Genomic DNA, 288,358 nt, shown 5'->3' on the forward strand with positions numbered 1-288,358 from the left:
GAAGGAACAACAATTTCCTGATTAATATTTTTGTTAGAAACAACCTTAGGAAGAAAACCAGTGTTGGTACGTAACACCACCTTATGAGAATGGAAAATAAGATAAGGAGAATCACATTGTAAAGCCGAAAGCTCAGAGACTCTGCGAGCAGAAGAAATAGCAACTAAAAATAAAACTTTCCAAGATAATAACTTAATATTTATGGAATGCATAGGTTCAAACGGAACCCCTTGAAGAACATTAAGAACTAAATTCAAACTCCAAGGAGGAGCAATAGATCTAAACACAGGCCGGATTCTAGTCAGGGCCTGACAAAAAGATTGAACATCTGGAACATCTGCCAGACGTTTGAGTAATATAGAGTCTATTAGAGTTCCCAGGAAAGGAACCCTTGTCTGTGGAATTAGTGAACTCCAGATTCACTTTCCACCCGTGAGTTCTTAGAAAGGACAGAACCATGTCGGTATGAGACTTTGTCAGGTGATAAGACAACGCCTGGATCAGAATATTGTCCAGATAAGGCGCCACTGCAATGCCCCGCGGTCTGAGAATCGCTAGCAGAGACACCAGAACCTTCGTGAAGATCCTGGGTGCCGTGGCCAGTCCGAAAAGAAGAGCCACGAACTGAAAATTTTTGTCCAGAAAGGCAAACCTCAGGAACTGGTGATGATCTCTGTGGATAGGAATATGAAGATATGCATCCTTTAAAGTCCACGGTAGTCATATATTGACCCTCCTGGATCAATGGAAGAATTGTCCGAATAGTCTCCATCTTGAAGGATGGAACTCTGAGAAACTTGTTTAGACTCTTGAGATCTAAAATGGGTCGGAACGTTCCCTCTTTTTTGGGAACCACAAAGAGATTTGAGTAAAACCCCTGTCCTTGTATGGAAACGGGACAAATTACTCCCACAGTGGAGAGGTCTTTTACACAACATAAGAACGCCTCTCTTTTTGTCTGGTCTACAGACAATAGTGAAAGAAGAAACCTCCCCCTTGGGAAGGATTTTTTTTAACTCCAACTGATACGCTTGAGACACAATTTCTAGTGTCCAGGGATCCTGAACGTCTCTTATCCAATCCTGGACAAAGAGAGAAAGTCTGCCCCCTACTAGATCCGGTCCCGGATCGGGGGCCACCCCTTCATGCTGTCTTGGAAGCAGTCGCGGGCTTCTTGGGTTGCTTACCCTTGTTCCAAGCCTGGTTGGGTCTCCATGTGAGCTTGGCTTGAGGATAATTCCCTTCCTGTTTAGCGGAGGGGGAAGGGGAAATTCCTTTAAAATTGCGAAAGGAGCGAAAATTACTTTGACGTCCCCTTTGCTTAGATGTCTTATCTTGAGGGAAGAGGTGACCCTTACCTCCCGTAATGTCAGAAATTATTTCTTTCAAATCAGGCCCGAACAGAGTCTTTCCCTTGAGAGGAATAGCCAAAAGCTTGGATTTAGAGGACACATTCACAGACCAAGATTTTAACCATAAGGCTCTACGTGCTAAAATGGAAAATCCGGCATTCTTAGCTGCCAATTTTGCAATCTGGAATGCGGCATCTGTGACAAAAGAATTAGCCAGCTTAAGGGCCTTAATTCTGTCCATTATCTCTTCTAAAGAAGTCTCAGTCTTAAGAGACTCCTCTAAGGTGTCAAACCAAAAGGCGGCCGCAGTTGTGACTGGTACAATGCAGGCCGTCGGTTGTAATAAATATCCCTGGTGAACAAAAAGCTTCTTTAGAAGACCCTCCAACTTTTTATCCATAGGATCTTTGAAGGCACAACTGTCCTCAATAGGGATAGTCGTACTTTTAGCCAGGGTAGAAATAGCTCAATCCACCTTAGGGATCGTTTGCCAAGAATCCCGAACGGAGTCAGCTATAGGGTACATCTTCTTAAAAATAGGGGAAGGTGAGAACGGGATACCCGGTCTTTCCCATTCTCATGTAATAATTTCCGTAATTCTCTTAGGAACCGGAAAGACATCAGAGTAAGCAGGAACTTCTAAGCATTTGTCCATTTTACACAATTTCTCGGGAGGTACCACAATAGAGTCACAGTCGTCCAGAGTCAGCAAAACCTCCCGCAGCAACAGGCGGAGGTGTTTAAGTTTAAATCTGAAGGTAACGCACTTCCTGAGTCAGACAGTTCCCCCTCAGAAAGGGTCTCTCTACCGCCCATTTCAGATCCCTGGGAGGGTACATCAGAGATAGCCATCAAAGCATCAGAAGTCGCAGGAACCACATAGGTCTCTGTCCTGCTGCGTTTGCCCTGTAACACTGGCAACTTAGATAAAACTTCTGTGAGAGTAGATGACATGACTGCAGCCATATCCTGCAAGGTAAAAGAAGCAGATGCCGATGAAGAACATGCCGTTGCTTGAGCGGGCGTTAAAGGCTGTGACGCTTGGGGAGAAAGTTGTGGCATACCCTGAATCTCATCAGTCTGAGCACAATCTTTAGACATATCTTTACTAAAAAATATTTTTTCTTTACATTGCAAGGCTCTCTCAATACAAGAGTCACAAAGTGTAACAGGGGGTTCCACAATGGCATCGAAACACATGGGACATGTACTTTGTTCAATGTCATCCGTGATAACATGAACACAAAACCAAACTTGGTCGAGTCACAGGAACAGAAACACTAATAAAAAATATATTACTGTGTCTTTAAAAAGCTCCCCCTGCGCTAACCCCTTGCAGGCAAAAAAAGACAGAGGAAGCACCTAATTAAACTTAACCACACTTCCTGTGTCGATAGTAACTACAAATTAACTTACTGGCTCTTTTCCTACTACTTAGAAAAACTATCAGCCACCTTGCCGCAGCTCCTACCTTCCACGTGTTCGACACTTTTACCCCTCGTACAGCGCACCTAAGATCACTTGCGAATGTTTTACGGAAGCAAGCTTAGGTGCCGTGAGGAACGCAGCTAGCCGGAACCAAATGGAGGAGATACTGCGCGGCGAGCCCGCGAACAAGCAGCCCCGCCCATCGTGGGCGTAAACCTAACCCCCGCAAAAATACTGTGAACCGCCATTTACCGGAGCCTATTTACAAAGTTTAAACACAACCTCCGGTAAAGTCCCCAGCGTCAGCCGAATACTCATCCAGCAAAGTGTGCAAGCTGCCACCATAACCAGAGCTGCCCAACATAAAAACATACAGTGTTTATATCCATAAAACCCCAACGCTTCTATTGCATTTACTGTCTCAGAATGTTTGGGGAATAAATATATGTCAGATCTCACTATATTGTTCTTAGGTGAGAATTAGCATATTGAATCAGGGAAGCCCTGATAGAGGAGTAAGTACAGTCAGGTCCAGGATATGCTGCAGAGCCCCAGAGTAAAAAACTACACTTACCTCCATGCTGAGGAACAGCATGAAAAATCAGTGCCAAGAGGTCCACTTCTCCTCCTGAGGTCCTGTGAAAAACAGAATTTATGTTTACCTGATAAATTACTTTCTCCAACGGTGTGTCCGGTCCACGGCGTCATCCTTACTTGTGGGATATTCTCTTCCCCAACAGGAAATGGCAAAGAGCCCAGCAAAGCTGGTCACATGATCCCTCCTAGGCTCCGCCTACCCCAGTCATTCGACCGACGTTAAGGAGGAATATTTGCATAGGAGAAACCATATGATACCGTGGTGACTGTAGTTAAAGAAAATAAATTATCAGACCTGATTAAAAAACCAGGGCGGGCCGTGGACCGGACACACCGTTGGAGAAAGTAATTTATCAGGTAAACATAAATTCTGTTTTCTCCAACATAGGTGTGTCCGGTCCACGGCGTCATCCTTACTTGTGGGAACCAATACCAAAGCTTTAGGACACGGATGAAGGGAGGGAGCAAATCAGGTCACCTAAATGGAAGGCACCACGGCTTGCAAAACCTTTCTCCCAAAAATAGCCTCAGAAGAAGCAAAAGTATCAAACTTGTAAAATTTGGTAAAAGTGTGCAGTGAAGACCAAGTCGCTGCCCTACATATCTGATCAACAGAAGCCTCGTTCTTGAAGGCCCATGTGGAAGCCACAGCCCTAGTGGAATGAGCTGTGATTCTTTCAGGAGGCTGCCGTCCGGCAGTCACATAAGCCAATCTGATGATGCTTTTAATCCAAAAAGAGAGAGAGGTAGAAGTTGCTTTTTGACCTCTCCTTTTACCAGAATAAACAACAAACAAGGAAGATGTTTGTCTAAAATCCTTTGTAGCATCTAAATAGAATTTTAGAGCGCGAACAACATCCAAATTGTGCAACAAACGTTCCTTCTTCGAAACTGGTTTCGGACACAAAGAAGGCACGACTATCTCCTGGTTAATGTTTTTGTTAGAAACAACTTTTGGAAGAAAACCAGGTTTAGTACGTAAAACCACCTTATCTGCATGGAACACCAGATAAGGAGGAGAACACTGCAGAGCAGATAATTCTGAAACTCTTCTAGCAGAAGAAATTGCAACCAAAAACAAAACTTTCCAAGATAATAACTTAATATCAACGGAATGTAAGGGTTCAAACGGAACCCCCTGAAGAACTGAAAGAACTAAGTTGAGACTCCAAGGAGGAGTCAAAGGTTTGTAAACAGGCTTGATTCTAACCAGAGCCTGAACAAAGGCTTGAACATCTGGCACAGCTGCCAGCTTTTTGTGAAGTAACACAGACAAGGCAGAAATCTGTCCCTTCAAGGAACTTGCAGATAATCCTTTCTCCAATCCTTCTTGAAGAAAGGATAGAATCTTAGGAATCTTTACCTTGTCCCAAGGGAATCCTTTAGATTCACACCAACAGATATATTTTTTCCATATTTTGTGGTAAATTTTTCTAGTTACAGGCTTTCTGGCCTGAACAAGAGTATCAATAACAGAATCTGAGAACCCTCGTTTTGATAAGATCAAGCGTTCAATCTCCAAGCAGTCAGCTGGAGTGAGACCAGATTCGGATGTTCGAACGGACCTTGAACAAGAAGGTCTCGTCTCAAAGGTAGCTTCCATGGTGGAGCCGATGACATATTCACCAGATCTGCATACCAAGTCCTGCGTGGCCACGCAGGAGCTATCAAGATCACCGACGCCCTCTCCTGATTGATCCTGGCTACCAGCCTGGGGATGAGAGGAAACGGCGGGAATACATAAGCTAGTTTGAAGGTCCAAGGTGCTACTAGTGCATCTACTAGAGTCGCCTTGGGATCCCTGGATCTGGACCCGTAGCAAGGAACCTTGAAGTTCTGACGAGAGGCCATCAGATCCATGTCTGGAATGCCCCACAGTTGAGTAATTTGGGCAAAGATTTCTGGATGGAGTTCCCACTCCCCCGGATGTAATGTCTGACGACTCAGAAAATCCGCTTCCCAATTTTCCACTCCTGGGATGTGGATTGCAGACAGGTGGCAGGAGTGAGTCTCCGCCCATTGAATGATTTTGGTCACTTCTTCCATCGCCAGGGAACTCCTTGTTCCCCCCTGATGGTTGATGTACGCAACAGTCGTCATGTTGTTAAACACTAAAAAACTCTAAGCCATCTCCGTGGAGATGTTGCCTGTACAACGGCAAAGAGAATGACTGGGGTAGGCGGAGCCTAGGAGGGATCATGTGACCAGCTTTGCTGGGCTCTTTGCCATTTCCTGTTGGGGAAGAGAATATCCCACAAGTAAGGATGACGCCGTGGACCGGACACACCTATGTTGGAGAAAGAGAGATGTCTTAGGAAAAATACACTAAGTCCATATCCAGGCAGCACCGATATGGGAGGCGTAGTGAGACTAAAACCTCACAAGTTCCCTAAATGGTTCTTCCAGAAGCTGCCCGGTAGTAAAATAGTACACTTTGGCACCATTTAAAATAAAAAACTCTTGATTGTAGAATCTAAACTAGCACCTTACTTTACCTCACTCCTATCACTAACACAGGCAAAGAGAATGACTGGGTTGGGGGGGAAGGGAGGAGCTGCAGAATCTGTTGGCGCTCTACAAATAACCGATAATAATAATATTTATGCAGCTCTGCTGTGGAGCTCTTTGCCGCCTCCTGCTGACCAGGAGGCAATATCCCATAAGTAAGGATGAAATCCGTGGACTCGTCATATCTTGTAAAAGAAAGTGGCTCCCTTAAACATGGAATTACAACTATTACACCCTAAACAGGGATAACACCCCAGGATTTTTTCTGTTATATAACTCTGGGTAGATTTCTTACTATTACCTATGTCAGTCTGTACCAACATATCCTTAAGATTACAGTTTCTTTTACAAGCCATCATAGGGGTCTGTTGAAAACTACTGATATTTGGATTACAATTTTTCAAAATATGCCAATGTCTGCGAACCATATTCTTAATCTCTCTACTATTATCACTATACTTGGAGACTAGAATCAAACGGTCCCTGTTAGTCCCCTCTTTCTTTATTCTTTTTTTCTGAACAGCAAAGAGGTCCTGTCAATGTCACTTACTACTGCAATTTCCTTTTCAATAAGAGCTCTAGGATAGGCCCTATTCAAGAATGTGTCACCCATATCCTTTAATCTGTCCTGTATAAGGCCATCCTTGCTCACAATACGTTTAACTCTAATCAACTGACTCCTAGGTAGGGACTTCAGTAAAATCTTAGGGTGAAAACTGTGGTAATGGAGTAAATTATTTCTGTTTGTAGTCACATCTCAAATCAAAACCTTCCTTCACCACATTACTATCCAAAAATGACACTGTGGTATCATGCCATGTGAGGGTAAACTTAATACCCCTGACCACCATGTTTAATTCAGCTACAAATTCATATAGAGAGTCAATGTTACCCCCCATATGCCAAACACATCACTGATAAAACGCCACCAGGTGGCTACATATTTTATATATATAGTGGATTTTCATACACCTATTTCTCCTTGAAAATACCCATGAATATGTTGACATATGAGGGGGCAACATTAGACCCCATAGCCGTTCCTTGATTTTGTATGTACCATGTATCTTGGAACAAGAAGTAGTCATTAAACAAAAATAATCTCAAAAGCTCTTCCAAAAATCCTATTTGTAGCATATTATATCTCCCAGAATTACTTAACAGCTTCTTGACACAGGCAATACCACTCTCATGCTTAAAGGGACACGCAAGTCAAAATAAAACTTCATGATTCAGATAAAGCAGCAATTTTAAACAACTTTCCAATTTACTTCCATTAACAAAATGTGCACAGTCTTTTTATATTTAGTTTTTGAGTCACCAACTCCTACTCAGCATGTGGAAGAATTCACAGCATATACGTATAAGCATTTGTGATTGGCTGATGGCTGTCACATGATACAGGGGGAGTGGAAATAGACATAGCTTTGCAATTTATTTAACAAAAATCTACTACTCATTTAGAGTTCAGACTAAGCGCTTTTGCATTGTCTTCTTATCATGCATTTGCTAATTATGCAAATGTACAGTGTTGACTGGTCCTTTGGATGTGTACAGACTCTGAACATCCAGAGTGTATAAAATGTATTTATCTGTGTCAAGAGCCATCACCAGTATCCTTTATAAAATGATGACAAATTCTCAACATAGGGTTGTAAAATCCTATCCAAAAACTTAGAAATATTTTACAGAATTGATTCAGTACTTGTCACAATATGGCGGCCAGGAGGACAATGAATGTCCTTGTGGACTTTAGGTAATGTGTAGAAAATTGGTGTGATGGGATGCTCTACCACCAAGAATTTGTTTAGGTCTTTATCAATTAAACAATTTTTCTCAGCAAATGTTTTCAACCTCCTAATCTGTTGAATTTTAAACTTTGGATCCCCATTCAACACACTATATACCACAGAATCCCTAGTTGTCTGTGACACTCTCTCAAATAGTCACTAAGATAACACAACTGTGGCTCCGCCCTTATCCGTACCTCAGTATTCTCAGTGCTGCGCTAATTCCTCTGCACATACGGTGGGATATACACTAAAAAGTTAGCATTTATACTGCTCTGTCTCAAGAGTCCTCATTTTTCTATCCTACCTTGCAACTCCAGTTCTGATTAAAGTATTTCATTGTTAACAATAAACATATCAGCACGGTGTGACCAGTTTCTGTTCTAAGGGACACAGGACAGATGGATTTACAGGTTCTCAGACTGTGTGCCGAACTAACCAACCCTATGACCCTGCTACTGTCTGTAGGAAGAGCTCTCCTTGATAAGGCAATGAAGACAACAAATAACGCCTACAGTTATAGAATATACTCTCTCGCTTGTCGCACAAAGCTTTGCAGTGCAGTGATCCGTGAGGGTCCAAATTAAACAGCATGAGGATGTGTTTGTCACAACAATACAGAGTGTGAGCTCTCAGTGTCAAGATTTTTTCACCTGGTCTAAGGTTTTGCAGTTTTCAACCAAGACCCCAACGGGCTGAGTGTCCTGAAGACTCAGTTTCACATCCTGCAGCTCCTGCTCCTCAGGGGACAAGCTGAGCTCCTGAAATAAGGAGAATAAACAGTTTATTAATACCATGACCAGCGCTCAGCCCTGCACAGCAGGACCACTGATGAGATACTGCAAGAGAGGGTACTGACCTGCGTCTTAGGTGGGAGTGGTTTAATGTTGGCGATGTGACTTGAGATAGGTAGGATGCTCAGCTGATCGTCTATTACCATGCACGTTTTACAGGAAGCCAGAGACAGAATGAACCTAAAGAAACAGCAAAATATTACCCAAATAGACTAAATATTTCTCATTTACAGGAGAAGCATGTGATAAGAACTGAACAATAAAATCACCTCTCATTAAACCGACCCACAACGTCCTGATGAGCTTCTGTCCTGTATCGGGAGTGCACGTCCTTAAAAACAAAAGGTTGGGGCGCATCAATTATAGCTGTATTAAAATAGCACTTTCATCCCAGAACCAATCAGCACTTGGTCTGATACTGCTTGCTTAATACCAATTAAAGGGACACTATTATAAAATGTGTACACCCTTAATGTGCCCAAATGTCTTGTCATACCTTCTGCAGAGTATGGCATGTATGGAAAACCTGTCATTTTTTGTATTTGAAATTACTGGTTTTACTCATTTAAAACCCATCACCAGTTCTTCTCATAATAATGGGCTGAACCTGCCGGTAAAGCATATCTGCTAATATTGTCTATGTCTAAACACACAGCCAAATATGTATTTAAAAGCTAATTATGGCTGGGGGTTTCAATAAGCATAACCAGCTATTTCAGATACAAAATTATCTGCCCCTCTCATATTCCCACAGGGAGATTAATCTGTGCTGTCAGGGTATCTGTGAGTAACATTAAAAAACTACAGATGTATCATAGAATCTAATATTTCATTTTGAAGTGAATTGGTCTCATAGCAGACCAGCCCCAACCCCCTTTTTCCTGATAACAATACATCCAAATAAGAACAAAGGAATAAACATTTGGTTCAACTAGAAAAAGGCAATCTATTTCAAAGGGATGTTCACTATATGACTTTGTTTGAAGTTCGATTTCCTGATCTTTCCTCTATGTAATAAAAGGTTATCAGATAATGACCCCATGTAGAGATATGCAGACGTAATGGTGCCAGTCACTTTTCTCGCAATCTCACAATGATTACAGCACTGTTTCAAAATCACTGGAGGATGAACTTCAGCTCCACAAGGCGCTGTATTAGCGAAACGCTGTAAAGTGAAGCGCTGTAAAGTGAGGTATACCTGTATTTGAAGTTTAAGTATATGCAAGAATTGATTATCTCCTGTTAATTGGAATACACATTCTCAGTGGAAAAGGCTGTTGGTTAAGAAAAAAAAAGCATATGAGAAACTATATATATATATATATATATATATATATATATATATATATATATATATATACACACAGGGAGTGCAGAATTATTAGGCAAGTTGCATTTTTGAGGATTAATTTTATTATTGAACAACAACCATGTTCTCAATGAACCCAAAAAACTCATTAATATCAAAACTGAATAGTTTTGGAAGTAGTTTTTAGTTTGTTTTTAGTTATAACTATTTTAGGGGGATATCTGTGTGTGCAGGTGACTATTACTGTGCATAATTATTAGGCAACTTAACAAAAAACTAATATATACCCATTTCAATTATTTATTTTTACCAGTGAAACCAATATAACATCTCAACATTCACAAATATACATTTCTGACATTCAAAAACAAAACAAAAACAAATCAGTGACCAATATAGCCACCTTTCTTTGCAAAGACACTCAAAAGCCTGCCATCCATGGATTCTGTCAGTGTTTTGATCTGTTCACCATCAACATTGCGTGCAGCAGCAACCACAGCCTCCCAGACACTGTTCAGAGAGGTGTACTGTTTTCCCTCCTTGTAAATCTCACATTTGATGATGGACCACAGGTTCTCAATGGGGTTCAGATCAGGTGAACAAGGAGGCCATGTCATTAGATTTTCTTCTTTTATACCCTTTCTTGCCAGCCACGCTGTGGAGTACTTGGACGCGTGTGATGGAGCATTGTCCTGCATGAAAATCATGTTTTTCTTGAAGGATGCAGACTTCTTCCTGTACCACTGCTTGAAGAAGGTGTCTTCCAGAAACTGGCAGTAGGACTGGGAGTTGAGCTTGACTCTATCCTCAACCCGAAAAGGCCCCACAAGCTCATCTTTGATGATACCAGCCCAAACCAGTACTCCACCTCCACCTTGCTGGCGTCTGAGTCGGACTGGAGCTCTCTGCCCTTTACCAATCCAGCCACGGGCCCATCCATCTGGCTCATCATGACTCACTCTCATTTCATCAGTCCATAAAACCTTAGAAAAATCAGTCTTGAGATATTTCTTGGCCCAGTCTTGACGTTTCAGCTTGTGTGTCTTGTTCAGTGGTGGTCGTCTTTCAGCCTTTCTTACCTTGGCCATGTCTCTGAGTATTGCACACCTTGTGCTTTTGGGCACTCCAGTGATGTTGCAGCTCTGAAATATGGCCAAACTGGTGGCAAGTGGCATCTTGGCAGCTGCACGCTTGACTTTTCTCAGTTCATGGGCAGTTATTTTGCGCCTTGGTTTTTCCACACGCTTCTTGTGACTCTGTTGACTATTTTGAATGAAACGCTTGATTGTTCGATGATCACGCTTCAGAAGCTTTGCAATTTTAAGAGTGCTGCCTCCCTCTGCAAGATATCTCACTATTTTTGACTTCTCTGAGCCTGTCAAGTCCTTCTTTTGACCCAAAGGAAAGTAAGTTGCCTAATAATTATGCACACCTGATATAGGGTGTTGATGTCATTAGACCACACCCCTTCTCATTACAGAGATGCACATCACCTAATATGCTTAATTGGTAGTAGGCTTTCAAGCCTATACAGCTTGGAGTAAGACAACATGCATAAAGAGGATGATGTGGTCAAAATACTCATTTGCCTAATAATTCTGCACTCCCTGTATATATATATGTGTATATATATATATATATATATATATATATATATATATATATATATATATATATATATATATATATATATACACACATACATACACACACAAACACACATATATATATATATATATATATATATATATATATATATATATATAATATATATATATATATATATATATATATATATAATACTTCTACTATATTGGATAAATGTCTGCTGTATTGAACAAGTAGCTGTACAATAAATTTCAAATGTCCAATTTATTTTAAGAATTAATAACCTATTCTTTTTATTTTTCAGGCATCTGACAAATATACGTGTGGTTGTCCCATTTATTGTGTCATATGTTTTTTGCACTCAGAAAGAGCTGTACTGAATGTGAAATATTCTGTGTTTATAAGAAAATAATCAATTGCAACTTTAAAGGCATTTTAAGATAATACTAGTATGATGTTAGAAATAATACTGATGTTTCATATTAAAATAATCAGGAAAAATGGCACAATATGATCCATGTATATTAAACATGACTTATTAATACAAGAAATAGTGTACTTTATAAACAATTTATAGGTTAGATAATTAAACTGTAGCAGTATTCATAATGAGAATGCATTTCTGGTTGTTTGCTGCCCCCTAGGGGATTAAAACTGGTGTGACAGCCAAACGAATTGACTGTTTAAAACATATGTTCCCAGTATGCCAATCAAATATTTTAGCTCAAAGGGCCAATCAATGCTCAGCTCCGTCAGGACCAATCCAAATACAAGCACCGTGGGGGGTAGCCAAAAAGGTTCACTGATGATTAGAATAAAAAAAGGTGGGGATTATCATGAGATATAACCTCATGCAAGAGGATAGAAGAGGGCTGGCTGGCTGTTTGCTACATTTTTGACTGATAACTTTGCTGTCTTGGAAAACAGTCACTATAAGCAAAATTGTGCTACCTTTTATTATCCATATTGCAATACCTTTATTCATATTAGGTGAAACAAGAAGTTCTGGAAGCTGAAACATTGATTTGGCTATTTGGGTAAAGTATAAAGAAATACATTAATTGTTGCTGCAGTCTAATTGAAGCTGATAAATTTAAAAGAGGACAATTAGTATTTTAAACTTGTGTTTTATAGTCCTGTGTAGCTTAAAACTAGTCTTTTGTTTGCCAAGCAATTTATCTTTGCAAATATATAAATATATTTTAGAATTTGCCTTATTGTAAGATAAATAAGAATTTATTTCATCTCAGATAACTTGGCATAGAAATTGGCTGTTAAATTATATTGTCATATTGTTTAACTAGGCACTGTGAAAGTTAGCAGTCCATATTGTGGTATTTTAATGTAATCCATTGTGAATAAGGTAATTTTTAAAGGTATGTTTTTATGATCTTTGTATAGAATATTGTAACAGTTTAAAGGGATACTAAACCCAATTTTATTATTTCATGATTCAGATAGAGCATGAGATTTTAAGCATCTTTCTAATTTACTCCTATTATCAATTTTTCTTTGTTCTCATGCTATCTTGATTTGAAAAAGCAGTACTGTAAGCTTTAGAGCCAGACCATTTTTTGTTCAGCACATGGGTAGAACTTGCTGATTTGTGGCTAAATGTAGCAAACCAATCAGCAGCTCTACCAAGGTGCTGAACTAAAAAATGGTCTGGCTCCTAACCTTTTATTACTGCTTTTTCAAATCAAGATAACATGAGAACAAATAAAAATTGATAATAGGAGTAAATTAGAAAGTTGCTTAAAATTGTATGCTCTATCTGAATCATGAAATAAAAAATGAGGGGTTAGTATCCCTTTAAGCTTGTATAGTTTGATTCATATCTGGTTTCTATAAATATAATTCAATATGTTTATAACTAATATAAAGAATTTAGGAATTTATATTAATTTTAAATTGTTTTGTATAAGCATTTTAATGGGGGTTTCTTTTAAAGAATAATTATTAAATTTATTGTATTATAACCCGGCCATATACGGACAGTGCTATTTTCTCCCATTAACATAGTTTTTCTACAGAGAACATGTTCATATTTTTAGTATTGGCGGGAGTTTATACAAGTAAAATAAAGGTAAAGGATCTGCTAGCAAAGAAATATACGCCTGCAGGTAAAAACGGACCATTGTTAATACATTAAAGGGGAGAACACTCATCAGGAAATTACTGTCTAACATAATAATTCTGTTTATCACCCTCAAAAAGATGAAAAGCTGAGCTGACCTGGACCTGTGATCTAGAGCACAATGCAGGAGCTTCTGTTCACTTAATAAACTGAGTAATCTCAGAGGTTGATGGTTCAACCAATATCAATCCCAAGTCACATTAGTCCAAATCTGCCTCCCCTGCCCCGTCTTGTCACTCATACCATCGCCATTGTGTACAGCTGCTTAAGGGAACTCATGGTACGCAGAAGAATCACCACAATCCCTCCACCTTCCACCGTCTCCACAGTACGCGCCAACAAGTTGGGTGTAAGCGCCTCAAAATCCTAAGCAAAGTTCAGTAAACCAGTTAGTCTTTTCAAAAAGAGATATTTTATCAGAGTGAGGTACAGTATACTGGGTGAAGTCACGGGCGTGCTCACCTGTAATACACACATCCCGTACGTATTTCCCAGGATTTTATGGGTCTCATTGTAGTAACAATATCGGATATTTGTGGCAGCAACAAATAACTCAAAAGGATCATCGTCCTTAACATTTAACGAGCCACTTTTTATTTTTTTCTGCAGCTTTCTCATTTTCTTCTTCCTGTGGCTGCAAAACAAATTCACACTGTTGAAGGCAGCCTACATCTCTCAGATAAGCTTCTCAGATTTTACATTGTACATTAACAATGACCCTTGTGTACCGACCCACCACTGTGTCCATGTAAAGTTACCTGCTGAAGCCCAGCTCTTTCTTGTAGCACCAGAGAACTGATGGGCGAGCACGTACTGAAGTTTTAGACAGCATGTGATGTAGGATGACAACCTGCAGAGACAACATATGCACCACATAAGCACACACAGAACATACACAGTAATACAGATGTCACATTGTGTCTTTATTTACAAGTTAGCGACAGCATATGCACCACATAACCACACACAGAAAATACAAAGTAATACAAATGTCACATTGTGTCTTTATTTACAAGCTAGAGACAACATATGCACCACATAACTACACACAGAACATACACAGTAATACAGATGTCACATTGTGTCTTTATTTACAAGCTAGAGACAACATATGCACCACATAACTACACACAGAACATACACAGTAATACAGATGTCACATTGTGTATTTATTTACAAGCTACAGACAGCATATGCACCACATAACCACACACAGAACATACACAGTAATACAAATGTCACATTGTGTCTTTATTTACAAGCTAGAGACAACATATGCACCACATAACCACACACAGAACATATACAGTAATACAGATATCACATTGTGTCTTTATTTACAAGCTAGCGACAACATATGCACCACATAACCACACACAGAAAATACACAGCAATAAAGATATCACACACTGTCTGTATTTCTTTACAAGCTAGAGACAACATATGCACCACATAACCACACACAGTAATACAGATGTCACATTGTGTCTTTATTTACAAGCTAGAGACAACATATGCACCACATAACCACACACAGAACATACACAGTATTACAGATGTCACATTGTGTATTTATTTACAAGCTAGAGACAACATATGCACCACATAACCACACACAGAACATACACAGTATTACAGATGTCACATTGTGTCTTTATTTACAAGCTAGAGACAACATATGCACCACATAACCACACACAGAACATACACAGTATTACAGATGTCACATTGTGTCTTTATTTACAAGCTAGAGACAACATATGCACCACATAACCACACACAGAACATACACAGTAATACAAATGTCACATTGTGTCTTTATTTACAAGCTAGAGACAACATATGCACCACATAACCACACACAGAACATACACAGTATTACAGATGTCACATTGTGTATTTATTTACAAGCTAGCGACAGCATATGCACCACATAACCACACACAGAACATACACAGTATTACAGATGTCACATTGTGTCTTTATTTACAAGCTAGAGACAGCATATGCACCACATAACCACACACAGAACATACACAGTATTACAGATGTCACATTGTGTCTTTATTTACAAGCTAGAGACAGCATATGCACCACATAACCACACACAGAACATACACAGTATTACAGATGTCACATTGTGTCTTTATTTACAAGCTAGAGACAACATATGCACCACATAACCACACACAGAACATACACAGTATTACAGATGTCACATTGTGTCTTTATTTACAAGCTAGAGACAGCATATGCACCACATAACCACACACAGAACATACACAGTATTACAGATGTCACATTGTGTCTTTATTTACAAGCTAGAGACAGCATATGCACCACATAACCACACACAGTAATACAGATGTCACATTGTGTCTTTATTTAAAAGCTAGAGACAACATATGCACCACATAACCACACACAGAACATACACAGTATTACAGATGTCACATTGTGTCTTTATTTACAAGCTAGAGACAGCATATGCACCACATAACCACACACAGAACATACACAGTATTACAGATGTCACATTGTGTCTTTATTTACAAGCTAGCGACAACATATGCACCACATAACCACACACAGAACATACAGTATTACAGATGTCACATTGTGTCTTTATTTACAAGCTAGCGACAACATATGCACCACATAACCACACACAGAACATACACAGTATTACAGATGTCACATTGTGTCTTTATTTACAAGCTAGAGACAACATATGCACCACATAACCACACACAGAACATACACAGTATTACAGATGTCACATTGTGTCTTTATTTACAAGCTAGAGACAGCATATGCACCACATAACCACACACAGAACATACACAGTATTACAGATGTCACATTGTGTCTTTATTTACAAGCTAGAGACAGCATATGCACCACATAACCACACACAGTAATACAGATGTCACATTGTGTCTTTATTTAAAAGCTAGAGACAACATATGCACCACATAACCACACACAGAACATACACAGTATTACAGATGTCACATTGTGTCTTTATTTACAAGCTAGAGACAGCATATGCACCACATAACCACACACAGAACATACACAGTATTACAGATGTCACATTGTGTCTTTATTTACAAGCTAGCGACAACATATGCACCACATAACCACACACAGAACATACAGTATTACAGATGTCACATTGTGTCTTTATTTACAAGCTAGCGACAACATATGCACCACATAACCACACACAGAACATACACAGTATTACAGATGTCACATTGTGTATTTATTTACAAGTTAGCGACAGCATATGCACCACATAACCACACACAGAACATACACAGTATTACAGATGTCACATTGTGTATTTATTTACAAGCTAGCGACAACATATGCACCACATAACCACACACAGAACATACACAGTATTACAGATGTCACATTGTATCTTTATTTACAAGCTAGCGACAACATATGCACCACATAACCACACACAGTAATACAGATGTCACATTGTGTATTTATTTACAAGCTAGCGACAACATATGCACCACATAACTACACACAGAACATACACAGTATTACAGATGTCACATTGTGTCTTTATTTACAAGCTAGAGACAACATATGCACCACATAACCATACACAGTATTACAGATGTCACATTGTGTCTTTATTTACAAGCTAGCGACAACATATGCACCACATAACCACACACAGTAATACAGATGTCACATTGTGTCTTTATTTACAAGCTAGCGACAGCATATGCACCACATAACCACACACAGAACATACACAGTATTACAGATGTCACATTGTGTCTTTATTTACAAGCTAGAGACAACATATGCACCACATAACCACACACAGAACATACACAGTATTACAGATGTCACATTGTGTCTTTATTTACAAGCTAGCGACAGCATATGCACCACATAACCACACACAGAACATACACAGTATTACAGATGTCACATTGTGTCTTTATTTACAAGCTAGCGACAACATATGCACCACATAACCACACACAGAACATACACAGTATTACAGATGTCACATTGTGTCTTTATTTACAAGCTAGAGACAACATATGCACCACATAACCACACACAGAACATACACAGTATTACAGATGTCACATTGTGTATTTATTTACAAGCTAGCGACAGCATATGCACCACATAACCACACACAGAACATACACAGTATTACAGATGTCACATTGTGTCTTTATTTACAAGCTAGCGACAGCATATGCACCACATAACCACACACAGAACATACACAGTATTACAGATGTCACATTGTGTCTTTATTTACAAGCTAGCGACAACATATGCACCACATAACCACACACAGAACATACACAGTATTACAGATGTCACATTGTGTCTTTATTTACAAGCTAGAGACAGCATATGCACCACATAACCACACACAGTAATACAGATGTCACATTGTGTCTTTATTTAAAAGCTAGAGACAACATATGCACCACATAACCACACACAGAACATACACAGTATTACAGATGTCACATTGTGTCTTTATTTACAAGCTAGCGACAGCATATGCACCACATAACCACACACAGAACATACACAGTAATACAGATGTCACATTGTGTCTTTATTTACAAGTTAGCGACAGCATATGCACCACATAACCACACACAGAACATACACAGTATTACAGATGTCACATTGTGTATTTATTTACAAGCTAGCGACAGCATATGCACCACATAACCACACACAGAACATACACAGTATTACAGATGTCACATTGTGTCTTTATTTACAAGCTAGAGACAACATATGCACCACATAACCACACACAGTAATACAGATGTCACATTGTGTCTTTATTTACAAGCTAGCGACAGCATATGCACCACATAACTACACACAGAACATACACAGTAATACAGGTGTCTGTGTCTTTATTTACAAGCTAAAAAGTTCAAGGAAAGGGACATTATACACTCATTTTTTCTTTGCATAAATGTTTTGTAGATGATCTATTTATATAGCCCATAAAGTTTTCTTTTAAAAAAAAAATGTATAGTTTTGCTAATTTTTAAATAACATTGCTCTGATTTTCAGACTCCTAACCAAGCCCCAAAGTATTATTTGAATACCGTCAGCTACCTTCTCCAGCTTGCTCCTGTTTGTGTAAAGGGTCTTTTCATATGCAAAAGGAGGGGGGGAGTGTCTTATTTGCCACTTGCAGTGGGCTTTCCAGCTACCTTTTCAACAGAGCTAAACTAAGAGGTTCTAAGTAAGTTTTTAAACATTTTTATACTGGATTTTTATATCAGTATCTGTGCATCTTATTCTTTATAGTAGTGTCACTGTCTATTACATGCAGTTATATGAAAATGAGTGTATACTGTCCCTACCAAGGGAGAAATTGAGCATATTTTTCTTAACTAGGATTTATCAGACTTTATCAGTTGATAAAGGAATAACACTTCTATCATGCACAGCCCCAAAGTCACAAAACGGACTCATCAGGCACTGCAAAAAGCTCAGCCTGACATGCATTTTACCTAGGGATGTAGTGGTATATCCCAGCGCCAACTGAAACCTTTTAAGCCTGAGGCGGTGGTACCTAGCTCCCACCTATAGAAATAGAACTATGAGAAATATGCCCAGGCGCCAACAATGAGGAGGCTAAGGTTATATATTTGAGTAAACTCTGTCGTGTGCTGCAAGTATGTGGTAAAAGTGTTAAAACAATTTATTGTAGATAAAACATATATGAGACGATAAAATTGCAATGTTTCATAAAAACACAATATTACATGTGCATGGATCCACGCTAAAAATATATATGATTAAAATCTTGAAAGCATAAACACATTGGAGAAGAAATCTAGTTGGAGATAATATAACATGTAAATGTGGGTGATACAGATACAATTCAATTGACAATAAAAAATGTAATTAAATGACAATAAAAATAATTCAAATGACAATAAAAATATTTCAATTGACAATGTTGAAAAAAGTGTAAAATATAAAAATATAAAAATGTGACGGTGATCCAATGTCCAGAAAAGGAAATGTGACAGTGTTCCTGTGTGAAGTGTTCCAAAAATAAAAAGAGTAAATCCTGTGTTGAAAATACAAATGAAAAAATATGACAAATCAAGTGAAAAATATGTCAATCCTGAGTTCACTGAGGAACTGAGAAAAAATGAATAAAATACGTGAAGAAAAAAGGGGAAATGAATGTAGAGTGGAGTCTCTGTGTACAGTGTTGTCCTTGTCTCTTATTATGTGATGTCCTTATGCAGCCAGGGGGTCCCTGCCCCAGTGAATAATATAAAAAAGAGAGGTGCTGAGTGCGAAGTTTTCAGCAGATTTATCACAATAAAAATGAAAATAAAATGGTGAAGAAAAAGTGTTTAAAATTCAAAAATAGAAACCTGTGGGATAGAAATAATACACAATGTGTAAAACAATTTCAAATATATACTCCTATTGAAAAACTGCTTACCAGGTCTACGCGTTTCGGCCTTTTCCTAGGCCTTTATCAAGACTGATGGTAAGCTTTAATTGAGGGTCTTTTATAGGGGAAGTGTACCTGTGACCGGAAATAGTAATGCTTTCTGACTTCCGGTTTTTTCGTAACTTATAAGATTGTTTTTTATAAGTTATAGGTATTGAATCCCTTTTATTCGTATTGTGTTTTTGGAAGTTTGTATGACAACTGTGAAGGGCTTAAATCGTGTCTACTTTATATTTAATAGTCCCTAACCTCCGTGATTGTGACGTCACTTCCGGTTAGATCGATACCGATCAGTTAAGTTTTGTCCTTCTTATTTGGCGATCAAATCACTAGTATAGATGGTCAGATGGGGGATATTCATAACTTATATATTTTGACTCATGTGTTTATTTTGAATTTAGGGGTTTCTATCGATGTAAATTTAGTCCCGTTTTTCGGAAGTTTCTATTGGTCGTGACGTCACGACCTGTTGGCGCTGTTCATAGGTTAAAATTGTTTCTAGGTTTTTGTGGTGAAGAGCCATTGTTTATTAGTAACGGGGGTGTGTTTTCTTATAGTGATTTTGATAGGTTATACTTTCAAAGAGGTCATCTGTTCATTAATAACAGGGTGTAAAAAGTCATCTGTTTGTTCTTAGCAAAGTATATTACTCTGGCGGTTTAATAGATTATATCTACGCTGAGCTTAGTAAAGATGGGCTCAAATTGTTGCTAAGTTTTAGTAGTAGAGAATCGTTATTTAGTAGAGAATCGTTATTTATTAGTAACGGGGGCTTACTTTCTTAATGATTGTTTTGCTAGGTTATGTTTGCGTTCAGTTCGTCATCTGTTTGTTAATAAAAGAGTATTAAAAGTCATCTGTTTATTCTTAACAGAGGTATGTGTGACTCTGACGATATAATGGATTATATTTACTGGACTCAGTAGTGATAAGGGGAATCGAAATGGAAATTAAAATTAAGCGATAAATGAAAAAAAAAAAAAAAATAATATAACAGAAATAGATACATACATTAAAATGAGGGATACTTTTACGGGTTATCAATAATTCTGATATGAGGTATCGTTTGTGTAACGTAACTCATGTTTCAGATTTTTTTAAAGTGCATATGTGTTCCTAAAATTGGTCATATTTGCAGGTTGTTTTGACCTACTAGTACATTTATATTATATTATATATGAAGTGTGAATTGATTAATAACTAATCGTGGAATCATTATAACCACAATCCTCTATCTTTCCATAAGACAAGGTATGTACTTTTCATAGTCAGATATTGGAGGTGGGGCCATATGTACATATAGGGGAGGGTAGTATATCATGAGGTCATAGTTGTTCGTATGCTTTGCTTTTGTGTGGGACCATATATTGCTTTTTGTATGGGATCATATACTGTTTCTTGGTGGAGCTAATATAATTGAGGGGTATTTATCCTGCCTTCTTTTTGAACAGGATTTGTGTATTAATCACCTATTAGTTTTAGACTTGATTTGTTGGGATCTATTAGTCCGTTGGATGCCCCTTTATAGTCACTTATTTCTGGTTTAGTATAAGGGGGGGTTATATATATCGACTAGTACCTAGAGGGGAAGATCTATATTATAAGTCACCTTAGTTATACTAAGTTGTATAGGTGGGATAAATCTTCCTTATTGTTCAAACCCTTCGGATGAAGGCAATCCAATCTGAAAATCCACTTGGATTCAGCGGTAAGTAATTTCTTGGTGTAGTTTCCACCTCTCCAGTCTTTTCCGATCTTCTGGATGCCCATAAAGGTCAGTTCTTTGGTATTACCTTTATGTTTGGTGGAGAAGTGTCTGTATAAGGCTGTATCCATGTTTAGTTTTTCTATCTGTAGTATATGTTCACGTATCCTGTCTTTCAGGATGCGTGAAGTCTGGCCTATGTATTGGAGGCCGCATGAGCATTGTAGCATATATACTACTCCACTGTCATTGCATCTGATCAGCTCATTGATTTTGTATTTCTCTTTGGTGTGGAAATTGCAAAATGTGGTCGATTTTATACCACATCTGCACGCTTAGCATAGCGGCAGGGAAAGAAGCCTCTTATTTCCTTTCCGAATGTGTCTGTGATGCCTCGCCTTTTCTTCTTTTCGATGCTTGGAGCCAGTCTGCTCTGTAGGTTTTTGGTCTTTCGATACACAAACTTGGGTTTGGATGGCAATCGGTCTCCTATTAGGTCGTCATCTTTCAGAAGTGGCCAATGTTTCTGGAATATTTTCTCGATCATGTCTTTGTTCTCACTGTATTCTGTGATCATGGCCACATTCAGACAATCATCTTCCGTTGGATATGTTCTTTCTTTATATTTCATTACTTACCGCTGAATCCAAGTGGATTTTCAGATTGGATTGCCTTCATCCGAAGGGTTTGAACAATAAGGAAGATTTATCCCACCTATACAACTTAGTATAACTAAGGTGACTTATAATATAGATCTTCCCCTCTAGGTACTAGTCGATATATATAACCCCCCCCCTTATACTAAACCAGAAATAAGTGACTATAAAGGGGCATCCAACGGACTAATAGATCCCAACAAATCAAGTCTAAAACTAATAGGTGATTAATACACAAATCCTGTTCAAAAAGAAGGCAGGATAAATACCCCTCAATTATATTAGCTCCACCAAGAAACAGTATATGATCCCATACAAAAAGCAATATATGGTCCCACACAAAAGCAAAGCATACGAACAACTATGACCTCATGATATACTACCCTCCCCTATATGTACATATGGCCCCACCTCCAATATCTGACTATGAAAAGTACATACCTTGTCTTATGGAAAGATAGAGGATTGTGGTTATAATGATTCCACGATTAGTTATTAATCAATTCACACTTCATATATAATATAATATAAATGTACTAGTAGGTCAAAACAACCTGCAAATATGACCAATTTTAGGAACACATATGCACTTTAAAAAAATCTGAAACATGAGTTACGTTACACAAACGATACCTCATATCAGAATTATTGATAACCCGTAAAAGTATCCCTCATTTTAATGTATGTATCTATTTCTGTTATATTATTTTTTTTTTTTTTTCATTTATCGCTTAATTTTAATTTCCATTTCGATTCCCCTTATCACTACTGAGTCCAGTAAATATAATCCATTATATCGTCAGAGTCACACATACCTCTGTTAAGAATAAACAGATGACTTTTAATACTCTTTTATTAACAAACAGATGACGAACTGAACGCAAACATAACCTAGCAAAACAATCATTAAGAAAGTAAGCCCCCGTTACTAATAAATAACGATTCTCTACTAAATAACGATTCTCTACTACTAAAACTTAGCAACAATTTGAGCCCATCTTTACTAAGCTCAGCGTAGATATAATCTATTAAACCGCCAGAGTAATATACTTTGCTAAGAACAAACAGATGACTTTTTACACCCTGTTATTAATGAACAGATGACCTCTTTGAAAGTATAACCTATCAAAATCACTATAAGAAAACACACCCCCGTTACTAATAAACAATGGCTCTTCACCACAAAAACCTAGAAACAATTTTAACCTATGAACAGCGCCAACAGGTCGTGACGTCACGACCAATAGAAACTTCCGAAAAACGGGACTAAATTTACATCGATAGAAACCCCTAAATTCAAAATAAACACATGAGTCAAAATATATAAGTTATGAATATCCCCCATCTGACCATCTATACTAGTGATTTGATCGCCAAATAAGAAGGACAAAACTTAACTGATCGGTATCGATCTAACCGGAAGTGACGTCACAATCACGGAGGTTAGGGACTATTAAATATAAAGTAGACACGATTTAAGCCCTTCACAGTTGTCATACAAACTTCCAAAAACACAATACGAATAAAAGGGATTCAATACCTATAACTTATAAAAAACAATCTTATAAGTTACGAAAAAACCGGAAGTCAGAAAGCATTACTATTTCCGGTCACAGGTACACTTCCCCTATAAAAGACCCTCAATTAAAGCTTACCATCAGTCTTGATAAAGGCCTAGGAAAAGGCCGAAACGCGTAGACCTGGTAAGCAGTTTTTCAATAGGAGTATATATTTGAAATTGTTTTACACATTGTGTATTATTTCTATCCCACAGGTTTCTATTTTTGAATTTTAAACACTTTTTCTTCACCATTTTATTTTCATTTTTATTGTGATAAATCTGCTGAAAACTTCGCACTCAGCACCTCTCTTTTTTATATTATTCACTGGGGCAGGGACCCCCTGGCTGCATAAGGACATCACATAATAAGAGACAAGGACAACACTGTACACAGAGACTCCACTCTACATTCATTTCCCCTTTTTTCTTCACGTATTTTATTCATTTTTTCTCAGTTCCTCAGTGAACTCAGGATTGACATATTTTTCACTTGATTTGTCATATTTTTTCATTTGTATTTTCAACACAGGATTTACTCTTTTTATTTTTGGAACACTTCACACAGGAACACTGTCACATTTCCTTTTCTGGACATTGGATCACCGTCACATTTTTATATTTTACACTTTTTTCAACATTGTCAATTGAAATATTTTTATTGTCATTTGAATTATTTTTATTGTCATTTAATTACATTTTTTATTGTCAAATGAATTGTATCTGTATCACCCACATTTACATGTTATATTATCTCCAACTAGATTTCTTCTCCAATGTGTTTATGCTTTCAAGATTTTAATCATATATATTTTTAGCGTGGATCCATGCACATGTAATATTGTGTTTTTATGAAACATTGCAATTTTATCGTCTCATATATGTTTTATCTACAATAAATTGTTTTAACACTTTTACCACATACTTGCAGCACACGACAGAGTTTACTCAAATATATAACCTTAGCCTCCTCATTGTTGGCGCCTGGGCATATTTCTCATAATGCATTTTACCTAAATGGGCGTGGAAGACATGTCTGTGCTTCAGTTGTCCTAGTATATGTTAAATTGGGAAAGAGGCATGCTTGCCAAGGATGCAATAGATTAAAGCTGTAGGGAAGTCCCCTAGGCACTGGCCAAGTACGCACTAGATTAAAGCTATAGGGACATCCCTAGTCACTTGCCAAGGACGCACCAGATTAAAGCCATAGGGACATCCCTAGTCACTTGCCAAGGACGCACCAGATTAAAGCCATAGAGACGTCCCCAGGCACTTGCCAAGTACAGCCAGAAGATTTTATCTAATAGTCAGTGATCAGCAGACAAGGTCTGGCACTATTACTAATGAACAGGGAAACGTACCTGGTCCTTTCCATGGTCTCCCACAACCACAAACAAACTCCTATGTCTCTCAGCCACACCATTCTCGATCAGCACCCTGATACGGTTATCTATCTTCTTCCGCTGCATCGTCGTCAAAAGGGATCCTGAAAAACAAAGGTCTGTTCAGACGAATATGTAACAGTAGTTTGTGAGCACACACACACACACTGCAAAAGTCTCAGGCCATCATTAGATTTGTGGTTTTAGCTATGGTATTATTGCCATATTTAATTATTTCTCAGTCTCTTTATAAGAATACAACCAAAAAATACAGGATATTTGTATGCAGTATTAAAAAAAGAAAATCAGAAAAAACAGCTCCTATATGCTAAAGTGGCAAGTATTTAGTGTGCCCTTCCCTTACACTTGAGCAATAGCAGAAACCTGGCTCTCATAAACCTGAATGAAATGGAACCCTAATTAATGTCATTGCTAACACCTGTATTTGTCCTATTATTTCATGTCAAAATGACAGCTGTGAAAAAGGTCTATTACACTAGGTTTGTGCAAGACCTGCTTGATAACTTTCAATCACATCATTCCATTCAAAGTGACAAAGATCACAGAATTTGACAGATATAAAATCATACTTTTGCACCCGCAAGGCAACTCTAAAAAGGGAAAATCGGCAAACTGGATACTCAAGATGTGGTATTCAAGCTGTTATAAAGACATTTGAAGAATTAGGAGAGGTCAAGGAGAAAAAAAGGGAATGGAAGGCAGGAAAACTTTCAATATCTGATGAGAAGTTTCTCAGAGTTTCTTCTTTGAGAGACCAGAAGAAGCCCAGCAAGGACCTGGCTCAGTATCTGTCAGCTTCATCGGGTCTTCTTAAAAGAACGAAACAGTCTGTCTAGCAGTGGTTTCTGTATTGCTGCAATCACCCTATTAAGGGTTTGCTGTGTTAAAACAGTATTTGAAGCAAAAATTCTGAGATTTTGCATATCTTACCAAGAATCCTTTTGTTCATTGGTAAAAATGTACATGAAGTTTTACTGGGGAAAAGCAAGCTGGGAACTTGCCTGGATGTGCCAATTTCCGATGCAAAAAATTGTTTTAGATATAAACACACACATACATGTGTATGCTCATTATAAAATGAGCTGTTGGAAAACGAGGTGAAGACGTCCTCATATTCAAAGAAATGGCAACAACACAGTCAGACCTTATCGATCTTTAAGCAGGTGTGCTCATCATTAGTGGGCTGCTGGAAAAGCGAGGTAATGATGTCATCTAGTATCCAGAGTAATGGCAACTTTCAGCAATGGGACAAATCACCCTTGTTAAACTTGAACAGGTGAATCAATTATATCACAGGTGCAAGAATTTCAAACTGCAGCAGTGAGTTACCGGTATATCCACTTTTTTCATTTCGGGCAGTTATGTACTGCAAAGTAAACTCGGCATGTCAGCCTCTTCTCCTCTTAAATGAGAAACAACTGAGGGGCGCCTCATGTGTGCATCAGTGTATCAAGATAAATCAAACAGATAATGCCAAATGGGTACTCACATTTAACCCAAGTACACTTATGTACTAGTAGACGCAGGCTGGTAACTTGGGTTGTAACGGCTAACCCTCTCAAGGTGATGTCCTCACAGATTTTTCTGATAGAAAATGCAGATAAAAGGACCAATAGAGGGGCGCTGCATGTGTGCATCAGTGTGTCAAGATGAGTCAATCAAATATGTAATGCTAAATGGGTACTCACATTTAACCAAAGTACACTTGTACAAGTAGGAGCAGGCTACCGGCTAAAGCTCTCCAGGTGATGGATGAACAATGCAGAATGATCTCACCACACTCAGTGATTAACGAACGTCAGAAAACAGAGATGTGACTGTTCAAAGAAGGTGCTGAACCAGAGCTTGTATAAAACAAGTAAGTTTATTAAAAACAATTAAAAAGCTGTAACAAGCAGTGGTTACAATGCAACGCGTTTCTCAGCCTTAGCTGTGGCTGTTTCCTCAGGCATAATGCACCTTTTGACAAAATATTTAAACTAAATCCCACCAATAGTGGACAAGAACCACACCCCTAATGGGCGTAATCATACATATTTCCTTAATTGGTTAATTGACAGAGTGTCACAATCTTACATTCAATATGTACAAAACAATAAAATGCAATATTATATTTGGCTACTGCCACATGAATAGTTATTTTGCAACATTATAATTTTGTGGGGATACATTGTAATAGTCTTTGGCCATATCAGCTATACCAAATAACCATGATCAGAATGTTACTAGGAAAGTTTATATCTATACAAATCAAAATAGCACATAACTGTCACATCACAAGAATAAATATATACACATATGTCCATATGAAAGTCCATGGTAATACCATTTCTATGTTATTTAAACTATAAACTTGTAGAATAAATGGTTCCACAACACTGGACACATGCATAAAAATACCTTAGTCCTTATTTTCTTGTATATGCCGAAAATTTTGTCTGCATAGTATGTGTCCAATTTGTAATGGAGAGTATATGATCATTACCTTACTCTAAGTCCTGAATTACGATCTTTCATTTCTATAACTGTATGTGTAATGAAGATCTTATTTTGACATCTATGGAATCAGCAAAAATGCTCTGTGTAATCACGTATGTGTTGAAAAGTTCCTGTTTATACAAACTACCGGGACGCTACCATCTGTAAGTTTGTTTTGTTTTTGTCGGCGAATAGCCCATCCTTCTATTTTGTAAATTGTGACTCTTATTTCTTTGAGCCACTAGTAGAGGAAATAGCATATTATGAGACGATGTCATCTGTAAGGTGTTTCGTTATTGTCGGCAAATAGCCAACCTTTCTATTTTGTGAGTTATGACTCATGTGTCTTTCAGCCATTGATAAAGGACATAGCATATAGTGCATGACATGAATCCTATGAAGGCTCCTAAAGCGGCTCGTGTTGTAACCCGATCAAACTGGTGTAAGATACAATGTGAAATAAATGTGATAAGAATGTAATAGAGATGTGAAGGAGTATATGAACTTCACATACTCCTTCACGTCTCTATTACATTCTTATCACATTTATTTCACATTTTTTCTTGTTTGTGATACTATGGTATTTTTTATAATTTGGTGTAAGATACAAGCCTAACTAGTAACGCCTAAATTGTTAACGTGATTAACTATCATAAAATGTAAGCATAACATCTAATAAATTGTATCTATAATGTATAACTCTTTAATGGAGAGCTAGGTCTATATTATAAATTTAATGATGTGTACCTAATCAGGATAATAAGTGTATCCTAATAAAAATATTATACACCAAGATATCAATATAAAAGGAAGAGAATAACTTCTAATATTAATACCAAGTTATACGTGTATAAATGAATCAAATAACAATATGAATCATTTATGACAAAAAGGGCATGTATATGAGGAGGTGCCACATCTAAATAAGTCCATAATAAGTCAAAGGCGTCACTAAATATTACCTATAAAATGACAATATATAGTGATCATATAAAATTAATCTAGTGTAGGGCTGCAACTAACGATTATTTTTATAATCGATTAATCGGCCGATTATTTTTTCGATTCATCGACTAATCGGATAGAAAAAAGAATCAATAATTGTTTCCTATATTTAAAATAAAATCCACATACTGAGTGTTACAAATATAAACTTCAGACTAAAACTTAACATTAACACAAATGTTTGTCCAATTTTTAAGCAGAACAAATTTTTATAATTAAGCAAAACCAAACCACAAACTGTTTGAAAAGAGGTAGAACTAGAAAGAGGTAGACTACCACTGTTTATAACATTCCGTTGTTCACTCTTTCAGAAACTTTGCATTGAAATGCAAAAATGTCAACATGTCCACATGCTCCTGGCTAAGGCTGGCTCTCTTTTTGCAAGGTATTTTGCCTGCAGCAGAGAAGAGGCGCTCAGTTGGTGTTGAGGTGTCTGAGATGCATAGTTAGGATTTTGCCAATTTCACCAAAGTGGAATATTTATCTTTGTTAGCTTCACCAATGCAATGTGTTTTCCACCCTGGCAAGGGGCCTCTCAACAAAGTAAGCCTGGACTTCATTCCAACATAAAAAATATCTTAAATATCTATATGCAATGGTAAATAACCAGCTATAATGTTAGGGAAAAATACCTAGTCAGCCCTAAAAATAATAGATATATACTTTTAAAAATATAAAAAAAAAATAAAAAAAAGTCAAAAGTGCTAAGGACTTTATATTAACAACAGGACAAAGCCATACACATTTATCTATACAGTACATATAATCAGCAATACCAAGCAAACCGCTAATAATTGTGCAAACAGATAATAGTGCACATCAATTCCAATAACTCCCATTAATCTAGTGCTGGGTGTAAATAACAAGCTCTGCACTATATCATGCAAACCATAGTCCCAAAGCACTTGATTTAATGTAAACAATCCAAATGATGACTCCTATTATTTCTGGGGTGCACATGAGCCAGGAGAAGTTAATTTATACTGTCCTGAAGAAGTGAAAAGTAAACATCTGTAGATGTTCTTTAGGCTAAGTGCATAACCATAAAACCCAGTACCATGTGCAGGAGCTTATTGGAGTGAAGCAGCTGGTGTCATATACAGACCAACTAATTGCAAACCAACTAATCGATTATGAGATTGGTAGACAACTATTTTCATAATCGATTAGTATCAATTAGAACGATTAGTTGTTGCAGCTCTAATCTAGTGTATGGTGTCGAATATATATATATATATATATATATATATATATATATATATATGGTGCGTGATATTGTTACATGAACACCCCATATTTACGGATATATACAATGAGTAGTATAGTGATATATTAACCTAGTGTATTAAAATAACAATTTGCTAAAGGACTAATGTGTGATACAATTGATAATGTTATAGTATAGTTATATATAATAAAAATGTATTGTATTTAATGAAAATGATGGGAAAGACTAAAATATCTTTATAACAATTGGTACTAAAAGGTAAGTATATATTAGGATATATTTCTAGAAGTAACAAAAATATGGCAGACTTTTATATCTGTCGCATCTCCTTGCTCTTTAGGAGACCAGCAAAGGTTGGGTAAAGTCCGTTTACTTGTACGCTGCGGGATATCCAGTATTGCTGTGCTGTTGTTACAAAGGTGTCAGTCGACGCGTGTTTCGCCCCACAATGCATAACGAAAGCAGGGGCCTCATCAGGACTACCTATTGGTTACTTTACCAGTCTCTTTATTGGATTCAACCTTTCATGGGCGGAATCTTGTTTGTTAACCGTTGCTTTTCATTGGCTACAGTTGCCAAGCCTTTTAGATTAGTTCAAACTTTTACCGAAGTAACAAATATATTTAATATACAATGTAGTTTAAAAAAAGGAGTACTGATATTTTTATAGCTTAAATGATTATGTCGACCCGTGTGCACTGCTATACAAACATATCAAGAACCTTACGGTAAAGAGGTAATTGAGTGGTATATAATGTATTTAGTATAGGTTCAAATACTCAATGCGGAAATATCGCTTTTTAAGAAAACAACAGGTTTGATCCTTACTTTTATAAAGAGGATTTATTTTACAAGTGAGAACCTTCAAGATTAATTTCTAAAAGAAACAGAGACTTTCCCAATTCAAAGTGTCATAAACAGATATATATGAAACACTTAGTATTTAGACCACTTCAAACCCTGTGTCATTTTAAATCAGACTACAAGTATTAACCCAAAAATTATGCATATTCAATCCATTCATTTAACCCATGTGGGGACACTGTCTTGAGACTACATGTCCATCTAGCTTCTTTTTTAAGGAGGCATTTATTTTCATCTCCCCCTCGCCCGTTAGATATCCCTCTATTGATTCCTATACATTTTATTTTGAAAAAGTTTTTATTAAATTTTTTCTTAATCTTTTTTTTTTCCTCTTTAACAATTCCATAAGAAAATAAAACATTACATAACGTAAATTGGCATGTACAGTCAATCATAATAAAGCATTTAAAATGGTTTCCGTATTGTCCATTTCCAGAGTTTAATGCAGAATCTAATATCAGTAATTAAGTGGGAACAGAGACAGATCCTGTTCACCTGGTAAATGTGATCTGTGGTTAACCTTCGGTCCCGGCTCTCTCTCTTAAGTTAGTATAACCGAGTGTATTGATTTTATAAGGTCTCAGCCTCCACCCGTCTCCTAGCCTCCCTGTACATAATGAATGGTTCCCATTGCATAATGAACGCATCTTTGGCGTTCAGGTTCTCTGCTGCTAAACTTGCCATCTCATAGTGGTGGATTATTTTCCTTTCGATAAAGGTGAAGCCTGGAGGAGTGGATTTCCAGTGCTGTGCAATGCAAATCCTGACTACTGTACAGATGGTCCTAGCTAGTTTTTGGTGTTGTTTTAGTATGGTGGGGATAGGAAAGTGTAAAAGAGCATGTTCCGGAGATAGTGTAATAGGTCTGTGGAAGATTTTGCTAAGAAGCTCTGAGGTTTTCTCCCAGATTTCTTTTGTTCTGCTACACTCCCACCACATGTGAATGTACGTTCCTCTCTCAGCACACCCTCTGTAGCATGGATTTCGGGAGGGTTCATCAGATCCCCCGAATCTAGTTGGATAAAAATACCATTGGAAAGCCACCTTAAGGTAGTTTTCTTTTAAAGTGGCATTGTGTGAGAAAGAAAGGCCCTGGGCTAGGTTAGATTTCCATGTTTCTAAAGACCATGTCTTGTTCAGGTCCCGTTCCCATTTCAATATGTTTGGAGGCTTATTTTCGCTAGGGGAGTTATTAAATATAGGGTAGAGTGTTGAGATTGTACCAAATGTCAGCTCTCTGGATAAGCATAGTGATTCAAAAGTTGTGTTTAGTGGCAATTTAGCGAGGTCTGTCACTGCTCTTGTTCTGGATTTAAGCTGTAGGTAATGATACCATATGTTTCTATCATTGGGGTCTGTGTCTCGGTATTGTTCAAATGAAATGAAGTCTCCATCTATATATACATCAGCAATTCTATATAAGCCTCTATTAGCCCATTTCTTTTGTGTAGGGAGGTCTATTAGGGTTTGTGGTAAAACTAATGGTGTTAGTTTCGATTTATCCTGTATTAGGGGGTACTTGGCAGTTAATTTGTTCCACAGGAAAACCGTGTGAGCTATCGCTACATATTTATGTAGCGAAGGATTACTGTATTTTTTTGGGGTCCAAAGCAATCTAGAAATCTGATCTGTGTTAACTATTTGTGTTTCAATCTGTGTCCACACTGGTCGTTTTGTATCGTTAATCCAATGTATTGTTTGGGCCATGCGGGCCGAGTAGTAGTAGGAGACCAAGTGTGGGAGGCCCAACCCCCCATCCCTTCTATGCCTGCTCATGATTTTTTTGCTTATTCTAGCACGTTTTCCTTGCCAGACAAATCTCATAATATCTTTTTGTAGGGCATTGAGCTCCGCTATAGGGACTGAAATCGGTAAGGACCGAAACAGATATAAAATTTTTGGGAGCAGGGTCATTTTCGTGGAAACAATCCTACCATAGAATGAAATTTTGAGCTTTAGCCATTTCGTGATTAGGTTCCTGATATGTGTGAACATGGGTGTATAGTTTGCTTGGTATAGTGAATGGATGTCAGGCGTGAGGTTTATTCCTAGATATTTAAGTTTTCTATGTGCCCATGTGAAAGAAAAGTTGATTTCTAGCAATTTTTTGGTGTGTTGGGGTAAATTAATGCTGAGCGCTTCACACTTATCCCCATTAATCTTGTACCCCGATAAGATTCCATAGTGGTGAAGTTTTGCGTAAAGGGGGGGGGGAGTGAAAGGAGGGGTTTAGTTAGTGATAGAATAATGTCATCCGCGAATAGCGAAATGTTATATTCATTGGTCCCTACACGGATGCCTGAGATGTTGGGGTCATTTCTAATCTGGATGGCCAATGGTTCAATGCAAAGGGCGAATAACAATGGGGATAGGGGGCATCCCTGTCTTGTTCCATTCCTAATTTGTATTGGCTGGGACTGGTACCCTGAGAGTTTGATGAAGGCCGAGGGGTTGGAATACAGTATGGTCAGGGCATCACGGAAGCTTCCCGTGATACCTGTGTTCTCTAGCACCGCAAACATGTAATTCCAATTAATTCTATCAAACGCCTTCTCTGCATCCAAGGAGAGGAACAGAGAAGGCGTTTTTTCAGCATTGGCTATGTTAATCAGGTCAATAATTTTGCGAATGTTATCTGGGGCCTCCCTGTTTTTTATAAAGCCCACCTGGTCCGGATGGATTATCCTTACTAGTATGGGATTAAGTCTGTTTGCTAAAATTTTTGTCAGGATTTTAATATCTTGGTTGATTAAGGATATAGGTCTATAGTTTTGGCAATGTTGTAAATTCTTACCGGGTTTCGGGATGACAGCTATTCTGGCCATGAGCATTTCTTTGGGAACCTCATTTTTTTGTAGTATAGAATTAAACATTTGCGAAAGCAGGGGTGCTAGTTCCTCTAAGAATAATTTATAGAAAAGACCAGAGTATCCATCCGGGCCAGGTGTTTTAGAGCTTTTCAGATTTTTTATAGTATTCTTTACTTCAGTCTCGGTAATTGGGGCATTCAAACTAGCTCTCTCTTCCTCAGTGATCTTAGGGAGATGATTCAAGTCTAAGAATGTATTCAAATTGTCGGGTCTATCAGGAGCTCCTTGGCACGTCGGGAGGTTGTAAAGTCTTTGATAGAAATCTGCAAAGGTATTGGCAATTTGTAGGGGGTCATTGGTGCTTTTATTGTCTGGGAGTTGGAGTTGTGGGACTGTGGTGTTTCTGGTTATTTCTTTGAGTTTGTTAGCTAACATTTTGTCGGGCTTGTTTCCATATATGTAATAGTGGGTGTCTATCTGCTTGATGGATCTAGCCGCTTCTTTATTCAATAATCTATCTATTTCGTCATTTATAGTTTTTAGTTCTGTTCTCTTTTTTCTGCTAGTGTTGGCAGTAACTTGAGATCTTAGGATATTAGCTTCTGACTGTAATTGTGCAAGTTGGGCTCTGTTTTGCTTGTCACGTTTGCTGGATTCAGTTATTAGATTCCCTCTTATATAAGCTTTTAGTGCACCCCACACAAAGGATGGGTTAGGTGTGCTTCCTGTATTAAGTCTTATGAAGTCTACTATATGTTCCCTGATCTTCTGTGAGACCAAAGCATCTTGTAATATGCTGGCATTGAGGGACCAAGATTTGGATCTGTTGGGGTTTACGACCCCTGATAAGGTTACTTCCACCATAGAGTGGTCTGACCAGGGGCAGTTTAAGATTTTAGCAGTGGATAGGAGTGGAACCAAAATCTGACTGAGGAATATGTAATCCAGTCTAGATTGAGTGTGATGCATTGGGGAAAAATAGGTATAGTCTTTGACCTTTTCATTTAGTGACCTCCAACTGTCAATCAGATTATGGTCCAGGGTGAAATCTTTCAAGATGTTTCTTACTGATCTAGGGTGTCTGATCTGTGAAGTTTGATTTGTAGTCCTATCCATATCTTGGTCTAGGGATAGGTTAAAGTCGCCTCCTATAATGATCTTGTGCCTTTTCCATTGTGTCAGTAGCTTACTTAGTTTAGATATAAAGGAGGCCTGTTGCTCGTTGGGGGCGTAAACGTTAATGATGAGTATCGGGGTATTTTGGATTAATCCTTTAATTAGTAAAAATCTACCTTCTCTATCTCTGATAATTTCCTCCTCTTTGAAATTCAAGGATGAGTGTAGCAATACTGTGACCCCACATTTCTTTCTCCCACTTATAGCATGGTATTGTGTCGGGTATGATTTGTCCCAGTATTTAGGGGTAAAGTCTCTAGAGAAATGAGTTTCTTGTAACAGAACTATGTGGGCGCGTAATGATTTATAAGTAGTGATTGCTTTTTTTCTTTTTAAATCCGAGTTGAGACCTCTGACATTATGAGATATGATTTTTATAGACATTTTAGGTATAAATGTGTATCGCTATTTGTCTGAACCATTAGGTGTGGGGGAGCAGGGGGTATGATTGTTGTAATAGATGTTGACTGGGGTTCTATTCCTGGTGTAATGCTATAGATGAGAGAGCCGGGACTTACCTCGAAACCCCACCAAGGGGGGATGCTTGGATCCTTGATATGGAGAACAGTGAACATTGTTAACATAGGTGTCATAGATAGGTTAACCTTAGTGACTTGACGACATGCCTGGACAAATAGAACATACATAATTATAAACATAATAACTTTAAACTTTAACATAGTATCCCTTTTCAGGGATAAACTTAGAGATGTAGAGGGTAAAGGGCTCTTCTCAAACATTTAAATCAGATGTTCCTAGATTTGGACTGATAGGGGTTAAGGGGAGGGGGGAGTGGATGGTGAATGGATGGATAAGCTTTTCAATATCTTAGTTTAGCGAGGGGGTATGGGGGAAGGGGGGAGAAGGTTGCAATAATGACAAAAGATAAAAGTGATAGTATAAACATTTAGAACCTCAACGGCGACCTTAGCGCCAACAGTAACAGCAACAATGATAACAGCTGCCCCTAAGTAAGGCAGAGATAATGTCCCAATCTGCATGATCTTATCTAGAAAAGTTTAGGTATATCACGGCTGTGAGATATAGTGTCACTTTTGAAAAAGCAGATGGGCGGCTGTGTCCTGTAAGGACTTAAGTATAGTAATACTTCCCATTCTGAACTAAAGCATGGTGGTTACAGTAGTCCTCTGCATCGCTTGTTTCATCAAGTCGGTAGAGTCTCTTCTTCCGTAGGTGACTCAGAGTCAGAGTGGTTGTTTGGAATGTCCTTTGCTTTTCTTGGCTTTTTAGCTTGACCTACCGGGGACCATTCCTTTTGTATAGGTTTCCTCTGGGTATTCTTAATAGGGGGTGTTTGGGGAGAATCAAAGGGGATCCCCAGCTTGCGGAGGATAGATGAACCTTCACTCATGTTGGAGCAGGTGTGGGTAGCGTTGGCGTGTGTGAAGGCTAATTTGAAGGGGAAAAGCCATCTGTATTTTATCTGTGCTTTGCTGAGGGCTTGTGTAATAGGTTTAAGATCTCTCCTCTTTCTCAATGTGATCGGGGCAATATCTGCATACACTTGGATTGAGTGTCCCTCAAATTTGATATCTGGCAATTGTCTGGCTGCTTTAAGGATAGACTCTTTTACATGAAAATAGTGTAGTTTGAGGACAATGTCTCTTGTGGTGGACTGTTGTGGTTTGGTTAAAGCTCTGTGAATTCTGTCCATCAAGAGTTTATCTGAGTCAACATCTGGAACCAATTGGTGGAAAAGTGCAGTCACTGTCTCTTCCAAGTTTTTATATGATTCTGGTAGATTCCTAATGCGTAAGTTAGATCTGCGGGATCTGTTCTCAAGATCTTCAATTTGCTCTTCTAATTTATATAGATATTCTTCATGTTCTGAAATGGTTTTCTGCAAATATGGTATTTCTTCCGCTATCACTTCAGTTTTTTCCTCTAGCTCTGCTGTGCGGTTTCCTATTTCTTTGATATCTTGGCGTAGCTCAGACAGTGCAGATTTCAATTCTTCTTGAAAAAGAGATTTAATTTGAGAGAGTAGTTCCTTATTATGGGTGTCAGCTGGGAGAGATGCAGAAATTTCTGTCATACTGGAGTTCAGGGTATCTCCTTGAGAAGGGGACTCTTTATTCAACTGTCTTTGTTTAAGTTGAGATTTAGATAGGCATTCCTTGACGGTTTGTGTTTTATTCTTCATCATGAATTATAGTAGGAGACCCACGAGGGATGGATTCTTTAGAGTAGTAGTTAGCTTTAGTTTGATTATCAGCTCAGGGGTTTCGATTTGAGGTTCAAGCTTTTTTTTTTTTCCTTTTCTTTTTTTCAATGTGTCATTGCATTGGGGGTGAGTTACAGATCTACTGTGCAGTTTGGGAGGTGCATAATTAGGCCACTTTACCCTCTCTTTATCACGTTTACAACAGTGTCATAGTAGGAAATGTGAATAAGCTTTGTTCAATGAGCAGAGGGGGGGATTGAATCTCTGTATTTGAAATTTAACAGTTCCTCAGTCTGCAGACTTTCTACCCACTTTAATCGCTCCTAATGTGACTCCCTGGGCGCAGTCTTGAGTTCTGCTTCCTTAGGCTCAGGAGGTGTCAATGTTGTCACAGGGTAGTGTGATGAGGAACTTTATATGTTTAAATTTGTTTTAGTACATTGAGATTAGATTAGATATGTGGGTCGCTTACTTTGGAGGAGCTACCTATTCAGTTAAAACAGGCGTGGGTTCATTAAGCTGTCTTTTTCTTGCAGTGATGCTATGTGCTGTGATTTAACAGCTCCTCTGTCTAATGACTCAGCTCCTTCTAGTGAATCTCCCAGGGTGTCCCCCAAAGTGCAACTTCATGTGCTGCCCAGGAGGCAATGTTAGTATTTTCAGCAGGGTAGACTTGGAGAGGAGCTGTGCAGCCTCAGTTCTGGTCTAGCACATAGGTAGGTAGTTATTTGTGTTTTATGCGCATCAAAGTCTTTTAATGGGGAGAGCCCGTCACTAGAATACTTTTCAAAAGGGGTACTAAGGCTTTCAGCAGTTTGGTAGGGAGAATAGACTATCAGGGCTTTCGTGGGAAGATGCTTATGGGGAAATTGATGTGGCGTGCCCTGGAACTTTTATGGCTCAACTGTGTACTGTCGCTGTTGCCACGTGGCGAGTTGCCTGCCCTGATGTTGCGGGGGGGAGGGGGGAACGGGAGCAGTCTCTTACCCCTTTTTTAGGCACCACCACCTCCAAGCAGAGTCGTCACCAATGTTCTCCTCTCGGCAGGCCGGGCCCGACAGGCCCCGGAGCTGAAGAAGGATGCTGTCAAGATGGCGGACTTTCGCGCCCCTTCAGGCCCGACCCGCCGCCGAAGGAGGGGGACCCACACAGCCTCCGCAAAGCAGCAATCTGAGGGGGGATCCACGTGAGTTCAGGTGTTATTGTAGGCAATAAGGCACTTTTGTGTGGGCAGTTCCTGTTGAATGTGAACACTGTCTGTCGATCAGCTATCCCCTGTTTAGCTTGCGCGCTGATCGCTCTGAAGTCTCTGTCCTCTACTTCCCACTGTAGTGCCGCTGATGTGAGCCTCCGGAGCGGAGCCCCGACCCTCCGGAGTGAAGACAAGTGGTTGATAGGCAGCAGGGGACAAGCGATCCTAACCGATGATGAGGTCGCAGCTTCTTTTTTTTTTTGCCTTCTGCAAGTCGCTTTAGGGTGGCTTCCCGGGTCTTACTGTGCCCCAAAAGGTCTCTTTCTGTAGGGCTAATATTTATAAGGCAATATAGAAGGACAATTTCTAAGCCTGATCCCTATATAATTGTTTTTTTAGACTAATTATAGGCTGGGATGTGAGAGCTCTCTCCAGGCACGTCTTCACAGCTCTGAAGCTCGATTCCTATACATTTTAAAGAGATAGTACTACTATTATGAACCTGTCTAAAATGGCAAGCTACACTAGTGTCCCATTCATAAAGGATGTCATCTCTATGTTTCGGTATTCTGTCCTTGAACATTCTTTTTGTTTTCCCAACATAGAACAGAGGGCAGGAGCATTGTAAAAGAACAACTCCTACTGAATTGCAGTTAGAAAAACATCTAATGCCAAATTCTTTACCAGTATTTGTTGAAAAGGTTTTATACTAACATATAGGGGCAATACACACAGTGTCCACAGGGGTAATTCCCAGGGGTAATTCCCTTTAACCTGTTTTGTTTGAGGTTCAGACTTAACGAATCTACTTTTAACTAACTTATCTTTTTAAGTTAGGAGGGTTTTTTTGCAGTCATAAGAGAGTTTCTACCTACTTTTTCTAGAATGTTTTCATCTAGGGTTAGAATATGCCAGTTTTGTGCCAAAATTTCTCTGATATTATGCCAATGGCAATTATAGGTTGTAATAAATCTTATTTTATTCTCACAAGTCATCTCTAATTTTCTTACTTTACTTAAAGGGACACTGAACCCAACATTTTTATTTTGTGATTCAGATAGAGCATGCAATTTTAAGCAACTTTCTAATTTACTACTATTATTAAATTTTCTTTGTTCTCTTACTATCTTTATTTGAAAAGTAAGGTATCTACGGTTCTTGGTTCAGTACTCTGGACAGCACTTTTTTATTGGTGGATGAATTTATCCACCAATCAGCAAGGACAACCCAGGTTGTTCACCAAAAATGGGCCGGCATCTAAACTTACATTCTTGCATTTCAAATAAAGATACCAAGAGAATAAAGTAAATTTGATAACAGGAGTAAATTAGAAAGTTGCTTAAAATGTCATGCTCTATCTGAATCACGAAAGAAAAAAATTGGGTTCAGTGTCCCTTTAAAGTTTGTTTAATAGAATTATGGGAGTATCCTCTTTCAATGAATCTTTCACACATTTGATTCGCATGATATTCAAATTTTTCCTTCTTAACCTCAATAGCTGACCATAAGGAATACCTTTCTTTAAAGGTTCTGGATGACAGCTAGAGGCCTCAAGGAGATTGTTGGTAGCTGTTTCTTTACGATATATCTCCGTAGATATATGATTACCTTCTTTCTTAATCGAAATGTCTAGAAAGGGCAATTATTTTTCACTATGGGCATACGTTAGAAAAATGTTGCTTTTATTTTTATTCAGTAAAGAGACAAAGTCATGCAGGCAAGCCAGGGGACCATCCCACAGTATGAAAACGTCATCCATCTAATCCACAGGGACACATGGGAGTCAAATATGGCACTAAATTGTTCTAAGATATCCAGCTCCCAAGCCCCTAAATGGAGACATGCATATGTTGGTGCACACACTGCACCCATGGCTGTCCCCATGACCTGCCTGTAAACTGTGTTGTCAAACCGAAAGATATTATTTCCCAGAATAAATCGCAAACATTTTAATACAAAGGTAGTATATGTTTATCACTTTCTGGCCCTCGTGTATTTGTGTGTATATATATATATATATATATATATATATCAGTGACGTCAGAGGCTGGTGAGGCAGGATATGCCTTCATTCTTTAGATATCCTTTGTTGAAGAAATAGCAATGCACATGGGTGAGCCAATCACATGAGGTATTTATGTGCAGCCACCAATCAGCAGCTACTGAGCATATTTAGATATGATTTTCAACAAAGGACATCAAAATAATGAAGAAAATTAGATATTAGATGTAAATTGGAAAGTTATTTAAATTTGCATATGGGTTTCATATGGGTTTCATGTCCCTTTAAATGGTGTCTTGGAAAACTGGTCAACTTAGTAAACAACTGATTTTAGTTTAAAGGATTGTAACAGAAACTCTTGCCAGATAACACAATGCTTGCTCTGATTATGAGATCTAGAAATCCATGCCCATTAAAATATGTTTAAAACATACTTTTTACTTTAATGCTGCAAATTATGCTTATAGATTCTTTCATTACATAAGGGATGAGAGTCAGAGGGGGAGGAAGAGAGACAGAGAGAGAAAGAGACCATGGGGGAGAACAACACATAAGGAGAGAGATGGATAGAGAGAGACACACACACACACACACACAAGGGGGGGGGGGACCCACTGCATTTTAAAGTAATAAAACAGCAGAGCTACAGAGAGTTCAGAAAATTAGTCTATAATTTAGTGTGAAGTACAGAGGCAAGCTGCTAAATTAGTGGGTGTAAAGTTTGAGTAAACAAAATACAAAAACGACCCTGCTGTAAAAGAGTAAACAAACACTAAACCACATTCATTAAATTATCATTTTCACTAACAGAATCCCTATCAGTAAAATCTTACTTTAATAAGATGTGGCTGAAACACTGCTCTCTGTGCCTCTCTCCTGCTCTGGAAGGATTCAGGAAGTGACAGTGGCACATTCCACTGCACTTAGAGGGGAAGAACAGAACTCTCTTTTTCACTTTAGCAAAGCTAGCAGCTGCACAGGACAGCAACAAAATAAATGAAAGTTGTTTTTTTCCGTTTTTGTTTTGTTTTATATGATTTAACATCCAGCCCCAACCCTATGTTCCACTTACTAATGCCTCTCGCTGGATTGGTTCAGCCCAAATAGGACTGCCTCAAATAAGCAGTTAATGGGCCATGCAATGATCTTAACCACTTGCATCCAATAGGTGGCGCAGCATGTTGTGTAATGGTGGGCAGACCTGCTTGTGCCTCTTCATTGCACAACATATAGCTGTGAGAAAAAAAAATTCTGGGAAAAAAAATTACAATTTTTTTTTTAAAGCCAATAAAAAAAAATATATTTTTTGCCCATATGAGAGGTGAATCACTGCCTCACCTGCCTCTAGTGACTGCACATCATATATATATATATATATATATATATACACATACATACACATATATATATATATATATATATACACACTCTGGAATAAAAAACACAATTTTGAACCACGGCGAGTGCTCTCTTTGGACTGATATACAGTAGATAGATATCTATATATCTCTATCCATATCTCTATATATCTCTCTCTCTATATATATATATATATATATATATATATATATATATATATATATATATATATATATATCTATCTATATATATATATATATCTGTCGATCGATCTATCTATATATATCTATCTAACTTGGTAAATAAAGACCTGCACTCCAATCCTTAAATATTTGAGTGAGCAGCCACCAGGGTGCTGTATCAAAGATATACAAAAACAGTCACTAATAAGATAGCACTCACTGGATTTAAAAATAAAACTTAGCTTTTATTGTAGAATTTTCAAAGATTTCAGGCTTCGTCATCTGCCTCAAGGAACTGTTTGAACCATTTGATAAAGGTGCTGGTTGGCACCGAAACGTCATGGGATCGTTTTAATCTTTGAAAATTCTACAATAAAAGCTAAATTTTATTTTTAAATCCAGTGAGTGCTATCTTAATTAGTGACTGAAAAAAAAAAAATAGAAAAAATAAATAAAAAATGATTATATATATATATATATATATATATATATATATACACACACACACACAACCTAATGACATATTTGTTACTATGGATGTGGAGAGTCTTTATACCTGTATTTCTCACTCCTGTGGTATTCAGGCTGTGAGGACTATGTTATCTAAATCAGAAGTATATACAGGTCGGTCCCCCCATAGAATTTATGGATCATTGTCTACATTACAACTATTTCAGATTTGAATCTGATTTTTATTTACAGACCTCAGGGACCGCCATGGGGTCAAATATGGCCCCGGCATACGCGAATCTGTTTATGGTGTGGTACGAAGAATTCATTATGAAACCACACTTAAACCATAATGTAATACGGTACACTCGCTATATTGATGATGTATTTCTAGTATGGCGAGGGGCAGACTGAATTTCATTACAACATTCAAGATGACACACACCAGGATGAATTCAGCATTAAGAGAGCAGTGGGAACTTATAAAGAATGACAGGGGTCTCCCATTCCAAAAGATGCAACCACCAAGAATAGCATATCGCAGAGCAAGCAACTTAAGAGACCTGCTGGTTGAGACAGACCCTGAACGTTGTTACCAAAAGTCCTGTTGGCTTAAGCCCACCAAGTTGGGATGTTTTAAAAGTGGGGATTGTATCACGTGCCATAGTATGCAAACTGGACCCACATTTCAAAATCCACATTCCAACAAAATGGTACAAAATCAACTACAGATTAACATGCACGAGTTCCTATGTGATTTATATACTAATTTGCCTGTGTGCATTGGTCTATGTTGGAAAAACGACTACCACCTTCCGTGAACATATGGCCAATCATAGATTTGCCATCCGGGAGGCCATTGATAAAGGAGACTCAGAACAGCCTGTAGCTCGTCATTTCGCAAAGCATAAACACAATCTATCAAGCTTGAAAATGATGCTCATTGATCATGTACCACATGTACGGAGGGGAGGCAACAGAGCACAAAAATTGCTACGTTTGGAATCAAGGTGGATATATACATTGGACACTGTGGCTCCCAAGGGACTGAATACCATTCTAGACTTTACTCCATTCTTTGGTAAATAAATGGGTTGCCTCTGGATCTTGTGTACCAACATCAACCCACTCCTTGCATGGTGGACTATGAATACTTGAAACACACAGATAGTATTCAGACATAACAATAAGATGTCAAACCTCAAGTAGTTTGGATCTGGCTTTATTGAGACTATAATGGTTCAACGGACGGTTATATACCCAGTGGGTATGATAATGTCTCTGGTTCTAATTCTGTCTCATCTTGGCACCTCGGTCTTAAACATGAGTTTTCTACCATATTTCTTGCTTGTCATGAAGCACATCTGATTAATCGTAAACATATAGTATCCATAATAATATTAATATTTATAATGTTAATAATGTGCTCCATGGAATCCAAACAGCGTTGGAGCTCTGTTCAGCTGATGGGGATGTGATAATTAGACACTGTTGGGTATATTAGGCGGTGTATACTGGGCTATAGTAGGTAAGATTGTGTGGTGATTGTACTTGGAATTTGACAAAGGGACCAGTGTGGTCTCGAAACATTATGCTTTGCTTTTAAATTTTCTACATTAAATGTGAAGTTTTATAACAAAGACTAGCGAGTGCTTAATTTTGCTACATATACATATATATATATATATATATATAGCTAGAGAAAGAGAGAGAGAGAGAGAGATATTCACACACACTCATATACATACGCACATATATACACACACAAATACACATAAAATTATTGTGAGGTGAACTATCTTCAGTTTAATAGGTTAAGCAATCATATTTTATCAACTTTGCAAATGTACCTCAGTAATAACAAGATAATTATATTTATAGAAAAATAACCATTACCTAAAGGGACATAAAACTCAAATTTATTCTTTCATGAATGAGAGTATACAAATTTTAACATCTTTCTAATGTATTCGATTATCAGAATTTTCTTTATTCGGTTTTTATCCTTTGTTGAAAAGCCAGGTAATAAGCTGAGGAGCGTGCACATTTCTAGAGTACAGTACTAGCTCCTATATTTAGAACAAATTTGTTGAGCACTACTCTAATTAGTTTACACATTATGTAGCTTTAAGACTAAAGACACTGCACCTTTGTGGGGTTTAGCAAACAGAGGTGCAGGAGCACTAGTCTTAAAATGACATGCTGTGACGACTTATGGCACATGACAACTTAAAGCAATCGTCATTAATCAGTTAGAATGGCCCTTTAAAGTTAAAGCAACAACATTTTAGCATTTTGAAACACTACCATAAACATATGGAGTAAAAAAAAAGGGAGGGACCATAATTCATGATGTGGAAGAGAGTATGCTCTAAAACATAACTATTTCGTTCATCGTTCTATTAAAATATCCAACTCTGGCCACCCACCACAAAACTATTTTTTTTTCAGGTTGTGACATTTCCACCTCTTATCCAATAGCTATGCTTAGTCATACGGCACTCAAACGTTGAGTTGACAGATTACCCATAAGCTCGGGGGCCAGGTGCCCACAGGTTACCCATAAGCTCGGGGGCCAGGTGCCCACAGGTTACCCATAAGCTCGGGGGCCAGGTGCCCACAGGTTACCCATAAGCTCGGGGGCCAGGTGCCCACAGGTTACCCATAAGCTCGGGGGCCAGGTGCCCACAGGTTACCCATAAGCTCGGGGCCAGGTGCCCACAGGTTACCCATAAGCTCGGGGGCCAGGTGCCCACAGGTTACCCATAAGCTCGGGGGCCAGGTGCCCACAGGTTACCCATAAGCTCAGGCGCAAGGTGCCCACGGGTTACCCACAAGCTCAGGCACAAGGTGCCCACGGGTTACCCACAAGCTCAGGCACAAGGTGCCCACGGGTTACCCATAAGTTCAGGCACAAGGTGCCCACGGGTTACCCATAAGTTCAGGCACAAGGTGCCCACAAGCTACCCATGAGCTCAGGCACAAGGTGCCCACAGGTTACCCATGAGCTCAGACACAAGGTGCCCCGGCTCTTCAGCTTAGGTACAAGATGCCCACAGGTTACCCATCAGCTCTGGCACAAGGTGCCGACGGGTTACCCACAAGTTCAGGCACAAGGTGCCCACAGATTACCCATAAACTCAGGCACAAGATGCCCACAGGTTAACCACAAGCAAAACATATCACCATACACACGGCACTAACCTAGCTCACAGCGGCTCTCACGTGGGTTTGAATTGATACAACTAAGAAGGCCCCAAGCTGCCCTCTACGCGCCTGTAAAACGTGCCGGGGTCTTTCAGTCGATGAGGAAGCGTTTTGATAACGTCACTGACATGAACAGCATGCTGCACGGCGTCCATAACAGGGTCATTATGAATAAACTTTATTGTTCCTGCGGTTACTGACATAGGTCACTGACCAGATTGCAATACGGTCGTACACACAGCACATATTACATCTGTTTATACGGAGAGCAGCATCATGTGACTCACGTGTGTATGTGTATATCGCCCTCACCTGAAACCCGTACCAATTGGTAAAGTAAAATAATGTGATATGGCCGAGGAAATCATTTAGAACGCCAAACTCAGATGACCCAGACCTGTTTATAGAGAGAGCAGCATCATGTCCCTCCCTTGAGTCCCCTCGTAGGTATACATATATATATATATATCAGCAATACTGCCGTACACACATTTACACATACTGTATTACATCTGTTTATAGAGAGAACATCATGTGCCTCCCTGAGTCCCCTCGTATGTATACATATATATATATCAGCAATACTGCCGTACACACATTTACACATACTGTATTACATCTGTTTATAGAGAGAACATCATGTCCCTCCCTTGAGTCCCCTCGTAGGTATATATATATATATATATATATATATATATCAGCAATACTGCCGTACACACATTTACACATACTGTATTACATCTGTTTATAGAGAGAGCAGCATTGTGTGCCTCCCCTGAGTCCTCTCACGTGTGTATACATATAGCAATACGGCCCCCGTACACACATTTACACATACTGTATTACATCTGTTTATAGAGAGAACATCATGTGCCTCCCTGAGTCCCCTCATGTGTGTATACATATATATCAGCAATACGGCCCCGTACACACATTTACAGTACACATACCATTACATCCGTTTATAGTGCCTCCCCTGAGTCCCCTCATGTGTGTATACAATACATATATATCAGCAATACGGGCCGGGCGTACACGCACTCACTTTAAAGGGACAGTCAACCATAGAATTGTTATTGTTTTAAAAGATAGATAATCCCTTTATTACCCATTCCCCAGTTTTGCATAACCAACACAGTTATATTAATACACTTTTTACCTCTGTGATTACCTTGTATCTAGGAACCTTCTTCCAGCCCCCTGATCACATGACTGTGACTGTTTATTATCTATTGTCTTAAATTTAGCATTGTATTGTGCTAGATCTTAAATAACTTTCTGTGCCTGAACACAGTGTTATCTATATGGCCCACGTGTACTTTCTGTCTCTTTGTGTTGAAAAGAGATTTAAAAAGCCTGTGATAAGAGGCAGCCCTCAAAGGCTTAGAAATTAGCATATGAGCCTACCTATGTTTAGTTTAAACTAAGAATACCAAGAGAAAAAAGCAAATTTGATGATAAAAGTAAATTGGAAAGTTGATTAAAATTAAAAGTCCTATCTGAATAATGAAAGTTTAATTTATACTTGACTGTCCCTTTAACCTCATCCACTATGAGGTATATTTCCAGCTCTGGAGTACAGATGATATCTGAACAGAATTACAGTGCGTACACCTATGATTACAAACTATCTACAGGCTGTGTAGTAAGGTTGCCACCCAGCCGATATTTTACCAACACGACCGGTATTTTTAAGGTTCATATCAATGTAAAAAATAAAGAATGAATATTGAAAGAAAGCCCCTGTCAAAGTGAAACTTCTGAGTGTGATGCTAAAATGTATGTTCATGTGTCATTGGAAAGGAGACATTTAAAGTAAATGGTAATATTTCATCCAAAAATGTGTGTGTGTATGTATATATATATATATATATATATATATATATATATATATATATATATATATATATATATATATATAGCATTGCATGTATTGTTATAACTTATAGCTAAAGAAGAAATAATTTATTTACATGATAAAATGTAGCAGCATGGGGTAGTATTTTAATTTACATAGGATAGCATATTATTTAATAGGTCAGATAATAGGTTTTGTGTTTTAATATATGTGTGAGCATAGCTGCATGTGAGTGTGCATGTGTGTGTTTGTGGGAATGCCTGTGAGTGTAGCTGTGTGTGTGCATGTGAGAGTGTGTGTATGGTTATGATATGCGTGGTCATGTTATTGTGTATACTTGTGCCTGTGTGTAAATGCATGTACAATTGTATGTGTATAGGTGGAATAATACACACAGGGTTAAGTTTGGAGCCAAGGTGCCTCACTAACACAAAACTTCACCAGCCACCACTGGCCCTGAGCTCACTTGGCCTGTAAGATGCGTGATTGCTAGAAGAGGTGAGGCTCTCTCTTTCAACCCTTATTTATGGTGAATGAAATGTATTCCATGGTAGTAATAGTTGGTGCTATGTGATTTGCAAGCACTGGCATATAGTGTGTACGTTCAAATACACACAGTGATGCATATACAGACAAACATAACAGATCTGAGCATGTATGTTAGATCCATATAGGCAGATACCCATGTAAGCACCCAGAACACACATTTAATTCATTTTATATATTGGCACACTGACACACATTACACGTACCCTCACATATATTGTAATATCCATAAAAACACAAATCATAACATACATTAACTCAGGGCTCGACTAGCCAGGGCGCCACTTGCGCCTTTAAATTAGGCCCTGGTGCCCTTGTTTGAAGCCCCTAAAATACCCTTGAGTTCCTCACATTTGCCCCCTGTAACCACTGCCAGCAGCACCTAAAATTCTAATATATCATGTCATGTGTAGTTACATATACTATATCATGTCATGTGTGGTTACATATACTATATCATGTCATGTGTAGTTACATATACTATATCATGTCATGTATAGTTACAAATACTATATCATGTCATGTGTAGGTACATACACTATATCATGTCATGTGTAGGTACATATACTATATCATGTCATGTGTAGGTACATATACTATATCATGTCATGTGTAGGTACATATACTATAGCATGTCATGTGTAGGTACATATACTATAGCATGTCATGTGTAGGTACATATACTATATCATGTCATGTGTAGGTACATATACTATAGCATGTCATGTATAGGTACATACACTATATCATGTCATGTGTAGGTACATATACTATAGCATGTCATGTGTAGGTACATATACTATAGCATGTCATGTGTAGGTAAATATACTATAGCATGTCATGTGTAGGTACATACACTATATCATGTCATGTGTAGGTACATATACTATATCATGTCATGTGTAGCTACTTATACTATAGCATGTCATGTGTAGGTACATATACTATAGCATGTCATGTGTAGGTAAATATACTATATCATCTCATGTGTAGGTACATACACTATATCATGTCATGTGTAGGTACATATACTATAACATGTCATGTGTAGGTACATATACTATATCAGGTCATGTGTAGCTACATATACTATAGCGTGTCATGTGTAGGTACATATACTATAGCATGTCATGTGTAGGTAAATATACTATATCATCTCATGTGTAGATACATACACTATATCATGTCATGTGTAGGTACATATACTATAACATGTCATGTGTAGGTACATATACTATATCAGGTCATGTGTAGGTACATATACTATAGCATGTCATGTGTAGGTAAATATACTATATCATCTCATGTGTAGGTACATATACTATATCATGTCCTGTGTAGGTACATATACTATAGCATGTCATGTGTAGGTACATATACTATAGCATGTCATGTGTAGGTAAATATACTATAGCATGTCATGTGTAGGTACATACACTATAGCATGTCATGTGTAGGTACATAAACTATAGCATGTCATGTGTAGGTACAAAAACTATATCATGTCATTTGTAGTTATATATATATATATATTATATCATGTTATGTGTAGTTACATATACTATATCATGTCATGTGTAGTTACATATACTATATCATGTGATGTATAGGTACATATACTATATCATGTCATGTGTAGGTACATATACTATAGCATGTCATGTGTAGGTACATATACTATATCATGTCATGTGTAGGTACATAAACTATAGCATTTCATGTGTAGGTACATATACTATAGCATGTCATGTGTAGGTACATAAACTATAGCATTTCATGTGTAGGTACATATACTATAGCATGTCATGTGTAGGTACATATACTAACAAAATACTGGCTATATGGAGCGCTTAGAACCCCTCAAATGAGTTCTTAGCTGAAGGTAGAGTCAGCGGGGAATATTATAGAGTAAGACTATCGAGAATTATAGATAAAAACATTCCATTTATTATACATAAAACCAAATACTAGATAAGTGGCACATACATGTGCCCTAGAGGCTAAAAATATTTATAAAAACTAAATGTAGACTCTAATGCAATGTCAAAGATTCCTATAGCTTCCTAAAGCTGTCTAAAAACTGTAATAAAATACATATAAAATATAAAATAATGGACAAATAATTCCAAAAAGTTCCCAAATGGAAATGTCAAGAAATGTACTACTATCTGGTATCTATACAGATAGCTTCCTAAAATATGAGATATATGATCTATGTAGACAACTACAGTCTAGTTATATAGATGTTACACAACACAGTGACAACTTATAGTGATATTAGCAAATATAAAAAAATAGTGATATAACAGAAATATAACAAAAATATATTCAAAATTATATCCAACATATATCAAATTCCTCAGTAAATGAATTAAAAAAAGTCCAGGTAGTGTCCATATGAAAAAAAGTCCAAAATCCAAAATTTATATAGTGAAAAAATCCAAAATATCCAAGTGAAAAACAAGTATCCAGAATTTGATGTTTAAAACAAAAATAGGAAAATATGATAAAAATGTGAAGAGTGTGTGAAAAACAGTAAAAAAGTATACAAATGTGCAAATAGCAGGTGTACAACTGAAAAAATATGAACGTGTCTCACAAATGAATGTGATTAGTACAAATCTCATAAAAATCTCATAAAAAACGTATAGGTGAAAAAATGTTTATGTGAAAAAATGTTTGTGTGTAAAAACCCTTTATCAATGTTCAATATAGTTATCCAAATAGTCTTCAAATTGTGACAAATAGAATTCAAATTGTGACAAATAAAGCTCTCCTTAATAAGGTATTTTGTAGTAGTTCCTGTATGTATGCCTCTAATCCAAGTGTGATAGTCCCATATCTCGTAAGATCTTCAATGTCCTATATAAGAAAAATACAAAAGCATAGTGCAATAATGCTAATGCAAAAGTGACTGAATAGGTAATAAACTCACCAATTGAGAACCTGAGCCATTAATATCAGCAATCTACGCGTTTCGATCCTACTGGATCTTTCTCAAGACTGATCTAATATAGCATGTCATGTGTAGGTACATATACTATAGCATGTCATGTATAGGTAAATATACTATAGCATGTCATGTGTAGGTACATATACTATAGCATGTCATGTGTAGGTACATATACTATATCATGTCATGTGTAGGTACATAAACTATAGAATGTCATGTGTAGGTACATATACTATAGCATGTCATGTATAGGTAAATATACTATATCATGTCATGTGTAGGTACATAAACTATAGCATGTCATGTGTAGGTACATATACTATAGCATGTCATGTGTAGGTACATATACTATATCATGTCATGTGTAGGTACATAAACTATAGCATGTCATGTGTAGGTACATATACTATAGCATGTCATGTGTAGGTACATATACTATATCATGTCATGTGTAGTTACATATGCTATATCATGTTATGTGTAGTTACATATACTATATCATGTCATGTGTGAGCATATGACCTTACTTTTCAACAAAAGACATAAACTATAGCATGTCATGTGTAGGTACATAAACTATAGCATGTCATGTGTAGGTACATATACTATATAATGTCATGTGTAGGTACATAAACTATATCATCTCATGTGTAGGTACACATACTATAGCATGTCATGTGTAGGTACATATACTATATCATGTCATGTGTAGGTACATATACTATAGCATGTCATGTGTAGGTACATATACTATATCATGTCGTGTAGGTACATATACTATAGCATGTCATGTGTAGGCACATATACTATAGCATGTCATGTGTAGGTACATATACTATAGCATGTCATGTGTAGGTACATAAACTATAGCATGTCATGTGTAGGTACATATACTATATCATGTCATGTGTAGGTACATAAACTATAGCATTTCATGTGTAGGTACATAAACTATAGCATGTCATGTGTAGGTACATATACTATACTATATCATGTCATGTGTAGGTACATAAACTATATCATGTCATGTGTAGGTACATATACTATAGCATGTCATGTGTAGGTACATAAACTATAGCATGTCATGTGTAGGTACATATACTATATCATGTCATGTGTAGGTACATATACTATAGCATGTCATGTGTAGGTACATATACTATATCATATCATGTGTAGGTACATATACTATATCATGTCATGTGTAGGTACATATACTATATAATGTCATGTGTAGGTACATATACTATAGCATGTCATGTGTAGGCACATATACTATAGCATGTCATGTGTAGGTACATATACTATAGCATGTCATGTGTAGGTACATAAACTATAGCATGTCATGTGTAGGTACATATACTATACTATATCATGTCATGTGTAGGTACATAAACTATAGCATGTCATTTGTAGGTACATATACTATATCATGTCATGTGTAGGTACACATACTATATCATGTCATGTGTAGTTAGATATACTATATCATGTCATGTGTAGGTACATATACTATAGCATGTCATGTGTAGGTACATATACTATAGCATGTCATGTGTAGGTACATATACTATATCATGTCATGTGTAGTTACATATACTATATCCTGTCATGTGTAGGTACATACACTATATCATGTCATGTGTAGTTAGATATACTATATCATGTCATGTGTAGGTACATATACTATAGCATGTCATGTGTAGGTACATATACTATAGCATGTCATGTGTAGGTACGTATATTATGTCTCTGCACTTGACCTTCCCTGATGCCCTGCACTCTCTTCCATCTCCTTCCTCACCTCAAGGGCAGGAAATGTGTCTCTCTTTTACCAGAAAGAACATGAAACATATCTGCCTATATTTTAATGTATTTAGGACAGGAGAGTACCAGACATTAAAGAAACAGTCTACACCACAATTTTTATCGTTTAAAAAGATTGATAATCCCATTATTACTAGTGATGCACCGAAATGGAAATTCTGGACCGAATCCGAAAATCCAAGAGGCACTTAGAGAAAACCGAAAATGTCTTTTTTTTTTTTTTTCAAATTTGAAAGTATTTTTTTATTTTTATTTCTTCTATAAGGTACGACCAGGGATAGGCAAGGTGTCCGTACACGGACACTGGTGTCCGTGATTAGCCCTTGCAGTGTCCGCCACAACCTTAGTATATGTTTTGATTGAATAATAGGAATAAAAAAAAATATGTATTGTGAATAAAGTTAGTGGCTTGTCAAGAGACTGCTAGCGATATTGGGTGATAAGTTATAGAATAACTAAAGCCTGAGTGAAATAATGGATGTGTATCTGCATCTGTATAATAACACCCAGCTATATACAAAGACACAGTAGTGACACTGGCACATGCGTATAGCCAGACAAGGGTTGGTTATAGGGTCAGTGGTATCTGCATCAGTATAATAACACCTAGAGCTATATAATGACACAGTAGTGACACTGGCACATGCGTATAGCCAGACAAGGGATGGTTATAGGGTCAATGGTATCTGCATCAGTATAATAACACCCAGCGCTATATAATGACACAGTAGTGACACTGGCACATGGGTATAGCCAGAGGAGGGCTGGTTATAGGATCAGTGGTATCTGCATCAGTATATTAACACCAAGCACTATAAAATAATGTTTTTAATTTAAAATGTACCTTGGTGTCCTTCACTAAGGTCTGTAATTTGGAAAATGTCCGCCACAGCCTTTGTCTGTGCCTATCCCTGGGTACGACGAGTTTACTTGTGAGATATTATCCTCCTGCTAACTGGAAGTGGCAAAGAGCACCACAGCAGAGCTGTCTATATAGCTCCTCCCTTAGCTCCACCCCCCAGTCATTCTCTTTGCCTACTCTAAGTACTAGGAAGGGTAAAGTGAAAGAGGTGATAAAATGTTAGTTTTTATTTTCTTCAAGCAAGAGTTTTTTATTTTAAATGGTACCGGTGTGTACTATTTACTCTCAGGCAGCAGATGGATGAAGACTTCTGCCTGGAGGCTGATGATCTTAGCATTTGTCACTAAGATCCAGAGCAGTTCCCACAGAATGGCTGAGGGGTACAAGAAACTTCAGTGTGAGGAACGTTTTCATGCTATAAGCAGTGAGGTATGTTCAGTCATTTTTTTCTGGAGAGACTGTGGTATTTCAGAATTGGCTGACAGTATCCCCATGAGGGAGAGGGTAAGCAGTAATCCTAAAAGATATAGAGAGGTATTACTAAGCTTGCATAAGGGGCTAATAAAAAATGGTTGACATTGAGTTTGAATGTTTGTGGACAAACGTTTTGTGAACTGGGTGTGCTGATAACGTTTTTGGCAATAACGTTTTTTGAGACTTTATTGAGGGTACACTTGGCTTCTTTTTTGGGTTTCAGAGCCCACATGGCTAGTTTGGAACCGCTCTGGTGTGGTTCATTTAGGCTGAAAAAAACATTGAGTGAGATGGGCGGGGCCTATTTTCGCACCTCAGTTGCGCAGTTGTATTTACAAAGCAAGCAGCAAGCTCCAACTCCGGTGGGCCCTTGTGGAAGTGTTGGGCCAAATCGAAGCTTTAACCCCATTTTTCCAATCCCTGAGGGCAAGTAGGCGCCACAGCAAGGCTGTGGCGATGTGCAGGGGGTGTTTTTTCCGGATTTACGCCTTATTAACTATCCGGTTTTCACAATAAAGGGTTAAGTGTTCCTTTCTTTGTGGGGCAAACTTAGCTGCATAAATTGAATCTTATATCAAAAAATTGAAACGATTGGTGTATTTTAAAGCAGTTTTGCAGAACGTGTATGCTTTTTTTCTCTTAAAGGCGCAGTACCGTTTTTTAAGATTGTTAATTTTTCACTAAATAAAGTGTTTTCAAGCTTGTTTGTGGTCATTACTAGCCTGTTCAACATGTCTGACATTGAGGAAAGCCAATGTTCAATGTGTTTGGAAGCCATTGTTGAACCCCCACTTAAAATGTGTCCCTCATGCACTGAAAGGGCAATAAATTGCAAAGAACATATTTTAGATAATAAAAGTATGTCGCAGGATGATTCTCAGTCAGAAGGGAATCAGGTTACGCCATCGAATTCTCCCCAAGTGTCACAACCATTAACGCCCGCACAAGCAACACCAAGTACTTCTAGTGCGTCTAATTCTTTCACCCTGCAAGATATGGCCGCAGTTATGAATACTACCCTCACAGAGGTTTTATCTAAGCTGCCTGGGTTGCAGGGGAAGCACAGTAGGTCTGGTGTGAGAGTAAATGCTGAGCCCTCTGATGCTTTATTAGCCAGATCCGATGTACCCTCACAATGTTCTGAATTGGGGGTGAGGGATTTGCTGTCTGAGGGAGAGATTTCTGATTCAGGAAAGATGTTCCCTCAGACAGACTCAGATATGACGGCTTCTAAATTTAAACTAGAACACCTCCGCTTGTTGCTCAGGGAGGATTTAGCAACTCTGGATGATTGTGACCCTATTGTAGTTCCAGAGAAATTGTGTAAAATGGACAGATATCTAGAGGTTCCTGCCTTCACTAATGTTTTTCCGGTCCCTAAGAGGATTTTGGACATTGTTGCTAAGGAGTGGGATAGACCAGGTATTCCCTTTTCTACCCCTCCTACTTTTAAGAAAATGTTTCCCATATCAGACACCATGCGGGATTCATGGCAGACGGTCCCTAAGGTGGAGGGAGCTATTTCTACCCTGGCTAAGCGTACAACTATACCTATTGAGGACAGTTGTGCTTTCAAAGATCCTATGGATAAAAAATTAGAGGGTCTCCTAAAGAAAATATTTATTCATCAGGGTTTTCTTCTGCAACCTATAGCGTGCATTGTTCCTGTAACTACTGCAGCTGCTTTTTGGTTCGAGGCTCTAGAGGAGGCTCTTCAGGTTGAGACCCCATTAGATGATATTCTGGATAGAATTAGGGCTCTCAAGCTAGCTAATTCTTTCATTACAGATGCCGCTTTTCAACTGGCTAAATTAGCGGCAAAGAATTCAGGTTTTGCCATTTTAGCGCGTAGAGCATTATGGCTTAAGTCCTGGTCTGCTGAAAGCCTGTCACTAGGAAGATTTTTCATAAGATATGGCGCAAATATCTTTATTGGTGTGAATCCAAAGGCTACTCATGGAGTAAGATCAGGATTCCTAGGATTTTGTCCTTTCTCTAAGAAGGATTGGAGAAGGGGTTATCAGCTAGTTCCCTAAAGGGACAGATATCTGCTTTTTCAATTTTACTGCACAAGCATCTGGCAGATGTTCCAGACGTTCAGTCGTTTTGTCAGGCTTTAGTTAGAATCAAGCCTGTGTTTAAACCTGTTGCTCCGCCATGGAGTTTGAATTTAGTTCTTCAAGTTCTTCAAGGGGTTCCGTTTGAACCTATGCATTCCATAGATATTAAGCTTCTATCTTGGAAAGTTCTGTTTTTAGTTGCTATATCTTCGGCTCGAAGAGTTTCTGAACTATCTTCATTGCAATGCGACTCGCCTTATCTTGTTTTCCATTCTGATAAGGTGGTTTTGCGTACCAAACCTGGATTCCTTCCTAAGGTTGTTACTAATAAGAATATTAATCAGGAAATTGTTGTTCCTTCCCTGTGTCCTAATCCTTCCTCTAAGAAGGAGCGTCTGTTGCACAACTTGGACGTGGTTCGTGCTTTGAAGTTTTACTTACAAGCGACCAAAGATTTCTGTCAAACATCTTCTCTGTTTGTTGTCTATTCTGGAAAATGTAGGTCAAAAAGCTACGGCTACCTCTTTCTTTTTGGCTGAAAAGCATCATCCGTTTAGCATACAAGACTGCGGGACAGCAGCCTCCTGAAAGAATTACAGCTCACTCTACTAGAGCGGTGGCTTCCACATGGGCTTTTAAAACTGATGCTTCTGTTGAACAGATTTGTAAGGCTGCGACTTGGTCTTCACTTCATACCTTTTCCAAATTTGATATTTTTGCTTCTTCGGAGGCTATTTTTGGGAGAAAACTTCTTCAAGCAGTGGTGCCTTCTGTTTAGGCATCTGTCTTGTCCCTCCCGTTCATCCGTGTCCTATAGCTTTGGTATTGTATCCCACAAGTAAAGGATGAATCCGTGGACTAATCGTACCTTATAGAAGAAAAGTAAATTTATGCTTACCTGATAAATTCATTTCTTCTATGGTACGACGAGTCCATGGCCCGCCCTGTCATTTTAAGACAGATTATATTTTTTTGATTTAAACTTCAGTCACCTCTGCACCTTTTAGTTTCTCCTTTTTCTTCCTGTACCTTTGGTCGAATGACTGGGGGGTGGAGCTAAGGGAGGAGCTATATAGACAGCTCTGCTGTGGTGCTCTTTGCCACTTCCTGTTAGCAGGAGGATAATATCCCACAAGTAAAGGATGAATCCGTGGACTTGTCGTACCATAGAAGAAATTAATTTATCAGGTAAGCATAAATTTACTTTTTTGCATAATTAGACTATTTTATGAATGAATCAGAATTGAAAACCTGCAAGCCAATAAAATAAAATAACCACACTTTTATTGAAAGTAACACACTAAAATTGGACAAAAATATCTTAAAAGAATACTATGCTACACAATAATTTTACCAAGAAAACAAAACAGGCAAAAAACTATAATGCCATTTTTGGCCAAAATGTTTCTGTGACCAAATTTCGGTGCATCCCTACTTAAAACAATATTAAATATCAATATACTGTATTATTCTGTATTTAGTTCTGTATAACAGAATCAGATTTAACAGTATTTTTTTTTACCAATTATCCAAATGAAGTATAGAAAACTATTATTATATGAGAAACAGTAAGTCAAGAAATGAACTCAAACAGCAGCTCTAGGGTAGCATCAAATTTGAAGTATGCTACACAATAATTTTACCGAAAATAACAGGCAAAAAAAACGAAAAACGAAATAGCCAAAAATGCTATTTTCGACCGAAACGTTTCTGCGGCCGAAATTTCGGTGCATCCCTATTTATTACCCATTCCCTAGTTTTGCATAACCAACACAGTTATATTAATATACATTTTACCTCTGTGATTACCTTGTGTCTAAGCCTTTGCAGACTGCCCCTGAATCTAAGTTCTTATGACAGACTTGCAATTTAGTCAATCAGTGCTGACTCCTAGGTAACTCCATGGGCGTGAGCACAATGTTATCTATATGGCACACGTGAACTAACACCCTCTAGCTGTGAAAAAGGAAATTTATGCTTACCTGATAAATTTGTTTCTTTTACGATATGACGAGTCCACGGATTTCATCCTTACTTGTGGGATATCGCCTCCTGGTCTGCAGGAGGAGGCAAAGAGCACCACAGCAGAGCTGTATATATAGCTCCTCCCTTCCCTCCCACTCCAGAGAAAGGAAAAGCCAAGGTGCAGAGGTGACTGAAGTTTAACAAAAATAAAGACCTGTCTTAGAAAATGACAGGGTGGGCCGTGGACTCGTCATATCGTAAAAGAAACAAATTTATCAGGTAAGCAATAAATTTCCTTTTCTTTTACAAGATATGACGAGTCCACGGATGTCATCCTTACTTATGGGATACAATACCAAAGCTATAGGACACGGATGAAAGGGAGGGACAAGACAGGAACCTAAACGGAAGGCACCACTGCTTGAAGAACCTTTCTCCCAAAAACAGCCTCAGACGAGGCAAAAGTATCAAATTTGGAAAAAGTGTGAAGAGACGACCAAGTTGCAGCCTTGCAAATCTGTTCAACAGAAGCATAATTTTTAAATGCCCATGAGGAAGCCACAGCCCTAGTAGAATGAGCCGTAATTCTTTAAGGAGGCTGCTGTCCAGCAGTCACATATGCAAAATGGATGATACTCTTCAGCCAAAAAGAAAGAGAGGTAGCCGTAGCTTTCTGGCCCCTACGTTTTCCTGAAAAAAACAACAAATAATGAAGATGATTGACGAAATTCTTTAGTCGCCTGCAAGTAAAACTTCAGTTCACGGACCACGTCCAAGTTATGTAACAGACGCTCCTTCTTAGAAGAAGGATTAGGACACAATGAAGGAACAATAATTTCCTAATTAATATTTCTGTTGGAAACAACCTTAGGAAGAAAACCAGGTTTGGTACGTAACACTACCTTATCGGAATGAAAAATAAGGTAAGGAGAATCACATTGTAATGCAGAAAGCTCAGAAACTCTGCAAGCAGAAGAAATAGCAACCAAAAATAAAACTTTCCAAGATAACAATTTAATATCTATGGAATGCATAGGTTCAAACGGAACCCCTTGAAGAACCTTAAGAACTAAATTCAAACTCCAAGGAGGAGCAATAGGTCTAAACACAGGCCTGATTCTAGTCAGAGCCTGACAAAATGATTGAACATCCGGAATATCTGCCAGACGTTTGTGTAGCAAAATAGATAAAGCAGAAATCTGTCCCTTTAAGGAACTTGCTGATAACCCTTTCTCCAATCCTTCTTGGAGAAAAGATAAAATCCTAGGAATCCAAATCTTACTCCATGAGTAGCCCTTGGATTCGCACCAATAAAGATATTTACGCCATATCTTATGGTAAATCTTTCTAGTAACAGGCTTACGTGCCTGTATCAAGGTATCAATAACCGAATCAGAGAACCCTCGCTTAGATAAAATCAAGCGTTCAATCTCCAAGCAGTCAGCTGCAGAGAAATTAGATTTGGATGATGGAAAGATCCCTGAATAAGAAGGTCCTGCCTCAATGGAAGCTTCCACGGTGGTTGAGAGGACATGTCCACCAGGTCGGCATACCAAGTCCTACGAGGCCACGCAGAAGTGATGAGGATCACTGAAGCCCTCTCCTGTTTGATCCGAGCAATCACCCGGGGAAGGAGAGCAAACGGTGGAAACACATAAGCTAGGTTGAACGACCAAGGCATCTATCAGTTCGGCCTGAGGATCCCTGGATCTGTATCTCGGGAGCTTGGCATTCTGATGAGATGCCATAAGATCCAGCTCCGGTCTGCCCCATTTGAGAATCAGGGTGGCAAAGACCTCCGGATGGAGTTCCCATTCCCCCGGATGAAACGTCTGTCTGCTCAAAAAGTCCGCTTCCCAGTTGTCCACTCCTGGGATGTAGATCGCTGACAGATAACAAGAGTGAGCCTCCTCCCACCGAATTATCTTAGATACTTCTGTCATCGCTAAGGAACTCCTTGTTCCCCGCTGATGATTGATGTAAGCCACAGTCGTGATGTTGTCCGACTGAAATCGGATGAATTTGGTCAAAGCCAACTGAGGCCAAGCCTGAAGGGCATTGAATATTGCTCTCAACTCCAGAATATTGATTGGAAGTAGAGACTCCGACCGAGTCCACACACCCTCAGCCTTCAGGGAATTCCAGACTGCACCCCATCCTAGTAGACTGGCGTTCGTTATCACTATCACCCATGAGGGTCTGCGGAAGCACGTCCCTTGGGACAGATGATCCGGCGACAACCCTTGTCTCCTGATCCAGATCTATCTGAGGAGACAAATTTGCATAATCTCCATTCCACTGTCTGAGCATGCTCAGTTGTAGCGGTCTGAGATGAAAACGAGCAAACGGAATGATGTCCATTGCCGCCACCATCAATCCAATTACCTCCATGCACTGAGCCACTGATGGCCGAGGATTGGACTGAAGGGATCGGCATGTATACAGAATCCTTAACTTTCTGACTTCCGTCAAAAAGATTTTCATGGATACAGAGTCTATTAGAGTTCCCAGGAAAAGAACCCTTGTCTGTGGAATTAGTGAACTCTTTTCTAGATTCACCTTCCACCCATGAGTCCTTAGAAAGGATAGAACAATGTCGGTATGAGACTTTGTCAGCTGATAAGATGACGCCTGGATCAGAATATCGTCCAGATAAGGCGCCACTGCAATGCCCCGCGGCCTGAGAACCGCCAGCAGAGACCCTAGAACCTTTGTGAAGATCCTGGATGCCGTGGCCAGATGAAAAGGAAGAGCCATGAACTGAAAATGTTTGTCCAGAAAGGCAAACCTCAGGAACTGGTGATGATCTCTGTGGATAGGAATATGAAGCTATGCATCCTTTAAGTCCACGGTAGTCATATATTGACCCTCCTGGATCAATGGAAGAATTGTCCGAATAGTCTCCATCTTGAAAGATGGAACTCTGAGAAACTTGTTTAGACTCTTGAGATCTAAAATGGGTCAGAACGTTCCCTCTTTTTTGGGAATCACAAAAAGATTTGAGTAAAACCCCTGCCCCTGTATTGGAACGGGACAAATTACTCCCATAGTGGAGAGGTCTTTTACACAACGTAAGAATGCCTCTCTTTTTATCTGGTCTACAGACAATCGTGAAAGAAGAAACCTTCTCCTTGGGAAGGAATTTTTGAACTCCAACTGATACCCTTGAGACACGATTTATAGTGTCTAGGGACCTTGAAGTCCCTTATCCAAGCCTGGACAAAGAGAGAAAGTCTGCTCCCTACTAGATCCGGTCCTGGATCGGGGGCAGCCCCTTCATGCTGTCTTGGGAGCAGCAGTGGGCTTCTTGGGTTGTTTACCCTTGTTCCAAGCCTGGTTGGGTCTCCAGGTGAGCTTGGCTTGAGAATAACTCCCTTCCTGTTTAGCGGAAGAGGAAGGGGGGACTCCCTTGAAATTTCGAAAGGAACGAAAATTACTCTGTCTACCCCTTTGCTTAGATGTTTTATCCTGAGGTAGGAGATGACCCTTACCTCCCGTAATGTCAGAAATGATCTCTTTCAAGTCAGGCCCGAACAGGGTCTTACCTTGGAAAGGAATAGCCAAAAGCTTGGATTTAGAGGATACATCCGCAGGCCAAGATTTTAACCATAAGGCTCTGCGCGCTAAAAATGGAAAATCCTGCATTCTTAGCTGCCAACTTGGCGATCTGAAAGGCGGCATCTGTAACGAAAGCATTAGCCAGCTTAAGGGCCTTAATTCTATCCATTATTTCCTCTAAAGAAGTCTCAGTCTTAAGAGACTCTTCTAAAGCGTCAAACCAAACGGCAGCCGCAGTTGTGACTGGTACAATGCAAGTCGTCGGTTGTAATAGAAATCCTTGATGAACAAATAGCTTTTTTAGAAGACCCTCCAACTTTTTATCCATAGGGTCTTTGAAAGCACAACTGTCATAAATAGGGATAGTCGTACGCATAGCTAGGGTAGAGATAGCTCCCTCCACCTTAGGGATCGTTTGCCAAGAGTCCCGAACGGTGTCAGATATAGGGTACATTTTCTTAAAAATAGGGGAAGGTGAGAACGGGATACCCGGTCTTTCCCATTCCCGTGTAACAATTTCCGAAATTTTCTTAGGAACCGGAAAGACATCAGAATAAGAAGGAACCTCTAAGTATTTGTCCATCTTACACATTTTCTCTGGAGGTACCACAATAGAATCACAGTCGTCCAGAGTCATTAAAACCTCCCGCAGCAACAGACGGAGGTGTTCAAGTTTAAACATGAAAGACATGACGTCCAAATCTGTCTGGGGCAAAGCACTTCCTGAGTCCGACAGTTCCCCCTCAGACAGGTTTTCCCTACCCCCCAATTCAGAGCCCTGGGAGGGTACATCGGAGATGGCCATCAAAGCATCAGAAGTCACAGGGACCTCAAGGGCTTCTGTCCTGCTGCGTTTGCCTTGTAACACTGGCAAATTAGACAAAACTTCTGTAAGGGTGGATGACATAACTGCAGCCATATCCTGCAGAGTGAATGAAGTGCACGCGGTTGAGGAACACGGCGTCGCATGGGTGGGCGTTAAAGGCTGTGACGCTTGGGGAGAAAGTTGCGGCATACCCTGGTTCTTATCAGTCTGAGAAGCATCCTTAGACATACTTGCAATAAAGAAAATTAGTTCTATTAAGCAATATATGACTAAATTAGCCTTTTGCACCTCGCCACAGCTCTGCTGTGGCGCCTACCTGTCCCAAACTGAAACCCAGAATAGTCGTGGACGGTGTTCCTAAAGTCGTTTGTGAAGTTTGTAAGCACAAGCGACTTAGGCCACACCGGAGCCTAGATACATGATGCTCCAAGACAGGCTCCGAATAGAAAATGTGCGTCTGAGCGCGCGAAAAGCAAGCCCCGCCCCTCGTGGGCACAACTAAAATCCCCGTTATAGCAAGCACCGCATGGAAATAAATCATGTCGGTCCTCATAATAGTACTTCGAATCACCAATGTGCCTCTTCACATAAACACACAACAGTTGTCAAAGTGAAATATAATACTGAGCTGCGCATGCCACATCTCCCAGCGTCAGGCCCATAGTGAAAAGCATTAGCCCCTGGTTAACCCCTTATTAGGCTACTGATTAACTGAAAAAAACAAAGGGAATATTTCTGCACATAACCTATAATGCAAAACGATTACCCTTTCCCTGTACAGGGAATAAGTGCCAGTCTGTTCTGAGATACTTCTCTCCCCAGAAATAAATGACTGTACATACCTCCATGCTGAACGCAGTATGAAGCAGTCCCACACAATGAAGATGTTCCCTTTCCTCACCTCCAGCACGTCTGTGGGGACAGATAAAGTCTTAGATAATAATTGCTAAGACCATCAGCAAGGCAGCAATCAATATGGGTGCGTTGATTACAGAGTGAGAATCTCCCCAGTTCCATTGCTGAAAAGCCAGAAGCTCCCTGAGATAAAATAGTACACACCGGCACCATTTAAAAATAATAAACTGTTGATTGAAGAATCTAAACTAACACCTCACTTTACCTCTTCCTATCACTAACACAGGCAAAGAGAATGACTGGAGTGGGAGGGAAGGGAGGAGCTATATAAATACAGCTCTGCTGTGGTGCTCTTTGCCTCCTCCTGCTGACCAGGAAGCAATATCCCATAAGTAAGGATGAAATTTGTGGACTCGTCATATCTTGTAAAAGAAACCTACCTAGGTTTAGCTTTCAACTAAGAATACCAAGAGAACAAAGCAAATTCGATGCTAAAAGTAAATTGGAAAGTTGTTTAACATTGCACAATCTATCTGAATCATGAAAGTTTAATTTTGACTACTGTCCCTTTAAATATCCTTAACTTTGCCAATGATTTTAGCATCTTTGAAAGATTGGAAACAATTTCATCTCCTTTTCCATTATTGTAGGGCACTGGTTGAATTTATCTGGATCATTGATGCAGCAAAATACATTCTTATGAATGTAGTAGTATTGGAAAATATTTGGGGACTTCACTGTTCTTTTTGATTTGGTTTTATCACATTAATGAAAAAATACAAAAATATTTTAAACTATAATCTAGATCCGTTTTTGAACTCCAGCGCTCGGGGCACACACACAGGCAAGATTTTTCATATCTGAACTAGAGAACAGGTGAAATATTGAGCTGATGTGAGAGCAGGTTAGTTGCCGTGGTTACTGATCAGCTGATTATTTTACCTGTGCTCAAGTAACTCATGATAATTAGGCCCATTGGTGTGCCCTGAGAGCTGGAGTTCAAAGACACTGATCCAGATTACCTTTATGGGCATAATAATAAAACAAATCACTTTCATACAGATAGAGCATCTACTGTGTGATGCTGAGATACATTCACTAGAAGTATAGAATAAATTAATATATAGACATCTTGCTAGTCGCAGGGACAGACCATTTTCTTTGATAATTAAGGCTAAACATGGTTTCCTTCTAATGGCAGTGAGGGTCCACGAAAACATTCATTACCTATGGCAAATACTTATCCTGGCCACTAGGAGGAGGCAAAGACACCCCAAACAGAACATTGAAATATCCCACTCACTTCCCCAGTAGTTCTTTGCCTTGTCTACCAGGAGAATGTCAGAGAAATAGTGCTCTGCTGAAGTTATGGATTCATTCGTGTCAGGGTTTTTTCCCTGTTTTCTTTGCCATGTGCTGCTGGCAGCCATTTTACTCACCTCTCTTGCTGACTATGGTGCATTGTGGGGGATGCTGCTCATTTCCTGCACTTCCTTTTATGGCCAGACTGGTGTGCATTATCTGTGTGAGACAGGATGCAGTCTCAGAATTGTGATGTCATCACTTATTATTTAAAGGGCCTCTGTTCAGTATGCTTTGCCTTTGCGTTGTCTCAGACCTGTTTGTGAGAGTTCCTGTGTATTACCTGGCTGTCTGACGTCCTTCCTGGTTCCTGATCCCTGGCTTGTTCCTGACTCTGCTATTTTCCTTGTTCCTGATTCCGGCTCGTCTGACTATTCGCTTTGGCTCCTGACTCAGCTCGTCTGACTACTGGCTCTGGTTTTGACTCCTGACTTGTGGACTTTTTATTATTTTTTTGTTATTAATAAAGGTGTGATTATTTTTGCACTTCTCGTCTCAGTCTGATTCCTGGCACCCTGACATTTCCAAAGGCCATGAATCCTGATGGTGCTAATAATCCACCTTTACCTGCCATCATTTCCAGGATGGACGAACAGGATCACCGCTTGGATCAATTTGCACTAGCCCTGCAAACCCTGCTGACTCGCACTGCACATTTGGACCAAAGTGTCCCACAAGTTATGGCTGCAACTATTTCCGATGCTGCACCTAGTCCTACCAGGAGCATGTCCAGTTCTGCACCTCTACCTCAGTGATATGGAGGTGATCCTATTCAGTGCAGAGGGTTTTTGAACCAGGTGGGCATTTACTTTGAGATGTTACCTCAGGCGTTTACCTCTGACAGAGCTAAGGTGGGATTTCTCATCTTGTTACTCTCTGACACAGCTCTTGCCTGGGCTAATCCCTTGTGGGAGACTAATAAACTTGTGATTTCAAATTACCCTGAATTTGTGGCCTCCTTTCGAAGGGTATTTGATGTTCCGGCTCGCTCCTCCTCTGCTACTAAACGACTCATGTCCATTCAGCAAGGTACAAGATCTGTTGCTCAGTATGCTATTGAGTTCCGTACGCTTGCCGCAGAGGTTGGTTGGAACAATGAAGCCCTTGTTGCCGCCTTGTTTCATAGGCTCTCTGATGCGATTAAAGACGAAGTTTCTGCCAGAGATTTACCAGAGCCATTGGTGTCTTTTTTCATCCTAATTGACATCAGACTCAGAGAGAGGCCCTCTTTCAAGGAGCGCTTGCGGAAGCCTCCTGTTCCGTTGTCTCCTACGTGTTCGTTCCCACCCATGCCTCCCTCTCCTCCCATGCCTCCTGGTCCCGAGTCACCAGGTACTGCTGAGCCGATGCAGCTGGGATTCACGCGTCTCTCTGCGGCGGTGAGGGCCTTTAGGAGGAGGGAGGGGCTCTGCCTCTATTGTGGGTTACAGGGCCACCTTTTGAAGTCTTGTCCTACACGGCCGGGAAACGCTCACACCTAAGGTCCTGTCGGGGGCAGACCTTTGGTGGTTTATCCTCATCCCCAGAACCGCTTAAGGAGAAACATTTGGTCACGGTTGTCCTATCCTGGGTGGACTCCTCCATAGTCACCCAGGCTCTTGTTGACTCCGGTGCTGCAAGCTATTTCATTGACAGTGCTTTTGTATCAAAGCACTCCATTCCTGTTTTGCCTTGGTCCGTTCCGCTTGCTATTGAGGCCATTTTTGGCAGGCCCCTTCAGCCCGCACTCGTTACTCACGAAACTGCTCCATTGTCCATGGCTGTTGGGGCTCTCCATTTTGAAACCCTCCAGTTCCAGGTGATAAACTCTCCGCATTTTCTGGTTGTTCTGGGTTATCCCTGGCTCCAAAAGCACAATCCCAGTCTCGACTGGCGCAGGTCCGAAATTTTGTTGTGGTCCCCGCAATGTATTTCCACTTGTCTTCGGAAACCAGTTAAAGTCTTGTGCACTTCTTCGGTATCTCAATTGCCAGAGGAGTACAGAGAGTTCCTAGATGTTTTTAACAAGGTGCGTGCTGGTACGTTGCCTCCTTACCAGTCTTACGATTGTGCCATAGACCTGCAACCCGGAGCCATTCCTCCTCGTGGCCGGGTTTACCCTCTGTCTGTTGCAGAGAATTGTGCTATGGAGGAGTATGTTGCTGATGCTCTGTCGCGGGGGATCATCCGCAAATCCTGCTCTCCTGCAGGGGCTGGCTTCTTCTTTGTGAAGAAAAAGGGTGGCGAGTTAAGACCATGCATCGATTATAGGGGTCTTAATCATCTTACCATTAAAAATGCTTACCCTATTCCGCTCATTACGGAACTCTACTGCTATTAAGGCCTTTGATTGTCTTAAGACTGCCTTTGCTGCCGCTCCAGTTCTGGCTCATCCTAACCCTGTCCTGCCTTTCGTTCTTGAGGTTGAAGTGTCTGAGACTGGAGTAGGTGTACCTGGCTGTCTGACGTCCTTCCTGGTTCCTGATCCCTGGCTTGTTCCTGACTCTGCCGTTTTCCTTGTTCCTGATTCCGGCTCGTCTGACTATTCGCTTTGGCTCCTGACTCTGCTCGTCTGACTACCAGTTCTGGTTTTGACTCCTGGCTTGTTATTTGACTTGTGAACTTTTTATTATTTTTTTGTTATTAATAAAAGTGTGATTATTTTTGCACTTCTCGTCTCAGTCTGATTCCTGACACCCTGACAATTCGCTCTAAATGGATTGATTTTCTCAAGACATAGAGTGGGGGAGTTTATAGTTGCCATGTAATTCTATTAGTAGAGTTTTGGTAAATTTTAGCTCTGGATGTCGCTGGGAAGCTTCCCATGCCTCCTTCCAGTATACTTATATTATCCTTCTTTTTAGGAATCTGGTGTTAGTTATACTGATTTTCCTTCTGCTGCATCCCTGTCAGGATGAAGAGAGCTTCTGTCAGACCTGGGGCTGCAAAGATGGTCGCATGGAAGGAGGTAAACTTCTGACTGGTAAATCCCTGAAATCCCTTATCCCCTCAATGGCTTGCTGTCTAGTTTGTGGGGAAGCATTACTAACTAGGAGTATAGGACTTTTTTATTTTGCTGGGTACCCGCCAGTGGAGGTGGGCAATTCGCAGAAAAAACCTTAAGGGCATTTCATTATATGGGGTTTCTGGTAGTAAGCTCCGATATGCTTGGGCATTTCTGTTCAGTTGCGTCGGCTCTGTCTGCACAAGATAAGCGGAGGCCACCGCAAACTGTGTTTATGTGTTCATACATATTCTGAGGGCTGCGGGAGATAGTGCTCTTATTTGTTTAGTTAAGGCGATCTCTGATTGCGCTCCTAGTAGTGGTGTATTTAGGTTTTGTGCTGTCCTAGGCACTCAAAATTCTGCTGCCCCCCCTCCCTAACAACTCTCCCCCTCCCCGAAAAGGTTTTAGGCCTTTTTTTTGGGCCATAGTATTTTTTGTTCAGGGCGTAATATGAATTTATTTTAAGGCATTTTCAAAATAAATGTAAACACACACAGGGTTATACACATACACACAAATGCACACACATTTACACATATACACCGGTCATACACAGACACACACATATCTATCTATTGCTGTAATATAGATTTTTTTTTTTTTTTTTAAACAGAGATTTCTTGCAACAACACTTCTCCAAACACAATACTAAGTGCTGAAAGCCAACAAAACTAAAGGAAATAGCTAGCTGAATAAAATAAAGGTTCAGTGCTTCCTCTAAACCAGTGCTTTCCAAACTGTGTGTCGTGACACATTAGTGTCTCGGCAGCAGTGTGTAGGTGTGTCCCTGCTTCAGCACAAATGTTTTTAAATTTAAAATTATTTTGCCTTTTTTTTTTTTTTCTGACTTTCCGCCTGCCTGCTACGCATATCACGTGGTTGACACCTAGTGGGTCACAGATCATCTTAACCTTTTGGCGCAGCTTAGCGGGGACTGAAACTATTCCCATTGGCGGCACATTGGCTCCTGACTGCACATGGAGACTTCTCAATCAGCTTGTGACTGCATGTGTAGTTAGTGAGTGGGATAGCAGTGTGTTTGCAGCGCGGGCAGTAGTCAGTCAGACTCGCAGAGCTCTGAGGGCAGCAGCTTAAACGCTGAGCTGAAGTCAGAAGTCAAAGTGTTGGGGTTTTTTTGCAGCTAGCTCCAAGTAGTGCATTGCTGCTTCTGCTCTTGATATATGGATAGGAAGTGGAAGCTTAAAAATGCTTGATGATGAAATGTGAGTGTCTTTATCTAATATTTCACTAAATATTCAGAAACCGTGTTCATCTCATCAACCTCATACATCCCATTAAAATAGTAAGTAGCTATTGGTGTTATTTAACTTTTTTTAAATCTTGCACACTTACTGTTACTTGTAAATACATTTTGATATATCATTTATGTATGTGTCTGTATCTCTTAAAACAAGTTAGTTTAACCTCCTGTTTGCTTGTACAACTGAATTACCGTGTCGCGAAATGATGTAGGTCTAAAAAGTGTGTCACCAACATGAAAAGTTTGGAAAGCTCTGCTCTAAACTGTAAGCTCCATGGGAAGTCTCTTTTTATACCCCTCTAGAATGTTAGCTCTTTGGGCAAAATCTCCCATTCTATACCTGTATACTTCTAAAATAACTGTAAGCTTCTTACAAATATAGCCACAAAAAAGTGCTGCCCCCTCCCAATCTGCTGCCCTGTGCCTTGTTTGCCTAGGCCAAAATATGCCCCTGGCTCCTAGGTAGAGCAGACTTTACTGTGTGTCTACACTTTTTAGACTGTAGCATCATTTTATATGTGCAGACATATTCAGGTGCTGTTACTCCATTTTTATCTATATCATATTTCTGGAGACTATTGGCTTTATTTATGTTATAGCGCCCTTTTTCTCTGCCGTAATGGTGCACAGGCTATCGGCTTTTCCCGCCTTCAGCAGCTTGGTTTGGCGCGCTCCACTGATTGGTCCTTTGTTGATGGACCGCAAGACAGCTCTCAGCACTAGTAAAATTTAAGTGTTGTCTACCATTGAAAGCCAAGTTAGCTCGGACCTGTGCAAGCACTGAGCAGGTCATTTAACAGGGTCTGGCAATCTAGTTTATCTAAGCACAATGTCTGGGATAATTTTGGTACAATGTTATGTGTACAATTTCATAAATGTTTTTATATACTGTACAGGATTATGTAGAGAGTATCTGCGTTTTTCCTGTGCAGCATGAATTCTCTAGCGTTTGCTGTTATCTGGTGGCTGTTGTTCATTTTGTAGCTAGTATGCCACGCGGTCCTGTCTACAATCTATTATATGCTTTTTATCCTGCTTTGTTACTTTCTATTATTGTGATGCAGGATATCCAGGTACAATCTCACTTATGTGGAATTGAATGTCTATGGGACTTTCAGCGTTACTAATGCATACCCACACTGAGGTGGCCTTATCAGCAGAACAAATGTGTGCTGATACTCTTATTTTTCATAAAATAAAACAGTATCTGGTTGTTTATGGCCCCTTTTCTAGTGTCTACCATATTTAATTATCCACATAGGTGCAGTGCTGTTGATTGTCATATATGGGAGAAGATCTCTATATTTTCTTTCCTTAAAGGGCCATAATACCCAAATGTTTAAACACTTGAAAGTGATGCAGCATAGCTGTAAAAAGCTGACTAGAAAATATCTCCTGAACATCTCTATGTAAAAAAGAAAGATATTTTACCTCAAAAGTTCCTCAGTAGCCACCTCCCATTGTAAAGGATTTCTAAGCAGCATTTTAGTGTGTCTGTCCTAGGACAGCTTAGGGGATGAGCCTCGTGAACTCTCATATTATTTCACCAATCAGGTAAAGGAAGCTTACTATGAAATCTCATGAGAGTTAAGTCAAATCTCATGAGATCACAGTAAGAGTTCATGACCTCAGCACTGCTGATGCTGATTGGCTGCTGTTCATTTCTTCATTTTTTTTTTATTTTTACCTACAGCTGGGAGCAGGTGAAGTATAACCTTTTACACAGAACTTACTCTGCTGAGCTGAGGAGATTGTGAGGTAAAATATCTTCCTTTTTTACATGCTCAGGTGATATTTTCCTGTCAGCTTTTTACCGTTATACTGCATCAGTTTCAAGTGATTTAGCATATGAGTATTATGTCCCTTTAACAGCACCTAGGTGTATACTGTATTTGTTTTTATTTATATAGTAAATGTTCCTAGCCGGGGATTTATTAATTCCTTATACTTATGTATTTATTTTCAATGCCCATGTAGCTTGGGGGCAGACAGTCTTGTACAACTTTCCTTCTTTGTTCACAGTTTTGTTTTATCTACTTTTTGAGTCTGCAGTTCCTAGTGAACATAAGCAGGAGTTTGAAGCATATCTACTGATCATTTGAGGTTCAGACTGGTATATTACCTTTTGTTATCATGTATTTGTTAATTATACCAATCTACCCAACTCCGAGCTCTGCTCCACACACTCACTCTAATCCTGACATTTTTTTTCTTTCTTTCTTTTTTTTCCTGATGAAAGTAATATATTTAATGCCTTTAAGAAATATATGCAGCTTTTGACAAAACAGGTTAAAGTGAGAGCGGAAACCTCTAGCTTGGAGAATTATATAAATAAAAAAATTCTTCCCCATGGCCTAAGATTAGAATTAGATCCTGGCCAGAATTATATATTTTTATTTTTTTTTAACGTTTTTATCGAGGTTTAAAAATAAGTAAGACAAGCAAGTTATTGTACAGAATGTCCAACCACAAACAAAATGAACAAATACAAAGTCAAAAAATAACACCATCAATTAATACAAATGTTGCTGGAAAATATGCAGAAGTATTACACAATGAACCTAGGTTTTTAATAGGAAGTGTCCTCTTAAAGCATGGTACTATATAAGGTACAATTATTTCCCCCAGGGAGCTAAAGAGGTCTCTCTTGGGCCTCCTGGACTACATCATATACATAGTGGGGGACTTTGAAGAGGAAATAAAAATGACAAAATAGGCCACTCTTGGACCTAAGGCATTAACAATATTTGCCACATAAACTGTATACCAGCTAGATGTCTTATGAGGCCACTCTTGGACCTCTCAACTATGAGCAATGAATAGTTATAGTTGGTAAATTGGGACAAAAGGAGACCACTCATGGATCTCGGGTGATGAACCTTGTTCTTCTTTTTGTTTAATTGCTAGGAAAATATTCAACCATAGATAACATATTTTGTTAGTTAATTAGTTATGCAGCCAAGAAACTTACTATACTTAATAAACTGGTATATTATGCAGAGACTCAGTGTACCTATTCAAAAAACACACAATCAGATATTGACCCCTCTTGAATTCTTCTATATATGCCACATCTATTTTACTAGGCACATAGCTTTAAAAGTTGGAAGCCAAGAAAAAAGGCCAGTTTGTATACTATATATGAGGGATCTCGGTCAGGATCATCCTTGTGTCCATAAGTCTAATAGAATGTTACCTCTGCCATTTAAAAATATCAGCTTATTCCCCTAACTTTGAGAAAGTGAACATGCCTCTACTGTCTCGGCCGCTGACAGTTCAGCATTGGGAGTATGATACATAGGGTTAAGGATATCAAATAAAGGATGGCTAAAAGGTTATGGCAAGTAAAATTATGATAAAGGCATAATTAAAATGAGGGAACAAGGAGTGTGGAATAGCCCCTGGTCCCCCATACTGGTTCTACCCACTACAGAGGGACCATATGCATGAGTGTAGTGTCTGAGATGAACCTCTGTGACATCAAATAGTATAGCTAAGTGAAAGCATCATGTGCCTATGTTGATGTTATGCCCTGAATGGAAATAACAGTGATTACATTTGCAATAGATATAGAACATAGAGGGCTATACATATTTTTAACCTATTAGGGACTGTTTGCTTTAGGTTCCAGCTGCCCAGTTAAACATATAAGCCCTAAACATCAGGATAAGTAGATAACAGGTACCTAACAAATAAAATTGTATATCTTACAAGCACATATGCACCCCTTCTCAAGCAATTACCCCCAAACTTCAGGTTTTAATGCCGTCATTAGGATTCTAGTATGCTTGAGTTATACCGGCATAGAGACCTTAATTATAAAGAAAAAAAACAGTCCCATTGTTCATCTGGAAATGGCTTACATGGTATTAAAGTGTCTCTGTACAGTCTCTCACTTCTCTGCTGCCCATGTGGGCTCTCTGCCTTCATCCTATGCCGGAACGCTGTGTCAGACTGACTCCAGCAGCGGTTCATCTCGAGATCAGGGCAAGCTGATGTCTCTGCTTGTAGTTCAGGGTCTCCACGTGTACCGCCTCACGGCCTGCTGTACACTCTCCCTTCTGTATCGGGTAGGCTGAAATTAGTTTGCAAAGCTCCTTCACTGGCAGGCTGAAAGGATTAGCTGCTGCAGCGCCAACCGCGACCCCAGCACTTCTCGGCCTCAGCTCGCTATTTTTGCCGCCTTCAATGTTCCCCCCGGACGCCTCCACCTCCTGAGGGTCCGGTACCAGGAATTGCAGGTATGTTGGCCCATGAGAAGGATCAGCAGAGGCTTTTGGTGGAGGTAAAATTGGGACTGCAGAGATGTTATGTCCCTGTCGCCTGACACCCGCAGTTAAATTGAGATATGTACCTTCAATCGGGCTCTGGTAAGAGACGGCTAGTGTTGCGTCAGCCCAGCAGTCCGTTCGGTCCCTCAGCACAGAGTAAGTCACAGTTAAGTTCCGAGCGTCTGAGTCCTGAGTTGGTGAGGGCAGGTTTACTATATCACTATCTAATGCTTTTCTTAGATGCTGCAATTGTCTGTGGATAATCGGCGGATTGCACAGACCATCTCCTGGAGCTCCTGATAACACGTCCTGTCATGGACGCCGCCTAGACACGCCCCCGCGTTATTTCATTTTTAATGCAATGGATTTACTGGTCCTTTCAACATAATTTTTGTTATATTTGCATCTTGTACGGGATATAAACTCTTCTCAGGGTTCAGTGTATTCCTCTAATTGGGGCATTATCATCTTGCATTGATCTGTGCAACAATACATGCTGTTTTCTGAATTATTATTTTTTATCTAACTCAGTAGTTAGCTCTACAGCCTAATTACAGGGCTAGGGGACTTCATAGTTTGTATTAATGTAGTACATTGCACAAAGTTCAGTTTTCCCCCTGTTCATTATGTGTATATGATCATATTGCATATTTCTGTGTAACATCATATGCGGTGCTCTAAATTAGGATTTATTTTGATCTAATTCAGTAGTTAGCTCTACAAACTATTTACAGAGCTATGACTTTATAGTTAATGTAATGTACATTGCTCTAAGTTCATGTTTTTCCCTGTTCATTATGTGTACTTTGCTAGCATCTAGTGGCCAATGTAAATACAACTCCTTGGAACTATTGTATATTTGTCATATTCAGGGGCCTATGGAAACTTAAAATTTCCTCCTTTTAGTGTTGCCAGAGTCAGACAACAAATACTTTCTCATTGATTTTCTTAATACAAGAGTCTGCTCTGCTGAAGAGAATAATTCATTTTGGCTTATTAGCATTTTCAGATGCGTCTTCTCCTTATATCTAGGGTGGGATATATATTCCTGTCTTACTGCAGTTATGAGCACAACATGAGAGTGGATTCATTTTTCTTTTTTCTGAGAAAACTTATTTAAAGTGTGAACTTATACTTTGTACATGTTGAAATTCTTTTTTTTTTTTTTTGCAGTAGAAAATATAACTTTCTAGGTATTCCTAGGAGATCTACAGTACTTTTTTAGGTCATGCCCATGTCGACCTTTTGCTCTATACGCAGCCCTTTTGGTCTAAACTATATATATATATATATATATATATATATATATATATATATATATATATATATATCCACCTGACTGGTAGTTATCAGGGTTTCTATGTTACTCAGGGTTAGTGGCTATCAACCCTATCAGTGTTTTTAGTCATTCTTATTCTTTATCGGACATATGAGAATGTTTATTTTATCAGCACTGAATCTCCTTTTCTCTGTATCTGGCTACTTATTTGTTCCAGTACTTTCTATCCTTATTCGTAAATAAGCATTCTGGCATTTAATAGCCTTCGGCAGCGTTTATACGCATTTTGTTCAGAATCCTATGTGGTGATACTTTGTTTTGAATGTCTAGCGTATATATTAAAGGCATTGGTTTTTATTGGCATTTGAGTCTTTATCTGGGTTCAGCAATTTTACTTCCTGCTCTAAACGACTTTAATACATGACACAGTGTTTTTTGCGTAAATACCCCATGTAATAGATCCTCATCGAATACAGACAAGCAGAGACTTGCATCCTCGGTGTAGCATATCGTTTGCTGGAGGCCCGCGTGTGAGCTAGCTGGACAGCTTTCATGTTTCAGCATGCACCAACTGAAATATTGAGTGCATCTTTTGGGAGCAGGATTTTTCTAGGAGGTGGTGAATTGTTGTTAAGACTACCTTCTTTACCTCCCTTCCTCCCATTCGTGTTCTCCTCAGATTGGGTATTAATTTCCCATAGGTAACGAATGTTTTTGTGAACCCTCACTGCCATTAGAAGGAAAAAAAAAATTTATGCTTACCTGATAATTTCCTTCTTGACAGCGAGGGTCCACGAACCCGCGCTGATTTTGTGTAGCGGCAGCAGTCTGGGCACCTCTGTACCCCTTTTATCTCTACTCTTCCATATCGTCGGCTCGAATTACTGGGGAAGTGGGTGGGATATTTCAATGATCTGTTTGGGGTGTCTTTGCTTCCTCCTGGTGGCCAGGATAAGTATTTCCCATAGGTAATAAATGTTTTCATGGACCCTCACTGCCAAGAAGGAAATGAATTTATCAGGTAAACATACATTTTATTTTTTCATGTTTTTGCTTGTGCACTTTTGATCATTGGGCCCTTAGATATAAACACTGTTAGTGGATGTTACTACATTGGGGCCTATCTACCAAGCTCTGTATAGAGCCAGAAACACCAGTTATGAAGCAGCGGTCTAAATTCCGGCAGCAGATTCCTGCCTGCTAGAGGAGAGCTCAGGCAGACAGGGGCAAATATGTACGCCCCTGTCCACCCTTGATTGATAAATCCAGCCTATAGTCTTTTAAATCGGTCAGAATCTCAGCTTAATAGAACACAATGGGAAGTTCCTCACTATGAAAATGCATAATATGAAACACACACACTTTTATAAACAGGTTTTATTAAACTTTTAAATGTTTTTCAATCAACTGCCAGGTTACCATTGTGCCTCACAGGGGGGGAAGGAGCATTTGGTACAGCCTATCCTGATCCACTTAGGATCATATGAACTGGGAATCGTAAGAGGGACCTCTGGATCCAGGACAAGCCGTTTCCATGATACAAGAGACCAATCAACACAATTATATCTCAGTCATTAATGAGCATTACTGCAAATGAAATTACTGCAGGACCAAGGTTAACTTGGCATAAAGTAAAGGGTGTAAGAAAGCATTGACTGGATGGTACCTCTCAACACTATCACCACATGCCAGTATCCAATGAAATGCTGCACAGTCCCAAAGCCCAAGAAGTGGACTATTTGCTAAAGAGGACGGATGGTTCTGCTATCCTCTGGTAGGTAGGTGACCTTATAGAGACTGTAACATACCAAAAGTGGACTCTAGTCGGACCCTCCCCACTCAAACCCCAAGTGGTTACATAAAAACTACAACAGGGAACAGAACATTTAACTGTTAAATTGATGTTGTCCTTAACCAGAGAGGTGAGAATGCCTCTGTATGGTAGTAGAGGAAGAACATAGAATTGGGGGAAATCTAATTTTGTTGCAAATCCAGTTAAATATAACAGCAGACAACTGTCATCCTATTCAAACCAGGCAATAAAATTCTTCCCTTAGGAGTTCCTCTCAATAAAAAATAAAATAAAAAAAAAATAAGGAAGTTCTGTTAACAGCAGGCTGCCTCACTCCTCCCACTGGTTAATTGACTTGCTGGACATTCATCTGTACCATCCCTCTGTTTGGTCTGGGTGGTCCACTGCAACCTGCAAAGGCAAAACAGTTTGCTTTAAACACTCGCTGAAAAGTATCCACATGCATTAGGTGCTGGAATTCCACGAAATAGAAAGTTGAAGCTTACATGAACAGTTACACCTACAGAACAGCAGTAGACAGCAATGTTCTTCTAAGGTTGGTGAAGAGACAGACAATATATATACACCCGATAGTTTTGGTTAAGGTTATAAAGTTGGGTAAAGGTTGTAAAGCAGTAAACTGAGCATGGCACGGCCTCCCACATACAGCTACAGAAGGTTTAGTTTCTGTTTCTTAAGTTTGGTAGCTTGAGTAGAACGTTTTGGTGAAGAGTATAACTAGTGTGTGTACTGTACTGAACTGGTAGCAGTGATACAATTACTCCAGTGTGTGTGTGCGAGAGTGCGAGAGCGAGAGTGCGAGAGCGTGTGAGAGCGAGAGCGAGTGTGTGAGAGCGAGAGCGAGAGTGTGAGAGCGTGAGAGCGAGAGCGAGTGTGCGAGAGCGAGTGTGCGAGTGTGCGAGAGCGAGAGCGAGTGTGCGAGAGAGAGCGTGAGAGCGAGAGCGAGAGCGAGTGTGCGAGAGCGAGTGTGCGAGAGCGAGAGTGTGCGAGAGCGAGAGTGCGAGAGCGAGTGTGCGAGAGCGAGTGTGCGAGAGCGAGTGTGCGAGAGCGAGTGTGCGAGAGCGAGTGTGCGAGAGCGAGTGTGCGAGAGCGAGTGTGCGAGAGCGAGAGAGAGTGTGCGAGAGCGAGTGTGCGAGAGCGAGTGTGTGAGAGCGAGAGCGAGAGCGAGTGTGCGAGAGCGAGTGTGCGAGAGCGAGTGTGCGAGAGCGAGTGTGCGAGAGCGAGAGCGAGTGTGTGAGAGCGAGAGCGAGTGTGTGAGAGCGAGAGCGAGTGTGTGAGAGCGAGAGCGAGTGTGTGAGAGCGAGAGCGAGTGTGTGAGAGCGAGAGTGTGAGAGCGAGAGAGAGTGTGTGAGAGCGAGAGAGCGAGAGCGAGTGTGTGAGAGCGAGTGCGAGTGTGTGAGAGCGAGAGCGAGTGTGTGAGAGCGAGAGCGAGAGCGAGTGTGTGAGAGCGAGAGCGAGTGTGTGAGAGCGAGAGCGAGAGCGAGTGTGTGAGAGCGAGAGCGAGTGTGTGAGAGCGAGAGTGTGAGAGCGAGAGAGTGTGTGAGAGCGAGAGTGTGAGAGCGAGAGAGAGTGTGTGAGAGCGAGAGAGCGAGAGCGAGTGTGTGAGAGCGAGTGCGAGTGTGTGAGAGCGAGAGCGAGTGTGTGAGAGCGAGAGCGAGAGCGAGTGTGTGAGAGCGAGAGCGAGTGTGTGAGAGCGAGAGCGAGAGCGAGTGTGTGAGAGCGAGAGCGAGTGTGTGAGAGCGAGAGTGTGAGAGCGAGAGAGTGTGTGAGAGCGAGAGTGTGAGAGCGAGAGAGAGTGTGTGAGAGCGAGAGAGCGAGAGCGAGTGTGTGAGAGCGAGAGCGAGTGTGTGAGAGCGAGAGCGAGTGTGTGAGAGCGAGAGCGAGTGTGTGAGAGCGAGAGTGTGAGAGCGAGAGAGAGTGTGTGAGAGCGAGAGAGCGAGAGCGAGTGTGTGAGAGCGAGTGCGAGTGTGTGAGAGCGAGAGCGAGAGCGAGTGTGTGAGAGCGAGAGCGAGTGTGTGAGAGCGAGAGTGTGAGAGCGAGAGAGTGTGTGAGAGCGAGAGTGTGAGAGCGAGAGCGTGAGAGCGAGTGCGAGTGTGTGAGAGCGAGTGCGAGTGTGAGTGTGTGAGAGCGAGTGTGTGAGAGCGAGAGCGAGTGTGTGAGAGCGAGTGTGTGAGAGCGAGAGCGAGTGTGTGAGAGCGAGTGTGTGAGAGAGAGTGTGAGAGAGAGTGCGAGTGTGTGAGAGAGAGTGCGAGTGTGTGAGAGAGAGTGCGAGTGTGTGAGAGAGAGTGCGAGTGAGAGAGTGAGTGAGTGTGTGAGAGAGTGAGTGAGTGTGAGAGAGTGAGTGTGTGAGAGTGTGTGAGAGAGAGTGTGAGTGTGTGAGAGAGTGCGAGTGTGTGAGAGAGAGTGCGAGTGTGTGAGAGAGAGTGCGAGTGTGTGAGAGAGAGTGCGAGTGTGTGAGAGAGAGTGTGAGTGAGAGAGTGAGTGAGTGTGAGAGAGTGAGTGTGTGTGAGAGAGTGTGAGTGTGTGAGAGAGTGTGAGTGTGTGTGAGAGAGTGTGAGTGTGTGTGAGAGAGTGTGAGTGTGTGTGAGAGTGTGAGTGTGTGTGAGAGAGTGTGAGTGTGTGTGAGAGAGTGTGAGTGTGAGTGTGTGTGTGAGTGAGTGTGTGTGAGTGAGTGTGAGTGTGTGTGAGTGTGTGTGAGAGAGAGTGAGTGAGTGTGTGTGAGAGAGCGTGAGAGAGTGTGTAAGTGTGTGTGAGTGTGAACGCTGATGGCTGGACCCATAAAAACGTATTTTCTTTGCACAGGAGCACACAAGTACCTCATTCACCCAAGATATAATTAAATACTAAAATCAGGCCCAATAAGGAGAATTTAACCTGGTGCAAATGATTAAAGGGATAGTAAAATCCAAATTAAAAACTTTCATGATTTAGATAGGGCATGTAATTTTAAACAACTTTCTAATTTACTTTTATCAAATTTGCTTTGTTATCTTGTTATTCTTAGTCGAAAGCTAAACCTAGGTAGAATCATATGCTAATTTCTAAACCCTTGAAGACTGCCTCTTATCTAAATGCATTTGACAGTTTTTCACAGCTAGAGGGCGTTAGTTAATGTGCTTCTTATTGTGCTCATGCACGTGAAGTTATTTAAGAGTCAGCACTAATTGCCTGTAATGCATGTCTGTGAATAGATCTGAGATAAGGAGACAGTCTGCAGAAGCTTATATAAAAAGGTAATTAGAGAGGTAAACAGTATATTTCTATAATGGGGAATGTTAAATAATGGGATTATCTATCTTTTTAACCTCTTAAGGACATATGACGGAATTTTTCCGTCTTAAAACAATTGAGCAAACTGAAAGCTGCGTCCTTAAAGGGTTAAACAACATTTTTGGTGTTTACTATCCCTTTAAAGGGACAGTCACGTCCAAAAAAAGAAAAAAAGTGTATGCTTACCTGATAAATGTATTTCTTTTTTGACATGATGAGTCCACGGATCATCTTAATTACTAATGGGGTATTCACCTCCTAGTCAGCAGGAGGCGGCAAAGAGCACCACAGCAAAGCTGTTAAATATCACCTCCCCTCACTCCCAACCCAGTCATTCGAACAAAGTCAAGGAGAGAAAGAAAGTAACAAGGTGCAGAGGTGTCTGAAGTTAATAACCAACAACCTGTCTCATACAAAAAACAGGGCGGGCCGTGGACTAATGTCAAAAAAGAAATAAATTTATCAGGTAAGCATAAATTTTCTTTTCAATGACACAATGAATCCACGGATCATCTTAATTACGAATGGGAATCAAAACCCAAGCTAGAGTACACAGATGATACAGGGGGGACAAGACAGGGAACCTAAACAGAAGGCACCACTGCTTGAAGAACCTTTCTCCCAAAAGCGGCCTCAGCCGAGGCAAAAGTGTCAAACTTGTAGAATTTTGAAAAAGTATGAAGAGAGGACCAAGTTGCATCCTTGCAAATCTTTTCCACAGAAGCTTCATTTTTGAATGCCCATGAGGAAGCAACAGCCCTCGTGGAATGAGCCATAACTCTCTCTAGAGGCTGCTTACCAGCAGTCTCATATGCAAAATGTATGATACTCTTCAGCCAAAAAGAAAGAAGTAGCCGTAGCTTTCAGTCCCTTACGTTTTCCTGAGAAGTAGGATTAGGACACAAAGAAGGAACAAAAATCTCCTGATTAATGTTCCGATCAGAAACTACTTTAGGAAGAAATCCCAATTTAGTACGTAAAACTACCTTGTCATAATGAAAAATAAGGTAAGGGGACTCGTACTGCAATGCCGAGAGCTCTGACACTCTGCGAGCAGAAGAAATGGCAACAAGAAATTAAACTTTCCAAGATAACAAACAAAGCCCCTTGAACTTTGAGAAATAAATTCAGACTCCATGGAGAAGTAACTGGTTTGAACACAGGCCTGATCCTGACCAAGGCCTGACAAAATGATTGTACATCTGGAACATCTGCCAGATGTTTGTGTAACAAAATAGATAAGGCAGAGAATTGACCCTTTAGGGAACTTGATTTGACTAGATAATCCTTTCTCCAAACCCACTTGAAGAAAAGACAAAATTCTCAGAATCCTAACTCTACTCCATGAGAAACCCCTTGATTCACACCAGTAGAGATATTGACGCCATATCTTATGGTAAATCTTTCTAGTTACAGGCTTACAAGCCTAAATCATGGTCTCTATGACAGAGTCAGAAAGACTCCACTTGGATAAAATTAAGCGTTCAATCTCCAAGCAGTCAGCTTCAGAGAAACTAGATTTGGGTGAAGGAAGGGCTCCTGTATTCGAAGGTCCTTCCTCAACGGAAGTCTCCAAGGTGGCAGAGAGGACATGTCCACCAGATCTGCATAACAAATCCTGCGAGGCCAAGCCAGTGCTATGAGGATCACCGATGCCCTCTCCTGCTCGATTCGAGCAATGACCCAAGGAAAAGAGTAAACGGAGGAAATGGGTATGCTAGACTGAAGGTCCAAGGGACCGCCAGAGCATCTCTCAGTTCCGTCTGGTGGTCCCTGGACCTCGACCCGTATCTCGGGAGCTTGGCATTCTGTCGGGATGCCATGAGATCTAATTCCGGTTGACCCCACTTGAGAATCAGGCTGGAAAACTTCCGGATGGAGTTCCCACTCCCCCAGATGAAAGGTCTGCCTGCTCAGGAAGTCCGCCTCCCAGTTGTCCACCCCTGGGATGTGGATCGCGACAGACAGCAGGAGTGGGCTTCTGCCCACTGGATTATTTTGGCTATCTCGGTCATCGCTAAGGACCTCCTTGTTCCTCCCTGATGATTGATGTAAGCCACTGAAGTTATGTTGTCCGACTGGAACCTGATAAACCGGACCGAGGCTAACTTGGGCCAGGCCAGAAGAGCATTGAAGATAGCTCTCAGCTCCAGAATGTTTATAGGAAGAACAGACAGACTGAGTCCAAACTCGCTGAGCCTTTAGGGAGCCCAAGACTGCTCCCCACCCTAGAAGGCTGGCGTCTGTTTTCACAATTACCCAAGATTGTCTGCAAAAGCAGGTTCCCTGGGAGAGATGATCCAGATACAACCACCATTGAAGAGAATCCCTGGTCTCCTGCTCCAGTAGTATTGAAGGAGACAAATCCGCATAATCTCCGTTCCATTGCCTGAGCATGCTTAACTGCAGAGGTCTGAGGTGGAACCGAGCAAACGGGATGATGTCCATTGCCGCCACCATCAGCCCGATTACCTCCATGCACTGAGCCACTGACGGCCAAGGAGTGGACTGAAGGACTAGACAAGTATTGATAATCTTTGATTTCCTGATTTCTGTCAGAAAAATCTTCATTGATAGGGAATCTATTATGGTTCCCAAGAAAGTTACCCTTGTATTTGGGACTAAGGAACTCTTTTCCAAATTTACCTTCCACCCATGAGATCGCAGGAAGGATAACACCATATCCGTGTAGAATCTTGCTTGTTGAAAGGATGGTGCCTGGACTAGGATGTCGTCAAGATAGGGTGCCACTGCAATGCCCCGTGACAGAAGCACCGCCAACAGCGATCCCAGAATTTTCACAAAGGTTCTGGGAGCTGTGGCAAGACCAAAAGAAAGAGCCACGAACAGGAAGTGTTTGTCCAGAAAGGTAAACCTTAGGAACTTGTGATGATCCCTGTGAATAGAAACATGTAGGTACGCGTCCTTTAAATCCACTGTTGTCATAAATTGACCCTCTTGGATCAAGGGAAGAATGGAGCGAATAGTTTCCATCTTGAAGGACGGTACCCTGAGAAATTTGTTCAGACTCTTGAGATCTAAAATTGGTCTGAAGGTTCCCTCTTTTTTGGGAACCACAAACAGATTAGAATAAAAACCTCGACCCTGTTCCTGTATTGGAACGGGAACTATCACTCCCAGGACGGAGAGGTCTCCTACGCAGTGTAAGAATGCCTCTCTTTTTGTCTGGTCTGCAGATAATCTTGAAAGTAGAAACCTGCCTCTGGGAGGAAAACATTTGAACTCTAATTAGTATCCCTGGGACACTATTTCTATTGCCAAGGGATCCTGAACATCTCGAACCCAAACCTGAGCGAAGAAGGAAAGTCTGCCCCCTACAAGATCCGGTCCCGGATCGGGGGCATGCCCTTCATGCTGTCTTTGATTCAATAGCAGGCTTTTTGGATTGTTTTCCCTTATTCCAAGACTGATTGGGTCTCCATGCAGGTTTAGGCTGTTCCTGCTTGGAGGCGGTAGAGGAAGAATTTCCCTTAAAATTTCGGAAGGAACGAAAATTACTCTGTCGTCCTTTTTGTTTGTTCCTCTTATCCTGAGGGAGAAGATGACCTTTACCTCCCGTGATAGGGATAATTTCTGTCAAGCCAGGTCCAAACAAGGTCTTCCCCTTGTAAGAAATAGCTAGAAGCTTAGACTTAGAGGATACATCCACAGACCAAGGTTTTAACCATAAGGCTCTGCGAGCTAGAATAGAGAAACCCGAAATCTTTGCTCCCAGTTTGATAACTTGAAGGGAAGCATCCGTAATAAAAGGAATAAGCTAGTTTAAGAGCTTTTATCCTATCCTGCATTTCATCCAGAGAAGTTTTTGTCCTGAGAGCATCAGACAACGGATCGAACCAATATGCACTAATGACGGTAGCAATGCACAAAGCTGGCTGCCATTGTAAGTCCTGGTGTACATACATCTTTTTGATTAGACCCTCTAATTTTTTGTCCATAGGATCTTTTAAGGCACAACTATCCTCTATGGGAATAGTAGTTCTCTTAGCTAAGGTGGAAATGGCTCCTTTCACCTTGGGAACTGTTTGCCAAGCCTCCTTAACAGAGTCAGCTATGGGAAACATCTTTTTAAATATAGGAGATGGAGAAAAAGGTATACCTGGTCTCTCCCACTCCTTAGCAATGATCTCAGAAGCTCAGTCAGGGACTGGAAACACGTCTGTCGAGGAAGGAACCTCAAAATATTTGTTCAGTTTACTGTATTTCTTAGGAATAACAGCGACCGTGGAGTCGCTGTCGTCCAATGTAGCTAAAACCTCCTTAAGAAACAGATGGAAGTGTTCTAGCTTAAACCTGAAAGATACCACTTCAGTATCAGCCAGAGGAATTACACTGTCCGAATCTGAAATTTCACCTTCAGATGCTACTACGGTATCCTCTTCAGGCTTCTGGGAAGGGACCTCTGAAATAGCAACAACTGCGTCAGAAACCTCGCTGAGTGTCTGATTTTCCTCTTACGCTTTCCCTGCAACATTGGAAAAGCAGACAACGCATCTGAAATAGTAGAAGACATAAGAGAAGCGATGTCCCTTAAAGTAACTCCAGCAGGAGTTTGAGAGGAAACGCAGGGCACTGCATGTGAGGGCAGTAAAATTTGAGACGTTTGAGGAGAAAGCTGTAGCATATATTAAACCTCAACAGAAGACTCCTAGACAACATCCGCTTTAGAAGAGGTGGGTTGGCTCAGAAAAATCTTTTCCCTATAATTTAAAGTCCTCTCAATACATGAGGAACAGAAAGGGATTGGTGGTTCCACATTGGCATCAAAATTCTAGGAGCAAGTAACATCTTGCAAGGCCCCTTGGTCCATACTGGTTCACAATTGGATGATTATCAAATAAAAACCTCAAATTTGTAAAAAAATAAATAAAAAAATGAAAGTGAAAAATTGTTGCTGTCTCTAAATTTAAACGTGTAACTTTTTTTTACTTTAAATGTAAAAAATGTACTCCCTTGAACTAAAAGCAAATAAAATGTCACCCCTACACCTCAGCAGCTCTGCTGAGGTGCCTACCCGACTACAAGACCGGAGAAACTTCCTTCTTTGTAGGAAAAACGATCCGGACTCGATAGGGGAACAACACAAATGCTTTCCGGTCCTAGAAGCGCTTGTTTAACTTAGAACATGCGTTTCTAGGCAGAGACTGGAACTTTCTGACTTGCTTGTCCGTACACTGAGGCGAAATGAAAAGGGCGCGCAACTCAGAAGGACCCGCCCATCGTGGGAGTTTCAAACAATAACCAAGTCTCCCGGTCGGTATATTGAGTGAAAAAAACGCCATAAGTGAAAAACCACCAGAGCCAACTGCCACCCAGTGCCTGCTTAATGCTGTCCATCCAATAATAAATTTATTTTATTATATGAGCCACTTATATTGTGTAATGTCGATAGTGAAGTGCTCCCTTTTTTTCCCTGAGTGTCCTTGCTTTAGCCCCAGAAATAATAAAGAAGCACTTACCTCAAATGTCTGCCTGACAGCAAGGCAGTTCACCAGGCTTGAGAGGTCCTCTCCCCCACATGGGCCTGTGAAAGAAAATAAATTCCCGAGTAAATATCCCTCAGGAGTTAGGGCAGCATCCATATATGGGAGGTGCAGTGAGAATTATGTCCCACAAGTCCCATTGCTCTAAAGCCACCACTGCTCTACTGAAGAGACTGATATGGACTACGGCTACTCCCTAGGACAAAGCAGCACAATCTTGTACCACTTATAAAAGATTATTCAATCAAGAGTTTATTATTTTAAAACACCTAACTTTACCCACTTCCTAGCACTAACGTAGGCAAAGAGAATGACTGGGTTGGGAGTGAGGGGAGGTGATATTTAACAGCTTTGCTGTGGTGCTCTTTGCTGCCTCCTGCTGACCAGGAGGTGAATATCCCATTAGTAATTAAGATGACCCATGGACTCATCGTGTCATTAAAAAGAACAAACTTTCATGACTCAAATAGGGCAAGTCATTTTAAACAACTTTCCAATTTACTTTTATCACCAATATTGCTTTGTTCTCTTGGTATTCTAAGTTGAAAGCTAAACCTAGAAGTTTCATATGTTAATTTCTTAGACCTTTTAAGGCTGCCTCTAATCTAAATGAATTTTAAAATTTTCACCACTAGAGGGCGTTTAGTTCATGTGTTTCATATAGATAACATTGAGCTCATGCACGTGAATTTACAGAGGAGTGAGCACTTATTGGCTAAAATGCAACTCTGTCAAAAGAACTGAAATAAGGGGGCAGTCTGCAGAGGCTTAGATACAAGCTAATTACAGAGTTAAAAAGGAAATTTATTCTTACCTGATAAATTAGTTTCTTTTACGATACGATGAGTCCACGGATTTCATCCTTACTTGTGGGATATCGCCTGCCTACTGGTCAGCAGGAGGAGGCAAAGAGCACCACAGCAGAGCTGTATATATAGCTCCTCCCTTCCCCCCCAACCCAGTCATTCGACCGAAGTTAGGAAGAGAAAGGAAAAGCCAAGGTGCAGAGGTGACTGAAGTTTAACAAAATTAAAAACCTGTCTTAGAAAAACAGGGTGGGCCGTGGACTCCTTGTATCGTAAAAGAAATAAATTTATCAGGTAAGAATAAATTTCCTTTTCCTTTACAAGATACGATGAGTCCACAGATTTCATCCTTATTTGTGGGATACAATACCAAAGCTATAGTACACGGATGAAAGGGAGGGACAAGACAGTTAACCTAAACGGAAGGCACCACTGCTTGAAGAACTTTTCTCCCAAAAACAGCCCCAGACAAGGCAAAAGTATCAAATTTGGAAAAAGTGTGAAGAGACGACCAAGTTGGAGCCTTGCAAATCTGTTCAACAGAAGCATCATTTTTGAATGCCCAAGAGGAAGCCACAGCCCTAGTGGAATGGGCCGTTATTCGTTCAGGAGGCTGCTGACCAGCAGCTTCATATGCAAAACGGATATTTTTCAGCCAAAAAGAAAGAGTTAGCTGTAGCTTTCTGACCCCTACGTTTCCCTGAAAAAACGACAAAGAAGATAATGGACGAAAATCCTTAGTCGCCAGTAAGTAAAACTTCAAGACAAGGACCACGTCCAAATTATGTAACAAACGCTCCTTCTTAGAAGAAGGATTAGGACACAAAGAAGGAACAACAATTTCCTGATTAATATTTTTATTTGAAACAAGCTTAGGAGGAAAACCAGGTTTGGTACGTAACACCACCTTATCAGAATGAAAAATAAAGATAAGGATTATCACATTGCAATGCCGAAAGCTCAGAAACTCTGCGAGCAGACTAAATAGCAACCAAAAATAAAACTTTCCAAGACAATAACTTAATATCTATGGAAAGCATAGGTTCAAACGGAACCCCTTGAAGAACTTTAAGAACTAAATTCAAACTCCAAGGAGGAGTAATTGGTCTAAACACAGGCCTGATTCTAGTCAGAGCCTGACAAAAAGACTGAACATCTGCCAAACGCTTGTGCAACAAAATAGATAAAGCAGAAATCTGTCCCTTTAAAGAACTTGCTGACAACCCTTTCTCCAATCCATCCTGGAGAAAAGACAAAATCCTAGGAATCCTAACCCTACTCCATGAGTAGCCCTTGGATTTGCACCAATAAAGATATTTACGCCATATCTTATGGTAAATTTTCCTAGTAACAGGCTTACTTGCCTGAATCAAAGTATCTATAACGAATCAGAAAACCCTTGCTTAGATAAAATTAAGCGTTCAATCTCCACGCAGTTAGCTGCAGAGAAACTAGATTCGGATGGTGGAAGGGTCCCTGAATGAGAAGGTCTTTCCTCAATGGAAGCTTCCTCGGTGGCCAAGATGACATGTCCACCAGATCGGTATACCAAGTCCTGTGAGGCCACGCAGGAGCGATGAGGATCACTGATGCCCTCTCCTGTTTGACTCAAGCAATCACCCGGGACAGGAGAGCAAATAGAGGGAACACATAAGCTAGGCCGAAAGACCAAGGCACTGCCAAGGCATCTATCAGTTCGGCCTGGGGATCCCTGGACCTGGACCCGTACCTCGGGAGTTTGGCATTCTGCCATAATATCCAACTCCAGTCTGCCCCATCTGATGATCAAGTTGGAAAATACCTCCGGATGGAGTTCCCACTCTCCCGGATGAAATGTCTGTCTGCTCAGAAAATCCGCCTCCCAGTTGTCCACGCCTGGGATATGGATCGCCGACAGATGGCAAGAGTAAGACTCCGCCCACTGTATTATCCTGGCTACCTCCGTCATCGCTAAGGAACTTCTTGTTCCTCGATGATTGATGTAAGCTATCGTCGTTATGTTGTCCGACTGGAATCTGATGAATTGAGCCGAAGCCAACTGAGGCCAAGCCTGAAGCACATTGGAAGGAGAGACTCCGCCTGAGTCCATACCCCCTGAGCCCTTAGGGAGTTCCAGACTGCTCCCCATCCTATCAGGCTGGCATCCGTTGTCACTATCACCCATGAGGGCCTGCGGAAGCATGTCCCCTGGGATAGATGATCCAGCGACAACCACCATAGAAGAGAGTCCCTTGTCTCCTGATATAGAGTTATTTGAGGAAACAAATTTGTATAATCTCCATTCCACTGACTGAGCATGCTCAGTTGCAGAGGCCTAGATGAAAACGAGCAAACGGAACGATGTCCATTGCTGCTACCAACAACCCAATTACCTCCATGCACTGAGCCACTGACGGCCGAGGATTGGTCCGAAGGGCTCAGCATGTATCCAAAATTTTTAATTTTCTGACCTCCGTCAAAAAGATTCTCATGGATAGAGTCGATTAGAGTTCCCAAGAAGGGAACCCTTGTCTGTGGGACTAGAGAACTCTTTTCCAGATTTACCTTCTACCCATGAGTCCTCGGAAAGGATTGAACAATGTCGGTATGAGACTTTGCTAGCTGATAAGACAACGCCTGAATCAGAATATCGTCCAGATAAGGCACCACTGCAATGCCTCGCGGTCTTAAAACCGCCAGCAGGGACCCCAGAACCTTTTGTGAAAATCCTGGGAGCTGTGGCCAGACCAAAAAGGAAGGGCCCCGAACTGAAAATGTTTGTCCAGAAAGACAAACCTCAGGAACTTGTGTTGATCTCTGTGGATAGGAACATGAAGATATGCATCCTTCAGGTCCACGGTAGTCATAAATTGACCCTCCTGGATCATTGGAAGAATGGAACGAATAGTTTCCATCTTGAAGGATGGAACTCTGAGAAACTTGTTTAGACTTTTGAGGTCTAAAATAGGTCGGAACATTCCCTCTTTTTTGGGAACTACAAAGAAATTTGAATAAAACCCCTGTCCCTGTATTGGGATAGGACATATAACTCCCATGTAGGAGAGATCTCTTACACAGCGTAAGAACGCCTCTCTTTATCTGGTCTACAGACAATCGTGAAAGAAGAAACCTTCCCCTGGTGGAGGAATTTTTGAACTCCAACTGATACCCCTGAGACACTATGTCTAGTGTCCAGGGATCCTGAAGTCTCTTATCCAAGCCTAGACAAAGAGAAAGTTTGCCCCCTACTAGATGGGGTCCCGGATCGGGGGTCGACCCTTCATGCCGACTTGGTAGTGGCAGCCTGCTTCTTGGACTGCTTATCCTTGTTCCAAGACTGGTTTGGCCTCCAAGTGGACTTTGTGAATAATCCCCTTCCTGTTTAGCGGATGTTTGGACTTTATCTTGAGGGAGGAGATGACCCTTGCCTCCCATAATGTCTGAAATAATTTCCTTCAAGTCAGGCCCGAACAGGGTCTTCCCCTTGTAAGGAATAGCTTAGACTTGGATGACACATACGCACCAAGACTTTAACCATAAAGCCCTGCGTGCTAAGATGGCAAAGCCCGAACACTTAGCCGCCAATTTAGTAATCTGCAGAGAAGCATCCGTAATAAACAAATTAGCCAATTTAAGAGCTTTAATCTGATCCTGTATCTCTTCCAAGGGAGTCTCTGTCTTAAGAGACTCCTCTAGAGCATCAAACCAGAAAGCAGCCGCACTGGTCACAGTAACAATGCAGGCTGCCGGTTGTAAAATAAATCCCTGGTGAACGTAAACCTTCTTAAGAAGACCCTCTAACTTCTTATTTATGGGGTCTTTGAAGGCACAACTCTCCTCAATAGGAATAGTAGTTTGCTTTGCCAGGGTAGATATAGCCCCCTCTACCTTAGGGACCGTCTGCCAAGAATCCCTAATAGCGTCGGCTATAGGATACATCTTTTAAAATACAGGCGAAGGAGAAAAGGGAATAACTGGTCTTCCCCATTCCTTTGCAATAATATCTGAAGTCCTTTTAGGAACTAGAAAGACATCCGAGTAAAAAGGAACAAATATCTGTCTAACTTACGCAATATTTCTGGCGGGACTATGATGGAGTCACAGTTATCCAAAGTACCCAAAACCTCTCTCAGTAATAAACGGAGGTGTTCAAGCTTAAACCTGAAGGAAACCACATCAGGATCAGTTAAGGGCAAAAGCACTCCCTACTTCAGAGTTCACCCTCAGAGAGTACCTCCGTACTTTCCAACTCAGAGCCCCTGGAGGGAGCATCCGCAATCACCATCATGGAATCAATGGCATACATGCCCACATAGGTGTCCCTTCTTGTACGCTTGCCGTGCAAAATAGGAAGGTTGGATAACGCATCAGAAAGCGTAGAGGACATCACTGCAGCAATATCGTAATGTAAATGCTGCAGACACTGGGGAAATACATGACCCTGCTTGCGCGGGTGTTAAGGGCCGACACGCTTGGGGAGAAAGTTGCTGCATACCTTGCATCTCATCTATAGATTCCTGAGACGCATCCGTCTTAGGCAAAGGTTTATCACAAAAAATGTTGTCCCTATAGTGTAAGGCTCTCTCACAACATGAAGGGCAAAAAGGAACTGGAGGTTCCACTGGGGCATTCAAACACATAGGACAAGTTACAACTTGGATGTCATCTGAATCCATACTAACAGAAGCAATGTACAACAATAATAATGTAGTTAGAAAGTTGTCAGTAGTTAAACAGAACTTTATTACAAGAACACTGTCTCTTTAAGAAGTAAACAGACAACAATTTTTCTTGCAAGCAAAACGATATAATAAAAACTGCAGAAAAAAAAAATCGTATTGTCACCAAAGCACCTCAACAGCCCTGCTGAGGCGCCTACCTGCCCCCACGGTCCTCTGACCACTCCTAGGAACAATCCGGAGCAGAGCCTATAACCGTTTGCTTTAGTCACAAACCATGCGGTCGAGGCGTTACTTGCAATGCGTCTCTATCAACCGGTGACTTCCGGAGTAAGAGAAACTGCGCGGCAATTAATGGAGAGCGTGCAAAGTCAAAACTCCTCCCATCGTGGACGCCGTCAAACTCCACCATTAAACCCTGGGGAAATACATGTAACCACCAAAAAAACAAAGTGAATCACCAGCCGCAAAACCGGAGTCCAATAATCAGACTCCAGCATCATATCCCAGCGTCAGCCCAAAAAAGAAAAGCATTTAACAGCCGCTCCTGTTGCTTAAAGGGACAGTCAAGTCCAAAAAAAAAACTTTCATGATTTAAATAGAGAATGTAATTTTAAACAACTTTCCAATTTACTTTTATCACCAATTTTGCTTTGTTCTCTTGGTATTCTTAGTTGAAAGCTAAAACTAGGAGGTTCATATGCTAATTTCTTAGACCTTGAAGACTGCCTCTGATCTGAATGCATTTTGACCACTAGAGGGCATTAGTTCATGAGTTTCATATAGATAACATTGAGCTCATGCACGTAAAGTTACCCAGGAATGAGCACTGATTGGCTAAAATGTATGTCTGTCAAAATAACTGAAATAAGGGGGCAGTTTGCAGAGGCTTAGATACAAGGTAATCACAGAGGTAAAAAGTGTATTTCTATCACAGAGTTGGTTATGCAAAACTGGGGAATGAGTAATAAAGGGATTATCTTTCTTTTTAAACAACAAAAATTCTGGCGTTGACTGTCCCTTTAATAAAGAGTAAGGCTAAATGCTAGAGTGTCGTAAAGTGTACTTTTATTAACACAAACACCCTCCGACACATATAGGCGTGTTGGTCAACATCCCCCATGAAACCCACACACTCGGAAAATAGGGAAGCCCTTTACTAAGAGCCCTGGTTCCCCAAATATGAAAGGAGTACAGCCAGTTCTGAGATATGCCTCAAAAGCCCCAGAAATGAAGACTGCACTTACCTTAATGCCGAGTACCAGCATGACGAGTCTCACAGTGTAAAGAGGTCCTTTGTTCCCTCCTTCAGCTCTGAACACAGAAGGGCCTTAGTTAATATTGCTAAGACCATCAGTATACAAAGGGCAGCACTAGTATGGGAGGCACAGTGCGGGTAAAACCCCATCAGTTCCCATTGCTTTAAAGCCACCTGTAGCTCTACTCTAGAGGCTGACAAGGAATACGGCTACACCCTATAGAAAAATTAGCACACTTTGGTACCATTTTAAAAATAATAAACTCTTGATTGAAGAATCTAAACACCTCACTTTACCTCTTCCTATCACTAACACAGGCAAAGAGCATGACTGGGGTGGGAGGGAAGGGAGGAGCTAAATATACAGCTCTGCTGTGGTGCTCTTTGCCTCCTCCTGCTGACCAGGAGGCGATATCCCACAAGTAAGGATGAAATCTGTGGACTCATCGTATCTTGTAAAAGAAACATGTATTATAACCGTTTGTTATGCAAAACTGGGGAATAAGTAATTAAAGGGATTAACTATATTTTAAAACAACAACAATTCTGGTGTTGACTGTCCCTTTAAGTTACGGTTTCCCAACCCTGTGTTTTCAGGTAATTTTTTTATAGCTACGGATTTGAAAAAGCAGGTTACATGGACTGAGCAGAATATCCTTAGGTCTTTGCTACTTGTTAGGCCTGAGATCATGCATATATCTGTAGCTATAAGGCCACAGATCAGTGAGCAGGTAAGCCAGTCCGGTTTGGTCCCTTTGTTCAGGTGATGTAATCAAAAGATTAGCCGTAGTTAACCCGGATTGATTTTTCCTGCTCTAGATAATACAAGCTGTGTAGTCACAATGAGCTGCTTGAACTCCAATGCTCCGTTATCTTAAAGATTTGAGCTGCTACAAAGTGAACTTTTTCTATGAATCGGACTGTGCAACATTAGGTGTAAGTGAAACAAACATAAGACCACACCTCATAACCTCACAAGTCATCTCTAGGCAACCATTAATGAGTGAGAGGTGCCTTTAGTTGGCAATTAAAATACTAACTAGGGTCAGTACTTGCAAGATTTAGCATGGACATGTAAAACTAGTAATGTGAGCCTACTAGTATAACGACATTAAGATAAAGATTTCTTGGACTCCAGGAAATTACTCTGTTTTAGTCAAGTTGAGTTTTTCTCACTGGCGTTTGTTGCAGCAGAACTAATCCAGTTAGCATTTTGTTTTGCAGAAGAGAGTTCAACCCTGACAGTAAATGTGCTGCATTAGCAGACGCGCGGTGGGACGGCACTAAGCAGGACCTTGCACTTTCCTTCAATCACACTCAGCTCCTAGCACTCATGCTCATACACGTCGTGCCCCTATCACAACAGGCTGGCTTTTTACCCTTAAAGCACCATGGCAGAAGGCAGAGTTTAATAAAAACAGAACAAAAAACTCCGCACCCAGCTACAATTGACTTAATAACACAACTTTATTGAAACTCAGGCAACGATTCACAAATTCAGTTTTTTGGGAGCTTTAATAGCAGGGGAGAAAAAAAATTCTGTTTTGCTTGCATAAGTAAAAATAAAAACATACACTCCCAAGTGCGTCAAAAAGGCAGCAAACAGTAGTAAAGATTAAAAGAAAAATAAATTAAACTTCAAGTTTTCAGGAGATTCTGTGGTTAAAAAAAGGCAAGTCGTTCTAGCAAAGCACAGTCTGCTTATCTTTAGACGTTGCAGTTTAGGTGGATCATTTACAAGGTTATGAAGCAGGACACGTCACTGCGCACCCGAGTGCCAGGACTCTGGGGAGGTTGTGGCAGACGTGATCTAGTAATGTTATTGGGGGAATAAAAAGGTTCCTTCTAATCCTCAGCTCTGGGCCAGGGGCGCCCGCTGCAGCTGAGCTACGAGTGCATCACTTGAGCATTACCTCGAGGAGCGCCCCGAGGACCACCCTGGCCGGCTCCGCGCTTAAAGTTTTGTTGGTATCCATCCTAGAAGAGGAAAAAAAATATAACCAAAAAAAAAAAAACCAAAAAAAACAAAACAACAAAATATATATATAGTATAAGAAAATCTCACATCCCCACAGCTATTGAACAAGAAGCCTGAGGTGTGATTGAGGATGAACACCCAAAGACTACCGAGTGGCCAGAGGGTAATCAGAGAAGCAACAAATGGGATTGAGATCAGATTTCATGACCCTGCAGTTCCCAGTAGCCATATACAAGTGTATGACTTATTTTAACACCCATGTCAGACCTCTAATGTCAGCATAGAAGTGCCTCTGGGTTGGATGGATCAGTCAGAGGTGTCCATAATTAAAAAAAATAAAAAAAAACAACACAAAATATAATAATTTTACTAGGCAGCCACACTGAACTGTTTAAATTGTGGATAACCCATTTATCAGTACAAAACTAGAACTGGCCTACACTAGTTACGCACCTCGCAGGAGCCCACAACTCACTCAATAGCACAGCGTTTGTCTACATGAGCAGTGTTCTCCCCACGACCTATTTAATGGGCACACCAACTAGCAGATTTTACAATCCACTTCGAGAACTTTAGCCAGATAGGTTTATATTTTAGCCATCATCAGATTGTATCAATGTTTGTGCATAATTTTATTTTTTACGATTAGTGCAGAGGAATATGAAACTCCAAATTTTTCTCTTTCACAATTCAGATCATACAATAAACAACTTTCCAGTTTATTTCTAGTATCCAATTTGCTTTGTTCTCTTAGTATCCTTTGTTGAAAAACATACCTAAGTAGGCTCAGCAGCTAGGTGCCGATTGGTGGCTACATATATGCGTTTTGTCACTGGTTAATCTGATGTGTGCAGCTAGGATACCAATAGAACGAAGCAAATTAAATAAAATTGTGTGTTCTATCTGAATCATGAATGAAAAAACATAATTTATGTAAGAACTTACCTGATAAATTAATTTTTCATATTGGCAAGAGTCCATGAGCTAGTGACATATAGGATATACAATCCTACCAGGAGGGGCAAAGTTTCCCAAACCTCAAAATGCCTATAAATACACCCCTCACAACACCCACAATTCAGTTTAACAAATATCCAAGTAGTGGGGTGATAAAGAAAGGAGTAATAAAGCATCAACAAAGAAATTTGGAAATAATTGTGCTTTGTACAAAATAAAAAAAAAAAAAAAAATAAAAAAAAAAAAGTGGGCCTCATGGACTCTTGCCAATATGAAAGAAATGAATTTCAGGTAAGTTCTTACATAAATGATGTTTTCTTTCGTGTAATTGGCAAGAGTCCATGAGCTAGTGACGTATGGGATAGCAATACCCAAGATGTGGAACTCCACGCAAGAGTCACTAGAGAGGGAGGGATAAAAATAAAAACAGCCATTTTCCGCTGAAAAAATTAAATCCACAATCCAAAATAAGTTTATTCTCATAAATGAAAGAAAAAAAAAAACTTAAATCAAAAGCAGATGAATCAAACTGAAATAGCTGAAGAACTTTTCTACCAAAAACTACTTCCAAAGAAGCAAATACATCAAAATGGTAGAATTTAGTAAATGTATGCAAAGAAGACCAAGTAGCAGCTTTGCAAATCTGATCAACTGAAGCTTCATTCTTAAAAGCCCACAAAGTGGAAACTGAGCTGTAATTCTGAGGCAGGGCTTGACCCGACTCCAAATAGGCTTGATGAAGCAAAAGCTTTAATCACGAAACCAAAGAAACGGCAGAAACTTTCCGACATTTCCTAGAACCAGAAAAGATAACAAATAGACTAGAAGTCTTCCTGAAATCTTTAGTAGCTTCAACATAATATTTCAGAGCTCTCACCACATCCAAAGAATGTAAAGATCTCACCAAAGAATTCTTAGGATTAGGACATAAGGAAGGAACAACAATTTCTTCTATTAATGTTGTTAGAATTCACAACCTTAGGTAAGAATTTAAACGAAGTCCGCAAAACTGCCTTATCCTGATGAAAAATCAGAAAAGGAGAAGAGACAAGAGAGCGTATAATTCAGAAACTCTTCTAGCAGAAGAGATGGCCAAAAGAACAACACTTTCCCAGAAAGTAGTTTAATGTCCAAAGAATACATAGGCTCAAACAGAGGAGCCTGTAAAGCCTTCAAAACCAAATTAAGACTCCAAGGAGGAGAGATTGATTTAATGACAGGCTTTATACGAACCAAAGCCTGAACAAAACAATGAATATCAGGAAGTTTAGCCATCTTTCTGTGAAATAAAACAGAAAGAGCAGAGGATTTGTCCTTTCAAGGAACTTGCAGACAAACCTTTATCCAAACCATCGTGAATAAACTGTAAAATTCTAGGAATTCTAAAAGAATGCCAAGAGAATTTATGAGAAGAACACCATGAAATACAAGTCCTGATGGAAAAAACGGACCTTGAGATAGAAAGTCTGGCCTTAATGGAAGTGGCCAAGGTTGGCAACTGGACATCCGAACAAGATCCGCATACCAAAACCTGTGAGGCCATGCTGGAGCCACCAGCAGCACAAACGATTGCTCCATGATGATTTTGGATTTCACTCTTGGAAGAAGAACTAGAGGCGGGAAAATATAAGCCGGTTGATAACATCAAGGAAGTGTCAACGCATCCACTGCTTCCGCCTGAGGATCCCTGGACTTGGGCAGGTACCTGGGAAGTTTCTTGTTTAGATGAGATGCCATCAGATCTATTTCTGGAAGCCCCCACATCCGAACAACTTGAAAAAACACATCTGGGTGGAGAGACCATTCTCCCGGATGTAAAGTCTGACGACTGAGGTAATCCGCTTCCCAATTGTCTATACCTGGGATATGAACCGCAGAAATTAGACAGGAGCTGGATTCCGCCCAAACAAGTATCCAAGATACTTCTTTCATAGCTTGAGGACTGAGTCCCACCCTGATGATTGACATATGTCACAGTTGTGGTATTGTCTGCCTGAAAACAAATGAACGGTTCTCTCTTCAACAGAGGCCAAAACTGAAGAGCCCTGAGAATCGCACGGAGTTACAAAATAATTATTGGTAATCTCGCCTCTTGAGATTTCCAAACCACTTATGATGTCAGAGATCCCCAAACAGCTCCCCAACCTTAAAGACTCGCATCTGTTGTGATCACAGTCCAGGTTGGATGAACGAAAGAGGCCCCTAGAATTATACGATGGTGATCTAACCACCAAGTCAGAGAAAGTCAAACATTTGGATTTAAGGATATTAATTGTGATATCCTTGTATAATCCCTGCACCATTGGTTCAGCATACAAAGCTGGAGAGGTCTCATATGAAAACGAGTAAAGGGGATCGCGGCCGATGCTGCAGTCATGAGACCTAAAACTTCCATGCACAAAGCTACTGAAGGTTTCGACAGGCTGAAACCAATTTCAAACGTCTCTTGTCTGTTAGAGACAAAGTCATGGACACAATCTATCTGGAAACCTAAAAAGGTTACCTTTTGTCTAAGGAATCAAAGAACTTTTTGGTAAATTGATCCTCCAACCATGTCTTCGAAGAAACAACAGTAGTTGATTTGTGTGAGATTCTGCAAAACGTAAAGACTGAGCAAGTAACAAGAGATCGTCCAAATAAGGAAACACCGCAACACTCCGCTATCTGATAACAGAGAGTAGGACACCGAGAATCTTTGAAAAGATTCTTAGAGCTGTCGCTAGGCCAAAAAGGAAGAGCAACAAATTGGTAATGCTCGTCTAGAAAAGAGAATCTCAGGAACTGATAGCGATCTGGATGAATCGGAATATGAAGATATGCATCCTGTAAGTCTATTGTGGGCATATAATGCCCTTGCTGAACAAAAGGCAGAAAAGACCTTATAGTCACCATTTTGAAAGTTGGTACTCTTACATATCGATTCAAACATTTTTAAATCCAAAACAGAGTAAGACTGCACAGGCGGTCTTACTCTGAATCCTATTCTGTACCCCTGAGAGACAATATTCTGAATCCAATTATTTTGGACCGAATTGATCCAAACATCTTTGAAAAATCTTAATCTGCCCCCTACCAGCTGAGCTGGAATAAGGGCCTCACCTTCATGCAGACTTGGGGGCTGACTTTAATCTCTTAAATGGCTTGGCTTTATTCAAATTTGAAGAAGGCTTCCAATTGGAAACGGATTCCTTGGGGGAAGAATAAGGTTTCTGTTCCTTATTTAAGAACGAAAACAGTTAGAAGCTTTAGATTTACCCTTAGATCTTCATCCTGACACAAAAAAACTACCTTCCCCCCAGTGACAGTTGCAATTATTGAATCCAACTGTGAACCAAATAATTTATTACCTTGGAAAGAAAGAGATAGCAATCTGGACTTAGAAGTCATATCAACATTTCAAGATTTAAGCCACAAAGCTCTTCTAGCTAAAATAGCTAAAGACATAGATTTAACATCAATTTTGAAGATATCGAAAAATGGCATCACAAATGAAATTATTAGCATGTTGAATCAAGTTAACAATGCTAGACAAATCATGATCAGATACTTGTTGTGCTAAAGTTTCCAACCAAAAAGTTGATGCAGCTGCAACATCAGCCAAAGAAATTGCAGGCCTAAGAAGACCACCTGAAAATAAATAAGCTTTCCTTAGATAAGATTCAAGTTTCCTATCTAAAGGATCTTTAAAAGAAGTACTATCTTCCGTAGGAATAGTAGTTAGTTTAGCAAGAGTAGAGATAGCCCCATCAACTTTGGGGATCTTTTCCCAAAACTAAAATCTAACTGCTGGCAAAGGATACAATTTTTTAAACCTTAAAAAAAGGAATAAAAGTACCACGAGGCCTATTCCATTCCTTAGAAATCATATCAAAAACAACATCAGGAACTAGAAAAACCTCTGGAATAACACAGGAGGTTTATAAACAGAATTTAAACTTTACTAGTTTTAATATCAAGAGGACTAGTCTCCTCAATATCCAATATAATCAACACTTCAACAAAGAACGAATGTACTCCATTTAAATAAATAGATTTGTCAGTGTCAATATCTGAGGAAGGATCTTCTGAATCAGATAGATCCTCATCAGAGGAGGATAATTCAGTATGTTGTCGGTCATTTTAAAAGACCTTTACATTTATTAGAAGGCGGGATGGCAGACAAAGCCTTCTGAATAGAATCAGCAATACATTCTTATAAATTCACAGGTATATCTTGTACATTAGATGTTAAAAGAACAGCAACAGACAATGTACTATTACTGATGGACACATTCTCTGCATGTAAAAGTTTATCATGACAACTTATTACAAACCACAGCTGGAGATATAATCTCCACAAGAATACAACAAATGTACTTAGCGTTGGTAGAACTGATATCAGTCAGCAGGATTCCAACAGTGATTTCTGAGACAGGATCAGATTGAGACATCTTGCAAATGTAAGAGAAAAAAAAAACCCATATAAAGCAAAAAATTATCGATTTCCTTATATGGCAGTTTCAGGAATGGGAAAAAAAAAAATGCAAACAGCATAGCCCTCCGATAGAGAAAAAAGGCAAGAGGCATATAGAAATGGGGTTTAAAATAATGAACATATTTGGCTCCAAGTATGACGCACAAACAGAGAAAAAAATTTGTCGTTAACATCCGGAAATGACACACTCGTGTCAATGAAGACGCAGCCTTGTGAAAGGACTCGGCGCTGACAAAGACGACGGAAATTACGAATATGCGTCATCGAACGTAACTTTGCGCTAAACAAATCTTGCGCCAAAAATGACGCAATATAGTTTGGCATTTTGCGCCCTCGCGAGCCTAATTCTGCCAGGGAATTTAAAAAGACAGTCAATTGAAAAAAAGACTAAACCCAAGGTAAGAAATACATTTTCCTAAAAAATGCATTTCCCAGAAATATACTGAAACCTGAATCATGGCAAATATAAGTACAATACAGTTCTTTAGAACTTTATATATAAATACATAAAAATGCCAAACCATAGCTGAGAGTGTCTTAAGTAATGAAAACATACTTGCCAAAAACATAATTTATGCTTACCTGATAAATTCCTTTCTTCTGTAGTGTGATCAGTCCACGGGTCATCATTACTTCTGGGATATTACTCCTCCCCAACAGGAAGTGCAAGAGGATTCACCCAGCAGAGCTGCATATAGCTCCTCCCCTCTACGTCACTCCCAGTCATTCGACCAAGGACCAACGAGAAAGGAAAAGCCAAGGGTGAAGTGGTGACTGGAGTATAAATTAAAAAATATTTACCTGCCTTAAAAACAGGGCGGGCCGTGGACTGATCACACTACAGAAGAAAGGAATTTATCAGGTAAGCATAAATTATGTTTTCTTCTGTTAAGTGTGATCAGTCCACGGGTCATCATTACTTCTGGGATACCAATACCAAAGCAAAAGTACACGGATGACGGGAGGGATAGGCAGGCTCTTTATACAGAAGGAACCACTGCCTGAAGAACCTTTCTCCCAAAAATAGCCTCCGATGAAGCAAAAGTGTCAAATTTGTAAAATTTGGAAAAAGTATGAAGCGAAGACCAAGTTGCAGCCTTGCAAATCTGTTCAACAGAGGCCTCATTCTTGAAGGCCCAAGTGGAAGCCACAGCTCTAGTAGAATGAGCTGTAATTCTTTCAGGAGGCTGCTGTCCAGCAGTCTCATAAGCTAAACGAATTATGCTACGAAGCCAAAAAGAAAGAGAGGTAGCGGAAGCTTTTTGACCTCTCCTCTGCCCAGAGTAAATGACAAACAGAGAAGACGTTTGTCGAAATTCCTTAGTTGCCTGTAAGTAAAATTTTAGAGCACGGACTACATCCAGGTTGTGCAGTAGACGTTCCTTCTTTGAAGAAGGATTTGGGCATAAAGAAGGAACAACAATCTCTTGATTGATATTCCCGTTAGTAACTACCTTAGGTAAGAACCCAGGTTTAGTACGCAGGACTACCTTATCCGAATGAAAAATCAAATAAGGAGAATCACAATGTAAGGCTGATAATTCAGAGACTCTTCGAGCCGAGGAAATAGCCATTAAAAATAGAACTTTCCAAGATAACAACTTTATATCAATGGAATGAAGGGGTTCAAACGGAACGCCCTGTAAAACATTAAGAACAAGGTTTAAACTCCATGGTGGAGCAACAGTTTTAAACACAGGCTTAATTCTGGCCAAAGCCTGACAAAAAGCCTGGACGTCAGGAACTTCTGACAGACGTTTGTGTAACAGAATGGACAGAGCTGAGATCTGTCCCTTTAATGAACTAGCAGATAAACCCTTTTCTAAACCTTCTTGTAGAAAAGACAATATCCTAGGAATCCTAACCTTACTCCAAGAGTAACCTTTGGATTCACACCAATATAGGTATTTACGCCATATCTTATGGTAAATCTTTCTGGTAACAGGTTTCCTAGCCTGTATTAAGGTATCAATAACTGACTCAGAAAATCCACGTCTTGATAAAATCAAGCGTTCAATTTCCAAGCAGTCAGCTTCAGAGAAGTTAGATTTTGATGTTTGAAGGGACCCTGTATCAGAAGGTCCTGTTTCAGAGGTAGAGACCAAGGTGGACAGGATGACATGTCCACCAGGTCTGCATACCAAGTCCTGCGTGGCCACGCAGGTGCTATTAGAATCACTGATGCTCTCTCTTGTTTGATTCTGGCAATCAATCGAGGAAGCAACGGGAAGGGTGGAAACACGTAAGCCATCCTGAAGTCCCAAGGTGCTGTCAGAGCATCTATCAGGACTGCTCCTGGATCCCTGGATCTGGACCCGTAACGAGGAAGCTTGGCGTTCTGTCGAGACGCCATGAGATCTATCTCTGGTTTGCCCCAACGTCGAAGTATTTGGGCAAAGACCTCCGGATGAAGTTCCCACTCCCCCGGATGAAAAGTCTGACGACTTAAGAAATCCGCCTCCCAGTTGTCCACTCCCGGGATGTGGATTGCTGACAGGTGGCAAGAGTGAGACTCTGCCCAGCGAATTATCTTTGATACTTCCATCATAGCTAGGGAGCTTCTTGTCCCTCCCTGATGGTTGATGTAAGCTACAGTCGTGATGTTGTCCGACTGAAACCTGATGAACCCCCGAGTTGTCAACTGGGGCCAAGCCAGGAGGGCATTGAGAACTGCTCTCAATTCCAGATATGTTTATTGGCAGGAGACTCTCCTCCTGACTCCATTGTCCCTGAGCCTTCAGAGAATTCCAGACGGCACCCCAACCTAGAAGGCTGGCATCTGTTGTTACAATTGTCCAGTCTGGTCTGCTGAATGGCATCCCCCTGGACAGATGTGGCCGAGAAAGCCACCATAGAAGAGAATTTCTGGTCTCTTGATCCAGATTCAGAGAAGGGGATAAGTCTGAGTAATCCCCATTCCACTGACTTAGCATGCACAGTTGCAGTGGTCTGAGGTGTAAGCGTGCAAAGGGTACTATGTCCATTGCCGCTACCATTAAGCCGATTACCTCCATGCATTGAGCCACTGACGGGTGTTGAATGGAATGAAGGGTGCGGCAAGCACTTTGAAGTCTTGTTAGCCTGTCCTCTGTCAGGTAAATCTTCATTTCTACAGAATCTATAAGAGTCCCCAGGAAGGGAACTCTTGTGAGTGGAACGAGTGAACTTTTCTTTTCGTTCACCTTCCATCCATGTGACCTTAGAAATGCCAGCACTAACTCTGTATGAGACTTGGCAGTTTGAAAGCTTGAAGCTTGTATCAGAATGTCGTCTAGGTATGGAGCTACCGAGATTCCCCGCGGTCTTAGTACCGCCAGAAGAGCACCCAGAACCTTTGTGAAGATTCTTGGAGCTGTAGCCAATCCGAATGGAAGAGCCACAAACTGGTAATGCCTGTCTAGGAAGGCAAACCTTAGGTACCGATAATGATCTTTGTGAATCGGTATGTGAAGGTAAGCATCTTTTAAATCTACAGTGGTCATGTACTGACCCTCTTGGATCATAGGTAAAATTGTCCGAATAGTCTCCATCTTGAACGATGGAACTCTTAGGAATTTGTTTAGGATCTTTAAGTCCAGGATTGGTCTGAAAGTTCCCTCTTTTTTGGGAACCACAAACAGATTTGAGTAAAACCCCTGTCCCTGTTCCGATCGTGGAACTGGATGGATTACTCCCATTAACAAGAGCTCTTGTACGCAGCGTAGAAACGCCTCTTTCTTTGTCTGGATTGTTGACAATCTTAACAGATGAAATCTCTCTCTTGGAGGAGAGTATTTGAAGTCCAGAAGGTATCCCTGAGATATTATCTCTAGCGCCCAGGGATCCTGAACATCTCTTGCCCAAGCCTGGGCGAAGAGAGAAAGTCTTCCCCCCACTAGATCCGATCCCGGATCGGGGGCCCTCAATTCATGCTGTTTTAGGGGCAGCAGCAGGTTTCCTAGTCTGCTTGCCCTTGTTCCAGGACTGGTTAGGTTTCCAGCCTTGTCTGTAGCGAGCAACAGCTCCTTCCTGTTTTGGTGCAGAGGAAGTTGATGCTGCTCCTGCTTTGAAATTACGAAAGGAACGAAAATTAGACTGTCTAGTCTTGGCTTTGGCTTTGTCCTGAGGCAGGGCATGGCCTTTACCTCCTGTAATGTCAGCGATAATCTCTTTCAACCCGGGCCCGAATAAGGTCTGCCCTTTGAAAGGTATATTAAGCAATTTAGACTTAGAAGTAACATCAGCTGACCAGGATTTTAGCCACAGCGCCCTGCGTGCCTGAAAGGCGAATCCTGAATTCTTCGCCGTAAGTTTAGTAAGATGTACTACGGCCTCCGAAATGAATGAATTAGCTAGTTTAAGGACTCTAAGCCTGTCCGTAATGTCGTCCAGAGTAGCTGAACCAATGTTCTCTTCCAGAGACTCAATCCAGAATGCCGCTGCAGCCGTGATCGGCGCAATGCATGCAAGGGGTTGCAATATAAAACCTTGTTGAACAAACATTTTCTTAAGGTAACCCTCTAACTTTTTATCCATTGGATCTGAAAAAGCACAGCTATCCTCCACCGGGATAGTGGTACGCTTAGCTAAGGTAGAAACTGCTCCCTCCACCTTAGGGACCGTTTGCCATAAGTCCCTTGAGGTGGCGTCTATTGGAAACATTTTTCTAAATATCGGAGGGGGTGAGAACGGCACACCGGGTCTATCCCACTCCTTAGTAACAATTTCAGTAAGTCTCTTAGGTATAGGAAAAACCTCAGTACTCGTCGGTACCGCAAAATATTTATCCAACCTACACATTTTCTCTGGTATTGCAACTGTGTTACAATCATTCAGAGCCGCTAACACCTCCCCTAGTAATACACGGAGGTTTTCCAGTTTAAATTTAAAATTTGAAATATCTGAATCCAGTCTGTTTGGATCAGAACCGTCACCCACAGAATGAAGTTCTCCGTCCTCATGTTCTGCCACCTGTGACGCAGTGTCTGACATGGCCCTAATATTATCAGCGCACTCTGTTCTCACCCCAGAGTGATCACGCTTACCTCTTAGTTCTGGTAATTTAGCCAAAACCTCAGTCATAACAGTAGCCATATCCTGTAATGTGATTTGTAATGGCCGCCCAGATGTACTCGGCGCTACAATATCACGCACCTCCCTCTGAGCGGGAGATGTAGGTACTGACACGTGAGGCGAGTTAGTCGGCATAACTCTCCCCTCGTTGTTTGGTGAAATTTGTTCAATTTGTACAGATTGACTTTTATTTAAAGTAGCATCAATACAGTTAGTACATAAATTTCTATTGGGCTCCACTTTGGCATTGAAACAAATGACACAGGTATCATCCTCTGAATCAGACATGTTTAACACACTAGCAAATAAACTTGCAACTTGGAAATACAATTCAATTAGAATAATATTAAAACGTACTGTGCCTTTAAGAAGCACAGAAGATCTATGACAGTTGAAAATTAATAAATTGAAACAGTTATAGCCTCAATCCTTGTAAACAACACAACTTTAGCAAAGGTTTAATCCCATTAGCAAAGATAACAAATTCTGAAGCAGGAAACAAATTACAGAATAAACGTTTTTTATCTCAGTCAAACTATAATTCTCACAGCTCTGCTGAGAGAAATTACCTCCCTCAAAATAAGTTTTGAAGACCCCTGAGCTCTGTAGAGATGAACCGGATCATGCAGGGAATACAATGAGTTGCTGACTGAAATATTTGATGCTTAGTAAAAGCGCCAAAAAACGGCCCCTCCCCCTCACACACAGCAGTGAGGGAGAACAGAAACTGTCAGAAAACAGATTAAGCAACTGCCAAGTGGAAAAATAGTGCCCAAACATTTATTCACTCAGTACCTCAGCAAATGAAAACGATTTTACATTCCAGCAAAAACGTTAAACATAATCTCTAGTTATTAAACAGCTTTATGTATTTCTTACAGTGTAATTCTAGTGAAGTACCATTCCCCAGAATACTGAAGTGTAAAGTATACATACATGACATTATATCGGTATGGCAGGATTTTCTCATCAATTCCATTGTCAGAAAATAAAAACTGCTACATACCTCTATGCAGATTCATCTGCCCGCTGTCCCCTGATCTGAAGTTTACCTCACTCCTCAGATGACCGAGAACAGCAATATGATCTTAACTACTCCGGCTAAAATCATAGCAAAACTCTGGTAGATTCTTCTTCAAACTCTGCCAGAGAGGTAATAACACACTCCGGTGCTATTTTAAAATAACAAACTTTTGATTGAAGATATAAAACTAAGTATAATCACCATAGTCCTCTCACACATCCTATCTAGTCGTTGGGTGCAAGAGAATGACTGGGAGTGACGTAGAGGGGAGGAGCTATATGCAGCTCTGCTGGGTGAATCCTCTTGCACTTCCTGTTGGGGAGGAGTAATATCCCAGAAGTAATGATGACCCGTGGACTGATCACACTTAACAGAAGAAAGACACCCATCCATATATAGCAGACAGCCAAACCAGTGCTGAAACGGTTATCAGTAGAGGTAATGGAATATGAGAGTATATCGTCGATCTGAAAAGGGAGGTAGGAGATGAATCTCTATGACCGATAAAAGAGAACCTATGAAATAGATCTCCCGTGAGGAAAACAGTTGCATTCAAAAGGTGATACTCCCTTCACATCACTCTGACATTCACTGTACTCCGAGAGGAATCGGGCTTCAAAATGCTGAGAAGCGCAAATCAACGTAGAAATCTTAACACAAACTTACTTCACCACCTCCATAGGAGGCAAAGTTTGCAAAACTGAATTGTGGGTGTGTGTATTTATAGGCATTTTGAGGTTTGGGAAACTTTGCCCCTCCTGGTAGGATTGTATATCCCAGACGTCACTAGCTCATGGACTCTTGCCAATTACATGAAAGAAATGTGTTTCATGTCCCTTTCACTCAGCAAATTTCACAAAGTATTACAGTGCCGCACACAACTACTTCTTAATGCACAGAAAAGATCAGATACTTACCCGGGGGTAGTTGTTAGTGTAATCGCGATTAGCGCTGAACTGTGGCTGGGAGTAACCGCTGTTTGGAGTGTTTGAGAAAGAGGGACGGTAATCATATCCTCCTGTGGGGGAGACAAGTTTTATCATCACATATTTATGGAACACAAACTCCAGCGTGGCATCATACTTTATTGCACAAATTGAAAAGAGACAGCACGTGTAACTGGCATTAAAGACAGTCAGCAACTGTTCCCTGAAGCCATTTCTCTCTATTTTTTCAATTTAAGGAACAGTCTACACCAGAATTGCTATTGTTTAAAACGATAGATAATCCCTTTATTACCCATTTCCCAGTTTTGCATAAACAAACGCTTATATCAATACACTTTTTACCTCTGATTATCTTCTATCTAAGCATCTGCAGACTGCCCCCTTATTTCAGTTCTTTTGACAGACTTACATTTTAGCCTATCAGTGCTGACTCATAAATAACTCCACAGGAGTGAGAACAATGTAAATACTTTGAGTTAAGAGGTGGCCTTCAAGGGCTTAGAAATTAGTGTATGAGCCTTCCTATGTTCAGCTTTCAACAAAGAATACCAAGAGAACAAAGTACATTTAAATTGGAAAGTTGTTTAAAATGACACTCAAGTTTTAATTTTGACTAGACTGTTCCTTTAAGGAAACTGATTCCTTAGGCTGGGCAACAAACCAGGAGTATGTCTGCAAAGATAACCAGATTGGTGTCTCGCTTCAGGTTCAGAGTAATGGCACATGTAAAGGGATTTAAAAAAAAAAAAAAAAAAAAAAAAAAAAAAACCAAACAAAAAAAACAAAACAAAAAAAAAAAAAAAACCACTATACTGCCCTCCTATCAGCTCTATAGATGGGTAAGCCCCTCAACCATAAATCATCAACACTCCAGGAGGCATGCAGCTCAGTCCAGTTCGTACCTCTGAAGCCATTGGATGGCCCTCTGTATCCATTCATCAACCCCCTGCTGCCCCGCTGTCCTCCGCGAGACATTCCTCTGCCGTTATAGAAAGGTTGGTTGTTACGTGGGAATCCAGTGTTCTGTTGCGGGGGCTGCTGGTGCCCAGTGGGGGACTGGTCCGACGCCGCATGGTATGTGTTCACTACAGAAAAAAATTGGTCACCAAGTGAATAAGGGCCAACAAGCAACAACTCGGTGCCCAGGTCACCACATGCTTACAATCGATTGGCATTTTAAATCCACCAGTAAATCAGAAACCTGCCATCTAGTATAGCCGTTATAGGAATAATTTAACCCTGCATTGCCATTGGGAGCACATCACCTGTTTGTAGCTGCTCTTGCTGAAGTTCAGACTGTTCCACTTGGTGAGGCTGCCCTGGAAAGGTCTGGTTGTAACTGGTTTGGTACTGGTTCGGTTTCAGTGGTTCTGGCTCAGGAGGTACAGGTGCATTCATATTGAAAACCTGCAACAATGAAAATATCAGGATGTAACAAGGAGTTAAAATATTTTAATCTTTGCACATGATGTACATTTCGCTACAGCTGTGTTTTGCTCCAAAAAGCTTCTCGGAAGAGAACAACTAATTTATTAAAAAAAAGAAAATTTATGTTTACCTGATAAAAATTATTTCTTTTTTGACACAATGAGTTCACGGATCATCTTAATTACTATTGGGAATACCTCTCCTGCCCTGCAGGAGGCGGCAAAGAGCACCACAGAAAAGCTGTTAAATATCACCTCCCTTCCCTCCCAACCCAGTCATTCGACCGAAGTAACGGAGAGAAAGGAAGTAACAAGGTGCAGAGGTGTCTGAAGTTTATAATAACCTGTCTTTTAAAAACAGGGCGGACCGTGGACTCATCGTGTCAAGAAAGAAATACATTTATCACGTAAGCATAAATTTTCTTTTCTTTTTAATGACACGATGAGTCCCCGGATCATCTTAATTACTATTGGGAATCAATACCCAAGCTAGAGTACACAGATGATACGGGAGGGACAAGACAGGGAATCTAAACAGAAGGCACCACTGCTTGAAGAACCTTTCTCCCAAAAGCGGCCTCAGTTGAGGCAAAAGTGTCAAATTTGAAGAATTTGGAAAAAGTATGAAGAGAGGACCAAGTTGCAGCCTTGCAAATCTGTTCCACAGAAGCTTCATTTTTGAATGCTCATGAGGAAGCAACCTCCCTCGTGGAATGAGTCGTAACGCTCTCTGGAGGCTGCTGTCCAGCAGTCTCATATGCAAAACGTATTACTCTTCAGCCAAAAAGAAAGAAGTAGCCGTAACTTTCTGTCCCTTACGTTTTCCTGAGAAAACTACAAACAAAGCCGAAGACTGACGAAAACCCTTAGTCGCCTGCAGGTAAAACTTTAAAGCATGAACCATGTCCAAATTGTGCAGTAGCCGTTCCTTCTGAGAAGTAGAATTAGGGCACAAAGGAGGAACAATCTCCTGATCAGAAACAACTTTAGGAAGAAATCCTAATTTAGTACGTAAAACAACCTCATCAGAATGAAAAATAAGGTAAGGGGACTCACACTGCAACGCTGAGAGCTCCGACACTCTACGAGCAGAAGAAATAGCAACAAAAAATAAAAAAACTTTCCAAGATAACTTAATTTGGTTCTCAAAGTTCTTCAAGGGGCTCTGTTTGAGCTTATGCATTCCTTAGATATCAAGACTCCAAGGAGGAGTAACTGGCTTGAACACAGGCCTGATCCCTAACCAAGGCCTGACAAAAAGATTGCACATCTGGAACATCTGCCAGACGTTTATGTAACAAAATAGATTAGGCAGAAATTTGACCCTTTAGGGAACTCGTTGATAATCCTTTCTCCAAACCCTCTTGGAGAAAAGACAAAATCCTAGGAATCCTAACTCTACTCCATGAGTAGCCCTTGGATTCACACCAATAGAGATATTTACACCATATCTTATGGTAAATCTTTCTAGTTACAGGTTTACAAGCCTGAATCATGGTCTCTATGACCGATTCTGAAAAGCCCCGCTTATATAAAATTAAGCGTTCAATCTCCAAGCAGTCAGCTTCAGAGAAACTAGATTTGGGTGAAGGAAGGGCCCTTGAATTAGAAGGTCCTTCCTCAACAGAAGCCTCCAAGGTGGCAGAGATGACATGTCCACCAGATCTGCATACCAAATCCTGCGAGGCCAAGCCAGTGCAATAAGGATCACCGAGGCCCTTCCCTGCTTGATTCGAGCAATAACCAGAGGAAGAAGAGCAAACAGAGGAAATAGGTATGCTAGACTAAAAGGTCCAAGGTACCGCCAGGGCGTCTATCAGTACCGCCTGAGGGTCCCTGGACCTCGACCCGTAACTCGGAAGCTTGGCATTCTGTTGAGATGCATGAGATCAAATTCCGGCTGACCCCATTTGAGAATCAGGCTGGAAAACACTTCCGGATGGAGTGCCCACTCCCCCCGATGAAAGGTCTGCCTGCTCAGGAAGTCCGCCTCCCAGTTGTCCACTCTTGCTGTCTGTCGGTGATCCACATCCCAGGGGTGGATTTCCGCCCACTGGATTTTCTTGGTTACCTCTATCATCGCCAAGGACCTCCTTGTTCCTCCCTGATGATTGATGTAAGCCATTGAAGTTATGTTGTCCGACTGGAACCTGATAAACTGGACCGAGGCTAACTGGGGCCAGGCGAACATTGAAAATCGCACTCAGTTCCAGAATGTTTATAGGAAGAGCGGACTCTGAGTCCAAACTCCCTTAGCCTTTAGGGAGCCCCAGACTGCTCCCCAACCTAGAAGGCTGGTGTCTGTTGTCACAATCACCCAAGATGGTCTGCGAAAGCAGGTCCCCTGGGAGAGATGATGCCGAGACAACCACCATTGAAGAGAATCCTTTGTCTCCTGCTCCAGAAGTATTGGAGGGGACAAATCCGCATAATCTCCGTTCCATTGCCTGCGCATGGATAACTGCAGAGGTCTGAGATGGAACCGAGCAAACTGAATGATGTCCATTGCCGCTACCATCAGCCCGATTACCTCCATGCACTGAGCCACTGATGGCCGAGGAGTGGACTGAAGGGCTAGACAAGTATCGAAAATCTTTGATTTCCTGACTTCTGTCAGAAAAATCTTCATAGATAGGGAATCTATTATGGTTACCCTTGTATTTAGGACTAAGGAACTCTTTTCCAAATTTAAGAAACAAAAAGAAAATACCAATGGCACTACTTAATGTGTGAGCGGACTACTGCCTAGTATATGGATACTCCAGTATAATAACTATGAGTTCCAAGGGTGGTGCTGTGTATAAGAGTACTTACCTTGTGTAACTGTGCTGCTGTTGTCTCTATTGCGCTAAACATATTCGTATGCACAAAGTGATACGGACATATTTGATCTCTAACCCTGACAGTATTATGCACTGTAACTTTATGGATGGACATTATAAGGAGACTCACAAACTACTGATATAAGTTATTACTAGCTACCCAGTGCATTTAGTCTACACAGGCAGTTTCAGTAGCACCCTGTATAGTTTCACCAATATAAATTATTACCAACTCATGTAATGCTATACATCTCTTATGTTTGCTAGCAAGACATACATACACAGTTACTCCTGTTTTAACTGTTCTCAAGCATAAATGCATATTTGACTACTCAGTAATAATTACGCAATACTTACACTTGATTATTCGAGTGACGCTAGAGACTTTTTGCTTCAGGAACAGACTCAATATTTATGTGATTCAATATATATATTGGTGCCAACTTTACCTTGGCACTTCACATAGAACTAGATAATTTCTGCTCTATTTTATATTGAATTCAACCTTCCACATTTTTTGGTTTCTCTTACAGTGGTATACATACTATTATGAGCAGAAGCTTTTATTTCCAAGCACACGTGTATATTACACTTTCTCAGGAGGTATTCCTTGTTAAGGGCTTCCTCCTTAATAGTTACACATTCTACTCATGAGCCCTCAGTGATGCTGTTTTATTAGCTTTCACTTTAATTTGCAAGCTGATTGTCCTCCGTTACGTAGTTTTAATTGTATGTTTGTATGTTTTTGTCGTTTTTAAGTTATCCTAATAAAAGTTATATTTTATTACTACACTATCTGACCCCTTGACATATTAAACATTAATATATTGTCCTTCAATAATTCTATGCGATTGTACCATAATTGTTAGGACTCTGGAGTGCTATAAGTGTATACTTTTGTTGGGTAGCCTAAGCTATTCAATTTCCTGTTTATGTCTTTTCCAAATTTACCTTCCACCCGTGAGATCGCTGGAAGGATAACATTTCCGTGTGAGATCTTGCTTGTTGTAAGGATGGCGCCTGGACTAGGATATCGTCCAGATATGGTGCCACTGCAATGCCCCGTAACTGAAGAACCGCCAACAGCGATCCCAGAACCTTTGAGAAAATTCTGGGAGCTGTGGCAAGACCGAAGGGAAGAGCCCCAAATTGAAAGTGTTTGTCTAGAAAAGCAAACCTTAGGAACTTGTGATGATCCCTGTGAATGGGAACATGCAGGTACGCGTCCTTTAAATCCACTGTTGTCATAAATTGACCCTCTTTGATCAAAGGGAGAATGGAATGAATAGTTTCCATCTTGAAGACACTCTGAGAAATTTGGTTAGACTTATGAGATCTAAAATTGGCCTGAAGGTTCCCTCTTTTTTGGGAACCACAGACAGATTGGAATAAAAACCCAGACCCTGTTCCTGTATCGGAACAGGAACTATCACTCCCAGGTCAGAGAGGTCTCTTACACAATGTAAGAACGACTCTTTTTGTCTGGTCTACAGATAATCTTGAAAGCAGAAACCTGCTTCTGGGAGGAAAACTTTTGAACTCTAGTTTGTATCCATGGGACACTATCTTTACTGCCCAGGGATCCTGGACATCTCTAACCCAAGCCTGAGCGAAAAAGGAAAAAGTCTGCCCCCCCACAAGACCAGGATCGGGGGCAGACCCTTCATGCAGTCTTCGACTCAATAGCAGGCTTCTTGGATTGTTTTCCTTTATTCCAAGACTGATTGGGTCTCCATGAAGGTTTAGTCTGTTCCTGCTTGGAGGCGGAAGAGGAAGAATTTCCTTTGAAGTTTCGAAAGGAAAGAAAATTACACTGTCTTCCCTTCTGTTTGTTTCTCTTATACTGAGGGAGAAGATGACCTTTACCTCCTGTAATAAAAAGATTATTTCCGTCAAACCCAGTCCAAACAAGGTCTTCCCCTTGTAAGGAATCGCTAATAGTTTGGACTTACATCTGCAGACCAAGGTTTTAACCATAGCTCTGCGAGCTAGAACAGAGAAACCTGATATCTTTGCTCCCAGTTTGATAACTTGAAGGGAAGCATCCATAATAAAGGAATTAGCCAATTTAAAAGCTTTTACCCTATCCTGGATCTCATCCAGGGGAGTGTCTGTCCTAATAGCATCAGACAACGCATCAAACCAATATGCAGCCGCACTAGTGACGGTAGCAATGCACACAGCTGGCTGCCATAGTAAACCCTGGTGTACATACATCTTTTTGAGTAACCCCTCTAACTTTTTGTCCATAGGATCTTTGAAAGCACAACTATCCTCTACGGGCATAGTACTCTTAGCTAGGGTGGAAACCGCTCCTTCCACCTTGGGGACTGTTTGACAAACCTCCTTAATTGAGTCGGCTATGAAAAACATCTTTTTCAATATAGGAGATGGAGAAAAAGGGATACCTGGTCTCTCCCACTCCTTAGCAATGATCTCAGAAGCTCGGTCTGGTACTGGAAAAATCTCTATTGAAGAAGGTACCTCAAAATACTTGTTTAGCTTACTGGATTTCTTAGGAATAACAGCGACCGTGGAGTCTCTGTCGTCCAATGTAGCTAAAACCTCCTTAAGCAACAGACGGAGGTGTTCTAGCTTAAATCTGAAGGATACAATTTCATTATCAGCAAGAGGAATTACACTATCAGAATCTGAAATTTCACCTTCAGATGCTACTACGGTATCCTCCTCCTCAGGCTTCTGGGAGGGGGGCTCTGAAATAGCAACAACTGCGTCAGAAACTTTGATTACTGAATGTCTGATTTTCCCCTTACGCTTTCCCTGCAACATTGGAAAAGTAGACAACGCATCTGAAATTGTAGAAGACATAAGAGAAGCAATGTCCCTTAAAGTAACTCCAGCGGGAGTTAGAGAGGAAGCGCAGGGCACTGCATGTGAGGGCGGTAACATTTGGGACGCTTGAGGAGAAAGCTGCGGCATATATTGAACCTCGTCAGACTCCTGGACAACATCTGCTTTAGAAAATTTTTTCTCAGAAAAGATTTTATCCCTATAATTTAATGTTCTCTCAATACATGAGGAACAGAAAGGGATTGGTGGTTCCACATTGGCATCAAAACACAAGGAGCAAGTGACATTTTGTAAGGCCCCTTGGTCCATACTGGTTCACAATGGCTTAATTATCAAATAAAAACCTTAAATTTATAAGAAAAAAAATTTAAAAGTGAAAAAATGTTACTGTCTCTTTAAATTTAAACATGTAACTTTTTACCGGAGCCTGTCAAATTAGTAAATCAACAAGTTGAAAGCAATATAGCACCTCTACACCTCAGCAACTTTGTTGAGGTGCCTACCTGACTCGCTAAAACGGAGCTAATCTTCCCTCTATTAATTCAGAAGACGATCCGGAACTCAGCAGGAGAGGAATTCAGTCGTTGTCCGGTCCTAGAAACGCATGCTTGACACGGATCATGCGTTTCTAGGTAGACCTTGATGATCTCTCATCCTAAATGAGTTATTAAAACTACAAATAATAACTGCTTAGTCTGTTACCAACAGTTTACCACATAAACATACGATCTCCCGTTCGCCAGTGCAATAACGCTGTCTTTAAGCCAAAAAAACAGCTGGATGTCTAATTGTAGTTACCGGGAGCCAGAGAACTGACTGAACAGCTTCAGTTTAAACCGCTGCTCAGTCCAATAGCACTACCTGACAGAGAAACCCCTTAGAGCACACACTGTCTGTAAAAAAACTCAATATAATCTCACGGTCGGCTCTATATTAAATGAGACCGCAGGAGATGAAACACATGCCACCCAGTGCCCGAGTTCTAGCTGCAATAACATCTCCTGATAGACTTTGAGAGTCTGAGTCCAAGATCAATGAGGTCTAAATCAAAGTGCCACAAACTTTTTCTGAGTTCCTCTATCCCCAGAAAACATAATTTATGCTTACCTGATAAATTCCTTTCTTCTGTAGTGTGATCAGTCCACGGGTCATCATTACTTCTGGGATATTAACTGCTCCCCTACAGGAAGTGCAAGAGGATTCACCCAGCAGAGCTGCATATAGCTCCTCCCCTCTACGTCACTCCCAGTCATTCGACCAAGGACCAACGAGAAAGGAAAAGCCAAGGGTGAAGTGGTGACTGGAGTATAAATTAAAAAATATTTACCTGCCTTAAAAACAGGGCGGGCCGTGGACTGATCACACTACAGAAGAAAGGAATTTATCAGGTAAGCATAAATTATGTTTTCTTCTGTTAAGTGTGATCAGTCCACGGGTCATCATTACTTCTGGGATACCAATACCAAAGCAAAAGTACACGGATGACGGGAGGTATAGGCAGACTCTTTATACAGAAGGAACCACTGCCTGAAGAACCTTTCTCCCAAAAATAGCCTCCGATGAAGCAAAGGTGTCAAATTTGTAAAATTTGGAAAAAGTATGAAGCGAAGACCAAGTTGCAGCCTTGCAAATCTGTTCAACAGAGGCCTCATTCTTGAAGGCCCAAGTGGAAGCCACAGCTCTAGTAGAATGAGCTGTAATTCTTTCAGGGGGCTGCTGTCCAGCAGTCTCATAAGCTAAACGAATTATGCTACGAAGCCAAAAAGAAAGAGAGGTAGCGGAAGCTTTTTGACCTCTCCTCTGCCCAGAGTAAATGACAAACAGAGAAGACGTTTGTCGGAATTCCTTAGTTGCCTGCAAGTAAAATTTTAGAGCCCGGACTACATCCAGGTTGTGCAGTAGACGTTCCTTCTTTGAAGAAGGATTTGGGCATAAAGAAGGAACAACAATCTCTTGATTGATATTCCTGTTAGTAACTACCTTAGGTAAGAACCCAGGTTTAGTACGCAGGACTACCTTATCCGAATGAAAAATCAAATAAGGAGAATCACAATGTAAGGCTGATAATTCAGAGACTCTTCGAGCCGAGGAAATAGCCATTAAAAATAGAACTTTCCAAGATAACAACTTTATATCAATGGAATGAAGGGGTTCAAACGGAACGCCCTGTAAAACATTAAGAACAAGGTTTAAACTCCATGGTGGAGCAACAGTTTTAAACACAGGCTTAATCCTGGCCAAAGCCTGACAAAAAGCCTGGACGTCAGGAACTTCTGACAGACGTTTGTGTAACAGAATGGACAGAGCTGAGATCTGTCCCTTTAATGAACTAGCAGATAAACCCTTTTCTAAACCTTCTTGTAGAAAAGACAATATCCTAGGAATCCTAACCTTACTCCAAGAGTAACCTTTGGATTCACACCAATGTAGGTATTTACGCCATATCTTATGGTAAATCTTTCTGGTAACAGGTTTCCTAGCCTGTATTAAGGTACTAATAACTGACTCAGAAAACCCACGTCTTGATAAAATCAAGCGTTCAATTTCCAAGCAGTCAGCTTCAGAGAAGTTAGATTTTGATGTTTGAAGGGACCCTGTATCAGGTGGTCCTGTTTCAGAGGTAGAGACCAAGGCGGACAGGATGACATGTCCACCAGGTCTGCATACCAAGTCCTGCGTGGCCACGCAGGTGCTATTAGAATCACTGATGCTCTCTCTTGTTTGATTCTGGCAATCAATCGAGGAAGCAACGGGAAGGGTGGAAACACGTAAGCCATCCTGAAGTCCCAAGGTGCTGTCAGAGCATCTATCAGGACTGCTCCTGGATCCCTGGATCTGGACCCGTAACAAGGAAGCTTGGCGTTCTGTCGAGACGCCATGAGATCTATCTCTGGTTTGCCCCAACGTCGAAGTATTTGGGCAAAGACCTCCGGATGAAGTTCCCACTCCCCCGGATGAAATGTCTGACGACTTAAGAAATCCGCCTCCCAGTTCTCCACTCCCGGGATGTGGATTGCTGACAGGTGGCAAGAGTGAGACTCTGCCCAGCGAATTATCTTTGATACTTCCATCATAGCTAGGGAGCTTCTTGTCCCTCCCTGATGGTTGATGTAAGCTACAGTCGTGATGCTGTCCGACTGAAACCTGATGAACCCCCGAGTTGTCAACTGGGGCCAAGCCAGGAGGGCATTGAGAACTGCTCTCAATTCCAGAATGTTTATTGGCAGGAGACTCTCCTCCTGACTCCATAGTCCCTGAGCCTTCAGGGAATTCCAGACGGCACCCCAACCTAGAAGGCTGGCGTCTGTTGTTACAATTGTCCAGTCTGGTCTGCTGAATGGCATCCCCCTGGACAGGTGTGGCCGAGAAAGCCACCATAGAAGAGAATTTCTGGTCTCTTGATCCAGATTCAGAGAAGGGGATAAGTCTGAGTAATCCCCATTCCACTGACCTAGCATGCACAGTTGCAGTGGTCTGAGGTGTAAGCGTGCAAAGGGTACTATGTCCATTGCCGCTACCATTAAGCCGATTACCTCCATACATTGAGCCACTGACGGGTGTTGAATGGAATGAAGAGTGCGGCAAGCACTTTGAAGTCTTGTTAGCCTGTCCTCTGTCAGGTAAATCTTCATTTCTACAGAATCTATAAGAGTCCCCAGGAAGGGAACTCTTGTGAGTGGAACGAGTGAACTTTTCTTTTCGTTCACCTTCCATCCATGTGACCTTAGAAATGCCAGCACTAACTCTGTATGAGATTTGGCAGTTTGAAAGCTTGAAGCTTGTATCAGAATGTCGTCTAGGTATGGAGCTACCGAGATTCCCCACGGTCTTAGTACCGCCAGAAGAGCACCCAGAACCTTTGTGAAGATTCTTGGCGCTGTAGCCAATCCGAATGGAAGAGCCACAAACTGGTAATGCCTGTCTAGGAAGGCAAACCTTAGGTACCGGTAATGATCTTTGTGAATCGGAATGTGCAGGTAAGCATCTTTTAAATCTACAGTTGTCATGTACTGACCCTCTTGGATCATAGGTAAAATTGTCCGAATAGTCTCCATCTTGAACGATGGAACTCTTAGGAATTTGTTTAGGATCTTTAAGTCCAGGATTGGTCTGAAAGTTCCCTCTTTTTTGGGAACCACAAACAGATTTGAGTAAAACCCCTGTCCCTGTTCCGATCGTGGAACTGGATGGATTACTCCCATTAACAAGAGCTCTTGTACGCAGCGTAGAAAAGCCTCTTTCTTTGTCTGGATTGTTGACAATCTTGACAGATGAAATCTCTCTCTTGGAGGAGAGTATTTGAAGTCCAGAAGGTATCCCTGAGATATTATCTCTAGCGCCCAGGGATCCTGAACATCTCTTGCCCAAGCCTGGGCGAAGAGAGAAAGTCTGCCCCCCACTAGATCCGATCCCGGATCGGGGGCCCTCAATTCATGCTGTTTTGGGGGCAGCAGCAGGTTTCCTAGTCTGCTTGCCCTTGTTCCAGGACTGGTTAGGTTTCCAGCCTTGTCTGTAGCGAGCAACAGCTCCTTCCTGTTTTGGTGCAGAGGAAGTTGATGCTGCTCCTGCTTTGAAATTACGAAAGGAACGAAAATTAGACTGTCTAGTCTTGGCTTTGTCCTGAGGCAGGGCATGGCCTTTACCTCCTGTAATGTCAGCGATAATCTCTTTCAACCCGGGCCCGAATAAGGTCTGCCCTTTGAAAGGTATATTAAGCAATATAGACTTAGAAGTAACATCAGCTGACCAGGATTTTAGCCACAGCGCCCTGCGTGCCTGAATGGCGAATCCTGAATTCTTCGCCGTAAGTTTAGTAAGATGTACTACGGCCTCCGAAATGAATGAATTAGCTAGTTTAAGGACTCTAAGCCTGTCCGTAATGTCGTCCAGAGAAGCTGAACCAATGTTCTCTTCCAGAGACTCAATCCAGAATGCCGCTGCAGCCGTGATCGGCGCAATGCATGCAAGGGGTTGCAATATAAAACCTTGTTGAACAAACATTTTCTTAAGGTAACCCTCTAACTTTTTATCCATTGGATCTGAAAAAGCACAGCTATCCTCCACCGGGATAGTGGTACGCTTAGCTAAAGTAGAAACTGCTCCCTCCACCTTAGGGACCGTTTGCCATAAGTCCCTTGTGGTGGCGTCTATTGGAAACATTTTTCTAAATATCGGAGGGGGTGAGAACGGCACACCGGGTCTATCCCACTCCTTAGTAACAATTTCAGTAAGTCTCTTAGGTATAGGAAAAACCTCAGTACTCGTCGGTACCGCAAAATATTTATCCAACCTACACATTTTCTCTGGTATTGCAACTGTGTTACAATCATTCAGAGCCGCTAACACCTCCCCTAGTAATACACGGAGGTTTTCCAGTTTACATTTAAAATTTGAAATATCTGAATCCAGTCTGTTTGGATCAGAACCGTCACCCACAGAATGAAGTTCTCCGTCCTCATGTTCTGCCACCTGTGACGCAGTGTCTGACATGGCCCTAATATTATCAGCGCACTCTGTTCTCACCCCAGAGTGATCACGCTTACCTCTTAGTTCTGGTAATTTAGCCAAAACTTCAGTCATAACAGTAGCCATATCCTGTAATGTGATTTGTAATGGCCGCCCAGCTGTACTCGGCGCTACAATATCACGCACCTCCCTCTGAGCGGGAGATGTAGGTACTGACACGTGAGGCGAGTTAGTCGGCATAACTCTCCCCTCGTTGTTTGGTGAAATTTGTTCAATTTGTACAGATTGATTTTTATTTAAAGTAGCATCAATACAGTTAGTACATAAATTTCTATTGGGCTCCACTTTGGCATTGCAACAAATGACACAGGTATCATCTTCTGAATCAGACATGTTTAACACACTAGCAAATAAACTTGCAACTTGGAAATACAATTCAAATAGAATAATATTAAAACGTACTGTGCCTTTAAGAAGCACCGAAGATCTATGACAGTTAAAAATTAATAAATTGAAACAGTTATAGCCTCAATCCTTGTAAACAACACAACTTTAGCAAAGGTTTAATCCCATTAGCAAAGATAACAATTTCTGAAAGCAGGAAACAAATTACAGAATAAACGTTTTTATCTCAGTCAAACTATAATTCTCACAGCTCTGCTGAGAGAAATTACCTCCCTCAAAATAAGTTTTGAAGACCCCTGAGCTCTGTAGAGATGAACCGGATCATGCAGGGAATACAATGAGTTGCTGACTGAAATATTTGATGCATAGTAAAAGCGCCCCTCCCCCACACACACAGCAGTGAGGGAGAACAGAAACTGACAGAAAAAACAGATTTAAGCAACTGCCAAGTGGAAAAATAGTGCCCAAACATTTATTCACTCAGTACCTCAGTAAATGAAAACGATTTTACATTCCAGCAAAAACGTTAAACATAATCTCTAGTTATTAAACAGCTTTATGTCTTTCTTACAGTGTAATTCTAGTGAAGCTTGACAAAGGCCCTGAACGGGCTGAAACGCGTTGCTCCGCCCACTCTGACGTTACGTGACGTAGTCATTACAGACCGGCTTCGATACTGTGAGAATCCCTGAGTGGAGCAGTTATTCGACATCGGCTTTTATATTAAAGAAACATCCGCTTCCACTGTTGTCTGACCGCTGCTGCAGAGACCAAAACACGGTCTCCCTTCCAGCTACAATTGGCACTCGACATTCTCAGCTGTTGAAGGAGTCTCTGATTTCGTTCCGATCTGGATCTAATCCATATTAACCCTTGAAGGCTTATGAACTCTCTTTGGATCAAGTCCTATTGTATATTTCTGTTGTGTTTATTTTATTTTTATTAATTTTTGGTACTGCACTTATTCATTTTTAATTGTACTAGCTGATCAGCTATATATTTTTTTTATCTGCATATACATATTTTTTATATTTTTTATTTTCATTCTTATTTTGTCCATTTATTTTATGTAATAAAAACATATTTTTTGCACATAAAGCATACGTTGTTTAAGTTGTCACTAAGACCAAAGGATATTTTAATTTTTGTTTTTTAACCAAGTAGGTCATATCACATTCATCCATTTTTTCTATTTTCCAATTTTAGCAACAAAAAACTTTTTTTGTAGCGCCAGAGGTTTTAAAATTTCTTATCTTTTTTAAGGTAGTTATTTTTATTTTTTCCAATTCTAGTGAAGTACCATTCTCCCAGAATACTGAAGTGTAAAGTATACATACATGACATATCGGTATGGCAGGATTTTCTCATCAATTCCATTGTCAGAAAATAAAAGCTGCTACATACCTCTATGCAGATTCATCTGCCCGCTGTCCCCTGATCTGAAGTTTACCTCACTCCTCAGATGGCCGAGAACAGCAATATGATCTTAACTACTCCGGCTAAAATCATAGCAAAACTCTGGTAGATTCTTCCTCAAACTCTGCCAGAGAGGTAATAACACACTCCGGTGCTATTTTAAAATAACAAACTTTTGATTGAAGATATAAAACTAAGTATAATCACCATAGTCCTCTCACACGACCTATCTAGTTGCTGGGTGCAAGAGAATGACTGGGAGTGACGTAGAGGGGAGGAGCTATATGCAGCTCTGCTGGGTGAATCCTCTTGCACTTCCTGTAGGGGAGCAGTTAATATCCCAGAAGTAATGATGACCCGTGGACTGATCACACTTAACAGAAGAAATAAAGTTAGCACTTACCTCATCTTCTGCCTGGCAGCAAGGCAGTTCCCAGGTTTAGGAGGTCCTCTCCCTCCCATGGCCCTGTAAATAAGCGAAAATCCTAAATCAAAATCCCTCAGGTTTTCTTGGTAAGGACAGCATCAGAATATGGGAGGCGCAGTGAGAATTATGTCCCACCAGTTCCCAGTGCTCTAAAGCCACCAAAGCTCTACTGAAGAGACTGACATGGACTACGGCTACACCCTAGAACAAAGCAGCACAATCTTGTACTACTTTAAAAATAATAAACTCTTGATTGAAGAATCTAATCTAACACCTTACTTTGCCACTTCCTATCACTAACGTAGGCAAAGAGAATGACTGGAGTGGGAGGGAAGGGAGGAGCTATTTAACAGCTCTGCTGTGGTGCTCTTTGCCATCTCCTGCTGACCAGGAGGTGAATATCTCATTAGTAATTATGATGATCCGTGGACTCATGTCTTAAAAAAGAAAGTGTGAAGAGAGGACCAAGTTGCAGCCTTGCAAATCTGTTCCACAGAAGCTTCATTTTTGAACGCCCAGGAAGAGGCAACAGCCCTCGTAGAATGAGCCGTAACTCTCTCAGGAGGCTGCTGTCCAGCAGTTTCATAGACAAACCGAATGATACTCTTCAGCCACAATGAAAGAAGTAGTCGTAGCTTTCTGCCCCTTACGTTTTGCAGAGAAAACCACAAACAGGGCAGAAGACTGACGAAAATCCTTAGTCGCCTGTAAATAGAATTTCAATGCACGCACTACGTCCAGATTGTGCAGCAGACATTCCTTCTGAGGACACAGGGAAGGAACAACAATCTCCTAATTAATGTTCCGATCTGAAACCACTTTAGGGAGAAACCCTAACTTAGTATGCAAAACTACCTTATCCGAATAAAAAAATAAATTGTAAGGAGACTCATACTGTAATGCTGAGAGCTCTGAAACTCTACGAGCAGATGAAATAGCAACAAGAAACAAAACCTTCCAAGATAACTTAATATCTAAGGAATGCATAGGCTCAAACAGAGCCCCTTGAAGAACATTAAGAACTAAATTAAGACTCCAGGGAGGAGTAACCGGCTTAAACACAGGCCTGATTCTGACCAAGGCCTGACGATTGCACGTCTGGAACATCCGCCAGACATTTATGTTAAAAAATAGACAAGACGGATATTTGACCCTTTAGGGAGCTTGCCGATAAACCCTTCTCGAAGCCCTCTTGGAGAAAAGACAAAAATTCTAGGAATCCGAACTCTACTCCAAGAGTAGTCTTTGGATTCACACCAGTAGAGATGATATTTACGCCATATCTTATGGTAAATCTTCTTAGTAACAGGTTTACAAACCTGAATCATGGTCACAATGACAGATTCCGAAAATCCACGCTTGGATAAAATTAAGCGTTCAATCTTGAAGCAGTCAGCTTCAGAGAAACTGGATTTGGACTAAAGAAAGGTCCTTAAATTAGAAGGTCCTTCCTCAAAGGAAGTCTCCAAGGTGGAAAAGATGACATATCCACCAGGTCTGTATACCAAATCCTGCGAGGCCACGCTGGTGCAAGAAGGATCACCGACGCCCTCTCCTGCTTGATTCGAGCAATGACCCGAGGTAGAAGAGCAAACTGAGGAAATCGGTATGCGAGACTGAAATTTCAAGGTACCGTCAGAGGGTCTATCAGTACAGCCTTAGGGCTCCTAGACCTTGACCCATACCTCGGAAGCTTGGCCTTCTGCCAAGAAGCCATGATATCCAATTCCGACTGACCCCATTTGAGAATCAGGCTGGAAAACACTTCCGGATGGAGTTCCCACTCCCCTGGGTGAAAGTCTGCCTGCTTAGGAAGTCCGCCTCCCAGATGTCCACTTCTGGAATGTGGATTGCCAACCGACAGCAATTGTGGGTCCCCGCCCACTGAATGATCTTGACTACCTCTGTCATGGCCAAGGACCTCAGAGTTCCTCCCTAACGGGTGGAGTAAACCACTGAAGTTATATTATCCGACTGGAACGTGCTGAACCGGGCCGAAGCTAACTGAGGCCAGGCGAGCATTGAAGATTGTTCTCAATTCCAGAATGTTTATGGGTAGAACAGACTCCGACCGAGTCCATGTTCCCTGAGCCTTTAAAGAGTCCCAAACTGCTCCCCATCCCAGAAGGCTGGCATCTGTTCTCACAATCACCCAGGAAGATCTGCAAAAGCAGGTTCCCTGGGAGAGATGATCCTGATACAACCACCAAAGTAGAGATCCTCATAATCTCCATTCCACTGCATGAGCATGATTAACTGCCAAAGTCTGAGGTGGAAACGGGATGATGTCCATTGCCGCTACCATCAGCCCAATTACCTCCATGCACTGAGCCACTTATGACCTAGGTCAGACTCCTTTTATTAAAAAAAAAAAATTCTATTATGGATCCCAAGAGAACTACCCTTGTAGCTAGAACTAAGGAACCCTTTTCCAAATTCAACTTCCATCCAAGAGTTGAGAAAATTCTTAGAGCTGTGGCAAGGCCGAATGTCAAACCAGGTCCAAACAAAGTCTTTCCCTTGTAAGGAATCGCCAAAAGTTTAGACTTAGATGAGACATTTTTTCTCCATTAAAGTCAATCGATAATTTTTATGTTACCACCAGTTTCCAAACTTTACTACCACAATGGAAACTAGGCCTTAGCGTCTAAAGGTTAATAAAATACTTACCAATAGACACAAGTCCACTAGCAAACAAGCAGCAGACAGCCAAACCAGTACTGAAATATATCAGTAGACTAGCAGAGGTTATGGAATAAAAGCATATAGTAGATCCATAGAGAGAGGCAAAAGATCCTGCGACCAATTAGAGGTTTTATGAATAATTTCCCATGAGGTAAAAAAAGAATCCCAAACCATAACCTATAAGCATCCTTCTAACAAGTACTGTACTCTGAGGGGAAACCGGGCCTCAATATAGACTGAAAACCCCTCCCTTTAGAATCAAAATGCACATCTTCACTCTTCAACCACCTCTAGCAGAGGCAAAGTAAAGACTGAGGTATGTGTGAGGGGCTCTTGGGGTTTGTGAATCTTTGCTGCCTTCTAGTGGCAGAGAAGAATTTTTCCCAGGAGTAATGGAACGTGGACTCTCACCACAAAGAAAAGGAAATTTATTCTTGCCTGATAAATTTGTTTCTTTTACGATACGTCCACGGATTTCATCCTTACTTGTAGGATATCGCCTCCTGGTCAGCAGGAGGAGGCAAAGAGCACTACAGGAGAGAGAGATAGAGAGATAGAGAGAGATAGAGAGATAGAGAGATAGAGAGATATAGAGAGATATAGAGAGAGATAGAGAGAGATAGAGAGATAGAGAGATAGAGAGATAGAGAGATAGAGATAGAGAGAGATAGAGAGAGATAGAGAGATAGAGAGATAGAGATAGAGATAGAGAGAGATAGAGAGAGATAGAGAGAGAGAGAGAGAGATAGAGATAGAGAGAGATAGAGAGAGAGAGAGAGAGATAGAGAGAGATAGAGAGAGATAGAGAGAGATAGAGAGAGAGAGATAGAGAGAGAGAGATAGAGAGAGATAGAGAGAGAGATATCTTCTCCCTTCCCTCCCACTCTAGTCATTCGAACGAAGGTAGGAAGAGAAAGAAAAAGCCAAGGTGCAGAGGTGACTGAAGAATAACAAAATTAAAGACGTGTCTTAGAAAAACAGGGTGGGCCATGGACGCATTGTATCTTAAAAGAAACAAATTATCAGGTAAGAATAAATTTCCTTTTACAAGATACGATGAGTCCATAGTACACGGATGAAAGGGAGGGACATGACAGGGAACCTAAAAACGGAAGGCACCACTGCTTGAAGAACTTTTCTCCCAAAAACAGCCTTGGACAAGGCAAAAGAATCAAATTTGTAAAAAAATGTGAAGAGACAACCAAGTTGCAGCCTTGCAAATCTGATCAACAGAAGCATCATTCTTGAATGCCCAAGAGGAAGCCACAGCCCTAGTGGAATGGGCCGTATTTCGTTCAGGAGGCTGCTGTCCAGCAGTCTCATATGCAAATCGGATGATACTCTTCAGCCAAAATGAAAGAGGTAGCCGAAGCTTTCTGACGCCTACGCTTCCCAGAAAAAACACAACAAACAGGGAAGACGATTGACAAAAATCCTAAGTGGCCTGTAAGTAAAACTTTAAAGCACGGACCACATCCAAATTATGTAACAGACACTCCTTCTTAGAAGAAGGATTAGGACACAAGGAAGGAACAACAACAACAACAATTTCCTGAATAATAATTTTATTTGAAACAACCTTAGGAGGAAAACCAGGTTTGGTACGTAACACCACCTTATCAGAATGGAAAATAAGATAACGAGAATCACATTGTAACGCTGAAAGCTCAGAAACTCTGAAAGCAGAAGAAATAGCAACCAAAAATAAAATTTTCCAAGATTATAACTTAAAATCTATGGAATGCATAGGTTCAAACGGAACCCCTTGAAGAACATTAAGAACTAAATTCAAACTCCAAGGAGGAGCAATTGGTCTAAACACAGGCCTGATTCTAGTCAGAGCCTAACAAAAAGATTGAACATCTGCCAGACACTTGTGTAGAAAAATAGACAAAACAGAAATCTGTCCCTTTAAGGAACTTGCCGACAACCCTTTCTCCAATCCTTCTTGGAGAAAAGACAAAATCCTTGGAATCCTAACCCTACTCCATGAGTAGCCCTTGGATTCGCACCAATAAAGATATTTACGCCATATCTTATGGCAAATCTTTCTAGTAACAGGTTTAGGTGCCTGAATCAAGGTATCAATGACCGAATCAGAGAACCCTCGCTTAGATAAAATTAAGCGTTCAATCTCCAAGCAGTTAGCTGCAGAGAAACTAGATTTGGATGATGGAAGGGTCCCTGAAGGAGGTCTTTCCTCAATGTAAGCTTCCATAGTGGTTGAGATGACATGTCCACAAGATCGGCATACCAAGTCCTGCGAGGCCACGCAGGAGCGAGGAAGATCACCAAAGCCCTCTCCTGTTTGACCCGAGCAATCACCCGGGGAAGGAGAGCAAATGGAGGGAACACATAAGCTAGGCTGAACTGCCAAGGCATCTATCAGCTCGGCCTGGGGATCCCCGGGCCTGGACCCGTATCTCGGAAGCTTGGCATTCTGACGAGACGCCATAAGATCCAACTCTGGCCTTCCCCATCTGAGAATCAGGTTGGCAGAAGTTCCCATGCCCCCGGATGAAAAGTCTGTCTGCTCAGAAAAACCGCTTCCCAGTTTTCCACACCTGGGATGTGGATTGCCGACAGATAACAAGAGTGAGCCTCAGCCCACTGAATTAGCTTGGCCACTTCTGTCATCGCTAAGGAACTCCTTGTTCTTCCCTGATGATTGATGCAAGCTACAGTCGTAATGTTGTCAAACTGGAATCTGATGAATTTGGCCGAAGCCAATTGAGGCCAAGCCTGAAGTGCATTGAATATTGCTCTCAACTCTAGGATATTGAAGGGAAGTAGAGACTTCGATCGAGTCTGTACACCCTGAGCCCTCAGGGAGTTCCAGACTACTACCCATCCTATCAGGCTGGTATCCGTTGTCACTATCCCCCATGAGGGCCTGCGGAAGCATGTCCCCTGGGTTAGGTGATCCAGCAACAACCACCATAGAAGAGAGTCCCTTGACTCCTGATCTATAGTTATTTGAGGAGACAAATTTGTATAATCTCTATTCCACTGACTGAGCATGCTCAGTTGCAGAGGTCTGAGATGAAAAACAAGCAAACGAAACGATGTCCATTGCCACTACCATCAACCCAATTACCTCCATGCACTGAGCCACTGACGGCCGAGTATTGGTCCGAAGGGCTCGGCATGTATCCAGATTTTTTAATTTTCGGACCTCAGTCAAAAAAATTCTCATGGATAGAGAGTCGATTAGAGTTCCCAAGAAAGGAACCCTTGTTTGACGGACTAGAGAACTCTTTTCTACCTTCCACCCATGAGTCCTCAGGAAGGATAGAACAATGTCGGTATGAGACTTTGCTAGCTAAGACGCCTGGACCAGAATATCGTCCAGATAAGACGCCACTGCAATGCCTTGCGGCCATAGAGCCGCCAGCAGGAACCACAGAACCTTTGTGAAAATCCTGGGAGCCGTGGCCAGCCCGAAGGGAAGGGCCACGAACTGAAAATGTTTGTCCAGAAAGGCAAACCTCAGGAACTTCTTTTGATCTCTGTGGATAGGTACATGAAGATATGCATCCTTCAGGTCCACGCTAGACATAAATTGACCCTCTTGGATCATTGGAAGAATGGAACGGAACAGTTTCCATCTTGAAGGATGGAACTCTGAGAAACTTGAGACCTTTGGAGGTCTAAAATAGGTCGGAACGTTCCCTCTTTTTTGGTAACTACAAAGAGATTTGAATAAAACCCTTGTCCCTGCTCCTGTATTGGAACAGGACATATGACTCCCATGGAGGAGAGTCTCTCTTTATCTTGTCTACAGACAATCGAGAAAGAAGAAACCTTCCTCTGGGGGAAGAAATTCTGAATTCCAGCCGGTATCCGTGAGACACAAATTCTAATGCCCAGGGATCCTGAAGATCTCTTATTCAAGCCTTGATGAAGAAAGACAGTTTGCCCCCCACTCGTACGGTCCCGGATCAGGGGCCAAACCTTCATGCTGACTTGGTAGCAGCAGCAGGCTTCTTGAACTGTTTACCCTTGTTCCAACACTGGTTTGGTCTCCAGATTGATTTGGATTGTGAATAGTTACCTTCCTGTTTATAAAAAGAGGAAGGGGGGGTTCCCTTAAAGTTTCGAAAGACACGAAAATTACTCTGTCGCCCCCTCTGTTTGAATTTCTTATCCTGAGGGAGGAAAACAGAATTTATGTTTACCTGATAAATTTCTTTCTCCAACGGTGTGTCCGGTCCACGGCGTCATCCTTACTTGTGGGATATTCTCTTCCCCAACAGGAAATGGCAAAGAGCCCAGCAAAGCTGGTCACATGATCCCTCCTAGGCTCCGCCTACCCCAGTCATTCGACCGACGTTAAGGAGGAATATTTGCATAGGAGAAACCATATGGTACCGTGGTGACTGTAGTTAAAGAAAATAAATTATCAGACCTGATTAAAAAACCAGGGCGGGCCGTGGACCGGACACACCGTTGGAGAAAGAAATTTATCAGGTAAACATAAATTCTGTTTTCTCCAACATAGGTGTGTCCGGTCCACGGCGTCATCCTTACTTGTGGGAACCAATACCAAAGCTTTAGAACACGGATGAAGGGAGGGAGCAAATCAGGTCACCTAAATGGAAGGCACCACGGCTTGCAAAACCTTTCTCCCAAAAATAGCCTCAGAAGAAGCAAAAGTATCAAACTTGTAAAATTTGGTAAAAGTGTGCAGTGAAGACCAAGTCGCTGCCCTACATATCTGATCAACAGAAGCCTCGTTCTTGAAGGCCCATGTGGAAGCCACAGCCCTAGTGGAATGAGCTGTGATTCTTTCGGGAGGCTGCCGTCCGGCAGTCTCGTAAGCCAATCTGATGATGCTTTTAATCCAAAAAGAGAGAGAGGTAGAAGTTGCTTTTTGACCTCTCCTTTTACCTGAATAAACAACAAACAAGGAAGATGTTTGTCTAAAATCCTTTGTAGCATCTAAATAGAATTTTAGAGCGCGAACAACATCCAAATTGTGCAACAAACGTTCCTTCTTTGAAACTGGTTTCGGACACAGAGAAGGTACGATAATCTCCTGGTTAATGTTTTTGTTAGAAACAACTTTTGGAAGAAAACCAGGTTTAGTACGTAAAACCACCTTATCTGCATGGAACACCAGATAAGGAGGAGAACACTGCAGAGCAGATAATTCTGAGACTCTTCTAGCAGAAGAAATCGCAACTAAAAACAAAACTTTCCAAGATAATAACTTAATATCAACGGAATGTAAGGGTTCAAACGGAACCCCCTGAAGAACTGAAAGAACTAAATTGAGACTCCAAGGAGGAGTCAAAGGTTTGTAAACAGGCTTGATTCTAACCAGAGCCTGAACAAAGGCTTGAACATCTGGCACAGCTGCCAGCTTTTTGTGAAGTAATACCGACAAGGCAGAAATCTGTCCCTTCAGGGAACTTGCAGATAATCCTTTTTCCAATCCTTCTTGAAGGAAGGATAGAATCCTAGGAATCTTAACCTTGTCCCAAGGGAATCCTTTAGATTCACACCAACAGATATATTTTTTCCAAATTTTGTGGTAAATCTTTCTAGTTACAGGCTTTCTGGCCTGAACAAGAGTATCGATAACAGAATCTGAGAATCCTCGCTTCGATAAAATCAAGCGTTCAATCTCCAAGCAGTCAGCTGGAGTGAAACCAGATTCGGATGTTCGAACGGACCCTGAACAAGAAGGTCTCGTCTCAAAGGTAGCTTCCAAGGTGGAGCCGATGACATATTCACCAGATCTGCATACCAAGTCCTGCGTGGCCACGCAGGAGCTATCAAGATCACCGACGCCCTCTCCTGATTGATCCTGGCTACCAGCCTGGGGATGAGAGGAAATGGCGGGAACACATAAGCTAGTTTGAAGGTCCAAGGTGCTACTAGTGCATCCACTAGAGCCGCCTTGGGATCCCTGGATCTGGCCCCGTAGCAAGGAACTTTGAAGTTCTGACGAGAGGCCATCAGATCCATGTCTGGAATGCCCCACAGGTGAGTGACTTGGGCAAAGATTTCCGGATGGAGTTCCCACTCCCCCGGATGCAATGTCTGACGACTCAGAAAATCCGCTTCCCAATTTTCCACTCCTGGGATGTGGATAGCAGACAGGTGGCAGGAGTGAGACTCCGCCCATAGAATGATTTTGGTCACTTCTTCCATCGCTAGGGAACTCCTTGTTCCCCCCTGATGGTTGATGTACGCAACAGTTGTCATGTTGTCTGATTGAAACCGTATGAACTTGGTCCTCGCTAGCCGAGGCCAGGCCTTGAGAGCATTGAATATCGCTCTCAGTTCCAGAATATTTATCGGTAGAAGAGATTCTTCCCGAGACCAAAGACCCTGAGCTTTCAGGGATCCCCAGACCGCGCCCCAGCCCATCAGACTGGCGTCGGTCGTGACAATGACCCACTCTGGTCTGCGGAACGTCATCCCTTGAGACAGATTGTCCAGGGACAGCCACCAACGGAGTGAGTCTCTGGTCCTCTGATTTACTTGTATCTTCGGAGACAAGTCTGTATAGTCCCCATTCCACTGACTGAGCATGCACAGTTGTAATGGTCTTAGATGAATGCGCGCAAAAGGAACTATGTCCATCGCCGCTACCATCAACCCGATCACTTCCATGCACTGAGCTATGGAAGGAAGAGGAACGGAATGAAGTATCCGACAAGAGTCTAGAAGTTTTGTTTTTCTGGCCTCTGTTAGAAAGATCCTCATTTCTAAGGAATCTATAATTGTTCCCAAGAAGGGAACCCTTGTTGACGGGGATAGAGAACTCTTTTCCACGTTCACTTTCCAGCCGTGAGATCTGAGAAAGGCCAGGACAATGTCCGTGTGAGCCTTTGCTTGAGGAAGGGACGACGCTTGAATCAGAATGTCGTCCAGGTAAGGTACTACTGCAATGCCCCTTGGTCTTAGCACCGCTAGAAGGGACCCTAGTACCTTTGTGAAAATCCTTGGAGCAGTGGCTAATCCGAAAGGAAGCGCCACGAACTGGTAATGTTTGTCCAGGAATGCAAACCTTAGGAACCGATGATGTTCCTTGTGGATAGGAATATGTAGATACGCATCCTTTAAATCCACCGTGGTCATGAATTGACCCTCCTGGATGGAAGGAAGAATAGTTCGAATGGTTTCCATCTTGAAAGATGGAACCTTGAGAAACTTGTTTAAGATCTTGAGATCTAAGATTGGTCTGAACGTTCCCTCTTTTTTGGGAACTATGAACAGATTGGAGTAGAACCCCATCCCTTGTTCTCTTATTGGAACAGGATGAATCACTCCCATTTTTAACAGGTCTTCTACACAATGTAAGAACGCCTGTCTTTTTATGTGGTCTGAAGACAACTGAGACCTGTGGAACCTCCCCCTTGGGGGAAGTCCCTTGAATTCCAAGAGATAACCCTGGGAGACTATTTCTAGCGCCCAAGGATCCAGAACATCTCTTGCCCAAGCCTGAGCGAAGAGAGAGAGTCTGCCCCCCACCAGATCCGGTCCCGGATCGGGGGCCAATATTTCATGCTGTCTTGGTAGCAGTGGCAGGCTTCTTGGCCTGCTTTCCCTTGTTCCAGCCTTGCATTGGTCTCCAAGCTGGCTTGGCTTGAGAAGTATTACCCTCTTGCTTAGAGGACGTAGCACTTTGGGCTGGTCCGTTTTTACGAAAGGGACGAAAATTAGGTCTATTTTTCGCCTTGAAAGGCCGATCCTGAGGAAGGGCGTGGCCCTTACCCCCAGTGATATCCGAGATAATCTCTTTCAAGTCAGGGCCAAACAGCGTTTTCCCCTTGAAAGGAATGTTTAGTAGCTTGTTCTTGGAAGACGCATCAGCCGACCAAGATTTCAACCAAAGCGCTCTGCGCGCCACAATAGCAAACCCAGAATTCTTAGCCGCTAACCTAGCCAATTGCAAAGTGGCGTCTAGGGTGAAAGAATTAGCCAATTTGAGAGCATTGATTCTGTCCATAATCTCCTCATAAGGAGGAGAATCACTATCGAGCGCCTTTATCAGCTCATCAAACCAGAAACATGCGGCTGTAGTGACAGGGACAATGCATGAGATTGGTTGTAGAAGGTAACCCTGCTGAACAAACATCTTTTTAAGCAAACCTTCTAATTTTTTATCCATAGGATCTTTGAAAGCACAACTATCCTCTATGGGTATAGTGGTGCGTTTGTTTAAAGTAGAAACCGCTCCCTCGACCTTGGGGACTGTCTGCCATAAGTCCTTTCTGGGGTCGACCATAGGAAACAATTTTTTAAATATGGGGGGAGGGACGAAAGGAATACCGGGCCTTTCCCATTCTTTATTAACAATGTCCGCCACCCGCTTGGGTATAGGAAAAGCTTCTGGGAGCTCCGGCACCTCTAGGAACTTGTCCATTTTACATAGTTTCTCTGGGATGACCAACTTTTCACAATCATCCAGAGTGGATAATACCTCCTTAAGCAGAATGCGGAGATGTTCCAACTTAAATTTAAATGCAATTACATCAGGTTCAGCCTGTTGAGAAATGTTCCCTGAATCAGTAATTTCTCCCTCAGACAAAACCTCCCTGGCCCCCTCAGATTGTGTTAGGGGCCCTTCAGAGATATTAATATCAGCGTCGTCATGCTCTTCAGTAACTAAAACAGAGCAGCCACGCTTACGCTGACAAGGGTTCATTTTGGCTAAAATGTTTTTGACAGAATTATCCATTACAGCCGTTAATTGTTGCATAGTAAGGAGTATTGGCGCGCTAGATGTACTAGGGGCCTCCTGAGTGGGCAAGACTCGTGTAGACGAAGGAGGGAATGATGCAGTACCATGCTTACTCCCCTCACTTGAGGAATCATCTTGGGCATCATTGTCATTATCACATAAATCACATTTATTTAAATGAACAGGAATTCTGGCTTCCCCACATTCAGAACACAGTCTATCTGGTAGTTCAGACATGTTAAACAGGCATAAACTTGATAATAAAGTACAAAAAACGTTTTAAAATAAAACCGTTACTGTCACTTTAAATTTTAAACTGAACACACTTTATTACTGCAATTGCGAAAAAACATGAAGGAATTGTACAAAATTCACCAAATTTTCACCACAGTGTCTTAAAGCCTTAAAAGTATTGCACACCAAATTTGGAAGCTTTAACCCTTAAAATAACACTTTAACCCCTTTACAGTCCCTGGTATCTGCTTTGCTGAGACCCAACCAAACCCAAAGGGGAATACGATACCAAATGACGCCTTCAGAAAGCCTTTTCTAAGTATCAGAGCTCCTCTCACATGCGACTGCATGCCATGCCTCTCAAAAACAAGTGCGCCACACCGGCGCGAAAATGAGGCTCTGCTTATGCTTTGGGAAAGCCCCAGAGAAATAAGGTGTCTAATACAGTGCCTGCCGATATTATAATATCAATATACCCAGATAAAATGATTCCTCAAGGCTAAATATGTTTTTAAAAATGAATAGATTTAGCCCAGAAAAGTCTACAATCTTAATAAGCCCTTATGAAGCCCTTATTTACCATCGTAATAAACATGGCTTACCGGATCCCATAGGGAAAAATGACAGCTTCCAGCATTACATCGTCTTGTTAGAATGTGTCATACCTCAAGCAGCAAGAGACTGCACACTGTTCCCCCAACTGAAGTTAATTGCTCTCAACAGTCCTGTGTGGAACAGCCATGGATTTTAGTTACGGTGCTAAAATCATTTTCCTCATACAAACAGAAATCTTCATCTCTTTTCTGTTTCTGAGTAAATAGTACATACCAGCACTATTTTAAAATAACAAACTCTTGATTGAATAATAAAAACTACAGTTAAACACTAAAAAACTCTAAGCCATCTCCGTGGAGATGTTGCCTGTACAACGGCAAAGAGAATGACTGGGGTAGGCGGAGCCTAGGAGGGATCATGTGACCAGCTTTGCTGGGCTCTTTGCCATTTCCTGTTGGGGAAGAGAATATCCCACAAGTAAGGATGACGCCGTGGACCGGACACACCTATGTTGGAGAAATGACCCTTACCTCCCGGGATGACAGAAATAATTTCCTTTAAGTCAGGCCCAAACAGGGTCTTCCCCTTGTAAGGAATAGCCAAAAGCTTAGATGACTACGATTTTAACCATAAGGCTCTGCGCGCCAAGATGGAAATCCTGAACTCTTAGCCTCCAATTTGGTAAACTGCAGAGAAGCAAGTCTTATTACAAAGAAGTCTCAGTCTCAAGAGATTTTTCCAGGGTATCAAACCAAAAAGCAGCCGCAGTCGTAACAGTGACCACGCAGGCCGCCAGTAGTAAAAGCAACCCCTGATTAACATAAAGCTTCTTAAGGGAATCCTCTAATTTCTTATTCATAGGGTCCTTGAAGGCACAACTATCCCCACTAGGGATAGTAGTCGTTTAGCTAAGGTGGAAATAGCTCCTTCCACCTTAGGACTGTCTGTCAAGAATCCCCGATAGCATCCGCTATAGGATACATCCTCCTGAAAACGGGAGAATGGAATACCTGGTGAAGGTGAAAATCAGCAGCTGCTGGATTAAAACTCCCCACCCTCTGATTGCTAGGTGGCTTAGCTATCTACCACTAAAGCTTGCCACCATAAAAAGGAGAAGTTCAAAAAAAAAAAAAAAAAAGGTTTTAATATAAATTAACACCAAAAAAACATTACTGGCACATTAAATTCACTTTATTTCTGTGCCAGAAAATATCCAAGTAGCATGTTAACCTTGCTGGTAATAGACATTGCATTGCAATGTGCACACAAACCATAAGAAATTGCAAGGAACCGCAGAGCACCGCACGTGGGTCAGAAAACTTTATTTCATGTGTGCAATCCATTTTAAACACAAAGCTGCATCCCACCGATTGCTAGGTGGCTTTAGAAAACAGCTACAATGCATCAAAAAAAAGGAACTCCACCAACAACGAAAAAAAGTCCAAAAAAAAAAAAAAAAAACGGTATTGTTATGCAACTTTGAGCCCTATCAAATAAAAAAACGCTACTGTCAATTTAAATGTGTATAGGTACCGTACATTTGTAGTATTGACATTAAAAAGGGCCACAGATGGTGTAGGTTCTTTAACACCTATTGTTGGTACTGAGCCTTTTAATATTAAGCCATATAATCACAACATGAATGCAATAATTGTGACAGGCAACGTATTCCCAGAGAGCACCCAGAGAAACTGGTCTATCCTGTGAATACATAACATTAGCCAAAAAAAAAAAAAAAAAAGGGCGCGCAACTGTCTGCAGAGAGACGTAGCGTAGCCAAGCTCCGCCCATCATGGGCGTAACAGGTCGGAACTCCCGAGCGGTAAATTTAGGATTAAAAAATGGAGCCGTCAACATAGCAGTACATTCCATAGCCCCGCCCCTCGTGGGTGTATCAAAGAATAACTCCCAGGCGGCTAAACAGAGAGAAGAAGCCGTCGTAAATAAAAGTCCCCATACAGTTACCGAAGTGAAAACCGAAGTAAAAAAAGTAAAATGGTACAAGCAGCTATCGGGAGTCGACAGATATACTGCAAGCATGATCACATACCCCCTAAAAGGCTACATGTAATCTCCCGGTTGCCATGTTTTAGGACAGGCACTGGGCGCAAGTATAACAAGCAGAGGACACTGCATCCTGGAATTACACATACCCCTGTGATACACAAGGTGCCATGTAATCTCCCGGTCGTCATGCTGTGGTACAGGCACCGGGAGAAAGTATAAAAACCTAAATACACTGCAGTATGAATCCTCACATACCCCTGTGACACAAGGCTCTAAGCAATCTCCCGGTTGCCATATTTAGTACAGGCACCGGGAGCTACACCTGCAGTACGTCTCCACGCATAACCCTGTGACACACAAGTTAAACAGCATGAATAAAGAGTCCATCTTATGCTGTTAGAAGACAGTGAGCACCACTACCTTTCTTTCCAAGAAATGACTCCGTCCCCAGAAACAAAGTTAGAACTTACCTTGAATGCTGAGAGACAGCATGGCAGTCCAGCAGGTTTTCAGAAGTCTTCTCCCTCCCATAGCCCTGTGGGCAAAGATCAGCCTGAGTTAAAAATGCTTAGGCTATCTATATTAGGGCAGCAATATATATAGGAGGCGCAGTGAGAATTATGTCCCACCAGTTCCTATTGCTCTAAAGCCACCAAATGCTTCTCTTTTTACTGAAGAGATTGATCTGGTCTAGGCTACACCCTAGCACAAAGCAGCACTCAGAGGCACTACTTTAAAAATAATAAACTCTTGATTGAAGAAACTAAACTAACACCTCACTTTGCCAGCTCCTATCTTACTAACACAAGCAAAGGGAATGACTGGAGTGGGAGGAGCTATATATACAGCTCTGCTGTGGTGCTCTTTGCCTCCTCCTGCTGACCAGAAGGCGATATCCCACAAGGATGAAATCCGTGGACTCATCATATCTTGTAAAAGAAATACTGTTTAACAGGATTCCATGTAAAATTATAACTAAAGTTGTGAAACAAACGTATTGCAGTTGTATTTGGTCAAGTAAACAGCACCCGCTATTTATTAAGAGACACCCCACCGCCTTAGAACCATTAAATACTCACTGTTTGCATGGACTGGAATGGTGCGGCGTTTACATTAATCCCGCTGCTGTGTAGAGGTTTATTGGACCCGGCCTGAAACACCTGAGGTTGGGAAGCAGCGGGAAGAGATGATGTTTGCGTTAGGTCAGCGCTTAACGACAGAGAAGCCTGCAAGAGAAAAGTTTGTTTTGTTTTTTAAATTCACAACTAGTGTAAGAGAAAGCAAAGGCCACATAAACAGCTGGTGTTGGAGAAAAGTGAAGCTTGCCTGGAGCTGGTCAATGGCATCTTTCTGGGCTCTCTGCTCTGCGGGGTGTGAAGGCTGGTACATCTGCGGAGAACTGGAATAGCCTTCGGTGGTGGAGGAGACCAAGGCAACCTACAATAATGAGACGGGAAACCCCAGTTAGCTCATAACAAGCACAAGCAGCAGAGTCCCCATTAGTTCACAAACAACACTACCACAACATGCAAAGATCAGATCCTGATCGAACACTCACCTGTGTGGAATCTGAAACCTGGCTGCTTTGGGAAAGCCTGGCATCTGAATGCACTGTTAGAGGAAACGGTTAAACAGATTACATAGGCTATATCAGATAGCCAAAAAAAAAAAAAAAAGTAGTGGCAGTGAGAATGCTTGCTCACACTGCTCCTCAAAAGGGACATGATAGTCATATGCTAAATCACTTTAAAATGATGCAGCAGAACTATAAAAAGCGAACATGAAAATATCACCTGAGCATCTATATATCTAAAAAAGGAAGATATTTTACATCAAAAAAGTTTCAGCTCACCAGAGCAAGTGCTCTGTGAACAGTTAGGTCAGCTGCAGGTTCATAAAACAAACAAAAATAGCTAAATCACCACCATCAGGGCTGCTGTCACTTAGCTTTGCTGTTATCTTGTGAGATTTCATAATAAGCTTCCTTAAACTAAATAGGGAAATAACGTGACTGACTGCACATGCCAGATGCACACTCCCTCACAAGTCCTGGGACTAGCCTCCTTATTGGCTACTTAAACTCTTTTTATAGTGGGGTGTGAATACTTTAGGACATTTTGAGGTCATTATCTTCCTTTTTTACATAGAAAGGTTTAGGTGATAGTCAGCTGTTTACAGCTCTGCTGCATCACTTTCAAGTGCTTCCACATTTGGGTATTATGTCCCTTTAACTAAATCAGTTCCCCAGAGCTACATTACCAGATGAGCACACCATCGGCGGGAGGTCCATACTCTGGGCTGGGTTCATAGGCTGTGCTGACACAATGGCGGGATCAATTGCTTGACTCTCAAAGTCCAACATGGAGTCCTGCCGAGGCAAACAGTGGTGTGATATGTGCAAATCTAACGCACTAGACCACACAGATCAGTGCCTACAGATTTACTCACCTGCATGAAATTGTATGGACCCTGCATCTGTGCCATTAGGTCTTGGACCCTCTGCCTTCTAACAGTCGGATCAGCCTGGACTTGAGCGATAGGATTTAGCGATAGAGGCTCGGGGACAGAAGTCGTAGCTGCCTGTTGCTGGAGAGAATTTACAACCTGAAAAAAAACAAACAAAAACACACAATAAAGCAGAGGTGGGCAACATACAATCTTCATACAGAGGTATCAGGCTCCCACCCCTGTGATTAGACACATGAAATTGAAAGCTTATATGCTTAAGTCCTTAGACTTTAGCAACCACATAATACACTAATGGAGAACAAAGAAGCAGATACAACAGCTATGGCGGTGCGGCCAGTTTTATTCCTACAGCCAAACAAGTGCCCTACCTCAATTGCTAGGACCCACAGAAGAAGGACATAGATGACATACAATGGTGTGAGTGAGTGGGCAAAATAATTGATTAAACTAGATCTGTGCAGAGGATTTGTTGTGTAAAATAGCCCCCCCCCCACCCCAGGCTAGTGACATGGACAACTAATGGCCCACAACCTATCACAGGAACTACTTGTAACAGCACAGAAAGCTATTTACTAAGCAAAAAGATGCTAATGGCAGACATTATTTATGTAGTGTGCAAGGCATTAAAACCCGACTTACTTCAACCGTTTCTACTGTCCACTCATCGGTTTGTTCCTTTTCACAGCTGCTGAACTGCGCGTCTGTCATGAACTGCCGGTTCACAAACTACAAGAAGTATAGTTTATAAATAACATATCTATAACATCAAATTTAACTTCGTAACAAACAATCTAACATTACAGCAGGGAATCGTCACCAGATTATTTCTGTGCCCACCCTCTGTATAAAGGTTAACAGGATAAGAGCTATTCTATAGTACAGTAGGAGACTAAGTGATAACACTTGTCATCAGGCACCAGAGACTAATGTGATCAGGAAATACTATGGGTTGTGGGCAGTCACTTCAGGTTGTTTTATTTTGCCACATATGGAAGAATCACGAATGGACATACTGGTTTAGACAGCTCCTCAGAGACACTGTTGTGGTTCTTACCTCTGTGGATTCAACCTCTGTGGGCTCAGTGTATTCTTCCACAGTTTCTGCTTCTAAACAAGAAGAAATCGTAAAATGTTAGTCACACAGTGTAATCTTTCCCATGAAGTTAGATATAAAAAGGGGGAATTCTTAAAACGAATGCTAAAGTCCAGAACTATTAGCAAACAGCAGCCGACATAAGGCAACAGGGTATGTGCCCTATTTTCTGCACCCAGCATCTCCCACTAGGGTGTCTGCCTCATAGGTCGATCACCGAAATGCCACACATCACTAATACAGAGTAACAAATCGCAGAGGACAAAATATAGCAAATAAAACTTTTGACTGCAAACCCACCCCCCCCCCACCCACCGATCTCTGGCATCTGTTCTTCTGCTATTGGCCCAGCGAGTGTCTCTTCCTCCTCACATAGACCATTTTCATGGTTCTGAGCACTGTCAAAATATCCACTCTGAAGGACGCGGTCCAGCATCTCACGCACAGCTTTGTCTGTAAGAGCAGCAGTCACATGCTTAATGTTACATGCCATGTATTAAAAGGAGGTCACTTAAAGTGTCAAGTGGGATGAAACTTACATGTGGTCCCACAGACGGGTTTATCCTTTCCATCCAGCACATCCCACAGGTGAGAAGAGGCTTGCTCATACTGTTCACATAACCTGATATAAGAGAGAAGTTAGAATGGGCTGTGCAGATTCTCTGAAATAGCAATTGAGACTTTATACGCTGCCTGAAGGCTCCCAACCACAATCCAGGCTCCTTAAAATAAAAATGGTATTGTGTACTGATTACAAGATCCATTAAGGATCTACACAAACCACCTGGGAAGCTAATTATACATTGGCTCACTCACCAATAAATTTGTCAATATATTATTTCTTACAGACTTTGGTTAAAACAAACGAACATATTTAAGGGACACTACTATGGATATTATTAATAATTTGGAAGGCATGGGGAAGGACATGTGACGTGTCCTTTTTACACATAGGGATAAAACAATTTGTCTGTAAAATTGGTTTTCAAACTGAAAAGAATTATGAACTAAGGGGACTTTGGCAGGGACTACATATGGCCCATCATATATGCATGGGTTTGAAAATGTATTAGTTTGGCATAGCAATCCTTTATTGATGGAAATAACATTCACGCTACATTGATTATATCATTGTGATGTGGGATGGGAAGAGGATGGCAGAGGTTTCATTTTACATCTAACACACAAATTATTATAAATTTGAATGGAAGATTTCAGCACAAGAGTTTACATTTGAAGCTTATTTTAAAAAAAAATAAAAAAAAATATATAGCAGTAAAATTATAGAAAACCTACAGATAAAAATTGCTTTACGTGAAAGAGTGGCCATGTGAAAAGATGGGGACAAATATTCCTTTAGGACAATATCAAAGAATTAATAACTGTACAGTTGAGGAAGGCTTCCATTCTAAACCTAGGAGGTTCATATGCCAATTTCTTAGACCTTGAAGGCCGCCTCTAATCTAAATGCATTTTGATAGTTTTTCACCACTAGAGGACATTAGTTCATGTGTTTCATATAGATAACATTGAGCTCATGAATTTACAGCTCTGATTGGCTAAAATGCAAGTCTGTCAAAAGAACTGAAATAAGGGGGCAGTATGCTGAGGCTTAGATACAAGGTAATTACAGAGGTAAAATGTGTATTATTATAACTGTTGGTTATGCAAAACTGGGGAATTGGTAATTAAGGGATTATCTATCTTTTAAAACAACAAAAAATCTGGTGTAGGCTGTCCCTTTAAGCCCCCAGCAATTACAAAAAAAAAAAAAAAATGCAGAATAATAATGATATACTGTATTTAGAAACTGGTTACTGTATCAGTTTGGCATTTATAAATGCACCAAACAACGGTGTAATATATGCAGATTGTTCCATTAAAATTCCAAAAAGTACCAAAGTAATACAAGATGAAATAGATATTTAAGTAACACCACTCATGTACCATGTAGTTGTGATGTTTTACACAGAAGAGCATATGGACCAGACTGGGAGAACGTTTGTGTAATATCAGAAATAGATTCTAGAAACTGTGTCAAGCATTTATTTCTGGAACATAAATGCTGCTAGCTTGGGTACCAGGACAAATATATCCAAATACGCTTTTGACCATAAGGCAACGTGAAACTTTGGATTTATTGGGGTTGTTGCACCAACCAGCGTTAATTGATTTGTATGTGCACGCATTTATTTCATTATTTTTATCTGTACACGGTCAGTTATTTTATTTAGAAACATTTAATTTTTTTTTATTTTATTTTTTTTAAATACACACATTTATGTATGCATTTTCTTGTATATTTTGCATTTATATCTGCTTTGTAACAATTTTACTTGTACTGGATGTAACAGATATTACATACAATATGGATTATAATCAGAAGGAGAATACGTACAGGGGAATCACAGAAAACATACTACTTTGAAACCTTCCTAAATATACTACCTCCTCCCAAGTAGAAAAAGGAAATTTATGCTTACCTGATAAATTTATTTCTTTTTCGAAACGATGAGTCCACGGATTTCATCCTTACTTGTGGGATTACGTCTCCTGGTCAGCAGGAGGAGGCAAAGAGCACCACAGCAGAGCTGTATAAATAGCTTCTCCCTTCCTTCCCTCCCAACCCAGTCATTCGACCGAAGTTAGGAAGAGAAAGGAAAAGCCAAGGTGCAGAGGTGTCTGAAATTTAACAAAAATATAATAACCCGTCTCATAACAGGGCGGGCCGTGGACTCATCGTATCGAAAAAGAAATACATTTATCAGGTAAGCATACATTTCCTTTTCAAGATACTATGAGTCCATGGATTTCATCCTTCCTTGTGGGATACAATACCAAAGCTATAGTACACGGATGAAATGGGAGGGACAAGACAGGGAACTTAAACGGAAGGCACCACTGCTTGAAGAACCGTCCTCCCAAAAGCAGCCTCAGACGAGGCAAAAGTATCAAATTTGTAAAATTTGGAAAAAAGTGAAGAGACGACCAAGTTGCAGCTTTGTAAACAGAAATAAAACTTTGAGATAGTCATTTAATATCTTATGGAATGCATAGGTTCAACCGGAACCCCTTGAAGAACTTTAATAACCAAAACCAAACTCCAAGGAGGAGCAAGAAGTCTAAACACAGGTCTGAAACTAGTCAGAGCCTGACGAAAAGATTGGACAACTGGAACATATGCCAAATAGAAAAAGCAGAGATCTGTCCCTTTAAAGAACAAGCATGAACTTGCCGATCACCCTTTCTCCAATCCGTCTTGGAGAAAAGACTCAATCCTGGGAATCCTAACTCTACTTAATGAGTAGCCCTTGGATGCACACCAAGATAGATATTTACGCCATATATTATGGAAAATTTTCCTAGGAACAGGCGGACATGCCTGAATTAAAGTTTAAAAACGAATCAGAAAAACCTTGCTTGGAAAAACTAAGCGCCCCAACTCCAAGGCGCGGATCTTAGCCCTGCCCATCGTGGGCGTATTCCACTAAGTGTCCCGGGCGGCAAAAAGTATTAGAAAATGAAACAGTCAGGAGAGCTAATAACCCACATGGACATATAACAGTAAATAAACAAACCTCCCAGTAGGCTCCAAAGTGAAACAAGCCGTTTGGAACCTTAAATGTTAGATAACACAGTCAGTATTAATTATCGAAAAATCTCCCTGTCGACTGCCAAACTGGAGTCAAAAGAGAAGAACTCTCCCCATCGGCTGCTAGTTTAGTAATGAGAGCCGTTAGGAGCAGGGATATATACCATTTATGTAACACATATTCATGCTGAAATATAAAAAACATAATTTATGTAAGAACTTACCTGATAAATTCATTTCTTTCATATTAGCAAGAGTCCATGAGCTAGTGACGTATGGGATATACATTCCTACCAGGAGGGGCAAAGTTTCCCAAACCTCAAAATGCCTATAAATACACCCCTCACCACACCCACAATTCAGTTTAACGAATAGCCAAGAAGTGGGGTGATAAAAAAGTGCGAAAGCATATAAAATAAGGAATTGGAATAATTGTGCTTTATACAAAATCATAACCACCACAAAAAAAGGGCGGGCCTCATGGACTCTTGCTAATATGAAAGAAATGAATTTATCAGGTAAGTTCTTACATAAATTATGTTTTCTTTCATGTAATTAGCAAGAGTCCATGAGCTAGTGACGTATGGGATAATGATTACCCAAGATGTGGATCTTTCCACACATGAGTCACTAGAGAGGGAGGGATAAAATAAAGACAGCCAATTCCTGCTGAAAATAATCCACACCCAAAATAAAGTTTAATGAAAAACATAAGCAGAAGATTCAAACTGAAACCGCTGCCTGAAGTACTTTTCTACCAAAAACTGCTTCAGAAGAAGAAAATACATCAAAATGGTAGAATTTAGTAAAAGTATGCAAAGAGGACCAAGTTGCTGCTTTGCAAATCTGATCAACCGAAGCTTCATTCCTAAACGCCCAGGAAGTAGAAACTGACCTAGTAGAATGAGCTGTAATTCTCTGAGGCGGAGTTTTACCCGACTCAACATAGGCAAGATGAATTAAAGATTTCAACCAAGATGCCAAAGAAATGGCAGAAGCTTTCTGGCCTTTTCTAGAACCGTAAAAGATAACAAATAGACTAGAAGTCTTTCTGAAAGATTTAGTAGCTTCAACATAATATTTCAAAGCTCTAACAACATCCAAAGAATGCAACGATTTCTCCTTAGAATTCTTAGGATTAGGACATAATGAAGGAACCACAATTTCTCTACTAATGTTGTTGGAATTCACAACTTTAGGTAAAAATTCAAAAGAAGTTCGCAACACCGCCTTATCCTGATGAAAAATCAGAAAAGGAGACTCACAAGAAAGAGCAGATAATTCAGAGACTCTTCTGGCAGAAGAGATGGCCAAAAGGAACAAAACTTTCCCAGAAAGTAATTTAATGTCCAATGAATGCATAGGTTCAAACGGAGGAGCTTGAAGAGCCCCCAGAACCAAATTCAAACTCCAAGGAGGAGAAATTGACTTAATGACAGGTTTTATACGAACCAAAGCTTGTACAAAACAATGAATATCAGGAAGAATAGCAATCTTTCTGTGAAAAAGAACAGAAAGAGCAGAGATTTGTCCTTTCAAGGAACTGAAGAAACTGTAAAATTCTCGGAATTCTGAAAGAATGCCAAGAAAAATGATGAGAAATACACCAAGAAATATAAGTCTTCCAGACTCTATAATATATCTCTCTAGATACAGATTTACGAGCCTGTAACATAGTATTAATCACAGCGTCAGAGAAACCTCTTTGACGAAGAATCAAGCGTTCAATCTCCATACCTTTAAATTTAAGGATTTCAGATCCTGATGGAAAAAAGGACCTTGTGACAGAAGGTCTGGTCTTAACGGAAGAGTCCACGGTTGGCAAGAGGCCATCCGGACAAGATCCGCATACCAAAACCTGTGAGGCCATGCCGGAGCTACCAGCAGAACAAACGAGCATTCCTTCAGAATCTTGGAGATTACTCTTGGAAGAAGAACTAGGGGCGGAAAGATATAGGCAGGATGATACTTCCAAGGAAGTGATAATGCATCCACTGCCTCCGCCTGAGGATCCCGGGATCTGGACAGATACCTGGGAAGTTTCTTGTTTAGATGGGACGCCATCAGATCTATTTCTGGAAGCTCCCATATTTGAACAATCTGAAGAAATACCTCTGGGTGAAGAGACCATTCGCCCGGATGCAACGTTTGGCGACTGAGATAATCCGCTTCCCAATTGTCTACACCTGGGATATGAACCGCAGAGATTAGACAGGAGCTGGATTCCGCCCAAACCAAAATTCAAGATACTTCTTTCATAGCCAGAGGACTGTGAGTTCCTCCTTGATGATTGATGTATGCCACAGTTGTGACATTGTCTGTCTGAAAACAAATGAACGATTCTCTCTTCAGAAGAGGCCAAAACTGAAGAGCTCTGAAAATTGCACGGAGTTCCAAAATATTGATCGGTAATCTCACCTCCTGAGATTCCCAAACTCCTTGTGCCGTCAGAGATCCCCACACAGCTCCCCAACCTGTGAGACTTGCATCTGTTGAAATTACAGTCCAGGTCGGAAGCACAAAAGAAGCCCCCTGAATTAAACGATGGTGATCTGTCCACCACGTTAGAGAGTGTCAAACAATCGGTTTTAAAGATATTATTGAGATATCTTTGTGTAATCCTTGCACCATTGATTCAGCATACAAAGCTGAAGAGGTCGCATGTGAAAACGAGCAAAGGGGATCGCGTCCGATGCAGCAGTCATAAGACCTAGAATTTCCATGCATAAGGCTACCGAAGGAAATGATTGTGACTGAAGGTTTCGACAAGCTGCCATCAGTTTTAGACGCCTCTTGTCTGTTAAAGACAGAGTCATGGACACTGAATCTATTTGGAAACCCAGAAAGGTTACCCTTGTCTGAGGAATCAATGAACTTTTTGGTAAATTGATCCTCCAACCATGATCTTGAAGAAACAACACAAGTCGATTCGTATGAAATTCTGCTAAATGTAAAGACTGAGCAAGTACCAAGATATCGTCCAAATAAGGAAATACCACAATACCCTGTTCTCTGATTACAGACAGAAGGGCACCGAGAACCTTTGTAAAAATTCTTGGAGCTGTAGCAAGGCCAAACGGCAGAGCCACAAACTGGTAATGCTTGTCCAGAAAAGAGAATCTCAGGAACCGATAATGATCCGGATGAATCGGAATATGCAGATATGCATCCTGTAAATCTATTGTGGACATATAATTCCCTTGCTGAACAAAAGGCAAAATAGTCCTTACAGTTACCATTTTGAACGTTGGTATCCTTACATAACGATTCAATATTTTTAGATCCAGAACTGGTCTGAAGGATTTCTCCTTCTTTGGTACAATGAAGAGATTTGAATAAAACCCCATCCCCTGTTCCTGAACTGGAACTGGCATAATTACTCCAGTCAACTCTAGATCTGAAACACAATTCAGAAATGCTTGAGCTTTTACTGGATTTACTGGGACACAGGAAAGAAAAAATCTCTTTGCAGGAGGTCTCATCTTGAAACCAATTCTGTACCCTTCTGAAACAATGTTCTGAATCCAAAGATTGTGAACAGAATAGATCCAAATTTCTTTGAAAAAACGTAACCTGCCCCCTACCAGCTGAGCTGGAATGAGGGCCGCACCTTCATGTGGACTTAGAAGCAGGCTTTGCCTTTCTGGCTGGCTTGGATTTATTCCAGATTGGAGATGGTTTCTAAACTGAAACTGCTCCTGAGGATGAAGGATCAGGTTTTTGTTCTTTGTTGAAACGAAAGGAACGAAACGATTATTAGCTCTGTTTTTACCCTTAGATTTTTTATCCTGTGGTAAAAAAGTTCCTTTCCCACCAGTAACAGTTGAAATAATAGAATCCAACTGAGAACCAAATAATTTGTTACCCTGGAAAGAAATGGAAAGTAGAGTTGATTTAGAAGCCATATCAGCATTCCAAGTTTTAAGCCATAAAGCTCTTCTAGCTAAAATAGCTAGAGACATAAACCTGACATCAACTCTGATAATATCAAAGATGGCATCACAGATAAAATTATTAGCATGCTGAAGAAGAATAATATCATGAGAATCATGATGTGTTACTTGTTGCGCTAAGGTTTCCAACCAAAAAGTTGAAGCTGCAGCAACATCAGCCAAAGATATAGCAGGTCTAAGAAGATTACCTGAACACAGATAAGCTTTTCTTAGAAAGGACTCAATTTTCCTATCTAAAGGATCCTTAAACGAAGTACCATCTGACGTAGGAATAGTAGTACGTTTAGCAAGGGTAGAAATAGCCCCATCAACTTTAGGGATTTTGTCCCAAAAATCTAATCTGTCAGACGGCACAGGATATAATTGCTTAAAACGTTTAGAAGGAGTAAATGAATTACCCAATTTATCCCATTCTTTGGAAATTACTGCAGAAATAGCATTAGGAACAGGAAAAACTTCTGGAATAACCACAGGAGATTTAAATACCTTATCCAAACGTTTAGAATTAGTATCAAGAGGACCAGAATCCTCTATTTCTAAAGCAATTAGAACTTCTTTAAGTAAAGAACGAATAAATTCCATTTTAAATAAATATGAAGATTTATCAGCATCAACCTCTGAGACAGAATCCTCTGAACCAGAAGAGTTATCAGAATGATGTTCATTTAAAAATTCATCTGTAGGGAGAGAAGTTTTAAAAGATTTTTTACGTTTACTAGAAGGAGAAATAACAGACATAGCCTTCTTTATGGATTCAGAAACAAAATCTCTTATGTTATCAGGAACATTCTGCACCTTAGATGTTGAAGGAACTGCAACAGGCAATGGTACTTTACTAAAGGAAATATCTGCTTTAACAAGTTTGTCATGACAATCAATACAAACAACAGCTGGAGGAATAGCTACCAAAAGTTTACAGCAGATACACTTAGCTTTGGTAGATCCAGCACTAGACAGCGATTTTCCTGTAGTATCTTCTGACTCAGATGCAACGTGAGACATCTTGCAATATGTAAGAGAAAAACAACAACATATAAAGCAAAATTGATCAAATTCCTTAAATGACAGTTTCAGGAATGGGAAAAAATGCCAAAAAACAAGCTTCTAGCAACCAGAAGCAATGAAAAATGAGACTTAAATAATGTGGAGACAAAAGCGATGCCCATATTTTTTAGCGCCAATAAGACGCCCACATTATTTGGCGCCTAAATGCTTTTTGGCGCCAAAATGACGCCACATCCGGAACGCCGACATTTTTGGCGCAAAATAACGTCAAAAAATGACGCAACTTCCGGCGACACGTATGACGCCGTAAACGGAAAAGAATTTTTGCGCCAAAAAAGTCCGCGCCAAAAAATGACGCAATAAAATGAAGCATTTTCAGCCCCCGCGAGCCTAACAGCCCACAGGGAAAAAAAGTCAAATTTTTGAAGGTAAGAAAAAATGATTAAATCAAATGCATTATCCCAAATATGAAACTGACTGTCTGAAAATAAGGAAAGTTGAACATTCTGAGTCAAGGCAAATAAATGTTTGAATACATATATTTAGAACTTTATAAACAAAGTGCCCAACCATAGCTTAGAGTGTCACAGAAAATAAGATTTACTTACCCCAGGACACTCATCTACATGTTTGTAGAAAGCCAAACCAGTACTGAAACGAGAATCAGCAGAGGTAATGGTATATATAAGAGTATATCGTCGATCTGAAAAGGGAGGTAAGAGATGAATCTCTACGACCGATCACAGAGAACCTATGAAATAGACCCCGTAGAAGGAGATCACTGCATTCAAATAGGCAATACTCTCCTCACATCCCTCTGACATTCACTGCACGCTGAGAGGAAAACCGGGCTCCAACCTGCTGCGGAGCGCATATCAACGTAGAATCTAGCACAAACTTACTTCACCACCTCCATCGGAGGCAAAGTTTGTAAAACTGAATTGTGGGTGTGGTGAGGGGTGTATTTATAGGCATTTTGAGGTTTGGGAAACTTTGCCCCTCCTGGTAGGAATGTATATCCCATACGTCACTAGCTCATGGACTCTTGCTAATAACATGAAAGAAATCCCCGTCGGCTGCTAAAATTAGTATCATAACCTATAGGGAGTAGGGGTGTCAAAAATAATCGTTAGTCCGATGCAGCACGATGCAGACTTAAAACGATTCTGCATCGATGCACTGAAGTTAAAGGGACAGTTTACTCAAAAATTTTCTCCCCTTTAATTTGTTCCCAATGATCCACTTTACCTGCTGGAGTGTATTAAATTGTTTACAAGTAGCTCCTTTACCCTTATATTGGCATTTGAAATTGTTGATTTAGCATGTGGTATCCCCACCTATTCTGAAAGTTTGTGGCCGCGCGTACCAGCTATAGAATTGCTTTGTAAACACAGCCAGCAGAAGAAATTACACTCCCAGTGCGATATAGCAGAGATAAGGTAATAAAATGTTGATTTTCCATTGTTCTCTCAAAGTACTGGTGATTGTTTTAAGGACAGATATAAGATAAAGAAGCAGGTATATTTGCACAATGTGATACAGTAATGAGATCGGATTATACCTACAAGCTCAACCCATTTTATTAGGTTGTGGCTTCAAAACACAAAATCAGAGCTTTAATATACACAAATAAGCCTTAAAAAGCTAATTTTCATACATATTTTACTCTGCAGTTGGTAAAAAAGCAATTGTAAACACATTAAGGGAAAAACTATTTTACAGTATACTGTCCCTTTAATAATCGATTCCGGAGTGACGTCATCACGCGAGGACACTTGAACCCGTGCACATTTTACCGACGCACCAAGCCCTGCGCCCGTTCATTTGCTGTGATCTCGCTGCTTTTATTGGCTGGGACAGGTATAGCGGGTTAGATTGTGTCTGGAGCTGTCATTGACCGCTCTTCCTCTCGGTATTGGCGGTCAGTTAAGGTGTTTGCCCACGGATGGTTGTGCTGGTGTCAGCAGCAAGTCCCAGCAGTGATGGTGGATGAACTGGTGCAGAAAATTTAAGTCTCTGAGGTCAATGAGAGAGCAGGGTTATAGAACACAGGCCCCGTGATAAACATTAACCTTCAATTGTTGTGCATTGTGGGGTCTGTGTTCTATAGTCCTACTCTCATTCACCTCAGAGACATTAGAGAAGTTTGACTATCCCATAGCCCACACTGTGTGAATCACAGAAGTTAGATACATTCACAGGCTACATCATATGCAATTTAACGGTTGTGTTTCCCCATGTATCCAGTTAGATTATGATTTTGACAACATACTATTATTTTTAAGATCTTTAGAGCTGTGATATGTGACACTGTATTTTTATTTGCTCTTGCTGTGTAAAAAGCCAGTATTCCCTTTATATTTACAACAAAGTGGCAGAGTGTGGCTGGCTGCATGCATGTGCATTGTCCTTTCACAAACCCTACTGATCTGAATGTTTCAAGTTTGACTTTTATCACCCATTTAATAATCAGATGTGCAAGAATTGACATCTTTAGGGAACTTATGATATTTAAACTTCTAATTTTTCTATTATAACAGAATCTGTTTCAGTCCTGATGATTCAATAAAGAATCTGATTGGCACAAACATATATGCAAGTAGGAAAATGAGAAAACCCCAAACAAGTGCATCTGATCAGAGAAAGAATGAGAACTGAAGAGTGTAGGGTAGCATGTCGGAGGGTAGGATAGAGAAACAATGGCTTTATGGTATTTACTGCATAAGTAAAATTATATATATATATATATATATATATATAAATAATAGAACAAGTTCATGAAAATCATGGGCAGTAATCGTGATGCATCGTGGAATCGAATCGTTGACAGGATAATCGTAATCGAATCGTGAGACAAGTGAAGATGCGCACCCTAATAGGGAGTGAAGCCTGCACCCACCATAACATTTTCATGTCGAAACAGTATAAATCTCCCAGTCGGCTGTTAATCTCAGTATTGTCAGCCGTAGGAAGCAAGACATGCACCAATCATCCATTGGGAGCAGGGACATGTACCAGTCATGCAAACACCTCAGTACTGAACAGAAATAAACCTCCCTGTTGGCTGCTAATTTAGTATTATAAGCCGAAGGGAGCAGAGACATGCATCCGGCATCACAATCTCGAGCTGAATCAGCATAGCCTCCCTGTCGGCTGCTACCTTTAGCATTGTAAGCCGTCGGGAGCAGAGACATGTAACATTCATGCATTCTACATTGTCATACTGAATAAAAACAACCCTTTCAATCGGTTGCGATCTTAGGACCGGAAGCCATTGTGAGCAGGGACATGTACCATTCAAACCTAACACCTCCATAATGAAGGGAAACAAACCTCCCTGTCAGCCGTTAATTTAGAATGTACGCTGTTGGGAGCTGGAACACGCAGCATGTATGTCACACCCTATCATGCTGAACAAATATAAACCTCCCTTATGGCTGTTAACTGTAGTATTGCCAATCGGTAGGAGCAAAGACATGAACCAAACATGTATAACCCGATCATGCTGTAAAAAGACTAAACCGCCCTGTCGGCTGCCATCTTTAGTAATACAAACTGAAGGGAGCATGGCTAAAGTATAAAAAAACAACAGAGCCCAATAACTTACCCTCTCTTAGGGATACAGTTATCCATAAAAATTATAATATAGATATATATCTATATATATCTCCAAATATTTCTGTGTCCTTACTCCAGAAAACAAAATTCAGCACTTACCTGATAGCCCTGCCCAGAATATTACACACTAACATATTATTCAAATTTGTAATTTTCAGAAATCAATCCACGGTCATGTGTCTAACAGAACTCGATTGCATTTTAATATCAAATGCATACCCAATTATCATCCAAAAGATAAATATATTATCAAATCCTAAATATTAGCACATAATGTTGCCTTTGATAAATATGATTTGTAATGTATTTATGAAATGTTACATGAAAAATAACAGGGAAGATTCAGAGTTGAAAGGATAAATGAAATCTTCAAAGTAATTATATTTGAGTCCAATCAATCAATAACTTAAAACATATAAACTATTGATACAAGGTCACAATAATTACTGAGAAAAAGAATCCAGACTTTAAGTCAGTCCACCCGGCTTGCGAGGCCCTCAAGATCTCCTCATATTGGCCTGTGGAAATAACAAAAAGTACTGAGTCTCTCTCTTCCCTCAGACTTTTGCAGGTAGGGCAGCAAAACATGTATGGGAGGCACAGTGAGAATAATGTCCCACAAGTTCCCATTGCTTTAAAGCCACCAAATGCTTCTCTTTTTACTGAAGAGACTGATCTGGTCTAGACTACACCCCAGAACAAAGTAGTACACTGTGGCACCACTCTTAAAAATAATAAACTCTTGATTGAAGAATCTATAACTAACACCTCACTTTGCCTCTTCCTATCACAGGCAAAGAGAATGACTGGGTTGGGAGGGAGGAGCTATTTATACAGCTCTGCTGTGGTGCTATTTGCCTCCTCCTGCTGACCAGTAGGTGTAATCCCACAAGGATGAAATCCGTGGACTCATCGTATCTTGAAAAAGAAATACAAATACTGAAATACTCAAAAGGATGGTGCACTTAAAGTTAGAAGTACCCCCCAAAAAAATAAATAAAATTGAATAAATCAACTATATTAGGCTTGAATACTCAAATGTATTGCTAGATAATACATAAAAAAACATAATTTATGTTTACCTGATAAATTACTTTCTCCAACGGTGTGTCCGGTCCACGGCGTCATCCTTACTTGTGGGGATATTCTCTTCCCCAACAGGAAATGGCAAAGAGCCCAGCAAAGCTGGTCACATGATCCCTCCTAGGCTCCGCCTTCCCCAGTCATTCGACCGACGTAAAGGAGGAATATTTGCATAGGAGAAATCATATGATACCGTGGTGACTGTAAGAGAAAATAAATCATCAGACCTGATTAAAAAACCAGGGCGGGCCGTGGACCGGACACACCGTTGGAGAAAGTAATTTATCAGGTATACATAAATTCTGTTTTCTCCAACATAGGTGTGTCCGGTCCACGGCGTCATCCTTACTTGTGGGAACCAATACCAAAGCTTTAGGACACGGATGATGGGAGGGAGCAAATCAGGTCACCTAGATGGAAGGCACCACGGCTTGCAAAACCTTTCTCCCAAAAATAGCCTCAGAAGAAGCAAAAGTATCAAATTTGTAAAATTTGGTAAAAGTGTGCAGTGAAGACCAAGTCGCTGCCTTACATATCTGATCAACAGAAGCCTCGTTCTTGAAGGCCCATGTGGAAGCCACAGCCCTAGTGGAATGAGCTGTGATTCTTTCAGGAGGCTGCCGTCCGGCAGTCTCATAAGCCAATCTGATGATGCTTTTAAGCCAAAAAGAGAGAGAGGTAGAAGTTGCTTTTTGACCTCTCCTTTTACCAGAATAAACAACAAACAAGGAAGATGTTTGTCTGAAATCCTTTGTAGCCTCTAAATAGAACTTTAGAGCACGAACTACATCCAAATTGTGCAACAAACGTTCCTTCTTTGAAACTGGATTCGGACACAAAGAAGGCACAACTATCTCCTGGTTAATATTTTTGTTAGAAACAACTTTCGGAAGAAAACCAGGTTTAGTACGCAAAACCACCTTATCTGCATGGAACACCAGATAAGGAGGAGAACACTGCAGAGCAGATAATTCTGAGACTCTTCTAGCAGAAAAAATTGCAACCAAAAACAAAACTTTCCAAGATAATAACTTGATATCTACGGAATGTAAGGGTTCAAACGGAACCCCTTGAAGAACTGAAAGAACTAAATTGAGGCTCGAAGGAGGAGTCAAAGGTTTGTAGACAGGCTTGATCCTAACCAGAGCCTGAACAAAAGCCTGAACATCTGGCACAGCCGCCAGCTTCTTGTGAAGTAAAACAGATAAAGCAGAAATATGTCCCTTCAAAGAACTTGCAGATAATCCTTTCTCCAAACCCTCTTGTAGAAAGGATAGAATCTTAGGAATTTTTACCCTGTTCCATGGGAATCCTTTTGATTCGCACCAACAGATATATTTTTTCCATATTTTATGGTAAATTTTTCTAGTCACAGGCTTTCTGGCCTGAATAAGAGTATCAATGACAGAATCTGAGAACCCACGCTTTGATAAAATCAAGCGTTCAATCTCCAAGCAGTCAGATGGAGTGATGCCAGATTCGGATGTTCGAACGGACCTTGAACAAGAAGGTCCCGTCTCAACGGTAGCTTCCATGGTGGAGCCGATGACATATTCACCAGGTCTGCATACCAAGTTCTGCGTGGCCACGCAGGAGCTATCAAGATCACCGAAGCCCTCTCCTGATTGATCCTGGCTACCAGCCTGGGAATGAGAGGAAACGGTGGGAACACATAAGCTAGGTTGAAGGTCCAGGGCGCTACTAGTGCATCTACTAGAGTCGCCTTGGGATCCCTGGATCTGGACCCGTAGCAAGGAACCTTGAAGTTCTGACGAGACTCCTTCAGATCCATGTCTGGAAAGCCCCATAATTGAGTTATTTGGGCAAAGATTTCCGGATGGAGTTCCCACTCCCCCGGATGAAATGTCTGACGACTCAGAAAATCCGCTTCCCAATTTTCCACTCCTGGTATGTGGATTGCAGACAAGTGGCAGGAGTGAAGCTCCGCCCATTGAATTACTTTGGTCACTTCTTCCATCGCCAGGGAACTCCTTGTTCCCCCCTGATGGTTGATATATGCAACAGTCGTCATGTTGTCTGATTGAAACCTTATGAATTTGGCCTTTGCTAGTTGAGGCCATGCCTTGAGAGCATTGAATATCGCTCTCAGTTCCAGAATGTTTATCGGGAGAAGAGATTCTTCCAGAGACCATAGACCCTGAGCTTTCAGGTGTTTCCAGACCGCGCCCCAGCCCACCAGGCTGGCGTCGGTCGTTACAATGACCCACTCTGGTCTTCTGAAGCTCATCCCTTGGGACAGGTTGTCCAGGGTCAGCCACCAACGGAGTGAATCTCTGGTCCTCTGATCTACTTGGATCGTCGGGGACAAATCTGTATAATCCCCATTCCACTGTCTGAGCATGCACAGTTGTAATGGTCTTAGATGAATTCGCGCAAAAGGAACTATGTCCATTGCCGCAACCATCAAACCTATTACTTCCATGCACTGCGCTATGGAAGGAAGAAGAACAGAATGAAGAACTTGACAAGAGCTTAGAAGTTTTGATTTTCTGGCTTCTGTCAGAAAAATCTTCATTTCCAAGGAGTCTATTATTGTTCCCAAGAAGGGAACTCTTGTTGACGGGAATAGAGAACTTTTTTCTACGTTCACTTTCCACCCGTGAGATCTGAGAAAGGCTAGGACAATGTCCGTATGAGCCTTTGCTTGAGGTAGAGACGACGCTTGAATCAGTATGTCGTCCAAGTAGGGTACTACTGCAATGCCCCTTGGCCTTAGCACCGCTAGAAGGGACCCTAGTACCTTTGTGAAAATTCTTGGAGCAGTGGCTAGTCCGAATGGAAGTGCCACAAACTGGTAATGCTTGTCCAGAAAGGCGAATCTTAGGAACCAATGATGTTCCTTGTGGATAGGAATATGTAGATACGCATCCTTTAAATCCACCGTGGTCATGAATTGACCTTCCTGGATGGTAGGAAGAATTGTCCGAATGGTTTCCATCTTGAACGATGGGACCTTGAGAAATTTGTTTAGGATCTTGAGATCCAAAATTGGCCTGAATGTTCCCTCTTTTTTGGGAACTATGAACAGATTGGAGTAAAACCCCATCCCTTGTTCTCCTAATGGAACAGGATGAATCACTCCCATCTTTAACAGGTCTTCTACACAATGTAAGAATGCCTGTCTTTTCATTTGGTCTGAAGACAATTGAGACCTGTGGAACCTTCCCCTTGGGGGTAGTTCCTTGAATTCCAGGAGATAACCTTGAGAAACTATTTCTAGCGCCCAAGGATCCTGAACATCTCTTGCCCAAGCCTGAGCGAAGAGAGAGAGTCTGCCCCCCACCAGATCCGGTCCCGGATCGGGGGCCAGCATCTCATGCTGTCTTGGTAGCGGTAGCGGGCTTCTTGGCCTGCTTACCTTTGTTCCAGCCTTGCATCGGTCTCCAGGCTGGCTTGGTTTGAGAAGAAATACCCTCTTGCTTAGAGGATGTAGAATTTGAGGCTGGTCAGTTTCTGCGAAAGGGACGAAAATTTGTTTTATTTTTAGCCTTAAAAGACCTATCCTGAGGAAGGGCGTGGCCCTTTCCCCCAGTGATGTCTGAAATAATCTCTTTCAAGTCAGGGCCAAACAGCGTTTTCCCCTTGAAAGGGATGTTAAGCAATCTGTTCTTGGAGGACACATCCGCTGACCAAGACTTCAGCCAAAGCGCTCTGCGCGCCACAATAGCAAAACCTGAATTTTTCGCCGCTAATCTAACTAATTGCAAAGTGGCGTCTAAGGTAAAAGAGTTAGCCAACTTAAGTGCTTGAACTCTGTCCATAACCTCCTCATAAGAGGATGCTTGATTGAGCAACTTTTCTAGTTCCTCGAACCAGAAACACGCTGCTGTAGTGACAGGAACAATGCATGAAATTGGTTGTAGAAGGTAACCTTGCTGAACAAACATCTTTTTAAGCAAACCCTCTAATTTTTTATCCATAGGATCTTTAAAAGCACAACTATCTTCTATAGGGATAGTGGTGCGTTTGTTTAGAGTAGAAACCGCCCCCTCGACCTTGGGGACTGTCTGCCATAAGTCCTTCCTGGGATCGACCATAGGAAATAATTTCTTAAATATAGGGGGAGGGACAAAAAGGTATGCCGGGCCTTTCCCATTCCTTATTTACAATGTCCGCCACCCGCTTGGGTATAGGAAAAGCTTCGGGGGGCACCGGGACCTCTAGGAACCTGTCCATCTTCCATAATTTCTCTGGAATGACCAAATTGTCACAATCATCCAGAGTAGATAACACCTCCTTAAGCAGAGCGCGGAGATGTTCCAATTTAAATTTAAATGTAATAACGTCAGGTTCAGCTTCTTGAGAAATTTTTCCTGAATCTGAAATTTCTCCCTCAGACAAAACCTCCCTAGCCCCTTCAGACTGGTGTAAGGGCATGTCAGAACCATTATCATCAGCGTCCTCATGCTCTTCAGTATCTAAAACAGAGCAGTCGCGCTTTCGCTGATAAGTGGGCATTTTGGCTAAAATGTTTTTAATAGAATTATCCATTACAGCCGTTAATTGTTGCATAGTAAGGAGGATTGGCGCACTAGATGCACTAGGGGCCTCCTGAGTGGGCAAGACTGGTGTAGACATAGAAGGGGATGATGCAGTACCATGCTTACTCCCCTCACTTAAGGAATCATTTTGGGCAACATTATTATCAGTGGCATCATTGTCCCTACTTTGTTTGTCACATTCATCACATATATTTAAATGGATAGGAACCTTGGCTTTCGAACATACAGAACATCGTCTATCTGATAGTTCAGACATGTTAATAGGCATAAACTTGATAACAAAGCACAAAAAACGTTTTAAAATAAAACCGTTACTGTCTCTTTAAATTTTAAACTGAACACACTTTTTTACTGAATATACGCAAAAGTATGAAGGAAATGTTCAAAATTCACCAAAATTTCACCACAGTGTCATAAAGCCTTAAAAGTATTGCACACCAAATTTGAAAGCTTTAACTCTTAAAATAACGGAACGTGAGCCGTTTTTACATTTAACCCCTATACAGTCCCTGGTATGTGCTTTGCTGAGACCCAACCAAGCCCAGAGGGGAATACGATACCAAATGACGCCTTCAATAAGCTTTTTCAGTGGATCTGAGCTCCTCACACATGCATCTGCATGCCTTGCTTCTCAAAAACAACTGCGCATTAGTGGCGCGAAAATGAGGCTCTGCCTATGACTAGAAAAGGCCCCCAGTGAAAAAGGTGTCCAATACAGTGCCTGTCCGTTTTTTTAACAAAATTGCCAAGATTAAAATAACTCTCCAAAGTTATAAACCATTAAAAATGCTTATATAGTAATCGTTTTGGCCCAGAAAAATGTCTACCAGTCTTTAAAGCCCTTGTGAAGCCCTTTTATTCTTATATTGAAAATTAAGAAAATGGCTTACCGGATCCCATAGGGAAAATGACAGCTTCCAGCATTACCAAGTCTTGTTAGAAATGTGTCATACCTCAAGCAGCCAAAGTCTGCTCACTGTTTCCCCCAACTGAAGTTAATTCCTCTCAACAGTCCTGTGTGGAAACAGCCATCGATTTTAGTAACGGTTGCTAAAATCATTTTCCTCTTACAAACAGAAATCTTCATCTCTTTTCTGTTTCAGAGTAAATAGTACATACCAGCACTATTTTAAAATAACAAACTCTTGATTGAAGAATAAAAACTACATTTAAACACCAAAAAACTCTGAGCCATCTCCGTGGAGATGTTGCCTGTGCAACGGCAAAGAGAATGACTGGGGAAGGCGGAGCCTAGGAGGGATCATGTGACCAGCTTTGCTGGGCTCTTTGCCATTTCCTGTTGGGGAAGAGAATATCCCCACAAGTAAGGATGACGCCGTGGACCGGACACACCTATGTTGGAGAAATAGGATTATGTTAATGGAACGTCTCCCAAAGTAAAAACAAAAATACACAGGACTAAAGGAATACCATATTAAAAAATCCAAGAGAGAGAGAGAGAGAAAAAAAAAAAAAAAAAAAAAATGGATCTCACTTGGGAAAAATAAATATCAATATAAATAAAAATAAGTCCTCTTCGGTACTTAGTGATTCAGATTCCGGACACCTATATATCCAAACAGATTCAGGCAATATAAGTATGATACATTAATCAGATTTTAAGTAATAAAGATATCCCGCCATTCCTCCGCCCACATCTCATACTGTATCGATGATAAATCCAGCTTCATCCAATCACTGCATGCCCCACGAGCTGGATGCCAAAGGGGGCACGCAACGATTGGATGAAGTCAGATTTGTCAATCATCTAATTACAGTATGAGATGCGGGCAGAGGAACGGCGGGATGTTTGCCATAACTAAATGGTAATTATTTAAAAAAATAAAAAAAAAATTAATGAATGAAAATGCAACTGTTTAAGATTAATTTTATACAGTATGCCTTAAAGCAGTGTTTTTCAACCAGTGTGCCACGGCACACTAGTGTGCCATGAGAGATCCACAGGTGTGCCGCGGCAGACTGACAACAGTGTGACATATTTTTTTAAATTTTGCTTGTTTTTATTCTGGGCCATTTTTTTATTTTGAGTGAGATGATGACTGAGGGTAACTGCGCAGCGGCAGCTCGCCTCCCCGACCCGTATTGACACTTGGAAGGAACCCCCACCCACCACAACACGTGCCTAGTGCTGGCTCTACACGCAGCAGCACGCAACACTTAGTTTGTAGGAGGCATGGCAGCACAGTACAGTGTGTGTATATATATTTTGTAAAATTTTAGGATGGTGGTGTGCCGCAGGATTTTTTAATGTAAAAAAAGTGTGCAACGGCAAAAAAAAGGTTGAAAATCACTGCCTTAAAGTGCATAACTTTACAATCACTTTAAAAACAACAACAACGTATTATCTTTATCCCAAGTCTGAGGGTCACGATTCAAATCCTTAGTAATGTTACAAACCAGCACCTGAGCCCCAGTAAATGTGCAACTAAATGCATTCCTTGTTATCAAGTTAGAGTCTATCCATGACCCTGAGCGTAGCAGATGCAGGTATGTAAACGAGCCAGCCTACTACGTGGCTTCTGTAATGTCTGAGCTTGCGTACCTCACAGAAGGATCCCGGTCAGGCTCCACCAGCTTGTAGAACTCATCAAGCACAGCCAGCTCCTCCTCAGACATTAGTGGGCTCCCGTTCACACCCTGTTTCAGGTCATTGCGCACCTCCTCATCACCAAGTTTGTCGAGGACAAACTGCAGCTCTAGCACAGTCTTCAAGCGCTTCTGTTCCGCTTCCTCTCGCATGAGTTGCTCGCGCCGTGCAGCTTTCTTTATGGATTTCTGGATCTAAAGTTACAAGAACACTCGTTGTTTAATAGCCAAGTCAAACCTTACCCCAGGAACCAATCAAAAGCCCACTCCAAAGTACTGAGTAATTCTAGAGATTAGTTCCCTCCCAGCAAATTTACTTTAGAATAGCTGGGTAGCATACAGACGAGTCTATGTGAAGGATATTAAGGCTTACAGAGTTATACTGTCAAATGAGGACCTATAGCTCAGCAATCCTTGTGACAACATCAGCGTTTGTGAATAGGTGTTCTGTGCACAAGATCAGCTAGTGGGCACATGCCAGTGTCCTTTGTCTCATGATGATAGTACTATGATGTGCAGATGTAAAGGAAGGGGCATGCTTACATCTTGACTAAGAGCCATTAAACTCTTCTGCAGGTCACGAGCAAACTCCATGTTGGTCAGTACTTCTTGGTATTTTGACACAGCATCCTGAAAGCAAATGAAATTTAAATGTTAATTTGTGTCTAATGCAAATTTATCCTCAAGCAACATCAGAATAGGCTATGCAGCACAATCAAATAAGTGTCCCACTTGGACACATTGAGCCCCATTTATCAAGCAGAAAAAGCAGCTATGGGGCCCCAGGGTAGCTGCAGTCTTAAAGGAATAGAAAAATATATATATATATATATATATATATATATATATATATATATATATATATATATATATATATATATATATATATATATATATATATATATATATATATATATATATATATATATATATATATATATATATATATATATATATTCAAAATAGGATAGCATAATCTTACCACTCTTCAAAAAATGCCACGGTGCACTGCTAAAAGACATCCAAATCCTCCAAGAAAAGCAGGCACTCACTGGTCTTTGTTAAAAAGCACAGTTCACCGTGAGTCATAAACCTCCCTCTCCTTATAAGCAACCATATACACTAAAATTGTCTGAGACACAGAAGGCAGAGGGATTCTTTTAAAGTTGGTATTATGTCATTTTTACCCCAAATATAGCTTCAACAGGAAGCATGCTTGCAGCACTCGCAGAACTTTTAACTCTTTACTTGGAAAAAGTTGAACTGGATGTCATAGCAGCCCTTGGTGTTGCCACTTCCACTGCAGACCGCTCCTATATGACACATAGCTCAACACCTCTGCACTCTCATCTGGAGATCTGGAGAATCTACTAGTCTTGGTTTACACAACACAAAGTTATTTTTATATCTCCATATTGAGAATAGTGCTATTTGGTTTACTGTGTCCCTGATCCTATGATGAAGGGCTACTAGGGTGATCTATTATGCACTTGCTTCTCTTGTTGCCTGTGGCCGGGGCAACTTCCTGTTGAAGGCCAGCTTTACTTGCTTGTTATAGATTCGAAATTATGAAGCAAATCTGGTATTTATACCATTCAGAGTCCTACTTATTTAACTAGTCACAACTTAACCTCCATATTATTCCACCTGACCCAACAGAATACTTTATTCTTAAGAGTGGGAGCCCATAGGGTCTAGCTAGGGTGAATGTCAGAGGAAATTAATGGATTATGTACATAGCCTATACTTTAATGCTCTCTCATTGGAATCCTCACTAGTGGTCTCGCTATATATGTATAATTTTAGCACACCAGACCTGCTAAACATTGTTACGTGTACCTCTGCCTGGTCATTAATGGATAAGGGGTTTTCCTTCATTTAATAACAGTTTTGACACCTACAGTACAAATAGTGATATTACTATAACTAACATAATAAGCCTACAATCAAAAGTGTAGCGTTAGAGTCCAAATATATAATATATTGCAGGTAGGTAGGTGTAGAGCAAGAGTGTTTTCATAAAAACAAATCTACATAGTTATGATAGACAATTGCCAAACTATATGCTAAAAACATTAAAAGGTTTGCATATGAGTCCCACAAGTGGTCTCCAATTGAAGTAGGTTTTATGGGTCCAAAAGTGCCCTCATGTGTAAGTTAGAGGATTTACAGGTCGACATACTGATGGAATATGGTGTACTGGAATTGTATGTTTTATTTGATATTTGTACTGTGCTGAAACTGTATTTTACCACAGTCTGTGTGCCTTGATTAAAAACCACACACACACACCACAATTAATACTTACTGAAAATTGTATTTCCTTCGGGCTGATGAGAGTCAATAGCTTCATAACATCCCACAAGTATTCCAGATGTTGGCATGTGCACCAGGATTAAACTTCACACCTTCTCAGGGAGTCAGCAGTGGCTTGCATGACACAAATATCCTCAGAAGAAATACACACCGCTGCTAGCTCTATGAAAACTGGTGCACGTGCCCTCACAGGATATGTGCGTGTACCGCAGAAAAGCAGTAATAACTTTTACCAGAAGCATTTTTGCTAATAAAAAGGAAATTTATGCTTACCTGATAAATTTGTTTCTTCTTAAACACGACGAGTCCACGGATCATCTTCATTACTTATGGGATATTCACCTCCTGGTCAGCAGGAGGAAGCAAAGAGCACCACAGCAGAGCTGATAAATAGCTCCTCCCTCCCTTCCCTCCTACTCCAGACATTCAACCGAAGTTAGGAAGAGAAAGGAAAAGCCAAGGTGTAGAGGTGTCTGAAGTTTACAAAAATAACAACCCGTCTTAAAAGAACAGGGCGAGCCGTGGACTCGTGTCCAAGAAGAAACAAATTTATCAGGTAAGCATAAATTTCCTTTTCTTCTTAAAGACACGATGAGTCCACGGATTATATTCATTACATATGGGATACAATACCCAAGCTAGAGGACACAGATGATACGGGAGGGACAAGACATACCCTCTTGGAGAAAAGACAAAAATTCTGGGAATTTTAACTCTACTCCATGAGTAGCCCTTAGATTCACACCAATAAAGACATTTACGCCATATCTTATGGTAAAACCTTCTAGTTACAGGCTTACAAGTCTGAATCATGGTCTCTATGACCAAATCAGAAAACCCCCACTTGGATAGGATTAACCATTCAATCTCCAAGGAGTCAGCTTCAGAAAAACTAGATATAGGTGAAGGAAGGACCCTTGAATGAGAAGGACCTTCCTCAACGGAAGTCTCCAAGGTGGAAGGAAAGACATGTCCACCAGGTCTGCATACCAAATCCTGCGAGGCCACTCAGGAGCAATAAGAATCACTGATGCCTTCTCCTGATTGATTCGAGCAATGACCCGAGGAAGAAGAGCAAAAAAAAACTAGGTTGAAGGACCAAGGAACTGCTAGAACATCTATCAGCTCCGCCTGAGGATCCCTGGACCTTGACCCGTATCTCGGGAGCTTGGCATTCTGACGAGATGCCTTGAGATCTAACTCCGGCCGACCCCATTTGAGAATCAGGTTGGAGAATACTCCCAGATGGAGTTCCCACTCTCCCGGATGAAAAGTCAGCCTGTTCAGAAAGTCCACCTCTCAGTTGTCCACTCCTGGGATGTGGATCGCTGACAGATGGCAAGAATGGGCCTCCGCCCACCGGATTATCTTGGTTACCTCTGTCATCGCGAAGGAACTCCTCGTTCCTTCCCGACTATTGATGTAATGTCAGTCTGGAATCTGATGAACTTGACCGAAGCCAACTGAGGCCAGGCCAGAAGAGCATTGAAGATCGCTCTCAGTTCCAGGATGTTTATAGGAAGAACAGACTCCGCCAGAGTCCACACTCCCTGAGCCTTTAGAGGACGTCAGACAGCTCCCACCCTAGAAGGCTGGCATCTGTTGTCACAATCACCCAGGATGGTCTGCGAAAGCATGTTTCCTGGGATAGATGATCCAGAGACAACCACCATTGAAGTGAATCCTTTGTCTCCTGTTCCAGGGTTATTCGAGGAAACAAGTCTGCATAATCTCCATTCCACAGCCTGAGCATGTTTAACTGCAGATGTCTGAGCTGAAACCGAGCAAACGGGATGATGTCCATTGCCGCCACCAACAGTCCGATTACTTCCAATGCACTGGGCCACTGATGGCCGAGGATTGGAATTAAGGGCTTGAAAGGCTTCTAGAATCTTTGATATCCTGACCTCGGTCAGAAAAATCCTCAGATATAGAATCGATTACAGTGCCCAAGAAAGTCACCCTTGCTTTCGAGATTAAGGAACTCTTTTCAAGATTCACCTTCCACCCGTGAGTTCTCAGGAAGGATAGTACAATGTCGGTATGGGACCTTGCTAGTTGACAAGAGGGAGCCTGGATTAGAATATCGTCCAGATAAGGCGCCACCGCAATACCCAGCGGTCTTAAAACTGCCGATAGAGACCCAAGAACCTTTGTGAAAATTCTGGGTTCCGTGGCCAGCCGGAAAGGAAGAGTAACAAACAAAGTGTCTGTCCAGAAAGGCAAATCTTAGGAACTTGTGATGATCTCTGTGGATAGGGACATGTAGATATGCATCCTTTAAGTCCACTGTTGTCATAAATTGACCCTCCTGAATCAATGGAAGAATAGTACGAATAGTTTCCATCTTGAAAGATGGAACTCTGAGAAACTTGTTCAGACTCTGGAGGTCTAAAATAGGTCTGAAAATTCCCTCCTTCTTGCGAACTACAAACAGATTTGAATAAAAACCCTGCCCGTGTTCCTGTACAGAGAAATCACTCTCAGGAAGGAAAAGTTTCTAACACAATGTAAGAACAACCTCTCTTTATCTGGTTTGCAGATAATCTTGAAAGAATAAATCTTCCTCGAGGAGGAAAATTTTTGAACTCCAGTTTGTATCCCTGGGACACTATTTCTATAGCCCAGGGATCCTGAACATCTCAAACCCAAATCTGAGTGAAAACGGAATTCTGCCCTCTACAAGATCCTGTCCCGGATCGGAGGCATGTCCTTCAAGCTGTATCGAATTCAACAGCAGGTTAAGTGAATTCCAAAAGATATAACTTTCATCAAGCCAGATCCCATCAAGGTCTTCCCCTTGGAAGGAATAGCTAAAAGCTTAAACTTAGAGCATACATCCGTAGAACAGACTCTAACCATAAGACTGTGAGCAGGAACAGAAAACCCTGAAACCTATGCTCCCAGAATGATAACTTGAAGGGAAAAATTTGAAATAAAGGAAGTAGCCACCTCAAAGGCTTTCATCCTATCCTGGGTCCTTATCCAGGGGAGATTCTGATTTAGCAGCATCAGGAAAAGCATCAGACCCATATGCCGTTGCACTAGTGACAGTAGCAAAGTACACAGCTGGCTGCCATTATAAGCCCTGGTGTACATCCCCCTGAACACAACTATCCTCTAAGGGAATCGCAGTTCTCTCGGTCAAGCTGGAAACTACTCCGTCCACCCTAGTGAATGCTTGTCCAGCCTCCATAGCAAAGCCCACTATGGAAAAAATATTGTTAATTATAGGGAATGCGGTTCCTTCCATTCCTTAATAACCTACTGGACGCAATAGATAACACCAGCAAAATCGGAGTCGCCCAGGGTAGCTAAAACCTCCTAAAAAGTAACAAATGGAGGTAATCAAGCTAAAAAACAGAAAAACAACCTCAGGATCAAATAAAGATATTATTCCATCTGAGCCGGAGAATTCTCTATCAGATAATCCCAAAGTATCTTTCTCCTTTCGTTAATAGGGTAGAAACGGCTGGGATAGCAACTATTAAATCAATCACCCTAACTGATTGAAATTAATTCCTCTAGTAATGTATTCTACCTTGTGGTAAAACTTATGTATGAAATGCAAAGTAAATCCAAACTGAGTGTTAGAGGAAGCGCAGGGCACTGCATGTGGGCCATAACATTTTGTGGGACACTATAGGAGAAATCTGTTGCATAGATTGACCATAGTCAACAGACTCCCATAGTAGACTCCCATAGTCAACAGACTCCTCTGACCTGAATCCTTCTGTGTGCTTCAGACCCAGAATAAAAAGATAGCACTTACCTTTATATTCTGCCCGACAGCAGGGCAGTTCAGCAGGTTTAGGAGGTCCTCTGCCTCCAATAGCCCTGTGGAAGATGATAAAGCCTGAGTTAAGTGTTGCTTTGGCTATCAGGAGAAGGGCAGCATAAATCTATGGGAGGCGCAGTGAGAATTATGTCCCACCAGTTCCCATTGCTCTAAAGCCACCAATAGCTCTACTATAGAGACTGATATGGACTACGGCTACACCCTAGAACAAAGTAGCACACTCTGGCACTACTTTCAAAATAATAAACTCTTGAAGAATCTAATCTAACACCTCACTTTACCTCTTCCTATCACTAACGTAGGCAAAGAGAATGACTGGGGTGTGAGGGAAGGTAGGAGCTATTTATCAGCTCTGCTGTGGTGCTCTTTGCCTCCTCCTGCTGACCAGGAGATGAATATCCCATAAGTAATGAAGATGATCCGTGGACTCATCGTGTCTTTAAGAAGAAAGTATATTCCAAAAATGCTTCTATTTCAAATTGAAATGCACATTTCATTTTTAACCTATCCCTTTAAGACCACTATTACATAACCTCTCCACAGCCTAAAATGCGGCATACTGACACCATCCCAATCTGATCGGAATGACTGACAGCCCCAGCAGCTATTTGTGCAATGTTAATGTGGGCAGTTCAGATATCTCTTGCTGTGTAACAAGGCCTAGTGGACAGGTTGATGGTAGCTCACAGCAAAGACAACACAAGTAGACATCATTTGTGCTCTCTAGTCTTCACATTAGGTAGTAGATAACACCTGGCGGCACAAAGCTACGAAAAGAACCAACAAGACTTATATGAAAAAGAGGTTTTGTAGAACACAAAAAGAACACAACATCCCCATGAAAATAAAACAGTTCTTACAAGTTGGTCCTGATTGAGTCGTTCCCCTTTATTCATGCGGTCTTGGTAATCATCTAGCTTGCCCTAAGGAGAAGAGGGAAAAAATAAAATTCACATTAGGGTATGCAGGATCATGACTGGATCGCACAAGCAAATATCATCAACAAACATAAAAGAACTAATGATTTTGTACTGAACATGGTAAACTTCTAACTTCTCAGCAGATCTAGAATATTAAGAGGAATGCAAGTAGCGTAAAGGCACGACAGGCAAATCGTAGATTATTATAAGATGCTGGAAGATGGCTGCAGATTTATTCCTCGACATTGGCTCACCAAATGTGCTCAGCTATTTCCCAGTTGTGCATTGCTGTTCCTGAGGTATGCTTCTTAAATTATAGCCATATTATATAGGTGCTTTGTTATATCACCTGTGTTTGATAGAGCAAGACCCCTCTTCTGCACAAGTCTTGGCGAGGCATCTAGTCATTTGCTCTTATGAGTGATAGTACTGCATATTATATCTGTTATAGCCCTGAGAACATCAAAGAAGAAACAACCACAGTTGCTAGTCCCAGACAATGCAGAGTACTAGAGCACAGAGAATGCACAGACCTTACACAGATTTGTGGGTAATATTTAGGAGTATAAAGATAAAATGTGCAGCAGACAGGATATACATACAGCCATTCTGCAGCGAATGTAGCACAAGGTAGGTTTTGTGTTCTGTATACAGGACACTCTTGGCATTAGTAAGCTAAAGGGGACAGCGGTCACAAGTCGAGCGTTGATTAAAAGAAATTGTATCTATTGGCAAAAAAAATGCTTCTAATAAAAATTTCCACCATTCAGTGCTAATGTTTACTTTTGGAGGAGTGTCACCATCCTCTAGGAGAAGGCACACGCACCATATCCCTTTGGTAAAGACTAATTTAGCATACTCGCTGTCACCATAAGAGTGGATTCTGGAGTAGTCCGAGTGTAGATGCAGAGCATATCTAGATATAAGTGGTGATCACTTTTCCTAGAAGAATATTCCCTTTTTGTGCAACATGGCTAAACCCCTGTTTTAGGGGCCATATATGACAACTAACTTGTGACAATACATTGCTACGCATCAGGTTCCCTCACATATTCCTACAATGCTTGGAGATAGCTGCTGGTTGATGGCAGCAGATGTATGCATCTGTCATTCGCTCAACAGATGTGCATTGATGCTTATGAGCCTACCAAGGTATGCTATTGAACAAAGGATTCCAATTGAAAAAAAGGAAATTAGGCAGTTTAAACATGTAATGTTCTGTCAGTGATAAGAGATTTTAGGCTTCATGTCCATTTTAAGCTCTGATTTTTCAGTCCGGGGGCCCTACTCCTGCAGTACATTTAACGGTTCTGTATCTTTACCATGAATTGGTGTCATTTGGATTCAGAGCAGAGAGTGTTGTGATTTACTTGGATCATAATGACAGAATTTGCAAGTTATAAAGTTTGCCATTAGATTTTAGTGCACTGGAGAAACAGCTCGGGCCCCAGATTAAACAGCAACCTCGCTAGTAGATGTAGCACAAGTTTCACAGAGTGTTTTATTGTGATTAATACTGTGTGCATAAAGGAGTCCAATAAAAAAAAAAAAAAAAAAAAAAAGCCATTTCTAGTTTACTTCTAATATCAAATGTGCTTAGTTTTCTTGTTGAAGGGTAAAGCTAGGTAGTACGAGATGTGTGCATACTATGGAAGCAAGGTTTTACAGCCTGCTGCCAGATGACTAGACACATGCACCCTCCTGAGCTCACCTAGGCAGACTTGATAGAGGTTATTTGGAGACATTTCTACCATTTCATGTTCTGTCCAGTCAGATTTTGGCTTTACTGGTCCTGTAAGCATGTTTCCCTGTGTCATTTCAATAACTTCTTCCATAAAAATACGATTTAAGCAGAACTCTTGAAACCCAAAATTTATTCTTTCATGATTCGGATAGAACATACGATTGTAAACAACTTTAGGTCTTGCGCTTCGTTCTCTTGGTATCCTCTGCTGATGAGCAGCAATTCACTACTGGGAGCAAGCTGAACACATCTGGTGAGCCCATCTGGTGAGCCAATGACGAGGCATACACGTGCACCCACCAATCAGCAGTTGGGCTCAGGTGAAGCAATGCATTACTGGGAGCTACATAATATTAATATTCTTCTTCTTTATTTATAAAGCGCCAACAGATTCGGCAGTGCTGTCCATGGGTACAAAGATAAAAGTACAGTAAAATATAAAAAAAAAAAAAAGACACCAAAGTTTAACAAATACAGGGGGAATTGAGGGCCCTGTTCCCATGGGAACTTACAATCTAGATGGGTACGAGGGTGATGTTAGTGTGGAGTTAGATGAGGGCAACTATTAGGCAAGTGGAATTAATTTGTTACTGATCTGGAGATAGGCTTCACTGAACAAAAAAGGTCTTTAGGGAGAGTTTAAAGAAGGAAATGTCTGACAGCTCAAGGATGTGCATTCCAGATGGTTGGTGCCGCACAAGTAAAGTCCTGAAATCTAGCATGGGAGGCGGTGATGGTAGAAGATGCAAGGAGCAGGTCATTGTTGGATCTTAGGGGGCAGGCTGGAGTATATTTGTTGATGAGTGAGAGAGGGGGGGGGGGGGGGCTGCGTTGGTAAAGGCTTTGAAGGTCAGGGTGAGAATTTTGAATTTAATTCTGCTGTGAATGGGGAGCCAGTGAAGGGACTCGCAGAGAGGTGCAGCAGATACAGAGAGAGGTAGATTAGCCTAACAGGTGATGGGGAGATAGTGGTGTCACCAACAGTGATTTAAACATTAGAAACCAGGGTAGAATTAGAAGGAGCTCAGTCTTTGACATGTTGATTTTTAGGTGGTGAGAGGCCATCCAAGTAGATATGCCAGATAAGCAGACACTGATATGAGAAAGGACAGAAGGAGAGAGTGCAGAGGTGGATAGGTAGATCTGAGTATCATCAGCATAGAGGCGATAGTTGAAGCCATAGCTACTGATAAGTTTACCCAGTGAGGAAGTATAAATAGAGAAGAGTAGAGGACCAAGAAGAGAGCCTTGAGGTACTCCAACAGACAGAGGCAATGGAGAGGAGGTTCCGCCAGCAAATGAGAAAGAAAGAAAAAAAAAAAAAAAAAAAAGGAAAAAAAGAAAGAAAAAAAAAAAAGAGTAACCTTGGTGAGGGCAGTCTCAGTTGAGTGTTGGGAACAGAATCCAAGGGGTCAAGCAATGTGTGGGAGGAAAAGAAGTGGGTTAGGCGATTGAAAACTAGTTTTTCCAGAACTTTTGAAGCAAGCGGAAGCAGTGATATGGGGCGGTAGTTTGCAGGAGAATTGGGGTTGAGGGAGGGGTTTTTTTTTTGTAGGACAGGGGTGACCTTTGCATGTTTGAAGGAAGATGGGAATGAACCGGTAGTAAGGGATAGGTTAAATATGTGAGTAAGAGCTGGAGTGAGGGTAGAAGACCAAGAAGGTATTAGATGTGAAGGGATAGGATCAAGTGGGCAGGTAGTGGAGGTGTGAGGAAGACAATAGGTAACTCACTTCATTCTCAGTGGTTGGGGGGGGGGGTGGCAGAGATGGAAGGTTGAAGTCTTGTGTTGGGATATTACTTCGGATGGTGTTTTGTTGAAAAAGTAGTCTGCCAGGTCTTAAGCACTAAAGGCAGATGAAGGGGGTGGTGCAGGAGGATAATGGAGAGAGTTGAAAATGGAGAGGAGACTTTTAGAATTTGAGGAGTGAGTAGATAGAAGTAGGTATGTTATTCAAAGGATACCAAAAGAACAAAGCAAATTTAATCCAAGCAAATTGTAGATTTTTTTCAAATCATATACAGAGTCACAAACATTTTAAAAGGACCACTAAACAATATAATAGCTAAAGAGACCACAGCAAAAACATTTAGATTGCATTTCAAATTAGATTTCTGACATTTTCTTTCCTAATGCATTATGTGACAGCCATCAGCCAAATCACAAAATGCATATACGTATATCCTGTGAATCTTGCACATGTTCAGAAGGTGAGCATATAAAAAGATTGTGCACAGTTTAGATAAATGGAAGGGAATTGGAAAGTTGTTTAAAATGCTCGTATTAATGAGAGTTTAATTTTGACTTGACTGTCCCTTTAAAGATATATTGAACAGTGCGTAAAACAATAGTACTTAAAAAAAAATGTCTCCACTCTTATTACAGTGAGGGCTACAGTGAGAAATTCTAAGTTTCATTCTGCCAGTTTTGAACTGTCACGGTGCTCCTCTGCTCTGTTGTAGCTGTTGCCATGGACACAGGAACTCCTCCTGTTGCTAGGGATACAGCAGTATAACTGCAGCACAGTGATGACATCACCACCCCCCTGTCTTTCCTATGTAAAGGCCTCAGTCTCTCACACCTGTGCCCAAGTATAGGTGTTACTTCTTGTGCTCCTGGTGCTGTATATCTGTATGGTATGCTGAATTGTTGTATTAATTCACTGTTGCTGAACTCTCCCTGTCGGCTACTCTGCTTGCCTTAACCCCTGAATTGCTGGACTGCTTAACTGTTGATGAACTCTGCCTGTTTTGACTACGCTGCTTGCCTTAAACTCTGCATTGCTGGATTGCTTAACTGTTTGTTGATGAACTCTGCCTGTCTGACCATTCTATTGGTTTACCCCTGAACTGTTATACTGCTGCATTTCCTTTTGTTGCCGACTCCTGCCTGTTTCCGGTCCTTCTATTGGTTCACCCCTGAACTTCCATACTGCTGGATTACCTTCCTGTTGCCATGTGCAAATCTGACTATCTAGTCTTTTCACTTAAAACTAAACCAACGATAAGAGGTTTTACGACATCCTGCTAGATAAGATTCCTGTAGAGACCAGTCTACTTGTAGTGCTGTGACAAGAAGTAATAGACACTGCATAAATGTAGTGTAAAAAAAAATAAAAAAGGTAAAATCCTTTAAATATATGAATAAGTATTGCAATGATTTCTATCAAGTATATACTGGTGCTTTTTTATTACAATAGAGACCGTTTAAATGGGATTTACCCCTAGAAGTACTGCATATTTGTAGCATACAATATGATGGTTATTGTGAGCCCTATTTTAAAGTATGAATCTCCTTCACATAAATTAAATGCAGGGAACACCCCTTTGGGAGAAACCATTCTTAAAGGGACACTGAACCCAACATTTTTATGATTCAGATAGAGCATGAAATTTTAAGCAACTTTCTAATTTACTCCTATTATCAAACTGTCTTCATTATTTTGGTATCTTTATTTGAAATGCAAGAATGTAAGTTTAGATGTCGGCCCATTTTTGGTGAACAACCTGGGTTGTCCTTGCTGATTGGTGGATACATTCATCCACCAATAAAAAAAGTGCTCTCCAGAGCTCTGAACTAAAAAAAAAAAAAAAAAAAAAAAAAAAAAAAGCTTAGATGCCTTCTTTTTCAAATAAAGATAGCAAGAGAACGAAGAAAAATTAATAGGAGTAAATTAGAAAGTTTCTTAAAATTGCATGCTCTCTGAATCACGAAAGACAAAATTTGGGTTCAGTGTCCCTTTAAACAACTCCACGTAACCCCATAATGACGAAGGGACATGAAACACAAATTGTTTCTTTCATGATTTAGGTAGAACATACAAATTTAAACAACTTTCCAGTTTACTTCCATTATCAAATTTGATTAATTCTCTTGGTATCATTTGTTGAAAAAGCAGCAATGCTCTACTAGTTTTTAATTGAACACATGGGTAAGCCAATGACAATCAGTATATGTATGCAGCCACCAATCAGCAGCTAGAACCTAGGTTCTTTGCTGCTCCTGAGCTTACCTAGATAAACCTTTCAGCAAAGGATAACAAGAAAAAAAAAACAAAAAAAAAAAAAACAAAAAAAAACACACACCACCGCTTTAAAACTTATTCTATATTATGTCTCCCATGTAAACTGCAGTCTCTTCCTGGATCTTTTTTACCAATGCTTTAAAAAACGTATTCTATCGCAGGGCTCGACAAACCCAGGAGCCTGGTAGCCACTGGCTCCTAGAATTTTACCCCTGGCTCCTAACTTTTTGGGTTATTCTCCATATATTTATATACAAATCCAACGGTCTGGCTCCTAAACTTTCTTACTGGCTCCTAATTTTTAAACACATTTGTCAAGCACTGAATCTATGGTATGTCTCCCATGTAAACTGCAAAGTGACATATTTAACCCCTTAATGACCACAATGTACCCTGTATGTCACTGGTCGTTAAGGGTTTTTTCAGGACATAATAGCACAAGTCTAGCAAGAACACGCTATCAATTCCCTCTCTCCAGCAGGCTTTGTGGAATAGAGCAGTCTCAACGCTGGTGGCAAGACCGCACTATAAAACAATCAAGTCCCAAAAAAAGGCCAATGACATACAGGGTACGTCGCTGGTCCTTAAGAGGTTAAGTGGCAGCACTAAGAATTAAAGGGACAGTTTACTCAAAAATGTTCTCCCCTTTAATTTGTTCCCAATGATCCACTTTACCTGCTGGAGTGTATTAAATTGTTTACAAGTAGCTCCTTTACCCTTATATTGGCATTTGAAATTGTTAATTTAGCATGTGGTATCCCCACCTATTCTGAAAGTTTGTGGCCGCGCGTACCAGCTATAGATAAGCTTTGTAAACAAAGCCAGCAGAAGAAATTACACTCCCAGTGTGATAAAGCAGAGATAAGGTAATAAAATGTTGATTTTCCATTGTTCTCTAAAAGTACTGGTGATTGTTTTAAGGACAGATATAAGATAAAGAAGCAGGTATATGAACATAATGTGATAAAGTAATGAGATCTGATTATACCTACAAGCTCAACCTATTTTATTAGGCTGTGGCTTCAAAACACAAAATCAGAGCTTTAATATACAGAAATAAACCTTAAAAAGCTAATTTTCATACATTTTTTACTCTGCAGTTGGTAAAAAAAGCAATTGTAAACACATTAAGGGAAAAACTATTTTACACTATACTGTCCCTTTAAACAAGATTTGAAGAAGATTTGGGGCAAGCTAAATATTTTCTTTTCAAAACCAAATATTTTGCACTTAATAGTCTGCTATGTTTTCAGGACTGCTTTTCCTTTCAACAGTCTTATGCTTATTCCACAGACATGCTCACACCTTACCCTTCTCCACATGCAGTTTATATTGGCCCCTCTCTCCTTACCTCTCATGAACTACTTTCTATTTTAAAATCTGTGTCACTAAACTGCACCACCTCACAGAAATGCCCCCACTGCTATAAATCTCATTCTCACCTACTCTTACTTTCCATCTTGATGCTATTAGCATCAGGCGACATCTCTCCAAATCCTGGGCCCACCCTCATTCCCACCATTACCCAATCACGCACTCCTTATAGAAACTTTAATAAAAGCCACACAGAACCTCATTTCCATCCAATGCATCCCATACACATACTCCTTTCACTTGCGCACTATGGAACTCTCGCTCTGTCTGCAATAAACTTACAACCATTCATGACCTGTTTATAACAAAATGCTTTCACCCTTTTAGCAATTACTGAAACCTGACTATCTCCTTCCGACACCGTTTCCACTGCTGCTCTCACACATGGTGGTCTTCACTTTAGCCATACCCATAGGCCAGGTGAGTAACGTGGCGGCGGTGTTGGGATCCTGCTCTCCCCCTCCAATCCCATCTCTTTCCTTCTCCTTTGAAGTCCACTGTATTCGCCTGTTCTCCCCCCTTTCCCTCAAAGTGGCAGTTATCCATCGCCCTCCCGGACCTACCTCTCAATTCCTTGACAACTTTGCCGCCTGGCTTCCTCACTTTCTCTCTACACATATACCAACCCTAATTCTTGGGGACCTCAACATTCCCATTGACAACCCATCTGCCCCTGCTGCCTCTAAACATCTTTCACTTACATCCTCCTTCGGTCTTTCACAATCCACCCTATTCCCTACCCACCGTGATGGACACTCAATCGACCTGGTATTTTCCTACCACTGTTCTATATCGGACCTCACCTGTCGCCCTTTTCAGACCATCACCTGGTCACCTATAATATTAATGCAACAGCTAAACCCACTTCCCCATCCCGCACCTGTAGAAAACTACATGCTGTGGATCCGCTCCAATTTTCAAAAATCATTCAAGATTTCCTTCTCTATCCCTGTTGATGGCATCACCATTTCCCCATCGCCCCAAGTCTGCTGCCTCAGAGTTGCACTTCATTCAAATCTATCCTTCGCCCCCCATATCCAATCATTTTTTACATCCCGTCTCAACCATTAACGTAATATTTCCAAGATTCAACCTTTTCAGAGAAGCCTTCCACCCAACTCAATAATAAATTAATTTATCTTACCTAAAAACATTTCCCTCATCTAACTTCTCAATTTTGCAGTCCTCAACTCCTGTTTCTCAACCTCCTACCCTTCTAGATTGTAAGTTCCCACGGGAATAGGGCCCTCAATTCCTCCTGTAGGTGTTTGTAGATTTTGTCCTGTCTCTTACAAGTTTTTTATTATTGTTTTATTTAAATTAATTGTATCCATGGACAGCGCTGCGGAATATGTTGGTGCTTCATAAATAAAGAATAATAATAATAATAATAATAATAATAATAATAATAATAATAATAATTAAATAAAATTGGAAAGCGGTAAAAAAAAAAAAAAAATAATAATAAAAAAAAAAATTGTATGCTCTGTCTAAATGATCACTGTCTAATTATGACTTTAAGGTCCATTTAAATAACAAATGCTAGAGGGATTGCGGTATGGAAGGAAACAAGCTACACTAGAGCTGCAACAACTAATCGTCATAATCGATAATGAAAATAGTTGTCAACGAATCTCATAATCGATTAGTTGGTTTGCAATTAGTTGGTCTGTGCACAACACCAGCTGCTTCACTCCAATGAACTCCTGCATATGGTATTGTGTTTTATGGTTATGTCCTTAGCCTAAAGGACGTCTACTTTTCACTTTTTCAGGACAGTATACGTTTACAACTACCCCTGGCTTATGTGCAACCCAGATATAAGTCATCATTTGGATTGTTTATATTAAATCTGGTGATTTGGAACTATGCTTTTCATGATATAGTGCCAAGCTTGTTGTTTACACCTTGCCCCTAGATTGATGGGAGTTATTTAAATTGATGTGCACTATTACCTGTTTGCACAATTATTAGCGTATTGCTACAGCCTTTTCTCTGCTGCAGGAAATATAACTGCAAACAGAGAACCAGCCTTAGCCAGAAGCATGTGGACAAGTTGAGATTTTTGCATTTCAATGCAAAGTTTCTGAAAGAGTGAATAACAGAATGTTTTTAACAGTGATAGTCTAACTCTTTCTAGTTCTACCTCTTTTCAAACAGTTTGTGGTTTTGTTTTGTTTGATTATAAAACTGTGTTCTGCTGCTTAAAAATTGAAGGAACAGTTGTGTTAATGTAAAGTTTTAGTCTGAAGTTTATATTTGTAACACTCATTATGTGGATTTTATTTAAAACATAGAACACTATTATTGATTCTCTTTTTATCTGATTAGTCGATTAATCGAAAAAATAATCTGCTGATTAATAGATTATGAAAATAATCGTTAGTTGCAGCCCTAAGCTACACACTTGGTCATGTGTTAAACCGACTGCCTTTGGGAATAACATTGTCTGCTATACTTGTGATTCAGGTCTCTAATAACCGTCCCTGATATTTTATTATTCCTCAACATAAACAAATGTTACTTCTTGCTATGATTAATAGCGCTAAAAAAAGGTTTCCCTAAACTCTGGAAATCTAAACCTATCCCCACAAAGCAGGATTGGTCTACTCAGGATTTGCTAACTGTAGAAAGGTAATATTTTGTGTGCGCATAAACCAGATATCTAGGAGAAAATAATTGAATTAGAGAGTCCTTACTCAGCTAATTATACGAAGGTCCAATCGGACAAAAGAAAGCCATCCAATATAATACTAAAGCCCCACACTTTCCCCCACCCCTTCAATTCCTCTTCTTGATCATAATCCTGATCGCTCTCTCATGTCATCAATGCATAAATAATAGAGGCCATGTTAGGCCACTCTACAATTTAGTTAAATGTTGTTTATATCTTCCCCGATAATCCAAAGTTTATTTTAAAATGTTTAAAAAAAAATAAATAAACAGGCGACTAACTGCTCCATATCATCTTTTCCCACTACAACCAATTCTGGACTCTGTCTACAAACTTCATGTTCCTCCTACATCAAGCAGACCAGACCTTTAGTCAAAGTTCAGCCTTAAAGGGACATTAAACCCCAACATTTTCTTACATGATTCAGATGGAGAATACCATTTTAAACAACTTTCTAATTTACTTCTATTATCTAATTTGCTTCATTCTCTTGATATTCTTTCCTGAAAAGCATATCTAGATTGGCTCAGTAGCTTCTGATTGGGGGCTGCACATAGATGCCTTATGTGATTGGCTCACCCATGTGCATTGCTATTTCTTTAACACAAGATATCTAAATAATGAAGCAAATTAGATAATAGAAGTACATTGGAATGTTGTTTAAAAATGTATTTTCTATCTGAATCATGAAAGAACATTTTTGGGTTTAATGTCCCTTTAAAGGGTCACTGAGGGGGCGTGGCCTGGCTAGAGACGGAGATGGCCGCATAAGTTTGGAGCTCCGTGTGGGGAACTGAGCGGAAGCTTACCGGCACTACAGAAATCGGCTAAAATTATCATACTCCACGGTGGGAGACAGAGGGGGTCTTATTGATGAACCAGAGAGGACCCGAGAATATGTTCGAGGGGTAAAATTCTGGAGATAACAGGAGCAACAGTTACCGCCACGGACATGGCGCTGACGCCATCTTGCTTTCCATACAGCGCTGCAGCTCTTCAGTCTCTCAGCCGAGATAAGACACGGACCAGGGGAACACGCAGATGGGTGAGATTTCTATAATTAAAACCACTGAGCTAACACTGCCACTTGGTCCAAGCTAATACACGACATAAGAAGATAAGGAGTTACAAATATATAACAGTCCCAAAATGCACAGACTTTAACAATCACGGCGCGAAGCCGACATAATTTGCCTCCCCTACCCATCGATATCTTCACCATAGCAAAGGACTCAAAGTTGTTTGCAACCATTACTCAATAGCAGTCATATTCACTTGATTCCTTTAATAATAAGAAGGGTGGAAGGAAGACTTATGCTTTTTCCAGTGCACACTTAAAAACAATCTATTCGCACAAATAGGAAAGGCAGTGCTAAAAAAAAAAAAAAAAAAACACTTCCCAGAGGAGCACATGAGTCGAGCATTACCAATTATTAAACTATAATTTGGAACATACAGACTCAGCAACCATAACCCAAGAAAAGTTTCTGAATAACATGCAATAAATAACTTTTAAATGGTTGATGGCGCTTTTGCTGACAGACTACTTATAACCGCAGTGGCTAATACTTAACTAAGGGCTCTCATAACACCGGAAAAGACTGGTTTATCCTATTTCGCACTCCCCAGCCAATAAGCCAAAACTGAAAGCCAGCGCACCTAAAATGTCGTCCGTCTAGACAAGTAAAGAAAACGGGTTTAACAGGCAAACAAACTGCTTCCACTCTCTTTTTCAAATCATCTAAAGGGGATAAGACCACAGAACCCCCGGAATCGGACATAACGATCTCTTCAGACCAATCCTTTATTGAAGGATCTAGCACACTCGACCTTACACCACTCACTAAAGCAGATTTGAGAGATCTAGTGTCTAAACAAGATATCAACATGAATTTCGAAAAAATGTGGACAAAACTAGACTCCATACAAACAAAAATGACTGAGAGTCTAACAGAACTAAAACAAGACATACAGGAGCTAGGCATGAGAGTAGATACACTGGAGGAAAGTGAAAATATAAGAGATGAAACAGCAGACAAGGTATCACAACAAGTCCAGACCCACAAGCAGGAAATAGAAGAGCTTAAAGACAAATTGGAGGATATAGAAAACCGCACGAGAAGGTGTAACATCAGACTCAAAGGAATCCCGGAATCCATAGCACCTACAAAGCTATTTACAACAACTATTCAAGGCCATCACAGGCCACACAGAAGAAGATCACTTTCAAATCGAAAGAGCACATAGATCCCTAAAGGCCAAGCCCAAAGGAGATCAACCACCAAGGGATGTCATAGTAAAGCTATTACGTTTTCCAGATAAGGAAGCAATTCTCTCAGCGGCTAGGCAGAATCCAACATTCAAGTTCCATGGCTCAGTAATCCAATTCTTCCAGGACCTATGTGCGCAAACACTTCAGAAGCGATACTCCATGAAGCCCTTAACCTTGTTGCTCCGTAAAAATCAAATACCCTACAGGTGGGGCTTTCCATTTGCCTTAATTATTCTACACGAAGGTAAAATGCTCACAATCAGAAAACGACAGGACATTCCAGAAGCATGTTCTTACCTGAATCTAGAACCTCCAGATCTACCGCTCTCCGAGCAAAATGCAGAAGAGGCTCCTAACCCGACCAGGGAAAACATCCACAAAAGAACCAAGTGGACCACAGTGCAAAAGAAAAGACCAAAGTGACTGGTGACTCTAGATAACAAGAAAGATCCTACTGCAAGATCCGTGATGGAAGCAAATTTTTGATCAGATGAGTATAATCTGATGAACTTATTCCTCTCTTCTCTTTTACCCTTCCCTGCATTTGACTTGCAGAAAGTAATATTTTTCCCTTACAGCTGCCAAAACTAGACCTTCCATACGGACTGAGGGTGATTAAACCCTTGTTTATAAGGTTTTGTCTTGTTTATTATGTTTAGACTTAACATCTGCTCCTACAAGCTACACTTTTATTAGAAAAATGAAAGAGGCTTAAGCATTAGTCATATTCCTATTGCCTGTTATGAAAATATGCCGATTTGCTTCCGTTCCCATGACCGCTGCCCTGGGCTGGCTCTACCCCATTTTCTTCTTTTCTCTCTCTTTCTCTCTAATGTCGCCTCGGGGTGGCGGTCGTGGCAGCTCCCTACATCTAGTTAAATGTTCAATTTTTTGTATTTTAATACGAGATTTTTATGTTTCAAGGTTTATATGTTAATAAGTTTATTTTTTATTTATGTTCTCATGTTTGTGTGGCCTTTAAATGTTTGTCAAACAGAGTATATACACCGACTGATACCACACCTACCATCTACCTGTAAGACTGTTACCATAAGATATAGTTACACGCTCAACTCCTATGACCAATGACCTCATTATTCTCTCACACAACGTGAGAGGCCTTAACACCAATATCAAACGTAAGATAGCCCTTACCCAATATATAAAATTGAAAGCCAAGATCATCTTTCTCCAGGAGACACATTTCACACAAACCCTGATCCCTAAATACTGGCACCGACACTATCCAACCCACTTCCACTCCACAATAGAACAGAAAAAAAAGAGGGGTCTCAATACTTTTGCATTCCTCCCTACAATTCGAAACTGATGAGGTCATAAGAGACACTGAGGGAAGGTTCCTCATTGTCAGGGGCCGCACACAAGGTATGAAAATCACACTCTGCAACGTATACGCCCCAAATGAAGGGCAACACACCTTTTTTCGACAGATCTCCCATATGTTAACACAATGGTCCCACTCCAGAATTATACTTGGTGGAGACTTTAACATTAATATCTCTACTCATTATTCTAAGACGATAACTAAACCCTCAAATAAACAACTTAGGCTATTATCCATAATGAAATCTATAAGAGAATCAATGTCAGAACATAACCTTCTGGACACATGGGAAACATTGTTTGGTAGCACTACAGACCATACATTTTATTCACATGCCCACAACAGCTACACAAAATTGGATTATATATGGACTAGCCAGACCTTAATACCAAATATTATTACTTCTAATATCCACCCTTGTGTCTGGTCGGACCATTCGATGGTCCAACTATCCATGACAGGGCTAATTGATAATCAACGTCAGAAGTCCTGGACATTTGACCCCTCCATACTCCATAACAAACAATTTCACATTGAGTTAGGAAAATTAATGAAAGAATACTGGTCTACCAATGCAGATTCCACTGTTAACTCACTCAACCCATGGGCTGCACATAAGCCATTTATTAGGGGGATTCTGATAAAGGAAAAAGCTAGGATCACCACCATAGCTAATAGAAACATTAAACAACTTCACTCAGAAATCTCCACATTAGAAACCCAGCACAAAAACACGCTATCTAACACCACATTTAGATCCCTCCAGGCTAAAAGAAAACTTCTGTCAAAAATCTTAAACGACTCGGCGATGAGAACCCTCCAAAAACTAAAAGCAAACTATTTTTTATACTCTAATAAGCCGGATAAATATCTAGCCAATAAACTTCGAAATAGAACAAAATTATATTCTATAACCAATCTATACACACAAGAGGGCACTCAGACGTCGAATCCCCAAGAAATAGCTAATATATTTGCAAACTATTACGAGTCACTATATGATGGGCAAAAAGTACTTCACACTGACAGGACACATAGACTATTATCTAGATTCTTAAATCAAGCTAACCTTCCCACAATCACCCCTGAGGAGAATGATATCCTCAATGCGGAGATTTCTGTACAAGAGATCCTCAATGTCATTAAGGAACTAAAAGCAGGCAAAGCGGCAGGCCCCGATGGCCTACCCAGCGAGTACTATAAGTTATTTAAAACACCCCTAATAACCCACCTACAGAAATTATACAATGACATCATGCTAGGTTCTGACATTCCCATTGATCTACTCCGAGCCAAGATCATAGTCATCCCAAAACCAGGAAAGGACCCTAGGTGGTGTAATAATTACAGACCCATATCGTTGATCAATCAAGATCTCAAGATCTTGACAAAAATCCTGGCAAACAGACTCCAGACGCTACTACCCCGCCTGGTCCATCCCGACCAGGTAGGTTTTATTAAGGATAGGGAAGCCCCAGACAACGTGCGTAGAACTATAGACCTAGCCGACCATCTGAAAAGGAAAGGAACGCCTTCTCTGCTCCTTTCACTAGACGCGGAGAAGGCGTTCGATCGAATAGACTGGACCTATATGTTCCAAATACTCACCACAATGGGTTTTGAGGGTTCCTTCATGAAAGCACTAAAAGGGATATATTCAAACCCTAAAGCAACGGTTAGTGCAGCAGGATACATGTCCAGGACCATAGATATAAAGAACGGTACAAGACAAGGTTGTCCCCTCTCACCACTCCTGTTCGCCCTATGCATGGAACCACTAGCAGCAGCCATTAGAAACACAAATGATATTAAAGGAGTAAAGATCCGTAACTCAGAATATAAGCTCTCGCTCTTTGCGGATGACGTCTTATTGACCCTGACAGACCCATTCAACTCCCTGACTAACCTTTATCAGATCCTACAAAATTTTGCAGAGATTTCGGGGTATAAGATAAATGTTGACAAATGTGAGGCCCTGCCACTAGCACTAACCCCCCATGTCAAAAAACTGATAGAAATCAACTTCAATATTAAATGGGTCAAGAGCTCGCTCACCTACCTAGGGACAAAAATCTCAGACATTCACGATGATTTGTACAAGCTAAATTATACCCCACTATTTCAATCTATTAGACGAGATCTTGGATCCTGGAGGAAGGGGACCTTCTCGTGGTACGGACGCCTTTCGTCCATAAAAATGAATGTGCTCCCGAGGATCTTGTACCTCTTTAGAGCACTGCCGATCAAGGTCCCCTCCTCGGAGCTCCAGAAACTACAATCAGAACTAATCTCATTCTTAAGAGGAGATGGTAATGCTAGGATAGCATCCCATATATTAACTAGACACCGACGTCTAGGTGGAGTAGGAATGCCACACTTACAAGCTTACTATCTAGCAGCTAGGACAGCACAAGCCTCGCTCCTCCAGAAACCACTAAGAGAGATTCTCTGGACAAAAATAGAAACTGACAGTATAGAATTGGATTACACGGATGACCTTCTGTGGAACTCCAAGAAAGATATACACCAAGATAGCCGTAGCCTACCCTCAACATTAGATACACTTTCACACTGGGAACAATTAACTAAACACCCAACGATGTTGCCTCCAGGCACCTGGGTCAAACCGATCAGACTCCTGCTTCCCAAGGAAACTCACAACACATTAGATAAGTGGGCTAATAAAGGTCTTTACCGGGTGGCAGACTTTCTCAATCACTCACAAATCATTTCATTCAACCACCTTCAGGAGCTAATAACCCCACTCAAACTACATTGGTTCCTATACCTCCAAATCTCTTCTGCCCTTAATAAGTATGATATCTCCCGTGGGAAGCACCCACCCACAGTTATGGAAAGAATATGCTCAAACCCGACTAGGGAAAAGCAGCTCATTTCTAAACTTTATATAGCAATTCAGGACACACATTACACCGAGAAATCGTCCATAGCGATAAAATGGGAAGAAGACGGGGCAGATCAGATTTCAAAAGATGAATGGGACCAATTATATTTTGAATCCTGTAAGGGGCTTATTAGTGCGGACCATATGGAAAATACTATAAAAACATCATTTCGTTGGTATCTTACGCCCCTAAAAACATCACACTATTCAATAAATAAGTCCAAATTATGCTATAGAGGCTGTGGGATACAGGGTTCTTATAAACATATGTGGTGGGATTGCGAACCCATCAAAAATATTTGGAGAATGCTCAATGATCTCCTCAGTAAAGTTTTAGACGAACGAATAGTACTAACCATAGACCAAGCACTTCTCCATAGGCGATTGCCCAACCTGAACCCCACCATTAATAAATTCATTAAAATACTCTGCACGACCACTAGAGTATGCATAGCGAGGCACTGGAAGGAAGGTCCCCCTACTTGGAAAGAAGTACTAGACAAAATAAAAGACATATACACACTATCGGAAAGGGTAGCATGGATACAAGGAGACACTACACAGTTTAACAAAATATGGTTCTATTGGATAATGCACTCAACAATGACAGTCAGGTGACAGAATCCACAAATAGAAGATTATGGTAAAAGCTCTATAAACTAGATGCTCATAGTTATAAATAGGCCAAATGACGCACTCAGCTTAGACCCCAGACATAATTGATTGACAACACAGACATGATTTAATGTTTATTTGTATTCTTATTTTTGTTTTTATTTTCTTTTTCTCTTCTCTTTTTTTATTTCTTATTTAGGTTTGTTAATGATCATTACTCATGATATCTATCATAGATCAATGTTAAGGATTTATGAGTTAAAAATGTTCCCATGTTGATTTACGATGACACATTGTCTGAGGCACTGTAATAATTGCTCTCAGGATGTATATACTGTTATTTATGCTGTGATATGGAAATAAAAATAATTTCAACATAAAGGGTCACTGAACCCAATTTTTTTCCTTTCGTGATTCAGATAGAGCAGCAATTTTAAGCAACTTTCTAATTTACTCCTATTATCACTTTTTCTTCGTTCTTTTGCCATCTTTATTTTAAAAAGGCATCTAAGCTAAGGTGCCAGCTAATTTTATGTTCAGCACCATGGACAGCACTTGTTTTATTGGTGGGTGAATTAAAACATGGGCCGGCATCTAACCTTACATTCTTGCTTTTCAAATAAAGATACCAAGAGAATGAAGAAAATTTGATAAAAAGGAGTAAATTAAAAAGTTGCATGCTCTATCTGAATCATGAAAGAAATTTGAAGTAAAATCTTCAGGTTTTATTTATGTACTGCTTGCAAACTTCTAATAAAGCTAGTTTTATTAAAAAAAAAAAAACCTCAACCAGGAGCTTCAGTCCTGGCGAGATTTCTTACAGAAACCTCACAAGCCCAGAGAGCTTGAAATAATCAGGCCCTTTGAGTTCCTGCCCTGGGTCAACCTGGCTTTACTACAAGTAGCAAATTATAGGCAACAGCATCTTTTTCTTGTTTATAAAGATACATCTGTCCTAGCTGGGCTGAAATTTTTATTCTTCATACTCAGCTCAAACAATAATCCTAACACTGCAGCAACCTGATGGAGGATAAGGTTCCAGAACCAACTCTGCTCCGTGTCAGCAAATCCTGCAGGCAGAGAGCAAGCACATAACTGCAGTTCCCTGGTGTCCCCCCGCGCACCAGGTAATATAATCTCTTGCTGTGTAACTGGCCTAGAAGCTTCCAGTGACGCTCAGCACTTTCACCCGAGAGGGTTTTGTAGCTGCAGCAGATTGAAACAAGGGAGCAGCTCCGGCCTCAGTTATAGGGTTTCTTCTCTTTGTATTAAAAGGTCCTCAACAGCAGCTACTGCCAGAAACACACTTCATTCAGCGAGACAAAGTTGTCACCATCTCAGCAAGTTTATTCTATTCATGAAAAAGTAGTAAAAAACGCCCTCACAGCTGCCATCAGATGCCACAATAATTTGCCTAAAGTCCCATTAGTGACCATAAGTTAACCAGAAACGCTGCCAACCTGAACCAACACATGTATTATCTATAGGGTTATGTAGGTCACAGAAACAAAACCAGTGTGTCACACACACTATACATTATATACACACACACTATTTCTACACTGACCAAAAGGGATACAAATCTGCAAAGAGTAAATGTGCCAATGTATTTAACCCATGAAGAATGGATCAAATAGCTCCAGAGCAGCAATGCACTACTGAGAGCTAGCTAACATCTGGTGAGCCCATGACTAGAGGCATGCAAGTAACCACCAATCAGAAGCTAGCTCTCAGTAGAACACTGCTGCTCTGGAGCCTACTGAGGAATGCTTTTCAACAATGAATAGCAAAGTAAATTTGATTTAAAAAAAAAAAAATTGCTGCTTTATCTGATCTGTAAGTTTACATTTGACCAACATGTCCCTTTAAGTACTAATCTGCCATTTATCTGCACTTTTAAAACACAAAGATTTTACAATTGTCTGAGAAGTAAAACAGTCTCATATAAACGTAGCAAACGTAACCAAAGATCATCAGCTCCTCATTACTATTATACCATAGAGAGAGAAATAAAAAGTACAAAAAGATCTTACAAATAAGATACACAAAAGTATATACACACCTCCCTGTGTAACTCAAAGTGTCCTTATCAAAAGACGCAGAAAAGAGACACAGGTGTATAAGTTGCGTTTCTTATTTGTAAGATCTTTTTGTATTTTTAGCACATCCTATACAGATATAACATACAGATGCTGCGGCACTATATAGGGGTAAATACACTAAATACCAGCTCCTCTCATTACTAGTATCCTATACAGATATAACACAGATGCTGCAGCACTATACAGGAGTGAATACACTAAATATCAGCTCCTCTCATTACGAGTATCCTATACAGATATAACATACAGATGCTGCAGCACTATACAGGGGTGAATACACTAAATATCAGCTCCTCTCATTACTAGTATCCTATACAGATATAACATACAGATGCTGCAGCACTATACAGGGGTGAATACACTAAATATCAGCTCCTCTCATTACTAGTATCCTATACAGATATAACATACAGATGATGCTGCAGCACTATACAGGAGTGAATACACTAAATATCAGCTCCTCTCATTACTAGTATCCTATACAGATATAACATACAGATGCTGCAGCACTATACAGGGGTGAATAGACTAAATATCAGATCCTCTCATTACTAGTATCCTATACAGATATAACATACAGATGCTGCAGCACTATAAAGGGGTGAATACACTAAATATCAGCTCCTCTCATTACTAGTATCCTATACAGATATAACATACAGATGCTGCAGCACTATACAGGGGTGAATACACTAAATATCAGCTCCTCTCATTACTAGTATCATATACAGATATAACATACAGATGATGCTGCAGCACTATACAGGAGTGAATACACTAAATATCAGCTCCTCTCATTACTAGTATCCTATACAGATATAACATACAGATGCTGCAGCACTATACAGGGGTGAATACACTAAATATCAGATCCTCTCATTACTAGTATCCTATACAGATATAACATACAGATGCTGCAGCACTATACAGGGGTGAATACACTAAATATCAGCTCCTCTCATTACTAGTATCCTATACAGATATAACATACAGATGCTGCAGCACTATACAGGGGTGAATACACTAAATATCAGCTCCTCTCATTACTAGTATCATATACAGATATAACATACAGATGCTGCAGCACTATACAGGCACTATACAGGGGTGAATACACTAAATATCAGCTCCTCTCATTACTAGTATCCTATACAGATATAACATACAGATGTTACAGCACTATACAGGGGTGAATACACTAAATATCAGCTCCTCTCATTACTAGTATCCTATACAGATATAACATACAGATGCTGCAGCACTATACAGGGGTGAATACACTAAATATCAGCTCCTCTCATTACTAGTATCCTATACAGATATAACATACAGATGCTGCAGCACTATACAGGGGTGAATACACTAAATATCAGATCCTCTCATTACTAGTATCCTATACAGATATAACACAGATGCTGCAGCACTATACAGGGGTAAATACACTAAATACCAGCTCCTCTCATTACTAGTATCCTATACAGATATAACACAGATGCTGCAGCACTATACAGGGGTAAATACACTAAATACCAGCTCCTCTCATTACTAGTATCCTATACAGATATAACATACAGATGCTGCAGCACTATACAGGGGTGAATACACTAAATACCAGCTCCTCTCATTACTAGTATCCTATACAGATATAACATACAGATGTTACAGCACTATACAGGGGTGAATACACTAAATATCAGCTCCTCTCATTACTAGTATCCTATACAGATATAACATACAGATGCTGCAGCACTATACAGGGGTGAATACACTAAATATCAGCTCCTCTCATTACTAGTATCCTATACAGATATAACATACAGATGTTACAGCACTATACAGGGGTGAATACACTAAATATCAGCTCCTCTCATTACTAGTATCCTATACAGATATAACATACAGATGCTGCAGCACTATACAGGGGTGAATACACTAAATATCAGCTCCTCTCATTACTAGTATCCTATACAGATATAACATACAGATGCTGCAGCACTATACAGGGGTGAATACACTAAATATCAGCTCCTCTCATTACTAGTATCCTATACAGATATAACATACAGATGTTACAGCACTATACAGGGGTGAATACACTAATTATCAGCTCCTCTCATTACTAGTATCCTATACAGATATAACATACAGATGCTGCAGCACTATATAGGGGTGAATACACTAAATATCAGCTTATCTCATTACTAGTATCCTATAGAGAGAGATAAAGTACTATGGAAAAGTCTTAGGCCACCATTAGATTTATTGTTTTAGCAATGGTATAAAATGACCACATACAATTATTTATGTATTAGAATTGAACGAGAAACCACAGGATACTTGTTTGCAGTATTAAAAAAAAAAAGTTTCTATAAGCTTATGTGGCAAATATTTAGTGTGACCTCCCTTACACTTGAGCAATAGCAGGAACCTGGCTCTCATAAACCTGAGAAGAACCCTCATTAATGTCATTGGTAACTCCTGTATTTGTCCAACTATTTCATGTCAAAATGACTGCTGTGAAAAAGGCCTATTATGCAAGACATGCTTTAGCATTACATACACAAGTGGTATGAGTTTAATTCATCAGAAGCTTGCTAATAAGACCAACTTTCAATCACATCATTCCATTCGAAATGCCAAAGATAACAGAATTTGAGACATAAAAATCATACTTTTGCATCAAAGCCACTCTCAAAAGGGACATTAGCAAACAAACTGGATGCTCAATATGTGGTATTAAAGCTGCTATAAAGTTGAAGAATCAGGAGCGGTCAAAGAGGAGAAAGAAAAAAAAAAAAAAAAAAAGGGGGGGGGGGAGGTAGAACCAGAAGGCCAAGAAAACTTTCAAAACCTGATGAGAAGTTTCTTCTTTGAGAGACTGGAAGAATTTCAGCAAAGACCTGGCTCAGCATCTGGCAGCTTAATCGGGATGCCAAGTTCACCCTTCTACAGTCTGAAGAAGCTTGATCAGGAATGGTCTTTGTGGAAGGGTAGCAGCCAAGAAACAACTTTTTTGGAAGGGGAAAAGGGTGAAAAGGCTATGGTATGCTAACGCTCACAAAGATTGGAATGAAGATCAGTGGAAGAGAGTATTATGGAGTGACTAATCCAAGTTTAAACTTTTTGGGTTCAATTGTCAACAATATATGAGAAGAGTTGGAGAGAGAAGGAAGAATGAGTGCTTGCGGCCTTCAGTGAAACATGGTGGAGGGTCTGTCCTGGTTTGGGGCTGCATTTCTGCCAGTGGTGTTGGCGATACTGTCCAAATTGATGGGATCATGAACGCTGAAAAGTACAGACAGGTTTTAATTCATCATGCCATTCCTTCTGGAAAACGCCTGATTGGGAATGGTTTGATTTTTCAGCAGGATAATGATCCAAAAGCACTAATCATGCAGTGAAATCATATTTGGAGAGAAAAACAGCTGATAAAACACTGTAAGCCATGGACTGTCCGCCACAGAGACCTGAATATTATAGAGCCAGTATGGGATCACCTGGACAGAGGAAAAAAAACGACAACCTAAATCTAAAGAAGAAGAAGAACTCTGGGAAGTGCTGAAAGAAGCCTGGACAGTCTCCCCTAAAGAGTTCAAGATGTGTTTAGTGCCAACTGCCAAGGGAGGTCACTCACACTAAATACTGACTGTTGCCTGAAGAAGCCATTTTGTTCTAAAAATTGTGTGTTGGGGGGGGGGGGGTTATATTTTGTGCACATTTCCTGTTTGTATCTTAATAAAGAGACTGAAAAATAAATATGGATGTCATTAAAACAACAAATCTAATGGTGGCCTAAGACTTTTGCACAATACTATGTAACAAACAAATGATTACAGCACTATACAGGGGTGAAGAATACACTAAATATCAGCTCCTCATTACTAGTAACCTATAGATAGATATATAGATAGATATAGAGATAGAGATATATATATATAGATAGATAGATAGATAGATAGAGAGATATATATATATATATATATATATATATATATATATATATATATATATATATATATATATATATATATATATACATATACATGCATACAAATGATGCAGCAATATACAGTGGTGAACAATACATTAAATATCAGATCCTCTCATTACTAGTATCCTATACAGATATAACATACAGATGCTACAGCACTATACAGGGGTGAATACACTAAATATCAGCTCCTCTCATTACTAGTATCCTATACAGCTATAACATACAGATGCTGCGGCACTATACAGGGGTGAATACACTAAATATCAGCTCCTCTCATTACTAGTATCCTATACAGATATAACATACAGATGCTGTAGCACTATACAGGAGTGAATACACTAAATATCAGCTCCTCTCATTACTAGTATCCTATACAGATATAACATACAGATGCTGCAGCACTATATAGGGGTGAATACACTAATTATCAGCTCCTCTCATTACTAGTATCCTATACAGATATAACATACAGATGCTGCAGCACTATACAGGGGTGAAGGTCCTTAAGAAAGGGCAAGAAGAACAAGTATCATGTATAACATGATATAGAATTAGTTATTACTGCAAGTTCCCAATTACAATTTTTTGGCATCACACCAGATTCCCAATAACGTCCCAGTACCCAAGGAATGTGCAGTTTGTGCTAACATCCAATTCCCAATAAGCAACCGGAGAAGTGGTGGAACAGATGTGCATATATATATGATATTAACCAGTTGGTGACAAGATAAAGAAGCCGGATGGCATTATAAAGCAGTTCAATACTTTCTAGTGTTATAATAGTTTCTGCAACCCAAAATCACAAAATAAGTTAATAATTTAATGATAATTTGTGCAATAAACCGTAAAAATTCTTATTAAAAGGAATAGTCTAGTCACAATTAAACTTTCATGATTCAAATAGAACATGCAATTTAAGCAACTTTCTAATTTACTCCTATTATCAATTTATTTGTTCTCTTGGTATCTTTATTGGAAAACGTATGAAAGCATAAGAGCCGGACCATTTTTTGTTCAGCACCTCGGTAGCACTTTCTGATTGGTGTCTATAATTGTAGCTACCAATCAGCAAGCATTACCCAGGTGCTGAACCAAAAATGGGATGGCTCCCAAGATTACATTCAAATAAAGATATCAAGAGAATGAAGAAATATTAATAGGAGTAAATTAGAAAGTTGCTGCTCTGAATCATAAAAATTTAATTTTGACTAGACTATTCCTTTAATATTAGCAGAAAATTTTAGCCAGGTCGTCAGTATCACAGTCAGGTGGTGTTGCCCTTTAAGAGGACCTGGGGAGAACACTGGTTACTAAATTGTATTTTACAAGTGAATTTACAGTGCCCTGTGTAATTTTACATGACTGCAAAAGGAAAGAAGACACTTTAGTGCTCCTATAAAAACAGCACAGGCTTCCCTCAGCAGTTCAGTTTCACAGGATATAAAAAGGGATATCAAACCCAAATGTTCAGTCTCAGGATTCAGATTTTGCATGCAATTTTAAGCGAATTTCTAAATTACTCCTATTATCAATTTCTTTGGCATCTTTATTTGTAAAGCAGGAATGTAAGCTTAGGAGCCGGAAGATTTTTGGTTCAGCACCCTGGTAGCGCTTGCGGATAGGCAGCTAAATGCAGCCACCAATCAACAAGCGCTACCCAGAGTGCTGAACCAAAAAGGATCCGGCTCCTAAGCTTACATTCCTGCTTTTTCAAATAAAGATACCAAAGAACAAAGAAAAATTGATAATAGGAGTAAACTAGAAAGTTGCATGCTCTATCTGAATCATGAAAGAAACAAATTGGGGTTTAGTGTCCCTATAAAGCTATAGAATCTGGAGGGTCTGACAAAGTACAGAGTCCTCAGACATTGTGTACACAAAAGTGAGAGCTGTCATATGCTAGCGCAGCACACCTACCTACTGTATCAGTCATATACAGACATACCGCCTGTCATACGCTAGCGCAGCACACCTACCTACTGTATCAGTCATATACAGACATACCGCCTGTTATATACTAGCGCAGCACACCTACCTACTGTATCACAGTCATATACAGACATACCTCCTGCCATACGCTAACGCAGCACACCTACCTACTGTATCACAGTCATATACAGACATACCGCCTGTTATATACTAGCGCAGCACACCTACCTACTGTATCACAGTCATATACAGACATACCGCCTGTCATACGCTAGTGCAGCACACCTACCTACTGTATCACAGTCATATACAGACATACCACCTGTCATACACTAACGCAGCACACCTACCTACTGTATCAGTCATATACAGACATACCGCCTGTCATACGCTAGTGCAGCACACCTACCTACTGTATCACAGTCATATACAGACATACCACCTGTCATACACTAACGCAGCACACCTACCTACTGTATCACAGTCATATACAGACATACCGCCTGTCATACACTAGCGCAGCACACCTACCTACTGTATCACAGTCATATACAGACATACCGCCTGTCATACGCTAGCGCAGCACATCTACCTACTGTATCACAGTCATATACAGACATACCACCTGTCATATACTAGCGCAGTACATACACATGATGGCGCAGCTGACAATACTAACCTTTTTCTTCTCCAGGTTGCGCAGTTTCTTATCGATGACGACCAGTATCTGTTTCATTGCCTCACTCTGGATGTTACCGGTACCTGGTGCTGCATCTCCAGTGCCTGGCACTGCCTTACTGCTGCTGGTGGCTGAGGGCATCTGGGAGAACAAAACAATGCGCATATAAATTATTTGGGTGTACAAAACATATCAGTCCCGATGTAAATACTAACCCCCCCCCCCCCCCCAATTCTGCCAAGAGAACAGCACAGGAAAACATTCTGGCTCTCTGCCAGACAACATTGTTACAGAACAGAATTAACTCTTTGGGTGCCAAGATACTGTAAATATTTGCAAAGATGGTTTCTGCCATACTATATTATTACATGTGACGTTCACCCCTTGAATACCTGAGTTGTAAACAGGCCTTGCACAACATTGTTACAAGAGGATAAGTTAACCCCTTAACTTAGGCAGGACTGTAAATAAAGGCCACATTATTTTGTTAAAGGACAAATTAATTCCTCAGCAGCCAAAGACTCCTTTAACAAGCTACTTTTCCATTATATCAGAGAGTGCAGCAACAAATAAGAAAGCATGGCCACTAATTAGTTGGATGTGATAATGCAATAATGTGATTCACTAAATTATTTAAATTTATAAGAGAAATTTATTGTAGCACAAATGCCACTTAGTAATGGTGTTTTTGAGACCAGTGGATACCTTAAACTTCTGATTGTGATGCAGGGAATCTAATGCCAGGGTGGGGGACAGGACTTTTAAACCGTAATATTTAACTACCCTTTTCAGGGTAAGATCCCTCTCCAGCAAGTAAGGGGTTAATCTCATGTTACACTGACTCAAGGCCCCTCTCCAGCATGTAAGGGGTTAATTTCTCCTCTCCTGTTACACAGGAGCAAGATCCCTCTCCAGAATGTAAAGGGTTAAAACTATCTTGTTACGCAGGAGCAGATACCCTACCCAGTATTAACCCCTAATATAATAATGCGACGAGGACCAAGTCGGCATGTGACGGGTTAACCGAGTGCAGCCCTGTATCGAGTTTCCAGCCTGGCATGTACCGGGTTAATTCCCATCCCTGTAACAAACTGCGGACAGAGCCCTCTCCGGCATTTGGGGGGTTAAACAGTAATGTAACAATGTGCCGGGCCCTATCCGGCGCGCACAGGGTTAAGCTGTAGCCCTGGGGACCAACCCCGCCGAACCTTCACCTTTCCGGTTGTGTGCACTGGCTGGTTTGCTGTGACGCTGTGAGAGAGCAGTGACCGCCCCGCCGCTGCCGCCGCACCGAGCTAATGAGGCCCTCACACAGGAAGCGGAGGGATTTACACGGCCAGGGGCCTAACACGAAGCTGTCCGCACACCGCCTGCTTCACTCGCGCTCACTGTCAGGGCTCACCGCCCGGCCTGCTGCTGTTTGTGGGCCGACCGCTCACTGTGCTCGGTAACCGACTAATCCCGATTTGCACAACTCGTCAAGCGCAGCACAAACACCTAATCACACAATAGGGAGCTGCACTGGGCCGTCTGAGGACCCCGGCTTGAGAGGCCATGTGCGGGGCTGACCGTGTTAGTGCCTGTCTGATAGGTGCTACTTTATTGTTACTCCTTATGGCTCCTCAGTACTAAGTAAAGTTACTCGTGACGTTCACTGGCACTGGTGCACTTAGTGTGTGTAGCAGGGCCCTTAGGTATATATATATATATATATATATATATATATACAGGGCTCAAAATTTCCACTCTTTACTAGCCATTGGCGAGTGAATATTTAATGGTGGCGAGTGAAAGTTAGGGAGTTAATGTTAATCAACATTCACTCATGGTCTGAAGTCTGGTGGAGTGTTGAAAGTAGCGAAGTTAGCACATTTGTAAAATGTACACTCCTATTGAAGCATTGCCAAACACACATTTTGGGCTATGTGCTAAAAATATTATCTGAAGGGATATTATATACCCTAGAAAGGGCAAGGATATGTTATTCAACTCTGCTGTAGGAACACCATTAGTGCTTCTGAGAGGGTAAACGGGGGCAGAGAGAGATAGAGATTGGAGAGGAAAAGGAAAAGTGTAGAAGAAGATAGCTTTACGAGAGTGAAAGAAAAAAGAGTAAAGAGATATGAGAGAGGGGAAAGAAAGAGTGTAAAGAGAAATTATGGCTTGAGAGATAAGGGAGAGGGTAAAAAGAGAGTATGAAGACAGGAGGGAGGGGAGAAAAAACAGTTAAATATAGAAGGGAGAGATAATTATTAAAAGAAAATCAGCACTCTCTTTCTCCACTATCTCACTTCAACAACTTTCTATTTCTTTCCAGCTTTTGTCTTACCCAGAAGCACCAAGTTCATGTTTGCTGTTAAGCACATATTTTGTAATATATTGCTGTATGTAGCATTATTTAATTTATGGTATAAATAAAAATATTTAAAAATTACCGCACAATGTGTTTCACAGTGGCAAAACATATGCAAAGAGGGGGTGGGGTGAGCAGGTAGAGGGTAGGATCAGAAGTGGCGAGTAACATTTTGGACTGGCTATTAACTTACAACCTGAAATTTTGAGCCCTGATATATATATATATATATATATATATATATATATATATATATATATACACTCAAAATAATTCATGTATATCTGCAAATGTGGTATACATGATACATTGCACTGCATGTGAAGTGGGATGCTATATTGGAGAAACAAGCCAAAAACTTACACAGACACTCAATCAAAAACCACTGTGAAACAAAATACCCCTGTTGGTCACCATTTCACCCAACCTGGCCACTCCATCCAAAACCTCAAAATTCTCAGAGGCAACTTCAAAAACACCATGGAAAGAAAAATCTTTGAAATGAAAATGATAATGCACTTTAACTTGTTTAATTCTGGACTAAATGCGGACTCTGGATTCTTAACACATTATCAAACATTTTTTTAATGTACTTTCATTTAGTCAATTGCATTGTATATTCCACATTCTTTATACATAGGTACACAGGTAAGCCTATGTCCACACTTTTTGTCTTTTTTTTTTAACTTTTGTATTCCCCCTGTATATACAATTTCACATCTTTATAGATATTGATTCAATGTTGATATATAACTTTATGTCAGTATATGCTCTATGTAAAGCTATATATTTCCCCTGTCTGTTCTCCTACACTGGACACTGTTTGCCTGTTACCTAAGCCCCCCTCATGATTTTTACGACACCTCCTCCTCTCCCTGCACTTTCTGTCTTCTTAGCTATTCTGTGTTTTAAGATATAATCTGTAAATTCCATTGAATTGGTCAGTATTGCTTCAGACTTGATAAATGAAGGAACTCTTCCGAACGCTTGTCAACTTATAAATGTATAGTTAGTCCAATAAAAAAGTATCATTGCTCAATGCAATACTCTTGTTATTTTGATATCTAAATCTCTGGACTAACATGGATACTCCAATCAACGTGTATGTATATATATATATATATATATATATATATATATATATATATATATATATATATATATATATATATATATATATATATATATATATATATAACAAAATAACAAGAGTATTGCATTGAGCAATGATACCTTTTTCTTGGATTAACCGTACATAGTCCAATAAAAAAGTATCATTGCTCTTGTTATTTTGTTATCTAAAAATCACTGGATGGGGCGGAGCCTGGAAGAGCTCAGTGGTGGCAGCTTAATCACTGAGCTCCGTGCATAAAGGATAATGAACGTGTCTTAAATTCACCTTACGATACCCTGAATGAGTGTAACTTGTGGAGCGGATATCCCTGGACCCACTGATGGCTGATCTGCTCTATCCGAGATAAGGAGACATAGAGATGGAAAATCAGATTTGAATCCAACTGCGCAGTGCTTTTGCTGACGGATCTGCCATCTTAGCAACCTTGCATTGCGCCCAGCAGAGAGACACACGCTACAGCCTTGAGCGGTCAGATAGAACTTTGGGGAAACTACCCGAGCTACGCTCACACCTCCGGTAAGCTGGGTAAGACTTGATCCTCTTTGTTACACATAGCCGCTAATAGAGGTGCAAGGGGAGACAGGCGAGCACCGGGTTCAAAGGCCACATGCCTTAATACACAAGTGGAGTACACTTCATCAAGACAGCCGCAGTTTTGATGCAGCCTGGGCCCACAACCTACACTAATTAAACCCACTGAAAAGGTGGCTAGAAGCATATGGAGGAGATGGCAATAATAAGTTATGCAACGAACATATATAGGATGAAGTAAAGATTCCTTACACTCACAGAGTAACAAAGGAATAATGAGATACAACACAAAAGTATTACTACTTTATTAAGCAAATCATAAGGCGGTGAAGGAATAGTGATGTACATCTGGAGCAAATAAAATACGTTTTAATAGCCAAAACTGACTTGTTGAACGGGTGTAACTACACTACTATATACAAATCTGTCCTCATCTTACATCACTGAGATATCATTGGCACCCACGTGAGGAGCAGTAAGCACTAAAGAGCTGCAACACGTTGCTGCTTAGCAAAAGGAAGCAAATCTTATTGGCATTTTTTAACACACTGGTTCCAGTAGGCAGGGGCACTGTGTAATCTAAAAATACCTGTGCAATATCTACTTCTCTGGACATGAACAATGTCGGTTAGAAAGCAAAACAAACCACAGTCCGTGTCTAAATCTGCTACACAACACCCCTTTTTTAAACCCACCAAAGGAGGGAAAACTCCAGAAAGAGAGGCCTCACCACTAGAGGAGGAAATGGATTCAGACTTAGAACCGCAAGCTGACAATATGGATATGACCCCTGTCACAAAAGCAGATCTCCACAATCTAGTATCTAAGCAAGATATTACCAACATCTTTGACAAAATGCTGGAGAAAAACGATACTCTACAAAATACTGTAACCAATAGCTTGGCGGACATTAAACAAGATATACTAGAATTAGGAACCAGAGTGGAATCGTTAGGAGACAAAGAAGATACCATCACAGAGGACATATCCAATTTATAACAACAGATCTCCCAACAACGAGAAATAGATGACATCAATAATAAAATGGAGGATTTGGAAAACAGAGGTAGACACTGTAACATAAGGTTAAAAGGAGTACCTGAGACGGTAACTGCACCAGAAATAACAGACTTCCTTCTACAATTGTTCCAGACCATCACAGAAGACAGAGATACCAGCAAATTTCAGATGGAAAGGGCACATAGAGCCCTTAGAGCACAACCAAAGAAAGGGGATCCCCCCAGGGATATAATAGTAAAAATGTTTCGCTTTCAGGAAAAGGAAGAGATAATGGCTGCGGCCAGGAAGAATCCTACCTTTAAATTTAAAGGATCAGTCATACAGTTTTATCAAGACCTTTGCCTGAGAACTCTACAACGACGCAACGCATTACGCCCTCTCACGCAACGGTTGCGCAAGAATCAAATCTCCTACAGATGGGGATTCCCGTTTGCCCTGCATATCCAGCACGAAAGTAGAACAATCTTTTTAAGTAATCCCTCCGAAATTCCAGAGATATGTAAGTACCTAAAATTGGACTGTCCGGAGCTACCAACCCTGTCTCAAGAAAACAAAACACCTCACAATTCCTTGCAGCAAGACTTATCATCTAAGGAAAAATGGTCAAAAATCCCTAAGAAAAAGCAAAAAACACGATCATCTTCTAGCTGGAGAAGATTCTCACCTGTAAGATATCATCGTGATGAAGTCGACTTGGAGATGAGTATAATTCTCTACATGTACTGTTTTAAAGAACGCTTTATGTTTTCTTTATGAAACAAGATAGACATAAGAAATGGCAGTTGACCAAACCCTAAGTTTTGCTATCAATTTATATGTAGTTAAAATTGTATGTGCAAGTAGTTATTCTGTACTCAGGGATAGGCCTGAGGTAACCCCTAGGCATATCCTCATACACTTTCAATATAGAACATATTTATAGTATTATTCCTGTTATGCACAATCAATCTAATGTGTATTTTACCAATACCACAAGTTATTGGTTGTAAGTAACTTTTTTTAATATAAATTTTCTTTTTTCTGCATTGTATTTCTGTTTTAAATATAACATATCCAGTATGGATATATCCATGTTACACAGTTATTATTTTTTGTGGTCATTGAATTATTATTTCTATTCCAACTTCTATGATGTGTCATGCTTTAGGGGGATAATTGAGAATTGCATAGAAATCTTTTCTTTACTTGTATATTTTAGCTCGGATGCACATGACCAAGATGGAAATCACTTAGGCCAATGTACACTTAACATAATAGGAACTATCCACTTTAATAGCTAACTAATTACAATTAAATTAAATAGACTAAATTACGAGAAAAAAAACCCACTAAATTACAGAAAATAAAAAATAAATTACAATTTTTAAAACTAATTACACCTAATCTAATCCCCCTAATAAAATAAAAAAGCCCCCCAAAATAAAAACAATTCCCTACCCTATACTAAATTAGAAATAGCCCTTAAAAGGGCCTTTTGCGGGGCATTGCCCCAAAGTAATCAGCTCTTTTACCTGTAAAAAAATACAATACCCCCCCCCAACATTACAACCAACCACCCACACACCCCTACTCTAAAACCCACCAATCCCCCCTTAAAAAAACCTAACACTACCCCCTGAAGATCACCCTACCTTGAGCCGTCTTCACTCAGCCGGGCACAAGTGGTCCTCCATACGGCAGAAGTCTTCATCCGATCGGGGCAGAAGAGGTCCTCCAGACGGCAGAAGGCTTCATCCAGGCAGCATCTTCTATCTTCATCCTTCCGGAGCGGGTCCATCTTCAATCCAGCCGACGTGGAGCATCCTCTTCAAATGAAGTCCTAACGAAGAATGAAGGTTCCTTTAAATGACGTCATCGAAGATGGCGTCCTCAATTCCGATTGGCTGATAGAATTAAGGTAGCCAATCGGAATTAAGGTAGGAAAAATCCTATTGGCTGAAGCAATCAGCCAGTAGAATTGAGCTCGCATTCTATTGGTTGATTGGAACAGCCAATAGAATGCAAGCTCAATCCTATTGGCTGATTGGATCAGCCAATAGGATTGAACTTCAATTCTATTGGCTGATTGCATCAGCCAATAGGATTTTTCCTACCTTAATTCCGATTGGCTGATAGAATTCTATCAGCCAATCGGAATTGAAGGGACGCCATCTTGGATGACGTCATTTAAAGGAACCTTCATTCTTCGGTTGGACTTCATTTGAAGAGGATGCTCCGCGTCGGCTAGATTGAAGATGGACGGACCCGCTCCGGATGGATGAAGATAGAAGATGCCGCCTGGATGAAGACTTCTGGCCATCCGGAGGTCCTCTTCTGCCCGGATCGGATGAAGACTTCTGGCCGTCTGGAGGATCACTTCTGCCCGGTTGGGTGAAGACGTCTCAAGGTAGGGTGATCTTCAATAGGTTAGTGTTAGGTTTTATTAAGGGGGGATTGGGTGGGTTTTAGAGTAGGGTTGGGTGTGTGGGTTGTAATGTTGGGGGGTATTGTATTTTTTTTTTACAGTTAAAAGAGATTACTTTGGGGCAATGCCCCGCAAAAAGCCCTTTTAAGGGCTATTTGTAATTTAGTATAGGGTAGGGATTTTTATTATTTTGGGGGGCTTTTTTATTTTATTAGGGGGATTAGATTAGGTGTAATTAGTTTAAAAATTTGTAATTATTTTTTTATTTTCTGTAATTTAGTGTTTTGGTTTTTTTGTACTTTATTTTATTTAATTGTATTTAATTGTATTTAGTTGAGGGATTTAATTTAATTATAGTGCAGTGTTAGGTGTAATTGTAACTTAGGTTAGGTTTTATTTTACAGGTAAATTTGTACTTATTTTAGCTAGGTAGTTATTAAATAGTTAATAACTATTTAATAACTATTGTACCTAGTTAAAATAAATACAAACTTGCCTGTAAAATAAAAATAAACCCTAAGATAGATACAAATGTAACTATTAGTTATACTGTAGCTATCTTTGGGTTTATTTTATAGGTAAGTATTTAGTTTTAAATAGGATTAATTTATTTAATTGTAGTAATTTTATTTACATTATTTAAAATTATATTTAAATGGGGGGGGTAGGGTTAGACTTAGGTTTAGGGGGTTAATAACTTTATTATAGTGGTGGCGACGTTGGGGGCGGCAGATTAGGGGTTAATAATTGTTAGGTTGCTGCAACGTTGGGGGCAGCAGAGTAGGGGTTAATAAATATAATGTAGGGTTTGGTGATGTTGGGGTCAGCAGATTAGTGGTTCATAGGTATAATGTAGGTGGCGGCGGTGTCCGGAGCAGCAGATTAGGGGTTAATAATATAATGCAGGTGGCGACAATGTTGGGGGCGGCAGATTAGGGGTTAATAAATATAATGTAGGTGGCGGCGGTGTCCGGAGCGGCAGATTAGGGGTTAATAATATAATGCAGGTGGCGACGATGTCGGGGGCGGCAGATTAGGGGTTAATAAGTGTAATATTAGGGGTGTTTAGACTCAGGGTTCACGTTAGGGGGTTAGGTGTAGACGTAAAATGTATTTTCCCATAGGAAACAATGGGGCTGCGTTAGGCGCTGAACGCTGCTTTTTTGCAGGTGTTAGGTTTTTTTTCAGCCAGCTCAGCCCCATTGTTTCCTATAGGGAAATCGTGCACGAGCACGTTTAGCCAGCTTACCGCTGACTTAAGCATTGCTGGTATTGAGGTGAGATGTGGAGCTAAATGTTGCTCTCCGCTCACTTTTTTGCGGCTAACGCCGGGTTTAGAAGAACCTGTAATACCAGCGCTGTCTTAAGTGAGCGGTGAGAAAAAAATGCTTGTTAGCACCGCAAGCCTTACCGACAAAAACTCGTAATCTAGCCGACTATTATTTGAATGTTGAAAGCACATGTATTCCAATTTCACTTATATCTTATTGTAGTAGTCCAACAAAAGCAATCACTGTGTGTAATGCGCATATTTTAGATGATTAATATCTTTCTCTTATTATTGTTTCTCTTTAATTATCCAACAATATATTGCTATAGGTAGGCTGACCATATTTCAACTTGAATAAGTGACACATATGATAAATACATGTGTCATTATTCTTATTCCAAATAAATCTTTAAACATATCTGAAAACATCCCTGACATATGTATTTCTCATGTGTCCCTTTTTAAAGCGGAAAGATGGACACCAGAGCTATAGTTAACATATAGGGGCATATTTATCAAGCTCCGATTGGAGCTTGATGCCCCTGTAGGCTCGCCAGAAACAGCAATTATGAAGCAGCGGTCACAAAGACCGCTGCTCCATAACCTGTCTGCCTGCTCTGAGCAGGCGGACAGACTTCGCCACAATTCAACCCGATCGAGTACGATCGGGTTGATTGACACCCCCCTGCTGGCGGCCTGTTGGCCGCGAGTCTGCAGGGGGCGGCGTTGCACCAGCAGCTCTTGTGAGCTGCTGGTGCAATGCTGAATACGGCGAGCGTATTGCTCGCCGTATTCAGCGAGGTCTGGCGGACCTGATCCTCAGTGTCGGATCAGGTCCGCCAGACCTTGATAAATAGAGCCCAGTATGTTTAACCAATCCCGATTTTCATAATGTATCTCGTAGCATTATTTCTCACTTAAAGGGACATGAAACACAATAATCTATTTTCTCATTTATGTATAACATACGATTTTTTAATTTCCATAAATTCTCAAATTTTCTTCAGTCTCTTTGTATCCTGGTTTAATGAGCAGCAGGGCACTACTGGTTTCTAAATGAACACATAGGCGAACTAATGACAATCAGTATATATATGTAGCCACCAATCAGCAGTTAGAACATAGTTTTTTTCTGCTCTTGAGATTACCTCTAAACACATTTCATCAAAAGATAACAAGAGAAAGAATCAAATTTAAATAATATCATTAAATTTGAAAAGGTAGTTCAAATTGCAATCTCGTACATAATCGTGTAACATAAAAACAGAATTTATGTTTACCTGATAAATTTCCTTCTCCTACGGTGTATCCGGTCCACTGCTTCATCCTTACTTGTGGGATATTCTCAATCCCTACAGGAAGTGGCAAAGAGAGCACACAGCAGAGCTGTCCATATAGCTCCCCTCAGGCTCCGCCCCCCCCAGTCATTCGACCGACGGTTAGGAGAAAAAGGAGAACCATAGGGTGCAGTGGTGACTGTAGTTTACAAAAAATAAATTTAAACCTGACCAAAATGCCAGGGCGGGCCGTGGACCGGATACACCGTAGGAGAAAGAAATTTATCAGGTAAACATAAATTCTGTTTTCTCCTACATTGGTGTATCCGGTCCACGGCTTCATCCTTACTTGTGGGAACCAATACCAAAGCTTTAGGACACGGATGAAGGGAGGGAACAAGTCAGGTAACCTAAACGGAAGGCACCACTGCTTGCAAAACCTTTCTCCCAAAAATAGCCTCCGAAGAAGCAAAAGTATCGAATTTGTAAAATTTGGCAAACGTATGCAGTGAAGACCAAGTCGCTGCCTTACAAATCTGTTCAACAGAAGCCTCATTCTTGAAAGCCCATGTGGAAGCCACAGCTCTAGTAGAGTGAGCTGTAATTTGTTCAGGAGGCTGCCTTCCAGCAGTCTCATAAGCCAACCGGATGATGCTTTTCAGCCAGAAAGACAGAGAGGTCGCAGTCGCCTTTTGACCTCTCCTCTTGCCAGAATAGACGACAAACAAGGACGATGTTTGTCTGAAGTCTTTAGTTGCTTTTAGATAAAACTTTAAAGCACGAACCACATCAAGATTGTGTAACAGACGTTCCTTGTTAGAAACTGGATTAGGACACAGAGAAGGAACAACTATTTCCTGGTTGATATTCTTATTAGAAACCACTTTTGGAAGAAAACCAGGTTTGGTACGTAAAACGACCTTATCTGTATGAAACACCAGATAGGGTGAATTACACTGCAAAGCAGACAATTCAGAAACTCTTCTAGCAGAAGAAATAGCTACTAAAAACAAAACTTTCCAAGATAGTAACTTAATATCTATGGAATGTAGAGGTTCAAACGGAACCCCTTGAAGAACTGAAAGAACTAAATTTAGACTCCATGGAGGAGCCACAGGTCTGTAGACAGGCTTGATTCTGACTAAAGCCTGTACAAACACCTGAATATCTGGCTTGGCTGCCAGACGCTTGTGTAACAAAACAGACAGAGCAGATATCTGTCCCTTTAAAGAACTAGCTGACAGACCTTTCTCCAATCCTTCTTGGAGAAAAGATAGTATCCTTGGAATCCTAATCTTACTCCATGAGTAACCTTTGGATTCGCACCCGCAAAGATATTTTCGCCATATCTTATGGTAAATTTTCCTGGTGACAGGCTTTCTAGCCTGGATCAGAGTATCTATAACTGATTCCGAAAACCCACGTTTAGCTAGAATCAAGCGTTCAATTTCCAAGCAGTCAGTTGCAGAGAAACTAGGTTTGGATGTTCGAATGGACCTTGAATTAGAAGGTCCTGCCTCAAAGGCAGCTTCCATGGTGGAACCGATGACATATTCACCAGGTCTGCATACCAAGTCCTGCGTGGCCACGCAGGAGCTATCAGAATTACCAAAGCCTTCTCCTGTTTGATCCTGGCTACTAGCCGGGGGAGAAGGGGAAACGGTGGAAAGACATAAGCTAGATTGAACGACCAAGGCGCTACTAAGGCATCTATCAATGTCGCCTTGGGATCCCTGGACCCGTAACGTGTAACTTTGGAGTTCTGATGTGACGCCATCAGATCCAGATCTGGAATGCCCCATAGCTGGGTCAGCTGAGCAAAAACCTCCGGGTGGAGTTCCCACTCCCCCAGATGGAAAGTCTGATGACTCATATAATCCGCTTCCCAGTTGTCCACTCCTGGGATGTGAAATGCTGATAGATGGCAGGAGTGATCCTCTGCCCATTTGATGATCTTGGATACCTCCCTCATCGCCAGGGAACTCTTTGTTCCCCCCTGATGATTGATGTACGCTACAGTCGTCATGTTGTCCGACTGAAATCTGATGAATTTGGCCTCCGCTAGTTGAGGCCATGCCTAGAGCGCATTGAATATCGCTCTCAATTCCAAAATGTTTATCGGGAGAAGAGATTCTTCCCGAGACCATAGACCCTGAGCCTTCAGGGACTTCCAGACCGCGCCCCAGCCTAAGAGGCTGGCGTCGGTCGTGACAATGATCCACTCCGGTCTTCGGAAACTCATTCCCTGAGACAGGTGATCCTGAGACAACCACCAGAGGCGTGAGTCTCTGGTTTGCTGGTCCATCTGAATCTGGGGAGACAAATCTGCATAATCCCCATTCCATTGTTTGAGCATGCACAGTTGCAATGGTCTTAAATGAATTTGAGCAAAAGGAACCACGTCCATTGCCGCAACCATTAGTCCTATTACCTCCATGCACTGAGCTATGGAGGGTTGAGGAATGGATTGAAGAACTCGACAAGTGTACAAAAGTTATAATTTCCTGACCTCTGTCAGAAAGATTTTCATTTCTACCGAATCTATTATTGTTCCCAGGAAGGGAACACTTGTGAACGGGGACAGAGAACTTTTTTCTATGTTCACCTTCCACCCGTGAGAACTTAGAAAGGCTAGAACAATGTCCGTATGAGCCCTTGCTTTGTGAAAGGACGACGCCTGTATTAAAATGTCGTCTAGTTAAGGTGCTACTGCAATGCCCCTTGGCCTTAGCACCGCTAGAAGGGACCCTAGCACCTTTGTGAAAATTCTGGGAGCAGTGGCCAATCCGAAGGGAAGAGCCACGAACTGGTAATGCTTGTCCGAATGGTTTCCATTTTGATTGATGGAACTCTGAGGAATTTGTTTAGGATCTTTAAATCCAGAATTGGCCTGAAAGTTCCTTCCTTTTTGGGAACTACAAACAGGTTTGAGTAAAATCCCAGTCCTTGTTCTGCTGTTGGAACTGGGTTTATCACTCCCATTTTTAAAAGGTCTTCTACGCAATGTAAGAATGCCTGTCTCTTTATCTGGTCTAAAGATAAGCGAGACATGTGGAACCTTCCCCTTGGAGGAAGGTCCTTGAATTCTAGAAGATACCCCTGAGAGACAATTTCTAGTGCCCAGGGGTCCGGAACATCTCTTGCCCAGGCCTGAGCAAAGAGAGAAAGTCTGCCCCCTACTAGATCCGGTCCCGGATCGGGGGCTACCCCTTCATGCTGTCTTGGTAGCAGCAGCAGGCTTTTTGGCCTGTTTACCCTTGTTCCAGCCTTGCAATGGTTTCCATGCTGGTTTGGGCTGGGGTGCGTTACCCTCTTGCCTAGTGGCTGTAGAGGTAGAAGCCGGTCCGTTCCTGAAATTGCGAAAGGAACGAAAATTAGACTTATTTTTAGCTTTGAAAGGTCTATCCTGTGGAAGGGCATGGCCCTTTCCCCCAGTAATATCTGAAATAATTTCTTTCAACTCTGGCCCGAATAGGGTCTTACCCTTGAAAGGAATATTAAGAAATTTTGTTTTGGACGACACATCCGCCGACCACGATTTTAGCCAAAGCGCTCTACGCGCCACTATTGCGAAACCAGAATTTTTCGCCACTAATTTACTAGTTAGAGCGGCAAAGAGAATGACTGGGGGGGCGGAGCCTGAGGGGAGCTATATGGACAGCTCTGCTGTGTGCTCTCTTTGCCACTTCCTGTAGGGATTGAGAATATCCCACAAGTAAGGATGAAGCCGTGGACCGGATACACCAATGTAGGAGAAATGTGGGTTTCATGTCCATTTAAACCCTGCTGCTTCCTAAATAGTTAATAATCCTCCGATTCTAATGAAATATATCCTTATTACCAACAATGGATTATATTTCATATATCACAGTATTACGTTATCTAGCGTTACATTTATAGATAACAATATAGCACATACTAGTTTTTAAAATATAAATACGTTTCATATTGACATGCAAAGCTGTAAAATGAGACCTTGTATTGGATGATGTATTGGATGATGTTTTTACGCGATCTCGGATGCGCCATGTTGCTTAAGAAGTCACATGCCAAGCTGTAAAATTAGTTCTTGGATTGGATGCCGTTTTTACGAGATCTCGGATGCACCTTTGATTGGATGCTGTTTTTACGCGATCTCGGATGCGCCTTTGATTGCATGACATTTTTATGCGATCGCGGATGCGCCATGTTGCTTAAGACGTCACATGCCAAGCTGTAAAATGAGTTTTTGGATTGGATGCCATTTTTACATGATCTCGGATGCGCCTTTGATTGGATGACGTTTTTACGCGATCTTGGAATGCGCCATGTTGCTTAAGACGTCACATGCCAAAATGTTAAATCCGTCTGATTGGATTACGTTGTCCCGCAATATTTGATTTTGCACGTAATCCACGTTTGCGAATGATAAGACAAGTTTAAAATCATGACTTTCTTGGATTATGGATTGTGTCAATCATGTACATTGTTGAACCATAGCGGATAAAGAACATAAAAATCTCTTTTGATGGCTGTCTCGTTGAAGAAACTAATGAAGGCTATGGGGCCTAGTTATCAAGCCGTCTACTTTACCTGCCTTCGCCGGTTCAATACGCCCGCCTAAGCTCGCTTACCATCGCCGCCGCAGACCTGCAAAATTTCGCCTAAGTTATCAATAAAGCTGTCAAAAAGCCGCGCACCAAGTACGGGGAGATGAGCAGCGGACTGTGATAGTTATCACTCATCCGATCTCGCTGCTCTTCGGGTTTTTCCCAGCTTTATTGCTAGCCTGTCACTAAGCACCCACACTAACTACACTGTTCTACCCTTAAATAAACCTAACACTACCCCCCTGAAGATCATCCTACCTTGAATCTTCACTCAGCCGAGCCGAATTCTTCATCCAATCCGGGCGATGTCTTCATCCAAGCGGGGGCTGAAGAGGTCCATCATCCAGCTGAAGTCTTCATCCAAGCGGGGGGCTGAAGAGGTCCATCATCCGGCTGAAGTCTTCATCCAAGCGGGGGCTGAAGAGGTCCATAATCCGGCTGAAGTCTTCTATCAAGCGGCATCTTCAGTCTTCTTTCTTCCGGCTCCATTTTCATCCCGCCGACGCGGAACATCCTTCCTCCACGACGAACTCCCGACGAATGACGGTTCCTTTAAGGGACGTCATCCAAGATGGCGTCCCTCGAATTCCGATTGGCTGATAGGATTCAATCAGCCAATCAGATTCAAGTTCAATCCGATTGGCTGATCCAATCAGCCAATCGGAATTCGAGGGACGCCATCTTGGATGACGTCCCTTAAAGGAACCGTCATTCGTCGGGAGTTCGTCGTGGAGGAAGGATGTTCCGCGTCGGCGGGATGAAGATGGAGCCGGAAGAAAGAAGATTGAAGATGGTTTAATTGTAACTTAGGTTAGGATTTATTTTACTGGTTGGGATTTATTTTACTGGTAATTTTGTATTTCTTTTAGCTAGGTAGTTATTAAATAGTTAATAACTATTTAATAACTATTGTACCTAGTTAAAATAAATACAAAGTTACCTGTAAAATAAATATAAATCCTAAAATAGCTACAATGTAATTATTAATTACATTGTAGCTATCTTAGGGTTTATTTTACAGGTAAGTATTTAGTTTTAAATAGGATTAATTTATTTAATGATAGTGTAGTGTTAGGTGTAATTGTAACTTAGGTTAGTTTTTATTTTACAGGTAAATTTATCTTTATTTTAGCTAGGTAGCTATTAAATAGTTATTAACTATTTAATAGCTATTCTACCTAGTTAAAATAAATTGAAAGTTGCCTGTAAAATAATTATTTATATTGTAGCTATATTAGGGTTTATTTTACAGGTAAGTATTTAGCTTTAAATATGAATAATTTAGTTAATAAGAGTTAATTTATTTTGTTAGATTTAAATTAGATTTAATTTAGGGGGGTGTTAGGGTTAGGGTTAGACTTAGCTTTAGGGGTTAATAATTTTATTATAGGTTGCTGCGGTATAGGAGGGGCAGGATAGGGGTAAATAAAAATATTATAGATGGCGACGGTGTAGGGGGGGCAGATTAGGGGTTAATAAGTTTAATATAGGTGGCGGCGGGGCCCGGGAGCGGCGGTTTAGGGGTTAAACTATTTATTTAGTTGCAGCAGGGTCCGGGAGCGGCAGGATAGGGGTTAATACATTTATAAGGGGTGGCGGCGGTATAGGGGGGCAGGTTAGGGGTTAATAGGTATTATGTAGGTGGCGGCGGGGGCCGGGAGCGGCGGTTTAGGGGTTAACAGATTTCTTAGAGTTGCGGCGGGGTCCGGGAGCAGCGGTTTAGGGGTTAAAATTTTTAATATAGGTGGCGGCGGTGTAGGGGGGCAGATTAGGGGTGCTTAGACTCGGGGTACATGTTAGGGTGTTAGGTGTACACACTTCCCATAGGAATGAATGGGATGTCAGGCAGCAGCGAACTTGAACTTTCGCTATGGTTTGACTCCCATTGATTCCTATGGGATCCGCCACCTCCAGGGCAGCAGTTTGAAAACCAGGTACGCTGGGCCGTAAAAGTGCCGAGCGTACCTGCTGGGATTTTGATAACTCCCAAAAGTAGTCAGATTGTGCCGAACTTGCGTTCGGAACATCTGGAGTGACATAAGAATCGATCTGTGTCGGACTGAGTCCGGCGGATCGATGCTTACGTCACCAGATTCTACTTTTGCCGGTGTAAAGGGCTTGATAACTAAGGCGAATCAGCCTCGCCACAAATACGCTGCGGAATTCCAACGTATTTGAGGTTGACGGCTTGATAACTAGGCCCCTATATGTTTTTCCTGCATAATATATTTTGAGGCAAGTGCAAATCCATGAATATACTCCATCTTGTTTAATATGTTTGTCAACAATATTTTCATTTTTCAAAATAATTACGGTGTTGTGTTGAATTTTCTACATATCTAATTCCTAAAGATGCACTTTTGTATTTGAATAAAGTAATCAATATGCATTGACCTTTATCATATGATAATATATATGAGATGTCTACTTATTCTAGATGTTATGTCCTGATCTTTTTTCTTAATGTAAATGCTTAGTATTGTGTCATGTATGACTTCCACATTGTTAATCTCCAAATATATTACTGTGAGCATATATTTCTAATGTAACGCTTAAAAGGACATGAAACCAGATTCCTTCTAAATGAAATGTCTTTCTTAAATAATTCAAACACTATGGCCTCTAGTTATCAACGTGTCTACTTACCTGCCATCGCCGGCCCCAATATGCCCACCTAAGCTCGCCTCACATCGCCGCCGCGGACCTGAATACGCTTGCCAAAGTTATCAAAAAAGCTGTCAAAAAGCCGCGCACCAAGTACGGGGCGATGAGCAGCGGACTGTGATAGTTATCACTCACCCGATCTCGCTGCTCTTCGGCTTTTTCACAGCTTTATTGATAAGCTGTTACTAAGCACCCACACTAAACTACACTGTTCTACCCCCTATACCGGCGCCCCCGGAGCCCCGGAGTTCTACCCCCTATACCGCCGCCACCTATAATACATTTATTAACCCCTATCCTGCCGATCCCGTACCCCGCCGCAACTAAATAAATTGTTTAACCCCTAAACCGCCACTCCCGGACCCCACCGCCACCTATATTAAACTTATTAACCCCTATACTGCCCCCCCTATACCGCCGCCACCTATAATACATTTATTAACCCCTATCCTGCCGATCCCGTACCCCGCCGCAACTAAATAAATTGTTTAACCCCTAAACTGCCACTCCCGGACCCCACCGCCACCTATATTAAACTTATTAACCCCTATACTGCCCCCCTATACCGCCGCAACCTATAATAAAATTATTAACCCCTAAATCTAAGTCTAACCCTAACACCCCCCTAAATTAAATATTAATTAAATAAATCTAAATAAATATTACTCTTATTAAATTAGTTATTCATATTTAAAACTAAATACTTACCTATAAAATAAGCCCTAATATAGCTACAATATAACTAATAATTATATTGTAGCTATTTTAGGATTTATTTTTATTTTACAGGCAAATTTCAATTTATTTTAACTATCTACAATAGTTATTAAATAGTTATTAACTATTTAATAGCTACCTAGTTAAAATAAAGACAAATTTACCTGTAAAATAAAAACTAACCTAAGTTACAATTACACCTAACACTACACTATCATTAACTAAATTATTCCTATTTAAAAATAAATACTTACCTGTAAAATAAACCCTAAGATAGCTACAATGTAATTAATAATTACATTGTAGCTATTTTAGGATTTATATTTATTTTACAGATAACTTTGTATTTATTTTAACTAGGTAGAATAGTTATTAAATAGTTATTAACTATTTAATAACTACCTAGCTAAAATAAATACAAAATGACATGTAAAATAAATCCTAACCTAAGTTACAATTAAACCTAACACTACCATTAAATAAATTAAATTAATTAACTACAAATACCTACAATTAAATACAATTAAATAAACTAACTAAAGTACAAAAAATTAAAAAAACTAAGTTACAAAAAATAAAAAAATATTACAAGATTTTTAAGCTAATTACACCTAATCTAAGCCCCCTAATAAAATAACAAAGCCCCCCAAAATAAAAAATGCCCTACCCTATTCTAAATTATGAAAGTTAACAGCTCTATTACCTTACCAGCCCTTAAAAGGGCCTTTTGCGGGGCATGCCCCAAAGTATTCAGCTCTTTTGCATGTTAAAAAAAATACAACCCCCCCAACATTAAAACCCACCACCCACATACCCCTACTCTAACCCACCTAAACCCCCCTTAACCCCTTAATGACCACAGCACTTTTCCATTTTTTGTCTGTTTGGGACCAAGGCTATTTTTACATTTCTGTGGTGTTTGTGTTTAGCTGTAATTTTCCTCTTACTCATTTACTGTAACCACACATATTATATACCGTTTTTCTCGCCATTAAATGGACTTTCTAAAAATACCATTATTTTCATCATATCTTATCATTTACTATAAAAAAATATATAAAATATGAGGAAAAAATGGAAAAAAACACACTTTTTCTAACTTTGACCCCCAAAATCTGTTACACATCTACAACCACCAAAAAACACCCATGCTAAATAGTTTCTAAATTTTGTTCTGAGTTTAGAAATACCCAATGTTTACATCTTCTTTGCTTTTTTTGTAAGTTATAGGGCCATAAATACAAATAGAACTTTGCTATTTCCAAACCATTATTTTTCAAAATTAGTGCTAGTTACATTAGAACACTAATATCTTTCAGGAATCTCTGAATATCCATTGACATGTATATATATTTTTTTAGTAGACATCCCAAAGTATTGATCTAGGCCCATTTTGATATATTTCATGCCACTATTTCACCGCCAAATGTGATTAAATACAAAAAATTGTTCACTTTTTCACTAATTTTTTCACAATCTTTTGGTTTCTCACTGAAATTATTTACAAACAGCTTGTGCAATTATGGCTTAAATTATTGTAAATTATTCTCTGGGATCCCCTTTGTTCAGAAATAGCAGACATATATGGCTTTGGCATTGCTTTTTGGTAATTAGAAGGCTGCTAAATGCCACTGCGCACTACACGTGTATTATGCCCAGCAGTGAAGGGGTTAATTAGAGAGCATGAAGGGAGCTTTTAGGGGTATTTTAGCTTTAGTGTAGTGTAGTAGACAACCCAAAGTATTGATCTAGGCCAATTTTGGTATATTTCATGCCACCATTTCACCGCCAAATGCGATCAAATTAAAAAAAACGTTACATTTTTCACAATTTTAGGTTTCTCACTGAAATCATTTACAAACAGCTTGTGCAATTATGGCACAAATGGTTGTAAATGCTTCTCTGGGATCCCCTTTATTCAGAAATAGCAGACATATATGGCTTTGGCGTTGCTTTGTGGTAATAAGAAGGCCGCCAAATGCCGCTGCGCATCACACTTGTATTATGGCTAGCAGTGATGGGGTTAATTATGTAGCTTGTAGGGAGCTTGCAGGGTTAATTTTAGCTTTAGTGTAGAGCTCAGCCTCCCACCTAAAACATCAGACCCCCTGATCCCTCCCAAACAGCTCTCTTCCCTCCCCCACCCCACAATTATCCCCGCCATCTTAAGTACTGGCAGAAACTCTGCCAGTACTAAAATAAAAGCTATATTTGGGCTTTTTTTTTTTTGGCATATTTACATATGCTGCTGTGTAGGATCCCCCCTTAGCCCCTAACCTCACTGATCCCCCACCAAGCAGCTTTCTAACCCTCCCCCTCTGCCTTAATGGGCGCCATCTTGGGTATTGGCAGCTGTCTGCCATTACCCAGTTTAGTAAAAAAAAGTATGATTTTTGGTTTTTTTTTTGCCCTTTTCTGTAGTGTAGCTTTCCCCCCAAGACCAACCCCTTCAGGAACCCTTAGATTATTATTATTATTTTTTTATTTGTTTTTTTTTTAACTTTTCTTAACCTTTTTTTTCTGCAGTGTAGCGGTTCCCTCCCGCTCCCACCCCGTGCACGTGCTCGTCCGCCTCCCCCCGTGCACGTGCGCGCTCCCGTGCACGCCCCCGTATGTCCCGTACCCGATCCCGCCCCCCTCCACTCCACCCGGCACATTGATGGCCGCCCACCCGCCTCCCAGACTTGCTCCCACCCACCAACGATACCGGCCACCGATGTCCGGTGCAGAGAGGGCCACAGAGTGGCTCTCTCTGCATCGGATGGCCAAGGGGGGTTATTGCAGGATGCCTCGATATCGAGGCATCACTGCAATAACCGGAAAGCAGCTGGAAGCGAGCAGGATCGCTTCCAGCTGCTTTCCAGACCAAGGACGTACGCCACACGTCCTCGGTCATTAACTGTATTTTTTTTGAGGACGTGTGGCGTACGTCCTTGGTCATTAAGGGGTTAAATAAACCTAACACTACCCCCCTGAAGATCTCCCTACCTTGAGTCGTATTCACCCAGCCGGGCCGAAGTTATCATCCAAGGGGCGCTGAAGATGTGTTCCATCCGATAGAAGTCTTATCCAAGGGGCGCTGAAGAGGTCTTCTATCCGATAGAAGTCTTCATCCAGGCGGCGTCTTCAGTCTTCATCCATCCGGAGCGGAGCCTTCTTCAAACGAGCCGACGCGGAGCCATCCTCTTCCAACGATGCCTATCCGACGAATGAAGGTTCCTTTAAGTGACGTCATCCAAGATGGCGTTCCTCGAATTCCAATTGGCTGATAGGATTCTATCAGCCAATCGGAATTAAGGTAAGAAAAATCTGATTGGCTGATCCAATCAGCCAATCAGATTCCCGATTGGCTGATCCAATCAGCCAATCAGATTGAGCTCGCATTCTATTGGCTGTTCCGATCAGCCAATAGAATGTGAGCTCAATCTGATTGGCTGATTGGATCAGCCAATCAGATTTTTCCTACCTTAATTCCGATTGGCTGATAGAATCCTATCAGCCAATCGGAATTCGAGGGACGCCATCTTGGATGACGTCACTTAAAGGAACCTTCATTTGTCGGATAGGCATCGTTGGAAGAGGATGGCTCCGCATCGGCTCGTTTGAAGAAGGCTCCGCTCCGGATGGATGAAGACTGAAGACGCCGCCTGGATGAAAACTTCTATCAAATAGAAGACCTCTTCAGCGCCCCTTGGATGAAGACTTCAATCGGATGGAACACATCTTCAGCGCCCCTTGGATGATGACTTCTGCCCTGCTGGGTGAACACGACTCAAGGTAGGGAGATCTTCAGGGGGTAGTGTTAGGTTTATTTAAGGGGGGCTTGGGTGGGTTAGAGTAGGGGTATGTGGGTGGTGGGTTTTAATGTTGGGGGGGTTGTATTTTTTTTAACATGCAAAAGAGCTGAATACTTTGGGGCATGCCTCGCAAAAGGCCCTTTTAAGGGCTGGTCAGCCAATCAGATTTTTCCTACCTTAATTCCGATTGGCTGAATCCTATCAGCCAATCGGAATTCGAGGGACTCCATCTTGGATGATGTCACTTAAAGGAATATCCATTCGTCGGGTAGGCGTCATTGGAAGAGGATGGCTCCACGTCGGCTCGTTTGAAGAAGGCTCCGCTCCGGATGGATGAAGATTGAAGACACCGCATGGATGAAGACTTCTATCGGATGGAAGACCTCTTCAGCGCCCCTTGGATGATGACTTCGGCCTCTTCTGTTCCATCGGTGGTCGGCTGGCTGAAGACGGTGAAAGGTAGGATGATCTTCAGGGGGTTAGTGTTAGGTTTTTTAAGGGGGGTTTCGGTGGGTTAGAGTAGGGGTATGTGGGTGGTGGGTTTTAATGTTGGGGGGTTGTATTTTTTTTAACATGCAAAAGAGCTGATTTCTTTGGGGCATGCCCCGCAAAAGGCCCTTTTAAGGGCTGGTAAGGTAATAGAGCTGTTAACTTTCGTAATTTAGAATAGGGTAGGGCATTTTTTTTATTTTGGGGGCTTTGTTATTTTATTAGGGGGCTTAGAGTAGGTGTAATTAGCTTAAAATTGTTGTAATATTTTTCTAATGTTTGTAAATATTTTTTTATTTTTTGTAACTTAGTTCTTTTTTATTTTTTGTACTTTAGTTAGTTTATTTAATTGTATTTATTTGTAGGTATTGTATTTAATTAATTTATTGATAGTGGAGTGTTAGGTTTAATTGTAACTTAGGCTAGGATTTATTTTACAGGTAATTTTGTAATTATTTTAACTAGGTAGCTATTAAATAGTTATTAACTATTTAATAGCTATTGTACCTGGTTAAAATAAATACAAAGTTGCCTGTAAAATAAATATTAATCCTAAAATAGCTACAATATAATTATAATTTATATTGTAGCTATATTAGGATTTATTTTACAGGTAAGTATTTAGCTTTAAATAGGAATAATTTATTTAATAAGAGTTAATTTATTTAGTTAGATTTAAATTATATTTAATTTATGGGGGTGTTAGGGTTAGGGTTAGACTTAGCTTTAAGGGTTAATACATTTATTAGAGTAGCGGCGAGGTCCGGTCGGCAGTTTAGGGGTTAATAATTGTAGGTAGGTGGCGGCGACGTTGGGGGCGGCAGATTAGGGGTTAATAAATATAATATAGGGGTCGGCGGTGTTAGGGGCAGTAGATTAGGGGTACATAGGAATAATGTAGGTGGCGGCGGTGTGCGGTTGGCAGATTAGGGGTTAAAAAAATTAATATAGTGGAGGCGATGTGGGGGGGCCTCGGTTTAGGGGTACATAGGTAGTTTATGGGTGTTAGTGTACTTTAGAGCACAGTAGTTAAGAGCTTTATGAACCGGCGTTAGCCCAGAAAGCTCTTAATTCCTGGCTTTTTTCCGCGGCTGGAGTTTTGTCGTTAGATTTCTAACGCTCACTTCAGCCACGACTCTAAATACCAGCGTTAGAAAGATCCCATTGAAAAGATCTGCGGTATGGAAAAGTCGCGGCTGCAAAATGAGCGTTAGACCCTTTCCTGACTGACTCTAAATACCAGTGGTAGCCCAAAACCAGCGTTAGGAGCCTCTAACGCTGGTTTTGACGGCTAACGCCAAACTCTAAATCTAGCCGTTAGTGTTTGTTATTTTGTGTAACTTAGTTGTTAGTTTTTTGTAACTTTGTAATTTTTAATAGTAGATTTAAATTATTTGAGTAGGGTTAGGTTTTTAACTATATAATATATTTAATTTAATTTGTAGTTTAATGTCATTTTAGTATAATAGTTAGGGTAGATTAATTAATAGTTTAATATAGTTTAATGTAATTTTAGTATAATAGTTAGGGTAGATTAATTCATAGTTTAATATAGTTTAATGTAATTTTAGTATAATAGGGTAGATTAATTAATAGTTTAATATAGTTTAATTTAATTCTAAATGTAAGTTTAAATTTATTATAAGATAGTGATGATGTAATTTTAATGTACTGTTAGTGGGTTGTTAGGTTTAGGGATTAATAGGTTAATTTAGTTTATGGCGATGTGGGGGGCTGGCAGTTTAGGGGTTAATAGGTTTAGTACATTTTAGTGATGTGGGAGGCCAGGGGTTTAGGGGTTAATACATTTATTTTGTTGCGGTGGGCTCCGGGAGCGGAGGGATAGGGGTTAATACATTTAGTTAGTTGCGGCGGTGTCAGGGAGCAGCGGAATAGGGGTTAATAAGTTTATTAGAGTTGCAGTGGGCTCCAGGAGCAGCAGGATAGGGGTTAATAACTTTATTTAGTTGCGGCAGGGTCCGGGAGCGGCGGGATAGGGGTTAAATATTTTAGTATAGTGGAGGTGTATAAATAAAGCTGAGAAAAAGCCGAATAGCAGCAAGATCGATGACTGTTAGTTAACTGCTGCTCATCGCCCTGTACTTGGTGCGCGGCTTTTTGACAGCTTTTTTAATAAATATGGAGAGCGTATTCAAGTCCGCAGCCACGATGTTAGGCGATGTCAGATGAGAGTATTGGTGCCGTTGAATGCAAGAAAGTTAACGGCTTCATAAATAGGCCTCCAGGTGTGCTTTCTTTTTTGATTAGTATGTGTGCAATGTGTATTAGTTGTTTTAATTTGCACATGCTCATATTGAGTTTGTAAATGGTAAGTTTGTGGAATGTGTATAATGCGATGATGTCATAGTGATCATTTTGTATAACATTCTCCAAATGTATTATCTCCAAATCTAAATGGTGATTTGTGATGGTCTCATATTTGTTAAGTGTTTTAAATGTTTTTTATTTGTAATAATGGTTCGTAATTGGCAATGCGAATGTTTTGTTTGTGTATCAGTGTGCAATTCTGTTTTTATGTTGTTTTGTTCCGTGTTGCAGATCGCAACATATTTTCCTATTCCTCGTTTAGTGTAAATGTTGTGTAGTATTTGTTGTTTTCGATTATGAATGTTGAATGCGTATGTGCTATGTTGCGTGAGCGATTGTTGTTTGTACATTTGAGCTGACTGGTTTTTTTTTGTCCATGATGTTGTATACGTAATATGACCGAGCCGTGTGTATTTCTCACGAGATCGAGTGTTAGATGAAAAATCAGTGTATTCTTCATTTTGCATTTATCTCTATGGGAGAATTCATTACGCGCCCGTGATTACGCTTGGTAAATAAACGCGGTACTCGTGTTACCGCGACGCATTACGATTTTCTTTTCAGACTCGGAATACATACATTATGAAAGGTGCGCAATGAAAATAACGTACACGATATTAGCGAGCAGCCATAACGCCACAACTTGTAATCTAGCTGTATATTAGGTACTTTGTGATGTGGCTGATTAGGGGTTAATACATTTTATTCAGTTATTGCGGTGGGAGGATGGCGGTTGACAGGTAGATATTGCGCATGCATTAGGTGTTTGTTAAGAATTCCAGGGAGTTACGGTATTTATACACCTATTTATACGCCTATGTGTGGCAAGGTGAAAATGGAGTAAAAGTTCTCAATTTTTGCTGCGTAAGTCCTTGCGCTGTATATGTGATACCGACTTGCGATGCCGGTTTTATGTTAGTTTATGGGATTAAAAATAGTGGGCAACGGGTGAATAAATTTATATGCGGCGCTGTATATGTGATAGCAATATATGCCAAAAAATAGCCGACGTCTGCTTTTATGGGCGACTCCGCATATGTAATCTTGCTCCCTGTACTTTACACCTTGTACTGTTTACACCCTGTACCTTACTCCCTGTACATTACTCCCTGTACTTTATGCCCTGTACGTCATTACACCTTGTACCTTACACCCTGTACTTTAAACCCTGTACCTTACACCTTGTACTTTACGCCCTTCATATTACACCATGTACCTTATGCCTTGTACCTTATCAACGCTAGTCGGAGAGCGCCACCTAGTGACAAAAAAATATTAATTTTTGTGCAATATACAGTGATGTTAAAAAACATATCTTATTTTTGAGCTATTTTTTAAACCTTATATTAAAATGCTGATTAGATAGCAGCTATTTTGTAGCTAAGAAGTATCAAGATAGAAAAAAAGAAAAAGAGAGAGATGTAGATGTGTGTCACTATATTCACTGATTACAGATGTGTGTCACATTTATGTAGGTGTGTCTCACATGTATGTAGGTTTGTCTTACATGTATGTAGATGTGTGTCACATGTATGTAGGTGTGTGTCACATTTATGTAGGTGTGTGTCACATTTATGTAGGTGTGTTTCACTATATTTTGTGATTACAGCTGCGTGTCACATGTATGTAGTTGTGTGTAACATGTATGTAGGTGTGTCTCACATGTATGTAGGTGTGTGTCACATGTATGTAGGTGTGTGTCACATTTATGTAGGTGTGTGTCACTATATTTTGTGATTACAGCTGCGTGTCACATGTATGTAGGTGTGTGTAACATGTATGTAGGTGTGTCTCACATGTATGTAGGTGTGTGTCACATGTATGTAGGTGTGTGTCACATTTATGTAGGTGTGTGTCACTTTATTTTGTGATTACAGCTGCGTGTCACATGTATGTAGATGTGTCACATGTATGTAGGGTATAAAGGTGTGTGTCACTATAGTGATTACAGCTGTGTGCCATATGTATGTAGGTGTGTGTCACATGTATGTAGGTTTGTCTCACATGTATGTAGGTGTGTGTCACATGTATGTAGGTGTGTGTCACATTTATGTAGGTGTGTGTCACTATATTTAGTAATTACAGCTGTGTGTCACATGTAGGTGTGTGTCACATGTATGAAGAAGGTGTGCCACATGTATGTAGGTGTGTCTCACATGTATGTAGGTGTGTCTCACATGTATGTAGGTGTGTGTCACTATATTTAGTGATTACATCTGCGTGGTGTCACATGTATGTACGTGTGTGTCACATTTATGTAGGTGTGTGTCACATTTATGTAGGTGTGTGTCATTATATTTAGTGATTACAGCTGCATGACACATGTATGTAGGTGTGTGTAACATGTATGTAGGTGTGTCTCACATGTTTGTAGGTTTGTCTCACATGTATGTAGGTGTGTCACATGTATGTAGGTGTGTGTCATTATATTTAGTGATTACAGCTGCGTGTCACGTGTATGTAGGTGTGTGTCACATGTATGTAGATGTGTGTCACATGTATGTAGGTGTGTGTCACATTTATGTAGGTGTGTGTCACTATATTTTGTGATTACAGCTGCGTGTCACATGTATGTAGGTGTGTGTAACATGTATGTAGGTGTGTCTCACATGTATGTAGGTGTGTGTCACATGTATGTAGGTGTGTGTCACATTTATGTAGGTGTGTGTCACTTTATTTTGTGATTACAGCTGCGTGTCACATGTATGTAGATGTGTCACATGTATGTAGGGTATAAAGGTGTGTGTCACTATAGTGATTACAGCTGTGTGCCATATGTATGTAGGTGTGTGTCACATGTATGTAGGTGTGTGTCACATGTATGTAGGTGTGTGTCACCTTTATGTAGGTGTGTGTCACTATATTTAGTAATTACAGCTGTGTGTCACATGTAGGTGTGTGTCACATGTATGAAGAAGGTGTGCCACATGTATGTAGGTGTGTCTCACATGTATGTAGGTGTGTCTCACATGTATGTAGGTGTGTGTCACTATATTTAGTGATTACATCTGCGTGGTGTCACATGTATGTAGGTGTGTGTCACATTTATGTAGGTGTGTGTCATATTTAGTGATTACAGCTGCATGTCACATGTATGTAGGTGTGTGTAACATGTATGTAGGTGTGTCTCAAATGTTTGTAGGTTTGTCTCACATGTATGTAGGTGTGTCACATGTATGTAGGTGTGTGTCATTATATTTAGTGATTACAGCTGCGTGTCATGTGTATGTAGGTGTGTCTCACATGTATGTAGGTGTGCCTCACATGTTTGTAGGTGTGTGTCACATGTATGTAGGTGTGTCTCACATGTATGTAAGTGTGTGTCATATGTATGTAGGTGTGTGTCACATGTATGTCGGTGTGTGTCACTTTATTTTGTGATTACAGCTGCGTTTCACATGTATGTAGGTGTGTGTCACATGTATGTAGGTGTGTCATGTATGTAGATGTGTGTCACTATATTTAGTGATTACAGCTTTTTGACAGCTTTTTTAATAAATATGGAGAGCGTATTCAGTTCCGCAGCCGCGATGTTAGGCGATGTCAGGCGAGCGTATTGCTGCTGTCGAATGCAAGAAAGTTAATGGCTTCATAAATAGGCCTCCAGGTGTGCTTTCTTTTTTGATTAGTATGTGTGCAATGTGTATTAGTTGTTTTAATTTGCACATGGAGGCTAAGGTTAAAGTTTATCAATATTTATTCAAGACAATTCATAGTTAAAAAACTTCTTAAACAATTTAAAACAATAATATGGTATTTAAAATGGTATTTAAAATCTATCAGAGACGCATGGATCCACGCTAAAATTGATTAAAAACAATGATCTATAATCTTAAACTATATGCAGGGTATAGATATACAATATTCAACAATATGTATTTAAACAATTTGATGTGATGGTGTGTGTGGGAGCATCTGCTCCACACTGTGGGTGTGATACAAAACCAAGTAGTGAACGGTGTACCTTAAAAAACATACAAATAATCAGTCCTGTGAAAAAAAAAATATACTAACAGTCCTGTGAGCAAAAAATAATAATCCTGTGGAAAAATTAAAATGAAAGTCAATTCAGTTGAAGACAAAGATTCGCTCCTGTGCGAAAGAAATCACTTCTGTGTGGCAAATATCCAAAAACAAACGTGATGTGTGTTTCAAGTTAATAAGAAAACGTTGAAAAAAATAGAAAAAATGGAAAAAATGATAAAAATAGGTGCTCTGTGGAGACTGAGCTCCAAGCTAAAAGTAAAGACAGTTCACTAGGAGTAACAAACAAATATTGCCAAACGAAAAAACCTGTGGAGAAAAAATAAATACAATGTGTAGAGAATTTTTCAATTGTACCCTCCTAGTGGAATATAGCTTACCAGGTCTACGCGTTTCGGCCTTTCCTAGGCCTTTATCAAGACTAATGGTAAGCTGTTAGTTTGGGCCTTATATAGAGGACTCCAATCCGTGACCGGAAGTGCCATTTGTCAATGACTTCCGGTTTTTCGTTGCAATAGTTTTCTCTATATATATATATATACTTATTATATGAAAGTCATGTCTTATATATCTAGTGGTATATAATCTTATATAATGCCACAAGGAGTTTTTTTGGGCTACCTTTTGGGGTATTTTGATATTTCCTTAGCCTCCGTGTGTTTGATTACGTCACTTCCGGTTGGGGATAGCTGACCGAATCGTACCTAAATTTTACTACTAGAGACCAACAATCTGGCCGAACTTTTATGAATAATTGTAGTTATTTTGTTATATAATAGTGACTGATCAAATCTCATTTATTTCAATCTCTTATATTAATTAGTTTTAGTTCCGATTTTCGGAAGTCCCCATTGGATGTGACGTCACCGCTAGTTTGCACTGGTGATTGGTTTAGCTGATATGGCCCTATCGGCGAGGAGTGTAGTTTGTGTAAATGGGGGAGGTGTGGCTGATATCTCTGATTCTGTTTTTGGAAATAAATTCTTGCTGACGTTATTCCTAACAAATAGTTGGTTATTCCTAACAGATAGTGACAACTGGCGGAAATTGGGTTTCTAGAATTATATAAATTACGGAAGTTCATAAATACTTATAAATAACCTCTTACGTTTTTCGTATATATTTCTCATATATTTCAGGGTGGGGTTAGATCTTATCAGTATTACTTTATGTTCATCAAATAAAAACTTTATATTGTTTGCCTCTGTCTGTGTGATTTTTTCTGTGTTAGATTATTCCTTTGTGTTGTATATGTGGAAATTCTCCCATAGCTAATTGCTATTATAATGGTTTACCGGTTTTGCTCTACTTATTTTATAAGTATGCTTTTTAAGCTTAAAGAGACTGTGAAAGAAATTCTTTATCTACTTTTTGCGTTACTATAGTTGCTATTCATAGTTGATACATTTGTTAAATGGGTCCACGCCAAGGTAAAGAAAAAAAGGTTAGTTTCTTAACTTGTGTACTTTAACTTTTAAATGGATGGGTAGATGGGGGTAAGTGGGCATAACAGGAGGATAATGTTAATATAATATCTAAACGAATGTTGACGACAGTTATTTCATTAATTATAAACTTTAATTATTGGCTTTATTTCTTAGAATTTAAAAATGTGTGAGAGTGTGCAGCTTATCCTTTAATGAAAGATTTTCTTTGATAATTGGGTTGTATAATGTGAAGTGGAAGATTGGTCTGAAACTTTTCCTTGATATTTAACTCTAAATTGGGAGTTAATCTGTTTTAATTCTTTTTTTGGGGTTGGACTATATCCTGAGGGTAACTGCGGAGTAGAGATAAAATGGTTATATGTCCTCAATTAGGGCTAACATGGACATCTCGCTGTCTATCCTCATGGATTGTCTATGCTTACTTTGCTTTTGGAACTTAGACTGCAAAGGGACTACTGGATTGCCCTTTATTGTAAATTCTAGAGGGACTATTGAATTTTTGACAGCTTTTTTAATAAATATGGAGAGCGTATTCAGTTCCGCAGCCGCGATGTTAGGCGATGTCAGGCGAGCGTATTGCTGCTGTCGAATGCAAGAAAGTTAACGGCTTCATAAATAGGCCTCCAGGTGTGCTTTCTTTTTTGATTAGTATGTGTGCAATGTGTATTAGTTGTTTTAATTTGCACATGCTCATATTGAGTTTGTAAATGGTAAGTTTGTGGAATGTGTATAATACGATGATGTCATAGTGATCGTTTTGCATAACATTCTCCAAATGTATTATCTCCAAATCTAAATGGTGATTTGTGATGGTCTCATATTTGTTAAGTGTGGTAAATGTTTTTTATTTGTAATATTGTTTCGTAATCGGCAATGCGAATGTTTTGTTTGTGTATCAGTGTGCAATTCTGTTTTTATGTTGTTTTGTTCTGTGTTGCAGATCGCAACGTATTTTCCTATTCCTCGTTTAGTGTAAATGTTGTGTAGTATTTTTTGTTTTCGATTATGAATGTCAAATGCGTATGTGCTATGTTGCGTGAGCAATTGTTGTTTGTACATTTGAGCTTTTTTTTGTCCATGATGTTGTATACGTAATATGACCGAGCAGTGTGTATTTCTCACGAGATCGAGTGTTAGATGAAAAATCAGTGTATTCTTCATTTTGCATTTATCTCTATGGGAGAATTCATTACGCGCCCGTGATTATGCTTGGTAAATAAACGCGGTACTCGTGTTACCGCGACGCATTACGAGGTTCTTTTCCGACTCGTAATACATACGTTATGAAAGGTGCGTAATGAAAATAACGTACACGATATTAGCGAGCAGCCATAACGCCACAACTTGTAATCTAGCTGTATATTAGGTACTTTGCGATGTGGGGGTTGGCGGATTAGGGGTTAATACATTTTATTCAGTTATTGCGGTGGGAGGATGGCGGTTGACAGGTAGATATTGCGCATGCATTAGGTGTTTGTTAAGAATTACAGGGAGTTACCGTATTTATATACTCAGAGCAAGGCTTGCTGCACCTGCCTATGTGTGGCAAGGTGAAAATTGAGTAAAAGTTCTCCATTTTTGCTGTGTAAGTCCTTGCGCAGAATATGTGATACCGACTTGCGATGCCGGTTTTATGTTAGTTTATGGGATTAAAAATAGCGGGCAACGGGTGAAAAAAATTATATGAGGCGCTGTATATGTGCAATATATGACAAAAAATAGCCGACGTCTGCTTTTATGGGCGACACTGCATATGTAATCTTGCTCCCTGTACTTTACACCTTGTACTGTTTACACCCTGTACCTTACTCCCTGTACTTTATGCCCTGTACGTCATTACACCCTGTACCTTACACCTTGTACTTTACGCCCTTCATTTTACACCATGTACCTTATGCCCTGTACCTTATCAACGCTAGTCGGAGAGCGCCACCTAGTGAGAAAAAAATATTAATTTTTGTGCAATATACAGTGATGTTAAAAACATATCTTATTTTTGAGCTATTTTTTAAACCTTATATTAAAATGCTGATTAGATAGCAGCTATTTTGTAGCTAAGAAGTATCAAGATAGAAAAAAAGAAAAAGAGAGAGATGTAGATGTGTGTCACTATATTCACTGATTACAGATGTGTGTCACATGTATGTAGGTGTGTCTCACATGTATGTAGGTTTGTCTCACATGTATGTAGATGTGTGTCACATGTATGTAGGTGTGTGTCACATTTATGTAGGTGTGTGTCACTATATTTTGTGATTACAGCTGTGTGTCACATGTATGTAGCTGTGTGTCACATTTATGTAGGTGTGTGTCACTATATTTAGTAATTACAGCTGTTTGTCACATGTAGGTGTGTGTCACATGTATGAAGGAGGTGTGTCACATGTATGTAGGTGTATCTCACATGTATGTAGGTGTGTGTCACTATATTTATTGATTACAGCTGTGTGATGTCACATGTATGTAGGTGTGTGTCACATTTATGTAGGTGTGTGTCATTATATTTAGTGATTGCAGCTGCATGTCACATGTATGTAGGTGTGTGTAACATGTATGCAGGTGTGTCTCACATGTTTGTAAGTTTGTCTCACATGTATGTAGGTGTGTCACATGTATGTAGGTGTGTGTCATTATAGTTAGTGATTACAGCTGTGTGTCACATATATGTAAGTGTGTCTTACATGTATGTAGGTGTGCCTCACATGTTTGTAGGTGTGTGTCACATGTATGTAGGTGTGTCTCACATGTATGTAGGTGTGTGTCATATGTATGTAGGTGTGTGTCACATGTATATCAGTGTGTGTCACATGTATGTCGGTGTGTGTCACTTTATTTTGTGATTACAGCTGTGTGTCACATGTATGTAGGTGTGTGTCACATGCATGTAGGTGTGTCATGTATGTAGCTGTGTGTCACTATATTTTGTGATTACAGCTGCGTGTCACATGTATGTAGGTGTGTGTAACATGTATGTAGGTGTGTCACATGTATGTAGGTGTGTCACATGTATGTAGGTGTGTGTCACATTTATGTAGGTGTGTGTAACTTTATTTTGTGATTACAGCTGCGTGTCACATGTATGTAGGTGTGTGTCACATGTATGTAGGGTATAAAGGTGTGTGTCACTATATTTAGTGATTACAGCTGTGTGCCATATGTATGTAGGTGTGTGTCACATGTATGTAGGTTTGTCTCACATGCATGTAGGTGTGTGTCATATGTATGTAGGTGTGTGTCACATTTATGTAGGTGTGTGTCACTATATTTAGTAATTACAGCTGTGTGTCACATGTAGGTGTGTGTCACATGTATGAAGGAGGTGTGTCACATGTATGTAGGTGTGTCTCACATGTATGTAGGTGTGTGTCACTATATTTATTGATTACAGCTGCGTGGTGTCACATGTATGTAGGTGTGTGTCACATTTATGTAGGTGTGTGTCATTATATTTAGTGATTACAGCTGCATGTCACATGTATGTAAGTGTGTGTAACATGTATGTAGGTGTGTCTCACATGTTTGTAAGTTTGTCTCACATGTATGTAGGTGTGTCACATGTATGTAGGTGTGTGTCCTTATATTTAGTGATTACAGCTGCATGTCACATGTATGTAGGTGTGTCTTACATATATGTAGGTGTGCCTCACATGTTTGTAGGTGTGTGTCACATGTATGTAGGTGTGTCTCACATGTATGTAGGTGTGTGTCATATGTATGTAGATGTGTGTCACATGTATGTCAGTGTTTGTCACATGTATGTCGGTGTGTGTCACTTTATTTTGGGATTACATTTGTGTGTCACGTGTATGTAGGTGTGTGTCACATGTATGTAGGTGTGTCATGTATGTAGATGTGTGTCACTATATTTAGTGATTACAGCTGCGTGCCACATGTATGTAGGTGTGTGTCACATGTATGTAGGTTTGTCTCACATGTATGTAGGTGTGTGTCACATGTATGTAGGTGTGTGTCACATTAATGTAGGTGTGTGTCACTATATTTAGTAATTACAGCTGTGTGTCACATGTAAGTGTGTGTCACATGTATGTAGGAGGTGTGTCACATGTATGTAGGTGTGTCTCACATTTATGTAGGTGTCTCTCACATGTATGTAGGTGTGTGTCACTATATTTAGTAATTACAGCTGTGTGTCACATGTATGTAGGTGTGTGTAACTTGTACGTAGGTGTGTCTCACATGTATGTAGGTTTGTCTCACATGTATGTAGGTGTGTCACATGTGTGTAGGTGTGTGTCATTATATTTAGTGATTGCAGATGCGTGTCACATGTATGTAGGTGTGTCTCACATGTATGTAGGTGTGTGTCACTATATTTTGTGATTACAGCTGCGTGTCACATGTATGTAGGTATGTCTCACATGTATGTAGGTGTTTGTCACTATATTTAGTGATTACAGTTGTGTGTCACATGTAGATGTGTGTCACATGTATACAGAATAAAGAGAAAAAAGTAGCATCCCTTAAGCACTCAGAGTGAACAAATATTAGATAGGTCCAAAAGAGATGACACACACTAGAAGGAAGGGGTTCTCAATCCTCACAAAAATATGAGGAAAAAGGGGGGGAAATAAAACAAAACATTTATTAAATCAAAAAGATAAAACAGAGAGAAATATAAAACCACATTAAAAAACAATTAAAAAAGAAAAATTACATACAGGGACATGAAAGGTCTAATTCACAATATTATATCAATAAGTGCAGTGAACACCTATACAATCAAATAAAGGCCTAATACCAGAAAGGTTCAAAGGAGGTAATTATCCCCATTATATAGTGCAACACGAAGCAAAAAAGATCCCTAATATATAAACTACCAGTGACTATAATATCTCCATAAGGAGAACCACAAAAAAAGGGTTGGCGAACTGCTACTCTCATGTGTTGCTCCTACACAATTATTAAAAACACTGGGTATTCCTGTCCTAGTCTGGTACTACAAAAACATCCTGTATAGGGTTAAACAATATAGAACAAATCAAATATAGCTGCAATACAATACCAAAGACCCCTGGCTAGGACCTAATCGTGTCAGAACGCCTGACGCGTGTTTCGCTTCCTGCTTTATCAAAGGCCTGGGGATAATTACCTCATTTAAACCTTTCTGGTATTAGGCCTTTATTTGATTGTATAGGTGTTCATTGCACTTATTGATATAATACTGTGAATTGGACCTTTCATGTCCCTGTATGACATTTTTCTTGTGTTTTTAATGTGGTTTTTTATCTCTCTCTGTTTTATCTTTTTATTTCAATAAATGCTATGTTTTATTTTTTCCCTTGTTCTTCATATTTTTGTGAGGATTGAGAACCCCTTCCTTCTAGTGTGTGTCCTCTTCTTTTGGACCTATCTAATTTTTGTTCATTCTGAGTGCTTAAGAGATGCTACTTTTTTCTTTATTCTGTATAAAACTGTTAATTATTGCATATAGCACCACCTGTTAGTCACTCTATTCAGGGAATTTACATTGTGTGACATATACTCCTTATCTAATTATTGTGTGTCACATGTATGTAGGTGTGTCACATGTATGTAGGTGTGTCTCACATGTATGTAGGCGTGTCACATGTATGTAGGTGTGTCACATGTATGTAGGTGTGTCTCACATGTATGTAGGTGTGTCACATGTATGTAGGTGTGTCTCACATGTATGTAGGTGTGTGTCACGTGTATGTAGGTGTGTCTCACGTGTATGTAGGTGTGTCTCACGTGTATGTAGGTGTGTGTCATTTTATTCAGTGATTACAGCTGTGTCACATGTATCATGTACTGTGTCGTCAGCTATCACTTATTCCCAGCAGAACTGGCGCAGTTATGTTTGGCATATACAGGAAGCAGTTTACATGACTACGCCAACCTCTGGTTCCGCTGTCTCTCAGTAATAGTATCATTGTGAAGGGTATTACTGATAACAGGGTGATCTAGAGGACGGACTCCCCTTTGATGAGTGAGTCATTTCCTGAGCCTGCTCAGTATCACTTGGATCTGACCCATGGGAGACGGCAGAGTACTGTCCTGGTGATGGTGCTGTGTTATGTTAAACATGCATAAATCTTGTTTTTTATACATATGCACAGTATATATCAGCAATTAATTGCCGCATTACAAAAGGTCTGCACAGACAATAAATGTTTATATATGCACAGTATATATCAGCAATTAATTGCCACATTACAAAAGGTCTGCACAGACAATAAATGTTTATATATGCACAGTATATATCAGTAATTAAGTGCTGCTTTACAAAAGGTCTGCACAGACAATAAATGTTTATATATGCACAGTATATATCAGTAATTAAGTGCTGCTTTACAAAAGGTCTGCACGGACAATAAATGTTTATATATGCAGTTGCACAACTTCAAGATCCATAAAGTAAACTGAAAGTCAGTAGTTATGAGTTTTACGCTACAAAGCTGTAACATAAAACTCATAACTAAAGTGCTAAAAAGTACACTAACACCCATAAACTACCTATTAACCCCTAAACCAAGGTCCTCCCGCATCGCAAACAGTAAAATAAAATTAACCCCTAATCTGCTGCCCCGGACATCGCCGCCACTATGATAAACATATTAACCCCTAAACATACTCCCATACTCCCGCATCACAAACACTAGTTAAATATTATTAACCCCTAATCTGCTACCCCTAACATCGCCGCCACCTACCTACATGTATTAACCCCTAATCTGCCACCCCCAACGTCGCCGCCACTATACTAAATTTATTTTACAGGTAAAACTATTAGTTATATTGTAGCTAGCTTAGGGTTTATTTTACAGGTAAGTATTTAGTTTTAAATAGGAATTATTTAGTTATTAATAGTAGGTTTTATTTAGATTTATTTTAATTACATAAGTGTAATGCAGGTGTCGGGATGTCGGGGGCAGCAGATTAAGGGTTAATAGGTGTAATGTAGGTGGCGGCGATGTCGGGGGCAGCAGATTAAGGGTGTTTGGGTTTATGTTAGGGTGTTAGGTGTAAACATACATTTTCTTTCCCGATAGGAATCAATGGGGCTGCGTTACGGAGCTTTACGCTCCTTTATTGCAGGTGTTAGGCTTTTTTTCAGCCGGCTCTCCCCATTGATGTCTATGGGGAAATTGTGCACGAGCATGTAAAACCATCTTACCGCAGCGCTGGTATTGGAGTGCGGTATGGAGCTCAATTTTGCTCTACGCTCACTTCTTGCCTGCTAACACCGGGTTTTTGTAAACCTGTAATACCAGCGCTGTAGTTAAGTGAGCGGTGACAATAACTTGCAAGTTAGGACCGAGCAAGTGCAGCATTACAAAAGGTCTGCACAGACAATTGCTGATATATACTGTGCATATATAAACATTTATTAAGTGCAGCATTACACATAATATGTGTACACACAGTATATATCAGCAATTAAGCACCACATTACAACAGATCTGCACACACAATAAATGTTTCTATATGCACAATATATATCAGTAATTAAATGCTGCATTACAAAAAGTCTGCATACACAATAAATGTTTCTATATGCACAGTATATATCAGCAATTAAGCGCAGCATTACAAAAGGTCTGCACACACAATAAATGTTTATATATGTACAGTATATATCAGTGATTAAGCACCACATTACAAAAGGTCTCTTCACACAATAAATGTTTATACAGTTGTATGCAAAAGTTTAGGCACCCCTGACAATTTCCATGATTTTTATTTATAATTAATTGGGTGTTTGGATCAGCAATTTCATTTTGATCTATCAAATAACTGAAGGACACAGTAATATTTCAGTAGTAAAATTAGGTTTATTGGATTTACAGAAAATGTGCAATGTGCATCAAAACAAAATTAGACAGGTGCATAAATTTGGGCACCCTTGTCATTTTGTTGATTTGAATATCTATAACTACCTAGCACTGATTAATTGGAACACACAATTGGTTTGGTGAGGCCATTAAGCCTTGAACTTAATAGACAGGTGCATCCAATCATGAGAAAAGGTATTTAAGGTGGCCAAATGCAAGTTGTTGTTCTCTTTGGGGTCTATTTATATATGTGCGGACAGACATGATCGGCTATAGCGAACCATGTCCGCGGCACATCGATAAATTTATCTTGTGAACTGCTGGTGCAATACCGCCCCCTGCAGATTCGAGGCCAATCAGCCGCTAGCAGGGGGTGTCAATTAGCCCGATCGTACATGATCGGGCGGATTGCTATACGCTGCCTCAGAGGCGGCGTATGAGTTTAGGAACAGCGGTCTTAAGACCGCTGCTTCTTAACTCCTGTTTCCAGTGAGCCTGAAGGCTCGCACGGAAGCAAGAGAAACAGGGGCCATTCGGCCCTTAAACAGACCCCTTTGACTCTCCTCTGAAGAGTGACAACATGGGGGCCTCAAAACAACCCTCAAATGACCTGAAAACAAAGATTGTTTAACATTATGGTTTAGGGGAAGGCTACAAAAAGCTATCACAGAGATTTAAGCTGTCAGTGTCCACTGTGAGGAACATAGTGAGGAAATGGAAGACCACAGGCACAGTTCTTGTTAAGGCCAGAAGTGGCAGGCCAAGTAAAATATCAGAGAGGCAAAGGCAAAGGCAAAGGATGGTGAGAACGGTCAAAAACAGCCCACAGCCCACCTCCAAAGACCTACAACATCATCTTGCTGCAGATAGTGTTACTGTGCATCGTTCAACAATTCAGCGCACATTGCACAAGAAGAAGCTGTATGGGAGAGTGATGCGGAAGAAGACTTTTGTGCACACACGCCTCAAACAGAGTCACCTGAGGTATGCTAACGCACATTTGTACAAGCCAGCTTCATTTTGGAAGAAGGTGCTGTGGACTGATGAAACAAAGATTTAGTTATTTAGTCATAACAAGGGACTTTATGCATGGCGGCAAAAGAACACAGCGTTCCAAGACAAATACTTGCTACCCACAGTAAAATTTGGTGGATGTTCCATCATGAAGTGGGGCTGTGTGGCCAGTGCCGGTACTGGGAATCTTGTTAAAGTTGAGGGTCGCATGGATTCCACTCAATATCAGCAGATACTTGAGAATAATGTTGAGGAATTAGTCACAAAGTTGAAGTTACGCCGGGGCTGGATATTTCAACAAGACAACGACCCAAAAACACTACTCAAAATCTACTCTGGCATTTATGCAGAGGAACAAGTACAATGTTCTGGAATGGCCATCCCAGTCCCCAGATCTTAATATCATTGAAAATCTGTGGGGTGATTTGAAGCGGGCTGTCCATGCTTGGCAACCATCAAACCTAACTGAACTGGAGATTTTTTGCAAGGAGGAATGGTCCAAAATATTTCTGCTAAAGGAGGTTCTACTAAATATTGATGCAATATTTCTGTTGGGGTGCCCACATTTATGCACCTGCCTAATTTCGTTTTGATGCATATTGCACATTTTCTGTTAATCCAATAAACCTCATTCGACTACTAAAATATTACTGTGTCATTCAGTAATTTGATAGATCAAAATGAAATTGCTGATCCAAACACCCAATTATTTATAAATGAAAATCATGGAAATTGTCAGGGGTGCCTAAACTTTTGCATACAACTGTATATGCACAGTATATATCAGTAATTAAATGCCACATTACATATTTGATCGGTTGGAAATGGTGCTAAATAAGGGCTTAAAAAATATGCAATGACTAGTGCTCCACGTGAACCTAAAAAGTTAAGTACTATAGAATCAATCACATGGTGGTCATGGCATTAAGCATGGATGCCAGCTGGACGACCTGCAGGTGATCAGTGGTAGGTGGGTGAGACAATCGCCCTCCTCATAGCTCTGCCCAACCCAATCCCCTTCAAGTATTTATTTTACAACTAATCAGTCACTTTATCCCCTTGGTTGCCAGGAACAGATAAAGCTGTGATTTGACTGACAGTAATTCCCACACAGCAATGATTTTACCTCCTTGGCACCTGGAAATACACACATGGCAGTTACTTATCTACCAATGACTGCCAGCCAGCAGCATACTCAGAGCAGTGTTTTCAAATAGCTGCCAGTAAAAACACAGAGCAGATGTTATTCTCAGTAGCTATCAGAGCAGTGGTTAACACCCCTTTGTTTGCCAAAAACATATAAGAAAGTGATTTTATTCACCTTCTTTACAGCCAGTTACACACAGAGTAGCACTTGCAAAATATCACTTCTTGGAAATAGAATAGGAATTAGTACAACAAATAAGGGACAGCTTGTTGAAATACTGATACCTGGTAGCCCTAGAGTAAAGTACTACAGTTATCTGAGATACCCCAGCACGGTGCACATGTCCAGTAATGGGATCGAATGGGACGCTCACCCCATAATTATACAGATCGAGTCAACAGCAGAATCCTCCCCCCACAGGTGTTAATGATCCTGTAGTACTCAGAGTGGGCTTAAACCATATGAAAAAAAACTATTCAGTCTAGGGTGAGCTCATCATATGGTGACAACAGGACAACCTGAAGCCCCTGTGCAAGTATGAATGGACCAGGCAGTGGTAGCAATAACAGCCCCAGGTGTATCATGTTTTCAGCAAATCACACAGGGGAATGGCTTATAACCCCCTTATTCCTCCCTTATAACAGCTGTACCCTCCAGAGGAAAGTGCCACCTTAGGGGATCACTCTGGTCCTTGTGTCTCATTAATGACAGCTGAGCCGAGGGGATATTCAGCTTAAACCTAGAACATAAATGTGTCTGATCTACAGCATAATCAGCTGGTGCTCTAATAAGTCACACTGTGCCCCAGTTACACAAGCGTATGATATAGGTGCCATGTATGCATGGTATAAACAATACTTTAACAAGGCACTGTCTTCTGAATGGTGCTAAAGGATCTGGCACCCTTTTCCCCATTATGAATACACAGGAAGCTGTAGAGATATTGTAGCACCATTATCAAAACACAACACCTCAGAGACTGGCCTTGCAGGAAGAGGATGCTGGGTAATCTATAGGACCCCTCTAATTGCTCATTTGTGTGATGAGTCTGAATAACAAAGAGGTAACTCTAGGGTTGGTGCAGGCAGCACATATATATATATATATATTTATATAGCAATCCACTCACTAGACTTGTTCAGAAAAAAACTAGTTTTGTTTAGTAAATTTAACATTTTACTTAAAGTGATGGTAAACTTTGTAGTTACAATATGTGTAATAACAAATTAAAAAATGTGGACGTTCATTCATGAAAGGCTTTGTAAACGCTTAATTTCTTTATTAATTACACTTTCATGTTTTCATATATTGCGCAATACCTCTGCCCGTAACTCTATTTCCTACTTCACTGATGAATCAGGCTGTAGCCAATCATATTTCATCCCCTTTGGCGTCCAAAACCAGGGTGTTAATATTTACATGCTGGATGCCAAAGGGGGCGCAATACGATTGGATAAGGCCTGAATCGTCAGTGAAATAAGAAAACAGAATTTATGCTTACCTGATAAATTACTTTCTCCAACGGTGTGTCCGGTCCACGGCGTCATCCATAACTTGTGGGAATATCTCTTCCCCAACAGGAAATGGCAAAGAGTACAGCAAAAGCTGTCCATATAGTCCCTCCTAGGCTCCGCCCACCCCAGTCAATCGACCGACGGACAGGAGAAAAAACAGGAGAAACTATAGAGTGCCGTGGTGACTATAGAGTGCCGTGGTGAATTTAAAGAAATAAATTTATCAAACCTGATTAAAAAACCAGGGCGGGCCGTGGACGGGACACACCGTTGGAGAAAGTAATTTATCAGGTAAGCATAAATTCTGTTTTCTCCAACATTGGTGTGTCCGGTCCACGGCGTCATCCATAACTTGTGGGAACCAATACCAAAGCTTTAGGACACGGATGAAGGGAGGGAGCCAATCAGGTTACCTAAACGGAAGGCACCACGGCTTGCAAAACCTTTCTCCCAAAAATAGCCTCCGAAAAAGTATCAAATTTGTAGAATTTGGCAAAAGTGTGCAGGGAAGACCAAGTCGCTGCCTTGCATATCTGATCAACAGAAGCCTCGTTCTTGAAGGCCCATGTGGAAGCCACAGCCCTAGTAGAGTGAGCTGTGACTCTTTCAGGAGGCTGCCGTCCGGCAGTCTCGTAAGCCAATCGGATGATGCTTTTCAGCCAAAAGGAAAGAGAGGTAGCAGTAGCTTTTTGACCTCTCCTTTTACCAGAATAGACGACAAACAGAGAAGATGTTTGTCTGAAATCCTTTGTTGCTTCTAGATAAAACTTTAAAGCACGGACTACATCTAAATTGTGTAACAAACGTTCCTTCTTTGAAACTGGATTGGGACACAAAGAAGGTACAACTATTTCCTGGTAAAGATTCTTGTTGGAAACAACCTTTGGAAGAAAACCAGGTTTTGTACGCAAAACGACCTTATCTGCATGGAACACCAGATAGGGCGGAGTACACTGCAGAGCAGATAACTCAGAAACTCTTCTAGCAGAAGAAATAGCAACTAAAAACAAAACTTTCCAAGATAACAACTTAATAATTTGGAATGTAAAGGTTCAAACGGAACCCCTTGGAGAACTGAAAGAACTAAATTTAAACTCCAGGGAGGAGTCAACGGCCTGTAAACAGGCTTGATCCTGACCAAAGCCTGAACAAAGGCTTGAACATCTGGCACAGCCGCCAGTCGTTTGTGTAACAAGACAGATAAAACAGAAATCTGTCCCTTTAGAGAACTCGCTGATAATCCCTTATCCAAACCCTCTTGTAGGAAGGAAAGGATCCTAGGAATTTTGATCTTACTCCATGAGAATCCCTTGCATTCACACCAACAGATATATCTTTTCCATATTTTATGGTAAATCTTTCTAGTTACAGGTTTTCTGGCTTGTACCAGAGTATCTATCACAGAATCCGAAAACCCACGCTTAGATAAAATCAAGCGTTCAATTTCCAAGCCGTCAGCTGGAGAGAGACTAGATTTGGATGTTCGAATGGACCCTGTACCAGAAGATCTTGTCTCAAAGGTAGCTTCCATGGTGGAGCCGATGACATATTCACCAGGTCTGCATACCAAGTCCTGCATGGCCACGCAGGAGCTATCAAGATCACCGAGGCCCTCTCCTGCTTGATCCTGGCTACCAGCCTGGGAATGAGAGGAAACGGTGGAAACACATAAGCTAGGTTGAAGGTCCAAGGCGCTACTAATGCATCCACTAGAGTCGCCTTGGGATCCCTGGATCTGGACCCGTAGTAAGGAACTTTGAAGTTCTGACGAGACGCCATCAGATCCATGTCTGGAATGCCCCATAATTGTGTCAACTGGGCAAATATCTCCGGGTGGAGTTCCCACTCCCCCGGGTGGAATGTCTGACGACTCAGATAATCCGCCTCCCAGTTTTCCACTCCTGGGATGTGGATCGCAGATAGGTGGCAGGAGTGATCCTCCGCCCATTTTATGATATTGGTCACTTCTCTCATCGCCAGGGAACTCCTTGTTCCCCCCTGATGGTTGATGTAAGCAACTGTCGTCATGTTGTCTGATTGGAATCTTATGAATCTGGCCTTTGCTAGCTGAGGCCAAGCTTTGAGAGTATTGAATATCGCTCTCAGTTCCAGAATGTTTATCGGGAGAAGAGATTCTTCCAGAGACCATAGACCCTGAGCCTTCAGGGAGTCCCAGACCGCGCCCCAGCCCACTAGACTGGCGTCGGTCGTGACGATAACCCACTCTGGTCTGCGGAAGCTCATTCCCTGGGACAGATGATCCTGGGGTAGCCACCAACGTAGTGAGTCTCTGGTCTCCTGATCCACTTGGATCACTGGAGACAAGTCTGTATAGTCCCCATTCCACTGTTTGAGCATGCACAGTTGTAATGGTCTTAGATGAATTTGCGCAAAAGGAACTATGTCCATTGCTGCAACCATCAATCCTACTACTTCCATGCACTGAGCTATGGAAGGTCGAGGAACAGAGTGAAGAACTTGACAAGCGTTTAGAAGCTTTAACTTTCTGACATCTGTCAGGAAAAACATAATTTATGCTTACCTGATAAATTCCTTTCTCCTGTAGTGTAGTCAGTCCACGGGTCATCATTACTTATGGGATATTAACTCCTCCCCAACAGGAAGTGCAAGAGGATCACCCAAGCAGAGCTGCTATATAGCTCCTCCCCTCTACGTCACACCCAGTCATTCGACCGAGAACCAAACGAGAAAGGAGAAACTATAGGGTGCAGTGGTGACTGGAGTATAATTTAAAAATTTAGACCTGCCATAAAAAACAGGGCGGGCCGTGGACTGACTACACTACAGGAGAAAGGAATTTATCAGGTAAGCATAAATTATGTTTTCTCCTGTTAAGTGTAGTCAGTCCACGGGTCATCATTACTTATGGGATACGAATACCAAAGCTAAGTACACGGATGACGGGAGGGACAGGCAGGATCTCTATACGGAAGGAACCACTGCCTGAAGAACCTTTCTCCCAAAAACAGCCTCCGAAGAAGCAAAAGTGTCAAATTTGTAAAATTTGTAAAAAGTATGAAGAGAAGACCAAGTTGCAGCCTTGCAAATCTGTTCAACAGAGGCCTCATTCTTAAAGGCCCAAGTGGAAGCCACAGCTCTAGTAGAATGAGCTGTAATCCTTTCAGGAGGTTGCTGTCCAACAATCAGATGCTCAGATATTAATGTAATCTATCTAATACAGTGCCAATGCAAATTACAATATTTAGGACAAACCAGTAGACCTCTACATGATAGAATAAGAGAACATCTCTCAAATATTAGACGTGGTAACTGTAAGCACTTACTATCAAAACACTTTACAGAAATACATCACAAAAAACCAACAGGTTTCAAATATTGGGGTATCAAAAAAGTCCTCAATAATAGAGGAGGAGATATAGAAAACACTTTATTATTAAAAGAAGCAGAACTAATATTCAAATTTAATACATTGACACCTAATGGTCTCAATGCAGAACTTAACTTAAACCCCTTTATATAAAATATATATAATATAAAATCAGAACAGATATCCAATTGATACTGAATAGTAAAAACTCATCTCCTAACATATCCTAATAGAATTATCTATTATTTTCATTTTTGTCATTATTAATCTATCAATCTGCACTGACACGAATAACTATAGATATATCCCCATCTATCCATGTCGCAATATTTAAGATCCCCAATCACTGCTATCCTTACACATTAGAATACATTGGGTTTTTTCACAATAATTTGGTATCTCCTCATCGAATAAAGATACAAATTCTAATCATTACCCTAATCATTTCCTACAAATTTAAACACAAAACGTCTTATTCCTTTAATTTTGCTTAACTTTGTATCATATATTTCAAATTGTCTCATATATGTTTCAATTTGTGTGACATATTCCACATTTTGGATTAATATTAATCACATAGTTCCAATAATGTTCGAGTGCAACATTGTTACTGTTGTTTTTTAAGTGCACAATAATGTGCTATTCTGTTATTATTAGTTTATAATATTACTGGTTTTTAATAAAGGCATAGACAAGTAAGCGATAACATCGCTTGATATAAGACACCATGGGAGGAGTTTCCTAACGCGCAGAATACTAGAAAAAGAGCCACAGATAACACACAAGAATAGGAAGTCTTGATAAAGGCGCATATCCAGCGCTGAAACGCGTAGATTTTGACAATCCAGTGTGACCGAATTTGGCTCCAGCAAGCAAATCAGATAGAACCGCTATCGCACCACTCCCCCCAACGACCCGGCTATCCGATTGGACCTCCGAGGACCACGTGACTACTCTACGTAGACGTCAGGGTAGGAAGGACTGACCGGGAAATTTGAAGGTGAGACGCTCACAACACTACCACAGCTATACGGCAAAACACCGAACTGAGACACATCCCGGGTTAATTGCAATCCTTCCCATAACCCACGCTAGTAGAAGAGGAGGTAAGGGATATCGGTAGTCCGGTAGGGGTGAGCATCATAAGAACTCCGTATTACTCCTTTTTAACAACGGGACATTACAAGCTACATAAGCTATCCTAACAGGAAACAGCCCTTTGGAGCTTTTTGGATCCCTAACAAATAGTTGTGGCCACAACTTTTAACTTTTAATTTTTATATTTTACGCTGAACTATAATCATCGTATCCTTTCAAGGACTTACTTTGTCTAAAAGTGTCTATTGACCAATGCCAGTAATTTTGTCTATGCTGATAAGTCAGTTTTACCGACACCACTCAGTGAACCAGTTGTTATATTTCATTGCAATGATATGACCATTTTATTTGTTATTATTTGTTTTTATTTGCTTATATCTATAAACTGAATAATAATTCAATTGTACATTTGTTTTGTTTTAATTAAGAAGTATCTGTTTTTATACACCACATATTGTTGGTTGTTTTCACCGTATGCATTGCACATATTGCACTTCAAGCATTGTTCCTTGCAACATATTGCAACATATTGTATTACTATTTGTAACAATCATTGCACACACACTTGTATCTTATTCCATAAGGATTCACATCTAATATCCTTCCACCATATAATCATATGCTACCACGGGTAGAATATATATATAAATAAATAGAATTATCACAATCAGATGCTATCACGATAATATATGTTCCTAAACTAGGTTGCCTAAATATATATTAGTCATACACAATAGATAAAGTCCCACTCACAGCTCTGTAGTTGAGCGCACCCCTCCCCCCACTTGTTTTAGTACGCAGAACTACCTTATCTGAATGAAAAATCAGATAAGGAGAATCACAATGTAAGGCTGATAACTCAGAGACTCTACGAGCCGAGGAAATAGCCATTAAAAACAGAACTTTCCAAGATAATAGCCTGATATCAATGGAATGAAGGGGTTCAAACGGAACACCCTGTAAAACGTTAAGAACTAAGTTTAAGCTCCACGGTGGAGCTACAGTCTTAAACACAGGCTTAATTCTAGCCAAAGCCTGACAAAAAGCCTGAACGTCTGGAACTGTTTAAACAAACTAGCAATTAGACTAGCAAGCTTGGAAATACTTTTCAACTAAATTTACAAGCAATATGTAAAAACGTTACTGTGCCTTTAAGAAGCACACAAAAACTGTCACAGTTGAATAACAATGAACCGGATTAGTTATAGAAACCAAATTTAGCAAAGGATTGCACTCATTAGCAATGGATGATTAACCCTTAATATCAGAAAAAAACGGATAACAATTGAAAATATAAGCGTTTTTATCACAGTCAAAGCACAGTCTCACAGGTCTGCTGAGTGATTACCTCCCTCAAAACTAGTTTTGAAGACTAGTTTTGAAGACCCCTGAGCTCTGTGGAGACGTCCTGGATCATGCAGGGAGAAAAAGGCAGACTGTGACTGAATTTCTGATGCGTAGTAAAAGCGCCAAAATAGGCCCCTCCCACTCACACTACAACAGTGAGGGAAGCTCAGTAAACTGTTTTAATTTAAAACAAACGACAGCCATGTGGAAAATAACGCCCAAAACAATTTTTCACCAAGTACCTCAGATAATTAAACGATTTAACATGCCAGCAAACGTTTAAAATCTAATCTATGAAATGTCATTAAAAGCCTGCTGCTAGTCGCTCACACTGCAAGTTAGGCTAAAAGTTATATGCATACAGTATTTTCCCAGAGAAGTGCCATTCCCCAGAAATACTTAAGTGTAAACATACATACATATCAGCCTGATACCAGTTGCTACTACTGCATTTAAGGCTGTACTTACATTATATCGGTATTAGCAGTATTTTCTCAGTCAATTCCATTCCTTAGAAAATAATATACTGCAACATACCTCTTTGCAGGTGAACCTGTCCGCTGTCCCCTGATCTGAAGTTACCTTACTCCTCAGAATGGCCGAGAACAGCAAATGGATCTTAGTTACGTCCGCTAAGATCATACACAAAAACTCAGGTAGATTCTTCTTCAAATTCTGCCTGAGAAGAAAACAACACATTCCGGTGCCGTTTAAAATAACAAACTTTTGATTGAAGATATAAAAAACTAAGTTTAATCACCACAGTCCTCTCACACATCCTATCTATTAGTTGGGTGCAAGAGAATGACTGGGTGTGACGTAGAGGGGAGGAGCTATATAGCAGCTCTGCTTGGGTGATCCTCTTGCACTTCCTGTTGGGGAGGAGTTAATATCCCATAAGTAATGATGACCCGTGGACTGACTACACTTAACAGGAGAAATCTTCATTTCTAACGAATCTATTATTGTCCCCAAGAAAAGGACTCTTGTCGACGGAGACAGGGAACTTTTTTCTATGTTCACCTTCCAGCCGTGAGATCTGAGAAAGGCCAGAACAATGTCTGTGTGAGCCTTTGTCCTTGAAAGAGACGACGCTTGTATCAGAATGTCGTCCAAGTAAGGTGCCACTGCAATGCCCCTTGGTCTTAGAACCGCTAGAAGGGCTCCGAGAACCTTTGTGAAAATCCTTGGAGCCGTGGCTAGCCCGAATGGGAGAGCCACAAACTGGTAATGTTTGTCCAGAAAGGCGAACCTTAGGAACTGGTGATGATCTTTGTGGATAGGAATATGTAGATATGCATCCTTTAAATCCACGGTAGTCATAAATTGACCCTCCTGAATTGAGGGTAAAATCATTCGGATAGTTTCCATTTTGAACGATGGTACTTTGAGAAATTTGTTTAGAATCTTTAAATCTAGAATTGGTCTGAAGGTTCCCTCTTTTTTGGGAACTACAAACAGATTTGAGTAAAAACCCAGTCCTTGTTCCACAATTGGAACTGGGTGTATCACTCCCATTTTTAACAGGTCTTCTACACAATGTAAGAATGCCTGTCTCTTTATTTGGTTTAAAGATAAGTGAGACATGTGGAACCTTCCCCTTGGGGGTAGTTCCTTGAATTCCAGAAGATAACCCTGAGAAACTATTTCTAGTGCCCAGGGATCCTGAACATCTCTTGCCCAAGCCTGAGCGAAGAGAGAGAGTCTGCCCCCTACTAGATCCGGTCCCGGATCGGGGGCTGCTCCTTCATGCTGTTTTGGTAGCAGCAGCAGGCTTCTTGGCCTGTTTACCCTTGTTCCAGCCTTGCATCGGTTTCCAAGCTGGTTTGGTCTGCGAAGCATTACCCTCTTGTCTAGAGGCTGCAGAGTTGGAGGTCAGTCCGTTCCGGAAATTGCGAAAGGAACGAAAATTAGACTTATTCTTGGCCTTGAAGAGCCTATCTTGTGGGAGGGCATGGCCCTTACCCCCAGTGATGTCTGAGATAATCTCTTTCAACTCTGGTCCAAAAAGGGTTTTACCCTTGAAGGGGATATTAAGCAATTTTGTCTTGGAAGATACATCCGCTGACCAAGACTTTAGCCAGAGCGCTCTGCGCGCCACAATTGCAAACCCAGAATTTTTCGACGCTAATCTAGCTAACTGCAAAGCGGCATCTAAAATAAAGGAATTAGCTAACTTAAGTGCGTGTATTCTGTCCATAACCTCCTCATACGGAGTCTCTCTATTGAGCGACTTTTCTAGTTCCTCGAACCAGAACCACGCTGCTGTAGTGACAGGAACAATGCACGAAATGGGTTGTAGGAGGTAACCTTGCTGAACAAAAATCTTTTTAAGCAAACCCTCCAATTTTTTATCCATAGGATCTTTGAAAGCACAATTATTCTCGATAGGAATAGTAGTGCGCTTGTTTAATGTAGAAACTGCCCCCTCGACCTTAGGGGGAACAAAAGGTATGCCGGGCTTCTCCCACTCCTTGTTCAATATGTCCGCCACCCGCTTGGGTATAGGAAAAGCGTCAGGGTGCACCGGAACCTCTAGGAACTTGCCCATCTTACACCTGTAGGTGCTGTGCTGTTGTACTCAGTACTGAGTCTGTAGGTGCTTGGTGCTGTGCTGTTGTACTCAGTACTGAGTCTGTAGGTGCTTGGTGCTGTGCTGTTGTACTCAGTACTGAGTGTGTAGGTGCTCGGTGCTGTGCTGTTGTACTCAGTACTGAGTGTGTAGGTGCTCGGTGCTGTGCTGTTGTACTCAGTACTGAGTGTGTAGGTGCTGTGCTGTTGTACTCAGTATTGAGTCTGTAGGTGGTTGGTGCTGTGCTGTTGTACTCAGTAATGATCCTGTAGTTGCTTGGTGCTGTGCTGTTGTACTCAGTACTGAGCATGTAGTTGCTTGGTGCTGTGCTGTTGTACTCAGTACTGAGCCTGTAGGTGTTTGGTGCTGTGCTGTTGTACTCAGTACTGAGCTTGTAGGTGTTTGGTGCTGTGCTGTTGTACTCAGTACTGAGCCTGTAGGTGCTTGGTGCTGTGCTGTTGTACTCAGTACTGAGCCTGTAGGTGCTTGGTGCTGTGCTGTTGTACTCAGTACTGAGCCTGTATGTGCTCGGTGCTGTGCTGTTGTACCCAGTACTGAGCCTGTAGGTGCTTGGTACTGTGCTGTTCTACTCAGTACTGAGCCTTGGAGGTGCTCGGTGCTGTGCTGTTGTACCCAGTACTGAGCCTGTAGGTGCTTGGTGCTGTGCTGTTGTACTCAGTACTGAGCCTGTAGGTGCTTGGTGCTGTGCTGTTGTACTCAGTACTGAGCCTGTAAGTGTTTGGTGCTGTGCTGTTGTACTCAGTACTGAGCCTGTATGTGCTCGGTGCTGTGCTGTTGTACCCAGTACTGAGCCTGTAGGTGCTTGGTACTGTGCTGTTCTACTCAGTACTGAGCCTTGGAGGTGCTCGGTGCTGTGCTGTTGTACCCAGTACTGAGCCTGTAGGTGCTTGGTGCTGTGCTGTTGTACTCAGTACTGAGCCTGTAGGTGCTTGGTGCTGTGCTGTTGTACTCAGTACTGAGCCTGTAAGTGTTTGGTGCTGTGCTGTTGTACTCAGTACTGAGCCTGTAAGTGTTTGGTGCTGTGCTGTTGTACCCAGTACTGAGCCTGTAGGTGCTTGGTGTTGTGTTGTTGTACTCAGTACTGAGCCTGTAGGTGCTTTGTGCTATGTTGTTGTACTCAGTACTAAGCCTGTAGGTGCTTGGTGCTGTACTGTTGTACTCAGTACTGAGCCTGTAGGTGTTTGGTGCTGTGCTGTTGTACTCAGTACTGAGACTGTAGGTGCTTAGTGCTGTGCTGTTGTACTCAGTACTGAGCCTGTAGATGCTTGGTGCTGTGCTGTTGTACTCAGTACTGAGCCTGTAGGTACTCAGTACTGAGACTGTAGGTGCTTAGTGCTGTGCTGTTGTACTCAGTACTGAGCCTGTAGATGCTTGGTGCTGTGCTGTTGTACTCAGTACTGAGCCTGTAGGTGCTTGGTGCTGTGCTGTTGTACTCAGTACTGAGCCTGTAGGCGTTTGTTGCTGTGCTGTTGTACTCAGTACTGAGCCTGTAGGTGTTTGGTGATGTGCTGTTGTACTCAGTACTGAGCCTGTAGTTGTTTGGTGCTGTGCTGTTGTATTCAGTACTGAGCCTGTAGATGTTTGGTGCTGTGCTGTTGTACTCAGTACTGAGCCTGTAGGTGCTCGGTGCTGTGCTGTTGTACTCAGTACGGAGCCTGTGAGTGTTTGGTGTTGTGCTCTTGTACTCAGTACTGAGCCTGTAGGTGCTCTGTGCTGTGCTGTTGTACTCAGTACAGAGTCTGTAGGTGCTTGGTGCTGTGCTGTTGTACTCAGTACTGAGTGTGTAGGTGCTCGGTGCTGTGCTGTTGTACTCAGTACTGAGCCTGTAGGTGTTTGGTGCTGTGCTGTTGTACTCAGTACTGAGACTGTAGGTGCTTAGTGCTGTGCTGTTGTACTCAGTACTGAGCCTGTAGATGCTTGGTGCTGTGCTGTTGTACTCAGTACTGAGCCTGTAGGTGCTTGGTGCTGTGCTGTTGTACTCAGTACTGAGCCTGTAGGTGCTTGGTGCTGTGCTGTTGTACTCAGTACTGAGCCTGTAGGCGTTTGTTGCTGTGCTGTTGTACTCAGTACTGAGCCTGTAGGTGTTTGGTGCTGTGCTGTTGTACTCAGTACTGAGCCTGTAGGTGTTTGGTGCTGTGCTGTTGTACTCAGTACTGAGCCTGTAGGTGCTCGGTGCTGTGCTGTTGTACTCAGTACTGAGGTTGTATGTGCTTGGTGCTGTGCTGTTGTACTCAGTACTTAGCCTGTAGGTGTTTGGTGCTGTGCTGTTGTACTCAGTACTGAGCCTGTAGGTGCTCGGTGCTGTGCTGTTGTACTCAGTACTGAGCCTGTAGGTGCTTTGTGCTGTGCTGTTGTACTCAGTACTGAGTCTGTGGGGGCTTGTTGCTGTGCTGTTGTACTCAGTACTGAGTCTGTAGGTGTTTGGTGCTGTGCTGTTGTACTCAGTACTGAGTCTGTAGGTGCCTGATGCTGTTCTGTTGTACATAGTACTGAGTGTGTAGGTGCTCGGTGTTGTGCTGTTGTACCCAGTACTGAGCCTGTAGGTGCTCGGTGGTGTGCTGTTGTACTCAGTACTGAGTGTGTAGGTGTTGGTGCTGTGCTGTTGTACATAGTACCGAGCCTGTAGGTGCTCAGTGCTGTGCTGTTGTACTCAGTACTGAGTCTGTAGGTGATTGGTGCTGTGCTGTTGTACTCAGTATTGTGCCTGTAGGTACTCTGCGCTGTGTTGTTGTGCTCAGTACTGAGCCTGTAGGTGCTTGGTGCTGTGCTGTTGTACTCAGTACTGAGTGTGTAGGTGCTTGGTGCTGTGCTGTTGTACATAGTACCGAGCGTGTAGGTGCTTGGTGCTGTGCTGTTGTACTCAGTACTGAGTCTGTAGGTGATTGGTGCTGTGCTGTTGTACTCAGTATTGTGCCTGTAGGTACTCTGCGCTGTGTTGTTGTACTCAGTATTGTGCCTGTAGGTACTCTGCGCTGTGTTGTTGTACTCAGTACTGTGTCTGTAGGTGTTTGGTGCTGTGCTGTTGTACTCAGTACTGTGTCTGTAGGTGTGCTCGGTGCTGTGCTCGGTGCTGTGCTGTTGTACCCAGTACTGAGTATGTAGGTGCTCGGTGCTGTGCTGTTGTACCCAGTACTGAGTGTGTAGTTGCTCGGGGCTGTGCTGTTGTACCCAGTACTGAGTGTGTAGGTGCTCGGTGCTGTGCTGTTGTACCCAGTAATGAGTGTGTTGGTCCTCAGTGCTGTGCTGTTGTACCAAGTCTGAACTAGGGGTATTAAATAAGGGATTATCCTTTTGTCCATTTACGGTCTGTGAGTTTTATGTCTTCAGGACTTTAAAATTAAAAAAGTTTTTTGCACAACAGTATAGAGGTAATAACATTGATAAAGCTAATGGTAATGTAAATATATTGGCCTCTAGTTATCAACGTGTCTACTTACCTGCCATCGCCGGCCCCAATACGCTCGCCTAAGCTCGCCTCACATTGCCGCCGCGGACCTGAATACGCTCGCCAAAGTTATCAAAAAAGCTGTCAATAAGCCGCGCACCAAGTACGGGGCGATGAGCAGCGGACTGTGATAGTTATCACTCATCCGATCTCGCTGCTCTTCGGCTTTTCTACAGCTTTATTGATAAGCTGTCACTAAGCACCCACACCAAACTACACTGTTCTACCCCCTATACCGGTGCCCCCGGAGCCCCCCGCAACTAAAGTTATTAACCCCTAAACCGCCGCTCCTAGACCCCGCCGCAACTATAATAAATGTATTAACCCCTAAACCGCCGCTCCCTGAGCCCACTGCCACTCTAATAAACTGATTAACCCCTAATCCGCCGCTCCCGTACCCCGCCGCAACTAAATAAATTGTTTAACCCCTAAACCGCCGCTCCCGGACCCCGCCGCAACCTATATTAAACTTATTAACCCCTAATCTGCCCCCCCTACACCGTCGCCACCTCTAATAAATTTATTAACCCCTATCCTGCCCCCCCTATACCGCCGCAACCTATAATAAAATTATTAACCCCTAAACCTAAGTCTAAACCTAACCCTAACACCCCCCTAACTTAAATATTAATTAAAGAAATCTAAATAAATATCACTCTTATTAAATTAGTTATTCCTATTTAAAACTAAATACTTACCTATAAAATAAACCCTAAGATAGCTACAATGTAATTAATAATTACATTGTAAGTATTTAAGGATTTATATTTATTTTACAGGTAACTTTGTATTTATTTTAACTAGGTAGAATAGTTATTAAATAGTTATTAACTATTTAATAACTACCTAGCTAAAAGAAATACAAAATTACCTGTAAAATAAATCCTAACCTAAGTTACAATTAAACCTAACACTACACTATCATTAAATAAATTAAATTAATTATCTACAAATACCTACAATCAAATACAATTAAATAAACTAACTAAAGTACAAAAAATAAAAAAATATTACAAGATTTTTAAGAAGAGGACATCCGCAGCGGCCGAAGTCTTCATCCAAGGGGCGCTGAAGAGGTCTTCCATTCGATAGAAGTCTTCATCCAGGCAGCGTCTCAATCTTCATCCATCCGGAGCGGAGCCATCTTCAAAGCAGCCGACATGGAGCCATCTTCATCCACCGACGCCTACTCGTCGAATGAATATTCCTTTAAGTGACATCATCCAAGATGGCGTCCCTCGAATTCCGATTGGCTGATAGGATTCTATCAGCCAATCGGAATTAAGGTAGGAAAAATCTGATTGGCTGATCCAATCAGCCAATCAGATTGAGCTTGCATTCTATTGGCTGTTCCGATCAGCCAATAGAATCCTATCAGCCAATCGGAATTCGAGGGACGCCATCGTGGATGACGTCACTTAAAGGAATATTCATTTGGCGAGTAGGCGTCGGTGGATGAAGATGGCTCCGCGTCAGCTGCTTTGAAGATGGCTCCGCTCCGCTCCGGATGGATGAAGATTGAAGACGCCGCCTGGATGAAGACTTCTATCGGATGGAAGACCTCTTCAGCGCCCCTTGGATGAAGACTTCGGCCGTTGCGGATGTCCTCTTCAGTTCCATCGGTGGTCGGCTGGCTGAAGACGGCTAAAGGTAGGATGATCTTCAGGGGGGTAGTGTTTTTAGTTTTTTTTAAGGGGGGATTGGGTGGGTTAGAGTAGGGGTATGTGGGTGGTGGGTTTTAATGTTGGGGGGGTTGTATTTTTTTAACATGCAAAAGAGCTGATTTCCTTGGGGCATGCCCAGCAAAAGGCCCTTTTAAGGGCTGGTAAGGTAATAGAGCTGTTAACTTTCGTAATTTAGAATAGGGTAGGGCATTTTTTATTTTGGGGGGCTTTGTTATTTTATTAGGGGGCTTAGATTAGGTGTAATTAGCTTAAAAATCTTATTTTTTTGTATCTTAGTTTTTTTATTTTTTGTAATTTAGTTAGTTTATTTAATTGTATTTAATTGTAGGTATTTGTAGTTAATTAATTTATTTTATTTAATGATAGTGTAGTGTTAGGTTTAATTGTAACTTAGGTTAGGATTTATTTTACAGGTAATTTTGTATTTCTTTTAGCTCGGTAGTTATTAAATAGTTAATAACTATTTAATAACTATTCTACCTAGTTAAATTAAATACAAAGTTACCTGTAAAATAAATATAAATCCTAAAATAGCTACAATGTAATTATTAATTACATTGTAGCTAGCTTAGGGTTTATTTTACAGGTAAGTATTTAGTTTTAAATAGGAATAATTTAGTTAATGATAGTGTAGTGTTAGGTGTTATTGTAACTTAGGTTAGTTTTTATTTTACAGGTAATTTTGTATTTCTTTTAGCTAGGTAGTTATTAAATAGTTAATAACTATTTAATAACTATTCTACCTAGTTAAAATCAATACAAAGTTACCTGTAAAATAAATATAAATCCTAAAATAGCTACAATATAATTATTAGTAATATTGTAGCTATATTAGGGTTTATTTTATAGGTAAGTATTTAGTTTTAAATAGGATTCATTTAGTTAATAATAGTAATTTTATTTAGATTTTTTTAAATAATATTTTAGGCCTAGATTTGGAGTTTGGCGGTAGCCGTGAAAACCAGCGTTAGAGGCTCCTAACGCTGGTTTTAGGCTACCTCCGGTATTTGGAGTCACTCAAAAAAGGGTCTAACGCTCACTTTTCAGCCGCGACTTTTCCATACCGCAGATCCCCTTATGTAAATTGCGTATCCTATCTTTTCAATGGGATTTTTCTAACTCCGGTATTTAGAGTCGTGTGTGAAGTGAGCGTTAGAAATCTAACGACAAAACTCTAGCCGCAGGAAAAAAGTCAGTAGTTAAGAGCTTTCTGGGCTAAAGCCGGTTTATAAAGCTCTTAACTACTGTACTCTAAAGTACACTAACACCCATAAACTACCTATGTACCCCTAAACCGAGGTCCCCCCACATCGCCGCAACTCAATTAATTTTTTTAACCCCTAATCTACCGACCGCCAACTACGTTATCCTTATGTACCCCTAATCTGCTGCCCCTAACACCGCCGACCCCTATATTATATTTATTAACCCCTAATCTGCCCCCCTCAACGTCGCCTCCACCTGCCTACACTTATTAACCCCTAATCTGCCGAGCGGACCGCACCGCTACTATAATAAAGTTATTAACCCCTAATCCGCCTCACTAACCCTATAATAAATAGTATTAACCCCTAATCTGCCCTCCCTAACATCGCCGACACCTAACTTCAATTATTAACCCCTAATCTGCCGACTGGAGCTCTCCCCTATTCTAATAAATGTATTAACCCCTAAAGCTAAGTCCAACCCTAACACTAACACCCCCCTAAGTTAAATATAATTTTAATCTAACGAAATTAATTAACTCTTATTAAATAAATTATTCCTATTTAAAGCTAAATACTTACCTGTAAAATAAATCCTAATATAGCTACAATATAAATTATAATTATATTGTAGCTATTTTAGGATTTATATTTATTTTACAGGCAACTTTGTATTTATTTTAACCAGGTACAATAGCTATTAAATAGTTAAGAACTATTTAATAGTTACCTAGTTAAAATAATTACAAATTTACCTGTAAAATAAATCCTTACCTAAGTTACAATTAAACCTAACACTATACTATCATTAAATTAATTAAATAAAATACCTACAATTACCTACAATTAAACCTAACACTACACTATCAATAAATAAATTAAATACAATTCCTACAAATAACTACAATAAAATAAACTAACTAAAGTACAAAAAATAAAAAAGAACTAAGTTACAAATAATAAAATAAAATATTTTCAAACATAAGAAAAATATTACAACAATTTTAAACTAATTACACCTACTCTAAGCCCCCTAATAAAATAACAAAGACCCCCAAAATAAAAAATGCCCTACCCTATTCTAAATTACTAAAGTTCAAAGCTCTTTTACCTTACCAGCCCTGAACAGGGCCCTTTGCGGGGCATGCCCCAAGAAGTTCAGCTCTTTTGCCTGTAAAAAAAACATACAATACCCCCCCAACATTACAACCCACCCCCCACATACCCCTAATCTAACCCAAACCCCCCTTAAATAAACCTACCACTAAGCCCCTGAAGATCATCCTACCTTGTCTTCACCTCACCAGGTATCACCGATCCGTCCTGGCTCCAAAATCTTCATCCAACCCAAGCGGGGGCTGGCGATCCATCATCCGGTGGCTGAAGAGGTCCAGAAGAGGCTCCAAAGTCTTCATCCTATCCGGGAAGAAGAGGCGATCCGGACCGGCAACCATATTGATCCAAGCGGCATCTTCTATCTTCATCCGATGACGACCGGCTCCATCCTGAAGACCTCCACCGCGGACCCATCTTCTTCCGGCGACGTCCAACTGAAGAATGACGGTTCCTTTAAGGGACGTCATCCAAGATGGCGTCCCTCGAATTCTGATTGGCTGATAGGATTCTATCAGCCAATCGGAATTAAGGTAGGAATATTCTGATTGGCTGATGGAATCAGCCAATCAGAATCAAGTTCAATCCGATTGGCTGATCCAATCAGCCAATCAGATTGAGCTCGCATTCTATTGACTGTTCCGATCAGCCAATAGAATGTGAGCTCAATCTGATTGGCTGATTGGATCAGCCAATCAGATTTTTCCTACCTTAATTCCGATTGGCTGAAAGAATCCTATCAGCCAATCGGAATTCGAGGGACGCCATCTTGGATGACGTCCCTTAAAGGAACCGTCATTCTTCAGTTGGACGTCGCCGGAAGAAGATGGGTCCGCGGTGGAGGTCTTCAGGATGGAGCCGGTCGTCATCTGATGAAGATAGAAGATGCCGCTTGGATCAAGATGGTTGCCGGTCCGGATCGCCTCTTCTTCCCGGATAGGATGAAGACTTTGGAGCTTCTTCTGGACCTCTTCAGCCACCGGATGATGGATCGCCAGCCCCCGCTTGGGTTGGATGAAGATTTTGGAGCCAGGACGGATCGGTGATACCTGGTGAGGTGAAGACAAGGTAGGATGATCTTCAGGGGCTTAGTGTTAGGTTTATTTAAGGGGGGTTTGGGTTAGATTAGGGGTATGTGGGTGGTGGGTTGTAATGTTGGGGGGGGTATTGTATGTTTTTTATTTTACAGGCAAAAGAGCTGAACTTCTTGGGGCATGCCCTGCAAAGGGCCCTGTTCAGGGCTGGTAAGGTAAAAGAGCTTTGAACTTTAGTAATTTAGAATAGGGTAGGGCATTTTTTATTTTGGGGGTCTTTGTTATTTTATTAGGGGGCTTAGAGTAGGTGTAATTAGTTTAAAATTGTTGTAATATTTTTCTTATGTTTGTAAATATTTTTTTATTTTTTGTAACTTAGTTCTTTTTTATTTTTTGTACTTTAGTTAGTTTATTTCATTGTAGTTATTTGTAGGAATTGTATTTAATTTATTTATTGATAGTGTAGTGTTAGGTTTAATTGTAGGTAATTGTAGGTATTTTATTTAATTAATTTAATGATAGTATAGTGTTAGGTTTAATTGTAACTTAGGTTAGGATTTATTTTACAGGTAAATTTGTAATTATTTTAACTAGGTAACTATTAAATAGTTCTTAACTATTTAATAGCTATTGTACCTGGTTAAAATAATTACAAAGTTGCCTGTAAAATAAATATTAATCCTAAAATAGCTATAATATAATTATAATTTATATTCTAGCTATATTAGGATTTATTTTACAGGTAAGTATTTAGCTTTAAATAGGAATATTTTATTTAATAAGAGATAATTAATTTCGTTAGATGTAAATTATATTTAAGTTAGGGGGGTGTTAGTGTTAGGGTTAGACTTAGCTTTAGGGGTTAATACATTTATTAGAATAGCGGTGAGCTCCAGTCGGCAGATTAGGGGTTAATAATTGAAGTTAGGTTTCGGCGATGTTAGGGAGGGCAGATTAGGGGTTAATACTATTTATTATAGGGTTAGTGAGGCGGATTAGGGGTTAATAACTTTATTATAGTAGCGCTCAGGTCCGCTCGGCAGATTAGGGGTTAATAAGTGTAGGCAGGTGGAGGCGACGTTGTGGGGGGCAGATTAGGGGTTAATAAATATAATATACAGGTCGGCGATGTTAGGGCAGCAGATTAGGGGTACATAGGGATAATGTAAGTAGCGGCGGTTTACGGAGCGGCAGATTAGGGGTTAATAATAATATGCAGGGGTCAGCGATAGCGGGGGCGGCAGATTAGGGGTTAATAAGTGTAAGGTTAGGGGTGTTTAGACTCGGGGTACATGTTAGAGTGTTAGGTGCAGACGTAGGAAGTGTTTCCGCATAGCAAACAATGGGGCTGCGTTAGGAGCTGAACGCGGCTTTTTTGCAGGTGTTAGGTTTTTTTCAGCTCGAACAGCCCCATTGTTTTCTATGGGGGAATCGTGCACGAGCACGTTTTTGAGGCTGGCCGCTTGCGTAAGCAACTCTGGTATCGAGAGTTGAAGCTGCGTTAAATATGCTCTACGCTCCTTTTTTGGAGCCTAACGCAGCCTTTATGTGGACTCTCAATACCAGAGTTATTTTTATGGTGCGGCCAGAAAAAAGCCGGCGTTAGCTACGCGGGTCCTTACCGACAAAACTCTAAATCTAGCCGTAAGTTAGGGGGTGTTAGGGTTAGGGTTAGACTTAGGTTTAGGGGATAATTAGTTTAATATAAATGGCGGCGGTATAATGGGGGCAGGATAGGGGTTAATAAATTTATTATAGGTGGCGACGGTGTAAGGGGGGCAGATTAGGTGTTAATAAGTTAAATATAGGTTGCGGCGGGGTCCGGGAGCGCCGGTTTAGGGGTTAAACAATTTATTTAGTTGCGGTTTACGGGATCGGCAGGATAGGGGTTAATAAATTTATTATAGGTGGCGGAGGTATAGGGGGGGCAGGACAGGGGTTAATAGATATTATGTAGGTGGTGCGGGGTCGGGAGCGGCGGTTTAGGGGTTTATATTTTATTAGGGTGGCGGTGGGCTCCGGGAGCGGCGGTTTAGGGGTTAATAAGTTTATTAGAGTGGCGGTGGGCTCCAGGAGCGGCGGTTTAGGGGGTAATACATTTATTTAGTGTAGGGGGGAAAGATTAGGGGTGTTTAGACTCCGGGTACATGTTAGGGTGTTAGGTGCAGACAGATCCCATAGGAATCAATGGGATGTCTGGCAGCAGCGAACATGAGCTTTCGCTATGGTCAGACTCCCATTGATTCCTATGGGATCCGCCACCTCCAGGGCGGCGGATTGAAAACCAGGTACGCTGGGCTGGAAAAGTGCCGAGCGTACCTGGTAGTAATTTGATAACTCCCAAAAGTAGTCAGATGGTGCCGAACTTGCGTTCGGAACATCTGTAGTGACGTAAGAATCGATCTGTGTCGGACTGAGTCCAGCGGATCAAAGCTTACGTCACAAAATTCTACTTTTGCCGGGCAGCAGGGCTTGATAACTTAGGCGAATCAGCCTCGCCACAAATACGCTGCGGGCTACTGTATTGCTTGATAAATCTTACTATGTGAATGAGATACTGGCCCAGTTAGGGGATGGAGATGTATATGAGCCACTCAGTAGTGATCCATCATTTGACATTAAAAGGGAATTGGGAAGTGTGTAGACAAGGCATCTAGGAATGGTCTTTTGACCAAAAAAAAGAGGTGACTTTTTTCATACCTGAAAACTTTGTGATACCAGTTTTCTACACACTTCCCAAGATCCATAAGGATGGTACATTCCCCCAGGTTCGTCCCATAGTGGCTAGCATTGATTCTATTTTAACTAATACGTCAATCTATTTAGATTGAATTTTGAGACCCTTGGTATCGCAATCAGCATCATAAATCAAAGATACTGGTGATTTTCTAAATAAGTTAGAGGATTTGCATTTGGAGAGGGATACGTTCATATTGTTTTCATGGGATGTTAATAGCCTCTATACTTCTATCACACATGCTAGTGGAATGGATGCTGTGAATAGTGCTATACAATGTAGCAATATGTGTACTGGTGTACAATGCCAGTTTTTTTTGTTCCAGAACCAGTTTTACCTGCAACGCCAAAGGACAGCCATGTGGTCTAACGTCACCCCCACATACGCCAATATATTCATGAATATGTTTATGGAGAAGTTTGTATACTCTCATGTGTTATTTCAGAAATATGGAATGTGTTGGTATAGATACATAGATGATATATTTGGCGTATGGGGGGGGCGACGTGGCCTCTCTAGTGTCTTTTTGGGGGGATATGAATGGTGCAACAAGACACATAAAATTCAAAATGACCCATAATGAAGAGTCAATTGACTTCTTAGACACTACTGTGTGGAAAAAAGGCAGAGTATTGCAGGTTGACTTGTTTAGACAAGAGACTGATAGAATAGTCTTCTAAACTATAATAGTGCACACCCACTTATTAAAAGCGTACCTAAAAGCTAGCTATTGAGGGTGAGAAAGATTGTATCTGATAAAGAGAAGGTAGACACTAGACTTGAGGAAATGGGACAATTGTTTAGGGAAAGATGTTACCCTGAATTAATGATAAAGGAATAAATTGATAAGGTGAAGGAAATCCCTAGGGACACCATATTGAAGGGTTTATGGAAGGGGAAGAAACAGACAGAGGAAATAAACAGGTTATCTTTTGTATCTCAATATAACCCTTTTTGTGAGAAAATCAAAAAGATTATTAACAAACATTGGAATGTCTTAAAGGATTTAAATCCCCAGATAGAGGAGTTTCAACAAAGACCTATGCCAGCCTATAGGAGGAGTAGGAATATTAGAGTTAAGATTGTAAGAACAGATGTGGGCTCTAACAAACCGAAGAAACAGACATATCTGTCTACCCCTAAAGTAGGGTGCTTACCCTGTTTTCGGTGTTACAATTTTACCAACATGATAAAGAGTATTTTTATCACCTGACGAGTGGTCAGAAATTGAGGATTTTTGGCTACAATATGTGTAATACAGACTATGTGTCAAGGTTTTTCCTTGTTGTGTTTGCCATGTGCTGCTGGCAGCCATTTTACTCACCTCTCTTCCTGACTTGGTGCATTGTGGGGGATGCTGCTCACTTCCTGCACTTCCTTTTATGGCCAGCCTGTTGTGCATCATCTATGTGAGACAGGATGCAGTCTCAGAACTGTGATATCATCATTTATTATTTAAAGGGCCTCTGTTCAGAATGCTTTGCCTTTGCGTTGTCTGAGACCTGTTTGTGAGAGTTCCTGTGTATTACCTGGCTGCCTGACGTCCTTCCTCGTTCCTGATCCCTGGCTTGTTCCTGACTCTGCTGTTCTCCTTGTTCCTGATTCCGGCTCATCTGACTATTCGCTTTGGCTCCTGACTCGGCTCGTCTGACTACCAGCTCTGGTTTTGACTCCTGGCTTGTTATTTGACTTGTGGACATTTTATAATTTTTTGCTATTAATAAAGGTGTGATTATTTTTGCACTTCTCGTCTCAGTCTGATTCCTGGCACCCTGACAGACACTATGCTATATATTTAAGTGTCCATGTGCAAAAAATTATATAGGGGAGTCTACTAGAAGAATAAGGGACAGAATCAATCAACATAAATCGAATATAAGAGGGAAGGTATTGAAGGCCCCTGTATCACATCACTTTATAAAAGCAGGACACATGGTATCTCAATTGAGATTCCAAATGATTGAGCATGTGGAGAGACCCAGGATAGGGGCGGATAGGACTAAACTCTTGAAGGAAAGAGAGAGTTTTTTGATATTCAAACTGAACTCTCTGGAGCCAGTAGGAATAAATAATAGGGAGATAGAATGGCAGCTAACATAAAGGTGATATATTGGGAAACTTGTTTGTACTAGATGGGTTTTCTTAAATCTCTAGAAACTATAAGGATGTGTTCTGTATTCTTCTCAGAAAATATTTTGTATATATATTATGCACAGTGATTGTTTATTGTGAATTTTTTATGCACTAGGTCTTTTTAAGTATTTTTATTTATTTCTCTAATTCACCCGTAGAGGGATGTATAGTGTGCCTAAGCTTAGTGTAAGAGATGTTTAAAGAGTTAACATTTCAATTAACTGTAGAATTGAAACTCCTCCCATATTAGCTTTAAATATGGTGAATTATTAGTCTTTTGTATTGCAACATGATTAAGGTCGTGTAGACCAAAACGTCGTTGTACCCTGTTGGTTATGTCCTAATAAACTCATAACTTTGCTGTGAGGAATGGTGCTGCTGTCTTTTGTATATTGACTTTGTTTGAGTGAATACAGGAACCTGCAGCGTGCACCTATTTTAAGCACATTGGTGCTGGAAACTCTCGGCTAGATTTAGAGTTTTGTCGGTAACGACCCGCGTAGCTAACGCTGGCTTTTTTTCCCCGCACCTTTTAAATACAGCTGGTATTTAGAGTTCACAGAAGGGCTGCGTTAGGCTCCAAAAAGGGAGCGTAGAGCATATTTACCGCCACTGCAACTCTCAATACCAGCATTGCTTACGGACGCGGCCAGCTTCAAAAACGTGCTCGTGCACGATTCCCCCATAGGAAACAATGGGGCAGTTTGAGCTGAAAAAAAACCTAACACCTGCAAAAAAGCAGCGTTCAGCTCCTAACGCAGCCCCATTGTTTCCTATGGGGAAACACTTCCTATGTCTGCACCTAACACCCTAACATGTACCCCGAGTCTAAACACCCCTAACCTTACACTTATTAACCCCTAATCTGCCGCCCCCGCTATCACTGACCCCTGCATATTATTATTAACCCCTAATCTGCCGCTCCGTACACCGCCGCAACTTACATTATACCTATGTACCCCTAATCTGCTGCCCCTAACACCACCGACCCCTATATTATATTTATTAACCCCTAATCTGCCACCCCCAACGTCGCCTCCACCTACCTACAATTATTAACCCCTAATCTGCCGACCGGACCACACTGCTACTATAATAAATGTATTAACCCCTAAAGCTAAGTCTAACCCTAACCCTAAGACCCCCCTAAGTTAAATATAATTTAAATCTAACGAAATAAATTAACTCTTATTAAATAAATTATTACTATTTAAAGCTACATACTTACCTGTAAAATAAACCCTAATATAGCTACAATATAAATAATAATTATATTGTAGCTATTTTAGGATTTATATTTATTTTACAGGCAACTTTGTAATTATTTTAACCAGGTACAATAGCTATTAAATAGTTAATAACTATTTAATAGCTACCTAGTTAAAATAATTACAAAATTACCTGTAAAATAAATCCTAACCTAAGTTACAATTAAACCTAACACTACACTATCAATAAATTAATTAAATAAATTACCTACAATTATCTACAATTAAACCTAACACTACACTATCAATACATAAATTAAATAAAATACCTACAAATAAATACAATTAAATAAACTAACTAAAGTACAAAAAATAAAAAAAACTAAGTTACAAAAAATGAAAAAAATAAGTTACAAACATAATAAAAATATTACAAGAATTTTAAGCTAATTACACCTACTCTAAGCCCCCTAATAAAATAACAAAGCCCCCCAAAATAAAAAAATGCCCTACCCTATTCTAAAATTAAAATAGAAAAGCTCTTTTACCTTACCAGCCCTTAAAAGGGCCCTTTGCGGGGCATGCCCCAAAGAATTCAGCTCTTTTGCCTGTAAAAAAAAAACATACAATACCCCCCCCCCAACATTACAACCCACCACCCACATACCCCTAATCTAACCTAAACCCCCCTTAAATAAACCTAACACTAAGCCCCTGAAGATCTTCCTACCTTGTCTTCACCATGCCAGGTATCACCGATCGCTCCAGGCTCCGAAGTCTTCATCCAAGCCCAAGCGGGGGCTGGCGATTCATCATCCGGCTAAAGTCTTCTATCAAGCGACGGCTGAAGAGGTCCAGAAGAGGCTCCAAAGTCTTACTCCTATCCGGGCAGAAGAGTAGATCCGGACCGGCAACCATCTTCTTCAAAGCGGTGACAAGCGGCTCCATGTTGAAGACCTCTGGCGCGGATCCATCCTCTTCTTGCGATGTCCTAAGTCCGAATGAAGGTTCCTTTAAATGACGTCATCCAAGATGGCGTCCCTCAAATTCCGATTGGCTGATAGGATTCTATCAGCCAATCGGAATTAAGGTAGGAAAAATCTGATTGGCTGATGGAATCAGCCAATCAGATTCAAGTTCAATCCGATTGGCTGATCCAATCAGCCAATCAGATTGAGCTCACATTCTATTGGCTGATCGGAACAGCCAATAGGATGCAAGCTCAATCTGATTGGCTGATTCAATGAGCACCTACAGACTCAGGTAGGAAGGTAGGAAGATCTTCAGGGGCTTAGTGTTAGGTTTATTTAAGGGGGGTTTGGGTTAGATTAGGGGTATGTGGGTGGTGGGTTGTAATGTTGGGGGGGGGTATTGTATGTTTTTTTTTACAGGCAAAAGAGCTGAATTCTTTGGGGCATGCCCCGCAAAGGGCCCTTTTAAGGGCTGGTAAGGTAAAAGAGCTTTTCTATTTTAATTTTAGAATAGGGTAGGGCATTTTTTTATTTTGGGGGGCTTTGTTATTTTATTAGGGGGCTTAGAGTAGGTGTAATTAGTTTAAAATTGTTGTAATATTTTTCTAATGTTTATAAATATTTTTTTATTTTTTGTAACTTAGTTCTTTTTTATTTTTTGTACTTTAGTTAGTTTATTTAACTGTATTTATTTGTAGGTATTGTATTTAATTAATTTATTGATAGTGTAGTGTTAGGTTTAATTGTAGATAATTGTAGGTAATTTATTTAATTAATTTATTGATAGTGTAGTGTTAGGTTTAATTGTAACTTAGGTTAGGATTTATTTTACAGGTAATTTTGTAATTATTCTAACTAGGTAGCTATTAAATAGTTATTAACTATTTAATAGCTATTGTACCTGGTTAAAATAAATACAAAGTTGCCTGTAAAATAAATATTAATCCTAAAATAGCTACAATATAATTATAATTTATATTGTAGCTATATTAGGGTTTATTTTACAGGTAAGTATTTAGCTTTAAATAGGAATAATTTATTTAATAAGAGTTAATTTATTTAGTTAGATTTAAATTATATTTAACTTAGAGGGGTGTTAGTGTTAGGGTTAGACTTAGCTTTAGGGGTTAATACATTTATTAGAGTAGCGGCGAGGTACGGTCGGCAGATTAGGGGTTAATGCTTGAAGTTAGGTGGCGGCGATGTTAGGGAGGGCAGATTAGGGGTTAATACTATTTATTATAGGGTTATTGAGGCGGGAGTGAGGCGGATTAGGAGTTAATACATTTATTATAGTAGCGGTGAGGTCCGTTCGGCAGATTAGGGGTTAATAAGTGTAGGTAGGTGGAGGCGACGTTGGGGGCGGCAGATTAGGGGTTAAAAAATATTATGTAGGTGTCGGCGGTATTAGGGGCAGCAGATTAGGGGTACATAGGGATAACGTAGGTGGCGGCGGTGTGCGGTCGGCAGATTAGGGGTTAAAAATTTTTAATAGAGTGGCGGCGATGTGGGGGGGCCTCGGTTTAGGGGTACATAGGTAGTTTATGGGTGTTAGTGTACTTTAGAGCACAGTAGTTAAGAGCTTTATAAACCAGCGTTAGCCCAAAAAGCTCTTAACTACTGACTTTTTTCTGCGGCTGGAGTTTTGTCATTAGATTTCTAACGCTCACTTCATCCACGACTCTAAATACCGGCGTTAGAAAGATCCCATTGAAAAGATAGGATACAGACTCAGTACTGAGTACAACAGCACAGCATCAAGCACCTACAGACTCAGTACTGAGTACAACAGCACAGCACCAAGCACCTACAGACTCAGTACTGAGTCTGTAGGTGCTTGGTGCTGTGCTGTTGTACTCAGTACTGAGCCTGTAGGTGTTTGGTGCTGTGCTGTTGTACTCAGTACTGTGTCTGTAGGTGCTCTGTGCTGTGCTGTTGTACTCAGTACTGAGTCCATAGGTGTTTGGTGCTGTGCTGTTGTACTCAGTACTGAGTGTGTAGGTGCTCAGTGCTGTGCTGTTGTACTCAGTACTGAGTCTGTAGGTGCTTGGTGCTGTGCTGTTGTACTCAGTACTAAGCCTGTAGGTGCTCGGTGCTGTGCTGTTGTACTCAGTACTGAGTGTGTAGGTGCTCAGTGCTGTGCTGTTGTACTCAGTACTGAGTCTGTAGGTGCTTGGTGCTGTGCTGTTGTACTCAGTACTGAGTCTGTAGGTGCTTGGTGCTGTGCTGTTGTACTCAGTACTGAGTCTGTAGGTGCTCTTTGCTGTGCTGTTGTACTCAGTACTGATGAGTCTGTAGGTGCTTTGGGCTGTGCTGTTGTACTCAGTACTGAGTCTGTAGGTGCTTAGTGCTGTGCTGTTGTACTCAGTACTGAGTCTGTAGGTGCTTGGTGCTGTGCTGTTGTACTGTTGAGTACAACAGCACAGCATCAAGCACCTACAGACTCAGTACTGAGTACAACAGCACAGGACCAAACACCTACAGACTCAGTACTGAGTCTGTAGGTGTTTGGTGCTGTGTTGTTGTACTCAGTACTGAGTACAACAGCACAGCACCAAGCACCTACAGACTCAGTACTGAGTACAACAGCACAGCACCAAGCACCTACAGACTCAGTACTGAGTCTGTAGGTGCTTGGTGCTGTGCTGTTGTACTCAGTACTGAGCCTATAGGTGTTTGGTGCTGTGCTGTTGTACTCAGTACTGTGTCTGTAGGTGCTCTGTGCTGTGCTGTTGTACTCAGTACTGAGTACGTAGGTGCTTGGTGCTGTGCTTTTGTACTCCGTACTGAGTGTGTAGGTGCTCAGTGCTGTGCTGCTGTACTCAGTCAGTACTGAGTCTGTAGGTGCTTGGTGCTGTGCTGTTGTACTCAGTACTAAGCCTGTAGGTGCTCGGTGCTGTGCTGTTGTACTCAGTACTGAGTCTGTAGGTGCTCAGTGCTGTGCTGTTGTACTCAGTCAGTACTGAGTCTGTAGGTGCTTGGTGCTGTGCTGTTGTACTCAGTACTGAGTCTGTAGGTGCTTGGTGCTGTGCTGTTGTACTCAGTACTGAGTCTGTAGGTGCTTGGTGCTGTGCTGTTGTACTCAGTACTGAGTGTGTAGGTGCTCAGTGCTGTGCTGCTGTACTCAGTACTGAGCCTGTAGGTGCTTGGTGCTGTGCTGTTGTACATAGTACTGAGTGTGTAGGTGCTCGGTGCTGTTGTACTCAGTACTGAGTGTGTAGGTGCTCGGTGCTGTGCTGTTGTACCCAGTACTGAGTCTGTAGGTGAATGGTGCTGTGCTGTTGTACCCAGTACTGAGTGTGTAGGTGCTCGGTGCTGTGCTGTTGTACACAGTACTGAGCCTGTAGGTGCTAGGTGCTGTGCTTTTGTACTCAGTACTGAGTGTGTAGGTGCTCGGTGCTGTGCTGTTGTACCCAGTACTTAGTGTAGGTGCTCGGTGCTGTGCTGTTGTACCCAGTACTGAGAGTGGAGGTGCTCGGTGCTGTGCTGTTGTACCCTGTACTGAGTGTGTAGGTGCTCGGTGCTATGCTGTTGTACTGTCTGTCGGTGCTGTGCTGTTGTACCCAGTACTGAGAGTATAGGTGCTCGGTGCGCTGCTGTTGTACCCAGTACTGAGAGTATAGGTGCTCGGTGCTGTGCTGTTGTACCCTGTACTGAGTGTGTAGGTGCTCGGTGCTGTGCTGTTGTACCCAGTACTGAGTGTGTAGGTCCTCGGTGCTGTTGTACTCAGTACTGAGTGTGTAGGTGCTTTTTGCTGTGCTGTTGTACATAGTACTGAGTGTGTAGGTGCTCGGTGCTGTGCTGTTGTACCCAGTACTGAGTCTGTAGGTGAATGGTGCTGTGCTGTTGTACCCAGTACTGAGTGTGTAGATGCTCGGTGCTGTGCTGTTGTACACAGTACTGAGCCTGTAGGTGCTCGGTGCTGTGCTGTTGTACCCAGTACTTAGTGTAGGTGCTCGGTGCTGTGCTGTTGTACCCAGTACTGAGAGTGTAGGTGCTCGGTGCTGTGCTGTTGTACCCTGTACTGAGTGTGTAGGTGCTCGGTGCTGTGCTGTTGTACCCAGTACTGTCTGTAGGTGCTCGGTGCTGTGCTGTTGTACCCAGTACTGTCTGTAGGTGCTCGGTGCTGTGCTGTTGTACCCAGTACTGAGAGTATAGGTGCTCGGTGCTGTGCTGTTGTACCCAGTACTGAGAGTATAGGTGCTCGGTGCTGTGCTGTTGTACCCTGTGCTGAGTGTGTAGGTGCTCGGTGCTGTGCTGTTGTACCCAGTACTGAGTGTGTAGGTCCTCAGTGCTGTGCTGTTGTACCAAGTCTGAACTAGGGGTATTGAATAAGGGATTATCCTTTCGTCCATCTACAGTCTGTGAGTTTTATGTCTTACAGAAAGAATTACAATATTTCTTCAGGACTTTAAAATTAAAAAACGTTTTTTTCACAACAGTATAAAGGTGATAACATTGATAAAGCTAATGGTAATGTAAATATATTGTCTTTGAATCAATTAGGTTTAAGAAATAAGAGCAATTTTACCCTCGGTACCTAAAACCATTCAGTAGAAACGTTTATACGTTTAGTACAGAGGGATGTGGATTATTTAAAAACTATTGCTAATAAACATAGTACTAGGAAGACACAGAATGTTACCAGGGAGGAATTACAGGCCCTTAAGGAGTTAAAATGAAATTAAAACATAATCTGCAAGCCGGCAGATAAGTCTGGGGCTACTGTATTGCTTGATAAATCTTACTATGTGAATGAGATACTGGTCCAGTTAGGGGATGGAGATGTATATGAGCCACTCAGTAGTGATCCATCATTTGACATTAAAAGGGAATTGGGGAAGTGTGTAGACAAAGCATCTAGGAATGGTCTTTTGACCAAAAAAGAGGTGACTTTTTTAATACCTGAAAGCTTTGTGATACCAGTTTTCCCCCCTGGTCGTCCCATAGTGGCTAGCATTGATTCTATATTAACTAATACGTCAATCTATTTAGATTTAATTTTGAGACCCTTGGTATCGCAATCAGCATCATATATCAAAGATACTGGTGATTTTCTAAATAAGTTAGAGGATTTGCATTTGGAGAGGGATACGTTCATATTGTTTTCATGGGATGTTAATAGCCTCTATACTTCTATCACACATGCTAGTGGAATGGATGCTGTGAATAGTGCTATACGATGTAGCAATATGTGTACTGATGTACAATGCCAGTTTGTGATTGAACTATTGGAGCTGATTTTGCATTGCAATTATTTTTTGTTCCAGAACCAGTTTTACCTGCAACGCCAAGGGACAGCCATGGGGTCTAACGTCGCCCCCACATACGCCAATATATTCATGAATATGTTTATGGAGAAGTTTGTATACTCTCATGTGTTATTTCAGAAATATGGAATGTGTTGGTATAGATACATAGATGATATATTTGGCGTATGGGGGGGGGCGACGTGGCCTCTCTAGTGTATTTTTGGGGGGATATGAATGGTGCAACAAGACACATAAAATTCAAAATGACCCATAGTGAAGAGTCAATTGACTTCTTAGACACTACTGTGTGGAAAAAAGGTAGAGTATTGCAGGTTGACTTGTTTAGACAAGAGACTGATAGAATAGTCTTCTAAACTATAATAGTGCTCACCCACCGGCTCTTATTAAAAGCGTACCTAAAAGCTAGCTATTGAGGGTGAGAAAGATTGTATCTGATAAAGAGAAGGTAGACACTAGACTTGAGGAAATGGGACAATTGTTTAAGGAAAGAGGTTACCCTGAATTAATGATAAAGGAATAAATTGATAAGGTGAAGGAAATCCCTAGGGACACCATATTGAAGGGTTTATGGAAGGGGAAGAAACAGACAGAGGAAATAAACAGGTTATCTTTTGTATCTCAATATAACCCTTTTTGTGAGAAAATCATAAAGATTATTAACAAACATTGGAATGTCTTAAAGGATTTAAATCCCCAGATAGAGGAGTTTCAACAAAGACCTATGCCAGCCTATAGGAGGAGTAGGAATATTAGAGTTAAGATTGTAAGAACAGATGTGGGCTCTAACAAACCGAAGAAACAGACATATCTGTCTACCCCTAAAGTAGGATGCTAACCCTGTCTTGGGTGTTGCAATTGTAACAACATGATAAAGAGTATTTTTATCACCTGATGAGTGGTCAGAAATTGAGGATTTTTGGCTACAATATGTGTAATACAGACTATGCTATATATTTAAGTGTCCATGTGCAAAAAATTATATAGGGGGTCTACTAGAAGAATAAGGGACAGAATCAATCAACATAAATCGAATATAAGAGGGAAGGTATTGAAGGCCCCTGTATCACATCCCTTTATAAAAGCAGGACACACGGTATCTCAATTGAGATTCCAAATGATTGAGCATGTGGAGAGACCCAGGATAGGGGCGGACAGGACTAAACTCTTGAAGGAAAGAGAGAGTTTTTTTGATATTCAAACTGAACTCTTTGGAGCCAGTAGGAATAAATAATATGGAGATAGAATGGCACCTAACATAGGCCTCCATTACATATGCAGCGTCGCCCGCAAAATCCTCCGCCGCCAGAGGATTTTAGATTTTTGGCTGTTCAAATCAGCCAATAGAATTTCAGTAGCTCTTATCCTATTGGCTGATTTGAACAGCCAATAGGATTTCAGTAGCTCTCATCCGATTGGCTGATTTGAATTTGAAGGCTCAAATCAGCCAATAGGAATTCAAGGGACGCCATTTTTAATTGCGTACCTTGAATTCCTATTCAGTGTACGGCGGAGATCGTATGAAGAGGATCCTCCACGCTCCATTGCTCCGCGGTCGCCGGTCTTCAGCTACGCGGTCATCGGTCTTCAACTCTGCTCCGGCTGGTTCTGTGCTGTTGTACCCAGTACTGAGAGTGTAGGTGCTCGGTGCTGTGCTGTTGTACCCTGTACTGAGTGTGTAGGTGCTCGGTGCTGTGCTGTTGTACCCAGTACTGTCTGTAGGTGCTCGGTGCTGTGCTGTTGTACCCAGTACTGTCTGTAGGTGCTCGGTGCTGTGCTGTTGTACCCAGTACTGAGAGTATAGGTGCTCGGTGCTGTGCTGTTGTACCCAGTACTGAGAGTATAGGTGCTCGGTGCTGTGCTGTTGTACCCTGTGCTGAGTGTGTAGGTGCTCGGTGCTGTGCTGTTGTACCCAGTACTGAGTGTGTAGGTCCTCAGTGCTGTGCTGTTGTACCAAGTCTGAACTAGGGGTATTGAATAAGGGATTATCCTTTCGTCCATCTACAGTCTGTGAGTTTTATGTCTTACAGAAAGAATTACAATATTTCTTCAGGACTTTAAAATTAAAAAACGTTTTTTTCACAACAGTATAAAGGTGATAACATTGATAAAGCTAATGGTAATGTAAATATATTGTCTTTGAATCAATTAGGTTTAAGAAATAAGAGCAATTTTACCCTCGGTACCTAAAACCATTCAGTAGAAACGTTTATACGTTTAGTACAGAGGGATGTGGATTATTTAAAAACTATTGCTAATAAACATAGTACTAGGAAGACACAGAATGTTACCAGGGAGGAATTACAGGCCCTTAAGGAGTTAAAATGAAATTAAAACATAATCTGCAAGCCGGCAGATAAGTCTGGGGCTACTGTATTGCTTGATAAATCTTACTATGTGAATGAGATACTGGTCCAGTTAGGGGATGGAGATGTATATGAGCCACTCAGTAGTGATCCATCATTTGACATTAAAAGGGAATTGGGGAAGTGTGTAGACAAAGCATCTAGGAATGGTCTTTTGACCAAAAAAGAGGTGACTTTTTTAATACCTGAAAGCTTTGTGATACCAGTTTTCCCCCCTGGTCGTCCCATAGTGGCTAGCATTGATTCTATATTAACTAATACGTCAATCTATTTAGATTTAATTTTGAGACCCTTGGTATCGCAATCAGCATCATATATCAAAGATACTGGTGATTTTCTAAATAAGTTAGAGGATTTGCATTTGGAGAGGGATACGTTCATATTGTTTTCATGGGATGTTAATAGCCTCTATACTTCTATCACACATGCTAGTGGAATGGATGCTGTGAATAGTGCTATACGATGTAGCAATATGTGTACTGATGTACAATGCCAGTTTGTGATTGAACTATTGGAGCTGATTTTGCATTGCAATTATTTTTTGTTCCAGAACCAGTTTTACCTGCAACGCCAAGGGACAGCCATGGGGTCTAACGTCGCCCCCACATACGCCAATATATTCATGAATATGTTTATGGAGAAGTTTGTATACTCTCATGTGTTATTTCAGAAATATGGAATGTGTTGGTATAGATACATAGATGATATATTTGGCGTATGGGGGGGGCGACGTGGCCTCTCTAGTGTATTTTTGGGGGGATATGAATGGTGCAACAAGACACATAAAATTCAAAATGACCCATAGTGAAGAGTCAATTGACTTCTTAGACACTACTGTGTGGAAAAAAGGTAGAGTATTGCAGGTTGACTTGTTTAGACAAGAGACTGATAGAATAGTCTTCTAAACTATAATAGTGCTCACCCACCGGCTCTTATTAAAAGCGTACCTAAAAGCTAGCTATTGAGGGTGAGAAAGATTGTATCTGATAAAGAGAAGGTAGACACTAGACTTGAGGAAATGGGACAATTGTTTAAGGAAAGAGGTTACCCTGAATTAATGATAAAGGAATAAATTGATAAGGTGAAGGAAATCCCTAGGGACACCATATTGAAGGGTTTATGGAAGGGGAAGAAACAGACAGAGGAAATAAACAGGTTATCTTTTGTATCTCAATATAACCCTTTTTGTGAGAAAATCATAAAGATTATTAACAATCCCCAGATAGAGGAGTTTCAACAAAGACCTATGCCAGCCTATAGGAGGAGTAGGAATATTAGAGTTAAGATTGTAAGAACAGATGTGGGCTCTAACAAACCGAAGAAACAGACATATCTGTCTACCCCTAAAGTAGGATGCTAACCCTGTCTTGGGTGTTGCAATTGTAACAACATGATAAAGAGTATTTTTATCACCTGATGAGTGGTCAGAAATTGAGGATTTTTGGCTACAATATGTGTAATACAGACTATGCTATATATTTAAGTGTCCATGTGCAAAAAATTATATAGGGGGTCTACTAGAAGAATAAGGGACAGAATCAATCAACATAAATCGAATATAAGAGGGAAGGTATTGAAGGCCCCTGTATCACATCCCTTTATAAAAGCAGGACACACGGTATCTCAATTGAGATTCCAAATGATTGAGCATGTGGAGAGACCCAGGATAGGGGCGGACAGGACTAAACTCTTGAAGGAAAGAGAGAGTTTTTTTGATATTCAAACTGAACTCTTTGGAGCCAGTAGGAATAAATAATATGGAGATAGAATGGCACCTAACATAGGCCTCCATTACATATGCAGCGTCGCCCGCAAAATCCTCCGCCGCCAGAGGATTTTAGATTTTTGGCTGTTCAAATCAGCCAATAGAATTTCAGTAGCTCTTATCCTATTGGCTGATTTGAACAGCCAATAGGATTTCAGTAGCTCTCATCCGATTGGCTGATTTGAATTTGAAGGCTCAAATCAGCCAATAGGAATTCAAGGGACGCCATTTTTAATTGCGTACCTTGAATTCCTATTCAGTGTACGGCGGAGATCGTATGAAGAGGATCCTCCACGCTCCATTGCTCCGCGGTCGCCGGTCTTCAGCTACGCGGTCATCGGTCTTCAACTCCGCTCCGGCTGGTTCCTGGAAGAAGAGGTCGCTGCTTGGAAGAAGACTTCACCGCCTGGAACAGGACCTTCTCCGCTGGACTTCAGGACAGGTGAGGACCACTAGGGGGTTAGACTTAGGGTTTTTTAAGGGGTTTTTGGGGGGATTTATTTTATTTAGATAGGGTGGGCAGCAAAAGAGCTGAATGCCCTTTTAAGGGCAATGTCCAACAAATGCCCTTTTCAGGGAAATGGGTAGTTTAGGGTTTTTAGTGTTAGTTTTTTTGGGGGGGTTTGGTGGGTGGCGGGGTTTACTGTTAGGGGGGGCTTTGTGTATTTTTTTGGCAAAAGAGCTGATTATCTTGGGGCAATGCCCTGCAAAAAGTCCTTTTAAGGGCTACTGGTAGTTTATTAGATTAGGGGGTGTTTTTATTTTGGGGGGACTTTTTTATTTTCATAGGGATTAGGTGTAATTTATTTAAAATTTTGTAATTTATTTATTATTTTCTGTAATCTTAGATTTTTTTTATTTTCTGTCATTCTTGCTTAAAGGGACAGTATACTCCTGAATTTTGATTAGACTGCCCCTTTAATTTATACTTAGTTTATTTGTATTTTAAAAGTAGTGTTTTTTTTTTATTTAATAGTAACTTTATTATTTTGTAAATTAGGTAATTTTAGTTTATTTATGGGGGGTTAGGTTAGGGGGGGTTAGGTTAGGGGTTAGGTTTATTGTGTTGTGGGCTATGGCGGCTTAGGGATTAATACTTGAATAGGTTTATTGCGTTGTGGGTTAATGGTGGATTAAGGGTTAACAGTTTTAATAGGTAGTTTGCGATGTTGGGGTTGGCTGATTTAGGGGTTAATAATTCAGTTATTACTTGCGATGTGGGTTTGATGGCGGATATAGGGGTTAATAGTTTAAATAGGCATATTGTGTTGTGGGGGGTTGTCGGTCTAGGGGTTAATACATTTAATATTAGTAATGAGAGGGGGGATTGCGGATATAGGGGTTTTACGTGTCTGGCTTATTTTTGGGAGGCGTGTTAAACTTTTACGGGAGATTTATTATTTTCTTTACTTTTCTTAGGCGCCGGCAGTTTCTGAAGTGCCTTAAGTCACTGGCGACTCCAGAAATTTGTATTTACGCTCATTTCTGGACATCGCTAGTTTATCAGACTCACGGCACTTTATGAACTGCCGGCGGAGTTTATGTAATACCCCGATGTGCGAGGTGAAATTACGTGCGGCGCGGGTTCCCACGCTTGCGCCGAAACCTGCGCCATATATTTGATTGCATCCATAAAGGTGATATATTGGGAAACTTGTTTGTACTAGATGGGTTTTCTTAAATCTCTAGAAACTATAAGGATGTGTTCTGTATTCTTCTCAGAAAATATTTTGTATATACATTATGCACAGTGATTGTTTATTGCGAATTTTTTATGCACTAGGTCTTTTTAAGTATTTTTATGTATTTCTCTAATTCACCCGTAGAGGGATGTATAGTGTGCCTAAGCTTAGTGTAAGAGATGTTTAAAGAGTTAACATTTCAATTAACTGTAGAATTGAAACTCCTCCCATATTAGCTTTAAATATGGTGAATTATTAGTCTTTTGTATTGCAACATGATTAAGGTCGTGTAGACCGAAACGTCGTTGTACCCTGTTGGTTATGTCCTAATAAACTCATAACTTTGCTGTGAGGAATGGTGCTGCTGTCTTTTGTATATTGACTTTGTTTGAGTGAATACAGGACCCTGCAGCGTGCACCTATTTTAAGCACATTGGTGCTGGACACTCTGTTTGCTGTCGGTACCCAGAAATTAGCCTGTAGGTGCTTTGTGCTGTTGTACTCAGTACTGAGTATGTATGTGCTTGGTGCTGTGCTGTTGTACTAAGTAGAGCCTGTAGGTGCTTGGTTCTGTGCTGTTGTACTCAGTACTGAGCCTGTAGGCGCTTGGTGCTGTGCTGTTGTACTCAGTACTGCGTCTGTGTATATGATTCTGTCATATGTGACAGGATAATATTATGAGGATTTTGGGCACTAATGGAAACTATCGCAGGAAGCCATCTGCCTGATCTGTGCATTATGTACAGCTGTGGACAGCAGGAAGTTAGCCATACAGGAAGTGGGTACGCTCATTATGCTAGATATATGCAGTGCCAGCCTCAGGGGATTTCACAACATGTAACTGAACTTGTCCAGGGCAAATAGTGCCACTCACAGCATGGCCGGCATCTGATGAGGAATGGCTGGGCCAGGATATATCAAGTTAACCTCTTGTCTGTCACATTCTTCTGCTGGGCAGCTGGTACCATAATCTGCTGCTGTTACACACAATCTTTTCTAATATGGCTTGTGTGCCCCAGGCTGTTGCTGCATGGCAGGAAGGGGGTAATAGTCTGTTGTATGTGTGGCTGGTGCCTACAAATACATACAGTTGCACTTCTCTCCTTATTGTGCAATTAACCCCTGCAGAATTTTTACCCCCTCTCAGCACTTTTACCCCCACTCTCCAGCACACTTACCCCCCCGCCCAGCACATTTACCCCCCTCCCCAGCACACTTAACCCCAAGCACACTAACCCCCCTCCACAGCACACTGTACCTCAAGCACACTAACCCACCATTCCCCCAGCACTGTTACTCCTCCCCAGCACACTTACCCCTGTCCCAACACACTTATCTCCAAGCACACCTTCCCTTTGCCAGCACACTTACTCCCCCACTGCCCAGCACACTTACTCCCCCACCCACAGCCCAGCACACTTACTCCCCCACCCACAGCCCAGCACACTTACTCCCCCACTGCCCAGCACACTTTACTCTCACCCCCAATTTACACAACTGCTCCTCATCACACAACTGCTCATAACCTTTATCTTGCTGTTTTTATTATTTTTTTATTTTATTGTGAGATTGTGTTTGAAAGAAATGACAGCTAGGAGCAATCTGAAAGAGTTACCTTAGATAAGTATCCCCAGGTCAGTTACTTCAGAGGGTATAAGCATTTTATCTGCAGGGCTAGCACTTTACAGTGAGTGCCATGTGACACTGACAGGTGACAGGAAGTGGAGGCTCAGACACAAAAACACAGGTAATTACAGGACAGGATGTTCCAGACTGTGACAAGGAAGAGAAAGTCATAACTTCCTGCTTATCCTCATTACCATGGACTGTACATATGATGGGTCGTCTTCTTTCCCCCTTCAGTAGCTTTCACTCAAAACAGGGAACACCAGACCTTAACTCCTTCACTGACCTGAAAACAGCCTGCAGATCTCTAACTCGGAGCTCTGCTACTGTCTCCCCACCAACTCTCAACTATTGGCCAGGGAACTGACATGTAGTGCTGGCATTCACACCTATATCTCTGAGCTCCCTAACCTTATGACCATAGAGAGTGTCAAGGGCTTCTTCCAATCACACCCATCTCTCTCTCCAGATCCCAGGGTCAGAGTTGGACCAATTGCACCTATCTTTCTTCCAGCCCCCTAATACCAGGGTCACATGGACTCACATGGAGCATTTCCAATCACACACCAATCTAACTCCCTCAACTCAGTAACACCAGTGCCTGGGTACTGAAACAGAGCAGTGCAAAAACACAAATATCCACACTGACATGGACATCACACACCTATCTCTCCCCCCTCAGCTCAGTAACAGAAGGACCAGAGAACTGACACAGAACAGGGCCAGTCACACACCCATCTAACCCCTCAGCTCAGTATCAGCAGTGCCAGAGGACTGACACAGAAAAGTGCCAATCACACAACCATCTAACCCCTCAGCACAGTTACAGCAGTGCCAGAGGACTGACAGAGCAGTGCCAATCACACACCCATCTAACCCCTCAGCTCAGTATCGGCAGTGCCAGAGGACTGACACAGAACATTGTTAATCACACACCCATCTAACCCCCTCAGCACAGTAACAGCAGGACCAGAGGACAGACACAGAACAGTGCCAATCACACAACCATCTAACCCCTCAGCACAGTAACAGTAGTGCCAGAGGACTGAAACAGAGCAATGCAAAAACACACATACCCACACTGACATGGACATCACACACCTATATATCCCCCTCAGCTCAGTAACAGAAGGACCAGAGGACTGACACAGAACAGTGCCAATCACACACCCATCTAACCCTCTCAGCTCAGTAACAGCAAAGCCAGAGGACTGACACAGAACAGTGCCAATCACACACCCATTTATCCCCCTCAGCTTAGTAACAGCAAACCCAGAGGACTGACACAGAACAGTGCCAATCACACAACCATCTAACCCCTCAGCTCAGTAACAGCAGTGCCAGAGGACTGACAGAGCAGTGCCAATCACACACCCATCTAACCCCTCAGCACAGTAACACCAGTGCCAGAGGAATGACACAGAACAGTGCCAATCACATACCCATCTAACCCCTCAGCTCAGTATCAGCAGTGCCAGAGGACTGACACAGAAAAGTGCCAATCACACAACCATCTAACCCCTCAGCTCAGTAACAGCAGTGCCAGAGGACTGACAGAGCAGTGCCAATCACACACCCATCTAACCCCTCAGCTCAGTAACAGCAGTGCCAGAGGACTGACACAGAACAGTGCCAATCACACACTTATCTATCCCCCTCAGCTCAGTAACAGAAGGACCAGAGGACTGACACAGAACAGTGCCACTCACACACCCATCTAGCCCCTCAGCTCAGTAACAGCAGTGCCAGGAGACTGACACAGAACAGTGCCAATCACACACTCGTCTAACCCCTCAGCTCAGTAACAGCAGCGCCAGCATACTGACACAGAACAGTGCCAATCACACACCCATCTAACCTCCTCAGCTCAATAACAGCAGTGCCAGAGTACTGACACAGAACAGAGCCAATCACATAAACATCTAACCCCTCAGCACAGTAACAGCAGTGCCAGAGGACTGACACAGAACAGTGCCAATCAAATACCCATCTAACCCCTTAGCACTGTAACAGCAGTGCCAGAGGAATGACACAGAACAGTGACAATCACATAACTATCTAACCCCTCAGCTCAGTAACAGCAATGCCAGAGGACTGACACAGAAAAGTGTCAACCACACACCCATCTAACCCCTCAGCTCAGTAACAGCAGTGCCAGAGGAATGAAACAGAACAGTGCCAATCACATACCCATCTAACCCCTCAGCCCAGTATCAGCAGTGCCAGAGGACTGACACAGAACATTGTAAATCACACACCCATCTAAACCCCTCATCACAGTAACAGCAGGACCAGAGGACTGACACAGAACAGTGCCAATAACACAACCATCTAACCCCCTCAGCTCAGTAACAGTAGTGCCTATGGACTGAAACAGAGCAATGCAAAAACACACATACCCACACTGACATGGACATCACACACTTATATATCCCCCTCAGCTCAGTAACAGAAGGACCAGAGGACTGACACAGAACAGTGCCAATCACACACCCATCTAATCCCTCAGCACAGTAACACCAGTGCCAGTGGAATGACACAGAACAGTGCAAATCGCATACCCATCTAACCCCTCAGCTCAGTATCAGCAGTGCCAGAGGACTGACACAGAAAAGTGCCAATCACACAACCATCTAACCCCTCAGCACAGTTACAGCAGTGCCAGAGGACTGACAGAGCAGTGCCAATCACACACCCATCTAACCCCTCAGCTCAGTATCGGCAGTGCCAGAGGACTGACACAGAACATTGTTAATCACACACCCATCTAACCCCCTCAGCACAGTAACAGCAGGACCAGAGGACTGACACAGAACAGTGCCAATCACACAACCATCTAACCCCTCAGCACAGTAACAGTAGTGCCAGAGGATTGAAACAGAGCAATGCAAAAACACACATACCCACACTGACATGGACATCACACACCTATATATCCCCTCAGCTCAGTAACAGAAGGACCAGAGGACTGACACAGAACAGTGCCAATCACACACCCATCTAACCCTCTCAGCTCAGTAACAGCAAAGCCAGAGGACTGACACAGAACAGTGCCAATCACACACCCATCTATCCCCCTCAGCTTAGTAACAGCAAACCCAGAGGACTGACACAGAACAGTGCCAATCACACAACCATCTAACCCCTCAGCTCAGTAACAGCAGTGCCAGAGGACTGACAGAGCAGTGCCAATCACACACCCATCTAACCCCTCAGCACAGTAACACCAGTGCCAGAGGAATGACACAGAACAGTGCCAATCACATACCCATCTAACCCCTCAGCTCAGTATCAGCAGTCCCAGAGGACTGACACAGAAAAGTGCCAATCACACAACCATCTAACCCCTCAGCACAGTTACAGCAGTGCCAGAGGACTGACAGAGCAGTGCCAATCACACACCCATCTAACCCCTCAGCTCAGTATCGGCAGTGCCAGAGGACTGACACAGAACATTCTTAATCACACACCCATCTAACCCCCTCAGCACAGTAACAGCAGGACCAGAGGACTGACACAGAACAGTGCCAATCACACAACCATCTAACCCCTCAGCACAGTAACAGTAGTGCCAGAGGACTGAAACAGAGCAATGCAAAAACACACATACCCACACTGACATGGACATCACACACCTATATATCCCCCTCAGCTCAGTAACAGAAGGTCCAGAGGACTGACACAGAACAGTGCCAATCACACACCCATCTAACCCTCTCAGCTCAGTAACAGCAAAGCCAGAGGACTGACACAGAACAGTGCCAATCACACACCCATCTATCCCCCTCAGCTTAGTAACAGCAAACCCAGAGGACTGACACAGAACAGTGCCAATCACACAACCATCTAACCCCTCAGCTCAGTAACAGCAGTGCCAGAGGACTGACAGAGCAGTGCCAATCACACACCCATCTAACCCCTCAGCACAGTAACACCAGTGCCAGAGGAATGACACAGAACAGTGCCAATCACATACACATCTAAGCCCTAAGCTCAGTATCAGCAGTGCCAGAGGACTGACACAGAAAAGTGCCAATCACACAACCATCTAACCCCTCAGCACAGTAACAGCAGTGCCAGAGGACTGACAAAGCAGTGCCAATCACACACCCATCTAACCCCTCAGCACAGTAACACCAGTGCCAGAGGAATGACACAGAACAGTGCCAATCACATACCCATCTAACCCTCAGCTCAGTATCAGCAGTGCCAGAGGACTGACACAGAACAGTGCCAATCACACAACCATCTAACCCTTCAGTACAGTAACAGCAGTGCCAGAGGACTGACACAGAACATTGCCAATCACACAACCATCTAACCCCTCAGCTCAGTAACAGCAAAGCCAGAGGACTGACAGAGCAGTGCCAATCACACGCCCATCTAACCCCTCAGCACAGTAACAACAGTGCCAGAGGAATGACACAGAACAGTGCCAATCACATACCCATCTAACAGCTCAGCATCAGCAGTGCCAGAGTACTGACACAGAACAGTGCCAATCACACAACCATCAAACCCCTCAGCACAGTAACAGCAGTGCCAGAGGACTGACACAGAACATTGCCAATCACACACCCATCCAACCCCCTCAGCTCAGTAACAGCAGTGCCAGAGGAGTGACACAGAACAGTGCCAATCACATACCCATCTAAGCCCTCAGCTCAGTTTCAGCAGTGCCAGAGGACTGACACAGAACAGGGCCAATCACACACCCATCTAACCCCTCAGGTCAGTAACAGCAGTGCCAGAGGACTGACACAGAACATTGCCAATCACACACCCATCCAACCCACTCAGCTCAGTAACAGCAGTGCCAGAGGAGTGACACAGAACAGTGCAAATCACATACCCATCTAAGCCCTCAGCTCAGTTTCAGCAGTGTCAAAGTACTGACACAGAACAGTGCCAATCACACAACTATCTAACCCCCTCAGATCAGTAACAGTAGTGCCTAGGGACTGAAACAGAGCAATGCAAAAACACACACTGACATGGACATCACACACCTATCTATCCCCCTCAGCTCAGTAACAGCAAAGCCAGAGGACTGACCTAGAACAGTGCCAATCACACACCAATCTAACCCCCTCAGCTTAGTAACAGCAAAGCCAGAGGACTGACAAAGAACAGTGCCAATCACACTACCATCTAACCCCTCAGCTCAGTAACAGCAGTGCCAGAGGACTGACAGAACATTGCTAATCACACACCCATCCAACCCCCTCAGCTCAGTAACAGCAGTGCCAGAGGAGTGACACAGAACAGTGCCAATCACATACCCATCTAAGCCCTCAGCTCAGTTTCAGCAGTGCCAGAGGACTGAGACAGAACAGTGCCAATTACATACCCATCTAACCCCCTGAGCACAGTAACAGCAGTGTCAAAGGACTGACACAGAACAGTGCCAATCACACAACTATCTAACCCCCTCAGATCAGTAACAGTAGTGCCTAGGGACAGAAACAGAGCAATGCAAAAACACACACTGACATGGACATCACACACCTATCTATCCCCCTCAGCTCAGTAACAGACGGACCAGAGGACTGACACAGAACAGTGCCAATCACACATCCATCTTACCCCTAAGCTCAGTAACAGCAGTGCCAGATAACTGACACAGAACAGTGCCAATCACACACCTATCTAATCCCCTCAGCTCAGTAACAGCAAAGCCAGAGGACTGACCTAGAACAGTGCCAATCAGACACCCATCTAACCCCCTCAGCTTAGTAACAGCAAAGCCAGAGGAATGACACAGAACAGTGCCAATCACACAACTATCTAACCCCCTCAGATCAGTAACAGTAGTGCCTAGGGACTGAAACAGAGCAATGCAAAAACACACACTGACATGGACATCACACACCTATCTATCCCCCTCAGCTCAGTAACAGCAAAGCCAGAGGACTGACTTAGAACAGTGCCAATCACACACCCATCTAACCCCCTCAGCTTAGTAACAGCAAAGCCAGAGGACTGACAAAGAACAGTGCCAATCACACTACCATCTAACCCCTCAGCTCAGTAACAGCAGTGCCAGAGGACTGACAGAACATTGCTAATCACACACCCATCCAACCCCCTCAGCTCAGTAACAGCAGTGTCAGAGGACTGACAGAACATTGCTAATCACACACCCATCCAACCCCCTCAGCTCAGTAACAGCAGTGCCAGAGGAGTGACACAGAACAGTGCCAATCACATACCCATCTAAGCCCTCAGCTCAGTTTCAGCAGTGCCAGAGGACTGAGACAGAACAGTGCCAATTACATACCCATCTAACCCCCTGAGCACAGTAACAGCAGTGTCAAAGGACTGACACAGAACAGTGCCAATCACACAACTATCTAACCCCCTCAGATCAGTAACAGTAGTGCCTAGGGACAGAAACAGAGCAATGCAAAAACACACACTGACATGGACATCACACACCTATCTATCCCCCTCAGCTCAGTAACAGACGGACCAGAGGACTGACACAGAACAGTGCCAATCACACATCCATCTTACCCCTACGCTCAGTAACAGCAGTGCCAGATAACTGACACAGAACAGTGCCAATCACACACCTATCTAATCCCCTCAGCTCAGTAACAGCAAAGCCAGAGGACTGACCTAGAACAGTGCCAATCAGACACCCATCTAACCCCCTCAGCTTAGTAACAGCAAAGCCAGAGGAATGACACAGAACAGTGCCAATCACACAACTATCTAACCCCCTCAGATCAGTAACAGTAGTGCCTAGGGACTGAAACAGAGCAATGCAAAAACACACACTGACATGGACATCACACACCTATCTATCCCCCTCAGCTCAGTAACAGCAAAGCCAGAGGACTGACCTAGAACAGTGCCAATCACACACCCATCTAACCCCCTCAGCTTAGTAACAGCAAAGCCAGAGGACTGACAAAGAACAGTGCCAATCACACTACCATCTAACCCCTCAGCTCAGTAACAGCAGTGCCAGAGGACTGACAGAACATTGCTAATCACACACCCATCCAACCCCCTCAGCTCAGTAACAGCAGTGCCAGAGGAGTGACACAGAACAGTGCCAATCACATACCCATCTAAGCCCTCAGCTCAGTTTCAGCAGTGCCAGAGGACTGAGACAGAACAGTGCCAATTACATACCCATCTAACCCCCTGAGCACAGTAACAGCAGTGTCAAAGGACTGACACAGAACAGTGCCAATCACACAACTATCTAACCCCCTCAGATCAGTAACAGTAGTGCCTAGGGACAGAAACAGAGCAATGCAAAAACACACACTGACATGGACATCACACACCTATCTATCCCCCTCAGCTCAGTAACAGACGGACCAGAGGACTGACACAGAACAGTGCCAATCACACATCCATCTTACCCCTAAGCTCAGTAACAGCAGTGCCAGATAACTGACACAGAACAGTGCCAATCACACACCTATCTAATCCCCTCAGCTCAGTAACAGCAAAGCCAGAGGACTGACCTAGAACAGTGCCAATCAGACACCCATCTAACCCCCTCAGCTTAGTAACAGCAAAGCCAGAGGAATGACACAGAACAGTGCCAATCACACTACCATCTAACCCCTCAGCTCAGTAACAGCAGTGCCAGAGGACTGACACAGATCAGTGCCAATCACACACCCATCTAAATCCTTAGCTCAGTAACAGCAGTGCCAGAGGAATGGCACAGAACAGTGCCAATCACATACCCATCTAACCCCTCAGCTCAGTAACAGCAAATCCAGAGGACTGACAAAGAACAGTGCCAATCACACAACTATCTAACCCCCTCAGCTTAGTAACAGCAAAGCCAGAGGACTGACACAGAACAGTGCCAATCACACTACCATCTAACCCCTCAGCTCAGTAACAGCAGTGCCAGAGGACTGACATAGAACATTGCTAATCACACACCCATCCAACCCCCTCAGCTCAGTAACAGCAGTGCCAGAGGAGTGACACAGAACAGTGCCAATCACATACCCATCTAAGCCCTTAGCTCAGTTTCAGCAGTGCCAGAGGACTGACACAGAACAGTGCCAATTACATACCCATCTAACCCCCTGAGCACAGTAACAGCAGTGTCAAAGGACTGACACAGAACAGTGCCAATCACACAACTATCTAACCCCTCAGATCAGTAACAGTAGTGCCTAGGGACAGAAACAGAGCAATGCAAAAACACACACTGACATGGACATCACACACCTATCTATCCCCCTCAGCTCAGTAACAGAAGGACCAGTTGACTGACACAGAACAGTGCCAATCACACATCCATCTTACCCCTAAGCTCAGTAACATCAGTGCCAGATAACTGACACAGAACAGTGCCAATCACACACCCATCTAATCCCCTCAGCTCAGTAACAGCAAAGCCAGAGGACTGACCTAGAACAGTGCCAATCACACACCCATCTAACCCCCTCAGCTTAGTAACAGCAAAGCCAGAGGACTGACACAGAACAGTGCCAATCACACTACCATCTAACCCCTCAGCTCAGTAACAGCAGTGCCAGAGGACTGACACAGATCAGTGCCAATCACACACTCATCTAAATCCTCAGCTCAGTAACAGCAGTGCCAGAGGAATGGCACAGAACAGTGCCAATCACATACCCATTTAACCCCTCAGCTCCGTAACAGCAAATCCAGAGGACTGACAAAGAACAGTGCCAATCACACAACCATCTAGCCTCTCAGCACAGTAACAGCAGTTCCAGAGGACTGACACAGAACAGTGCCAATCACATACCCATCTAACCCCTTAGTACAGTAATAGCAGTGCCAGAGGAATGACACAGAACAGTGCCAATCACATAACCATCTAACACCCTCAGCTCAGTAACAGCAATACCAGAGGACTGACACAGAACAGTGCCAATCGCACAACCATCTAACCCCTCAGCTCAGTAATAGCAGTGCCAGAGGACTGACACAGAACAGTGCCAATCACACAACCATCTAACCTCTCAGCTCAGTAACAGCAGTAATAGAGGATTGACACAGAACACTGCCAATCACATACCCATCTAACCCCTCAGCACAGTAACAGCAGTGCCAGAGGACTGACACAGAACAGTGCCAATCACCCAACCATCTAACCCCTCAGCTCAGTAACAGCAGTGCCAAAGGACTGACACAGAACAGTGCCAATCACACAACCATCTAAACCCTCAGCTCAGTATCAGCAGTGCCAGAGGACTGACACAGAACAATGCCAATCACACAACCATCTAACCCCCTCAGCACAGTAACAGCAGTGCCAGAGGACTCACACAGAACAGTGCAAATCACACACCCATCTATCCCCTCAGCTCAGTAATATCAAAGCCAGAGGACTGACACAGGACAGTGCCAATCACACAACCATCTAACTGCTCAGCACAGTAACAACAGTGCCAGAGGACTGACACAGAACAGTGCCAATCACATACCCATCTAACCCCTCAGCTCAGTAAAAGCAGTGCCAGAGGACTGACAAAGAACAGTGCCAATCACACACCCATCTAACCCCTCAGCTCAGTAACAGCAGTGCCAGAGGACTGACACAGAACATTGACAATCACACACCCATCTAACCCCTTAGCTCAGTAACAGCAGTGCCAGAGTCCTGACACAGAAAAGTGCCAATCACACAATGATCTAGCCCCTCAGCTGAATAACAGCAGTGTCAGAACACTGAAACAGAACAGTGCTAATCACATACCCATGTAACCCCTCAGCTCAGTAATAGTGCCATTCACACAACCTGGGTCTCATCATAATTTCTGTATCTGGGTACTGATACCATGTACTCATGTGAACAAGGACTTAGCAATGTTATCATCTGTCGCACAACCATCTAACCCCTCAGCTCAGTAATAGCAGTGCCAGAGGACTGACACAGAACAGTGCCAATCACACAACCATCTAACCCCTCAGCTCAGTAACAGCAGCATCAGAGGATTGACACAGAACAGTACCAATCCCACAACCATCTAACCCCTCAGCTCAGTAACAGCAGTAATAGAGGACTGACACAGAACAGTGCCAATCCATACCCATCTAACCCCTCAGCACAGTAACAGCAGTGCCAGAGGACTGACACAGAACAGTGCCAATCACCCAACCATCTAACCCCCTCAGCTCAGTAACAGCAGTGCCAAAGGACTGACACAGAACAGTGCCAATCACACAACCATCTAAACCCTCAGCTCAGTAACAGCAGTGCCAGAAGACAGACACAGAACAATGCCAATCACACAACCATCTAACCCCCTCAGCACAGTAACAGCAGTGCCAGAGGACTAACACAGAACAGTGCCAATCACACACCCATCTAGCCCCTCAGCTCAGTAATATCAAAGCCAGGGGACTGACACAGAACAGTGCCAATCACACACCCATCTAACCCCTCAGCTTGGTAACAGCAGTGCCAGAGGAGTGACACAGAACAGTGCCAATCACACACCCATCTAACCCCTCAGCTCGGTAACAGCAGTGCCAGAGGACTGACACAGAACAGTGGCAATCACACACCTATCTAACACCTCAGCCCAGTAACAGCAGTGCCAGAGGACTGACACAGAACAGTGCCAATCACACACCCATCTAACCCCTTAGCTCAGTAACAGCAATCCCAGAGTCCTGACACAGAACAGTGCCAATCACACAATGATCTAGCCCCTCATTTGAATAACAGCAGTGCCAGAACACTGAAACCGAACAGTGCTAATCACATACCCATGTAACCCCTCAGCTCAGTAATAGTGCCAATCACACAACCTGGGTCTCATCATAATTTCTGTATCTGGGTACTGATACCATGTACTCATGTGAACAAGGGCTTAGCAATGTTATCATCTAGGGACTGACACAGAACAGTGCCAATCACACAACCATCTAAACCCTCAGCTCAGTAACAGCAGTGCCAGAAGACTGACACAGAACAATGCCAATCACACAACCATCTAACCCCCTCAGCACAGTAACAGCAGTGCCAGAGGACTGACACAGAACAGTGCCAATCACATACCCATCTAACCCCTCAGCTCAGTAAAAGCAGTGCCAGAGGACTGACAAAGAACAGTGCCAATCACACACCCATCTAACCCCTCAGCTCGGTAACAGCAGTGCCAGAGGAGTGACACAGAACAATGCCAATCACACACCCATCTAACCCCTCAGCTCAGTATCAGCAGTGCCAGAGGACTGACACAGAAAAGTGCCAATCACACAACCATCTAACCCCTCAGCACAGTTACAGCAGTGCCAGAGGACTGACAGAGCAGTGCCAATCACACACCCATCTAACCCCTCAGCTCAGTATTGGCAGTGCCAGAGGACTGACACAGAACATTGTTAATCACACACCCATCTAACCCCGTCAGCACAGTAACAGCAGGACCAGAGGACTGACACAGAACAGTGCCAATCACACAACCATCTAACCCCTCAGCACAGTAACAGTAGTGCCAGAGGACTGAAACAGAGCAATGCAAAAACACACATACCCACACTGACATGGACATCACACACCTATATATCCCCCTCAGCTCAGTAACAGAAGGACCAGAGGACTGACAGAGAACAGTGCCAATCACACAACCATCTAACCCCTCAGCTCAGTAACAGCAGTGCCAGAGGACTGACACAGAACAGTGCCAATCACACAACCATCTAACCCCTCAGCACAGTAACAGTAGTGCCAGAGGACTGAAACAGAGCAATGCAAAAACACACATACCCACACTGACATGGACATCACACACCTATATATCCCCCTCAGCTCAGTAACAGAAGGACCAGAAGACAGACACAGAACAATGCCAATCACACAACCATCTAACCCCCTCAGCACAGTAACAGCAGTGCCAGAGGACTAACACAGAACAGTGCCAATCACACACCCATCTAGCCCCTCAGCTCAGTAATATCAAAGCCAGGGGACTGACACAGAACAGTGCCAATCACACACCCATCTAACCCCTCAGCTTGGTAACAGCAGTGCCAGAGGAGTGACACAGAACAGTGCCAATCACACACCCATCTAACCCCTCAGCTCGGTAACAGCAGTGCCAGAGGACTGACACAGAACAGTGGCAATCACACACCTATCTAACACCTCAGCCCAGTAACAGCAGTGCCAGAGGACTGACACAGAACAGTGCCAATCACACACCCATCTAACCCCTTAGCTCAGTAACAGCAATGCCAGAGTCCTGACACAGAACAGTGCCAATCACACAATGATCTAGCCCCTCATTTGAATAACAGCAGTGCCAGAACACTGAAACCGAACAGTGCTAATCACATACCCATGTAACCCCTCAGCTCAGTAATAGTGCCAATCACACAACCTGGGTCTCATCATAATTTCTGTATCTGGGTACTGATACCATGTACTCATGTGAACAAGGGCTTAGCAATGTTATCATCTAGGGACTGACACAGAACAGTGCCAATCACACAACCATCTAAACCCTCAGCTCAGTAACAGCAGTGCCAGAAGACTGACACAGAACAATGCCAATCACACAACCATCTAACCCCCTCAGCACAGTAACAGCAGTGCCAGAGGACTGACACAGAACAGTGCCAATCACATACCCATCTAACCCCTCAGCTCAGTAAAAGCAGTGCCAGAGGACTGACAAAGAACAGTGCCAATCACACACCCATCTAACCCCTCAGCTCGGTAACAGCAGTGCCAGAGGAGTGACACAGAACAATGCCAATCACACACCCATCTAACCCCTCAGCTCAGTATCAGCAGTGCCAGAGGACTGACACAGAAAAGTGCCAATCACACAACCATCTAACCCCTCAGCACAGTTACAGCAGTGCCAGAGGACTGACAGAGCAGTGCCAATCACACACCCATCTAACCCCTCAGCTCAGTATCGGCAGTGCCAGAGGACTGACACAGAACATTGTTAATCACACACCCATCTAACCCCATCAGCACAGTAACAGCAGGACCAGAGGACTGACACAGAACAGTGCCAATCACACAACCATCTAACCCCTCAGCACAGTAACAGTAGTGCCAGAGGACTGAAACAGAGCAATGCAAAAACACACATACCCACACTGACATGGACATCACACACCTATATATCCCCCTCAGCTCAGTAACAGAAGGACCAGAGGACTGACAGAGAACAGTGCCAATCACACAACCATCTAACCCCTCAGCTCAGTAACAGCAGTGCCAGAGGACTGACAGAGCAGTGCCAATCACACACCCATCTAACCCCTCAGCACAGTAAAACCAGTGCCAGAGGAATGACGCAGAACAGTGCCAATCACATACCCATCTAACCCCTCAGCTCAGTATCAGCAGTGCCAGAGGACTGACACAGAAAAGTGCCAATCACACAACCATCTAACCCCTCAGCACAGTTACAGCAGTGCCAGAGGACTGACAGAGCAGTGCCAATCCCACACCCATCTAACCCCTCAGCTCAGTAACAGCAGTGCCAGAGGACTGACACAGAACAGTGCCAATCACACACTTATCTATCCCCCTCAGCTCAGTAACAGAAGGACCAGAGGACTGACACAGAACAGTGCCACTCACACACCCATCTAGCCCCTCAGCTCAGTAACAGCAGTGCCAGGAGACTGACACAGAACAGTGCCAATCACACACTCGTCTAACCCCTCAGCTCAGTAACAGCAGCGCCAGCATACTGACACAGAACAGTGCCAATCACACACCCATCTAACCTCCTCAGCTCAATAACAGCAGTGCCAGAGTACTGACACAGAACAGAGCCAATCACATAAACATCTAACCCCTCAGCACAGTAACAGCAGTGCCAGAGGACTGACACAGAACAGTGCCAATCAAATACCCATCTAACCCCTTAGCACTGTAACAGCAGTGCCAGAGGAATGACACAGAACAGTGACAATCACATAACTATCTAACCCCTCAGCTCAGTAACAGCAATGCCAGAGGACTGACACAGAAAAGTGTCAACCACACACCCATCTAACCCCTCAGCTCAGTAACAGCAGTGCCAGAGGAATGAAACAGAACAGTGCCAATCACATACCCATCTAACCCCTCAGCCCAGTATCAGCAGTGCCAGAGGACTGACACAGAACATTGTTAATCACACACCCATGTAAACCCCTCATCACAGTAACAGCAGGACCAGAGGACTGACACAGAACAGTGCCAATAACACAACCATCTAACCCCCTCAACTCAGTAACAGTAGTGCCTATGGACTGAAACAGAGCAATGCAAAAACACACATACCCACACTGACATGGACATCACACACTTATATATCCCCCTCAGCTCAGTAACAGAAGGACCAGAGGACTGACACAGAACAGTGCCAATTACACACCCATCTAATCCCTCAGCACAGTAACACCAGTGCCAGTGGAATGACACAGAACAGTGCAAATCGCATACCCATCTAACCCCTCAGCTCAGTATCAGCAGTGCCAGAGGACTGACACAGAAAAGTGCCAATCACACAACCATCTAACCCCTCAGCACAGTTACAGCAGTGCCAGAGGACTGACAGAGCAGTGCCAATCACACACCCATCTAACCCCTCAGCTCAGTATCGGCAGTGCCAGAGGACTGACACAGAACATTGTTAATCACACACCCATCTAACCCCCTCAGCACAGTAACAGCAGGACCAGAGGACTGACACAGAACAGTGCCAATCACACAACCATCTAACCCCTCAGCACAGTAACAGTAGTGCCAGAGGACTGAAACAGAGCAATGCAAAAACACACATACCCACACTGACATGGACATCACACACCTATATATCCCCTCAGCTCAGTAACAGAAGGACCAGAGGACTGACACAGAACAGTGCCAATCACACACCCATCTAACCCTCTCAGCTCAGTAACAGCAAAGCCAGAGGACTGACACAGAACAGTGCCAATCACACACCCATCTATCCCCCTCAGCTTAGTAACAGCAAACCCAGAGGACTGACACAGAACAGTGCCAATCACACAACCATCTAACCCCTCAGCTCAGTAACAGCAGTGCCAGAGGACTGACAGAGCAGTGCCAATCACACACCCATCTAACCCCTCAGCACAGTAACACCAGTGCCAGAGGAATGACACAGAACAGTGCCAATCACATACCCATCTAACCCCTCAGCTCAGTATCAGCAGTCCCAGAGGACTGACACAGAAAAGTGCCAATCACACAACCATCTAACCCCTCAGCACAGTTACAGCAGTGCCAGAGGACTGACAGAGCAGTGCCAATCACACACCCATCTAACCCCTCAGCTCAGTATCGGCAGTGCCAGAGGACTGACACAGAACATTGTTAATCACACACCCATCTAACCCCCTCAGCACAGTAACAGCAGGACCAGAGGACAGACACAGAACAGTGCCAATCACACAACCATCTAACCCCTCAGCACAGTAACAGTAGTGCCAGAGGACTGAAACAGAGCAATGCAAAAACACACATACCCACACTGACATGGACATCACACACCTATATATCCCCCTCAGCTCAGTAACAGAAGGACCAGAGGACTGACACAGAACAGTGCCAATCACACACCCATCTAACCCTCTCAGCTCAGTAACAGCAAAGCCAGAGGACTGACACAGAACAGTGCCAATCACACACCCATCTATCCCCCTCAGCTTAGTAACAGCAAACCCAGAGGACTGACACAGAACAGTGCCAATCAAACAACCATCCAACCCCTCAGCTCAGTAACAGCAGTGCCAGAGGACTGACAGAGCAGTGCCAATCACACACCCATCTAACCCCTCAGCACAGTAACACCAGTGCCAGAGGAATGACACAGAACAGTGCCAATCACATACCCATCTAAGCCCTAAGCTCAGTATCAGCAGTGCCAGAGGACTGACACAGAAAAGTGCCAATCACACAACCATCTAACCCCTCAGCACAGTAACAGCAGTGCCAGAGGACTGACAAAGCAGTGCCAATCACACACCCATCTAACCCCTCAGCACAGTAACACCAGTGCCAGAGGAATGACACAGAACAGTGCCAATCACATACCCATCTAACCCTCAGCTCAGTATCAGCAGTGCCAGAGGACTGACACAGAACAGTGCCAATCACACAACCATCTAACCCTTCAGTACAGTAACAGCAGTGCCAGAGGACTGACACAGAACATTGCCAATCACACAACCATCTAACCCCTCAGCTCAGTAACAGCAAAGCCAGAGGACTGACAGAGCAGTGCCAATCACACGCCCATCTAACCCCTCAGCACAGTAACAACAGTGCCAGAGGAATGACACAGAACAGTGCCAATCACATACCCATCTAACAGCTCAGCATCAGCAGTGCCAGAGTACTGACACAGAACAGTGCCAATCACACAACCATCTAACCCCTCAGCACAGTAACAGCAGTGCCAGAGGACTGACACAGAACATTGCCAATCACACACCCATCCAACCCCCTCAGCTCAGTAACAGCAGTGCCAGAGGAGTGACACAGAACAGTGCCAATCACATACCCATCTAAGCCCTCAGCTCAGTTTCAGCAGTGCCAGAGGACTGACACAGAACAGGGCCAATCACACACCCATCTAACCCCTCAGGTCAGTAACAGCAGTGCCAGAGGACTGACACAGAATATTGCCAATCACACACCCATCCAACCCCCTCAGCTCAGTAACAGCAGTGCCAGAGGAGTGACACAGAACAGTGCAAATCACATACCCATCTAAGCCCTCAGCTCAGTTTCAGCAGTGTCAAAGTACTGACACAGAACAGTGCCAATCACACAACTATCTAACCCCCTCAGATCAGTAACAGTAGTGCCTAGGGACTGAAACAGAGCAATGCAAAAACACACACTGACATGGACATCACACACCTATCTATCCCCCTCAGCTCAGTAACAGCAAAGCCAGAGGACTGACCTAGAACAGTGCCAATCACACACCCATCTAACCCCCTCAGCTAAGTAACAGCAAAGCCAGAGGACTGACAAAGAACAGTGCCAATCACACTACCATCTAACCCCTCAGCTCAGTAACAGCAGTGCCAGAGGACTGACAGAACATTGCTAATCACACACCCATCCAACCCCCTCAGCTCAGTAACAGCAGTGCCAGAGGAGTGACACAGAACAGTGCCAATCACATACCCATCTAAGCCCTTAGCTCAGTTTCAGCAGTGCCAGAGGACTGACACAGAACAGTGCCAATTACATACCCATCTAACCCCCTGAGCACAGTAACAGCAGTGTCAAAGGACTGAGACAGAACAGTGCCAATCACACAACTATCTAACCCCCTCAGATCAGTAACAGTAGTGCCTAGGGACAGAAACAGAGCAATGCAAAAACACACACTGACATGGACATCACACACCTATCTATCCCCCTCAGCTCAGTAACAGACGGACCAGAGGACTGACACATAACAGTGCCAATCACACATCCATCTAACCCTCTCAGCTCAGTAACAGCAAAGCCAGAGGACTGACACAGAACAGTGCCAATCACACACCCATCTATCCCCCTCAGCTTAGTAACAGCAAACCCAGAGGACTGACACAGAACAGTGCCAATCAAACAACCATCCAACCCCTCAGCTCAGTAACAGCAGTGCCAGAGGACTGACAGAGCAGTGCCAATCACACACCCATCTAACCCCTCAGCACAGTAACACCAGTGCCAGAGGAATGACACAGAACAGTGCCAATCACATACCCATCTAAGCCCTAAGCTCAGTATCAGCAGTGCCAGAGGACTGACACAGAAAAGTGCCAATCACACAACCATCTAACCCCTCAGCACAGTAACAGCAGTGCCAGAGGACTGACAAAGCAGTGCCAATCACACACCCATCTAACCCCTCAGCACAGTAACACCAGTGCCAGAGGAATGACACAGAACAGTGCCAATCACATACCCATCTAACCCTCAGCTCAGTATCAGCAGTGCCAGAGGACTGACACAGAACAGTGCCAATCACACAACCATCTAACCCTTCAGTACAGTAACAGCAGTGCCAGAGGACTGACACAGAACATTGCCAATCACACAACCATCTAACCCCTCAGCTCAGTAACAGCAAAGCCAGAGGACTGACAGAGCAGTGCCAATCACACGCCCATCTAACCCCTCAGCACAGTAACAACAGTGCCAGAGGAATGACACAGAACAGTGCCAATCACATACCCATCTAACAGCTCAGCATCAGCAGTGCCAGAGTACTGACACAGAACAGTGCCAATCACACAACCATCTAACCCCTCAGCACAGTAACAGCAGTGCCAGAGGACTGACACAGAACATTGCCAATCACACACCCATCCAACCCCCTCAGCTCAGTAACAGCAGTGCCAGAGGAGTGACACAGAACAGTGCCAATCACATACCCATCTAAGCCCTCAGCTCAGTTTCAGCAGTGCCAGAGGACTGACACAGAACAGGGCCAATCACACACCCATCTAACCCCTCAGGTCAGTAACAGCA

The 288,358-nt window shown here is 41.3% G+C and overlaps 2 protein-coding genes across 3 annotated transcripts in view; both read right to left on the minus strand.

Moving 5' to 3' along the window:
• NAT10 (N-acetyltransferase 10) overlaps positions 1–45,617 on the minus strand; it is a 144,010-nt gene extending 98,393 nt beyond the window's left edge. The window contains exons 1-8 of the mRNA XM_053689328.1: positions 45,486–45,617; positions 25,309–25,433; positions 14,282–14,373; positions 13,986–14,157; positions 13,767–13,889; positions 8,739–8,800; positions 8,535–8,649; positions 8,329–8,436 (exon numbers count right to left, since the gene is read on the minus strand). Coding sequence (XP_053545303.1) covers positions 8,329–8,436; positions 8,535–8,649; positions 8,739–8,800; positions 13,767–13,889; positions 13,986–14,157; positions 14,282–14,373; positions 25,309–25,416 — 780 coding nt within the window. The 5' untranslated portion in view covers positions 25,417–25,433; positions 45,486–45,617. The remainder of the gene's footprint in view (positions 1–8,328; positions 8,437–8,534; positions 8,650–8,738; positions 8,801–13,766; positions 13,890–13,985; positions 14,158–14,281; positions 14,374–25,308; positions 25,434–45,485) is intronic.
• Positions 45,618–75,790: 30,173 nt separating this feature from the next.
• Positions 75,791–193,134, minus strand: CAPRIN1 (cell cycle associated protein 1). Of its 2 annotated transcripts, XM_053720537.1 has the most exons (19): positions 192,976–193,134; positions 191,762–191,902; positions 166,044–166,106; positions 159,612–159,698; positions 159,025–159,263; positions 139,227–139,309; positions 139,003–139,140; positions 138,649–138,701; positions 138,234–138,320; positions 137,574–137,729; positions 137,385–137,493; positions 136,684–136,736; positions 136,452–136,562; positions 136,205–136,351; positions 107,438–107,579; positions 107,075–107,257; positions 106,143–106,243; positions 93,654–93,717; positions 75,791–76,634 (listed from the first exon to the last, which is right to left on the minus strand). In XM_053720537.1, the coding sequence occupies exons 2-19, from the start codon at positions 191,900–191,902 to the stop codon at positions 76,570–76,572; spliced, it is 2,022 nt and encodes a 673-aa protein (XP_053576512.1). In that variant the 5' UTR covers positions 192,976–193,134; the 3' UTR covers positions 75,791–76,569. The 2 variants fall into 2 exon arrangements, with proteins under 2 accessions (XP_053576512.1, XP_053576513.1); XM_053720538.1 differs by lacking the exon at positions 93,654–93,717.
• Between the last annotated feature and the right edge of the window lie 95,224 nt (positions 193,135–288,358).

Source organism: Bombina bombina, chromosome 7 (genome assembly GCF_027579735.1).
Source record: "Bombina bombina isolate aBomBom1 chromosome 7, aBomBom1.pri, whole genome shotgun sequence".
NCBI lineage: Eukaryota > Metazoa > Chordata > Amphibia > Anura > Bombinatoridae > Bombina > Bombina bombina.

What these genes read in the sequence shown, in the direction of transcription:
- CAPRIN1 (XM_053720537.1), bottom strand. Translation starts at nt 191,902, where the DNA reads ATGCCCTCAGCCACCAGCAGCAGTAAGGCAGTGCCAGGCACTGGAGAT. An exon ending in GCCGATGGTGTGCTCATCTG is followed by an intron (nt 136,737 to 137,384) that starts GTAATGTAGCTC and finishes TTCCTCTAACAG; the next exon opens with TGCATTCAGATGCCAGGCTT. An exon ending in CATTCCAGTCCATGCAAACA is followed by an intron (nt 107,580 to 136,204) that starts GTGAGTATTTAA and finishes TCATTGTTGCAG; the next exon opens with GTTTTCAATATGAATGCACC.